This window comes from Sminthopsis crassicaudata, chromosome 4 (assembly GCF_048593235.1).
Source record: "Sminthopsis crassicaudata isolate SCR6 chromosome 4, ASM4859323v1, whole genome shotgun sequence".
In the NCBI taxonomy this organism is placed as follows: domain Eukaryota; kingdom Metazoa; phylum Chordata; class Mammalia; order Dasyuromorphia; family Dasyuridae; genus Sminthopsis; species Sminthopsis crassicaudata.
The window spans coordinates 416,411,795-416,700,152 of NC_133620.1; the positions used below are offsets into that span (position 1 = coordinate 416,411,795).

The window sequence follows — 288,358 nt, forward strand, 5'->3', positions numbered from 1 at the left end:
AACCCTAATAATACAGATCTGTATAGAATTTGAGGGTCTCTCACAAACTCTCTTTAGTTCCTGACCTCAGCCTAGGAAAATGAGAATCAGGCTTGTTCTCTTCTCCCTAAAAAAAGCCTTCCTCTCCCTTGAAAGCACAAAGGGTAACAATACATTAAAAGTAGCATGAATTTATTTAACCTTACTCTTTGTAACAAGTATAGCTTTTACACAAACAAGTCTGAGGTACTACTCTACTGATTAGTAAAAGTGATTATATATGTCATTCAATGAGTCTAATAAATTTGAGTTGAATGAGGAATTTAAAACTGAAGGTAAAGTGTAATATTTCAACACATCAGGATTAATTTCCTTCCTTTTGTCCACATGAAGTGAACACTTAAAAGTTTTACTTCCCCCAAAAAATAGAAACAGAAAAATCAAGTTGAAGAAGAATAGTTCCTTGGAATATAAAACACTTTTTTAAGTTTGGCCATATGTGTGATTCTGATCCTCTAAGGAGTTCACACGGTTTTTCACACTTTTTGTATTTGTAATGTAAACTGACTTTTGAAAGACTTTGAATGGAGGAAGAGAAAAATGAGACATATTTGAAATGAACCGAACAATACTTGGTTAGCAAAACTATCCCATTGCTCTGGGAACAATGCATGTTAACAGAGGATTGACATTTTTTCTCTAGGAAACAAGTTTGACAGAGACAAGCATGGAAATGAAATATCGTCTGCTGTGCTTTCTCGAGGTGTGATTCATAAAGACAAATCTCTCTGCTTATTCTAAATATTTCGATTGTCACCAACACCCACTTGTCAGGAGTTTCCATAGCATTTCATATTCCTAAGTATTAAATATGTGAATAATGAGTTTCTTCTAAGTGGAGCCCCACAAAACTCCCAACCAAGAGCAATAAAATAAATAGAAAGCATGACAGTCTCAGTGATACAAGCAAATATGTCAAGTCCTAAGAGGAACTCGGTGTAGGGAGACTGACTAATGTTGTGTCTATATAACAGCCTTCCCACGAGCTGTTAGAACTGATGGAGGGGGTGGTCTTGGTGCTTTCATGAACATAAAGTCAACAGAGATTTAAAGCTGGAAAGACCCTTTGACTTTATCTAATCTGATCCTTTTATTATACAAATAAGGAAACAGACCTAGAGAAATGAGATTTGCCCAAAGTCATATACTAAGTAATAAAACTACAACTTTAACTAAGGTCTTACGACTCTAACCTCCAAATTTTGCCATTTATTATACCATGCTATGTTCAGGACAAACTCTCTTTTTCAGAGTACAGCAAAGATCCCACCTCTTGCCTAAGTTCTTTCATGATGCCCTTTTCCTCTCCCATTATTATATTGTTATTCTCGGTGTCTCTGTATATCTCTATCTTTGTTACTCTCTATCTCTCTGTTTTTTTCTCTCTGTGTCTCTATCTCTCTCTGCATATGTCTCTGTCTCTATCTCTGTCTCTGTCTCTCTGTCCCTCTGTCTCTGTCTCTGTTTCTCTCTTAAAGAGAGTGTATCTATCAGTCTCTGTCTCTCTGACTTTTGTGATAAATCTGGTCCTGGAGATGCAGAATCTTTGACATTTTAAGTTGTTGAGCAACTGTTAAATTCCTAGAAGTATCAAGGTTAGGTATTAAGAATAAATAAGCAGATTTTTATAATTCTGTTGGTACTTTAGACTACAGTTATGTGGAAATATTGTTTAGGAGCTCTTATAGCATACAGTTTTAGTTTAGGATATAACCTGAGGCTCAGCATCATTTTGAACTGGGCTTACATGAAAAAGCAACTTGCTAAAAAGGATATGGTCTAGGAAGTAGCTCCAGAAATGAATACATCTTTGCCTTGTTTGATCCCTACCCAAAATTCCTTCTGTGAATCTCTCAACATAATCCTGATATAGCTCTTGTCAATACTTAATCTACATGGGTAATTGGGTCCTCATCCCACATATGTACTAAGGTAACAAATGTATATTAGCTATAGTTATTGGACAGTCTTTACTTTCTAGAAGCTAAATAACTTAAAGAACTCACCGTGGCTTTTAAGCAATCAATGTAATTATACTCCCATTTTTCTAATGACTTTCATTTTTCTGGAGTCCTAAAGTTCTCCACAATCATAGTATCATTCTTTGCTTTTAAATTCTTGTGGGAGAGAAAGAAACCAACAACAAATTTAGGGTTATTAATGTAATCCTCAATAGTTTTAAAAATCTTACAAAGGTGCATACAGACATCCAAATTGACATTCCATTACTGACTTACCTATGACCACACTAAGAAGCTGCCATTTCATGGAATGTTTGTTTCTTTTCCAAGTTATCTGTCATCTCTCAAGCTCAGAAAACCTCTCCCAAGATTTTGCCAGGAATCCTCTCAGGAACTGATCAGAGTACATATAAGGTCCATGTGGCTTGAGCCAAGGAAGTCATTAACAGCTCCTGGAAAGCTTGGGGAGAACACCTATTCCAAAAATTCAGATATCTTCCTACTTTTTCTGTACTCTTCAGATCCCACAAACAAAAAAGGAGAAAGACAAGGAGAATGAGACAGAGGAGAAAGAGAAAAAGAACAAGAACAGAAAGGGAGAGGAGGAAGAAGGAGAAAAAGGAGAAAAACAAGAAGAGGAAGAGGAGGAGGAAGACCAGTAGTAGAAAAAAAAAGGAATTCATCCTGTAGGAATCTGAACTGACTAATACATTCTCTCCTCATCCACCAGAAAAATCCATTTTGTAGGAAGCACCAGTCATAAAGATGACTATATCCTCTGCAGGAAAATACAAAGCTCCAGACTCATCTCTCTATAAATTCATCAAGTTGATTAGGGAACTCCCTCAATCAACCTCCTACTTGTAAAAGCTAAATATTGCTTACATATAATTAGCTAGTTCATATTCTGTTATTTCATGGATGTGAACAACCTATCCGACAATATAATCTCACCACTCTATGGTAGAGGGTCTTTGTGAGCTGCCAGGACCAAAAAGAAATCATCACCAAATAATCAGTCTTTGGGTGATCAAACTTGAAATTTACCTAGTCTGGTCTTCTGATGAGTCAATCTGATCCAGGTCTATATTTTCAACTCAGAATGACCAGCCAAAATTTATGATCTGATACAGCTTCCTAGACTTCAGTGTTAACCCCAGGCAATACTAGAGGGATAGAAATAAGACTTTAATGAAGGATATGGAGTAATTTAGAGGTTTCTGTTTAGTTTTATTTGGGGAGGGGGAGATATTGGGACCTGTGATTTCATTGCTGTAGGGAAGTTCAGGTAAGGAAACTTTCTCCCCCAATCTATAGGAAATTTCTCTGCAACAAGTCTTAACAGCTGCCTGGGATGCTAAGAGATTATGTGATTTAGCCAGGATCACACAACTAATGTGTTTCTCAGATGAAAGCTAAGTTTGGAGCTTCTTAACTCCAAGGTCATCTCTGGATAGAGCTATCCAGCTCCAGCTCCATTCCATCTTGTTGCTTTTCCATGGAGAAGCTATTCTTGTCCCATTTCTGCTGCTTATCATATGCCCTGTCCTCTAAAATTACCTTATATTTATTTTGTACATACTGATGGGCATAAAAATTGATATGACATACACAGCAGGTCTGTACTACTGGCCTTGGAGTCAAAAAACCTAGATTCATTTTCCACTTCTACTGTAAACTGTTTATATGACCCTAAGCAAGTAACTTAAGTTCTCAGTTCTTTAGGCAACTCTCTAAGACTCCAAGTTACCTAACTCCATGTGTAGAAGGAATTTCCTTATCCAACATTTCTTTATCGATGCAATCATGGGTCTGATCATTGACTTCACTTTTCTTTGTATCCACAGTACTTAGCACAGTGACTGATTGTGATAGTGATTAATAAATGTTTATTGACTCACTGATTTTATATACAGAAATTTTATTTAGAAATAGTTTATTTACTTTCCACACTAATCTGGTCCCCAGGAACTCTTGAAGGACAAAAAGTTATTTGTGCACAATCTATTTTGCTAGTGCCAGTGAAATGATCTTTGCTTAAAATAAACTCTTCTTCATAGCCCTTCATTGTATACAAAGATTCCATCACGTGCAATGTTGAACGGCAAGTATCATCTGTATGTTGTGTGTGCATTTTTGAGGGGTAAGTATCACAAAGTTCAAGGCTTGGGAAGTTTAAATGGAAACAAGAACACAAATATAAAGAGACAGCAAGGGGAGATAAAGTGAAAAGAAAAGAAACAGAAGGAAGGAAGTGGTGCTGGAGGAAGCAATTACCCTTTTGGTTCTATTTTTATCATTTATCCAAATCAGGAGTCTTTCTTAGTACTAATGGAATAGTAATAAAAAAGTAGACACAGTAAATATTTGTAAAATCATGTTGAAATACAACTTATAGAAAAAATTATTCCAAAGCCTATATTAGTAAATGTTATATTAACTAGCAATATGAGCTTTGAGGCTAGAGGCAAGAACTTCACAGAGGTTTGAGAGCTGGAAATCTGTAGAGGTTCTTGGTTTTTACCTAGACTCTGAGGTTTACCCAAGTTCATGTTGGGGGGAGGGGACTCTCATATATATTAACTCATAGCTCCTACCTTAGCAGCCTAAGGAATAATATTAACAGAAATAGTCATGGCTTCAACAGTCTAAGATTTTTTCAAAAAGGGGAGGACACCATATACAAACATGAATTAGAAACAGCATAAGTGATTTATTCTTACTTTTTTAAAAAAAGGACAATCATAGCACACATTGCATCCTGATTAGAATGGAGTTCAGCAAATTAACTTATTATTCCATTGGTATTGTCTAGTCAAACAGACAAGCCTGATCTTTCTAGTGAAGTTCTATCTCTTTGATGTTGACACTTTTCTGGCCAAAAGCTCTATCCTGCTAGTACTGATGTCCCTGCACTCTTGCCCTCTGATAGAACACCTTGTTCTAGTATTTTTTTAGCATTTTACTACCTACTAATGTCTATAAGATTAATTACTAAAGGAAAAGAAACATAAAAAGGAGAAACAAGAGCTCCTGACATAGACTCAACTCTTGTTATCTGGTCATGTGGAACATGGGGAAGAGATGGGCCATCCTTGCCTTGATTGTAATCTCCTTGATACTTTTTGTATTTTAATTAGTTAAAAAATTAGCAATTAATAAATTAATTAGTAGAGTTGGTGATTTAAAAAATTAATTATAACCCTAGTGCTTAGTACAGTGCATGGCACATAGTACACACAATAAACATCCAAATATTTATTAGATTGGATTGGACAATGGAATTTGGTGCCAAGAAAGTTCTTTACAGATCTTCAGTGGCTGTGGCTAATGAAGAAGTGAGAAAGTTCATAGACAGAGTCTCCATAAGGAATACTTCCATGGGTAAAATTGAGAAGTCTGGAGGTGGGTGTAAGAAGTACTCCTGGGCAATGTTGTTCGAAGTCAGCACAACCAGGTCTAAGAAGAGGCAGTACTAGTTGTAGTTGTTCTGACTATGGTGGGTGGTAGTGACTTGACCTGACATACTCAAGCTGCCTCTCATCTCTTCTTGGGGCATCTGACTACTTTCATCTGATTGGTTTGGTTTCTGATGGCAGGACTGATGTCATTAGTGACAGCCCTGAACCTCCCCTAGGACTACTCCCAGCTGTTAGGTATTAGTACAAATATCTTAATCTTCACCTTATAGATAAAGAATTGAGGCACAGAACTCTTCAAGGTTTTTCCCAAGTTGACATAATTATTGATGACCAGAGAATGATATTATCTGCTTGCAAGGCCAGAATTCTTTCAATTATACTGTTTCGTAAAATAGAATCTCAATATTGGTATCTTTAGTTATCTCATTAACAAAAAATATTTGCTTTGCATAGAAATATTAGGGTTTTGGATGAATAATGTATTTCATATTTTGCTATCAGCATTCATCTTATTAGTGTTTCATAATATAACATTCTGGAAGTTAGACAGAAAAATTGAACTCTCCTGGGTAGAAAAATACAGGATAATAATAGTACTTAGATTGGTATAACACATCATATCTTGAGACATCAAAATACTTTCACATGCATTACTTATTTTTTTACTTTTACCTGTGAGATAACCTTAGTGTACACTCTATTACTAGAGGAAGCCCAGGACAATGACAGGTTACATAGGACACACCTTCCAAAACATCAGTCAATGAATCAATTACTCATCAAGTATTTATTAAATACTTTCTATGCCAGGCACAGTGCCTAGGTCTTGGTGATACCAGTACAAAGAATAAAATGCTCTCTGCATGCAATGAGGTTATATTCTACTGGAGCCCACATAAAACAAAGTTCTTCTCTCTTTACCTGTCTACACTTCAGGTCATAGTGATTCTTTCCATCTGAGCAGGAAGGAAAGAAGGAAAGGAAGGAAGAAAGAAAAGAAAGGAAGGAAGGAAGGAAGGAAAGAAGGAAGGAAGGAAGGAAGGAAGGAAGGAAGGAAGGAAGGAAGGAAGGAAGGAAGGAAGGAAGGAAAGAAGGAAGGAAGGAAGGAAGGAAGGAAGGAAGGAAGGAAGGAAGGAAGGAAGGAAGGAAGGAAGGAAGAAACTAAAGAACAAAGGAAAGAAAGAAGGAAACTAGGAAGGGAAAAAGGGGGAAGGAAGGAAGAAGGGAAGAAAAGATAGAAGAAAGGAAAAAGGATAAAAATGAAGAAGGAAGGAGAATAGAAATGAGGAAGGAAAGAGAAAAGAAGGAAGGAGGAAGGAAAAAAGGAATGAGTGAGAGCTATTATATAAAAATCAGAAAGGATATGGTTTCTGTCTTTATGGTATTCTATATAGCAATGTGGCCTTGGTCTAATTCACTATGTGAACTTTGAACAGATTGTCCGCCTTTAATTTCTTAATGGATAGAATAAATGAGCGAGGCCATAAGGTCAACTAAGATTCCTTCTACCTTTAACATTCTGTGATTTTGATTTTTTGGATAACAGAACCATGTCTGTACTGCTATTTCATCCTTGAACCTCCCTCAGTGCCTGGGGCCTGCTCATGATGGAACAACTTATCACTCCTGTGGGATGCTCACCTGGGAAATATCTCTCTTAATAAGATGGTACCCCTCCCCTCCTTTTCCCATTGATGAATTTCCTCTGGAACTTCCATTTTTTGGAAGGGCTCAAACTGGCCAGCTTTCATTACCTTCCCAACGCTGTTCCTGAACTTGTAGACTTCAGAACCTCTTCTAAGTACCTTTATTCCTTCCTCTTACTTTTCAGCTCCTTCTATGCGTTTTCTTCATTCATTAGAATGTAAGTTTATATATATATATATAAAACACTTAGCACAGTGCCTGATGCATTTTTGTTGTTGTTCAGTTGTGTCCAACTCTTCATGACTGTATTTGGAATTTTCTTGACAAAGAAATTGAAGTGGTTTGCCATTTTCTTCTCCAGTTCATTTTATAAGTGGAGAAACTGAGGCAAACATGGTTAATTGATTTTCCAAGCTCCCTCAGCCAGTAAGTGTCTGAGGCTACATTTGAACTCAGTAAGATGATGAATCTTCCTGCCTTCAGCTGGCACTCTAGGCACTATACTGCCACCTAGTTGCTATATAGGACCTCTTTAGGGCTATTTTAATCACTCCAACTATCATTTGTCTTTGTGTACACAGCACATAGTAGGTGCTATATAAATATTACTTGAATTGAATTTAATTTAAAGCTCAGAATAAGAGTATTTTGTAAGACCCATGGCTATGTTTTATTTTCTTTTTAAAATTCAGTGAATAAGACGTGGGTGGAATTCAGACACCATTAACAAGTAGAGGAGAGTGAAAAAAGCACCAATTATCCATTTTAAAAAGTGTATTAAATCTTTAGAGAATTAGAATGTGAAGTGGATTTTCTATATTTTCCTTTAACCAATTGCAATAAACTGATTACATGAAATTTTAGAACAATGGAAGAAAAAATTTTAGATTGAATTAATAGGTTTGAATTGAAAATGTATCAATTAATAGAACATCTGATATGACTATCACACACAAGGTACCCAGGTATTTATTATTTGGATATAAGGCAGCTTTGCCAAAGTTAATAAGCATTGTTAAGTGTATGTCAGACACTGGGTTAAGCCCAGAAAGGCAAAAAAACAATGGAGCTCTTCATGGAGTACAGTCTAATGGGCAAGAGAAAGCACATACATATGTATATACATATATATGTACAAATAAGATATAGACTATATAAATTAGAGCGAATATCAGAAGAAGGTATTAAGATTCTAGATGGATGAAAAAAGCTTTGTGAAGAGGGTGCAACATAAGCTGTGACTTGAAGGAAGCCAGGAGGCAGAGATCAAGAGAGCATTCCCAGCCAGTGAAAATGCCCTAAGATGAGAGATGGAATGTCATGTAAGACAAACAGCCAGAAGACCAGCACCCCTAGATTTCAGAGTATATGGAGGTTAAGGATAGATGGGGAAGAGGAAGAGCGTAAGGTGCAAGAACACAGGAAAGGTAGAAGGATTTCATGAATAATATGGAATCTAGCCAGATAACCTCTTTTTCCTTTCCCGGGCAAGGTTGAGTGAACATTCTAAACAAAGGGTTGATTTGGCAGAGTCTAAATATAGTATTAGCATGTACCTATGCACTTCCCATCTGTGCTGACAGTCATGTTAAACTCTTATATTCCCTAGTGCCACATACCTCCCTAGGAAATCTGTGCTCATCAGAGGCCTGTCAGAGACATCATTCCTTCGATAAGACATACAACTGAAATGTCTTTCTATCAACTTATTATTCTGAGACATCACCATTGCACACGGCGTGACAGTAGAGAGCACAGGTCTTCCAAAGCTTTATCAGAAACACAGTGGGAAATGAAAACTTCTTTTAAAATTATTAAGGTTGTGATGAAAAGAATTGGCTTTTGGATTCTATTTCCTGATGGGAAATAATTAAAATATTCTTTCCTTCATTGCTGAGGTGTGAATTATGACTTGAAATGGGGAAGGAATAACAGTCCAATTAGTGAAAAGACTCTGAGTATCAGAAGAGACCACTAGCTACCATATGGGCAAGCTGACTTTCTTGCCAAATACTTAATAAAGTGAATGTTATAAAGTCAAACATCTGGAGCTTAGCACAGTGTCTTGCGTATAGTAGGTATTAATAAAAGTTTATTGAATTTGATTGATTGCTGTTCAGGCCCCTTCTTAAGAATAGGAAGCTAGTTCCCTGTGATAATTTAAATTTGGGGGTTCTCAACAAGCATAGAGCAATGTAGCAACACTGCATGGGTAGAGATAAGAAAGAAAGTACTGAAAATACTCTGTTATTTCATAATTAGGAGAGAGAAAGCATGGAGGAATAAAAAGAGCTTTGGATTAGATGTAGAATGTGTCATTATTTACCATCTATGTTATCTTGGGTAAATCACTTAGAACCTCTGCAGGTTGATTCATTTCCATGGGACTTTATCTACTTTGCTGAAGACACCTGTTCATTCTGGGTGCTCATTTCACCCTCACACTGGAAGTATTCTTTTCCTCTGAAGTCTTGTCATTTGATTGGCTGGTTTTTCTCAGAGCCTTTATTTTAAAGAAGATTCCCAGGCCAGTCATGTCTTCATTTTTTTCTGTGTGCCTGTTTATGTATATTTTCTCAACTATGCCCCCACTCAGGGTATCTTCATCTGTTTTCCCTTTCCCTCATTACTTTTCAGCTTCAGTTTCATTTTATTTATTGTCTTTCCATTTAGATTATAAGTTTGTTGAGGGAAGGGACTATCTTTTTGCTTATATTTGTATTTCCAGACTTTGCACCTGCCTGGCACATATTAGGCACTTGTTGACTTGATTTGACTTGAACCTCAGACTTTGAATTCATAAAAAAGGATCTGTTCATAAAAAGGACTGACTAGTCAATGAGAAGTTACTAAGTACTTACTATGAGCCAAGCACTGTGCTAAATGCTAGGAATACAAAATGCAAGCAAAAAGAAAAAAAAGTCTCTGCTTCTCAAAGAACTTACATTTGAATGGGAGAAGATGACATATACCTGGGAGTTGGGGGAGATAACCAGTATAGAAGCATGATGGAAATGTTGGGACTACAGCTTGTTGAAAAAGGAAGAGATGGTGGGTTTGGACACTCTCCATAAACTGAAGTTCAGAGAGCAGCCATTCAATCAGAGAGAGGGACTAGAGGGTACTTGTGGAGGGGACTTCCAAGGTGGGAATTCCAGGACTGAAGGAAATTTCCAAACTAAAATGATTTCTAGCATAACAATACTCTGCCCAACACACAGAGATACTGCAAAAATCACATTAAATATCAGTATCTGACATTTACAATTTGCTTTAAAGTTTATAACATTTTACAAACATGATTTCATTTGGGCCCCATAATATTCCTTGCTATGAATTGGCCACTGTAGTTGTAATTATTCCTACTTTTATTTTAGAAAACTCAGAATTTGAATTCATAAAAAAGGGTCTGTTACTCATTAAATATTTTACCCAAGAATACATATTAAGTAGGAGAGCTGGGATCTGAAGTGCCTGACTCTTAAAGCCAATATTCTTTTCATTGTATTTCCACTCTTCCTCTTGCAGGGAGGGGGAGACTCTAGGTCATACAGCTAAGAATCAGAGGTCACAGATCCTACTGACTTCAGGGCTGGCTGGTACTCTATCCACTTGACCACCTAACTTCCTCTTCCAATTCCCCTTAAAGTTAAGTGAATTTGATGAACTAAAGAACAGTATATAACCAGAGAGTAGCTTTGGCAAAAACAGACATCCCCTAAATCTCCTGTGCTTTCCTTAGAAGATAAATAACACAGTTTCCTCATTCTCATTAATATCTTGTTCTAACCAAACTGAGTTAACTTTATGGAAGATATTAATTACTGGTGGAATCATTTCTGAGTTTTGACAGAGTTCTTCCTTGGTGAGCAAAACTCCACTAAATTTTGAGTGGTGCACTCTGACATACTGAAACTTAATTTCTTGTGTGGGTGACTAAAGTAAACTACTGTACTACCTGACTGTCAAAATTAAAATCATCACTTCTTAAGAGAAGCCCAGGGTAAAAGTTCAATATGTGGCAGTCTGATATTGTGGATAAAGGGAGAGGTTTGGAGTGAGAAAGACTTAAAGTCAATCCTGCCTCTGACATATAAGTCATGTAGCCCAAGTCTAAGATTATAAGTATCTTTCAATGCTTAAATAACTTTCTAAGATTATGAGTTACAGAGAAGTTGCTGATTTTTTTTATTGCTGAAAGAATTTTTTCCAACCCAATAACTCTCTATCCACACTATTGAAATTACAAGTCTCTGGATGTGCGTGTGTCTATGTGTGTAAGTTCAGCAGAAGAAAAGGTTTCTGAAATAGCATCGGTAATGTTCCCTGCAGACCTAAACTTCATCTATCTGAAATTGTTTCAGTGAATCCAATCTGGAGGCAGAAACAAAGTCTTAACTTTAATCTTATAACTTTAAAACACTATATAAATGTGAATTATAATCATAGAGGTAGCATGGTGCAGTGCGGCAGTTAGAGTGCTGGGCTTAGAATGAAGGAAGATCCAAGTCCAAATGCAGCCTCAGTTACTTCCTAGCTATGTCATCATGGGCAAGTGTAGGATTAACCTAGGTTCCAAGGATTTCACATTCAACAGGCACAGACTTAAAAAGGTGAAATACAGGAGTTTATTACTGCTCAGAACCATGAATTTAAACATGATATAAGGAAAGAAAAACATAAAGTCACATTCATTGTTCTTACCTAATCTTTTAAAATAGGATTTTGCTTATTATCATTAGTTTTTTTTTTTTTGCAAGGCAGTTAGGGTTAAGTGACTTGCTCAGAGACACACAGCTAGGAATGTTAAAAATGTCTGAGACTGGATTTGAATCTAGGTCCTCCTGCTTTCACTCTATCCACTGTGCCCTCTATCTCCCCCCAATCTATAGGTTTTTAAGTGAAAGAGAGAAAAAAGTCTAAGCATTTAAATATGTGGTAAACACTTTTTACAAATATTACCAAATTTTATTTTCACAATAACCCTGGAACGTAGGTGCTATTATTATTCCTATTTTATAGTTGAGAAAACTGAGGTAAACAGACACTATATGATTTGCCCAGGGTCATTGAGCTATTAAGTATCTAAAACTGAATTTGAACTCAGGCCTATCTCTCTATCGACTCTACTATCTATCTTCCTTTAAAAGAAAAAGGAATTTCTCTATAAATCAATTTCCAAAAGTAATAGCAAATAAATAAAAAAATGCTTCTTGTATCCTGATATATTTGAAATTTGATGCAAATGCTTTTTCTAGGTTTTTATAGGCATTTTCTTGAACAGGAAATAATATCTAGGACCAGAGTTCAGACAACTCTTAAGGGTTTGGTCTGATTTAACACCAAAGCATTTCTTCAAAGGTCAATCTAGGGTAAATGTTTAGAGCTGAGGTCCAGAACTGCTGGGCAAGATTAGTTGAAAAACTTTTTGATGGGCAATCAAGCTGGGGGTCAGAAATCTGTGTATCCAATGTCTGATTGGGTTTTCTAGAGAACTTGGAAGAGCTGTGCTTATTTGATCAATGTCCAGATACCCAATACTTGCTTTTAGTCAAGTTGTGTCTGCAGAAGATAGAGATAAGAACCTCTGAAAGCTCAATGTGGTAGCTGAATCAGTACAAGATTTGGAGAAAGCAGGGCTTTTCATCTTTTTCCAAGGTCTCCATCTCCTCCTCTTCCACTATAACTTTATAAATAAATCTGAAGCCTAATATTCAACAAACCACACCTACAGGGCTTGGTATTTGAAAAAAAAAACTGTTAGGAAAATGGTAAAGTAGTCTGGAAGAAATTTAGTTTAGATCAACTCTCTATATGCCAAGATAAACTCAAAATTTATGATTTAGATATAAAATGTCACTTCAAAAAATTAGAGGATCTATCAGACCTGTGGAGGAGGAAGGAATTTATGACCAGAGGAGAATTAGAGATCATTATTGATCACAAAATAGAAGATTTTAATTACATCAAACTAAAAAGTTTCTGTACAAACAATACTAATGCAAACAAGATTAGAAGGGAAGTAACAAATTGGAAAATATTTTTAAAAGTAAAGGTTCTGACAAAGGTCTCATCTCCAAAATATATAGAGAACTGACCCTGATTTATAGGAAACCAAACCATTCTCCAATTGATAAATGGTCAAGGGATATGAACAGACAATTCTCAGATGATGAAATTGAAACTATTTCCACTCATATGAAAAAGTGTTCCAAATCACTACTGATCAGAGAAATGCAAATTAAGACAACTCTGAGATACCACTACACACAGGTCAGATTGGCTAAGATGACAGGAACAAATAATGATGAATGTTGGAGGAGATGTGGGAAAACTGGGACACTGATACATTGTTGGTGGAGTTGTGAAAGAATCCAGACATTCTGGAGAGCAGTTTGGAACTATGCCCAAAAAGTTGTCAAACTGTGCATACCCTTTGACCCAGCATTGCTGTTATTGGGATTATATCCCAAAGAAATACTCAAGAGGGGAAAGGGACCTGTATGTGCAAGAATGTTTGTGGCAGCTCTTTTTGTTGTAGCTAGAAACTGGAAGATGAATGGATGTCCATCAATTGGAGAATGGTTGGGTAAATTATGGTATATGAAGGTTATGGAATATTATTGCTCTGTAAGAAATGACCAGCAGGAGGAATACAGAGAGGCTTGGAGAGACTTACATCAACTGATGCTGAGTGAAATGAGCAGAACCAGAAGATCACTATACACTTCAACAACAATACTGTATGAGGATGTATTCTGATGGAAGTGGATATCTTCAACATAAAGAAGATCCAACTCACTTCCAATTGATCAATGATGGACAGAAATAACTACACCCAGAGAAGGAACACTGGGAAGCGAATGTAAATTGTTAGCACTACTTCTATCTACCCAAGTTACTTATACCTTCGGAAGCTAATAATTAATGTGCAACAAGAAAATGGTATTTACACACATATATTGTATCTAGGTTATATTGTAACACATGTAAAATGTATGGGATTACCTGCCATCGGGGGGAGGGAGTGAAGGGAGGGAGGGGATAATTTGGAAAAATGAATAAAAAAAAAATTAGAGGATCAAGGAAGAAACTGCCTTTCACTATATGGATAAGGAAAGAAGTAAGAATCAAATAAGTAATGAAAAAGATTAAAAATGAAGATAAAATGTAAAATTTATCTTCTGAAAATAAAATGAACAATTTTTATTATATAAGTTTTTTTATTTTTACATAAATATATCTAAAGTAGTTTAAAAGAAACAGATCAGTAGGGTGATTTCAGAAAGGCTTGGAGAGACTTGTATGAATTGATGTGAAATGAAGTGAGTAGAACCAAGAGAACCTTTTACAGAGCAACAGCAAGATTATGCAATGATCAATTCTGAATAGATATGGCTTTTTTCAGCAATGAGATGATTCAGGCCAGTTCCAATGGTCTTGTGATGAAGAGAACCTTCTGCACCCAGAGAGAGAACTGTGGGAACTGAGAGTGGATCACAGCATAGTATTTTACCTTTTTTGCTGTTGTTTGCTTGTATTTTGTTTTGTTTCTCATTTTTTTTTCCTTTTTTTGATCTGATTTTCTTTGTGCAACTAAATTGTGGAAATATGTATAGAAGAATTGCAAATGTTTAATATATATTGGTTTACTTGCTATTTAGGGAAGGGGATGGTGGAAAAGGGAGAAAGGAAAACAATTTGGAACAGAAGATTTTGCAAGGGTGAATATTGAAAACTACACATGTGTTTTGAAAATAAAAACATTTATATAAAAAGAAAGCAGTTAATTATCAAAATTTTTAAAATGTTATTATCTTGTCTTGTCTGAGAGATGGCCTCTCTGACTACCCCTAGGTGCAGGGCACATGAATTTGGCTGACAGTAAAGCTAGTTCTTATTTAGGAGATTTGTGCCAAGGGGAAAAAAAGGAGTTAAAAGCTGAGATAAGGTTAGTAGAAGCCAGTGATTAGAATAAACAAAATTTTTTTTTTTAGATTAGACTGTTTGAGCAAAGGAAACTAGAGAGAAAGTAATTCAGGTAAAAACCTAAGAAGGATAGTCTGGCTAAAGTCAGCTTGTAGGAGATGGTTTGAGTGTGAAGGGAAAGTATTCAAAATGAATTCAGAACGTTGAGACTAATAGCCACACTGAAATAAGATATAAGATCAAGATATAAAGGAATGTGATCAGAGAGGATTCTGGGCATCCTAGGCAGAGGAAAATAGATTGAGAGCTAAAAGAGAGTTTAGAAATTATCTAATCCACCTTGGTAGAGACATTGAGGTGTTACAATGGATGAATAGTATAATGGGGTCTGGACTTAACAAAATTTGAGTTTAAATCTGACCTCAGAAACTTAACTAGTATGGGACATGGGAAATCACTTAACTTCCATGTGCCTCAGTTTCTTTAACTTTAAAGTGAGAAAACAGGGTTTCTGTGAGGGTTAAATGAGATTATATTTGTTAAGTGCTTGGCACAGTGCCTGGCACATAGCAGATGTTTATTAAATTCTTGTTTCTTCTTTATTTTTAGGGTTTTTTATTTTACAGATGAGAAAATTGAAACCAAGTAAAATAACTTGACCCGTGATATCCAAGTAGTGAGAGGAGAGATGAGGTTTTAATCCAGATCCTCATACTCAAAAGACAACTGTTAGCTTAAACAGCATAATTACCATTTTACAAATAAGGAAATTGAGATTTAGAGTGGTTAAATAACTTGTATAGAGTTACAAAGCTAGCAAACATTAGAACATCAAGTCTCTTGATCCTCATTACTATACTTTATTATTTATCTACCGCTTATTCCCATGGGCATTGGTCACTTTGATGGGAATTAAAGGGAAATGGAATATTTATTTCATTATTTAACTGGAATATCCTGTCCAAGTGCAAAATTAATGATATGAACTGGGAAGCAAGGGCTCATTATAAGACAAGTGTGTGACACATTCAAACTGTCAAGCCAATGTCCTTTTGAAACACTTGCTTCCCTTTCCTGTCTTCTTGATGAGCAATAGCTGAATTCTTGACATTTGTTTTACTTTTCTGCAGGAAGAACTGCCATATATGAAATAGATTAATTATCAAATATGATAAAATGGTCAGATGAAGTGTGAAAAACCATTTGCTAATTATGAAATACATAAAACAGAGTTCATCAATACAGAGATGGATTGCTATTCTTGAAAACAAATTTCACACAGATGACTTCATGTAAAGTTTATTTCCAGGCAGGGAAGAAATTCTAAAATTTTCAAGTTAACACCATGTGTTATTTGCCAAATGAGTTAGTTGGAGAAACTGTGAAAATATCTGAGCCAGCATGTTTAGGACCAATGACTTTTCCCTCAGACATTATAGCTACTCAAAACAGATGAATCTAATAATGAATATGAAAATAGGATGCAAACTATGACCAACTATGCAACATAGTTTATATAGTGTATATATAATGTAACCATGTACATATATATAAATAAAAATATATGATGTATATACAAACACATTGTATATATACACACATGCATACATACATATTATATGTGGTATAATGTAACCAGTACATATAATGTAGCCATGGAATTGATAATTATAAAATACCATAAACAACAAAACAAAATTGCTGGTAGCTCAAAGGGTAAATGTAGGGAAGAGCTTATTACTTGTGATGATTTGTAAAAGAAATAGTATTAAAAATATCATCTGGGAAAGGTGTAATTTTTTTTCTTACTTGTGTTCCTAGTGCCTCATACAATATCTAGCACAGAATGTTTTTTGAAGTGAATTAAAGAAGGTACCTGGATAGTGAAAGTAAGCAGTAACAGATAGACAGTCCCAAGTGCCACCCTAATGCTGAAAAAAGGCTAAAGCCCTAGAAGATGAACTCCATAAAGGTGGGAATTTCCTTTCTGGAAAATTTATGGCAAGACACAGACAAGAAATATATAAGATGAGACAGTAGAGTTAAGTTGTGATCTATGTCCCTGGAAAGAAAACACACTGATGAGACTACAGATCCATTAAGTAATGAAGGACAGAAGCATAGCCCTGTGCATTGGTCAAAAAACCCTCACGTATGAGTGTTTTGTATATTTTCACCTTGAAACTAAGACCAATGATGATTGGATGCCTCAAAAAATTCAAGCATGTTTTCTCCTTGGTTGACATTATTATAGAACATGAAAGCAGCCTTAATAAGGGACCCTAGAAAGATAGTCTGGGATCCGTAAAGTCCTGCCTCTGATTTATATAGCCTGTGTGACCCTGACCAGGAAAGTGTCATTGCCCCAGCTTACTCTCCAAAACTATAAGGTGCACACAGAACATACAGATCTTCATTAGTAGAGTGAGTTTCTTCCTACAAGAATTTTCTATACCCTTGTATAAATATGTGTTGGATTTAACATATATTTTACCATGTTTAACATATATTGAATTACTTGCCATCTAGGGGAGGAGATGGGGGAAGAGAGGGAGAACTGGAACACAAGGTTTTGCAAAGGTTAATGTTGAAAAATTATCCTTGCATATGTTTTTTTTAAAAAAAGAATTCATTATATCAGTGTAATCATAGGGACAGACTCCATACCTCTAACAAAATGTCTCCCAAACTCTCTACCCTTCTTCACCCAGAAATTCTTTCCAGTGAAGAACAGGAATAAGTCAGTATTTAGTTCAAGTTTAGTAACATAGCAGTTAATTGTCAATTGGCCATTTATACCTTTATTTCATTTTTTATCTTGCCCATTGAGTGGCTACCCATTAGGCACCACAAAGTAATTTATGTTTTCTTGTCTTCTTTGGCTCCTACAATGTTTGAAAAAATTTAAAGCTGCCTGCTGATTTTTGTCCATTAAATTTTCTCTATACCACCTGAAAAGATGTTTTTAGGGAAAGTAAGCACATATTAGAATCATTTATCAGTCAATGATTTAATCTCACATCTCTCAATTTGTGATACACTTATTAAATTCTGAGTTGAAAAAAGAACTACATTTTTGTATTAATATAAAATTCGAATAAATAAATTTGCAAAATCTGCAATGAATAATACTTTTTAAAAATAAAAATCAGGTCCATGCCAAGGCAAAATCATGAACTCAATTACAAAACACTTTCCACACAAATAAAGTCACATCTAATCAATTGGAAAAATGTGAAGTACTCATTAGGCCAAGCAAATGTAATAAAAATGACAATACTACCTAAATCAATCTACCTATTCAGTGCCATACCAATCAAACTTCCAAGAAATTATTTTACAGAACAAGAAAAAATAATAGCAAAGTTCATCTGGAAGAACAAAAGGTCAAGAATTTCAAGGGAATTAATTTTAAAAATGCCGATGAAGGTGGCCCAGCTATGCCAGACCTAAAACTATATTACAAAGTAGTGGTCATCAAAACCATTTGGTACTGGCTAAGAAATAGAGTAGCTGATCAGTGAAATAAATAGGTTCACAGGACAAAATAGTCAATAACTATAGCAATCTAGTGTTTGACAAACCCAAAGACCCCAGCTTTTCGAATAAGAACTCACTGATTGACAAAAACTAATGGGAAAATTAGAAACTAATATGGCAGAAACTAGGCATTGACCCACACCTAACATCCTATACCAAGATGAGATCAAAGTGGGTTCATGATTTAGACATAGAGTGATATTATAAGCAAATTAGAAGGACCCAAATAAATATTAAAGAAGGGAAAGGGACCTGTATGTGCCAAAATGTTTTGTGGCAGCCCTTTTTCTAGTGGCTAGAAACTGGAAAATGAATGGATGTCTATCAATTGGAGAATAGCCGGGTAAATTGTGGTATATGAATGTTATGGAATATTATTGTTCTGTAAGAAATGACCAGCAGGATGAATACAAAGAGGCTTGGAGAGACTTACATCAACTGATGCTGAGTGAAATGAGAAGAATTAGGAGATCATTATACACTTCAACAACAATACTGTATGAGAATGTATTCTGATGGAAGTGAATATCTTCAACATAGAGAAGATATAATTCAGTCCAATTGATTAATGATGGACAAAACCAGCTACACCCAGAGAAGGAACACTGGGAAATGAGTGTAAATTTTTTGCATTTTTTTTGTCTCAGGTTATCTTTACCTTCTGAATCTAATTCTTCCTATGCAACAAGAAATTCAGTTCTGCACATATATATTGTATCTAGGATATACTATAATATATTTAACATGTATGGGACTAGGGGAGGGGTGGAGGGAAGGAGGGGAAAATCCGTAACAGAAGTGAGTGCAAGGGATAATGTTGTAAAAAAATTACCCATGCATATGTACTGTCAAAAAAAAAAGTTGTAATTATAAAATTAATAAAAAAGGGGAAAAAAGAAAAGAGAACAATTGAAGCAAAAGAAGAAGAAGAAGAAAGAAGAAGAATTAGAAGAAGAAGAAGAAGAAGAAGAAAGAAGAAGAAGAAGAAGAATTAGAAGAAGAAGAAGAAGAATTAGAAGAAGAGGAAGAAGAAGAAAGGATAGTTTACCTCTCAGATCTGTAGAGAAGGAAGGAATTTGTGGCCAAAAAAGAACTGGAGTTCATTATTGAACACAAAATAGATAATTTTGATTATATTAAGTTAAAAAGTTTTATGAAAACAAAATCAATGCATACAAGAATAGAAGGGAAGAAACAAAACATTTTTACATTCAAAGGTTCTGATTATACGATGATCAATTCTGATGGACATGGCTCTTTTCAACATGAGATGATTCAGACCAGTTCCAATGACCTTATGATGAAGAGAGCCATCTACATTCAGAGAGAGGACTTGGGGAACTGAATATGGATCATAACATAACATTTTCACTTATTTTGTTGTTGCTTACTTGCATTTTATTTTCTTTCTCGTTTTTTCCTTTTTGATTTGATTTTCCTTGTGCAACAAAATAATTATATAAATATGTATGCATATATTGCATCTAATATATTTTCACCATGTTTAACATATTTTGGATAACTTGCCATCTAGGGGAGAGGGTGGGGGGAAGGAGGGGGGAAATTGGAACACAAGGTTTTGCAAAGGTTAATGTTGAAAATTTTTACTTGCATATGTTTTGAAGATAAAAAGCTTTAATAAAAAAATAAATAAAATAAAAATAAAAGCCAGGTCCAATTATCAAACAAACTAAGGAGTAACTCTCAAGTATAATGGTAATACTTCAAGTAATGATGTAAAAATACATGATTTGAAGAATAAGATCTTCCTTAAGTCATAGTCATTGAGGGGGAAAGAGATTTTCTGGGTCCCTTTCTGCTTCTGAGGACTTTTCTGCTCTTAGGAAGGACCATATGAATGGTATAGAGACTAAGCTTTCTATTCTATTATGTTCTATTTTATTCTTTTCTATCCTCTCCCAAGTTAGTCTAGTCTATTGCCAATGGAAATTCTTTATCCTCCAGTCAATTCTATTTTTAAAATCAATATCACCATCATCTATAGTGCTAAGTCACTGAATTGGAGTCAGAAAGTATTGGTGTTTAACACTTGGAATCCTATTGAACGATATTGACTCAGGGCAGTGGCCAGTTTATTTAAGCCACAGAATAGTTAATTTTCATATTCTGATGATGTCCCCTAATGTCCCTTAGTTTACTTATAAAAACTTAACCAGTTATCAAATGAGCTATCAAGAGACTCCCAAATCATAACACCTTTGAGCAATGATGTAAAAACCAAGAGTCAGAGTTTGAGATTATCCCTAAATCATAGTCATTAAGAGATAAGGGTTTTTCTTTTCTTCCCCCCCCTCCTTTTATACTTCATCATTCAAGAATGAACTGGATTGTTAATTTCATGAGTACTGGATTGAAGATTTCCCACTAACTTAATGCCCTGAAAATTATTCACATTTAATAAGTGACTGTTGAATTGAATTGAGTGAATTAAGAATTTGTAAGAACTAAGATTTCCTAAAGCAGAAATGGGTGAAACCTCAGGCAATGGGCACACCAAATTAGTCCAAAGCCAATCTTGGTCTATGATCAATTCCCCTCCCAAAATGTTCAAGTAATGTATATGGTTTTGCTAACATCCTGATTCCCTCTGACTGCTCACAGAGAGATATAAAGGGGAACTGATTTCAAATTCCCTCTAGAATAGAGTTGAGATATGATTCCCAGAATCTGAATCTAAATAAGCAATTGCCAAAAAAAAAAAAAAAAAAAAACCCAAAAAAACCCAAAAAAAAAAAAAAAAAAAAAAACAACCCTGGTACAAACAAGACAGAAGTTACCCAATTATTTAAGCACAGAGGTCCCTGGCTTGTATGATCCACAGTTGTTACTCTTGTGAAACCTACTGTGCCCTATAATAATAACTGGTTCCTCAGCAATGAAATAAGCAGTGCTCTTGGTCAAATAACCAGTTTCAAGCCTCATATATGATTGTGTTTTGTGGACTTTTTATCTTAAGCAGAAGGAAATTACCCTTTAATCAAGACTTTTCAACTGGACAATTTTTGCAGCTTCTTCTCCCCTTATTGCAGCTATGTCCCGGTGCTTTTATTTGGCTCATTACTTGCCAGCTGACATTGCTCTCTGCCAATTGCAGGAGGAACATGTATTTCTCTAGTATGTCTCAATACGTCCTCACAGGCAGGAATATAGCTGCACTAAACTCTCTTATTTCAGGGTATGCATCTCTGAGTTAGTGACTGAGAATGTCCTTTTGAGATGACATAGAACAAATCTAATCCTTGTTCCACGGAGATGCAAATATTGGAGTTAAAGGATCTGTCTTAGAATCTGACTTCTGCTATTTGTTTCCTATGTTATCATGAGTTAAGTGCATAATCTTCTGAGCCTAGTTTTCCTATCTAGAAAATCAATTAGAAAATCCTCCTCTAGAACAGACTGATTTTAGAAAAGTCTGGAAAGATTCCCGTGAACTAGTGCTGAGTGAAGTGAGCAGAACCAAGAGAACATTATCCACATTAACAACAGGATTATGTGATGATCAACTGTGATGGACTCTGCTCTTTTCAATAAGCGGGTGATTTAAGCCAATTCCAATAGCCTTTTGATAGAAAGTGCTATTTGCATCCAGAGAGAGGGCTATGAAGACTGAATGTGGATCAAAGCATAATATTTTCACCTTCTAGGATATATTATAAAATATTTAATATGTATGGGAATGCCTGCTATCTAGGGGAGGGAGTGGAGGGAAGGAGGGGAAAAATTTGGAACAGAAGGGAGTACAACGGATAATGTTGTAAAAAAATTTACCTATGAATATGTACTGTCAAAGAAAATGTTATAATTATAAAAATTAATTTAAATTTTTTTAAAAAAGAAATTATAAAAAAAAAAGAATCTAAAAAAAAGAATCCCTCTTAGGGGTAATTAAATGGTGCAATGGATAGAGATCTGGTCCCAGGGGTAGTAGCTAGGTGGCCCAGTGGATAGAACACCAGCCCTGAAGTCAGAAGGATTTGAATTCAAATTTGACCTCAGATACTTAACACTTCCTAGCTGTGTGACCCTGGGCAAGTCACTTGACCCCAATTGCCTCAGGGGAAAAAAAGAGACAGAGAACTGGTCCCTAAGTCAGGAGAACCTGAGTGCAAATGTGACCTCAGACTTCTAATTCTTATTGGGCAAGTCACTTAACCCCAATTGCCTCACAAATAGATAAATGAAATACACCTACTAAAAATTGCATTGAGTTGCTTCCTTAAATACTGGGGATAATTCAGTTTTGTGTACATGCTCTATATTTCCTATTTTTTATCGTTATCCTAGTAAAATTGCTACTTCCTGCTTCAGGTTATTCTGTTGGAAGATGAATGCTAACATATATTCCCTGTCTTAGCTCTATCTCCAATGCTAGGCTTTCCCATATAGTTCCTAAAACATAGGATATCTGCTCTTCTCCCTTTACCTATTGAATTCCAACTGAATTTTAAAGTCCAACTTAAATTCTGTCTCTTCCAACAAGCCTTATCAGATCTCTGCCTACTGATCTCCCTGGCTTCCTTTAAGTCTCAAAGAAAATTCTTTCTTTCACAGGAAGTCTTTCCTAACTTCTCTTAATTCCATTATCTTCTCTTTGTTAATTATTTCCTATATAATCTTTATATAGCTTGTTTGTATACATTTATGTGCTTGATATTTGTACACTAGACTGTAAGCTCTTTGAGGGGAAGGTTTGTCTTTTGTCTATTTTTGTGTCCTCAGAAGTGGCAAATTGTGGGCACTAAATAAATGTTTTTTATTTATCAAAAAAAATAATATTTTCACCTTTTTGCTGTAGTTTGCTTATTTTTTCTCATTTTTCCCCTTTTGATCTGATTTTTCTTGCATAGCATGACAATTATGGAAATATATTTAAAAGAATCACACATATTTAACCTATATTGAATTGTTAGCTGTCTTGGGGAAGAAGAAAGGGAGAGAGGAAGAAAAAATTGGAACATAAGATTTTGCAAAGATTCATGTTGAAAACTATCTTTGCATGTATTTGGAAGAATAAAATACTGTTAAAAAACAAAAGAAAATCCCCAACTAAAAGATCAGCTAATTTCTAAGATCTCTTTCAGCTCTCCATTTCAATATGAAATTCTTGAAGCTAGCAATCATGTCTCAAGTCAGTTTCAAGACCTTCATACAGCAGCAAACTCAAGGAATTATTTATTTAGAAGTGGGAGAAAACTAAAAAATGAAGTATCTTCCCCCGAGTTCTTAACCTAAGATTCATGAACATAAAAAAAGAGGACTGTATTTCAATATAAATTATCTCCTTTGCAATCTTCTTCATTTTATATTATGTATTTTAAAAATTAGCTTGAGACACAGTCTATAGGTTTCAACTATTCTAATCTAACCCCCATCATTTTGCAGATGAGGAAATTTTTAGGTCAGAGAAGTTTAAAAATTTGCCTTTGATCACACAGCTTGTAAGTGCCAAAGGATAGACTTTAAACTCTATTCTTCCTGACTCCAAGTTTAGTACTTCAGCTGCTGCTCAATGAATTTAAGGAGAAATGCCAGCCATGATAATGTCAATTTATATGTAGTCCTTTACAAGAAAAATGAGAGAAATAGTCCATTTCTAGGACCCTATGACCTAAAGTAAAAACATATTTTTATAACTATTATTTGGATGGTCTTTGTTTTTAAAACATCTCATTTGATTCCTGGAACACTGCGATGAGGGTCTTATTATTATAATTCCATTTGAATTCTGGTCTTCCTGACTTCCTTTATCTATCTTTAGGCCCAGAGTAGGCCCGAGTTTAACAATGTGTTACCTTTCAAAAGCTAGTTTTAAAGTAATTTCTTTGGAACCTAGAATTGCATTTTCCCATAGAAAGATTTTGTGACTGAATAAAAGCAAACTGAAAATTCATTTTTTATTTATCCTGAAGCATAGCATTTGAGAGGAAGAAGCTTTAATTAAAGGGGTTGGAGAAGTGATAGAGCCACCTGTGGAGAATATGAGGGACTTTTGACACTTTTCTAGGACTTCCTATGATCGGATAATTCTGGTTCTTTATTAAACCTAATTTCCCTTCAACACATAGAACTTTTCCTTCATAAAGTCATATATCTATCCTTATTCTAATTTATCAGCTATAATTAGGTTCTTAGGGAGGGGGAGAGAGCCCTCACAAATAAAGCTAATATACTCTTAGTAACAGCAAGCAAATTATCTTCAGTCCAAAAATTAATTAAGTGATACTATATATATCAGGCACTTTGCCAAGCACTGAGGATACAAAGACAAAAGTGAAACAGTCCCTGACTTCAAAGACATTACACCCAAACTCAGGGAATTATTTATTTAGAGGTGGGAGAAAACTAAAAAATGAAGTATCTTCCCCTGAATTCTTAACCTAAGATTCATGAACATAAAAAAAGAGGACTGTATTTCAATATAAATGATCTCCTTTGTAATCTTCTTCATTTTATATTATGTATTTTAAAAATTAGCTTGAGACACAGTCTATAGGTTTCATCAGAGAAGTTAAGAACCACTATTCTAATTTAACCCCCATCATTTTGCAGATGAGGAAATTTTCTGTCCATCCACTGTCCATCCACCAGTGAAATGATTAGAAACAAAAATAGTGAGGAAGAAAAAGGAAATCATTGTTGGAAATAGAAGGATAAAAGATTTTTTTTAAGTTGAGGTCTTTCCTATGTCTCAGTTTGTTTCATCAATGCCTATTCAAAGGGCAACTCAAGACCATTATTTACCAAGTTGACAAGGCATTACTAAATACCTGAAAGGATCTAGATTTGCCTCAGAGGATCAGTTTTCAAATTACATTCCTTTCTGTGTGACTTTATTGAGGTCATATACTTCTGAGAACTTCAATTTTTACTCCTATTTTTAAAAGAGGGAGTTGGTTTATTGACATAACATCCCTTCTAATTTTTATTCTATGCCTCAATAGGAAAGGAAGAAGAATTAAAGTCTATTTTGGTAGTAGGAGAACTGAAACAGTATGTAAGCCTTGAATTATTTTAAGGACCAGCTAGTAGTCATTCCTTTGTCCCAGAATCATTCCCTTACAAAATCATCATCTATTCACAAGCCATCAAGGATCATTTAAATGCAAGGGATCTGTATTTTTAAAAATAATAATAATAATAGATTTTTATTTTTTGAAATACAAGCAAAGATAAGTTTCAACATCTACCCTTGCAAAACCTTTTGTTCCAAATTGTTCTTCCTCCCTCCCCACTTCCCTCCTCCCTTAGATAAATTACACTTGTACAATTCTTCTAAACATATTTGCACATATCACGTTGCAGAAGAAAAAATCAGATCAAAAGAGGAAAATGAGAAAGAAAAAAATAAGCAAACAAACAACAAAGGGAAAAATACTATGATGTGATCTACATTCAGTCTCTATAGTTCTCTCTCTGGATGCATATGGCTCTTTCCATCACAAGTCTATTGGAATTAGGGTTCAGTCTTTTAATGTAGATTTCTTTAATCCATTATCTTTGCCTAAACTAAGATCCCAACATTGACAAAATGTGAGTTTTAGAGTTGCATAGGAAGGAAAAAAAATTAATCTCTGTTGTTACTAGCTATATGTGACCTTGAACTAATTTCTTTCACTCTCTAGGCTTCAGTTTCCTCATCTATAAAATGAGAGGCCTAAGTGATATAATAGGTGTCTTTTGGCCTTAGAACCAGTGATTCTATAAGTCCTTTGAGTGGAGTAAAGAGAGAATCAATGATAATTTACAATCAAGACAGAATGGGATGAGCAGAACCAGGAGATCATTATACACTTCAACAACAATACTATATGAGGACATATTCTAATAGAAGTGGATATCCTCAACAATGAGAAGATTCAATTTAGTTCCATTTGATCAATGATGGACAGAATCAGCTACACCCAGAGAAAGAACACTAGGAAATGAATGTAGACTACTTGCATTTTTCCCAGGTTATTTTTACCTTCTGAATATAATTTTTCTTGTGCAACAAGGGAACTGTACATATCTGTACACATATATTGTATTTAAGATATACTTTAACTGTTTAACATGTATGAGACTGTCTGCCATCTAAGGATGGGGTAGAGGGAGGGAAGGGAAAAGTTGGAGCAGAAATGAGTGCAAGGGACAATGTTGAAAAGTTACTCATGGGGGCAGCTAGGTGGCGCAGTGGATAGAGCACCAGCCTTGAATTCAGGAGGACCTGAGTTCAAATGTGGTCTCAGACACTTAACACTTCCTAGCTGTGTGACCCTGGGCAAGTCACTTAACCCCAGCCTCAAAAAAAAAAAAAAAAAAAAAAAAAAAAAAAAAAAAAAAAAAAAAAAGAAAAGAAAAGAAAAAAAAAAAGAAAAGTTACTCATGCATGTGTTCTGTCAATAAAAAAGTTATAATTTAAAAAATTATCAAGTTAAAAATTGTATAAACAATAATTTCATCCAATAAAATGACAAAACTTAAAAAAAAAGACAGAATGGGACACTCATCTCTTCCAATTAGTCTACAAAGGTGATGATTTAGAATGCTCACTGTAAACCTCTGTATGAAAAGTAAATCACATCAGCCTCAGTGATGGTTCTTTAAGGACTTGGTCTCCTGACTGATTTTTCCCACTCTCTCTGTGATAGTAAGCACATTGTGATAAACAAACAATAAAGAGATTCTTTTGGTCTTAATGTGAGAACATTAGGAGTTAAGAATAAGTCCAGCCTTTTAATTCTCAAGATTGGTTTTCAACTTTGTGCTAATTGCCCACATTACAAAGGGAAGAGGAATCTATGAACAAAAGCAGAAACTATGCCAGACAATATCAGACCAGCCATAAGGAAGGGGCTTCTGCATTGAATAGAAATAAATACTAATGGTGTGGTATGATTTTAGACAAATTTTTTTAAGATGTAAGAATCACAAAGGAGAGAAGAATAAAGATTTTAATTAGCAATGGAAGAAGTCTAAGAATATCTGTTCTCAGGGAATAATAATTATAGTTTAGAATTATATAGTGCTTTCTGGTTATAAAATGCTTTAAATATATTATCTTATTTAACCAAGTGAGGCAGGTAGTACAAGAATTATTGTCATCTTTGCTTTACAGACGAGGACTTGAATCTCAGAAAAGTGAAGAGTCCATAATCATAGAATAAATTTCAAAGTTAAGATCTAAATCCAAGTTTCTGGAGTCCAGATTTAAAACTCTTTCCATTATACTATGTCTATGTCTATGTCTTATGTCTGTGTAGTAGTAATAGTAATAGTAGTAGTAGTAGTAAATACTTAGCAATTATGAGTAGTTTAAGAGTTACAAAGAGCCTGATGGAGGTTATCTATGTATATTATCTTACTTCATCCTCCCAATAATTTTTCAAGGTAGAGGCTATCCTCATTTTACAGCAGAGAAAAATTAAGTGACTTGTACAGGGTCACATATCTATTAAGTGTCTGAAGAAGGATTTGAACTCAGATTCTCTCGAATCAAAGTCCAGTACACTTTCCACTATACCACTAAGTATCTATATCTCTCTTTCCATCAGTAGTTGTATCATCTATAATCTATAGCTATATGTATATATATATATATAGAGAGAGAGAGAGAGAGAGAAACATATGTCACATGTAACATTAGTTTTCACTGTTCTCATGTATTTATGTGTGAGCAAATATATACATATATGTATATATGATATTGAGATAAATTATCTCTCTTTTGTATTTATTTTTAAGCAAAATAAATTTTATATTGGCTATGTACCAAAAATGTATGTCTTGTTCTGCATATTAGTCCATCATTTATTTATATTTTTTGGTTGAGAAGGAAGTAGCATTTTTCATCAATGATCCACTGGAATTATTGTTTGATTATTATATTGATCAGAGTTCTTAAGTATTTTCAAAAAAACAATGGTTTCATAATACTAATGTTATAAATTGATCTTATGGTTGCTTTCACTTTAATTTGTCATTACTATATTTCATTATATAAAGTTAAGAAAGAGATAATATCAGAGAAGGCTTGTATGAACTGGCAAACATGTGGGGAAACCAAGTTTAAGAAATGTTAAGTAACAGTCTGGTAAATGAAACAAATAATATTTGAATTCATTTATTCTGACTCCAAGACACTGTCTACTGATTAGGGGACATGTAGGATATTAGAAGTGAATATCAATTTACTAAGCCTAACCTCTATTAGACCCTCTATTGTTTTGCTTATGCCATTCCTTTTACTTCTTCTTGGCTCCAACTGTCCTTTGGGTTATTGTTCTTTCAAGTTCATGTTCAAATATCACTTCCCAGACGAAGTTAATCCTCTTCTCTTTTTTTCCTTCTATGGTATTTTGTTTTTCCAAATATATGTAAAGATAATTTTTAACATTCATTTTTGTAAAACTTTGTGCTCCAGATTTTTTCCCTTCTCTTCCTCATCTCCTCCCCCTTCAAGATAGCAAGCAATCTGATATATGTCAAATATGTGATATTCTGTCTCTTGTATATAATAACTAATTATTCAAAGTTTTTTTATCCTTCTCTACTTCCTCCTTCAGAAATCAACCAGTGCAGGGAAATTTTGCTCAGAGACTTACCTAGATCAAGATATGATTAAAAGACAGTAAAAGGAATTCTAAGGGTAGGTTATTGGATTCCTGCTCATTGTGTTTACTTAGATAAATCTAGGAAAACATGGAAATTGATAAGTGTCTTTGGCCAAAACTTGTATGATCTAAATAACATACCCAAGACCTTCATTGTAATACAGACTACCTGTCTTTATAATATTTATTCTCTCATTGTTAACCAATTAGAGTTGCTTGCCACTCTCAGAAGTTCTCACTCTTCCAAGAGCATATAAACTGTGAACCCATCTTTGTGAGGGATCTTTGGCATTCGAGAGTACCACTGACTTCTTATTAATAAATATGCTACTCTTATTAATAAAATGATTAAATATCCTAGAAATTATATCTTTTGAACTTTTTGAACATAATAATATATGTAAAGGTCTTAAGTCAGATCAGTAAATAAAAATTGCATGATTAGCAGCATTTCTCTTACTTTTTCTCTTTCCAATTAGTTCATGAGAGTTTGTCTTTTTTCTTTCTTTTAGAAGATAAGGACATTTATTTTTCTTTCTAAATATGTATCTATATTTATCATGCTGCACAAGAAAAATCATATCAAAAGAGGAAAAATGAGAAACAAACAAACAAAAAAAAACAAGCAAGCAAACAACAATAAAGGTGAAGATGTCATGTTGTGATCCACATTCAGTCCCCACAGTCCTCTTTCTGGAATCAGATGGTTTTCTCCATCATAAGTCCATTGGAATTGATCTGAATTACCTTATTATTGAAAAGAGACAAGTCCATCACAGTTGATCACCACATAATTTTGTTGTTGCTGTGTACAATGTTCTCTTGGTTTTACTCACTTCACTTAGCATCAGTTCATGGAATCTTTCAAAAATCAACCTGCTGATTATTTCCTATAGAATGATAATATTCCATAACATTCATATACCCTAACTTATTCAGCCATTCTCCAATTGATGGACATTCACTCACTTTCCAGTTCCTTGCCACTACAAAAATGACTGCCTCAAACATTTTTGCACATGTGGGTCCTTTTCCCTTTTTAATTTAGGATACAGACCCAATAGAGATATTGCTAGTTAAAGAGTATGCATAGTTTTATAGCCCTTTTGGACATGAAACTAGTGTTTCAAACATTGTCTTCCTTGTGTCGTTCTGGGCTCTGATTGGGAGCCAGATACTCACTCAGGTCCCCAAAATATGGAAAATTTGGGTTGTTAGTGTTTGAGAATGAATAGTCCCAAATTACCTTTTAAATTTTACTTTGAGGAGCTTTTAATTAATGAAAACATCAGATAAAATAGCTTGTAAGATATGCCCCCAATTAGATAAAAATTATCTAGCAATATACCAGAGTCTAAGATTTCTAGTATGATCTAGTATGTTACTGTGCTTCTGTGTCATTAAAACTACCAGAGCTGCCATCCTACCACACACAAGCTTCAAACAAAGGGACATAATAAAATTGGGTTGACTACAGATGAGGAGTAAGACTGTGTCAGTAAAAATACTATTTTTTTAGTAGAATAAATGAGCGAGCTTAGAATCTGTGTTATTATGCCTACCCAAAGGAAGACAAGCTAGGGATGGGATAGAGGACAAAAGATTACCAGTTTCGTCACATCCCTCCCAAATATATTTGCTTTGGCTGGGCACTAGCCCCACAAATGAGTAGCCCCACTTTATTTTTTTAATTAAAGTTTTTTATTTTCAAAACATATGCCTAGATAATTTTCAACATTCACCTTTGGAAAACCTTGTTCCAAATTTTTTCCCTTCTTTCCCTCCAATCTCCTCCCCAGACAGTAATCCAATATTTGTTAAACATCTGCAATTCTTCTACACATATTTCCACAATTATCATCCCGCACAATAAAAATCAGATCAAAAAGGGAAAAAATGAGAAAGAAAACAAAATACAAGCAAACATCAACAAAAAAGAGTGAAAATACTTTTGTGATCCATACTCAGTTCCCACAGTCCTCACTGTGGGTGCAGATGGCTCTCCCCACCACAACACCATTGGAATTGACCTGGATCATCTCATTGTGAAAAGAGCCACGTCCATTAGAATTGATCATTGTATAATCTTGCTGTTGCCATGTACAATGATCTCCTTGTTCTGCTTCATTTAGCATCAGTTCACATAAGTCTCTTCAGACTTTTTTGAAATCCTCCTGTTGATCATTTCTTATAGAACAACAGTATTCCATTACATTCATATACCATTCCTGAGCTGACCACTCAGTTTCCAGTTCCTTGCCACCATGTAAAGGGCTATTACAAACATTTTTGCTCATGTGGGTACTTTTCTCTTTTTTACGATCTCTTTGGGATATAGGCTCAATAGAGACACTGCTAGATCAAAGGGTATGCAGTTTAATAACCCCTTGGATGTAGTTTCAATTGCTCTCCAACATGATTGGATCAGTTCACAACTTCCCCAACAATGTATTAAGAGTCCCAGTTTTTGGGACACTAATACATTGTTGGTGGAGTTGTGAAAGAATCCAGCCATTCTGGAGAACAATTTGGAACTATGCCCAAAAAGTTATCAAACTGTGCATACCCTTTGACCCAGCGTTGCTGCTATTGGGATTATATCCCAAAGAAATACTACAGAGCGGAAAGGGACCTGTATGTGCCAAAATGTTTGTGGCAGCTCTTTTTGTTGTAGCTAGAAACTGGAAGATTAATGAATGCCCATCAATTGGAGAATGGTTGGGTAAATTATGGTATATGAAGGTTATGGAATATTATTGTTCTGTAAGAAATGACCAGCAGGAGGAATACAGAGAGGCTTGGAGAGACTTAAATCAACTGATGCTGAGTGAAATGAATAGAACCAGAAGATCGCTGTACACTTTAATGTTGTATGAAGATGTATTCTGATGGAAGTGGATATCTTCAACATAAAGAAGAGCCAACTCACTTCCAGTTGATCAATGATGGACAGAAATAACTACACCCAGAAAAGGAACACTGGGAAGTGAATGTAAATTGTTAGCACTACTGTCTACCCAGGTTACTTATACCTTCGGAAGCTAATACTTAATGTGCAACAAGAAAATTGGATTTACACACATATATTGTATCTAGGTTATATTGTAACATATGTAAAATGTATGGGATTGCCTGTCATCAAGGGGAGGGAGTAAAGGGAGGGGGGATAATTTGGAAAAATGAATACAAGGGATAATATTATTTTAAAATTTTTTTAAAAAATTCTTAGCCTACTACAGTAATTGGGTTCTACTCCTGTCAACTCTATCAATAATAAATCTAGTTCAGGCAGTATTATTCTGGCTAGGCTTCTTTCTACTACTATAAAAAAAAAAAGAGTCCCAGTTTTTCTATATTACTTCCAACATTCATCATTATCTTTTCCTGTCATCTCAGCCAATCTGAGAGGTGTATAATGATATCTCAGAGTTGTCTTAATTTGCATTTCTCTGATCAATAGTGATTTAGAGCATCTTTTTAAATGTTTTCAATTTCTTCATCTGAAAATTGTTTATATCCTTTGACCATTTATCATTTGGAGAATGGCTTGAATTTTTATTAATTTGAGTCAGTTCTCTCATATTTTAGAAATGAGGCCTTTTTTAGAACTCTTGAATGTAAAATTTTTTCCCAGTTTATTGCTTCCCTTCTAATCTTGTCTGCATTGGTTTTGTTTGTATATTCAGTAATGTATTCCAGTTGTTTTTTGGCCACAAATTCCTTCTTTCTCCACAGATTTGAGAGGTAAACTATCCTTTGTTCTGCTAATTTGCTTGTAATATCACTATGTCTAAATTATAAATTATAAACCATTTAGACCTTCTCTTGGCATGTAGTGTTAGGTGTGGGAAATGCCTAATTTCTGCCATACTAATTTTCAATTTTCCCAGCAATTTTAGTCAAATAGTAAGTTCTTATCCCCAAAGCTGGAGCCTTTGGGTTTGTCAAACATTAGATTACTACAGTAATTAACTATTGTGTCTTGTGAACCTAAACTTTTCCACTGATCAGTGACTTTCTTGACCAGGACAAATGGTTTTGATGACCACTTTACAATATAATTTTAGGTATGGTACAGCCAGACCACTTTCATTTGCAGTTTTTCATTAATTCCCTTGAAATTCTTGACCTTTTGTTCTTCCAGATGGGCAATCTATAATTTTGTAAGAATTCACCCATTTCATTTAGATGATCAGATTTAGGCAAAATAGCTTCTAATTATTATTATTTTATTTCTTTTTTTAAAATTAATTTTATAATTATAACATTTTTGACAGTACATATGCATAGATAATTTTTTTTTACAACATTATCCCTTGTACTCCTTCTGTTCCGAGTTTTTCCCCTCCTTCCCTCCATCCCCCTCCCCTAGATGGCAGGCATTCCCATACATATTAAATATCTTATCGTATATCCTAGGTACAATATATATGTGCAGAACCAAATTTTGTTGTTGTTGTTGCAAAGGAAGACTTGTATTCGGAAGGTAAAAATAATCTGGGAAGAAAAACAAACAAAAAAATGCTCACAGTTTACACTCATTTCCCAGTGTTCCTTTTCTGGGTGTAGCTGATTCTGTCCATCATTGATCAATTGGAATTGGATTAGCTCTTCTCTATGTTGAAGATATCCACTTCCATCAGAATACATCCTCATACAGTATCATTGTTGAAGTGTATAATGATCTCCTAGTTCTGCTCGTTTCACTCAGCATCAGTTGATGTAAGTCTTTCCAAGCCTCTCTGTATTCCTCTTGTTGGTCATTTCTTACAGAACAATAATATTCCATAACATTCATATACCATAATTTATCCAACCATTCTCCAATTGATGGACATCCATTCATCTTCCAGTTTCTAGCCACTAGAAAAAGGGCTGCCACAAACATTTTGGCACATACAGATCCCTTTCCCATAGCTTCTAATTATTGCCCTAATTTCCTTTTCAATAGTGGAAAGTTGTCCCTTTTCATTTTTGATACTAACAATTTGATCATCTTCTTTCCTTTTTCTAATCAAATTAACTAAAGGTTTATCTGTTTTGTTTTTTCCCCAAGAAAAACCAACTCTTAATTTTGTTTATTGTTTCAATAGGTTTCTTACTTTCAATGTAGCCATGATTTAAAAAACAAACATACTTTGCCCTTCAGGTGAGGGAGGGGGAGATAATAGGTTCTGAAGAAAGGGAGCAGTTGAGCTGTCTTGAAGGAAGCCAGGATTTTAAGAGATGGAAGTGAGAAGAAAAAAACATTAATTAAAGAAAATGATGGGAGGCCTTTCTTTATCCCCAAGATACTGGTTCACCTTTAATTCTAAAAGTACTTTGTATTCACTTATTTGTATAAATTTTGTTTTCTCCCAGTACAACTAAGTTTCTTGAAGAAACTCCTAACATATAGCAAAGCTTAGCTCATAGTAAAGCTTTGATAAAAGTTTTTAAAATTGAATCAACTTAAAGTTCTTTATTTTATTTTTTATAATGAACTTGGCAGGGTGTGTATGTTTGATAATCACTTAGCCACTTAGTTTTGTTATAATAAGAATAATGGATCTAACATAAACAGATGCTAGGACATGAGTAGAAACAAGTCCATTTATAGACTCCATTTTCCCTATTTTGAGGAAGCTTCATAGAGGTCACTAAAATTTTTGTAATTTATTTGTAAGTGAGCCAATCAGTCCATGAGTTCTTGATCTTGCAATGCCTTCCTAAATTGTATGATCTTGATTGCCACTGTGCCATAATAAAAATACTTTAATGTCCCTTAGGAGAGAGACCCTTTGTTTTTCCATCCCCTAGCAAAGTTCCTGCCACATAGCAATTTAATTTGTAATTTTTGTAATAGAATTGAATCAGAGATTCTGATAATAGTGGTTTTCTGAGGCTTGACAAGTAACTACTCTTGTAGTCTCACTTTACTCATCTGTAAAAATTAGGAATGATAATATTTTCACTGCCTACCTCATAAGGTTGGTATGAGGAATGTGTTTTACAAAATTAAGATCCTATAGAAATGTGACATTATTTTTCTCAATACTACCTTTTTCTTCTTTATATTCATTCTACCTATTTCCTCATAATTTTCTACTCAAACATATTTTCCTTGCTTAAAGATTATCATTTCCCCTCTCATATTTTTAATATTTTTGCTTTCCTCAATATTTTAATACTTACTTCTTTTCATTTTCTCCCTCCCTCATGTCCTCAAGTCACAGGCCTTTGCTGCCTTCTCAACCATTAGGTTTCTATATTTCTTCTTTGTCTGGTTTCTACTTTGCCACCCTCACTCTCTGTCTTTAATCATATTTCTCTATCTATATTTATGCATGTTCTATTATTTCCCCAAGGGATAATAAAATTTTTAAGGGCAGGGACTACTTAATTTTGTCTTTACATTTCTATTGCTTAGCAGACAACCTTAAGGATGGTATATCCTTAGTAAATATTTGTTGAATTGAGCCCACTTTCCTGTATTATATCATTGAGCAGTTTGAATGGAAAATGTCTTTTCTTGGAAAAGATTTATAGGTTTTCCTTGCCATATATACACATTCTTGGTGCATCCTTCTTTTGTATTTAGTTGAGTGAAACAAAAGCACTTCATAGAGCATACATAAATAGAGTTATCCTTAATGTTCGACCTCATGAAGCTTTGGGGCCATTTTCTGATTATATATGAGTCACCACTAAGGGGCTGGCAATGTGTGAAGAGCATCCTAATTGGTTGCTGAGCCAGAACTGGTAATGCCTTAGTGAATGTAGAAAAGAGTTTTTAACCTTCTTCTCCATTATATTTTCATTGCTAGGTGAAAATTGTGCAAAATTGCCTTTGACATGCATCTTGGGAGTCAAGTAAGGTAGGAGACAGCGGATACCATTTGTCCAATCTTCCTCCATCTGGCTATAAGCATATGGCAGCTAAAACTTATATTCTTCCAGCTTGTGTTTGAGCTGTCTTTTTTTGTACAGTGTTTCCTTTCTGGAGTAGTTGACTAAGCAACAACCTCAAGATGGATGTGTCCAGAAGGCAATTGTGTAAAATAAAATAAAAATTTCAGAAGTCTGCAGGGATAGCATTGCTCACTGGAACAGTGATATCTGCCAAAACAGTTGGTTGCAGCAGTAGCAGAAGGAACAATTCATTAACTGTGCAAGTGATTGCACAATTGGTTCAGGTTTGAGGTGGGCTAGTTGTGAAGAGATGAGGAGAAATCTCTCAGATGAAGGTGAAAACATCAAACCCACAAACTGATTTGTATTCCAATGAAGTCCTATTATCACTCTCCTGATTGTACCAAAATAATGTCAAATTACTGAATTCAAATCTATCCAGTTATAACATTTTTCATTCTTTATTTATAAGCAAATAAGTTTAAGAATAAATGACTGTCATATATTACTCTTCTTATACATTGACTAATGCTTTAATTCTCTCTACTTTGGAGAACTTCTAAAGTTAAGCCATAAGTAAAATCATTTTCAGGTGTACTGGGGAACTTAACAGATTAGAGGTAGGCACCCCAGTTTAAACTCCAGGTCTGGGTACAGAACAGGAGGGGCAATTATCCTAGTCTCTGTAGACCTAGCTGCTAATTGATGCTAATTTTTATTTGTAATTTTTCTAATTCTTTTGTAGAGGTATGTGAAATTAATTGATCCATTTCTTATTCATTTTGTCAATGAAAATATTTAGAGATATAACATTTCCCCTAACTACTGCTTTAGGTACATCTCAAAAGTTTTACTATGATATCTTTGGTAAATGTTATTTTATTTTCATGATTTTGTTGTTGTTCAATTATGTCCAAGAATGTGAGAAAAGTCCATGGGGTTTTCTTGGCAAAGATACTGATTTTTGGAATGTCATTTCCCTCTCCAGTGTGTCTCCATTTTACAGATGAGGAAATCAGGGGTTAAATGATTTGCCCAGGATCACTTAGCTAGTAAGTATCTGAGGCTGGATTTGAATTTAGATCTTCCTAACTCTAATCTTGTTGCTCTATCCATCCACTGCACTACCTATCTGCTATTTTGATGATATTATTTATTATTTCTAATATCTGTTATATGATCTACTTATTCCTAAATTATATACATATATATAAAATCTCTTAAAGGATTTTTGTAATAGTTCTACTATGAATTTGTTTATGAAGTTTAAAAGTTCTACCTTCATTTAAATATGTCCATTTCTTCTATTCCCAATCAGCAATTATCGGTGATCTGTGATATCCATTTTTTCTCCTAAAATTCTATTCAGGTTCTTAACTTATTGCTTGTTTATGTTTTTGTTAGATTTGTCTAGTTTGGAAAGAGGTACATCAAGACCCCTAACTATAAACATTTTGCTAGATGACACAGTGGATAGAGTGCTGGCCCTAGAGTCAAGAAGACACCTTCCTGACTTCAAATCAAATCTGATCTTAGATACTTACTAGCTGTGTGACTCTGAGGAAAAAAAAAAACTTAATTCTGTTTGCCTCAGTTTCCTCATTTGTAAAATGAGATGGAAAGGGAAAGGGCAAACCACTCTAGTACCTTTGCTAAGAAAACCCCAAACAGGGTCATGAAGTGTTGGATATGGCTAAAATGACTGAAAACAACAAAGTAGGTTTCCTTCAAAGTCCTAGGTGCTGGGGCTCCCTAGTTGTTGGGCTGTCTTTTGCAGAAGTTCTAATACTGGTCTGTGTAGGATCTCTTGGTGCTGGTCCTGTCATCTGCTGTGGCTTTAATATAAGAACTTAACACAATTCCAAACTAGCAACAGGCTAGTTAGTGGATTTTATTTCCCCGTCTGCTTTACTTCTCTAGATTTCTCTATCATGCTTCAGGAATCTCTTCATTTTTGAAGATCACTTCAGCACTGAAGCTCATCCTTCATCTGTACCCTCTGCCCCTGGAATCCTTATGACCCCTCTTTTCTCCCTTTCACTTCTCCCAAAACTCTACATAAAAAGGCTGCTCACACCAGTCATCTCTTTATTTTCCTCCAGTTGCATTCCTTCAACTTTCTCCATTACAAAGGCAAGGTAGCAGGAGAGGGAAGGTACCCAGCATTGTACCTTCCCTCCCTGATACCTTAGTTTTCTCAATTTACTTTTTTGCGTTGTTTTCCCTCATTAGAGTGCCATCTCTCTGAAGGCAGGGTCATCTTTTGCCTTTCTTTGTATTGCCAGAGATCAGCACAGTGCTTGAGACATCATAAACTTTCAATAAATATCTATTGACAGACTTACTGATTAGTGGACTGCCTAATGCACAGGCTGCCTGGGTGCTGTGCTAGCCGGCTGGATTCAGGATCCTTGGAAGGCTTCGGGCAATTCCTGGTTCTTGCTAGCTGTAACAAGTAACAATGGGCTGTGGGACAGATTGATCCTTCTATGGATCAAGAATGAAATCCTGTGGACTTTAAGCCCCTACTCATGACTTCCTTTTTCTCTGCCTTGTTTCCCCTGAGAAAACTTAAACTTTTCTAGTATTCTCTTATATTGTCCTGGACTGGATAAAGAAGCTTACAGCCATTTCTTCTAAATTTTCTTTGTTATTCTTCCTTTTGGTGAATTTTTAGGACTTTGCTAGAGTATTTGTGGGAAAATGTGGCTCCCCAGGACTGACTGTATTATCTTAACCAGAAGTCTCCTATTTCCTTCTTTTCACCTAGAGATGGTTTCCCTTTTAGCAAAAGGTTTACCTTTCCCTTTGAACAGGAAAGAAGTACATCATCCCATCAGTTGTGTGGGTTTGTATTTATATTAGATAGGCAGTCTTTTATAGAAGAATGTCTAAGAACTTCCCATATCCTCTTGGCACACACAATCAGATTTTAAACAGGAAAAAGTAATAACTTTCTCTTTTGAAGATCTTGCTCCAGTAAAATGGTTATACTTTCAGTTACTAAATCTGAGCCCTGAGAACATTTAGTTCAATGAATCATGTGAATTTCCCAGGGAAATTAAAACCTTTTCATAGAATGTTATAGGGGACCCTACAAGCTATTGTCTAAGTTCCTTGGGGTTTTTTGGGTTATGTTTTTAAATGCTTTTTTTTAAAATTGGAAAATCTTAAGCCCTGAAAGATAAAGGTAAGTTGCTTAAGGCATGCCCTAAGCCAGTGGTAAGAGCCATGAGCAGAATCCTGATTGTTTCATGCCTTAGATCTGTGCCTTTCCACTCAGCTGAAACTGCTATCCCTACATGCTATAAGAATGTTTGTTGGCCATTTTGATTCTCTCTTTCATGTACTTAAAAAAAATTGGAATGGAGTAGGGAAGGCAGAAATGATTGATTCTTCCTCAAGTATTATGTTACTAAAGTGAAGAGTTTCTGGAGAAGTAAGAAAATGTACCATATGCTACAATGCCAAGAGCACTGGCTGCAGAGTCAGAGAATATTCATTCAGATTCCAGTTATTTTTTTTATTTTAAGTTTTAACTTATGGAATAAAACAAATATTTCTAGTGCTTAATCATGTCAGTAATTTTAAGCTACTTACACTTCCTGAGCCTTGGTTTCCTCATTAATAAAATGAGGGAATTGGACCCAATGTCCTCTCAGTTCTCTTCCAGATTTAGGATTCCTTCTTTATAAAATAGGGATTGGGGGGTAACTATGGGCATGGAACATTACTTATATTGTCAGATTCAGTTGATTCATAGGTTAGTTTTGCTCAACTGCTTTTCTTTGTTTCTTTTCTTTTTGTTTTTTTTTTTGGGGGGGGGGAGAAAAGAGAACCAAAAAATATATAGTGCCTATTAAGTGCAAGACACTGTGCTAAGTGCTTTGTTTAAATATTATTTCATCTGACCCTCAAAATAATTCTGCAAAATAGGTGCTAAGAATTTATAATAACATAGTTGAGGAAACCGAGGTAGGCAGAGGTGAAATGATTTCCCCATGGTTGCTTAGTGAGTAAATGTCTGAGGTTGGATTTGAACTCATCTTTCTGAATCCAAGTCCAGAGTTCTGTACTCTACAGCACCAGCTACCTCTGTCTTTTTTTAGATTTTGTTAAAAGAGATGGATCTCACACATCTCTCAGATTGGCTAAGATGAAAAGGAAAAGATAATGATAAATCTTGGAAGGGATGTGGGAAAACTGAGGCATTATTAATACATTGTTGGTGGAGTTATGAACTAATTCAATCATTCTGTAGAGGAATTGGAACTACATTCAAGGGACTTTCAAACTGTGCATACCCTTTGATCTAGCAGTGTCTCTATAGAGCCTATTTCCCAAAGAGATCATAAAAAAAGGAAAAGTGCCCACATGAGCAAAAATGTTTGTAATAGTCCTTTCTGTGGTGGCAGGGAACTGAAAACTTAATGATTGCCCATTGGTTGGGGAATGGCTGAATAAGTTATTGCATATGAATGTAATGGAATATTATATAAGAAATGATCCTCAGGATGATTTGAGAGGCATAGAGAGACCTATATGAACTGAAGCTAAATGAAGTGAGTAGAACCAAGAGAACATTGTACATAGCAACAAGATTATGTGATAATCAACTCTGATGGACCTGGCTCTTTTCAGCAATGAGGTGATTCAGGCCAATTCCAATAGACTTGTGATGGAGAGAGCCATCTGCATCTAGAAAGAGGAGTATGGGGACTGAATGTAAATCATAACATAGTATTTTTCACCTTTTTGCTGTTGCTTGCTTGCCTTTTTTCTCATTTTTTCTCTTTTTGATATTATATTTCTTATGCAGCATGATAAATGTGGAAATATGTTTAGAAAATTGCACATATTTACATATATTTGATTACTTGCTGTATAGGGGAAGGGAGAAGCAGGAAGGGAGGGAAAAATTTTGGAACACAAAGTTTTGCAAGGATGAATGTTGAAAACTATCTTTGCATGTATTTTGAAAATAAAAAAGCTATTATTTAAATTTTTAAAAAAAGAGATGGCTCCCTGAACAGGTTTATTTTTGGAAATAAAGGGGCATTAAAAAGTTATTAATATATAGTATTCATATATATTTTTATATATGTGTGTGTTTTATATGTATATATGTGTGTGTATGTGTATATATGGAAAGCTAGAGTTGAGATAGAGATAAGTAGATTTCTCAGTCTGTCTCTGTCTCTCTATGTATATATGTGTGTTTGTTTATGTGTGTGTGTTTACACACACACACACACACACACACACACACACATATATATATATATATATATATATATATATATATATATATGTAGCTAGGTGATGCAATGGATAGAATTATGTCCAGAATCAGGAAGACTCATCTTCCTGAATTCAAATCAAATCAGATACTTACTAGCAGTGTGACCCTGGGCAGGTCGTTTAACTCTGTTTGACTCAGTTTTCTCATCTGTAAAATGAATTAGAGGAGATGACAAACCTCTCCAGTATCTTTGCCAAGAAAATCTGAAATGGGGTGACAAAGAGTCAAAGTAAATGACAGTAACAACAAAATATATGTATATATCTTTGGACCTATATGTACATAATTTTGTGAAGATTTTCATTTCCATGAACTTCATGTGTTGGAAATATCTGCAACTTCTATTGAGTGATAGCAATCTAAGAAAAATATCCTCCCAAGTTACTAGAATATGAGTGTTGTTAATTCTTCCTTTATTATAAGAATAGGCTGCTTTATTTAAAAAGAACAACAAACATTTTTAGCACCAACAATTCATGCTGAAGCTTTTGATTTTTAGGCATAATGTTTCTCATTATTATTCCTAACTATATTTCATTTTTGGTTTGTTTTTCTTGTCCCAACATTGTTCCCAAGAAGTCAGACTCCACCAAATTATGTCAAAGTAATTATCATGAGGGAGGAAAGATCACAAAGGGGCTTAAGAAGACAAAGTAAGTCATTGGAGCTAATGTAGGCATTTTAGGTAGTTTCTTGGTGTTGACAGGTATGAGAAAGGATAATGTTTATGGATTATGAATTATGTTTTAAATTACAAAATGCCCAATTTTGGTGCTTTAGGAATGACTCAAGCAAGGTAGATTTTTAGAAATGAGGCAGATAGGATAGAGTGTTGGATTTGGAGTTAAGAAGACCTGAATTCAAATTCAGCCTCAGACATTTGCTGGTTGTATAGCCCTGGGCAAGTACCTTAATCCCGTTTGCCTTAGTTTCCTTCTCTGTAAAATGAGCTGGAGAAGGAAATAGCAACGACTGCAGTATTCTTGCCAAGAAAATCCCAAAATGGGTCACAAAGAATCTGTAATGAATGAATAATAGGGATCAGATTGGAAAAAAGATTTGTTTAATCAGTGCAAGGGTGGATGAGTTGCTCATACTTATATGACCCCTCTCTACCTCATTTGCAGCCAGTTGTGTTGGTTGATTTTGATACCAGCATTATCTTCATCCTATCTCTGTACCAGGTATCTTCTGGAACTCCTTTCCTTCACAAGCCTTTCTCTGTGACTTCTTTTTATGTTGTGCTTTTCCCCATTAGATTGTAAGTTCCTTGAAGACAAAAACTAACATTCTTCTCCTTCTCTGTATCCTTGATGCTTAGTATAATGCCCAGCACATAGTAATTTTAATAAATATTTTTTATATATTATCATCACCTTTTATCTTATTAATGCTCTTTATTTGTTACCTTTGAGATCATACAAAATCCTCTTTGGCTTTTAAAGCCTTTCATAATTTGGCTTTCTTTTTTTTTTTTTTTACCTTTCCAGTCCTTTTATACCTTACTACCTTTACGTATTCTTCAGTTCTGTGACACCTGACCCCTTGCAACACCTCCCCCCCAACCCTAGAATTCTCTCCTTTCTCATCTCTACTGCCTCATTTCCATGGCTTCCTTCAAGTCTCCTTTATGTTTTCAAGGACTCTTTCCCAATCCTCTTTAATTTTAATATTTTCATCCTGAAAAATGTGTATTGTATATATATTTTTATTCACCATAGCAACTGTATTTGTATTTGTTTATTGGAATTATAGACTTAATGACGTTTGAATAGAATTCATTTTGATGTTTTTTTGGCTATTTCCTCCACTAAAGTATTACTCATATATTTCATTGAGTTATGAAAGTAATCCTAAATTCTCAAAGCCAGAAACAAAACATGAAATAAAGATCATTTTGAGATAAAAAAAAAAAAACCTCAAGTTGGGCCCAGTGACAAACTGTCTTTAGAGGGTCAGATTTGCTAAATTCTAAGACACTCATTTGCAAAGTGTTGAAGACCAGCTAGGGAAAGTTGTTGGGTTTTCTGTTTGTTTGTACATAATTTTCATGTTGATTCTACCATTTTTTGTGAGATCCTTTAGAGCAGAGACTGTTTTGAGGGTTTTTTTTGCTTGTTTGTTTTTTATTTTTCTTTATTTCTCCAAGATTTACTTAGCATGTTGCCTGACTCATCGTAGGAGCTTAGTAAATGTTGACTTGAGTGTAATGTAGTTTTTATTGGTTAGAAAGCTGGCTTAAAACTGACAAGAGATAGATTCATGTCTTGCCTCTCACACAAAGTGGCTTTATGTCCTTTCTGGCCCAATCATTTAATCTCTGGGTGTTCCTGATAAATCTCTAAGACTAGGAATTGAAGAAAAAGTGCTGCCCTGCAACTGTGAAGGGAATTTTGTCATCCAGGATTTCTCTATACCAATGAAATCCTAGTTTCATTATATAGAAATTTCCAGCAACTTTCTACATGTTTTCTACTACCTCTTTATTTTTATAAAATTGCCATTTTTCTTCCTTAGTTTTGACAGGAAATTTGCAAATGACATAGCTATTAGCTAGCATTGTCTCCCTCATTAGACTGTGAGTGCTTATGTCTAAGGACTGTCTTGCTTTGCTATTTTTATCACAGGTCCTTAGAGCAATGCTTGGCATAGAATAAGTACTTAATAAGGTGGTATAATAACTGGAGTGCTGGGCTCTGGAGTCATGAAGATTCATTTTTATTAGTTCAAAAACATCCTTAGACATTTATAGCTGTATGACTCTGTACAATTTCCTTAACTCTGCTTGCCTCAGTTTCCTCAACTGTAAAATGAATTGGATTTGGAAATGGCAAATTCCTCTAGTGTCTTTGCTAAGAAAAACCAAATTGGGGTCATGAAGAGTCAGACATGACTTAACAACACAAGTACTTAGTAAATGCTCACTCATTCGTTCATATGCCAGAAGCTCTGTCTCAGAATGTTACCAAGACACAAGATATTTCTCTCTGAGGAAGTGAATCCTGAAGACATCTGAATAGTATTAATACACAGTTTTAACTTGCTGGGAGAATTTTAGCTGGGGTTCTATGGTAGTACTTTGTGAGCACAATGGTTCATTAATTAAATGAAGTGAAAGGATCCTTGGAGATGCTGTGTGGGAGCACTTATTTGTCAACAGTGTGTTCTACTTTCTGTTTAGTGAGTGGAAATTCCCTGGAAAATTCTCAAAGAATGAGGAATGTCTTGAAGAGGAAGAAAAACTAAAACCAAGGAGTAGATTATATAGGAAAAAGTTACTTCAATGAGAGGGAATTAAAGCAACACTGCTTTCATCAGGCTAGCATGACTATGAAAAGCCAAGGAATGGGTAGAGAGGGAGATCATTCTCCAGAATCAAAGATCCTTAGTACTAAATACTACTTTTTATTATAATTGTTGTTATTCTCCAACCATCAATCATCCAACATTTATTAACTGCTTACTACATACTATATAAGCAATGTGCTAAGAATTGTAGATACCAAAAAAAAAGTCAGTCCTTGCCCTTAAGTAGTTTATACTCTCATGATGGAAACAACAGACAAAAGATAATACAAAGCAAGTTATGTGGATGAATAGAAAATAATTAAGAGGAGGAAGGCATTAAAATTAAGTGACTTGGGGTAATATAACTGTTTAGTGTCATGCAAACACTGGTAGGACTGCAAAAGTCAGTCCCTGCCTTTAAGGAGTTTATAATCTCATGATGGAGACAACAGATGAACAATAATACAAAGCAAGTTATGTGGATGAATAGGAAGTAATTAAGAGAGGGAAGGAATTAAATTAAATTACTCAGGGGGTAATATAATTGTTTAGAGTCATGCAAACATTGGGAGGATTGCAGAAGAACATATGAACTAAACTCTCCAGGAGATTATAAGCCTTCATGGCTTCTTCTTCATCAATTCCTCCCCTTTAAATCCCTGACTTTTTTCAGTGGTCAGCTCATGTGCTTCTTCCTATGAAAAGGCTTTTGAATCCTTCTATTTAGTGTTTTAGGGACAGCTAGGTGACAGTGAATAGTGTTGGGTCTCAAGTCAGGAAGACTTGTCTTAAAATGTGGCCTCCAACACTTACAATCTAGGTGACTCCAGGCAAGTCACTTAACTCTGTTTACCTCAGTTTCCTCATCTGTAAAATGAGTTGGAGAAGGAAATAAGCCCAAACTGAAATAAATGAACAACAACAAAATTAAAGTCTTCCTTTTCTCCCCAAATAGGTGCTATTATTATGCTCATTTTATGAATGAAACTGAGGCACAGAGAGTTTAAGTGATTTAGTTAGCATCATATAGGTAACAAGTTTCTGGGACAGAATTCAAACTCAGTTTTCTTGATTCCAAGTCCAGCCTCTGTGCATTATACATCTGGCAGCCCAGATCTATATTCATCTGTGTATATGTGTGAGTGTTTGAATTCCCCAGTGGAATGTAAGTTTATTGAAAGCAGAGCTGCTTTTTTGTTTTGTTTTTGTCCTGATATCCTCAGTTTCCTTCCATAGTGCCTTGTATAGTTTAATAAATAGTCATTCACTTGGACTGAATTATATTCAAATGGACAGGATTGAATAGGACCTAATTATAAAAACAATTTAACACACATCTATTTAGCCATAACCTCTAGCAGGTTCTGCCAACTTAGAGAGGTTTTGAATACTGATGTACTGACTGGCTATTGTCTGAGTGCTGTAACTAACTACAGGGATGCTTATTAACAGAGAGTGGGAAATCACAATGAATGCTTCTACCACAGCAACTCACAAAGATAATCCACAGAGACATGGAAGGAATGTGATCCCTATTGGCAGAGACAGCCTGATATGGTGAAAAGTGTTTTGGAGCCAGATGATCCAAGTTCAAGGTCAATTCTTGACTGAATTTAAATTTTCCTCATCTGTAAAATGAGGATCTTGGATTATATAATACTTTTGAAGACACTTTCAGCTCTGGATCTTTGATTTTATGATAGTACAGTGAAGAGAATATACATGAATGAAAATATAGACCTTTGAATAAATGAAATAGATAGTATTTCACTTACTAGTCAGAGAGCTTGAGAATCATGGATAAACACTAGTGATCATTACTTATTGGATACTCTGGTTCCCTTGATTAAAGGACACAGGGATACATCTATAAAAAAGTATAATCAATGGTTAAAAGTTTTGGAAGGTAGCTAGGTGGTGAAATGGATAGAGTGCAAAGCCTAGAGTTAAGAAGTCCTGAATTTGAATCTAGCCTCAAATACTTAGTAAGCCATGTGGCTCTGGGGAAAGTCTTAAAAAGTCTTCCTCAGTTTCCTCATCTGTAAAATAATAGCACCTATCCCAAAGATTGTTCTGAGGAACAAATGTAAATAGCTTTGCAAAACTTAAATCATTATAAAAGTGCACATATAACATAACTATATTATATGAATATATAACAATAATATAATTAGACATTCAAGATGAATAATAAGTAAAAATAGCACTTGGAAAATAATGAAGATTTTGTATAAAAAACTGACAATAAACAATAGATAAGAGAATGGAATAATGTTAGCATTCATGTATCTGCTTACATTTTGCCAGATGCTTAACAAATATCTCATTTGTTCTTCAGAGCAATCCTTTGAAGCAAGTGCTATTATTATCCCCATTTTATAGATGAGGGCAATGCTATCACCAGAGGTTAAGGGATTACATCCTATAATTCCCAAATGTCTGAAGTAAGATGCAAGGCCAGATCTTCCTGACTTCAAGTTCTTATACTCTCTCCATTCTGCTGTTTGGTTATTTCTAGAGCTTTCTGTTTGTCTGCTTTGTGTACTAATATATTAAGGGAATTTAGTCATATATTTGCTAATCCATTTAAAATTAGTTTTGAGGAATAACAAAGAACTGGGGGATAAAGGAGATGACAAGAAGCAATTATATTATTTTTTCCAAAAGGGAAAACATATCTCGACTTTTTGCTAATTACAATCCTTTGATAAATGGCACTAGTTTGGGGAAAACATCATTGATGAAACAAATATAAACAGCTACAGGACAATGAAAGCATGAACAACACCTGAGGAGTCATTCTCTTTGAGAATCAGTCAAGCTAGATAAATGATACCACATTGTTAATTATAACGTTCTATACTGAAGTACAAAAGAATGCCGAGGAGGCTGACATCTGAACTGGCAGTGAGCACAGTGTCTCTCAAAAGTTTACCTGCAAATTTAGTTTAAACTTGGAGGTAAATGCCACAATACTATTAATAATGATGATGACAATGTTATCTAGTTGGCGGTAAGGGACAGGGAGAGAGGATAGTAAGATTTTCTTTATCCAGTATCCTTATGGTTCGTGTACTACATAGGATGTTGGAATAAGTAAAAAGGAGACCGTGATGGCAACAAACCATAAATCCTAGTCCATGAGCCCTGGTGAAAGAAATTATGGATGCTTAATCTTAAGAAAGAAGGCCTTTGCATTTGAAGAGCTATTTTTATAGAATAAATAATAAACTTATTCTGCTTGGTTCCAGAAAGCTGAGCTAGGAGTAATGGGTTAAAATTGTATTGACTTATTGCAAGGAAAAACATACTAACAATTCCACCTGAAATGAAATGTGTTTTCTTGGAAGGTAGTGATTTCCTCAACACTGACAGAAGTGACTTGAAGTAAAAGCTGGGTAAATGCTTGTCAGGAATCTTGTGGTGATATTGTTTGGATTGAATGGCCTTAAATCCTGCCTTAAACACTTACTACATGACCCTGGATAAGTCAGCCTCAGTTTTATTGTCTGAAAAATAGAGATAACAATAATATCAGGTTTGTGGAAGGATCAGTGAGATAATGGATATAAAGTGTTTTCCAAACCTTAAAACACTATATAATAGTTATAATCATTTGTATCTTCAGTGGATTATCATGGAGCTAGATAAAGCTTCATGATTTGCATAAGTTACTGTTTAATCATTTAATCATACCCACATCTTTGCGACCCCATTTGGGGTTTTCTTGGCCTAGATGCTAGAGTAGTTTGTTGTTTCCTTCTCCTACTTATTCTATAATTGAGGAAACTGAGGCAAACAGAATGAAGTGACTTGCCCAGGGTTAGACAGCTAGTATTTGAGGCCAGATTTGAACTCAGGAAGAGGAGGAATCTTCCTGATTCTAAGCCTGGTGTTCTATCCACTGCACTATCTAGCTTTCCATACCTTGCATATAGTAGATGTTTAATATTTTTTCTTCTCCATTATAAAAAGGATGATTGCTGGCTTGCCTATGAGTGAAGTACATGGCCTTTAGTTTGACTCTCAACTGCCGAATCTACTTCCCATCCTATCCTGATTCAAGACCTTTCCAAACTCCATTTAGGAAGTTTTGGGGATCAGACCTTCCAGATCTTGCTTCTCTCCAGTTAACTCCTTAGCAATTACGCTTCTAAAAAGATCCACCTCAATTGGATTCAACTCTCAAAGAAATTAGAACCAAACAATTTAAAGACAGAAAACAAAGTCCGGTTGCTTTCAATTAAGTCTAAAAATGCCCTCAATTTTGGCATTTGTAAAGGGATATTCATCTGTGACAAGTTAGCTCTGCTGTTTAGAATATAAAGTCAATATTTATATGCTGTATTCCCCAGTTAAATTAAATTATCTTGAGGACAACAGCTCTTTTTCATTTTTGTCTTTTTATCTAAACCTCTGAGCACAGACCTCAGTAGCAATTTCCTAACACTTTCAGGAATTCCTACTTTGGAAATTCCCTACATAGAATGCATATCAGTAATGCAGCACAAATCAATGCTCATGTCATACAGCTATGGTTATTTTTGGGGGGAGGGTGTGGAAAGGGATCAGAGGAATAACTTGAGCCCAAGTTTCTCTAATTTTAACAAGGAAACTGTGTGCAGTGAGAAACGTTGAATTTGCAGTCATGGGACTTGCGTTCTACAAATCTGTGTGTCATTGGTTTAGTCAAAATTTTTCTGAACCCTAGTTTCCTCACCTATAAAATGAGATGAGTCTAATTGGAGGGTCCTTAAGTTTCCTTCCAAGTTTAGATCCATGATCCTCCATCCACTGTCCCACATGGCCTCTTGTCTTGTACACAGTAAAAACCTAATCAATGTTGAATTGAAATGGAAAAAGCTAAGGTCACAAAATTGATCAGCCATTTCTGGTTTTCATAGATTTTGCTTAACTACTTCCCTTGTAACTGCATATGATAGATTACTAGTAATGTAGGTGAAAGGATGGCTACCCCCATGTTAATGATATAAAGGACATTAAATCACACATTAGGCATGTGATATTTCTTCCTTAATAATATAAATGTAATGGAAGTTACAGGTTGTTCAGTGGATAGAGTGCTGGACCTGGAGTTAGGAAAATCTGAGTTCAAATTTGACCTCAGAAACTTACTAGCTGTGTGACATGTGCAAATCACTTAACCCTGTTTGCCTCAGTTTCCTCATTTATAAAAGAAGCAAATAGCAAACCATTTCAGTATCTCTGCCAAAAAAATCCCAAATGAGGCTGCAGAATTGGACATGATTAAAACAATTTAACAATGATGAAATTTAGTAAAGGGGAAATTAATTTCATTAATGTCAAGTTGAGGGATAGAGAATAAATCTGGGAGATACATTTAAAGTTGAATTTTCTATTAGAAATAGAAAAGAATGGGACTATTTGCAAATGCATTGAAAAATATTAGAGTCTAGTGGGTATTCCTTGTAGGGTTTCCAATTCACATTCTTTTTCTTCTATTTTATTTGCTAGCCAGAACTAGAAGGCCATTGTATAATTACTTTGGCTACCATAATTTGGGAAAGGACCTATTTTAAAGAGATTTTTCTAATTCTACATTTGTAGGATTAGGTTTGCTGCTGTGTTTCTCTCATGAATATGTATATATGAAACAGCTATGTATTAAATTCTTTTTGCTTAATTAACACATTTACTATATGGCAAGGTTCATTTGTGTGAGTGGAAAGTCAGTGGAAGGTGAAAAATTAATTTTGTAAAGTATTAATAAGACAAATATAAAAGTGTATGAAGAAGGGAGGGAAGGAGGGAAGGAAAGAAGGAAGAAAGGAAGGAAGGAAAGAAGGAAGAAATGAAGGAAGGAAGGAAGGAAGGAAGGAAGGAAGGAAGGAAGGAAGGAAGGAAGGAAGGAAGGAAGGAAGGAAGGAAGGAAGGAAGGGAGGAAGAGAGGAAGGAAGAAAGGAAGGAGAAAAAAAAAAAGAAAAGTTTGGAAAGTCTGTGGTAAAATAAATCCTGGAAAGGTTCTGTGATGTCATCAGCTTGGGAGCTCAAACAGTCTATACCTTAGGATATAAGTTCTTGAGAGTAGCCTGAGGCATGAGGAAATTTATATAACTTTCCCAACTAATAAATGTCCTAAGATAGATTTGAATCCAGGAATTTCTAACTTCAGGCACAGCAGTGTATGCACCACATGGACTGTGTTTGCATTCAGAAGACAAATAGATCTTCTCCTACTTTCATCCAGTATTACCCAGGAGGACTTCTGTGGCCCATCTCTAGCTGACAAAAAATATGCTGATATTCATATTACGGTGTTAACTCCCTCTTGTTTTTATTTTACCCTTTATAGTCTTACCAGGACCAATGGATATTTTTAGCCATAAGAGGAAATATGACTTAACTAGTACATCTGATCCAAAGCAAAATGGACTTTGTGAGTAGGAGAAAGCTTTCTATCACTGGAAGAGGAAAACCTGAGAGGAACCTTAGAGCCCAGCATGTTCATTTTATAGTTGAGAACAATGAAGTAATGTGTGTAGGAAGTATGGGTAGGGAATATGGGAATTGAAATTTTAATCCAGGTTCTTCCAGCTATAGATCTAAGATTCTATAAACTGTTGTTGCTGTTGTTTAGTTAATTAGTTATATCTGGTATTTCCTGTCCCATTTGGGGTTTTCTTGATAAATCTACCAGAATGATTTGCCATTTCCTTTTCTAGTTCATTTTCAGATGAGGAAACTGAGGCAAACAGTTAAGTAACTTGCCCAGACTAAATAATTAAGTCTGGATTTGAACTTGTCTTCCTGACTCCAACTCCATAGTGTCCCATCCTACAAACTATAAAGCATTGTAAGTGAATTATTAGTGTGTGAATTTTCATGCCCTCCCCACATCTCTTACCAGCCTGAAATAATGGCCTTAATTTCATTCAATGGGAAATATGGTTATGAGTCCTGGTAATACATCTCTGACCCATATGTAAGGTATATTTGTTTCCATTTTAGTTCACCTGGTCATATAGAAAAACAAAACCTTTGTTTAAAGCAATGAAAATAATTGCAATTACAGTTACAAACATTAAAGGAATTTGTAAAACCTAAGTAAGATAAGAAGCAAATTAAAAACTTATAAAGAATGATATAAAGTTGTTAAATTGTGTCAATTCTTCAAGATTCCTTTTGAGGTTTTCTTAACAAAGATATTTAAAGTGGCTTGCCATTTCTTTCTCATTTTATAGATGAGGAAACTGAGGCTGTGTGACTTCTTGAGCTGTGACTTGCCCAGAATCACACAATAGCTAATAAGTGAGGAAAGATTTAAACTCACAAAGATGAGTCTTTGTGACTTCAGACCTGTCACCCTATCCACTGAGTCACCTAGCTTCCCTCATAAGCAACAGCTTCCTAACAATGAAAGCTAGCTAATTGATAGAACATGGTAGCGAGTTCCCCTTCATTGGGCTCTTTAAATGAAGGCTGAATGGATTCTCTCTGGGCAGATAGTAAAGAAGATGGATAGAAATCTTAACTAGAAAGAACTTTAAAGTATCCCTAATCCAATATCTTCATTTTACAGATGAGTGCTCTATAGCCTAGAGAAGCTGAGTGATTGACCATTAGCACTGCTAATAATAGATGTCAAAAGTAAGATGTGAATACAAGTTATTTTTGACTGTAGATTTCACTGACTTTTCACAGTACTTCCAGTTTCCTTTTGAGGTACAGGATAGACTAGATGGCTACTAAACTCTCTTCCTGAATTCTTCAAGTATGTAACATCATGATTCTAACATCTAATACAAGAAGGAGAAGAATTTTCCTAGCCTTGTATACACAAATGCTACTTTTATTAAACCTACCACAAAATTTAGGAACAGAGAATTTAGACCAAATGTGAAAAGGATCTTCTTACATTTGAGCATTTACTCAAGAATGTTCTATTTTAATTGTGTTATTACTGTGGATGAAAACATTAGACATATGCTTTAAGAAAAATATTGTGGCATGGAGACATTTGTCAATATTTTTCATACATGAGCACATGATAAATGGGTCAAATCAGAAAATGCTTTTTTCTAAAACTCCAACAAAAATGGCAGAAGAAGTAAGTCAAATAAGCAAAAGTTAGAGGGAAAAATTTATGTTTTCCTGAAGACATTACTAAAGATAAGTAGGCAGTTACCTGGGGTACAACACATAGGGCAATGTAACAAGGATACTTTTAAAATGTTATTTTTTTAATTAAATGCACATATTTCTAATGCCAGGAAACTTTGTTCCTCTTAGCATATAAGTATTTCATTTGCTACCTGTTGTTTTGGGGGTTATAGGAAAGTCTACATTAGTCACCAATAGCAGTGTAGTACAGAGATAAAAGTTCTGAACCCGTAGATAGATAGACTTCAATTCAAATCCTATTCTGTCGCATAAGTAGGTCACTTAATCTTTCTGAGTCTCAGTTTGTTTCTTTGTAAAAATGGGAATAATCATACTTGTTATATATACCTCACAGAATTATGAGAATTTAAAGAGATAAGTTAAATTAGTGTATCAATTGCCTTCCAATTTAAAATGTTGTAAAAGATAATGAACTAAATTGGTGTATCAAATGTCTTCTATTTTACAGTGTTTTACATATATAGTTTTCCAGTTAAGAAAGGTGGTTTCATTTTCAAATCTTATCAGTGTTTCATCTTGATTATGATTCTCCTTTTCCTATGCAATTAATTACATATTTTGAACTAGGTTCTAGCAAGTTGTTTAGGTATGTTTTCCTCTTGCACTTGTTCAGTGTTTAGGTCTATAAAATATATGTGGCTATATGTATACTTATACTATTTGTGGCTTGTTTTCAAATCTTTGGGTCAGCAAAAAGAAAAAAAAACTGCAGGTGATCTAGAAAGCAAAGACAAGTAATCCAGGTGATCTAGAATGCAAAGACAGGTAATTCAGGTTATTTAGAATGGAATGACAGGTAACCTGGGTTATCTAGAATGGATGATCTAGAATACAAAGCCATGTATCATGGGTGTGATCTGGGTGATCTAGAACACAAAGCCATGTAATCCGGACATAATCCAGGAGATGAAGCATGCAAAAACATGCAATCTGGGTGATTTAGAATGCGATGACATGTAATCCGGTGTATCCTGGATCCTGGAAGCATGCAAAGCCATGTAATCTGTGTAAAATATGGGTGTAACCTAGGATGCAAAAATTTGTAATCTGGGTGTAACCCTAGTAATCTAGAATGCAAAGACAGGGAATCCAGGAAATCCAGAAAGCAAAGAAATGGAATCTGGGTGATCTAGAATGCTCTTCTTTCCTTCCTTCTCCTCTCATTCTGGACAATGATAGAGCATAAGTCTTTGTTTTTCAAAGTACATTAAGGTTCTGTCAACACCACAAATAATTTCAGAGAGAGTACTCAGTCTTCATTACATGCATATAAAGAATCCATAATTTCAGAGTTCAAATCTCAGATATTATCTCTATCACTAATCCTGAAACACAATAGGAATTGTTTTTCTCAGTATAGTTGAAAAGTGGTCACCTGATAATTAATTAAAAATGCCCAGGGAAGAGAGAAAGAGAAGGCCACTATCTTCTATTCCACTTTGATAGTGTTCTTGGAAGCATGAATAGGATTCTTTGGTAAAAATGCCAGTAGGAATTGTAATAGTAGTGGTAGTAGTAGTGGTAGTAGTAGTCATAGTAGTAGTAGTAGTAGTAGTAGTAGTAGTAGTAGTAATAGTAGTAGTAGTAATAGTAGTAGTAGTAGTAGTAGTAGTAGTAGTAGTAGTAGTAGTAGTAGTAGTAGTAGTGGTGATGGTAGTAGTAGTAGTGGTAGTGATGGTAGTGATAGTAGTAGTTGTAGTAGTAGTGGTGGTGGTAGTAGTAGTAGTACTGGTGGTGGTAGTAGTAGTAGTAATAAGAGTAGTGGTAGTAGTAGTAGTAGTAGTAGTAGTAGTAGTAGTAGTAGTAGTATAGTGGTTGTTGCTGTTGTTGCTGTTGTAGGTATTGTAGTATGAGTGTGTTTAATTCCTTTTATTTGAAAAAAGCTGGGGGCAGAATGGATACAATACTCAGCAGATTGTATGTATTCTGACTCAAAAAGTGAAATCCTCTATTGTTTTGGGTTATTTATGTAACCCTCATGGATAGAGAGAATGAATATTCCATGATTGTGGGAAATGGTGAACTTGGGAGAAGGTCTGACTTCTGACTTTGAGAAAGGAAACACATCATTTCCCACCTCTCTTCAGAGAGAGGTCCCTGGAGGAAAAGCTGACTTGTAGAAAAATCACACCGTAAGCTTCTTCTCAGAGTCTTTGTCTCCTTCCAAGAACCTCTCCTTGAAGAGATCCTGGTACTACAGGTACCATATGTGTCTTCCCTTGAAAATGGAAGCCAGTATAAGAAATGATGAGCAAGCGAATTTCAGGAAAAATTGGAAAGATTTATATGAACTGATGCAGAATGAGGAGAACAGACTCAGGAGAACATTGTACATAATAATAGCAACACTGTGCAATGATCAGTTGTGATAGACTTAGCTCTTCTCAGAAACACCAAGATCTAAGACAATTCTAAAAGACTCATGATGTAAAAATGCTACCTATATCCAAAGAAAGAACTGGTGGAGTTAAATGCAGATTGAAGGATCCTGTTTTCACTTAACTTTTTTTGTAGTTTCTTTTTCCCGTTATTCTATTTTTACTTTCACAACAATATTACTATGGAATTATGTTTTACATGATTGCCCACATATAAAACATCAAATTGCTTATTGTCTTAGGATGAAGGAAAAAGAGGGGGGATAAAATTTTGGATCTCAAAATATTATAAAAATGAATGTTAAAAATTTTCTTTACATACAACTGGAAAAAATTAAATAACATTAAAATACTGAATAGTATTTTCAAGAACATGAAATTTAAAGTTTATTTTATACTTCAAAAAAAAGTGGAATCAGAATGCCAGGATCCCTTTTCTCCCAAGTTCTCTCCAGCTCACTTAGGCATAGAGCAGCAAGTAGTTATTCTTTCCAGTAATTAGGAAAGTCATGCAAATACCAGGATTATGTCCCAGGTTTTTATATCTAATTTTAAAGAATTTTATTAGTAGGGGTGCTAAAATAACATCCTGTGTATTGCTTTTTAGGGAAAAAAATTTAAAGCACTTTTAAATTGTTTTTCTTTGTATTTGCATTGCATGCAGGCATATATTAGAGCCAAGTTCTTTGTCAAATTTTCCGTGTGAGCATTTAAACCCTAGGAATCATATAAATTAGGATATGATTTGTGTTTTGTGAGTGCCTTTTAAATACCTCAGAGCGGGGATTTTCAGCAAAGATTGACCAATAATGTTTCTTTCGACTCTTGAGTTTCTAAAATTCTAAGATGAGCAATGTCACATTGGGAAACTTTTCTTTTCAAAACAGTGCTTAATTACAGCTTTCTCTCTAAAATAATGATCAAACTGGTGTTGCAATGAACTTATTATCTTAAAATACAGAGGTTCCAAATAATAATCCATCTACAAGCTTTCCTTAATGGTCTACTATATATGCCTGGCATTCTACTAGGGGCTGAGAACAAAAAGACAAAAATGACACAATCCTTGACCTCAAGGAGCTTATATCCACCTTGTCCCAGAAAATATACCACCCCCTCCAACACATATTGCTGATGTCTTGGATGTCATTAACAATTAAGAGCATCCCCCAAGAGCTATAAGGAGGGCTGGTGGCTCCTACCTTGTCCCTATGAAACTCCTGTGGGAACACCTCACTGAGAATTAGCAGTTAATTAGAACCATGTCTTTTTTATGTCACTGTCAGATGTTATTGTCATATAAATTATGATAATAACAATGTATTATAACTTATGTAATGTGATTTACATAGGCTAAATCCCATTTTAACTTGGCAACTTTTGAAGGATGGCTAATTTTTCTATAGCACCACTTAAGAAGCTATCTTAATCAAAGACATTGGCAGGAGGCTTTTAGCTTTGCTATTTTAAGATTGTTTTCCTTCTTTGGAGCTGATTGGCAGGCTCAAACCTGGGATTTGGGGGGGGTAGCTTGGAAAAAAGGGGAGTCTCAGTTTCTTAGGTTGCACTGACATCTGGTGGTAAGGGAGAACCATTCTTTTGACAGTTTAAGGCCTGAGTGAGGAAGGAAAAAAAGCTTTAATTTATATAGAATCAAAAATTTAGAAGTAAAAGGGACCTTGAAAGACATTATATAACCCCCATTTTATATATTAAGCGACTGACCACTTGAAAATCATGTTATATACACTGTCTTTGTCGCAATAAAATCAAATACCAGTTCATTATAGTACATTAGAATCATCTTGAAGAACTGGGACCAACAAATCTATGTAGTTCAGGCTAGTTTTTAATTCAGTTTAGTTTAACCCAGTCAGTGGCCACGTCTAATCCACAATATCTCTTCCATCCATCCATCCATCCATCCATCCATTCATCTCTTCATACAATTGCCACTCTAGTTCAGGCCCTAATCACCCCTTAGTGTCCTAAATGAGTTACCTATTTCCCATCTCTCCTCTCTCCAATCTTCATCTAGCTGCCAAATTAATATGTCTAAAGCACAGGTCTGAGTTATCAGCCAATACAGCTTTGAATATAGCATTGCCTTGAAGATAAAGCATATAACTTCCTTGAATTGACATTCAAAGCTCTTTTCATTCAGACGCTAGGTTATTTTTTTTTTAAACATACTTTAAAGAAAGGAATTTTCCTCATCGAGATGCTCTCCTATAATAATGAAATCAAATATCAAGTCCCTATCTCCTCACATACCAAACAAAATTTAAATATTTGTTGTCTTGACTTGACTTGCATTTGCTGTAAATGATATTCTATCTCATTTTTCCATATTTCCTCTTCCCAATGCTTTCCCTTCTCACCTATACTTCAGAGAACTCCTGGCTCTCTTAAAGTCTCAGTTGATATCAAATGCTACTTCCTACAGGAAGACTACTCTCATCATAGGATAGGTAGTTTGTGCAGTAGATGGAATACTTGGAGCCAAAAAGACCTGAGTTCAAATCCTGATGCAAGTATTTGCTAGTTGTGTTACTAGACAAGTCGCAACTTCTGTTTGTTTATCTACTAAAATGGGCCTTATCATTCAGGATTATTAGAAGGTTAAAGGAAAGAATTTTTTAAAAACAATTTGAAAAACTTGAAGCACTATATTAATTTTAGTTATTATCATAACTATTAACCTCACAGTATGTAGTACTTTCCTTTATCTTTGGATATCTATTCCCAGTAGCATGTTAGCTTCTGGAGCACAGGAACGTTATGTTTTCATCTTTGAATCCCCAGTGCCTAGCACTGTATCCTATATATAGCATGCCCATAATAAATGCTTATTGAATTTAGTTGAATTTTAATCCTTTGTTCAGAATTGTTCTAGATTTTCTTTGGCTCCTGCAATTGTCAAGTGGAAAGCATACAGAATGATGGTAATTTCATGAAGTAAAAACAAGCCTTTACATGATAATTCTTTCAGGAGACATTTTTTTAATTAATTGCATCCTTATTAACATCCATAATCATGATCAATGAACTGGTACTTCATATAGTGGGAAGTAATATGATGCTATGGGAAGAACATTAAGTTTGGAATCAGAAAACTTGGGTTTGCTCTGTTACTTGTTACTTTGGTGACTTTGAGCAGCTTACTCAATTTAGTTAGACCTCAGTTCATCTACAAAATAAAGGGAACTGGATCAGAGGTGTCAACATGGAATTCTACAATCATAAAAAGGGAAAGAATCAGAAAGAAAAAGAGGAATATAAAGAGAAAAGACTAAAACTGTTAAAGTCCTAAGAAGGAAGAAAACTAAGATAAAATTTTTGAGAATTGACAGATAAATCAACAGGGAACATCAAAAAAGAAGGGAAAATGATACCAAAAATATAAATGAATCCAAACATCTCAGAATAAATATTTCAGAAGAAGAGAAATTAAATCAATACCTGATGAATCAAAGGATGTTATGGATTCCCAAGAGAACATGAAATCACAGCAAAATGTTCCTGAATTATTCAAGAGAAAAATAAAAATGATAAAAGCAGAATTTATGCCTTGCACAGCAAAAATAATTGGCAGAATAGAAAAGGGTGACTATGTTGTGGCTTTAACCTCTTTAAAGAAATTAAATCAAGAATAACTGATTAGGAATACAAATATCCAAAAGGACATTCTCAAAGAGAAGAAGCATATGGTAATAAAAGACTATATAATTTCTATACAGGCAACACAGGTCAATCTCAAAGAGAGTACATGTGTAGACAACTTAATGGTTATCGATTTCCCAGAAGACAAGTCAAAAAAAAAGTCTGAATACCATAATATTAAAAAGAATACAAGAAACTTCTTCAGAATTTATGAATACAGAAAACAAAGTGCCAATTGAAAAAATCCAAAGATTTCCTTGGATTAAAAAAATTTTTTAAACTCTATGTACAAACATAACAAAAACATAAAAAAGAAACATGTTAAATGTAACAATTTTATCACAATCAAATTCTGAGAGGATAAAGATCCTCAAGTATAAAGAAAAGGGAATTAGTAACACAGGGCAATTCTGCATTCACCAGAAACCACAAGAGAGAATGGAATAATGCATTCTAAAAAGCAAAGGATCTTAATATGCCACTCAAGGTGATATTCCTTATAAATGTTTATACCTGACTCTAAACATCAACAAAAAAGGTGAATGTTCAATAAAATGAAGCCACTTAAAGCATTCCTATAAAAAAAAAAAAGATGTGAGTTGATTATTTAGTTTACAAACTTATAATTACCAAGTAAAATATTAGTAATTATAATATAATTACAACACAAATACAAATAGAAGTAAATTACTTCAGAAAAAAGAGACAAAAGCTGGAAAGAAAAAAAAAAAACAACAACTATAGAGTTAAAAAAAAATAACAACAGCAAAATAACAACAGAAGGACCATTAAGAAATTTCTTTATAAAAGTACACAAGGAGACAAGGATGAAAGCAGAATTTAAATAGAAATGATGGAGGAACAGGTCTGAAATATCATGAACTAAACCTTATGATACCCTGTCTACAGATAAATTGATTTTTTTTGTGGAACTAAACTTCAGAATGGGAGGTCATATGAAAAAAGGAGAGAGGAAAAAGAACATAGGAAAATTTCTGATATACCCTAATCAAATCAATGGCAAACAATGAAAGGGAATTTGCTCTTCTCAAAGAATTGTCTGTGGGAAAAAGAATGAGGTGACAAAGGGAGAGATTGAAATAGGGGAAAAGAAAAAAGGGAAATTTTAAGTAATAGGAGGGGATCCCACAGAAGAACAGTCCAATGAAAATGAGAAATATTCAGTAATGGAAGACAGAAATCTAGCAATGAGTATAATCTGCAGGGATTTGATAATACAGAACACTACCTTTGAGACAGTATTGTATACAAGTGCAGGGAATCAAAGCTCGGGAACTGAGTCAATAAAATAGTAAGAGATAGATAGGAATGTAGCAGGAGAGTCAACTAACAGGAAAGCTTCAGGTGTCCCAGTTGAAGATACTCTGACAAGAGAAAGGCTGAAACTCACTGGAATTCTGCTTCTAGCCTTCAAGAGCAGTCTATAGCTAGAAAAAAGGTAAAATCTATAAGAACTGCTGGTTTCTCTCCACTGCCATCTTCTGTTTGATAGAGAAACAGAAGGTGAAAGAAAGGATTTTCAATTGTTTGCAGAAACAAGTTAGACAAACCAGGATCCAGTGAAATAAAGACTTAGCTGAGCTTGTCTACACTGGCTGCCAAAGAGCCTGCCAAAAGAGGTCTGATTGAAGGGAACTGTTTATTACAATTATTAATTCATTATAATTGCCAGGCTAACATTTCCTAGACATGTTTTTACGGGTGATTGGGAATTAAAAAGAGCTTGTCACTTCTTCATCCATCACACAATAGAAAATAATGTTGTTGTTTTTTAGCACATGTTGTTCTTTCTCTTACACCTCAATGATAGATTTCTGTCTGTGGCCACTCTCTCCTCAGATATTAACCTCACAGAGGTTAATGGGTTAACTGTGATGTTTTGATTGTTCTTGGTTTTTTCCTTATCACTGAACAAATGTTTTATGTTTAAGAGTTAATGATGCCATGTCCTGGGATGACCAGCTATAAGTGACTTTGTTATTCTCAGCAATACAATGATCCACGACTATCCTGGAGGCCTTATTCTATCCAGACTCACAGAAGAAACTGTGTCTAAATAGAGATTGAAGCATACACATCCTCTCTTTTTTTAACTTTATTTTTCTTTTTTTCCATTTCAAAAATTTAATACATCAAAAACAAATACAACCAAACCTAAAACCCAAACCAACCCAAAGATACAAGAAGATAATAATTATTCTTGTCTAAAACAGAAAAAATTCAAAAACATTAAAAAAAAAAGAAATAGAAACGCCAGCTTCAAAAATATTTATTCAAAAAGTAAGGCATTGACTCTATTAAAAAAACAAAACAAAATAAAACAAACAAAAAAAAAAAAAACCCAATAATACAAGTAAAGGAAAAGGTTGAACTGGATGAGAAAGGAAGGTCAAAAGGAAGTGGTTGACCTCCTCCCCATACCTTGTCTGCTTGTCTTATCAAAATCTGGGTCTTGATTAATTAACCATATAAGGCAGTGGGGTAGAGCTGGGACTCTAACCCAGGTTAGGTATTAAAGGCAAAAGGGAGGAGAAATGGAGTTATCCCAGAATTCCCTGTCTGTAGAGTGAATTGAGGTACCTTAAGGGAAATGAGGAGAAAGAAAGATTCCCTGGCTCCAGGTCTATGTGGGGATAAGTGGTAAAGAACAAAGTCTGGTGAGCAAGTAAGGAATGAACAAGTCTCAGAAAGCTTTGGGAGATCCTAATTCCACAGACCCACCATCTCTAACCCTAGAGATAGTGGCTTTATTACAAAGGATCAAAGTCATTACTATGATACAAATGGAAAACCATCTACCAGTTGTTCAGTTTATCTATCCTAAGAGGGACTTAATTTCCATTGCCTTAGGTAGTCAGTTGGAGGCACTCCTTTCTTCCCTCGTGAGGGAGAAGAAAAGAGATGAGTCACCAAATAGGCTTTTCTGCCTATCTCTAAGCTAATTTCCATCCTCTTGAAAGTCCTCTGTATCTCTACCTTAGTCGTACGTCTTATCTTTGGAAATAAGTCCTGAAGGGAGGGAGAGGAAGTACTGTTTGGATCTGAGTGTATTTACAAGGGAAGAAGGAAGTCCTAAAGGATTCCTTGGAGAGAAAATGGGAGCTAGAGGATAAGAGGAGATAAGATGGTATTGGCCCTCATCTTAGGACCTACTCCTTCCCAAGCCCTACCCTTCAGAGGAGTATCTGAGATTGTAGAATGAGTTCCCCAGTGAGAAGTGGGTAGCTCCAGCAGGGAGGAAAAGCTGTACTAAGGGATAAAAATGGGAAAATTTCTAGAGTGAAAGATGACTAAAGAATCTGGCCCACAAAATGTTTGTGGCAGCCCTTTTTGTAATGGCTAGAAACTGGAAAATGAATGGATGCCCATCAATTGGAGAATGGCTAAATAAATTATGGTATATAAAGGCTATGGAATATTATTGCTCTGTAAGAAATGACCAGCAGGATGAATACAGAGAGGCTTGGACAGACTTACACGAACTGATGCTGAGTGAAATGAGCAGAACTAGGAGATCATTATACACTTCAACAATGATACTGTATGAGGATGTATTCTGATGGAAGTGGATATCTTCAACAAAGAGAAGATCCAATTCAATTCCAATTGATCGATGATGGACAGAATCAGCTACACCCAAAGAAGGAACACTGGAAAATGAGTGTAAACTGTTTGCATTTTTGTTTTTCTTCTCTGGGTATTTTTACCTTCTAAATCCAATTCTTCCTGTGCAACAAGAAATTCGGTTCTGCACACATATATTGTATCTAGGATATACTATAACACATTTAATATGTATGAGAATGCCTGCCATCTAGGGAGGGGGTGGAGGGAAGGAGGGAAAAATTCAGAACAGAAATTTGTGCAAGGGATAATGCTGTAAAAAAATTACCCATGCATATGTACTGTCAAAAAAAAGTTATAATTATAAAATTAATTTTAAAAATTAAAATAAAAAAAAGAATCTGGCCCAGCTTTGATTCTAAAATGAAGTCCTGGGTAAGTCAGTCTCCTCTCTAGGGAGAGATCCTCCCAGGGAAGAGAGAGTATAATTCTGCAAAAATGGCAGTTAGAGTTGGAAGGGGGAATGGGAGGGGACCTCTGGGACAGAGAAGAGTAAATAACAGTGATAACTACTAAACATTTTCTTCCTGCTAAGGGCAGCCCAAAGGTGAGAGATACTGCTCATCTCTTTGAGTAGGAACAGCCACCTGTGGGTTTAGAAAGCTTTGGCACTGAAATGGGGGGCCTGTAATCTCAGCTTTCCAAGTCTGTTCCACAGGCTGGGGAGTGTTTGAATGCCGTGTATAGGGAGAGGGTGAGGGAGGGAATGGAGAGACAGTGCTCATCCTTGGTTGGTCCTTAATCCAATATGGAATTTGGCAAGGAGCCACAAGCTGAGTGGGAAAACACCTGGATCCTTGTCCTGAGACTCCTGCAGAGGCTCACAACCTCTGGCCATCAATCCCCCTTCCTTAGGAGACCTCTGGCTTCTGTCTGAATGATTTCTCTGTCCCTCAGGCAGGGAAAGGGAAGAGAGAGGGCAGAACCAACCTTGACACCACTCCCTAAGGTTAATATCCCTGACTCCTGAAGGGCTGAGGTCTGTGCAGGAGGTGGCTCGGGGCTACACATCCTTCCCTGGATCAGCAGCTCCATGAATGGTGGTCCTGCCCAGGCTCTAGTGGCCGGGGACTGTTTCTTTGGGTATAAATGATTGTGTCCTTTTGCCATTTCCCTCCCCTCCCTCTCTGACTCCCCAAGAGCAGTTCTCCCATAAGAGATAAAGGTGGAATAAAGGGGGGATTGGAGGGAATCAAAGACCAGAGAAGTTCAGAAAAGAGCTGCTCAGAGTCAGGGGCGGGATCCCAGGACTCCAGCCCATCGGGGTCACTGCTTTTGTAGATGGACTCCCTCTGCTCTTTCATGTCATTGGCTCTCCTTCATCTGGGGAAATCATGGCAGTGTAGGTAAGTAGAAAGAACATATTCCTGTTAGAATGGGCTTATTCCCAGTACCCTCAGAGAATCTGAGTTATAATTGCATGGTAGTGATTCTTTCTTGGGAATACAGACTTATCAATATGACAAGTTGGCCCAGAGAGAGGGTGTACATGTCTCATATAAAGGATTGTGATGTGGGGAGAGTTCATATCCAGCATGCCATGCACAGGTTATATAGGTGGGAGATAAGTTTTGGCGAAGAATCTTGCTTTCCCACTGGACACTGGGACTCATGATAAAGTCTGAAGCCAGTCTACCTTCCTCATTGTTATTTTTGTTTTTAAAAGAGGTGACAAGAAACCAGGAAAATCACTTTCACTGAGGTTTTAACCCAATTGTACACATTTTTCATTTTAACACTTTAAGAATGCTATAAAGACACTATTTACTTGAAGCTAGTACAATGTTAGGAAATATTCTGAGTAAGGCAGGAAATAGTCTTTGGAAAATGTTCCAACAGGCTGGGAATAGTAGACAAACCACCTGCTTCTCTGGAGGCTGAGGCTTCAACAGGGCTAAGGCTATTTACATGTCCAAATTAAGTCCAGAATTAATATAGTAAGCTCTAAGTTACATGTGTGTGGGGGGGGAACACCAGGCTGTGTTAAGTGGGAGGTGAATTGGCCCAGGTCAGAAAATAGGGCAGAATATAATGGAAATGGGCATGTGAGTAGCCCTGGTACTATAAACCCAAACAAAATAGGGAGAGCTAGACTAAAAAAGAAGGAAGGAAGAAAGGGAGGAAAGGAGGGAGTGAGGGAGGAAAAATGGGAGAAAGGAAAAATGGGAGGAAGGAAGGAAGGAAGGGAGGGAGAAAAGGAGGGAGGGAAAGAAGGAAAGGAAAGGAAAGAAAGGAAAGAAAGAAAGAAAGAAAGAAAGAAAGAAAGAAAGAAAGAAAGAAAGAAAGAAAGAAAGAAAGAAAGAAAGAAAGAAGAGAGAGAGAGAGAGAGAGAGAGAGAGAGAGAGAGAGAAAGAAAGAAAGAAAGAAAGAAAGAAAGAAAGAAAGAAAGAAAGAAAGAAAGAAAGAAAGAAAGAAAGAAAGAAAGAAAGAAAGAAAGAAAGGAGAGAGAAAGAAGGAAGGAGGAAGAGAGAGAAGGAAGGAGGAAGGAAGGGAAGGAAGGAGGGAAAGAGGGAGAGAGGAAAGGAAGTCGGGAGGGAAGGAAAGAGAAGAGGAAAGTAAGGAGGGAGAAAAAAAGAAAAAGACAAGAGAAAAACAAATATTCTACTAGTACCCAGGTAGAGGTGGATGTACTCAAGAGTTCCAAGAACCATACATCTATTATCCTTAGGGATAAAAATTAGATCATCTAGAGGGAAAAAGTACAGATGCTTTTTTTCCCCCCAGCATTTGCTAAGTATATTAAAGCATCATTTTAAAAAATCATGACTTCATCATGCTACACAGGGATGATAAAATCTTTATTTATTTATTTGCCAATAGAACTCCATTCTTCCCACCTCCTTTTTCAGCCTCCAACACTATCTATCACCCCCAAAGGCAAATCACACTTTGTTTTGGCAAATAAATTATTAATTTCACATCTTAAAAATAAGGTGCAGAATCCTAGTAGAAATCACAAGTGAGAAGCCACAAAAAGAGCACACAGTTACAGAGATCAGTGTGGCTGGGCCATCAGCCATGAATATTTTAATATTATTTATCATATGGAGCAATCAGAAAAATCATTTATGTCACTCCAACAAAACAAAAAGTCTTGGACAAAGGTTGTCAACGAACAAGGGTGAAGTACAAGACACCTATGTGGAAGACATTATAATACAGAGAATGAACCAAAAGGGAGCAATCTTGATAATACAAAAGTGAGTTGCTGCAAACTCACTGTACATATATCCTCTGGATTTAAGAGTTAGTCCTAATTCTTCTGTGACTATGTTAATTAGATTGTTCTTCAGAAGGAAGCCTTTTGTTGCCCTACAAACAAAAATAAAAAGTCTAGGAATATACCAAACAAACAGTCTCAGAATTCAAATCCAATGGACTTTGTGCAACAGATGCAATAGATAAGAACTCATGAGATAATTGATGTGCAATGAGAAAGGATTTTTTTGAATTTGTTTATTAGAATTCTACAAGGGCACCTCCACCAGGCCCTGATAATAATAATAATAATAATAATAATAACTCACATTTACAGAGCACTTCAAATTTTACAAAGTGCTTTACATATTATTATCTCATCAAATCCCTGTTTTAACATTCTTCTAAAACAGAACTGGTTTGTATGCATTTCTTAAATGACGATGCAAACCTGATGCAAAGTATACAATGAATGAGTGTACATTCTTAAGGTCAGCTTAAATGACAAAATGTACAACCTGAATCTTGATATGCCTTTCGACTTTCAGCTGCATATAAATCATATGCATGTAAGCTGCATTTTCTGTGATCCATGCAGTAGATGTTCAGAAAAATGAAGTTAGCAACCATTCTTTAGCTATTAGACAACCACCAAAGTCATAAGAGACCCAGCGGTGAAAATGAAAGCGGGGTGACTGCAGTCATATCCTGGCCTGCAGAATAAGTCCAGACAGAGTGGTTGGGTTGGCCAGCAGTGGACTCAGACTTTAGTTTTCTCCCTTTGTATGAAATGTGAGGTTGATATTATGCTTTCCTCCATGCTTTTATCATTCCCAGCCATAGGACTGGACTTCCTTTTCATGAGTCCGACTGGCATTTGAGGCTTGAGATGGAAGCAAGCGGTTTTAAATTGAGAAAATTGAGAGAAATGGGTTTCAGACATTGGAACCAGCTTGCTATAGTTCTTAAGGCAAATGCCACGAATCAGAAAAGAAGGAAAACAGTTTCAAAATGTAAACAGTAATGTCACAAACCAAGGACGTTATGCACCTGGATAAAAATCCCTTAACATGAGCAACATCCCTACTTCTGAAGCAAAGAGGGATTTTCCAACCTGGTGACACTAGACATCCTATGTCACAGTAGTGATCATTGCTAGACTTGAGAGGGGATAACAGTCCATAATGTAGCTATAAAAACTTAACACTGAGAAGCTACTCAAATACCCAAGCAGTTCAAGGATGGTTATTTATTTATTTACTTATTTTACATTTTGCTTTTGTGGTTGGCATAGTATGGAAAACCAAACTGGGAAATCATAATGTTGGAGTATTTTAGGGGCATACTGTCATAGATCTTCACAAGCTTATTTATACAATAAGACCTCTGCAAGAAGTGATCTGCCCGGTGCCACATTCCAGAATAGCCACTGCTGGTCTCTTTTTCTAAATTACCCATTTCCACAGGCTTGACAAATACCCCTGAAGTTTTCCCAATGTGTTTGGCAACCATAAAATTCATAGCGATGTCATCACAATTTTGGGTCTCATCTATCAGCGCGTGGACAGTAGCTGGCTGTTTCTGGAAGTGTTCGAGGTATTTGCGGTTGAAGAATGATGCTCCGATCAGCACCATGGAGTACTGGTCTCCGTTTCCAAATCCTGGTATTTGCAGCTCAAACCCACCGTAACTATAAACTCCTGAAGCAGTGGGGACGTGCTTTCTAGGGACAAATCCTACAATCTGATCAGGAAATTGCTGCAAGGAGAAGGGGAAAAGTAACACAGTTAGTGCAGCAGCAATTTAAAACAAACATGCTGAAGTCTGTGGGATTTGCCAGAGGGAATTGAGTTGGCAAGTCACCTTTGTTCTATTCCTGACATCATTTGTTCTCACTTCCTGCCTGACTCTGGACAAGTCACTTTATTTCTGTTTGCTAGGATCACTTTGCAGGTCAAATTGTACTGCAGCACAAATATCTTGTATAAGAATGCCTCTGCAGATGACCCACTTAACGCAAACATTATCCATGTGCTACCACAAAATCCTGGTTCAAGAGAAAACTGTAGTCATTCCCTTGGAGTTTGCTTAAGAAAAAGAAAAGAAATAAACTGATTTTGTGCCTTTAAAATGAAGTTGTAGACACTTGCTGTCTCTATTTAGGAGATAACAGATGGATATAACATGTATTTGAAGGATATAATGAAGCTTGATGAGGTAACTTTAAAATGCTTTGAGAGTAAAAGAAATAAATATAAATTTATCAAAACTTTGGCATGATTTTATTGTTTTGCTGCAGTTTTGGTCTCTATATTCTTGGCATTTAGAAATCAATCAAAAAACAGTTATTAAGGGTCTACTATGTACCAAAAATTATGATAGACAATGGAGGATATAAAGACAAAAATGAAATCATTCCTGCCCTCAAGGTGTTTATATTCCATTGCAGGTGACAACTTATACATATAAAGATATATATTAAATGGACACTTATTAGCTACAGGTGATTTTGTGGGTATGACACTAACAACTGGGGCAAGGGAAGATCTCATGTAGAAGGTAGCAATTGAATTAAGACTTGAAGATATTGGGTATTCTAAGAGGTGAGGAGGGGGCATATTTCTGGCATGAGGGGTATCTAGTGCAAAGGTGTGGAGATAGAAAAAGGAGTGGTATGTATGGAGAACCATAAAAAGAAGTTTCACTGGACTAGCGAGTATGTGAAGAGAAAAGGTGAACAGGGCAAGGCCTGCCCATTTCATTTTTGCAACATGTCTTAAATATAGCCCCTTCTCTCCTCTGACATCTAGACCATTCTAGTACAGCCTCACATCACCCATCACCTCAACTACTGAAATAGTATGGCTCTTCCTATCTCAAGTCTCTCCCTACTACAATCTATCTTTTTAGTCTCTAAAGGGATTTTTCTAAAATGTGGCTCTGATTGTATCACACAAACCCCCTTCTCAATAAACTCCAGGGATTACTTATTACCTTAAGGAGCAAATATTCTGGCATTCAAAGCCCTTCATAATCCAACTCTCTCCTACCTTTTTTATACCTTATTTCCCTACACAGTCTTTTTTTTTAATAGCTTTTTATTTTCAAAATATATGTAAAAATAGTTTTCAATATTCATCCCTGCAAAACCCTGTGTTCCAATTTTCTCCCTCCCTTCCTCTGACCTTCTCCCCTAGACAGCAAATAATCCAATATATGTTAAACATGTGCAATTCTTCTATACATATTTCCACAAGTATCATGCTGCACAACAAAAATCAGATCAAAAAGGAAACAAAATGAGAAAGAAAAACAAGCAAACAACAACAAAAAAGATGAAAATACTATGCTGTGATGCACACTCAGTCTCCATAGTTCTCTCTCTGGGTGCAGATGGCTCTCTCCAACACAAGTCCACTGGAATTGCCCTGAATCATCTCACTGTTGAAAAGACCCACGTCACATACTCTTTGACCTAGTGACACTGGGCTCCTGGCTGCTCCATGAAGACTCTTGCCTCTGGGCCTTTTCTCTGACTGTCCTTCATTTCTGCAATGCTTTCCCCTCTCCTCTCTGACTATTATGGTTCAGTATCTCAACTAAAATTCTAACTTCTATCAAAAGTGTGAATTTTCCCTCTTAATTATTTCTTATTTATAATATATATATATATATATATATTTGTATATATTTTTTGTTTGTTTTTGTTTTGTTTTGTTTTTTTTTTGTGCACATTCTCTCCCCTAGTAGGTTGTATGCTCCTTGAGGACAAGCTTATCTTATCTCCTTTTGAATCCCCAGTGCAGTGCCAGGCACATAATAAGCACTCAAATGTTTATTGAATGAAGGAAGGACTTTAAATGCTTCCTTTTAGACTTTTCTTGTTTTAATATGTTTCTTTTGTCTAAATATGGGGTATACAAAATCTTTATGGAAATCAGAGAGTTGGTAAAGCATTCCAGAACAGGGCTTCTTAAACTTTTTCCACTTATGACCCTCTTTTGCCTAGAAATAGGTATACAGATCAAACATTTACTGACAATAAATCAAAATATTGTGATTCCCCATATTCAGTTACCCCATATAAGGCAGCAACTCATAATTTAAGCAGCTTTGTTATAGAGCATGAAGATAAACATGACAATTGACATTAAGAAGTAGTGTGATTAGAGGGCAAAGAATCCAGGACTTTACCATGATAAAGAGATAAAGTTTAGAATCCTAATGAGGATGCTTGCTGTGAGACTGTGGATAACTCATATAACTTCTATGAGCCTCAGTTTTCTCATTTGGAAAATAGGGATAATATTTGCATTTATTACTTCATATATTTGTTATGGGAAAGAGCTTTTACATCTGACTGATATATCTATTTAATACTATGACAAATCAAATGTGAGACAGTAAAGAGAGGAGGGTTTACAAACATCAGAAAAGAGAAAAAAACAAATATTTGTTCAAGGGCTATGGCAATCTAGGAAGTAGTCTTGACGACTAGATTCTATGATTCCAATGGATACAGAAAGAGAAAATTTGAAGGGGGAGGATGGGAATGACAACATTTTTTCCTGAGATTTGGGGCAATTTGAACCCGACCTCAAAAGATTTATAAAGATTGAGATACTATTTGATTATCTGAGTTGCCCTAGTCCATGCGCTATTAAGAACTGCAGAACTTGTACTTTATCTTGCTCTGTGGCACTGTGGATCATCAGAATGGTGCCCTTTGTTTCAAACAACATTATCTTACCAGAACTTTTGCTTTTGTGTGCTCTGTAAATACAAGCCCTGAAATATTGCTGATGTGGCACCAAGACCTAGCTGTTGATCGGATGTAAGCTTTCAGCCCAACCTTCTCTGGACCCTTTCATTAGATGAGATGTCAAAATTGAAGCTGTGAAAAAATGCTGATCATTGCAGAGAACTGCAGCCACCTACCATGAATGAATATGTGATGAGGTGAAAATGTCTTAAGCAGTGAATTGAAAAGAGTTACTACAGTCAAAGCTATTATGTTTCTTTATTAGAAAACCCAGTGTTTAAATGCCTTTGCTGCGTCTGAGGGGACTGGGGGTTTAGGGTCAATTTTTATTTCAGATGAATGGGTGAATACTAGAAAGACTCAAGTAAAAGTGAACTATTGTGAAAGCATATTCAATGAGAGATTTTACAGGAGAGCCATCCTCGTATATAACATATATAGATGTGTGTACGTATACATACATATATATTTATATACACATATATGCACACACATAACATTCAAGTTGTTACAACTGGGAAAAAAGCTGACACCATACTATGGAATATAAAAATTATAATGACACCAGCTGAGATTCTATATAATGCTTTGAAATTTGCAATATTATTTCATTTAAGTCTTACAGCAACTTTGTGAGAGAAGTACTTATGGGTTTTATGATTAGCCCCATTTTATTCATAAATATACTGAAAGCAAATATTACAAACAGACCTTGAATTTGTTTTTTTGATTTCAAGTCTAGCACACTACCTATCCACTAAGTCAGACTGCTTAGCAATCACTTTCTATATAGGAGCATAAACTGCATGAGTCTAGGTTCTGTATCCTGTCTCCAGCATTTCATCCCAATAAGTATTTGATGAATATTTTGTTCAATAGGGAAGTAAAAAGTGAAAGATATAGCAAAAGCTATTTGTTAGGATTTACATTTAAGAAAGGGGATTTTATGAGATTCCCCTTGAAATTTAGCTGAAGTTCTTTGGCAATGGTGACAACTTACACTTCTAGGAAAAGTTCTTCATAATCCTTCTGTATAAACTGTCTTATTCTCTCATTTCATAAATGTAACTTTTGTCCGAGAGGCTAAGTGGCTGGAAAAGTAAGATCTCAGTTTGACATTTCAGTCTTACCTAGTCTGTGCTAAAAAGTTTGTGATTTAATTGATTTAATGCCAGCAGATTCTCTTTGCTTTATGACAGAGATCAAATCTCATTACAACAAACAGCATTGTTTCCAGAATCATTGCATAAGAACAAAATTCCATAGGCACACACAAGAATCCATTTATTTTGGATACAACAAAAATCCATTATAGTTAAAAGCTCAGACTAGTTTCTTTGAATTTATTACAATGGAATCTCCCTAAAATGTATAGAAAAATGAAGACTAGAAAAATAATTTGTAAAATCCTTTACATTTCTAAAGAATTTTTAAAGTTTACAAAGTAGTTTCCTCATGATAATAATTCTTGTTCACTGGTTGACCAATGGAGACAATCCAGTTATTATTATTTTTATAAATGAGGAAACAAGGGTGAGAGAAATTGTCAAAAAATTAAACTAAAAAAGACTTTGAGGAGGGAGGGGGAAGGAGCTTTTATTGACTTGTAAAATGAGAGGATTGGGCTAGATGACTTCAAAGGACTTTTCTGACTTTAAATTTGATTTGATGACTTTTAAATCACTCGACTCTATCACTTCCTCATAATCTTCCCAAAGTACTTTCTAGCTCTTCCTTCCTAGCACACTATAATATGGTTATACATCAAAATAGGTCTAAGATCCAGTTTGCTCTAACTACCTGTTCAATCTCATTCGAAATCAGACAAATTGTTCTATTTATTGAACAACTTTTCCCATGGTTTGAGCGATACAATCATAGTCTACTTTGATGAAACTTTATAAGATAGCTTCAAAAAACAAGAACCAACATTACCTGCCAAACTGAGAATGCAAAAACGAGGTCATGAGCACTAATTAGCATGTCATCATCCACCATTAAAACAGCTGAAAAGAAAAGACATGAAACTATTTGAATTCAACAGCTTGGAAATGAAACTCAACAATTAGTAAAAAAGGCAAAGGCATGAGGATTTACTCATAAAACTCTTCTCTATAGCAATCATTTAATTGAAAAAAAAAATGGCAATAATGGCAGGGCCCAATTAGCACATGTTTTCTTCAGAAGAGTTTCCAGTAGGAAAAAAAAAGTTTCTAATTGGGCCATAATTGATTTTTGTAATGGCTAAAGGACAAAAGTGATCACTTAATAAAATAAGGAAATGGCAAATAATAAGCACAAATAATTTTAAGAAAACTTCTATCTCACGAAATGTCCCTAGAACAAAAAGTGCTATCTGGTAAGATTGACATTAGTGACAAAATTAAACACAGGAAAAGAGGATTTAAGTATTTATGGATTCATAATAATATAGTTGTAAATTATATTTCCCTGCCATAATATCGGTTTCTATGATAGTATTACATGGTTCTTTCCCTAACTCTGAAAAGTTTCTAGACATCAGAGAAGTGAGTTCTTCTTCTTTATAAAGCACTCCCTAATGAGTCAGTTCACCACCTTTAATGACAACTGAGACAGGTGAGAAGGCTGAAAATCCAAGCATTGCTCTATTAGCATCAGGGACCCCACTGAGAAGACAGATGCTCCTCACCTTTGGTTTCCAGTTCTGGGAAGGTCTGGAGTCTATTTCTCATTCTGTTCACAGTCTGTATTTTGAAAATCACTGGGACAGGATGAGGCCCCAAGGCATTCCACAAGTCCTCTGGCACCTTCTCCCCAATGTTGTTCCAGACAACAATCACTTTGTGTAGATGAGGTACCGCCTGGTAATGATTTAACAGCCTCAGCAACAGATCTGTTCTGTTGTACGTCTGCATGATGAGAGTAAAGGAATCCAGGGCAGACTGGCTCTGGGGTTTTGCTTCTCTGCGGGAAGTGGGCATTTTATCGTCTTTTATGTTAGGAAGCAAGGTAGTCAAAGCACCTGCCACCAGTAGTAACACAAGGATGATGATGGAAGAGAACCGGAGTAATCGGATTCCCATCACCCTCCCGGGAAGCTTGCAGATGTGGTAACACCTGTAATGAAAAGTGAAATGAAAAGAAGGAAAGATATCCATCTTAGTAATTGCTAGATTTCTTTCTATTTCTTGTACCCAAGAGTCTATTCAGATGATTCCAACTAAAAACAAACAAACAAACAAACCAATTCCTGAAATTGCAGAAAAAGTTGGTGATGATTTTTTCCCCATCTTCTTGAAGTATTCAGATTGGTTGCTTGCTCAGCTCAAACTCCCTAAGCAGTTATTAATTCTTCCCTTTGCTGAGTCTGAAATTGAATTAGTATAGATAAACTTGCAATTTATTGTAGGCAGAAGATGCTGGGCAGAGTATAAAGGAAAAAACTGGGCAATATTTTGTTGTAGGAACTACTGTTAGTTTGCCTCAATTCGTTGTTAAAAATATTCTCAGCACTCTGTACATGTGATACAATCTCATTTACTTATCAAAGATTTTGTTCACCTTGTTTTTATTAAAGTCATTTTATTTTTAAGTCTCTTTATCTGCTCAATCCGACCAGGTGATGATTTCCTCTAAATTTTTGTTAAAATCAAAACTTTTCTATACACATCACATTTTGTACCATGGAATAAGACTGGTGTTTAAGGTCACAGTATTTGTGATATTTTTGCCATAGCATATTTTATATTACTTCTATTATTTTGTTTTGACTTATCTGTGTACATGTTGAATTTTCCCTGCTCCTAAAATGTTAGTTTCTTGACAATAAAGCCTATTTCATTTTTGTCTTGGTATTACTGGCATTTAGCACAAAATCTTGCTATGCAGTAGGCACTTTGTCAATATATTTTAAATTGAATTTCTACCAACTTCTCCAAGTTATCCATTCACTCCTCCATCTCACTTGCAATTGATACCAAATGCAATAGTATAAATATAATTTAAAAAGTGTACATTGGGATAAAGTTGACAGACACAATTCCAAAACTTCAATAGAAGAGCTATAGGTACTCCCTTAAATAGTGCAGATCATTACAATACCTTCTAATCCTCTGTGATTTTAATCCACAATTTCCCATTGATCTTCTATAACTGGTTCATCCACTATGCGAGAGTTGTTCTCCCTTTGTATTTGGACATTATAGAGATGCCATTGCAAAAACTTGTGCAGTCCATTTATTATTCCTCCTTTTATCTATCAACTCTTTTCCAATCATAAATTTTTTCCAATAAAATTTTCCCTCCCCAGTCACACATCTCTTTGATAACTTTAACAAAACATCTAGTGTTCAAGTCACTATAGAAATAACCTACCTTACTGTGCTTCCCTCTCTTATCTCTTTTTTCCTCTCTCTCCAGCCTCACTGCTCTTTGGGATCACCTGCAATTTTTATTCTCTGAAGTTTGTAATGCTCTATGATTCAAAACCCAATAGCATCAATACAAGAATACTGATGTTAAAAACTGTGGTTTTGTATCACGGAGCACTTTATTGAAAGCTTTGTATAATTTCTTAAATGTGATCCATCCTACTGTTTTTCCTTTTTGGTTATAGGTAAGTTCACTGTCCATCTACAATGTATGTCCATGTAAAGGGGAGTATAATCAAGTTAACAAAGTAATTTTGAGGTCAAGATGTATAAGTCTTAATCACCAACTAGACAAACAATTTGTATTTGATCTAGAAATAAAAGGGAGCCATTGGATGAGTATGGAAGTGCTATGACTCTAGACTTGTACTTTTGGAAAAGTCCCTTTGACAGCTATGCAGAGAGTACTTTCTCTCCACTGTGGTAAAATCTCAAGGTGAGTTTCTCCCTTGAGCTGTTCTGCTCTTTTCCCCAGCGGTAGATTCCCTAAGAAGGCTCATCCCTTGTGGTCTCTCAGGTCCTCTGTCTGTATCCCATGGGAGTGGGGAGTGGGATTATCCTACTATCTAAGATTCCTCCCTCTTCCCAGCAAAGCTGTTTTCTCCCTTATTAGTTTTTAAAGTAGACTAGAAGGCATCTCTTATGCTCACTGCAGTGGACACATTTCATGGTGTTTGATCCAAGTGCCAGAATTGCTAGTTATAGGTCTGATTACAACCGAGTCTCTCTAATCTTACTTTACATTATTTTGGGCATATGGAAAAAACCCTACACTTTACACCTGTTTTTATTTAAGCATTTTTAGGCATATTTTATTAACCAAAAAAACAATTTTCTCTGTATAACATAACCTCTTAAGTTAGGATTTGTGAATCTTTTTTTAATTATAAAAAAATTAAATTAAAAAAAGTTAAAAATTAAAAAACCTTAAAAAAATTAATAAATAAAATAATTTTATAATTGTTTCAACATAATTCTGACAAGGGGGTCACAGGTTTCACCAGATTGCTAAAGGAATTTATGACTAACAAACAAAAGGTTGAGAAACTTTAGTCTTAATATTTTAATAAGAAACAAAAGATGGGGCTTTGTGAACCAAAGAATCAAAATTTCAGAGTAGAGAGGGACCTCACTGACCAGCTGGTCACATCCACAGGAGTAGGATTGGCATGGAATTTAGAGGACTTGGGTTTAAATCCTACCTCTGACATCTTATGAGCCACTCCATCTCCCTGGACCTCAGTTTCCTCATCTGTGAAAGGGGGGTAGTAGAAGTTGGAACAGAGCTCCCTCACTTCTCTTGATTTATAGTCCTGTGATCCTAAGGATATATTCTATTATAGGTCATCCAGCTTTGAAGAAACTCACTACTTCCCATAGGCAAACCACTCCATCACTGGATAGCTCTAATCATTAAAAAGTTGTTCCTTACACCAAACTTAAATTGGTTTCCTTGTAAACACCCCCCCCCCAACTGTTTCTATGTCTATCCTATGGATAGAACCAATCTATTTCTTCTTTCACATGACAACTTATTTGAAGAGACACTACACCAACTATTTGAAGGCTGAAGACAGTTATCATTGTTTACTGAATCCCAGTTTCTCAGTCTTCTCTTCTCCAATCTCAATATCCCCATTTCCTTCAAACAATTTTTTATATGAAAGAGAGTGAGAGAGTGAAAGTGAGAGATCAAGAGCAAGGAGAGAAGGAGAAAAGGAGGAAGAGAGAAAAAGATATAGAAATTGGAAGGAAGGGAGGGAGGGAAGGAGGAAGAGGGAGGAGAGAAAGAGGGAGAGAGGAAAGGAGGGGGACAAAGGGAAAGAGAGAGGGAGAAAGAGGGAGGAAGGGGGAAGGAAAGAGAGACAGAGACAGAGACAGAGAAAAATAGAGACATAGAGAACAGAAAAGAAATTATTGGGTAAGGAAGTGTGCAATTTAGTTAAGTGAAACAAAGAAAAACTGCTTTCCCCTTAGTCACTGTTCTTATAAAAAAGAGAATTGACATTAGGCAAGATGCTGCTTTTTCTTTTCAAAATTCAAGTATTATACAGGCAATGTGCCTGCAAATTAATCTTTCCAAAGTTAAAGGTTACCTTTTCTGACCTTCTAAGCTTTTTTCAGTTGAATCAAGACTTTTTTTTTCAATTCCAACTCCTTTTCAATCGGGATCACAAATAATATACTAATTAAATGCTCCATGGAATAACCTTGCCTGAATAATGATTAGTTTTCAAGGGCAGCTCAGTTGAGATGTTAGAATAAAACATTCATCTTTCACACAACTTCTTCTACCTCAGCCCTTCAACTTGTGTCTTTTACGAAAACAATATATATTGTTAACATTCTAATCAAGAGAAAAACTGCTGCCAGGATTGAGGACCTTGAAAAATTCCTAGTCTTGTATATAGTATATAGTCTTGTATATATATATATATATAAATTAGCTCTGGAAAAAAAAAGTATGGGGCTATGCTTTCCCAGTAGAGAAGCATTTCTGACAATTCCTCCACAAAACATCCTGATTCGGATCTTTATGTCTGTCCTTGGCAACAGAGGAGGAAATAATGTACTGTACAACTTTATGAAGAAACTATCCTTCTTTGAAGCAGAAATTGATGAGTTACCCCTTGGCAATTCTTGTAAGAAAAATAATAAAAGCTACTTGATATTGCGATTTCAATATCACAATAGTCTACTGCACACATTAAAAAATAAACGAGCAAACAAACAAAAAAACTAAAATCCTGTTACATACACTTAATACTTCCCAACAGTGTTGTCTTTACTCTTCTTAGGAATAACCTTTTCTATCCCATCATAGAAGTTTCCAGATCTGGATTACTATAAATTACTTATCAACATATATCAAAAAGGGATGTATTTAAAACAAGGCTTTTTAACAAAGGAGTCCTGAATTTTTTTTAAAAATGATTTGATAATTGTATTTAGATATAAATATAATATAAATAATAATAATTGTATTTAAATATAATTGATTTTCTTTGTAATCCTACTGTCTAATTCTAGTGTTATCTCCATGAAATTGCTTCATCTATTTTGCATTTTATTTTCCCTATATATGCTGTTTCCTCCCAATAGAATGAAATTTCTTGACTTATTTCTGGCTTTGTATCTTAAGTCCAGCACAATAATTGTTACATAATGAGTGTTTAACAAATGCCAGTTAAATTGAATAGAATATCACAACATGGCTTCTCACCAAGTTCAGATTTCCCAGTTGCACTGTGCTCAATAAAGTCCTCGCTGTGTATAGCTTTTCTATAATTAGCCCTTGGATCTGCAGACTAAAAAGTTTTCTAACTTTTGCAAGCACCATATTATTGAATGAATACTTTGATTGATCCATGATCACTTCAGGGTGGGCATTCCTTCCATCTGTAGAACTCACATCTCCTCCATACCTCATTCTGTGTGGTTATTATCCATTTTTTTTCCACGAAGAATCTACCCATGGTGCTAGAGACAGCCTCCTGGAAATTTTAGCATTTTGTGAATACTAGTTCAAACCTCAGGCTATCCACCTCTTCTACCTCACTTCTGCTTCCTGACTGGCCTCCCTCCCTTTCGGGTCCTTGATATCTTTTAGGCCATTTTTCAGCTACAAATCATCATTGGTAAAATCTGGCAGCTCATTTATAAGAACTATACACATCTCCACTGGATTCTGAGATGGTGCTATTCCATGATTCATAGCTACACAGAAACAGTAACAGATTCTTTCTATTAAGATTAAGATGGGCTTTGGCAGCAATGAGCAGTCTGGGATTAGTGAAAACTTGGTTTACTTTCCAAAATGCATTTCAGCCTGATATTTTCCTCCTATAAAATCCAAATTATTGCCCATTTGTAATATCTATGAAATATATGTGTGTTTATATTTGTACAGACATATACATGCATATACACAAATAAAATAACTAGAAGGCTACATAGCATCATCTGATCATTGAATTTAATTTATTTATCTGTATGAGTAGAAATGACTGTATATTTCATATTAATTTTTTCTATTTTATATTTTTCTAAATATAAATTATTCACATATAAATGGGATATGATTGTGATTTCATTGATTTGGAGAATCATTAAGAAACATATTTTATCAAAACAGATTGGAACCTTCTGTACTACTTACAATTTTAGAGAGTTGTCTATAGCACTATGAGGTAAATTATTTGTCCAAGATTGTAGAGTTAATGTGGATAAGAGTTAGAACATAAACCCAATTTTCGCCTGCCTCTAAGGTCACTTCTCCAACCAGCGTACCACTAGCACTGATATAACCCTTTGATACTTGTGAAACTCTTCACATTAGTGTCTCATTTTATCATTACAACAACCCTATAACAATTGTTATTTTAGAAATAAAGAAATTGAGGCTGATGCAAGTTAAGGGTTACATTGTTTGCAAATGTCTAGGGCAAGATTCAAATTCACCTTGCTTCTATTAAATCAAAGATTTTTAACTTTTTTGTGTGTCATGGAGCCCTTTGGCAGTCATAGGAAAACTACAGACTTTACACAAATGTTTTTAAATGCATAAACATAATATATACTATATAATATTGCTCTAGTAAATGCAGAGGATCAGAAGAGGTTTCCTATAAGTCGTGGTAGCTGAGAAGTAAAAGAAGGTGGAGATTCTATGGGCTATGGATCCAAGGAAGAAGTGTATTCCAGGGACAGGAGACAGCCAATGCAAAGATTTGGATACAGGAGATGTAGTAAACAAGCCAGTGAGGCTGGAATGTGAATGAAATGAATGGATCCCTAAACATCCTAAAAATGTGCAACAATGCTGGAGAGATAGGCTAGGGCCAGATTATGAAGGCTTCAAAGTCAAATAGAAGAGAGCATATTTTATTTTAGAGGGAAGAGAGAACCATTTGGAATTTCTTGAGTGGGAAACCAACAGAGTCAGACCTGTGCAAAAAAAAATATTGATTTGGTAGCTTTGAGGAGGATGGATTGGAGAGGGGAGAGATAAATGACAATTCAGGAAGCAATTACTACAGTCCAGACAAGATGTGATGAGGGTCTGTAATAAGGTGATGTCTGTGTAAGTACAGAAAAAGGAATGGGTACAAGAATCTATAGGACTTGGAACTAATTGTATGTGAGGAGCATGGGAGATAAAGAATTGATGAGACCTCAGGTTGTGAATGTGGGTGGCCAGAAAACTGGCAGTGCTCTCAATGTAAATAGGAAAATTAGAATGAGTTAAGGGCATTAGGTGACATGTTCTGTTTTGGACACGTCAAATTTGAGATTGCTAGCAAACATATAGTTGCAGAAGTCTATTTGGCAATATGTAAATAGAGGAAAAGCCTGGGACAGATCCCTATCCAATTACAGGATGTGGAACAAGGATACTAAATCAGCAAAAGAGAATGAAGAAAAATAGTCAGACAGGAAGCAGGTAAAACTAAGAACAATATCACAAATATCTAGAGAGGAAAGATTATACAGGATGAGGGGGTGGCCAATAACATATGCTGCAGAGAAGTCAAAAATAAAGAGCAAAAAAAAGATTTGATTGTTGGTGACCTTGAAGAAAGCATTTTCAGTTGAGTTACTGTACAGTCATTAGATGCAGGGACACTGCAGCTTACAGGGTTCTGCACAACCTGAGTATTGTCTAGATCTCGCAATATGTCATGGTAGCCTCTCAATTTTGAAGAAAGAAAAATCTATCTCACTTTATGACTCTGAGCTTTGATTTGAAAGTGTGAGAATGAACATACCTGATCTGACCCTTATCTGGTCAGTGTTAACTGAGACTAAGTTTGGGAAAGAACCAAATTATGGTACATAATGTGGCAGTCTCTTGCTAGACACTGCCTTCTTTCCCCCATCCACCAATCTTTATCTTCTTGATCTTCACTCACAGTTGATCTTCTCATTTACTCTTTCTTTATCAGTATTCTCTCCTACCCACAAGATATTTAATAACATAATGATGAAAAGCATAGTAAACACTTAGGGAAATATTTAAGGAAAAACTTTCCTTAAAACAGGGGCATGTTTTGGATGTTGGACATATCACAATGGGAATTCCTTTCTAAATATAAGTTCTATTAGATTTATATCCTGCTTAATTCACATTAAACAAATGTAAATTTAAATACAGACAGATAACTATTACAACATAACTTTTACTTTAAAATCTTAGGCATTTTATTTTTTGCAGATTAAAAACATTATTTTGAGAGAGAGAGTCCAAAGGTTTCCCCCAAATTCCAAAGAGGTACATGATACAAAGAAGTTTAAGAACTTCAGGATAAGATGGTTAATGAGCTCTTTTTCAACTTTTCATTTCAGTATTTCTGTGAGACCAATCATTTAAAAAACAAAAACAAATTCAGCTCTTCATGAATTTAAAAAAAAAACTATGTTGTCACTGCATTGGGATATATGATCTCGGGGGAACAAGCATATGTATTCTTTTGAGTTTATTTTTGTATCCTGCTTACCCAGCACCTTGTCTATTCTAATGCTTCATAAATATTATTTGATAATTATGATGATTCATGGTATTCATATAATTTCTGGAAGCCAAGATTATTTAGCTGCATTAAAGAGCAGTGAGAATATTACTCATGACTACAAAAGTGTACTTTATATCTCTTCTTTAATAATTCACTATTCCTTACTATGTGGCTTGGATAGATTTCACAGATATGATAAAAAGAAAAATATTAACTGACAATGTCATTGAAGTCCTTAAGCAATGAAGAGAGCATATTCAGAGTTTTTTGAATAGCTGTGGATAGAAGTAATATGTAGAGAGGCCTGGTATTAGGGATCATTTAGTAGAGAGGAAGAAAGATTGGAAATAGTATATATTCTTCCACTTTTGCAAATCATCTCAACCTACAGACCTTTTAATAGGATACATACAACTCTGTACCTCCAAAGAACTCTACTCTAACTCCACTCTAACTACATTATCAATGTTAAGCTCTAACAGAAGACTAACATAAGCCACAGGAATAATAATAATAGTGATGATAAGGATAATGATAGCATTCTTATTAAGGTTTAGAAAGCACTTTACAAAATTATTTCATTTGATCCTCACAATTATCTTAGGAAGTAGGTGAGATTATCATCTCTATTTTACAAATGAGATAACTGAGGCACATGGAAGTTGACTGGCCCAGGATCATATAGCTAGTACGGATCTGAACTTAGGCTCCAGTTACAGCACTTTATCCACAAGGTACCTAACTGCCTAATATTTTAGATGTAAGTAGGACAGAAAGAAAAAGATAGTAAATAAACCAGAACACAGTGTGTTCAGCCTCATCTGTTAGATGAGAAAGAAAAGGCAAAGGGAATTCAATGTCATATAAAGAAAAGTAATCATTTTAATGTTGATGTCTATAGGTGGTGACAGAATGATTACTATTCTGCTATTTCACCAAAGGATTTGTATCACTGTCCAGATACAGTCATCTTTTTTGTCTTCTCCAGTGGATGAATGGATGCACAAAAATACACTGATAACACTTAGAAGTTTGCAAAGCACTGTCCTCAAAATGACCCTTTCAGGAAGGAAGTACAAAAATGATACTTTCGTAAAGGCTGGTTCTTAAATGTTCAGAAAAGAGAACCCTCAACTACGACAAAGCCCACTTATTCCAATATGGAATATAGAAATTTGGTGTTAGAACCTGACTTTTCTTGCTAGGAGGCTGAAATGTGAGCCTGGCAAAAAAGAGAATTAGAGGAGAGCCAGAAAGCTGGTGCAACTAGAGAACATTGTCTCAGAACAGAATTTCAGAGCCTTAACTAATTCTCTCCCACCCCAGCACTGTGTCATCTGAAGGCTTGCTAAGTGTACCATCATGTATGCTGTTATCTAAGTCACAGACTGAAAAATTCAGTAGCAGAGATCCCTGGGGCCTTCCACTGTAACTTTCCTCCCAAACAGAATCATTTTGATTCCTCTTTAGATCTGGCCAATTCTGAAGCCATATCATTTCACAATCATCTAACCCATCTCTCTAACTTTTTCATATGAGCAGCATGAGAAATTTGGCTTCACTACAATCTGATTTTATTATATGTGTAGTATTCTTCAATCTGTCAGTCTTATAACTTTGTAAAAAAGCCCATGTAGCAAAAAACAAACAAACAAACAAACAAACAACAACAACAACAACAAAAAAAAACAAATGCATTTTTAATTCCAAGGGCATTGGATCTGCAGTCATAATACTTGGATTTGAGTTCTGATTCTGCCACACAGAAGCTGTTGGGCAAATTATTTAACTTCTTTGAATCTCAGTTTCCCCATCTGAGATAAATAATGGGAAACAATAATAAAGCATGCACTACCTCATCCCAGGCTCATTGCAAGCAAAGTGATCTGTGGATGCTGAAGCTTTGCATCTATTAGTTGTGACCATTATTTCCTTTACAGTAGGAATAAGGGAATCTTTGTTCAGAATGAAATAAATCCCCAATAAGCCAGCATGCCAAGGGAAGACCAGGACAAACATAAAACCAACTTTATTGCAAACAGGGGCTCAACTTGAGACCAAAGAGTACCCAAAGAGTTTCCTCTAGAGAAAAAAGCTAGTTTATTGTTCCATTACCGAAGGGGTTCCCCACAGACAGATTTTAGGGGGAACATGAACTTGCTTGGGAAAAATTAAATTTTTTGTACTAGTTGTTCAGTCATTTCATTGAGTCCAACTCTTTGTGACTCCTTTAGGTTTTTTATTTTTTATTTTTTGGCAAAGATACTGAAGGGGTTTGCCATTTCCTTCTCCAGCTCATTTTTCAGACTGACATTTGCCTGGAGTACATAAAGAAAGACACATAGCTTGTATTTATCAGAGGCAGGATTCAAACACACCATTCCTGACTTCAAAGCTGGTTCTTTAGCCACAAGATATGCTGACTCTCATGTGTTCTATAGATATTGTTAATAATAAATAAATAACAAAGAAAGAGAGGCAGAGACAGGGCAAGAACAGACTGAAAACAAGCAAATACGAAAACCCAGGATGATGGGGCCTTTGAGCTTTCTGTTCATGACAAAGATGATCTCAGGAGCTTAGCTGTGTATGTTTGTTCCTTTATTGATGTGGCTCACATGTTAAGATGGTTGAAATGATTGGTCCACCTGGATAAAGAGTGATTATACAGATTATAGCCTTTGTGACAGTGGCAGACTAATTGGGAATTTTACAACCTTTTCCAAGCTGTGTTGGTTCCAAGGACCTGGTACTGTCCTCTTTCACCTTTACTTCTGAAAAGAGAATAACTAACTGCCAAAAATGCAATACAGCAAGGTAAAGTGAGAAGAATGAATTTAGAGTCCAAGGACTAGGCTGGAATCCCACATCCATTATTTACAACCTATGTCCCCCGGGCAAGTCATATAGTCCCGGTAGGGGACCTAATCTCAAAAATGAAAATACTGAAACTAGATGACTTCTAAGGTACTTTCCTAATCAAATATGTTAGCCCTCTCTCTCTCTCTCTCTCTCTCTCTCTCTCTCTCTCTCTCTCTCTCTCTCTCTCTCTCTCCTCTCTCTCTCCGTTGTTCAATGCAACTTTTGCTTTTGGGTTGTTTGAATCTTGAAAAAATGCCCTTTCCCTGCCTTTACCCTCCCAATATAAAAGAATAGAACACAACATTAACACAAACTTTCAAATCAAGAAATGGAGGTGAAAAGAGAGAATAAACAAACAGCAACAACAAAAAAAACTTGACCATAAAAATTTATTATGTTGGTAGGGAAGTTCAAGACACAAATTCAGAAGATAACAAGGAAGTCAAAACTGCTACAAGCAAAGACTCAAATAAATATGTAATTTGGACACAATTCCAACAGGAATTGCTAGAAGAGCTACAAAAATTAATTTTCAAAATCAAATACAAATGGTAGAAGAAAAATTAGACAAAGAAATGAAACAAAGAAAAAATTTTGAAAAGAAAATTAATAGTTTAGTAATAGGACACTAAATAAATAGTGACAAAAATAACTCCTTAAAAAAATAGAATTAACCAAATTGAAAAGGAGGTACAAAAAGTCACTGAAGAAAATGATTTCTCAAAAAGTAGAACAGGGAAAATGGAAGCTAATGATTCCATGAGATACCAAGAAACAATAAAACAAAGTCAAAAGAATGAAAAAAGAGAAGAAAATATGAAGTATCTCATTGAAAAAACAATTGAGCTGGAAAATAGATCAAGGAGAGATAATTAAAGAATAAAAGAATAACCTGAAAGCTATGCTCAAAAAAAAAAGTCTAGACATCATATTTTAAAATTTTTTCTAATAAAATTGACCAGGTATCCTCAAACCAGAGGATATAAAATAAAACAGAAATAGAAAACAAAATAGAAATTGAGAGAATTTACCAATCACCAGCTGAAAGAGATCCCAAATGAAAACTCCCAGAGTTCCCATGTCAAAGAGAAAATAAATCAAGAAGCCAGAAAGAAACCACTCAAATACCATGTAATTAGTCAGGAACATATAAGATTTAGCTGCTACCACATTAAAGGAGTGGAGGGCTTAAAATATAAGATTCTGAAAGTCAAAAGAACTGGGATTACAACCAATAATAACATACCCAGCAAATCAGTATAATCTGGCAAAGGAAAAATTAGATTATTTAATGAAATAGAAGACTTCAAGCATTCCTAATGAAAGGACCATATTTGAATAGAAAATTTGACCTTGAAATAAAAGAATCAAGAAGGGAAAGATGAAAGAGAAATTATAAGGGATTCAATTAGGTTAAATTACTTACATTTCTATATGGGAAGATGAGACATATATCTTCTAAGAATTTTACCATTATTAAGGCAGCAAAAATTATCCTACATAAATTGACTCATTATGGCAATAAGTTAATTATGTTGGGATAATGTTTAAAAAAATGAGAGAAATGCCCTTAGGAGAAGGGAGAGAAAGAATGGGAAAAATTATCCCCCCTAAAATAGGCACAAAAGAAAGTTTTTACAGTATTGTGAGGGGGCATGATAGAGGTGGGGAGAATGGAAGGAGGTGCAATGCTTAAAGCTCACCTACATTTAAATTTTTAAAAAGGGAAAACATACATACTTAATTGGTGATAAAAATATGCTACCCAGCAGGAAAATTACAGAGGAAGATAATATGGTGATATATTTAGAGAACTCTAAATCAACTTAAAAATTAGTTGAAACAATCAACAATTTGAGCAGAGTTGCAGGATATAATATAGAACTGCACAAATCATCAGTAAATCTTTTACTACTAACAAAACCGAGTAGGACAAAAGAAGAAGAGAAAATCCATTTAAAATAACAGTAGACAATATAAAAAAAACTTGGAGTCTATCTGCTAAAACCAACTAAGGATTATCTACATTTCACACAAATAAAGACATCTAAACAATTGAAGAAATATTAATTGTCTGTGGGTAGGCCAAGTCAATGTTGATAAAAATGACAATTCTACCCAAGTTAATTTATTCAGTGCTATCCCAACCAAATTAACAAAGAATTATTTTATAGAGCTAGAAAAAAATGATAAAATTCAACTGGAAGAACAAAAGATCAAGAATATCATGAGAATCAATGAAAAAAAAAAGTAAAGGAAGGCACCCTAGCAGTTCCAGATTTTAAAGTAATCATCAAAACAATCTAGTATAGGCCAAGAAATAGAGTGGTGGATCAATGGAATAGATTAGGTACATAATACACAGTATAAATGACCAGTAATTTAGTGTTTGTTAAACCCACAGATCCAAGTTTTTGGAATATGAACTCATTATTTGCCAAATATTAGAAGACAGTTTGGCAGAAACTAGACACAGACCAACATCTCACATTGTATACTGCAATAAAGTCAAAATGGATACATGATTTAGATCAACTGTAAATGATTTAGTTACTCTGATCAAGACAATGACTTGAGACAACTCAAAAGGACCCATGATGAAAAAATGCTATCCATCTCCAGAGAGAGAACTGATGAACTCTTAAGATAATAAAACATACTTTTTTCTCTCTTTTATTGTTTTATTTTGTTTGTTTCTTTTATAACAGCTACATTTTGCATGACTTCATATATATAGAGAGAGATATCAGATTGTTATATTCTCAAAGAGAGGGAGGACAGATAATTGTTAAAATATTTTTACATCTAATAGGGAAATATTTAATAAAATAAATAAAAACAATCCATTGTAGAGTAGAGATAAAAAATACTTGGTTATAACAATCAGCTCTGACTCTATATCAATCAATTAATAAGCTTTTTATTCCATTTCTACTATATGCCATATGTTGCTGATATAAAGGCAAAAAACTCCTTGAGGAAGTTATAATTGAGTCCAGGGCAGACAACATGTGCTTATATAGGCATACACAAAATAAATACAACATCATTTGTAAGAAAAGTACCAACAGATGCAGCGAGTATTAGGAAAGACTTCAGGCAGAAGTCTGGGATTGATCTGAACCTTGATGGAAATATTAAGCGTTTCTGAGATAGAGGTGAGGAGGGAGCACATTCCAAGGATGGGGGACAGCCAGAGCAAAAGCACAAAGAGACAGTAAAAGGAGTGCTGCTCGTGAAAATAATGAAGGCAAGTTTGCTTGGCCTGTAGCATGTGAGAATGTGTAAGCAAGTTGGAAAGGTAGGTTGGAGTCTGATTGTGATGGGCTTGAAATGGATTCTAGGAAACAGAGAATCACTGAGGCTAATTTAGGAGTCCAAGTGTCTTGAGCTTCCCACATGAAAGCAACACTAATAATAACAATAACAATTTATGTAGCTAAGTGATGCAATGGATAGAGAGTTGGGCTTAAAATCAGGAAGATTCAACTTTTGAAGAGTTCAAATTTGGCCTCAGACACTTACTACCTGTATGATCCTGGGCAAGTCACTTATCCCTGTTTGCCTCAGTTTCCTCATCTGTAAAATGAGTTGGAGAATGAAATAGCAAACCACTCCAGTATCTTTGTCGAGAAAAAAGGGGATATGACTGAACAACAAAAATATGACCTTAGGCCAATTGCTTAACTTCTCCAATTAGTTTCTTCATCAGTAAAAAGGGTATGATAATAACTATATTATTTCAAATTATCTAGTAAGGTGCAAACATATAGGGAGACATAGAAAGACAGGTAGACAGAAGAACAGATAGAAGATAATTAGACAGATAGACAGGTACACTGATAGATAAAGCAGTACTTTGATCTGTCTGATGCATATCACCCACTATGTCTTCCATGAACCTGTCACTGATTCCCTGAACAATATCTCTCTCCAATGAGACAAAGCACCATCACCACCTTGTCCATAACCTCCCTTCAGATTTCAAAGGAAACAGTTCTGGATCCTGAATCCCAAGGAATTCACACAATCTATTCACACAGCCATCAAAGTAATTGCCTAAAGTCTATGTCTGATGATGTCATTCCCCTACTCAACCAACTCTAATGGCTCCCTACTCATTCTAGGATCAAGTATTGTTTCATCTGAATTCATCTTTTAAATTTTTTTTCTTTTTATACATTTTATAAAGTATACAATAATTAGCATAGCGGCACATTATAAAAATTTACAAATAACTCATATTGAGGAGCATGCAAAGAAACTTTTTTACTGTAAGAAATATGTCATAACAAAAAGAAAACATTTAGTAATCGCAGCTCTAGGGCATGGAAAAAAGACCCTGGCTTCATGGAGTGAACACTGGATAGGGTCAAAAGACCTAGGTGTGAATTCCAATTTGGTTGTTGCTGCCTATCAATTCTAAAGCAAGTTATTTAATTTCTTGGGCTTTGGGTTTCCTCTTTGTAAAAAAAGAGGGATGAAATAGATGACCATTGAACTTTCTCTTTCAGCTTCTCTAGGTCTACAATAATTAGATCAAATAAACTGGTATAAATTGCAGTTATATTCTTTTGTAGTATATTTTGGTCTTACTCCATGGAGACCAATGTCATGGATTCTCTGGTTCACTCTTCCATACATGTAGTAATAGTTTCTCTCTCATCCCTCAACCTATTCCCTACCCTTGAATGATCTGAGCATACATTTGGTACCAAATTGACACAGGGCACCAAAACTGATAGTTGCAGCCCTAGAAATAGTGTGTGAAGGAGAAAAGTGTAACTAAAAGTGTAACTAAAGCTGCAATGGAAAGTTAGGGGCAGAGCATGGAAGGTCTTTAAATAAATGCCTTTTGATAGCAGACAATGGGAGAAAAAGCAGGAAGTAATACTGAAGATGTCTGAGCAGGAGAATTGTAAAGGGCTAGAACTGAGCAAATGCACTTGGATAATGGAGCACGTGAGACTAATTGCCAATTGGACAATTCTCTAATAACATGTTTGAAGGGTGACCCTCCCCAACTATTCTGTGCTGGCTCCATTGGTGGGACAAAGAAGGGGAAGTGACATGTGTGGGTGGAGTAGGAGAAGGAAATTGAGGCATTCTCCTGGTGATGGAGAGAGAGGAAGGTAGTGTAGAGATTGCTAGATTTAATCCCTTCTCGGCGGCCCCAAAAGACCAAGAATAAAGATTTTTGGTGATTCTGACTCTGGCTGATTTCTGGGAAGACAGAGTTCCAGCAGGGAATGACATTCATTCATTTATGTAATATTTACTGAGCAATTTAAATTTTTATTAAGCAAGGCACTGTTTTGGATGCTTGTGGATATCAAGTTCAGAGGTATTGTAGAAAGATTACTTTTTTGGCAGTGTGTAAAATTCATTGGAAAAGGCTGAGGTAGGCTGAAGAAGCAGAATTGAAGCAGAAGGACTAATTAAGAGATTATTGTTCAAGAGAGAGAGATAATGAGAGCCTAACCTTAATTCACAGATGGAGGAGCTGAGAGGCCCAGTGTGAATAAGTGATTTCCCCAGAGTCACACAAGCAGTGAAATGCTAGATTCACAATTTATGACTCCTAAGCTTGTGTCTGGGCTACTACTATTGGTTGTAGCCTTCTCACAACTTTAATGCTTTGTTTTAAACTGATTGAGATGTGAGTGTATACTATATGTATACATTTACTTTGTTTTAATTGTATAAGAAGGATTGTACCTGAAAGGATCTTAAGGACAAATCCTTGATAGACTTTTTTTTTTTCCAAGGAAAAACAAAATACTTTTATATAGAAGAATTCAACAGAACTAACTTCTCAAATAAAAGTCCTGGGACTTACCTCATCATGGCAAGTGTTTTTGACTTCTCCTTTCTGTCTTCTATGCTGGAGAGTTAACAGCTTGTCCTGGAACTCTTAAGGGAATGAAAATATTTTCGTTGATCTTTAGGTCAGTCAGCAAGAAAAATGAAATGTTTAGACCTTTCCCCATATGCTAAGTGTTTATTTTTAGGAACTGACTGTGCATTAAAATTTTCTATTTTGTTTCCAAGGCTTAAATTTAGCAATGAAGTGAGCTCATAATGATAAAGGTAATAACCTTTAAATAATAATTTCTAGTGAAGCTTAATCTTATAAGATAGGTAGTGCCAATATTATGATTCCCAATTTTTGGAACTAGAAATAGATAGAAGCTCAGAGGTAATAACTTCTCCCGAGTCAAATAACTCACAGGAAGTTTGTCATATAAAACCTCAGCTAGATGGCCAAGTATAGAACTATAAAATCCTGTTTCTGACATATGTAGGCCGTGTTAGCTTGGGCAAGGCACTTAATCTCTCTCAGCCTCAGTTTCCTCAATTGTAAAATGAGGATAATATTAGCATCTACTTCTCAAGGATTGTTGTAAGGATGTAACACACATAAAGTTATTTTCATGTTTTAAAATTTTACATACATATTGGCTATTTTTATTATTATCACTATGAAAAGATTTTTTAAATCTTTGGGAAATGCAGAAAAGGAAAAATTATTTTATGATAAGAATTCTTTGAAATATTGACACATAGAGCTAAAATTGGAGTCAGAAGAACTGGATTTAAATCTTAGCTCTTTTACTTATTAGATGTGTAACTCTGGGCAACTCAGTTAATCTTGCTCAACTCAGGTTTCATCAGTAAAATACAGGGACTGAACTAGATTACCTTTAAAGTTTCTTCAAATATCTATGATTTCTATGCGATATGAAGCTAAAGTATACTGGCCATTCAGAATACCTTTTGAAATTTACCATTTTGGTATCTAGGTATATATTAAAACCACTGTACATTAAATCTTAGACCTGAGCAATCAGGATTCTGGACCTAATAGATCCCACAGCTACCGTTTTCTTGTCGTGATTTTAGAGAGCTTAACATTATTGCAAAGAACTGTGAGTAGACCAGATACTGTTAACCTAAAGAAACTAATGTGTAGGTGAAATTTCTCCACCACTGGAAACCATGTTTTATTCAGAATAATAGGAATATTTACACCATTTACCATTATCAGTTGTCGATTAACATTCTTTTTCTTTCTCAAAACATCCCAACAATCTCTTCCCCACCCTTCTCCTCTCAGCGGTCAAGATTTGGTGATTCCACTTTGCATAGCTACCTTATCTTATCAACTTTGCAGACCTTCATTAATTTCCACTTTAGATACCTCCAACAATTTTACCCAACTAAAAGCTTTGACTTTTTTATTCTTTCAAAGCTTATAAAACTGTTAAGGCTACACAGTTAAATAAGAAGCTGTTCCACACTATTCTTCTCTAAGCTGAAAACTTCTCTCCCTTATAGCTATAAACCATAAAACTATGCCTTACTTAAGCTATAAATTACTGTGTTTTGGGTTAATTCTTCAATGAATCTTATCACATTACATATAACACATAGCAACCATTTAATAAATGTTGGATTAATGACAAACGGTTTCAGCTAACAGCTATGTAGTAGCTTAATCTGCATCTTGTTACCCATCAAAGGATTATTTGTCTACTAAAATGAAGCAGATATAAAACAGCAGGATTTTAAAGCAGAATCATCTAAAGCAGGCTTGCAGACAAATGTTAATGTTGAGTAGTATCTGATGGTAGGCAACAATGTTTATACTTCCCATGGGGCAAACATCTTTATTTTCAAGAGGATGACAGTGGCAGCCTCTGCTAGTGCCCCTCAGCTAGAAGACTTGCCCAGGTGGGTCTGTGCAGCCATTCTCTCCCTGACATTACTTCTCCCTCTCTCTCCATCAACCTTAGCCTAGGGCAATTAATCAAAAGGAGTTTGGCAAATCAACGCCTTAAGATTTTCTGACAGAAATCTACTTATAGAAATCTAGATCTTAACACAATGAATGGCATATAGTAGGTGTTTAATAAATGTTTGTTGTTTGTTGATCTAAATATCAACAATCTGAATGTTATTTGTTAAAATAAATAAATCAATATCGTTTCTGTAATTTATCAGACACATTTTTAAGAACTTGAGAGTATAAAAACAGTTAATATTCTGACTCATATAAGCAACTGTGATTTCAAAAATTCAAATCCATATACTTGAAAACACAGATTCTGTATCAATGACATCAGTAATAAAGCCAATAATTCTTTTACTGTAAAATTTACATGGACAATATCCTCCCAGATAAGAATCACTCAAGTGGAAATAAGGAAGGCCCAGAAGGCCCCTCCCCCAAATTCAACTGATACTTCTTTTGGTAGCTTTTGGTATGATTTGTAAATAAAATATTCTGACTAGAGACTGCTTTTGTTTCCTTTAAATAAATGTGCATACATACATATAACTGTTACTTGTTAGAAAAAAGTAAATATGTATTTTCCAATCACAGAATTCTTCCTCTGCATTTCTTCCAACACAGAAAGATGCAAAATTAGCATTGCTTTGGGATCCAAGAAGACTCATGAAAATGATATGGCAGAAATTAAGCTTGTTTCAAATTTGGAATTCAGGTTTATCCTTAAGCCTGCCCTCAGTTTAGGGTTAGTGTGTTCTGGGCAACATAGCTAAAATATGGAGAATTTTATACTCAAAATCTGATTGGATAAGCATGAAACTGAAATGCACCTGACCTTGATAAGATCATGAAAAAAAGAGAGGAAAATTAGTTGTTAAAATTTTGTGATTTCAAACACATGTTCTAACACAAGCTCACAACATATTGCCATGAAACAGGTTCAGAGACCAGTTTGTTCAGAATATTTGTCTATCACTTGTACAATGTAGTTTCCACCTAGGACTATTTTTCTTGAGCACTGCAGCAGAGTAGAATACAGTCTCCTATCATTTTATTAGGCTATCTCAAAAATCCAAATTCTGATATTTAAAACATTTTCACTCTTTTAAATAATAATAATAAAAAGTAAGTAAAAGAAGGTAGATGAGAGTACTATTTTTGGTACTTTGTCCCAGGAATCTCATTTTCTCTTCAATGCAGTTACCTTTGATAGGATTTGAATTCCTTAACATCAACTAACAAGAAATTATTTTTTTCCTTTGATTCCAGAGCATGCTACTTTTTTCCACCCTCTCCCCCCATGAATTTCCTAAACAAGAGAAAATATACATGCACATTGCATTTCGACAGGAGGGTATTGTGTTGTTTTCTTACCTAAAGAGTGCAGAGGATTGCAGTGTGAGTTAGCTGCTCTATTTTCCTGATGAAAAGCGGGTATCTAATAAGGGAATGAGGCTCCTGCTTCTCCCTTGATCGAATTTGCTCATTTTGCCAAGATTAAACAGCGCGCAGAAATAATGTCTTCTAGCCTAGATTGATATAGCAGGGGGAGGTGTTGAGGGGGAAAGCGCCGCCCCGCAACGTGAGATATTCCTAAAGGAAACAGTAGCAGAACTGCAATCTCTTCCCTTTCCTCGGAATACCACTTCCTGTTAGGGGAACCAGTAGTACCCAAGAAGCTCTGTTTTGTAGTTTTTAGCTCACCTCAAAAGCTTATCCTTCCCTTACGCTTTAATCAAGTGGATTCTTATTCGAGGAAATAACTTTTAAGCATTCTCGGGGTTTATCTCCTGACCTAGCAGTGCATTCCACACACACCTTCAACCACCCCTCCCCCGCCCCTAAAGCTGAGGCTGCAATGACTGCTTCTAACCAGTATTAAATACTCCCTGGAATGTTTCAATTAATTGAAGGAGACAATGGTGAACACAGAATCGGGACACTGTAACGATCTCCAGCGATTTATTTAGCTTTTGTAATCCACATTCACATCTGATTTTACAGATAGATGATGTCCCCCAAATGCATAAACCCGCAAGATAATTCCCTCAAAAAAAAAAAAAAAAATCTTCTCAATACTGATGGCAGAATTGCGCGAATGATGATTGTTATTTATCTATAGCGCCGTCGTTTTAAGAGACTGAGCTTCATTTAAATTAAAAATAATGGCCAGGAAGCATGAATATGTGCGCGAGCACACACATGCATTGATTCGTTCACTCAATAAGCGTTTATTAAGCCTCTGCTTACTAGGCACTCTAGCAAATGTTGAAGAGATATAAATACAAAAAAAAGGAAAACAAAAAACCCAATCCAAGTTCTCCTTCCCTAAAGGACCATACATCATATTGAGAAAGATAACGATTTCCAGTTTAAACTACAAGATAATTTGAGGAGAGAGTATTAGTAACTATGGGGGATCAAGACAACTTTCCCTTAAGAGATAACTCCTAATCTTACCTTTGACAGTCTTGGTAAAGAAAGTCTTTCCTGGGTGGTGTTGGGAAACAGGTAGGTGAGTTTGGATGGATCAGAGAGTGCATAGAAAGAGTGAAGAACTTTCTCTTTTCTGAGCAGAAGCCATCCCAAATTTCTACTGGGGGGGTGCAGAATGGAGGAAGAGGGGAAGGGGGGAAAAGAGAAAGAAGGGCAATTTGCTGTTGACCAAATTCTAAACATTAAAATAATCCATTCAGTGAACTGAACCAAAAGTATTAAATCATCTCAGTGAAGTTACCTGGTGAGGGTGTGGCAGATATTTAGAAGGAGACTTTTTTTTTTTTTTTTAATTACGTGTAGCCCAATAAAACTATGACACGCATAACTGATCATTCTGCAACGTGAGAGGGTTGGTGAAGACTGTCTGAATGCCTATTATATTTAAAAAGATAAAAGAGAAGGGGAAGAGAATACAGCAAGAAAACGAGGTGCAGAAATTCACCAGTCTAGTAATAAAGGTCACCCAGCCATTGTAAGAGAGCTGTTCTTCCCATGGCTGTTATCTTTAAGGAACAAATCTCAGGCTTGCAAAGGACAATAATGGACAGTTGGTTGAAGGGAAAGAATCTTATCAAGAATGCATGGCATCTCTTTGTGGTGGCCAGAAACTGGAAACTACATGGATGCCCATCAATTGGAGATTGGCTGAATAAATTGTGGTATATGAATGTTATGGAATATTATTGTTCTGTACGAATGACCAGCAGGATGATTTCAGAAAGGCCTGGAGAGACTTAAATGAACTGATGCTGAGTGAAATGAGCAGGACCAAAAGATTATATACTTCAACAACAATACTATATGATGATCAATTCTGATGGATGTGACCCTCTTCAACAATGAGATGAACCAAGAGCAATAATGAACAGAACCAGCTACACCCATCCAAAGAACTCTGGGAGATGACTATGAACCACTACATAGAATTCCCAATCCCTCTAATTTTGTCTGCCTGCATTTTGGATTTCCCTCACAGGTTAATTGTACACTATTTCAAAGTCCGATTCTTTTTGTGCAGCAAAAGAACTGCATGGACATGTATACATATATTGTATTTAATTTATACTTTAACATATTTAACATGTATAGGTCAACCTGCTATCTGGGGGAAGGGGTGGGGGGAAGGAGGAGAAAAGTTCGAACAAAAGGTTTTGCAATTATCAATGCTGAAAAATTATCTAAGCATTTTTTTTGGTAAAAAAATTAATTAAAAACAAACAAACAAACAAGAATACTTGGCATTTCATCTATTGAAGATGACTTGAAGGTGACCAGGGATAAAAACTTTTAATAAACATTTGGGGGGGAGCGCAAATTTGGTCTAATAGAATAAAAAAAGAATTCTACACTTGAATTTGAGTTCCACTAGTGCCTGACAATGTAATTATTATTGTTTTTACATGCAGGATCTTTGGACTTGCTCTCTAATGTCTTTTGGCCTCAGTTTCTTTATTAGGATATAAGCATCTAGAGGGGAGGGATAACTTCCCTTTTTACTTGTTGATTGAGGAAAGGTTTGGAATTGATTGCCTTTTAAGTACCTCCAAATTCCAAATCTATGATCTTGCTGGTGAGGCACTGTGGACTTCCATTTCAAATAAGATAACGAGTAAAGTGTTTTAAAAGGGACTAGATAAATATTGGCTATTACCATTTTCTCATCTGTAAAACGCTTGAGCTGTACTAGATGGTTTCCCAGGAAGTCAAATGAAGCTATATAGGAAAAGTTTTGTAAACTTAAAAGTGCTATCTAAATGCTAGCTAAGAGTGTCATCCGTAATGATCTCCAATTCTAAATCCTGTCAATTCTGTGAGTTCTACGTGTATGTGGTGGGAAGGGGCAACTTATTTAATTCCAAGAAGCCAGTTTTAACCAATCAATAATGCACCCTCTTCTTTTTTTTTTTTTCTTCCATAAAACAAACTCAGTTTAATTTATTAATTCGATAGGCTTTTTACTTTCTTTCTTTCTTTTTTTTTTTTATTAATAGTTTTTATTTACCAGATTTATGCCTGGGTAATTTTACAACATTGACAATTGCCAAACCCTTTGTTCTAATTTTTCCCCTCCTCCCCCCCCTCCCAGATGGCAGGTTGACCAATACATGTTAAATATGTTAAAGTATAAATTAAGTACAATATATGTATACATGACCAAACGTTGTTTTGCTGAATGGACCCTCTTCTTTGGGGCCCCGCGGACTCAGTGGATAGTGGGCCAGGCGTAAAGTCAGGATATCCTGAGTTCCAGTACAGCCTCAGACACTAACTATGTAGCTCTGGGTAATTTTTCCTTTGAATAATGAAAAAAAAAAAAAAAAAAAAAAAGATAGTATGTACTTTCCAGGATTTTGGGTAGGATAAAATGATATAATATTTGTAAAGCGCTTGGAAGAACCTTAAAGCGCTACATAAATACTACCTATCATCACCATCATTATTTAACATTATTAGAATGTATCAGAATGTATCTCCACCCGGGTCTCTTAGTACCGCGTCCCTCCCATGCACATATATACCCCGCCAGAGCCGAGACCCGCTTTGCTCTCTACACTCAGACAGATGTGCTCTAGCTGGGCCAAAGCCCAGCCCCGCCGCCAACGCCAGCCGAAAGCCTCGCCTCTCCCCCGGCTCAGGCCCCGCCCCCTACGGCGCAGGGCCGGGGCAGCTCCGGCTCCTCTACCCCCACCCCCCTTCTCCTTTCTGTCCCAGGGCGCAGACGCGCGGCGGGCCGGGCCGGAAGTCGCCGTGTCCCGGTGTGTGTGAGTGAGAGGGGATCGCGGAGAGGTCCCAGCTGGTGTGGTCAAAGTGGTCGCCGCAGCTTCCGCCGCTGCCTCAGCCGGGGAGGAAGGGAGCGGGGAGCGGGCCCGCCGCCCGGGGCGAAGATGCTGCCCCTCTCCATCAAGGACGATGAATATAAACCCCCCAAGTTCAACCTGGTCCGCAAGATCTCGGGCTGGTTCAGGTGAGGGGGGACTAGGGAAGGCGGCGGGAGGAGAAAGGGGTCCGACTCTCCATCCTCGTCGGGCTCGGGCCGGTCTCCCTGGGCTGCACGGGGCCTCCTCGAGCGCAGCTTCCAGTGCCAGCCCCTCTGAGCCGAGCTCCGCTCTGTCTGTGCCTCCCCCAGGTCCATCCTCTCGGACAAGACCTCCCGGAACCTGTTCCTATTCCTGTGCCTGAACCTCTCCTTCGCCTTCGTGGAGCTGCTCTACGGCATCTGGAGCAACTGGTAACCGGCCTCGGCAGGGCTGGGCTGGGCTGGGAGGGCGGCCGGGGCGGGGCGAGCGCCCACTGTGCCACGTCGCGCCTCGTCTCCGGCCGCCGCCGCCGCCGCGCTCCTTCCCCGCCTGCCTCCCCGGCCCCGCGGCAGACTCTCCGGGTTTCGGCCGCTACCTCTGTCACCGAGCGGGGCCCGCCCCCTCCTCTCCGCTCTGGGGGACAGTGTCGTCCCTTCCGCCCAGAGCTCTGCCCACTCTCCTCCCTGGGATTGGAAGGGGCCTTTCCCACCCATCCTTGCCAGTTTTCCGAGGGTGGCGGCAGTGGGGGAGGTTGGGGGGGGGGTGGAGAGCAAAGACTTCCTTAGACTGGACCCCATGCGTTTAGAACTCAGTAAGGGATGCTATTGAGCTTGCCTCTGCCTGCTTTTAGGAATGAAAATGGGGAAGGGAGCATAAAAGGATGTGTCTGACAGTCTTTTCTCTTGCTTTTTTGCCTGTTTTGTTGAGCCCAGCCGGAAAGGGTTTCTTGTGACATGGTTGTTCTCCCAGGTGATCAGGGATTAGTTGTGAATTTTTTTTTTCTTCTAAGTCTTAAGCATCTGGCATTTTTAGTTGTTTAACTCAGTTGAGGTTGTGCTTCTATGGGGGGGGGGGAGAGTTTTGGATCCTTGGAAGAAGTCGGGTCTTTACTGGAAGACAGGGTCTTTCTCCTTCAGGACAAAAAGGGTTGAATGACTTCAAGTTCTTTTGAGTTGTCAAGACCTGAAACAGACTAGGTGACTGACAATTGATCTTTATGTTTCATTTCCCTTTTATTAAATACATCTTGGCTGCTGTTATTGAAGCTGTTGTTAATTCCTTTTGAGATTGATTACTGGTGCTAATTACTATGAAATGTACACTTCTTCAGGAAACAATCAGGCCTGACAAAGACCTCTTTCAATAATTGAAATTATCAGTTGAAAGGTCAAAATTTTAACATACTATATTTTCTATAGTACTTTGTCATGACATATAAAATCATCCTGCTTTAGTAATTCTACATTACAAATGCATTAAGATTTTTTTTTCTTTTTAATATGTCACACCAACATATGCTGTCAGACAACTTTTACAATCTTGTATATACATGTTGGCTATATTGCAAAAGCTTTTTAATGTAGCTTTCATAATTGTATCATTTCACAAATCTGAATTGAAATGATTTCTTCAAGAGAATGCCTGAGTTGAGCTTGTTGTTCACTATGTCCTACTCTTCACAATCCCATTTAAAAGTTTTCTTTGCAAAGACACTGGAATGGTTTTCAGTTTCCTTCTCTACTTTATTTTACAGAAGAGGAACTGAGGCAAACTGGGTAAAGTGACTTGTGTAGTGTCAGCCTATAGCTGAGGCTGAATTTGAAATCAGGGAGGTGATTCTTCACTGATGACCTCCAGTCACCCAGGTTTAAATCTTGGAATCATCCTCAACTTTTCTTTCTTTCTCAACACCCATATCCAGTTAGTTGGTATGTCTTATTGATTTGATTCTACTCCTTCACTTCTCATACCGATTTTCTTTCCCCTCATAATCTCTACTTTAATTCATGTCATTACCCTTTGTATGGACTAAGGATATATTTTCCTATTTGAGCTCCCTGTTTGCAGTCTTTCTCATTGTAATCCATCTCCCCATTTAACTTTCAAGTCAGTATCACAAAAAAAGATAAAGAAAATTGCAATGGGGCCAGAGCTAGATGGTGCCGTGGATAGAGCACCGACCCTGACCTGAGTTCAAATGCAGACTCAGACACTTAACACAACACTTCCAGGGCAAGTTACTTAACCCCATTTGCCTTGCCCTTCCTCCCCTCAAAAAATGGAAGAAATTATAATAGCTCCATATTGGCTTTTGGATAAAATACAAAATCCTCAGCATGACATTTAAAGTCCTCCACAATCTGGCACTTTCCATTCTCAGTTCATAGTGTTCCTCTTCCATTACTACATTCCAGTCAAACTGGTCTGCTCAATGTTCCTGGACTGACTGCCCATGTTCCATCCTACCACGTTTGCTTGATTCCTCATGGCTTAAATGCATTCTATCTACATCTTATTTCAAAGCACAGCTCAATGGACACTTCTTACCAAAGGATTTCATGATTTGCCCAGTCTCTAGCACTCAATCACTCTGTTGAAATTACTTTGTATTACTTTGTATATACTTCCTATATAGTTTTATATATTCTTTGCTTTCTCTCTCTCTTCCCCCCCAAGATCTTTGAAAGCAGATACTGTTTTGTTATCTTTTTATATCTCTTGTACATGCTAGACTCATAACAGGTTTGTTGAATTGTAGGGCATTCTTATAGAACCTTAAATGTTTTTCCTGATTTGTACTGCATTGTTATATGATTTCCTGCTGCAGTATGTTATAGTGGAAAGAACACTAGATTAGCAAAGGACTAGAATTTGAATTCTTACTTATGTTATCCTGAGCAAATCAAAGTCACTTAATCTCTCTGTTTCTCAGTTTCCTAATCTGAAAGTTATGGCTAATAATACTTTTGTAGGATGGATAAGATCTGATGTCAGAGGCCAGAAAACTTTGAAGTCCCAACTGTGATTATGGGGCAAGCCTTTTAAAGTCTCCTTGTCTCCAGGCAACTCTCCCAGACTCCAGTTGCTGAGCACCTGCTTAGAACAAAGGCATTTTCCTTACTTTATGCCAACAAAATTACAACTCAGTAGAACAAACAAATCCAAAAAACTACTTGGACTAGGTACTTCACTGAGATGCAGTGTGGAAAGAAATTTCAGACTTTAAAGTGCTATATAGAAATGGACTATTACTACTGTTAGCAAAACACAAAACTACATAGCAACAGCTTTTATGTAGGGGGAAAATATTGAATTTGGAGCAAAAACAAGACTTGGGTTGTTAAAGGGCTTGAAGTTCATGCTTTTGGAGGATTTGTTGAAAAAACTGGTAATGTTTAGCCTGGGGAATAGAATGGTCAAGGAGGAAATGATTGCTATATTTAAGCTTTTGAAGAGGTGCCCCATATTAGAAAGATTAAATTTTGTTCAGTTTGACTTCAGAGACCAGAATTAAAAATATTGGGTGGAAGGTTCAAAGAGGACAGTTTAGGCTTGATGTAAATAACAATTTAGTAACAATTACAGTCATGTAATAAGATCAGGAAGTGGTATGTCCTCCTTTTTCCGTGTTTCATCCCCATTAGAAAGCTTCCAGCAAAGGTAGAGTGATAACTTATTGGGTGTATTGTTGGAGGGATGTGATTTTAAGATATGAGTTAAGCTAAATAGCTACTGAGGTCAAGCAGTGAACCAGTAAATAAACATTGGTCAACTTTCTGCTATGTGCCAGGCACGCTACTAAGCACTGGAGATATAAAATGAAGCAATTTCTAAGACCCTATCCTTGAGATCACAATCTAATGAGAGAAACAACCAACAAGTAAATGAATACAAATAAGCTCTCTGTAGCCTAAATAGAAAAAGAATCAGAGAGGGAAACCATCAAAATTAAGAGAAGTTGGGAAAGGTTTCCTTTAGAAGATGGGATTTTAGTTGGCACTTAAAGGGTGCTAGTGAAGTCAATAAGCAGAGATGAGGAAGGAGAGCATTCCAGGCATGAGGGACAGCCATTTACTTGTGGAACAGCCAGGAAGCTAATGTTATTGTGATCAACTCTGAAATTCTGTAATTTTAATTTGAGTTCTGACACCGGTGATAATACTTTGGACAAGCCTTATTTTCCTTGTCTATAAATTGGGGTTTTTAATCCTTGCCTCATATACTTTATCAGGTTCTGAGTATTTCATTGAAATAACAAATGAAACAAACAAACAAACAAAAAAGTTTAAATACTTACAGTGTACCAGATATTGTGATAAGCACTGAAGATAAAAATAGAAAAAATTAAGTTTTTATCCTCAAGGAAGTCATATTCTGATGGGGAAGACAACATATGGGTGACAGGGGTGACCAGGGAGGGATGTTTTAGCCTGGAACTCATATGGTTGTAGATGAAGCTATAGAACATTGGAATGATACGGCTTTTTCTGAAGCTGACAAGATTCCCAAGGATAGTGGTAGAAATTCGGAAGGTGATTGGGAATGCTGTGACATGGCATGAAGATGTCTAGAGAACAGCAACATGGTAGCTCTGGTCTGATCTGTTTTAAAGATCAGGAGGGGAGCTCAGGAGTCTGATGTAGAGGAAAGAAGGCACAACATAAAAAATCGATACAAAGCTTTGCAACCACATGGACTTATTTTATTTTTGTAATGAAGGGCCTATAGAAACAATGTCAAGTTGTTCTGATGGCAGCACATGTCAACATCTTCCTCTGATGGCTGTCCATAGTCAGGCTATAAGAGGGGAAAAAAACAACTTAATGGTGTGATGGTTTAGAATAGATAAGGAGAAGAGATAGGAGGAGACTAGAACCTGAACTTTTTACAATTTCTTTTTTTATAGTATGATCAAACAGTGATAACTCTTTGCCTTCCTTTCAAACATTCTAACTTCTCCTGTTGGAAAAACCCACCTAACTAATAATCTACTTCTATCCATATATACACAGAGTAGAGAAAGTGTGAGAATTAATATGCATGTAATCACTTTTTCCTTTTCCATTTTGGGCTCAAAGGAGTTTTTGTTAATTCAGTAAAGAAATTTGAGTATTGGCTTAGTTTCACTGCTATGTAATATTTACATATTCATTGGAGGAAATAATAAATTATACTTTCAGTGAAACACAATTTATTTCAATTTAAGTATATTAATACTTAATATTATACTTAATAGCTTCCATGCTATTTTCAAACTGTCATTACTTCTTGCTGGACAATTGCAATAACTTTAATTAGTCTCTCTGCCTTAAATTTATTCCTATTCCACTTCATTTTACCATTTAGCTACCCAAATGATTTTTCCTAAAGTATAGTTTTGACTATGTTATCTTTCACATTCATTAAATTCCAGTGGTACCCTGTTATTTCCATGCTCAAACATAAATAAAGTCCTTTCTTTGGCATTTACAGCTCTTCCTATAGTGGCTCTACCTCCTTTTTTTGTCTTCTTAAACATAACTCTTCAACATTCGTGCTTTACTTATATTGGTCTAATGACTGTTTCTTAAAACATGACACTCCATTTGTCATCATTGGCTTTCTTCTATGCTTAGAATGCTCTTTTTCTTTATCCCCACCTCATTTCCTGGGGTTCCTGAATCATTCATTTCAAAATCCAGCTTCTTCAGTCAATGTCCTGAGCTCCTTAGCAGTGAGTGCCTTTTCCTCTGAGATTGTGTAACATCCATGTATTCCATATATATTTTGTATATACCTGGTTATTTACATGTTGCTTCTTCTAATACAGACTTAATTTCTGGTAGCAAAGGATTATTTTTATCTTTCTTTGTTTCCCTAGTATTTAACACAGTACTTGTCACATAATGAGTGCTTTAATAAATTGAATGTCTGAACAAGGGACATGACTCCCTTAGGTAATGTAGACTTGATACAATTCCCTTAGGATGAACTGTTTTACTTTATAAATGTTTGCAAAAGTAGGTGGGAGATAGTTGTGGATGGAGTTAAATATTAGACTAAGAAAGTTGAATTTTTTCCTGTGTATGCAGTAAGGGTAGAGTTACTGATGTTTTTGAATAAGGGAGTGACACAGCCATACTTCTGATTTAAGGAATATTATTTTGGAGTTCTGTGGAGTACAGATTAGCTGGGGAGAAATTATTACAGTAGTCTGGGGGAGAAGTGATGAGAACTTGAATTAGCATGATGTGAATAGAGAGAAGGAAACCAATAGAAGAGATGTCATGGAGGCATATTAGACAAGAATTGACAATTGAGTAGATGTAGAGAACGAGGGGAAAAGAAGAGTTAAAAATGATTCTCCGATTATACCCTTGGGTAACTAATTTAGAAACAAATAATAATATTCTATTCACTTAATTACCTATAAAATTTAAATATTCTAAAAACCTTTCTATGTAGTTTTCCTGTATGGTAAGTTCAGATTTTGAAAATCCTGCCTGTATAAATTTCTGATTTCCTTCCTGGAACTTTCCATAATTAAGTGTTTGTAGAGTTTTTTGTCTTAACAGATGCTTTAATGTACTTCATAAAATATTATTAATTTCAAAATACAAAATCATAAAACAGTAAAGCTATTTCTAGTTTATAATATTTAAAATAAATTTGTTCTATTTCTTTGTCATGATTTGTTGAAATCTAATTTAGATTAGAAAGTAAGTACCATTAAATATTCCCTATTTTGCATGACCACTTGTAACATTGTTTCCTTTTTAAAATATTTAATAAACAAAATATTTATTAAGTAAGTATTTAATAAATAATATATTTTTAAATATTTTAAATTCATTTTATTTTTAATTCCTAATATTCTCTCTTCCACTTCCTCCTTCACTCATTGAGAAGTCAAGTAAAACAAAATTTGCTACAAGTGTGTGTGTGTGTGTGTGTGTGTGTGTGTGTGTGTGTGTGTGTGTGTGTGTGTGTTGGATAAATAATTTCTGAAGAAATTATTTGAGCTATACTATTTGTTAGCAAAATAGTCATAATAAGTAAGTTAAGGGACTCCCCCATCAGTCCAAAAATCTTGAATACAGAGTTCTTATATATTAAAAGCAATCAAATAAGACAAATTAATTAAAAGAAAACAAACAAGTACAGAATTAGGTAATTTGATTTCTTATTGAGACACATTTGGGCATTTTGTAAATTGGGGGAGAGGGCAAACTAGTACAATTCCTAGAATTAGAAAAAGATAGGTTTTTTTCCCTATAGGTGTCTCTATACTTAATCTAGTGAACATGAACATAAACAATAATTGACCAATAGAGAGCCAGTTTTTAATTAATATATATCATTTGCTTGATATTTGTAACTGGGAAAGAACTTCTTAAATCACTTTTCAGAACTGATGAGGTTTCTGGTCAGCATAATTTAGGTCTTTAGTTAAGGATCTTTAAAAGTTCCAGATAGAGGTAATCCAGCTGCCCAGTCACACAGGGGTAGATTCAAACAATGCAATAAAATTTTCTCACAATTCTTATAATTGAATGTAGTTTTCTCACAAGACAGAAATTGGACTAGACCCTTAACTGAATAGAAAGATAACTGAGCTAGCTTCAAAATTAAGTCACAAAATTAAGTCAGTGTGGTTTACCTAATTCCCACAGTTTCCTCAATTCTTTCCTTTGATTCATGAGAGAGGAACCAATTTACTCCCCCCATCAGTCACTTACCTATAATTCAAATATATAATGTTTTTCATATAATCATAATCAGAATTATGTAAATAATTACAGATCAAACATTATATAAGGTCTACATTACCAAAGGAACCAAGAAAACTCAGCAAACAAAACATCATGGAACAAAAGGCCCAAGTAATACAATAATGATCTTCAATATTAAGTAATGTTAAATCTCCTTATATCCTAGTCACTCCCTCCTAAAATCCTTTTAATCACATATTGTATTGAATTCTAGATGTCCCTTTAATTGTCTGATCCTTGGAAGTATCTTCTCTTTCACATTCTGGGATAGACTTCATTCTCAGAGTACCTTGAAGTGCAGTCTCTTAAATTTTGTTTTCCAGTAACTACTTCATGTGGTGAAAACCAGATCCAGTCTTATGGAGCTAATCTGATAAACAATCAAGTTATAAGAACCTCACATTGGGAATTCATTATTCACCTGAGACTTTTAGAGAATTTCAGGTTTTTTTATGGTGCCAAAATTTTTAAATAAATTTTATTCTCCAGGACAAGAATTGCATTTCCACTTTCTTATTATAGTATTGATAAATTGCAATGTAGTTTACTTTTCTCCTTCTGCACAAATTCAAGTATTCATAATAACCAGATTTCCACAATAACTTAAATGTTACTTTTAAACTGCTACTGCCTTGGCTACAAATTTGAGCCCTTCGATTTTTGGAAGGCTGGGTAGCTCTTGGGAAAGCTCTTTCTTCTGCTGTGTTTAGTTAACCTTTTAGATGGTGGGTCCTAAAGAAGCACCTCCAAATAGGACTGTTCCATTCCCTGGGAACCCATGAGGCATGCCTCCTGGCATGCCCTCTGTCCTCTGATATAGCTTAGTAATGATGGGGTTGCAGACCTTCTTCAATTATTTATGCTCAAAGAGAATTTCAGTTTTTATATGCCACTTAATGGTTTTTTTTTTGTTTTTTTTTTTTTTTTTTACTTAAATCTATGCCAGATATGAAAATCTTTGGGAAAATACATTTTTTTTTTTTTTTTTTTTTTACAATTACCCTATACTTTAAAAGTGAGATAATAAAATCACTTTACTTACAATTATCAATATAATTTTATATGTAAAATCTTTAGTTCAATTTTGAGAAATTATTACCATAACATACTCAAAGCCTGAAGTTCCCTACTAAATATATTTAGAAGTCAATTATATGCATATGTATATAGTTCTTAGAAAAAGCAGTCTAATTCTACTGCTTTCTCAAAATTTATCACTTCATTTAATTAGAAAGTTTTTACATTATATCTTTGACTTATTACTTTATCTAGTTATTCCTTTAGGAGGACAACACTGCTTTTGAATTCAAGACCTGTCCCCTCAAGAACACAGACTGAGTTGACAAATAGCATAATAGGGGAAAAACTTCCTTAGCTATGTTTGATTCTAAGCATGAGTGATATCTGATATTCAATTATGTAGTAACAGGATATCAAAAGTGAGGCCCAGGATTAATCAGGTGTGGAAATTTCTCCTTCAGAAAGGAATTAACACAATAAGGAAACTGAGTTAAGAGACTGTAGCCTTGGGCCACATCAAAGTCATCTCAATTTTTTCCCGGTACAAATATCCACCTGTAGCAGTTTTCAGACTGTGGCACATGCCATTTTCAGCTATTGGCTTCATGACAATTCATACAACCATCCCTGTAATCAAAATTCAAAAAAATAGAAAATTATAGTCCCAAGAGTTTTTTTTTCCCCCCTACCTCAAGTAGCACAATTTTGCTAATCATTGGTTAGAATTGGGATATTATTAATTTTCTCATATTTCTCAATTACATTTAATTTATCTTTTACTTATAAATTATAAATTTATCTTTTACTTATAAATTAAACATAAATAATATACCTAATGATTAACATATTAATGTATTAGAGTTATATCTTTAAACTACTTTATATATTTTCATAAGATTAGTAAGTGATAACTTCATGTTGCAACAGTTCATACAAGTTTTTTGGGTTTTTTTGAAACATCCTCTTCATTATTTCTTATAGCACAACATATTTTATCAAATTCATGTGCTATAGTGTATTCAGGTTTACCCCAATTGATGGGTAAAAAACCTCAGTTTCCAAATCTTTCACACCACAAAAAGAGCTGATATAAGGATTTAAGAAATAGGTTCCTATCCTTTTTCTTGGATCTTTTTTGGTATATAGATCTAGTAGCAATATTTCTGAGCCAAAGAATATGCACAGTTTAATTATTTTGGGGAAGCATATTTCCAAATTGCTTTCCAGAATTACTGGATCAGTTCATAGTTCCACCCACAATATATTAATGTTTCTGTTTTCCCCACATCTCTTCTAGCATTTGTTATTTTTCTTTTTTTGTTTTCTTTGCCAGTCTTATAGATGTGATATTTTAATGTACATTTTTCTAATTATCAGTAATTTGAAATGCGGAATGGCTCTTATTCTTATAAATTTGACCCAGTTCCTTATGTATCTTGGAAAAGAAACCCTTATCAAAGAAACTTACTACAAAGATTTCTTTGAATATCCTTCTCTTCTATTTTTAGCCATATTGATTTTATGAAAAAACATTTTAATTTTATGTAATAAAATTTGTCCATTTTAGAACCTCTGAACTTCTTGTTTGGTTCCGGCCTGATGCTCTATCCACTGCGCCACCTAGCTGCCCCTCCTCCCTTTATGTCTAAATCATGTGCCCGTCTGAGCTTGCCTTTTTATACATTATGAGATGTTATATATATCTAATTTCTGCCAGACTACTTTCCAATTTTTTCAATCTTTTATGATTGTGTTCATATGATTCCTGTAGACTCCAAGTATTTTATATAGTCTGTAATTATTTTACGTGGCTGGATTTTGTTGGTAATATTCAGAAATGCTGTGTGATTTATATGAGTTTATTTTATGATCTGTAACTTTGCTGAAGTTAATCATTTCATTTATTTTTTAAATTGACTATGGATTCTTTTAAAGTAAGCACATATCTGCAAAAAGTGCTGATTTTGTTTCTTACACTTGTTCTTTCAATTTCTTTTTATTGTCTTATTGCTATAGCTAGCATTTCTAGCAAAATATTGAATAATAATAGTGATAATGGATATAACATTCTGTTTCAGAAGGAAATTTATCTAATATTCACACTATGACCATACTAATAAAGATTAAATGATGATATTGTATCAGTGATATTTAGCTTTAGGGATGATAAATCATCAAATCAGTCTTCAAGAGAAGGGGTTTTAAATAAGGTTTTTTGGAAGAAGTAAGAGGATAAATCACAAGTTTTCTCAGCCTTGTTTGAATAATCCCCAAACCATGATTTCATACTGATATGTGAAATAGTTATGCATCACAAGGTAGAAGAATCCAATACCATTTTATTTCAGATGAAGAAGTACCTTACAGGTTGTAGGAATTCTAGCTCTTTGCAACAAAAAACATGGATACTTTTTAATACTGGGATTTTTTTAGACACATACCCCTAAGTCACAAATATTTGACCTGTCCTAGCATGCCAGGATGTCTGATCACTGTTATTTCAGGGATTTTTGGAATCTTTTAAAAGTGCTCCAATACCTTTCTTATGTCAGAATGAGGAGAATTCCTGTGGAAAATTGATAACCAACTCTTAAGTTAAGTAAAGAATGAGGAAAGAGATGGTAAAAATTTGATCAGGGGAAAGAGTGAATTCACTTGTCTCAGGTGGCATTTGATGAAATGATATATTGGTGGCTACTGATTTGAGTATTAATGAAAATCAGTTCAGTGCTATTTACTTATTATGTTCCATATGTTTATTATGTAAATCAGAATACTTTTAGATCTCTGCTGCCCAGATCCCATCTCTCCTTTGTTGCATATATAATTTTATCCAAATCAAAAAAAAATTAGTATCTGGTATAAGGAAATAGCTTGTTAGAGAACTGGCTGTTATTGAGAGCAATCACTGACGTATTCAGGGAGTTATCATCTAGCCTCTACTTAAAGACCTGCTTGTAGAGATAGCTTATTACTTTGTGAAGCAGCCCAATACCATTTTTGTTTATCCCTAATTGTGAAGAAATTTTCCTTTATGGGTAAAGTAATTTCTTTTACCATAGTAATATTACATCACAATTTTGTATTACTACACAATTTCCAATTCTTTGCCACCACAAAGGACTCTGTTATAAATGTTCCCTTTATATTTAAAATTATAATGATTAATTATGAATTTTCCTCCATCTTATTTATTTATTTTATTTGTTTTGCTGAGGTAGTTGGGATTAAGTAAATGGGTCACACAGGCAGTGTTAGGTGTTTGAGGTCAGATTTAGGTCCTCTTGACTTCAGGGCTGGTGCTGTATGCACTGTGACACCTAGCTACCCCCTCCCCCATTTTATTTTTACTATTTTCCTTCTAAACCTGACCTATGCCATTCCTATTATCCTATCATCTCCCCCATTTTCTTGAAAATAATTTTAGATATGGAAGGTGTTTATATGTGGTATAAATAGTAATAAATTGTTTATGGATTTAGAGTAATACTTTTAATTTCTCAATTATATAATCATTTTATATCTTTTAAACCTAACAAAAAATAGAAAAATTTTTGAGTCATTATGGATATCCTATAAAATCTTTATTGAAAAATCTTCATATTTCACTCATTTTTAGTGGAATAAAATACATTTTCAAAATCAATGGTGAGATATTTTAGTGCTTTAACGTTATCATGTGCTGTTCATGATGACTGTCATCTTCTGTAAAACAGCCAGATTCTCAGTGAGAAATAGTTCCAGAATTCAAATAGGTAAATTTGTATGTTGTTTTAAAAACTCCAGAGAATTTATTAATTATTATTGCAGAACACTAGTTATTTACCCTAGTGGCCTGAAAATTAATATACCTTCAGAGGTGCTTAAGTTGTCTTCCCCTGAGTATAAATCTCTTTCTCTGACAATTTAATTGAATTAGAATACAATCAACATTAGTTTATTCTAATTATCTAGTTTATTGATTGTTTAAGTCTTTTTTCTTTTTCTGTCTTTTGTTTACCATATCATTGTTAGACATTTTCACCAAAGGAATGAAAGTAGAAGAGAAATAACTGACTTAAGTAGGATTTCTCAGAATTATTATTTTTAATGTACAGAATATTATTGTTGTTCAGTCATTTTCAGATGTGTTCTTCCCATTGTGATTCCATTTGGGATTTTCTTGCCAAAAATACTGAAATAATTTTCTATTTCCTTCTCCAACTCATTTTACAGATCAAGAACTGAGGCAAACAGGGTGAAATGACTTGTCCAAATAAGCCTCTGAGAATGAATTTGAATTCATCCAGATGAGTCTCTGTGACTCCAGACTCAGTACTCTATTCACTGAGCACCTAGGAGCTTCAAGAGGAATATTATTATACATCATTCTTTTCTTTTACAGAATACATACCAGATGATAACAATAGCATCACTTCCCAGAGCTGTTGTGAGGATCAAATGACATAATACTTGTTTAGCAGTGTCTGATTGACATAATGTGATGGAATCAGTGGAATTGATGAGATAATGGTTCTCTAGTACTTAATATGGTAATGTAATAGTTATCTAATTCACACATGTTCAGTATGCTGGAATGATGTAATTGTAATAGAGTATTTATGGGCTGAGAGGACTAGAAATGAGACATTCCATTTTTGACCATCCTTCTGGTGGCTCTCCTGCCTCCTGCACTCCTCCACTAAGATCAAAACTGGGTCAGATTGTGACAGACACAGATTGTAAAGGAGACAGACTGTGAAGGAAACAAAGATTCTAGACTCTATTCCTGACCATTCTTGTGGTGACTGTCCTGCTGAGACCAAGGCCCATCCAGAGGATCTCCAGAAAGCTAGCCAGAGCATTACACTTTTTGTCCTGATTTTTCTTGTGGAGCATGATAAATGTGGAAATATGTATAAAAGAATTGTACATGTTTAATATATATATTGGATTACTTGCTGTCTAGGGGAGGGAAGGGTACTGTATAGGGAGGAGAAGAGAAAAAAATGTGGAACACAAGGTTTTGCAAAGATGACTGTTGAAAACTATTTTTGCATATATTTTGAAAATAAAAAGCTATTATTAAAAAAAGAAAAAAATTTAAAATTAGGGTAGGTGTTAGGTATAAAAATATAATGGGGGGGAAAATTGATCTTGTCCCGTAAGGAGCTTACATTCTAATGGAAGATACGACAACTAGTTTAATAATTTTAAGCTATTAGTTATTTAAGTTTAAAGCTTAAAACTATAGTAAGGTTCATGGAATGCTTTTATGCATTAGATATAAAGAAAATAAATAGGAAGAACATAGAATTATAACTATAAGATACTTTAAAAGGAAGAGCATTAGCACTTGGGGGTATCAGGAAAGACTTTATATGCAAAGTAGCAAGTGAAATGTGTCTTATAGGAGGAGATTTTTTGAATTGGATATCAGGAGCCAGTACAGTGCAAGTACTGAAGACCCAGAGAAGGGAATATGAGTGTTGAGTGTGAAAAACACAGAAAAGGCCAATTTTATCATTGAGTATGGGAAGAGAAGTAATGCACAATGAAATTGGAAAGGTAGATTGAGGCCAGGTTATGAGTTTTACTAAACAGGAATTTATTAGTTTATTGTAGAGACAATAGGAGAGTGACATGGTCTTTTTATCTGTTCTTAAAGAATATCATTTCAGCAGTCTTGTGAAGGAATAACTGGATTGAGGAGAGATTTGAGATAGAGAGAACTATTAGGAGGCCCTTGGCAGTAACCTAGTTAATAAATAATAGTTTTAGACTGAACAAAGTGGTGGCTGTTTTGATTAGCAATAAGGATCGGATATGGAAGATGTTGTAGCAACTGATTGAATATGTGAGGTGAGGGAGAGTGAAGAATCTATATTAACACTGAGGTTATGAACTGGAGAGACTAGGGAAAAGCAGTGCCTTTGACAAATAATGGGAAGTTTGGAAGACTGATTTTGGGAGGAAAGGATGAAGAATGTTTTGGTCATGTGAGGTTAAGATGTCCCTAGAACTTCCAGTTTGAAACGTTCATTTTACAGGATCAAAGCTCAGGAGAGACTAGGGCTAGGTAGATAGATCTGGAAATTATCAGCAAAGAGCTATTAGTTAAACCCAAAGACTATTGAGTTTACTGAGAGGAGTGTAGAGAGAGAGCTCAAAGGGTCTAGTACGCAGAGTAGAGTAACACCTATTGTTAGGAGTGATGTGTATAATGTACCAAAAAAAAAAAAAAAAAAAAAAAGAGATGAGGACTAGTTACTAGGAGGAGGACAAGGAGAGAGCAATGTTCCCCCCCCCAAAAAAAAAAAAAAAAAACAGATAAGAGAATCCAGGAGGAGTGAATGATTAGGAGTGTCATAATGCAGCATTTATATTGAGAAAGCTTCAGCTTGAGGAAAGACCATCATGTTTTGTAATTAAGAAAGAACAATTTCACTTGAATGATGAGATCAAAAGGGTTGAGGAGTGAGAGGAAGAGGAGCCTCAGCACATACAGTTTACTTTTTTTAATGAATTTGACAGAGAAGGGGAGGAGGGATACTGGATAATAGCTGGGAGGAAATAGGATCTAGTGCAGGGTTTTTTTAGGTTTAAGAAAAAACTGCCAAGTTTTGAAGGCAGAAAAGAAGAATCCAGTGCATGGGGGGAGGGGAGGAGAAGAGGGATTGATATTGCATTTTGCTGGTGAGGTTAAGAGGGAATGAGATTATGTTCACAGGCAGAAATGTTGATTTAGGTAAAGAGAAGTGTCATCTCATTGTGGGAGGGAGACTGGGGAAGAGAGGGCAAATGTCAAGGAATTTTGAAACGAAGGAAAGGAAAGGAAAAAAAAAATTACATTGAATGGCCTCAGTTTTTTAAAAACAAAGGGGCAAGGTCCTCAGCTGAAAGAGAAAGGAAGAAAAGGAAGCATGTGAGATTTCATGAAAAAAGAAAAGGTTTAGAAAAGTTATAGAGAGCTAGGGAATCAGTTAGCAAGGAGTAAAATAAAGTTCTACCATACTGCAGTGAGGGCCCAGTTGAAGTTGGATAACATGAAGTAATAATGTACCCAAACCCAAGTTTAGACTTCTTCCTTCAGCCCCTATTCCTCTCCATTCCATTTAGCAATATGTGAGTAGGAATGGATGAGTCAAATGACAGTCTATTCTAGAGCTGAGGTTTGATAAGAGAATTCTAGCAAGAGGAGAAACAAGGGATTCAAGAATGTAGAGGATGGTTTGAAGCTGCATTGGCTCACTAGACTCAAGATTTAAAAGGAGAGAATTGAAGTCATAGCAGAAATGTTAGCCTGACAGAGGACAAAAAGATGGAGATCCCTATAAGAGGGGAGAATGTGTTTAGGAGGGGTAGAGCATAGGGAAACTTGGAATAATAGTGAAGGGAACCCCAAAACTCTAAAATTACTTGAAGGACAGATTCTCCTTTTATCCTGGCCTCTGTTAAAGAACTTGAGAGAAGGGCACCACCCCCATTGATAACACTCACTGCTGATTAAGCTTCCCATTGAATTAAAGAGACTCATTCAATTCTATTCAAATTCAGCTCAAGCTGTACCCAGCCCCATCAAGAGCAAGCAACCTCCAGCTTGGAGCCAAGGCTTATAAAAAGAGCTAGTCTTAAACCTTCTCTTTGCAGAGGAGCTAATATGCTACATCAAGGAAACTCTCTTCCTGGCATAGCAAACTCTGCCCGCTGGGATATTCTCTTTCAGTGTCACCTGTTTCCTTAAGGAGACTTTATATCTCTCTGTAGGGACTTTATTTTATATCTCTCTGTTGGGACTTTGCCACTAAGGAATTTAGCCTTTCTATTCATGCATAGCAAAGGCTAACTTCCCAATGCCAATAATAAACTTCTTTTTATCAGGCTAGCTTTTCAGGTTCATAAATTCCTTTATGAAGGATCTTTGCGCCTCCAGAAGAGGGATTCCCAAAACTCCCTACCTATGTGCTGAATCCCAAGGGGATTTAGGGAAGCCAAACTTATTCATTTGGCTGAACCTGCCACTATCTTATCATCTAACTCCCTGACCACCAGGAACCCTAATCTCATTTGGTTCTCTGAATCTAATCTCATCATTTGGTTCCCTGACCAAAGGGAACCCCAAAATATAGATCTCATCAATAGGAAGTTCTGATCCTATAGAAAAATATCAGGAAGTAGGACACTTGTAGGTGATACTGAGATCCTCATGTATAACTGAGAGAAAGGGGATAAGTTGTGAGATATAAGGAGAATGAGGAGTCGAGGAGAGAGAATTTGAGTGATTATCAATGTGAGTAAAGTGCTGAGCTCCTTGATTTACCATGTATTTATCATATACTTGTTATATGATAACAGCCACTGAAGAGCCAAGAATTTGGATTCATTCAAATTGGGGGAAAACATGTCTATAGTCTATAGTTAAGTATACATAAAATACACAGTATCTTCTTTTTTTTTTTTTTTTTTTTTTTAATTAAAGCTTTTTATTCACAAAGCATATACATAGGTAATTTTTCCAACATTAAGCCCTGTCCAACCCACTGCCGCAAATTTTCCTCTTCTTTCCCCTATCCTCTCCTCCACCCCGCAGGCAGTCCAATGCATATCAAATATGCTGAAATACATGCCAGATCCAATACGTGTATACATATTCACACAGCCATCCAGTTGTGGAAGAAAAATCAGATGAAGAAGCAAGAAAAAGAAAAACGGAGAAAAAAGAAACAAAATGCAAGGAAACAATAACAGAGAGTGAGAATGCTATGCTGTATTTCTACCCTCTGTTCCCTTAGTTCACTCTCTGGGTGTAGATGGTTCTCTTCATCACTGCACAAGTGGAACTGGTCCGAATCATCTCAATGCTGAGAGAACCATTTCCATCAGAATTGATCATCATATAATTTTGTTGTTGCTATGTATAATGATCTCCTGGTTATGCTCATTTTACTTTGCATCAGTTCACGTAAGTCTCTCCAGGCCGCTTTGAAATCATTCTGCTGGTCGTTTCTTATAGAACAATAGTATTCCATAGTATTCATATACCATAATTTATTCAGCCATTCTTCAATTGATGGGCATCCAATCAGTTTCCAGTTTCTCGCTACTACAAAAAGGGCTGCCACAAACATTTTTGTACATGTGGGTCCCTTTCCCTCTTTTAAGATCGCTTTGGGTATGCACAGTCTGATAACTTTTTGAGCAGAGTTCCAAACTGTTCTCCAGAATGGTTGGATTCATTCACAATTCCATCAACAATGTATCAGTGTTCCATTTTTCCCACATCTCGTCCAACATTCATCATTATCTTTCCCTGTCATCTTAGTCAATCTGATAGGTGTGTAGTGATATCTCAGAGTTGTCTTGATTTGCTTTTCTCTGATGAATAGTGATTTGGAGCAAATTTCTTCATCTGAAAATTATCTGTTCATATCCTTTGTCAATTTATCAATTGGAGAATGGTTTGAACTATTACAAATTTGATTCAATTTGCTATATATTTTAGACATGAGGCCTTCATCAGATCCTTTTGGATGTAAAAATGTTTTCCCAGTTTATTGCTGCCCTTCTAATCTTGTTTGCATTAATTTTGTCTACAAAACCTTTTTAACTTAATATAATCAAAATTTTCCATTTTATGATCAATAATGATCTCTAGTTCTTCTTTGGTCACAAATTCCTTTCTCTTCCACAAATCTGAGAGGTAAAGTATCCTATGTTGTTCTCATTTATTTATAGTATCATTCTTTATGTCTAGATCATGAACCCATTTTGACCTTATCTTGGTATACTGTGTTAGGTGTGGGTCTATGCCTACTTTCTGCCATGCTAGTTTCCAATTTTCCCAGCAGTTTTTGTCAAATAACAAATTATTATCCCAAAAGATGGGGCTTTTTGATTTGTCAAATATTAGATTGTTATAGTCATTGACTATTTTGTTCTGTGAGCCTAACCTAGTCCACTGATCAACTAATCTATTTCTTAGCCAGTACCAAATAGTTTTGATAACCACTGTTTTATAATATAGTTTGAGATCTGGTACAGCTAGGCCATCTTCATTTGTTTTTCTCTTCATTAATTCCTTTGAAATTTTTGACCTTTTGTTTTTCCAGATGAATTTTGTTGTTATTTTTTCTAGTTCAATAAAATAGTTACTTGGACATGTAAAATGTATAGGATTGCCTGTCATTGGGGGGAGGGAGTAGAGGGAGGGGGGGGATAATTTGGAAAAATGAATACAAGGGATAATATTATAAAAAAATATATAATAAAATAAAAAAAATTAAAAAAAAACTGAGATAGGTACTTTTAAATTTGTAAAATATCCTAGTGAGAAAGGAATCTTAACTCTCAGCCATGTCTTTTGTGTAACTTTTTTTTTTTTTTTTTTTGCTGAGAACATGGTTGCAGTTATCTGATGGAAGGCCAGGAAAGCATACAAGAAGAGTCAACCACCCTTTTTGTGCCTTAATGAGTATCCTTTATTTCAGGCCTGTATTTACCCTGGAAACCTGGTCAGCTCCTAGGGAAAACATAATCCTCCCAAAGGAATGAACAAATATTCTCCTTGGTAGGCCTCATGATGGAGCATCCAGTAGCTGGGAGGCTGCTCCATCTCAGGAGTCAGATATTAAATGAGAATACTTAGCATAGTGCTTTCTTTGTTTTCAGCCTATAAAACCCTTTAGTAAAAAAGGATTTTGAGGATTCGGGCTAAGAAGTACTGTACAGCTTGCCTAGCATAACTCCTACTGGAGACTCTTAATAGCTGTGACCATGAATCCTCAGTCAAGAAATTCAGATGATGGTGCTTCCTTGGAGTGGTGATGATGTATGTTTGTTTTAGTATTTTTATTGTAATGACAGCCACTGTGCTTGTTAATTGTGTATTTCTCTTATGCTTTGAGTGTCCTCTTTCCTTATGTCTTACTTAAATCAAAGTTCTGAGGTAATACACTTCTATATTTTCTCTAAGACAATGCCTGTTGAAATGTGAATTCCAAAACTAAATTAATCTTACAAAGTCTCCTGTTATTGGAATTCTGTGTCTTAATTTTTCTTTTATAAATTCAGATGTTAATGCATTTGGAGCTTATAAATTTAATAGTGATATTGGTTTGTAGTCTCTGGTTCCTTTTGATATATTCTTTTTTATCTGTATTTACAAAGTTTTAGTTTTTGCTTTAAAACTTTTGCTTTTTGGGGGATTACTTGGATAGAAAATGTTCCACTATGCTCAAAAAATTATCAAACTGCTTACCCTTTGACCCAGCAGTGTTGCTACTGGGTTTGTATCCCAAAGAGATCTTAAAGAAGGGAAAGGGACCTGTATGTGCAAGAATGTTTGTGGCAGCCCTCTTTGTGGTGACCAGAAACTGGAAACTACGTGGATGCCCATCAGTTGGAGATTGGCTGAATAAATTGTGGTATATGAATATTATGGAATATTATTGTTCTGTAAGAAATGACCAACAGGATGATTTCAGAAAGACCTGGAGAGACTTTCATGAATTGATGCTGAGTGAAATGAGCAAGACCGGGAAATCGTTGTATACTTCAACAACAATACTATAAGATGATCAATTCTGATGGATGTGGCCATTTTCAACAATGAGATGAACCAAATCAGTTCCAATAGAACAATAATAAATTGAACCAGCTACACCCAGCAAAAGAACTATAGGAGATGATTATGAACCACTACATAGAATTCCCAATCCCTCTAATTTTGTCCGCCTGCATTTTGGATTTCCTTCACAGGTTAATTGTACACTGTTTCAAAGTCCAGTTCTTTTTGTACAGCAAAACAACTGTTTGGTCATGTATACATGTATTGCATTTAATTTATACTCTATCATATTTAACATGTATTGGTCAACCTGCCATCTGGGGTGGGGAAGGAAGGGAAAACTTAGAACAAAAGGTTTGGCAATTGTCAATGTTTAAAATTTACCCATGCATATATCTGGTAAATAAAAACTATTAAAATCTTTTAAAAAAGAAAAAGAAAAAAAAATAAAATAGTTACTTGGGAGTTTGATTGGTTTAGCACTAAATAAATAGATTAGTTTAGAGAGTATTGTCATCTTTATTATATTTGCATGTCCATGAGCACTTGATATTCCAATTGGTTAGAAAGTGGAAAGTGTTTCTTAGTTTTGCTTATATAGTTCCTGTCTTTCCCTTGGCAGATAAATTCCCAAATATTTTATATTATCAACAGTTATTTAAATGGGATTTCTCTTTCTATATCTTGTTATTGGATTTTGTTAATTATGTATAAGAATGCTGATGATTTATGTGGATTTTTTTTATATCCTGCAACTTTGCTAAAGTTATGGATTATTTCTAGTAGCTTTTTAATTGATTCTCTGGGGTTCTCTAAGTGTATACCATCATATAATCTGCAAAGAGTGATAATATGATTTCCTTATTACCTACTCTAACTTCTTTAACCTCTTTCTCGACTCTTATTGCCTAGGCTAGCATTTCTGTTTTCTTCCTACCTGGTTTAGTTATCAGTACCATGTCTGTATCATAAAAGGAGTTTGGTAGGAGTACTTCATTCCCTATTTTTTCAAATAGTTTATATCGTATTAGAGTTAATTGTTCATTAAATGTTTGGTAGAATTCACATGTAAATCCATCTGGTCCTGGGGATTTTTTTTTTAGGATAGCTTGTTCTATTTCTTTTTCTAAAATGGGACTATTTAAGTAATTGATTTCCTCTTCTGTTAATCTGGGCAATCTATGTTTTTCTAAGTATTGACTTAGATTGTCAAATTTATTGGCATAAAGTTGGGCAAAGTAACTCCTGATAATTGCTCTAGTTTCCTCTTCATTGGTGGATAGTTTTCCCTTTTCATTTTTGAGACTAACAATTTGATTTTCCTCTTTACTTTTTCTTATCAAATTAACTAAAGGTTATCTATTTTATTTTTTTTTCATAAAACCAACTCTTAGTTTAATTATTAATTCAATAGTTTTTTTAGTTTAAATTTTACTGATCTCTCTTATTTTTAGAATTTCAAGTTTGGTATTTGATTGGGGGTTTTTAATTTGTTCTTTTTCTAACTTTTTTAGTTGCAAGTTCAATTTATTGATCTCCTCTTTCTCTATTTTATGCAAGTAAGCCTCTAGAAATATAAAATTTCCCTTTATTACTGCTTTGGCTGCATCCCAAAAATTTTGATATATTATCTCATTATTGCCATTCTCTTGGATGAAGTTATTGATTGTGTCTATGATTTGCTGTTTCACCCATTCATTCTTTAGGATGAGATTATTTAGTTTCCAATTTCTTTTTGATCTATTTTCCCCTGGCCCTTTATTGAATGTAATTTTTATTGCATCATGATCTGAAAAAAAATGCATTTACTATTTTTGCCTTTCTGCATTTGATTTTGAGGTCTTTATGTCCTAATATATGGTCAATTTTTGTATAGGTTCCATGAACTTCTGAGAAAGAAGTATACTCCTTTTTGTCTCCATTCAGTTTTCTCCAAAGATCTATCATATCGTTTTTTTAGTATTCTATTTACCTCTTTAACTTCTTTCTTATTTATTTTATTATTTATTCTGAGAGAGCAAGATTGAGATCTATTATTATAGTTTTGCTGTCTATTTCTTTTTGCAACTCTCTTAACTTCTCCTTTAGGAATTTAGATGCTATACCACTGCCATTTTATTAACCCCAAATTATACTTTTCTCTTTCCTTTTCCCCTTTCCTTCCTTCCCAGTATTTTACTTATGAGCACTACTTGCTGCAAGCAGTCCTCCCCCTTTACAGACCCTCTCCCTTTCTTGTACCTTTCCCCTACTATTTCTCTTTTCCCTTCTATTTAGCCTAACGATTCCCTTTTCCTCTTTCTCCTCCCACTTTACTATAAGGTGAGACCAAATATATCTAATATTTGTTCTTTGAGCCAAATCTAATGAGAGTAAGATTCACACAATATGCATATATGTTTAATATTGGTATTGCTTCATTATCTATGGTACCCTTTAGCAAGGTATAATTTCCTTCCTTGTCTCTTTTAATCAGATTAATTTTTGCTTTTGCTTGATCTGAGATAAGGATGGCTACTCCTACTTTTTTGACTTCATCTGAAGCATAATAGATTCTACTCCAGCCTTTTACTTTTACTTTGTATGTATCACTCTACTTTAAATGTGTTTCTTGTAAACAACATATTGTAGGATTCTGGCTTTTGATCCAGTCTGCTATCCGCCTCTGTTTTATGGGAGAATTCACCCATTCACATTTACAGTTAAAACTACAATTCTGTATTTTCTGCCATCTTATTAATCCCAAATTATACTTTTCTTTTTCCTTTTCCCCTTTCCCTCCTCCCCAGTATTTTACTTATGAGCACTACTTGCTGCAAGCAGTCCTCCCTCTTTACAGACACTCTCCCTTTCTTGTACATTTCCCCTACTATTTCTCTTTTCCCTTCTATTTAGCCTAACAATTCTCTTTTCCTCTTTCTCCTCCCACTTTTCTATAAGGTGAGAGACCAAATATATCTAATATTCGTTCTTTGAGCCAAATCTAATGAGAGTAATATTCACACAATATTTATTACCCTCCCTTCTTTCCCCCAATTATAATGATTTTTTTTTCCTCTTCCTGAGATGTAATTTCTCTCATTTTATACTTTCTACTTTTTTTTGTTACAATCTTCTTTCCATCTCTAGTTTCTTTTTTATATTATAACAGTAAAATCAGATTATACATGTATTCTCAATGTATACTCATAACAGAAATACAGTTCTCAAGAGTTTTTGGTTTTTTTTTTTCCTTTTTTACCCTTTTGTGCTTCTCTTGAGTTTTATATTTGGAGGTTGAATTTTTTGTTTAGCTCTGGTCTTTTCATCAAAAATATATGGAATTCACCAGTTTTATTGAATGTCCATCTTCTTCCCTGAAAGAAAATACTAAGTTTAGCAGTGTAATTTATTCTTGGCTGTATTCCAAGATCCTTCACCTTTCAGAATATCAGATTCCAGGCCCTTTAATCCTTTAAAGTGGAATCTGCTAGGTTCTGAGTAATCATTATGGTGGCTCCTCAGTATTTAAATTGTTTCTTTCTGGCTGCTCGTAATATTTTTTCCTTGGTCCAATACTACTCAAATTTAGCTACTATATTCCTTGGGGTTTTTAATTTTGGGGTCTCTTTCAGGAAGCATTTGGTGAATTCTTTCATGGTTATTTTACCTTCTGTTTCTGTGATATCTGGGCAGTTCTCTTTGATGATTTCCTGAAAGATAGTGTCTAGGCTCTTTTTTTCCATCATGTATTTCAGGGAGTACAATAATTCTTAGATTGTTTCTCCTAGATCTATTTTCTAGGTCGATTGTTTTCCCCATTAGGTATTTTACATTTTTTCTATTTTTTTTTTCAATTTTTTGGTTTTGGTTGACTGATTCTTGTTGCCTTATTGAATCATTCATTTCCATTTATTCAATTCTGAATTTTAGTGTGTTATTTTCTTCATTTACTTTTTTTACTTTTTTGTATTTGTCCAATTGAATTTTTGAATGAGTTGTTTTGTTCTATGGAATTTTTTTCCACTTCACGCATTCTGTTTCACAAATTCTGTTTTTCTGGAAGTTGCTTTCTTTTTCCAGTTTATCAAATCTATTTTTTAATGAGTTATGTGCTTTTTTTTCCATTTCACTATGTTTATTTTGTGTTGCCTTTTCCAGACTCTCTTGCAAGACTTTTATTTCCTTTCCCCATTTTTCTTCTAGCTCTCTTTTAAGATCCTTTCTAAGTTCTTCTAGGAGAGCCTTGTGTGATGGGGACCACCAGGTTATTTCACCCCTTGGAGCTTCATCTGGACACAATCTGTCTTCAGTCTCCTCAGAGTTTGAAATCTGTTCTTCTCTTTTACCATAAAAGCTGTCAATTGTTAGAGTTCTCTTTACTTTTTTACTCATTATTTTAAAAGTTGAGTTAAGCTCTGCCTTTAGGGCAGGAAAGGTTTTCCAAGCAACTACAGCTGTGCTGGGTCAGTGCTAATTCACTCCTGGTGCTGGTTCTGCCATGTGGAGTCATCAGCAATGCCTCAAGGCTCTGTGCTGTCTGCCCTGGTGTCGGATCTGCTCAGGCACCCTGAGACTGCACTGCTCCTGGATTCTGAATGTTCTGAGCTGGCATTTGTGGTCAGCTGCCCAGGCCTTGATGTCTATATCTTGCTTCTGATTGAAGCAGACCTTCTCTGATCTGCTTCCTCCTGCAAACTCTCTGTCCCACCAGAGGTTGCACCACCACATTTAGACTGCTCTATCCCGGGGTCCTGCTCTGTCTGAGCTGGTGTTTGTGGTCAGCTCTTTGTGCTTCATTGCCTCTCTCCTGTTTCTTATTGAAACAGAACCTTTTCTATGAAGGTCATAGATGGAATGTCATGTAGAGTTATAAGGAGGGCAATTTGGGTGAAACATAGTCTGTGAGGAATAACAAGAGTTTATTAGGTCAGTCTGGAAAGAGGTTAAAGCACTTTGTTAACTACTTTAAAGATTAGGAAGAGAAGTTTGTCTTTTATGTTGGGGTCAACAGGAAGCATCTCGAGCAGGACAGTGGCAGAGTCAGTGTGCTTTGGGAATGATGAAAGATAATCTGGCATCTCTGTGGAAGATGGAGTGAAGGGATGTGAGATCAGAGGCAGGGAGAAATGTGGTCCAGTTGGTAGATAATGAGGGCTCTGGTTTAGGATAATAGCTACATTAAACCAAGCCAGTGGAAAGGTACTAAAGATGTATAAGTACAATTGGCAGGACTTTGTAATTTACTAGATGTAAAAGATATGAAGAAAAGGAAGAATGGAGTATACTTTAGACCCCAGCTTCTTAAAGTATGCTTTATGACCCCATGTGGGGTTTCATAATCTCACAATTGGAAGTGGGGATTGCAAAGTTATGATTTATAATCAGTACATATTTGATTTTTATATCTATTTTATATACCTTTGTACCTAGGGATCATGTAAAAAGGGTTGTGAGTGGAAAAAGCTTAGAGATTGTGATTCTAGGTGACTTGAAAAGAAGTGGTCAACCTTTAACAGAAATAGGGAGTTATAAAAATGAGTGGATTTTTTTGGGAGGGGCAAGAGGAAATGAGTTCTACTTTAGTCATGTTAATAGGTGAATTATGCAAAATTGGAGCTCAAAAGGAAAATGAGTTCTAGATCTGTAGATTTGGGAGTTATCTATGTAGAACTGAACTCATGAAAATTTAAGATATGATCAAGGGATACAGAGAAAAAAGAAGGCCCAGGACATATTTCTAAGTTATATTCACACATAAGAAATGTCCAATTCAGCAAAGAAATCTGAAGAAATGAGAGCAGATTAGTTAACTGAAGAACCAGAAACAATTCATGTCAGCAGAATTTAGAGAGTGTAGAGCTGAGATGTCAGACATATGGCATGTGGCCCATGGTATTTGCAAGTAAGCCCAACTACATTAAAATATAATAGGAAAATACTTAACAAAATAAGTAAAATTAAATAAAATATGGATGATTGGATATTTTAAAATTCAGGCTTATGATCATAGGAATCCCTGCATATGGTATAGTGGCCCCTGTTTCTATTTGTGTTTGATATCACTAATATATAGTGTCTAGGAAGAGAATGATCAGATCAGAAACCATACAAAGGTCTAGAAAGATGAAGACTGAGAAAAATCTTTTGGATTTAGCATTTAGGAGGGCATTGGTTCCTGGAGAGAGTCTGAAGCCAGGCTGTAAGAGGTAAGCCCAAGTAACATTAAATGATTAGTTTGGATATTCCTTTATAACCTATGTTTGAAAGCATTATAGAGTTATTTTTAATAGTCTCTTCAAATGTGAACTTGTGTCCTTTATGTTTTTTTGTTGACTTTTTAAGAACAGAAGTTTCTCATGGATTGTTACTAAATTGACATTTTTCATTACTTGATTATATTATGACTTAATATGTGTTTGTTTTTTTCTCCCAGTTTAGGTTTGATTTCCGATTCTTTTCACATGTTCTTCGATAGCACTGCTATATTGGCTGGACTGGCAGCTTCTGTAATTTCAAAATGGAGAGATAATGATGCTTTTTCCTATGGGTAAGGAACATTTATTTCACAAAATCTTAATTGACAGTATGAAAATATAATTATGTCAAGAACATTAAACTTCCATTTAAATTGGTTAAAAAAAAAAAGCTACAAATCAACAAACTTTTTTTTTTTTTTTTTTTTTTTTTATGTAAAGAAGTTATTTATGAAAGTGGTGAAATAGAGCCTTGGGTTTGTAGTCAGGATTTGAATCTTATCTCAGATATTAATGGATTGCTGGATCTTAGTAAAATGTGCATTAAAATATCTATACAAACTACCTCACAGGTTGATTGTCAATTGAGTTACTTTACAAAATTTAAAATACATGAATATAAGTGATTTTTTTTTTTTTGTTTTGTTTTTTGTTTTTTTTGTTAGTAGCATGATAAGGGACTGTGGGGTGGTAGAGTGGTTACAGTGCTGGGCCTGGAATCAGGAGAATCTGAATTCAAGTCTGGCCTCAGATACTTAATAGCTATGTGACTCTGGGCCAGTCACTTAACCCAGTTTATCTCAGTTCTTCATCTGTAAAATAAGCAAGAGAAGGAAATGACAAATCATTCCAGTATCTTTGCCAAGGAAACCCCAAATGGATATGCAACTGAAACAACTCAACAACAACCAAAAAAACCCAACAATGTTGATAATGTATTGAGAGTCATTGTAGTATAGAGTAGATGGAGACTTATATCTTTTATTTATGTGTTCTTGTAATTTTGTGGCCATGATTATATACAGGATATTGTAACTTTTTTTTTTAAGATAAACCTGATTTTTTTGCTTTGTGCAAGGTATTGAGCTAAGCGATCTAGTCTCCATCCTGAACTGTATTTGAGACAAATAATAACTTATATATTTATAAGTTATATAATTTATATAATACATTAAAGTTTACAAAATACTTTTTAACTATCCTGGGACTTGTTCTTTGTAATTCATCCATTTAGTCTACATTTTTTTTTCTTACATTATTGTGGATAATGAAGTTACTGAGTAATTTCTACCAGTCTTTTGGCATATGTCATGACTATCAAGTCTCATATCAATTTTGTGAAGATAAAGGATGAAATAAAAAGTAAATTGTTCTTAGTATTGTGACCAGGACATATGGTAAAGCCCTCTTTGCTCAGTCTGAAGAAGTATAAAACTTAAATAACCAGAATATTTTATATGCTACCATGGTATAATTAATATTCATAATAATTTTGAGCCTCAGGCACTGAAAGATCATAAAATGCTTTCTGAATTATTAATAATTAAATTTTGTTCATTATAGTTTTAATGCTATGCATTTATCCTATTTAAAAATCAGCATTCTGTATATTATATGTTTTTGGTTGTTAAGCAGAATATAGATTTAACCAAGAAACCCATTCTCCAGTTACCCGGAATAAAAGGAGTTTGATATTTTTTATTATAATAGTTTGAAAAATAAGCTATTAAGTTTTTCAACATTTTCATTTGTAAACTAAATTGTCAGGTCATCAAGTGTCCTGATATATATGTTTTTTCCGTTTAAGACACCTTTTGTTTGTAGAATCATAATTGATTTCTCTTTGAATTCATGGTCAGTGCATGATATTTTTGCTGGTCATTTTGGACAGGATTAGTCAGTAGGTAAAGTTATAATTGTTGATGTTAACTGACATTTTATGTTTGAAATGGGTTCATATATCATGTTTACTTATGCAGATGTTGCCTAAATGTAATGATGGCAGTTGTATTTGGGGTGGGTGAAGTTAAGTTGGTATAAAGAAGAGTGATCATAATACCTGAAAAAGATAACCGGTTAAGTTGAATCAGTGGTAAACAGGTAAACATTACCTGATGATTTGTCACTGAATAGGTTGATTCTTTTACCACTCCCACCTTTATTTCTTTCTCTTTCAAGAAAAGGAATAATAGGGGGAGTTATCTGATATGGCTTTCCAGGACTACTCACAATGTAATTGACCATAGGAACATTTTTAGATTTTGGTGATAACTGAGATGGATGCCTTACCCCATCTTTGGGCATTAAACCTTTGGATAAATTCCAGTGTGTTTTGGGTATAAGGAGATTGGATAGAATAGCAGGTCAGAAAGGAAGGAGAACAGCAGTGAGCAAATTCAATATTTATTTAATAGTCATCTTTTTGGCATCATAATCTTTAAACTTATAAAAATGGATTAAAAAGTTTGTATGACAGGCAACAGAGTAATAGAGTCTTAAGAGTTGGAGAGTATCTCAGAAGTCACCTAGACTAATAGTTATCTAAATAAGATTTTTTTTTTTTTTTTTTTTTTTTACAATATTCCTGGCAGGTAGTCTTCCAGCTTTCCTTGAAGGCCTTTATTGAGGGGTCAGAAAGCAGTCCATTTCAGCATTGACCAGCTCTACATTAAATTTGCCTCTTTGCAGATTCCATAATACTTTTGCTTATGGTTCTATGCAAACAAGACAAATCTAATCCTTCTTTTGAATAATAGACTTGTCAGTTGTTTCTCTCTTAATAGGGCTTTTAATGTACTCAGTTCTTTCAATTGTGTCTCAGCATCCTTATTACCTTATTCTGGATACTCTTTGGAGTATCAATGTCTTTCCTAAAAGTTGGTATTCAGAACTGAATCCAGTACTCCTGAGGTGGTTTGAACAGAGCAGGATATAGAGATGCTCACATCATTTTTCTGACTTTCTTAATGGAGCCAAAGAGCTTGGTGGCTTGTTTGGGCATCTATTTTACATTATTAATACCTATTGACTTTTAGTTCACTGAAGTCCTCAACTTTTACTGCTATCCTGCCATTCACACTTTAATTAATTAATTAATTATACTTATGGTCTCTTACAAGTAAGAGTTTTATTAAATCTAGTAGATTCTTTTAACAAAGAAGCCAAAATGAATTTTGGCTTAGGTTCCTTTATATTGTATTGTTATTTTATTTCCTCTAAGTGATTATATTTCAAATATAAAACATTTAAGTAATAATACTAAATGTGGTTGTCTTATATGACTGTAGACATGAACTCTTTTTCTTTGTGTAAATCTAAAGAGCAGGTTGGAATACATTTCATATTAGGACAAGATCAAGTAAAATCAAGTGATCTAAAATTAAAATATACTCTAGTTGTAAGGTCTTGCCTTTTATTTTAGTAACCAAAAAGTTCTATAAGCCAGCGATTTTTCTGCCTCCTAATATAGTTTAGTAACTTGACTGATTAAGTTGTAAATGTGTGAAAGTTAAATTAAAATTGTGTCTAATGATTTTAGTTAAGCAGAATAAACATAAAAGGAAAAATAAAATCTCTCCCTCATACTTTACTCTGAGAAGAATCTGAAAGTTTCAGAAATCCAGGAAGAAATCACTGGTATTTAATAAATAAATTCCAATTGAAAGCTAGAATTGGCTTTAAAAAATGGAGATATTGAAAAATCTTTGTTAGTGATGGCAGTGGTGAGGGAAATATAAATGTCAGATTGCTTCTGTAATAATTCTTGAAGTTGAATCAGTTCTTTTTCTCTAGTTCAAAATTGCAGTTTCTGTAACTTAACATCTACAAAGGCAGAAATTGTAAGCATCCTTGTCCCTTTTTATCCACCTTTGTCCATCTGATCTGTTGTCTGGCTATGAATCTCTCTCTTTTAGTGATTGTGAGGCAATTTTAGATTTATATGTCTAAGGGTTTTCCAAGTTGATTTTCTTTTATGAGTACTTTATAATTGTTCCTTAATAATCTGTTTGTTTATACTGTTTAATTGTTAATTATAATTCTTCTTTAATCAGAATTAACACCACTCCTGTGCCCCACTCCCTCCCATTCCTTCATTCATACCACTTGTATTTATAGATTCCTGGAACATGTTTGGAAGTATGCAACTATGCAGTATAGATTAAAACCTTTGAAAAAAAATTGTGAATTTTTATATGCCTTTGCAGTTAATAATTCAATTGTTTGGTCATTCCCCAGGTATGTTAGAGCGGAAGTTCTGGCTGGTTTTGTAAATGGCCTATTTTTGATCTTCACTGCCTTTTTTATTTTCTCTGAAGGTGTTGAGGTACAGTATAATAGAATCAGTAAATCTTTTTTTCTTTTTCCTGAAGTGTGACTTTTCATTTCTAGGCATATTATATTAGAGCTATTTTTCATTCTTTCAGTAATGCAGCTAGCACTTAATTGAGGATTCTCACTGACACTGGTGTATTAAATACAATACAAAATCTGTTAGCAGGAGAAGAAAGACACCAACTCTGCATTTGAGGAGTTTATAACTGCCTTCTCTAGTGAGAGAGGTCATTAATTGAAATAACTTGGAAGCAAAAACAAAATAAAATGCATGAATATGCAATATGAATTTTTGTACAAAATGTTGAGAAAATGCAGTTAATGAATCCAGTAAGGTAGGGTTAATCAGAATATATTTCATATACAAAGAAGATCAATCATGACCTGGATTGAAAAGGACTTAATAGATATGAACATGAATAACTTGTCAGGAAAAAAAGAGCAATAGTTGAGCCTATTGTAGGAGTCCTAGAAATAATCATTTTGTGGTGATATCATTATTATTATTATTATTATTATCATCATCATCATCATTACCATTATTAGTTAATCTTCTTTGTATATGAAGATCAATCATGACCTGGGTTGAAAAGGACTTAATACATATGAAGATGAATAGTTTATCAGGAAAAAAAGAGTAATTCTTGAGCCTGTTGTAGGAGTCATAGAAATAATCCTTTTATAGAGATAATTATTGTTATCATCACCATTATTAGTTATAATGTTGAAGTTCATAACCAGATTGCTCCTGAGTTAAGACTCTCTTCAAGAAACTCTTGAAGAGTTTGTATCTTGAATCTACATACTTAAAGAAGAATGTAGGAGATTGCCTACCCAAATAAGGTCATGGGTCCTTATACTATTTAACTAGCATAGTTGCTACATTTTATGGTTTGTGAGCTTAACATTTTGTGATGTGCACAGAATTTGGAATGAGAAGACTAGGGCTGGAATCCAGCCTTTTTTTTTTTTAACATTTCCTATACCACTTACTTATCTGTGTCTTATCTTGAGCAAGTCATTTAACCTCTCTGGGCCTTAATTTCCTTATCTGTAAAATAAAGAGATTGGACTAGACCACCTCCAAGGTCCCATCCACCTTTAAATATATGATTATCTGATTTATTACCTTATGTCCTATGATGGCTTACAACCTAATCCAATTCACCAAGCACTTTTAAGTGCCTGTTATATACAAGACAGTTATGTCATTGGAATTTGGCTTTTTCTTTTGAAAATAAGAGCCACTATGCTGTTATTTTAAACTTAATGATTTTTTTGTTTTGTCTTTTAATTTTTTGAATTTTATCTAATCAGATTTTGATTTTAATGTTGTCTCTTATGTTATGTGTTTTCTAGAGAGCATTAGCACCTCCAGATGTTCACCACGAGAGACTACTACTTGTTTCTGTGCTTGGGTTTGTTGTAAACCTAATAGGAATATTTGCTTTCCAACATGGAGGTCATGGACATTCACATGGCTCTGGTATGATGGTTAGAGCCTTTTTTCCTTTTTCCTTCATTTCTAGGCTGTTTGTGAAAGATGAATAATTTTGATAATTTATGTAATGGTTTTTATACAAAGCTAAGTATTGGTAAATAATAAATATTGAACCTAGAGTCATAGGACCTCAGAGGTCAGCTAGTCCAACCCATTTCTAATCCTTGCTACATATTCCCTCATTTTGTCTTCAGTAATAGGGAACTCAACTATCTTAGAGGACAGCCTAGTCCACAAATGGTTTATTACTTGTTAGAAGGTTTTTGCTTCCTTCTATTAAAGTGTAATTTATTCAACTAAGATGTTGCATTTTTTAGCCATGGTTAAATTTATGGCTTTTTTTTTTTTTTTTGGCTGAAATTTACATTTATTCTACTCATGTCAGAAGTGTACAGCAATTAGGATTACAATTGAGTACTTCAACTTTTTAGGTAGGGCTGCTGTTGAAGGCCTGCCTGTACTTTCACCTGTTCCTATTCAGTGGAAAACTGATACACCAGTGTGGGTTGAACAGTGGCCCTTAACAAGTGATAAATTCAGGCCTTAGTAGATATAGTGCAAGAGCAACTTGACCAAAAACACTTAGAACCTTCTCTAAGTCCTTAGAATTCCCCCATTATTTGTTGTAAGATTAAATCAATCTTGCTGAACTTAAGAGAACGATTAATCACCATGCTAAACTACATAACCACTGTCTCATCAATTCTACTGACTTAACACCTTGTAAAAATCCTTGTTTCAGAGTTCTGGCCCATAATAGGAGAATTTGGAGTAGTTTTATTATATAAAAGATTAGCTGAAATTTATGATTGAGTAGAATATTATTTCAGAATCTAACTTGATAGTACAGTGAAATAACTAAAACAAAACAATCAACATATAGGATTGAGATCTATCTGAGAGGTGTTTTTTAACAAAGTTATTTCAATTTGGTACTTAAAAAATGGATATTAGATTAACCAATGTTAATTTTGTGAGACAGTTTTAAGAAATTTTGAGGTTATATTAATTCAATTTTAAGTTCGTAGCTCTAAATCTTGTTCTCCTATCCCATTAATTTAGGTTTTTTTCTAAAGTTGAATTGTTTATTCAAGTCACTTAAACTTTCTGAGCCTTGGTTTCCTCATTGTTAAAATCAGGGTGATAATCATTTAGTATCCCATCATGGAGTTGCTGTGAGGCTTGAGTAAGATAATACCTGTAAACTTTAAAGTACTATAAAAATGACAGTTATTAATCACTGGGATGGTTAGTGAAAAGGATTCCTCTCATCCAACTCTTATGAGAAACATAATTAAAGGTGTTATCCCCATTTTACAGATGGAGAAGCTGAGGCTCAGAGACTGACTTGCCCAAAGCCACACAGCTACTAAATAGCAGAGCCAGAATTTTAATCCAGGTCTTACTAATTCCAGGTCTAACCCTTTATCCACTACTTCCCCTGCACTCTAAGCGTCTCACTCTTTGGGGGACTTGGGGAAGGGAGAGTTGTTTTGACAAGCTATGCAGTGAGCTCACTCTTTGTAGTGCTCTGCCTGTCTTATTTTGAAGCATCAGCAATAGTATCTGAGTCTAGGCTCTTCCCTTCTTGTGTGTGTGCTGGGAGGGAAGCTGGATTTTGTTTTTTAATTCAGTTGTAACTGGAAAAACTATGATAGTAAGCTGTCCGTGGAACCTAAGAGGTTATTAAAAACCTCTTATTTCAGGGGGGAAAAGCTGGATTTCTTTTCAATTTGGTAAAGCAGTATTCAGTCTTAAAGATAGCTATTAATTTAGTCAGTTAGATTACCTGACTCTTTATGCAGTCTGACTAGGGCAGAATAAAGCTGGACTGTCAGTATAAAGATTGACATATGACATTGACACAATACTTTCTGATTGTTGAAACATAAGTCACATTTGATTTCTCAATGCGTGTGTCCCACTCTTGACTCATATCAATCAGTTCAATAAAACCTTTGTTTCCTTTTCAGATATACCGCTCTTCAAGTAGATTTCTTCTATTTTGTACATTAGAAATGGCCCTATTGAGCCCAGATACAAAATTTTTCAATATCCTTATTAAATTTTATCTTAGTAAGTTTGACCCAATGATGCAGGCTTTCAAGTGTTTTTTGAATATTGATTGTGTCATAAAAAAGTTAAATAATACTGATCCCAGAGGCCTTCCACTGGAGATTTCCCTCTAAATTGACGTCAAACCACTGTTAACTACTCTTTGGGTCTAACTATTCAATTAATTTTAAATTTATTTAATTTTTATTTCCTTCCTTGTCTTCACCTCTTCCTCTCCCTCCCCCCCCAATAGTTTGAGAGCTTCATCAACTGCTTTGCTAAAATCTAGGTAAAGAATAGCATCTGCTTGACAGTTTTTTATCCCTGATAAAAAGGACATGTGTTGTCCAGCATGCCCTGTTCTTAAGAAGCTGTCCTGCTCTTAGTGATTATTGCTTCCAGATATAAATGTTCATTTGCCATTCCTTTAGTCATAAATGCCAGATTTTAGTTATTTTCACTGTGTGTGTGTGTGTGTGTGTGTGTGTGTGTGTATATATACACATTGGAGATACAAATAATAAAAAGATAAATCCAGCCCTCAAGGAGCTTAGTTTAATAAGCGAAGACAGTATCCAAAAGAAAGCTAAAGGGGGGTGGGGAAACCTCTTTGGGTACATAGGTTTATGATCTTGAATAGAAATCAAGTTGAACAACGGATGATAAATGCTGTTAGCTAGAAATATCTAATTTGGGAAGAGTTTATTTAACATTCCAGTGAGAATGGAAGGGACACTTGAAGTTCCTAAGGAAGTGATTCAAAGCTCAATCAAGTTTCATGATAATGAAATTTCAGATGATGAGTTTTTAATGGAATCGTCTGCACTCACAGAGGGAATACCTATACTAACAAAATTACAGATCCTCAGATTATTATTCACTTGTTGTAAATTAGGCATTTTCATAAATATGTTATCCACTATATTACCCAACAGTGGTTAAATGCAACTCTAAATCTCCTTTATACTAAAATTTCAGTTTACATATATATATATATAGCAGGATTTTGTACTACTATATACTTTCCAAGTTACAAATTTATTTTAGCTCTGACAACTCCCTCCCAAATATTTCTCTTTCTCAGTATAAATTCATGACTGATAAAAGAAGCATAAATGAGAAATAAAGATTTCATTCTAGTTTGAACTTTACTATGTCATACAGTATGACTTTGTGTACAAGTAATCTGACTCTTGCTATCTATAAAATGAAGAGATTGTACTTGCTTATCTATTTTTTTGGGGGGAAAAGTCTAGAAGTTATCATTTGTAACTGCTAAAAACAATGCATAAAATAAGCAAAATTAAAACAAGTGATGTGCTATATATTGAAAATATTTTTCCTAGTTTAAGTTATTCTTAGTATGATCAAGTCATGTCTCTTTTACTTTGAATACAGTTGTCCTGATATTTATCTTTGAGGAACAATTGGACTTTACTTTTCTTTGTTTTATTTTTGTTCACAGTGATCTTTAGTATAGTAAAGCAGTGTACACAGTGCAAAATTATACCTCACCTATAAATAGAAACTTCAAGGGAAGAAGTAATAGAGTAATCTATACCCATAGATACATATTAAATCTATATATATGCATAAGTGTTCAGTTCAATACACATTTGTAGATAAGATTAAGTGTGCCTACATTTATTCTTACTTATTAAGATTACGATAACATATTAAGATATAATATTTCATCTTGTTTCATGAGGTGCTGAATTAGTTTTATTTAAATTTTGTTAGCTTATACCAAGGATAAACTTTCAATTTTTTTAATATGCTCTGTTTAGAATTTTTAAAATATAGAATACAAATATTACTAAATATATTTTATACCTCTTTATAATTCATATATATTTACAAATCTATTCTATAAAGTAATGCTTTAATTAGTGAAACTTCTGAAAATGAAGCTTTTACCAAGGGTAAACTCTATGTATTTAATGTTCTGGAAGTGAAACTACTGAAGTTCTATACTGATAATCCTCTACTTTTGAAAATGAGAGAGGGAAATGCATTGTCTCATTTCCTTTTTGAGAAGGAGCTTTTGATCATTATAATTAGGTAGTGGTCATTTTTGTTTTATTTTTCTCATTTATATTATCATAGCCATTGTGTATACTGTTTTTCTGTTCCTACTTATTTCATTTTATTTCAGTCCATGAGTTATTTCATGTTTTTATGCGTTCTTCATATTGATAATTTCTTATGATGTAATTTTATTACATTTCATTTATGCACTATAATTTGGTTTAGTCATTCCTTAGTCTGGAGGCTCTAATTTTTTGGTTTCATTTTTTTGCTAGCACAAGAAGTCTTTTTGTGAGCATTTTGATGTATATGAGATCTTTGTCTTATCATGGGAAAAGTTGCTAAAAAACATTTTTTTTCCCTAGGATTGTTAATAGAGTAGTTTGGTGCCCTTTACCACAGCAGATCTCTAGAATATAAAGCACGTATAGTACTAACATAGATCAAATGCTAATTTTGACCCATTTTTTGCCAAAACCTTAGTGAATTAAATGCTGAACTTGAAGTCAGAAAGCTTCTTGCCTCTGGCATTCACTAGCTCTCTGACTTTAGCCAGGTAACTTAATCTCCCTTCTCTGTTGCCTCTGTTTCCTCATTTGTAAAATAAGAAGGTGGTTCTTTTGGTCTTTAATATCCCTCACTCCTCTAAATTTATCACCCCCAAGACTTACATATATTTTATCTTTTCTGGAACATTTATTGTTACTTTATCTTTTAAAAGTATTATTTAAGGAAAACATAATTTTCCCTTTATTATGTAATGATTTGAAATGCATACACGTAAGAAATTTTTATTCATGGCAATGAAATCTTAGGGATGTGTCATTGGAATGCCTTAGTGGTATTAATATATGGAATTTATATTTTAATCTATTTTTAAACATTCTTTGTTCTAAACTACGTTATTATTTTTTTTCTTGTTAGGGCATGGACATAGTCATTCTCTCTTTAATGGTGCACTTGATCATGGACACGGTCATGGCGATCATGGCCATGGTCATGGAGACCATGGTCATAGTCATGAATTGAAACATGATGCACATAGTCATGATCATGGACATGGACACTTTGATTGTCATGGTGAGTACCATATGAGCAAATTCAGTCAGAGACTCTTAAGTACAAGTAAAAGACAAGGATCAGTTGTTTCTTTCAAGTGGGCTGTCAGCTTTGTTTCATAAGATTCTCTCACTTGGCCTTTACAAAGAAAAAAAGTAGTATAAAACACAGGATTTGATCTGATTTCTCAAGTTGTAGGTAGTGATAAAATAGTGCTATTTAAATAAATGTGATAATGATAATGAAGTTTTTAGTAAAATCATATGATGCATTTTTGTTTTTTCAATTGCCAGTATTTGACACAGACTTATAAAAATGCAATAGAGATTTTAAATTTTTAGGAACATACATTTACTTTAACATTTTTAGTAGATTTTATTTTTGAACTACAACTAAATGCAACAGCTCACTTTGGAAGGCAGTTTATTTGGGGATATAATGTAGTTTGGCTTGATCTCTAAGGATTGTGTGTTTATTATAAAATGAAAACTATTCTTGTATTTTAGAAAGCATGCTTTTATAAGTTAAAATATTTTTAAATTAAAAATTTGTTGGTTGTCATTAAATTTTCATTTTGGTAGTATATTAATACAAAAAGTATTTTCAAGATACAGTAATTTCATTTGCTTTGGGGGATGCTTGAAACCTTAATAATTACATTTATCAATTTTAAAAGAGAATCATAAATAAATTCACAACTATACTGTGTATACATTTCACACTGATTTCAACCTCTCCTATCATAATTTAGCAATTGCTGAAAAACACATGAAAGGTGGTTTAAACTTTTCAGTTTGTTTCTTATTTTTTTAAAGGGGGAAGAAATCTTCATTTCTGGTGTTTAAAAAAATTAGTACATTAAAAATGTTGCATGTTGCAATAATGGGAATTTGTTTTTAATTTAAACTATTTTAAAATTATTATTTCATACTACAAAAGATAAGTGATTTAATCAATTCATTATCTTTTCCACCAGTGAAATTTGCAGTACCTTCATGATTTAGTAGGTAATTTCATGAGTTGTTTTGACCAAAAATATTGATGTGGTATCCACCTATCTGAGGATTGAGCCTTTCTGAATTTAACTAGATTACTTAGGTAAGAGTTACAGAATTTCTTGCTGAGATTGTACTTCCTTAAAACACTCCAGCTTGGCTGCATGAGTGTGTGACTTGTTGATGTGGCCTTTGAGATTTGAAGGTTACTTCCATGCTGCCATAGTGGTCCTGGACGTTGCAGAGTAGAATGTTAATTAAATGAGGGGATTAAAATTTTTTTTTTTTTTTAATGAACAAAGGTACTGAGTGGTTTCTATATCTAACAATCAGATGTGGCTTTTTGTTAGTGTATTTATAATTAGCAATCTCTTCTCTTAACATTAAAAATGAATTTTCAACTGATGTTATTTTAATTTTCTGGATTTTGTTATACAGGATGATCCAAAAATCTTAATGCATTTTAAAGCTTGACATTTTTTGTGATAGCTGGATATACAATATGTTTTTCAAAAACAAATACTCCTTCCCCCCTCCCCTCCCAATAAATCCCTTGCTATTTGCAGTGACTTGCTTTTTTTCTTATAATTCCTTTGGTAACATTGTATGAAGCATGCCATTTATTTATTTTGATCAGGCAATATTTTAGCAATTCCAACATTGTTAAAAGATCTTAATATTCACATTTGGACAGAGATTGTTCAGGGAATGCACTGTTGTCCTTAACTGTCTTTGTTGAATTTTAGAGTTTAGTGTCCTTTGTATAGCATAGGTTCAAGTTTGTTACTATTTCAAAGGAAAGTGTTATTATATAACTGTCCTTTTTTAATTTAGGTTTTAAAATTTAAATGAAAAAAAGATTGTTTAGTAAAGAACATCTCTTAATTTTTTTTCTACTGTGGAAGAGATAGAAATTTATATTCCTTGTGATTAAATTATGATTAAAAAAAAAATCAGGTTGTTTTAGGGGAAAAAATGTAGCCTTTACCTACCAGCCTTGGACCAGTACTTGAGGAACTTAGAATATTTTAAGGAGATCACTTTGAACAAATGAACGTTCATGTTTTAAAACAGGCTAATCCTTTTGAGCAAGGCAAAAGAAATATCTTGACTTCAAAGACTATGTGGCATCTTATTACTCGAGGGCATGCCTTACAAAAGCAACTCACAAAGACCTATCTTATATAATATGGAAGGGTTGTATGCTGCATTAGGGGAAGTCATGCCCACAATGATGAAAACACAGATTTTTAATGTATTGAAAAACATTCAGATTATGATGACGTGGCAGAGTGCTAACGGGTAGAGTTATGCATGCTTTGTGGACCATCTCTGCAAGCTTTATATCTAAGCCTCAGTTCCTTGTCTGTAAAATGAGACAACTTGTACTGCCTACTCCGTATGGTGACTGAGAAATAAAGTAAATATGAGCTGTCATTTTAATTGATCAAGAGCTAGTTTTAATGGTATCCTCATTTGCAAGATCTACCATATAGATCATGTCTGTCATCTTTTCCAGACTGATGAAGAAAAAAATAAATCTTATAAGCTGGTAGCTCTTCTTTATAGAAAACTACATCTTTGGTTTGATACCATTTTCATAACTGCCACTTGGGCAGTGGCATCAGGACATATCAGATAACTGCCATGTGGGAAACCTCAGGCCAGCAATTATGAATCTCAAGCAAGCTTCTTCACAAATTGTACAAGTATAGAGACTTTTAGTTCTAATTCTAAATTCAGCTTAGCAATGGTATTGATAATTGGCAATTGTGGTTCTGGTTTTATTTCACATTTGTTGACCATTTCAAAACACACTATCCATGTATATTTTTCTGCATGGTTTTAGGTAGCCATCCACCAAATTTCTGTGAAAGATCTAATTAAAAATAATGTTAGTTTAACAAATATTGTACTACTTGCCATCTGGGGGAGAGAGTGAAGGAAGGGGGGGCATTAGAACACAAGTTTCTGCAAGGGTTAATGTTGTAGAATTATCCATGCATATGTTTTGAAAAATAAAAAGCTTTAATAAAGAAAAAAAATGAAAATATATAATGGTAGTTCTTTCCCTTGCTTGATTAATGAATTTTTACAACAGTATTATTTTGCTAAATGTCTGAACATTTTTGAAAAAAATCTATTCTGCATCCTTCATACAAGTTGACATTGCCTTTGTGTTTATTTCTAGACTAATCAAGATTATTATTTTTAGTAATGGAAATGTTAAAATTAATTTGCAAATCTACAAAATGATGTTCAATTTTATAGATATATTAAAATGAAAACTAGTTGGTTTCATTTAGGAATCAGTTTAAATGGAGAAAAAAAAAGAATATTCCATGTTAACGTGACAAAAATTCTTTACAGATGGTTCCTCAATTAAAGGAACAACAGGACCCAGCAGACAGATCTTACAAGGTAGGAGAAATTTGTACTTGTAGTTTTTCAGTTTTTCCTCTTAATTTTTTAAATAGTTATAAATAGTCTGTTGATAATATTTCATGGAAGACTAGTAGCATTATTTGTGTTGACAAAATTCTAAACTTTTTTGGTAGTAGTTGTAAAATGAGGTAGTTGGGTTCCCTTTTAGTTTTAAGGTTTTATACATTCTATGTATTATGCTTCTAATTATGTAGCTTTATTGAATAATTTAGAATAATTTGATAGTCACTGCTGTCATTTCAGTTCAGTATTCAAAAACACTATTTTCTTTAACTATTTTAAACAATATGGTGATTTGATTAATATCTACAGTTATGATAATTGCTGAGAAATATAGCTGAGTGGTAATGTAATGTCTAGAAGTAGCTGTATAGCTTACTCTGTTGAGTATTGGACTTTAAGTTAGAAAGACCTGAATTCAAATTCTGCCTCTCTCATGTGCTAGCTGTGTGACCCCTGACAAGTTACTTAAGCTTTCTCACACTCTTCATTCTTATCTGTAATAGAGTAATAATAGTAGTACCTACCTCTTAGGGTTATTATGAAAATCAAATGGTATATGTAAAGCATTTGACAAATTTGAAAGTGCTCTCTATATACTATTAATGTTGAACTAGTTTTTATTTACAATTTGGGTATGTACCTAATTTTTACAAAATGAAATAAAAATATTATCCATAGATTAGTTATCCTTCAGTAATAAGTACAAAATTGTATGCACTTTAGTGTGAGGCTTCTTCACAAATACATTATAAAACTTTTATTGCTCATAATAAGCTATGGTTCAAGAAATTATGCTAACTTTCTGTTTGGGAGCATGTACTCTAATATGCAATATCTGTTCTCCACCATTATTCTTCTTTAATCACGATTCCATACTTCTATGCTTTTTACCTTCCTTAATCAATTTGGTATCCTTTTGATACCAAATAAGCCTCCTCCTTTACTAGGTCTAAAACCTCATTTTTATTATACTTTTCCTCCTCATTCTCTCTATTCACAAAATTCTAGAATCAACCCTACATTAAACTTCTCTCTTGCATCTGGCAATTTATAGTTGCAGCTTATTTTTAGAAAACTTAATAAGTTTTTTATCCATTGGTGCACCATTACAGAGATATGTAGAATTAATTAGTATAAAAGAACTTTTGCTGGAATATCTTATAATGAATGATGCATATTTATTACACAAAGTCAGATTTACTTTATATTTGCTAATAATTTATTTTTGCCTTAGTAACTCACTTTTTGATTAGGGTGGTGGTGGATTTCAAACAAATTTTACTATTATTATTTTGAATTTAGCACTGTAATTGACTTGTATTTTCCAGGTATGCACAAACTGGTGGGTAGTCTGAGATGGCTTAGAAGTATAGAACCTGAATTACAGGAATAGCCTGTAACTTGATTTGGGTAATCTACAAGGGTTACAATTTACATATTTATTACAAAAATTTAATTTCATTTTTAAAAAATAGAGCATTTTCAATGTGCTTATTGACTTTATAGTTTTTAAGATAAAATTTCAGCAAGTGAAATTTGAAATAGTGTATACAAATTGAATATAATTGAGTTTTCCTCTGTTTTTCCCCCTTCTTAAATGGAGTTTAGAAACTTACAAAAGGTTGTAAACTTCTGACATGTTTAAAATATATATATTTAAGGCAGGGACTAACATGGTTTATCCAGAAGTTTTCCTATCTAAAGATTCTGGGCTTTTTTTTCCCCCTCCTAATAATGCCTACTAGACTAATTTCAGTTCTCAAAATATCCACTAAACATATGTAGTGGTCTAAGAATACAAATCATTGTGGGTTGGGAACCTCTAAACCACTGTGGTATGTTTTCTGTGGTTCTCTTCTATGTCATTCAAAAGATCTGATTTTAATCCGATATAGCTATCTTATTTGTTTGACATCTTTATTTCTTTACTATCTGAATTAAGTGTGCTAGCAAAACTCTAAAATATTTTCTTTATATAAGTTTTGGATCTCGTATAGTCTTTATTATGCAGCATTTTTCTCTTTAACTCCTTTGAAATAGTCATATAGAAATCCATTTTTAATAGGCATATCTTTATGGAAACCTAAACCAAGGATTTCTATTTATTGATTGTATTATGTATTGTTTGGAATAAATTCTATTTGAGCAGAAAAAAAATTTATAGATTTCTGTAGAATTCACTATATTTAGATTTGTCTAGTGTTTTGTCATTTTATCCAGGCAGTTAAATCATTATTTCAGAATTAAAATTCATTATAATTCTTCTATGGTTGCCTGTTGAACAGTCAAAACAAAATAAAAAAAAAAAAACCCCAAGTATTCATAAAATGGACAAATACTATTATTTTGTAGTAGTTTTAGCCAATGAGGTGATTTGAAAAATTATTAAAAAATATGTGAATCATTTATAAGGCCCAGATGAAGTTGGCATTATATTTACTACACTGGTAGATGGCATTATATTTACCATGTTTTTACCAATAATGCAATAAGCTTATGTATGTTAGAGTATCTTTTGTTGATTATATTTTGCAGTGAAATAAAATCTTATTTTATCTTTAACTTGTTCAAAGTCTGATTGCTTTCATTGTTTGCCAGAATATCATATTTAAAAAAAAAAGTGGAAAAAAAAGAAAATTTGATTGCTGTCTTATAAATCTGTGGCAGAACTATATTTTAAATTTAGTTCTTAGATTTGCTAAAAGTTTTGTGGTCATTTCATTTATTCATTGGCAAATAGAAGGCTTAAATTTTTTGTTTTTTAAAATAACTCAAACATGGCTTCATCTTATAAATACGAAATTTAAACCCATATTATTGAGCTTAAGCTAAATTGATAACTTTAAGTGTACAAAACTCTAATATACCTTGTATAGGACCCCCATTTCAAGAAAAGGAAAAATTATATGGCAAAAGTATTTGTCATTAAGATTTATATGTTAATTTACCAGTAGAGGGCTCTGTGTACCCATTTTTTCCCCCCGGGCATTATACTTAGCATTTACTTTGACTTTTAAAGCATATTCAATTTTCTTTTTGGGGATGGGCTTACAGCATAATGAATTTTTATTGATGAATTATATTACATTCTAAAAACAAAAAAATTGTAGAAGTTTTTTTTTTTTTTTTTTTAAATAACATATCAAAATTTCCCACTGATTTGGTCAAGTAAAAACAATTTTATTTAGCAATGAATTACTTATTTTATTTTAAAATAATTTATTTATTTAGTAATGATTTATTTATCTGCTATTTAAAAATATTTTTGTGATTTTGGTTTAGTTATTGTTAGGCAGAATAAATAAAAGCCTCCCCATCTGAAAGACACTAAGAAAAACAGACAATTTGTAGCCACTTGAGTATTTTGTAGCTTTTCCTTAGAATACTTGATTTTGATAAAAATCCATTAGTTTTGTTACCTTTTTTATTTTCAAAATATTAATTTGATTCCAATTATGCTTTCTTGTAGGTGTATTTTTACACATTCTAGCAGACACATTAGGAAGTGTTGGTGTAATTGCATCTGCCATCATGATGCAAAACTTTGGTCTGATGATAGCAGATCCCATTTGTTCAATCCTTATTGCCATACTTATAGTTGTAAGGTAAGTGTCCTATGTTCTCAAATAGAAATGTGAAAACAAAAAACAAACAAACAAACAAAAAAAACAAAGACTTCCAACAGAGCATTTCAATCTTAGCCCTAATATGTGAGCTACTGAGTTTGTTTTTGTTTAGTCTTTAGCCATTTTCTCCATCAATTCTTTTTATTTTTTTATTTGTCTGCTTTGTTCTAGTCTGTTTTAGCCACTTATTTCTTGTTAGGAGGAGGGATATTGCTTAATTTCTTCTATTAAGTTAAATATGTGGTTGTCATTTTATTTAATTTCGCAAGAGATTAGCAGACCATTACAAATTGGAGGTATGTGGGTTTGTGTGACCAGGAAACTAATAGAATGTCTAAAATACATTAAAGTCCAAACTCATATTTAAAGCAGAAATTGTGTGTGTGTGTGTGTGTGTGTGTGTGTGTGTGTGTGTGTGTGTGTGTGTGTGTACGTATAACAAACCTCTTTGGCAATCTGGTGAAATCTAGGAACCTCTTAACATACATATTTTTTTTATAATACATAAACTAAAATATGTAGGATTACAAAAAGAAATCAAAAGTTAGTAAAAATAAGAACTTAATTTTTTTTTCCCAGTCAAGTTCATGGGCCACAAGAGTTGGATTCCAGATTAAAAACCTCCATCACTATTAAATATTGAAGGGGGGCAGCTAGTTGCTGTAGTGATAGAGCACCAGCCCTGAAGTTAGGAGGACATGAGTTCAAATCTGACATCAGACACTTATCACTTTCTATTCTAGCTGTGTGACCTGGGCAAGTCACTTAACCCCAATTGTCTCAGCCACATATATTTATGATACCCTTGTCATTAAAGATGACCCTTAAAACTACTGACTGCACTATAGTTTAATTACTTTTAAGTTTAGCGTATCGTTAGATGTATTTGACTCATAGTTTTTTCTTTTGAATAATTTGTTACCATATGCCCTTTTTTTTCTTTGGATTATACTATGTTTACATGCTATACATTTCCCTATTTTTTGCCTTTTTGTCTCATATAGATGTTATTCTCATTCATGATATTGTCATTGAAATATCTTTTCTTCTTAACAAGAGGTGAAATTGCTTTTTAAGAAGTATAAATTACAGGGCAGCTAGGTTGTGCAGTGGATAGAGTTCCAGCTCGAATTTAAATCTGGCCTTAATTACTTACTAGCTTTATAACCCTGGGGAAGTCATTTAAAAAAAAAAAAATCTACATTTTTTAGAAAGATAGTATTAAATAGGCAGAATATATGAGCTGAATATAAGTACATAATACTGAATTTTAAATAGCAGGTAGTTTCTTATAGTGAAGTGATTTGGGAAGAGGAAAAATAATATTGATTTATTTTAACATTGATTACTTAAAAGTTTGAATGAAAATATACCTTTTAAATTTAATGGAAGAAAAATATATTAGCTTTGAAATTGAAGAGTAAAATAAATGTAATAAGTTTTCCATTTTTCATAAATTTAAATATATGTACATATGCATGCATACAAATATAAATTCTGATAATTTGGATAGATGAGGTTTTTTTAAATGTGTAGAAATTGTTGTTATGAAGTGTATAGAGTCATGTGATTACTTCCATCTTAATTCTCTATTTAGTATTGCTGAAATACATATGGCAATAAGAAATTCCAGTTTTGATTTCCTTCATTTCTGAGTAAGAACCTATATCGCCTACTCTTTTTCTCTGATGAAACAAACAAAATAACTTTGAATTTTTTATAGAATCAAATTTAGTTTAGATTTGCTTAAATCTGCTTAAGCCCAGATACAAATAACTATGTCATGTCAGAAAGGCTTGCTTTTAATAACTTAGAGCAATCATATATTGCAAAAGAAGTTGAAGTTCATTTTCCATAAATTGTATTTTCTTTATTAGTTATTAATATGTATTCCATGATATTTTGTTGAAAAACTTTTAATCCAATTAACATTTATTAAGCATCTACCATATTCAGGGCATTGTTGTAGGTGCTGAGGATTCAAAGACAAAAAACACAATAGTTCTTGTCCTTAACGCCTTATATTCTACTAGGGATGAAGAATAGAACATGTTAATAAATAAATTAAGTAAGGCAGAATATATTATGGGGAAATGATGAACCTAGTCCACATTGTTGGAGATCTGTTTGAGAAATGAGAGAACATTTTCATTTGTGGAGTCAGGGATGACCTTCCTGGATTGGTGGCACTTGAACTGAACCCTGAAAAAAAGAAGATTCTGAAAAGTAGAGTGTACAAAGAAGGGTGTAAGACTGCTGGGTTCTTGTTACAGGTGGAAGATGGCATACCAATTTTAGAGAATATAGCTAGTAAGCCACTTTGGCTGAAACATATAGAATATACAAAAGGGATTAATATTAAATTGTTGGAAACATTTAAATTGATTTAATATCTTTAGTTAATATAAGATATTTCTTAAGTGCCTGCTGTATGTCACAGCTGTGTGAGGCTTTGGGAATATAAAGATAAAAATCTAAAAGGATTTTTTCAAGAACTTAAGATTTTGTTGAGGAAAAACAATATAATGTGTATAAAAAAATTGAATACGTGGTATAGATAATGTAAGTCTAAAATATGTCCTGGGAGAAAGAAATAGACTTTGTATAGGAGATGGCAACTGAATTGAAACTGTAAGGATGCTGCTTTAGAAATATCAGTTGGCAGCTTTGTGGAGAATGGACTGGAAACAGGGAGAGAATTAGGAAGCAGTTGTGATTTTCTAGGTGAAAGATGATTAGTGCCGGAACAAGGATGGTACTTGGGTTATCTATCTGGCTGTCTCTTTTCTTGTTTACTAATTTTATTTCTTTCATTTGTTAAAGTGTTACCTTAATATTTAATAACTAACAGTGTTTATTAGCTTATTCTGGTTAGCATTAAAGAAACTGATCATATAAAACCTTATAGAAATATAGTCTCTGTGTAGATATATATTTTATTTTTTGTCTTTTTTTATTTTTTAATTTAAATTTTTATTTTTTCCCAATTATATGTGAAGATAGTTTCCAACATTCATCTTAGTATGATATTGAGCTCCAAATTTTTCTCCCTCTCTCCTCCAAGGAAGAGGAGATATTGGTTATATAGGTACAATCATGTTAAACATATTTCCACATTAGTCATTTTGTGGGGGGGGGGAAAGACTAAGAACAAAAAAAGGAAAACCATAAAAAAGAAAAAAAAAGAAAATAAAACAAAAATGAAAATAGTATGCCTCGATCTGCATTTAGACTCCATAGTTCTTTCTCTGGCTATCATTTTCCATCAATAGTCTTTTTGGGATTGTCTTATAATCATTGTATTCCTGAGAGTATCTGAGTTTATCATAGTTGATCATCACATTGTATTGCTGTTACTGTGTTCACTGTTCTGCTGGTTTTGCTCATTTCACTCAGCATCAGTTCATGTAAATGCAGGTTTTTCTGACTCCAATCACTCATCTTTCTTATAGCACAATAATATTCCATTATATTCATATACCACAAGTTCTTTAGTCATTCTCCAGTTGATTAGCATCCCTTCAGTTTCTAATTCTTTACTACCATGAAAAGAACTGCTATAAATATTTTTGTACATGTGGATCTTTTTCCCTTTTTTAATTATCTCTTTGGAATACGGACCTAGCACTGGTATTGCCAGATCAAAGAGTAGGCACAGTTGGGCATAAGAAGTATATTTTGTTGCTAACAATCATTCCACTTATATATAAAATGAAAACTTGCATTTCTTTTAATTTATATTTGGTTCTTTCTTTATGCTCGTTTAACTTCTAATTAATTGGAACTTGATATCTCTGATAACCCACACTTGTAAGGATCTCCTTTTTTTTTCCCCCTGTTCCCTTAAACTCTTAAAATCAGGAAGCACAATTTCTGTTGATCCTTGTTCCATATTTCCACTTCATTCCCTTTGCTGCGGTCATTCACCAACATTTCTTGTAAGTTATCTTATATGATTATGTAACTCTCAGGTAACTCTTCTTACTACCTGCCATCTCTAGGACATTCTTTCACTTTCGCATTAAGGTGCAGCTTAATCTTCTTTCTATCCCATCTCCTGCAGTAATTGTGAAGGACTTTAATATTTTTGTTGGTGATCCTTCTATTGTTTTGACTAAACAATTGGCTGAACTTCTTAATTCTTAGACTTCCAGTTAAAACTATATCAATAAGTCAATTACCAAATGATCCCATGAAATTATTTAATTCCCAAGATCTTGAATTCTGAAACTGCCCTCTTTGACCATAATCTGCTAGCTTCGTACCTGTCCTATACCCTCACTTCTCCTAAACCAGCTTTGTTGTGATTTCTGGTTTCATGCTTCCTCCTTATTTCACCAAGCCATCTTAATGTTAGTCTGGCTTCACTTCCCTCTTCACTCAGGCTTGTTTTAATAGTCAACTCTTTCAGTAATGCCAAGACCTTTTGATTTTCCCTACATAATATCTAAAATCTGTCTCCTTTCCTTCCAGCTACCATTACTCACCCTTATTCAGACCTTGTCACAAAGCTTCTTTTCTCATCTATTTTCTGTATTACTATTAGAGTAATTTTTTCTTATGTATAGGTCTTATATATAATATATTTACATGCATACATATAAAATGTTATGTTATATTATGTTATGCCATATTATATCATTCCTCTGCTCCCCAAACTTTAGTGACTATTCATTGTGCAACCCCTCAAAAAAAGTACTATATCCTTGGCTCAGAATTCAAAGTCTTTCATGATTTCACTATACTCTGTATTTCTAGCTTTGCCTTCATACATTCCACATTACAACCATTATACATATACATTCCACATTACAACCATTTTGGATTATATGCAGTACTCCAACTTCATTCTCCTATCTCCCATCTCCATTCCATTCCCTCTCTCTGTCTTATTGAAAACTTATCTTTACCAAGTTACCAAGGAAACTGAAGTCCTACTACCTCTCTGAAATTTTCCAGATCCAGTAGCTAGGATGGATTTTTCTTTTTTCCTTTTCTTTTTTTTTTTTTTTATTCTTTTTTCTTTCTTTCTTTTTTTTTTTTTTAATAATTATAACTTTTTTTTTTGACAGTACATATGCATGGGTAATTTTTTTACAACATTATCCCTTGTACTCACAACTGTTCCGATTTTTCCCTTCCTTCCCTCCACTCCTTCTCCTAGATAATAGGCAATCTTATACATGTTAGATATATCCTAGAAACAATCTATGTGTGCAGAACCGAATTTCTTGTTGCACGGAAGAATTGGATTCAGAAGGTAAAAATAACCTGGGAAGAAAAACAAAAATGCAAACAGTTTACACTGATTTCCCAGTGTTCCTTCTCTGGGTGTAGCTGATTCTGTCCATCATTGATCAATTGGAATTGAATTAGCTCTTCTCTATGTTGAAGATATCTACTTCCATCAAAATACATCCTCATACAGTATCATTGTTGAAGTGTATAATGATCTCCTGGTTCTTCTCATTTCACTCAGCATCGGTTCATGCAAGTCTCTCCAAGTCTCTCTGTATTCATCCTGCTGGTCATTTCTTACAGAACAATAATATTCCATAATATTCATATACCACAATTTATTCAACCATTCTCCAATTGATGGACATCCATTCATTTTCCAGTTTCTAGCCACTATGAAAAGGGCTGCCACAAATATTTTGGCACATACAGGTCCCTTTCCCTTCTTTAGTAGTTCCTTGGGGTATAAGCCCAGTAGTAGCACTGCTGGATCAAAGGATATGCACAGTTTGATAACTTTTGGGGCATAATTCCAGATTGCTCTCCAGAATGGCTGGATTCTTTCACAACTCCACCAACAATGCATCAATGTCCCAGTTTTCCCACATCCCCTCCAACATTCATCATTATCTGTTCCTGTCATCTTAGCCAATCTAATAGGTGTGTAGTGGTATCTTAGAGTTGTCTTAATTTGCATTTCTCTGATCAATAGTGAACACTTTCATATGAATGGAAACAATTTCAGTTTCATCATCTGAAAATTGTCTGTTCATATCCTTTGACCATTTATCAAATGGAGAATGGCTTGATTTCTTATAAATTAGAGTCAGTTCTCTATATATTTTGGAAATGAGGCCTTTATAGGATGGATTTTTCTTAATTTGCATTGATTATGACACTTGGTTTGGCCATCCTCCCAGAATAAACTTGTAAGTTACCAAGGGGCTAATTTATGAAGGAAAAGCTTATTTGTGGACTGACTTTGGGGTATTGAACTCTCCCTTTGCTGCAAGTAAAAACACTTATTGGTCAAGTTGTAGAAAAAGTTATTGTATGTCCTGTTCTAGTTGTTTTCTGAAGTTCTTTCTAACTCTGAGATTTTGTAATTCAGATTACAGCTATTTATCTACATGTTTTATATAATTGCAATTTATAATAAATTGTGTCTTTTAGAATGGGAATGCCAAAAATACCGTACAGGTAGTGGACACTTAATAAATGCTACATTGGTTGTATTAGTATTTTCAGAGATGCTGAAAACCTGCTTTTCCTGTCAAGATAGATGTTAGTATTGGGGGCTTTAGTTTTATTTTTTATTATTATTATTATTATTGTTGATGTGCCCAAAATATTAATTCAGAATTTGTTTTGCCCGATGGGAAAGCTATTAAAGGTTATTGTCGTTTTACTGTTTTTTTTTCCTTATAGAGCTCATACTTTTAAAATAGACTTATGTATTGTTTTTGATGCATGCTAATAACAGGGACACCTATATGTGATGGAAAATAAGAGATTAGATGCAGTATGCGGAAATGAGACTTGTTACTGATGTGGTATTTCTGAAACATTTGAAGGAATTAAAAAAAATCAGTTTAGAGCAGATTGCCATCTTGCAACATATGTAGGGTTTTGTCAAACATCATTTTGAGTATCTTAAAGGAAAACTCTTACAACTAATAGAAAATCATTTTACTTTTTTTTTAAAGGAAAGAAATATATTCATAACATTTTGTCAGTAAGGAGTTTTAAGTGGCTTTTTTGTTTCTGGATTTTTTGTTGGGGAGGAAGCCCCTAACTTTAGAGAAACATGAAGATGCTGATTCCAGAAGTAGTTGGTTATTGATTACTTTAAAGATGAGAAAGGAGTAAAGTGAATATGAATAATACAAAAAGTTATAACAATTTTAGTTTTTCATTTATGTTTAAAAGCGAATGTAGTTAATTGAATATTTGGGACTAGATATTCTCATGGTCTGAATAATCCAAAGATATATAACAACATTTTTTATCAATCTAAATATAATATAAGTATTTTTTCTATCAAATAACATATGTCCAAATTGTTAAACTTTTAAAGTTAGGAAGTATAGTATAGTGACTTTTCAGAATGGTTTTGGGTATTGCCTAATGTAATTTCCTTTGTGGTTTACATTCAAAATATATTATAATTTATGGACATCTTTTTTTTTTTTTTTTTTTTTTAATTTTTTTATTTTATTTTATAATTATAACATTTTTTGACTGTACATATGCATGGGTAATTTTTTACAACATTATCCCTTGCACTTACTTCTATTCAGATTTTTTCCCTTCCTCCCCCAACCCCCTCCCCCTGATGGCAAGCAGTCTTATATATGTTAAATATATTACAGTATAATTTAGATACAATATATGTGTGTAGAACCGAATTTTTTTGTTGCACAGGAAGAATTGGATTCAGAAGGTAAAAATAACAGTTTACATTCATTTCCCAGTCCTTTTCTGGATGTAGCTGGTTCTGTCCATCATTAATCAATTGGAATTGGATTAGCTCTTCTCTATGTTGAAGAAATCCACTTCCATCAGCATACATCCTCATACAGTATCATTGTTGAAGTGTATAATGATCTTCTGGTTCTGCTCGTTTCACTCAGCATCAGTTGATGTAAGTCTCTCCAAGCCTCTCTGTATTTCTCCTGTTGGTCATTTCTTATTTTTTTTTTTTTTTTTTTTTTTTTTTTTTTTTTTTTTTTAATTTTTATTTTATTTTATAATTATAACATTTTTTGACAGTAACATATGCATGGGTAATTTTTTACAACATTACTCCCTTGCACTTACTTCTATTCAGATTTTTTCCCTTCCTCCCCCAAACCCCTCCCCCAGATGGCAAGCAGTCTTATATATGTTAAATATAATTACAGTATAATTTAGATACAATATATGTGTGTAGAACCGAATTTTTTGTTGCACAGGAAGAATTGGATTCGAGAAGGTAAAAATAACAGTTTACATTCATCTTCCCATTGTTCCTTTTCTGGATGTAGCTGTGTTCTTTCCATCATTAATCAATTGGAATTGGATTAGCTCTTCTCTATGTTGAAGAAATCCACTTCCATCAGCATACATCCTCGTACAGTATCATTGTTGAAGTGTATAATGATCTTCTGGTTCTGCTCGTTTCACTCAGCATCAGTTGATGTAAGTCTCTCCAAGCCTCTCTATATTTCTCCTGTTGGTCATTTCTTATAGAACAATAATATTCCATAACATTCATATACCATAGTTTACCCAACCATTCTCCAATTGATGGACATCCATTCATCTTCCAGCTTCTAGCCACTTATGAAAAGGGCTGCCACAAACATTTTGGCACATACAGGACCCTTTCCCTTCTCTAGTAGTTCCTTGGGGTATAAGCCCAGTAGTAGTATGGCTGGGTCAAAGGGTATGCACATTTTGATAACTTTTTGGGCATAATTCCAGATTGCTCTCCAGAATGGTTGGATTCTTTCACAACTCCACCAACAATGCATCAGTGTCCCAGTTTTCCCACAGCCCCTCCAACATTCATCGTTATTTGTTCCTGTCATTTTAGCCAATCTGACAGGTGTGTAATGATACCTCAGAGTTGTCTTAATTTGCATTTCTCTGATCAATAGTGATTTGGAACACTCTTTCATATGAGTGGAAATAGTTTTAATTTCATCATCTGAAAATTGTCTGTTCATATCCTTTGACCATTTATCAATTGGAGAATGGCTTGATTTCTTATAAATTAAAGTCAATTCTCTGTATATTTTGGAGATGAGGCCTTTATCAGAACCTTTAACTGTAAAAATTTTTTCCCAATTTGTTACTTCCCTTCTAATCTTGTTTGCATTAGTTTTGTTTGTGCAGAAACTTTTTAATTTGGTGTAATCAAAATGTTCTATTTTGTGATCAATAATGGTCTCTAGTTCTCCCTTGGACACAAACTCCTTCCTCCTCCACAAGTCTGAGAGGTAAACCATCCATGTTCCTCCAATTTATTTATGATTTCGTTCTTTATGCCTAAATCTTGGACCCATTTTGATCTAATCTTAGTATGTGGTGTTAAATGTGGGTCCATGCCTAGTTTCTGCCATACTAATTTCCAGTTTTCCCAGCAGTTTTTGTCAAATAATGAATTCTTATCCCAAAATTTGGGATCTTTGGGTTTGTCAAAGATTAGATTGCTATTTTTATTCACTATCTTGTCCTGTGAACCTAACCTATGCCACTGATCAACTAGTCTATTTCTTAGCCAATACCAAATGGTTTTGGTGACTGTTGCTTTATAATATAGCTTTAAATCAGGTACACTTAGACCACCTTCCTCTGACTTTTTTTTCATTAGTTCCCTTGCAATTCTCGACCTTTTATTCTTCCATATGAATTTTGTTGTTATTTTTTCTAGGTCATTAAAATAGTTTCTTGGGAGTCTGATTGGTATAGCACTAAATAAATAGATTAGTTTGGGGAGTATTGTCATCTTTATTATATTCGCTCGGCCTATCCAAGAACATTGAATGTCTTTCCAATTATTTAAATCTGACTTTATTTTTGTGGCAAGTGTTTTGTAATTTTGCTCATATAATTCCTGACTCTCCTTTGGTAGATATATTCCCAAATATTTGATACTATCGACTGTTATTTTGAATGGAATTTCTCTTTGTATCTCTTGCTGTTGGATTGTGTTGGTAATGTATAAAAATCCTGAGGATTTATGTGGATTTATTTTGTATCCTGCGACTTTGCTAAAATTCTGAATTATTTCTAATAGCTTTTTAGCAGAGTCTTTGGGGTTCTCTAAGTATACCATCATGTCATCTGCGAAAAGTGACAATTTGATTTCTTCATTTCCTACTCTAATTCCTTGGATCTCTTTCTCGGCTCTTATTGCCAAGGCTAGAGTTTCTAGTACTATATTGAATAGTAATGGTGATAGTGGGCAACCTTGTTTCACTCCTGATCTTACAGGGAAAGGTTCTAGTTTATCACCATTACATATGATGTTTACTGAAGGTTTTAAATATATGCTCCTTATTATTTTAAGGAATAGTCCATTTATTCCTATACTCTCAAGCGTTTTTAGTAGGAATGGATGTTGGATTTTATCAAATGCCTTTTCTGCATCTATTGAGATGATCATATGATTTTTATTAATTTGATTATTAATATGGTCAATTATACTAATAGTTTTCCTAATATTAAACCATCCCTGCATTCCTGGTATAAATCCCACTTGGTCATAGTGTATTATCCTGGGGATGATTTTCTGAAGTCTATTTGCTAATATCTTATTTAAGATTTTAGCATCAATATTCATTAAGGAAATTGGTCTATAGTTTTCTTTCTCAGTTTTCGATCTACCTGGTTTAGGTATCAGTACCATGTCTGTGTCATAGAAGGAATTTGGTAGGACTCCTTCAATCCCTATTTTTTCAAATAGTTTACATAGCATTGGAGTTAGTTGTTCTTTAAATGTTTGGTAGAATTCACCTGTAAATCCATCTGGTCCTTGGGACTTTTTCTTAGGAAGTTGGTTAATAGCTTGGTCTATTTCTTTTTCTGAGATGGGACTATTTAAACTACTTACTTCTTCCTCTGTTAATCTGGGTAAGCTATATTTTTGAAGGTATTCTTCCATTTCATTTAAGTTATCGAATTTATCGGCATAAAGTTGAGCAAAGTAGCTCCTAACTATTGTTCTAATTTCCTCTTCATTAGTGGTGAGTTCACCCTTTTCATTTTCAAGACTATCAATTTGCTTTTTCTCTTTCCTTTTTTTAATCAGGTTTACTAAGGGTTTGTCTATTTTGTTGGTTTTTTCATAAAACCAACTCTTAGTTTTATTAATTAATTCAATAGTTTTTTTACTTTCAATTTTATTAATCTCACCTTTTATTTTTTGAATTTCAAGTTTTGTGTTTGTCTGGGGGTTTTTAATTTGTTCCTTTTCTAGCAATTTTAGTTGTAAACCCAATTCGTTGGCCCTCTCTTTCTCTATTTTATGCAGGTAGGCCTGTAGAGATATAAAACTTCCCCTAATTACTGCTTTGGCTGTATCCCACACATTTTGGTATGATGTCTCATTATTGTCATTTTCTTGGGTGAAGTTATTAATTATGTCTATGATTTGCTGTTTTACCCAATCATTCTTTAGTATAAGATTATTTAGTTTCCAATTATTTTTTGGTCTATTTTCCCCTGGCTTTTTATTAAATGTTATTTTGATTGCATTATGGTCTGAAAAGGATGCATTTACTATTTCTGCCTTACTGCATTTGATTTTGAGGTTTTTATGCCCTAGTATATGATCAATTTTTGTATATGTTCCATGAACTGCTGAGAAGAAAGTATATTCCTTTCTGTCTCCATTTAGCTTTCGCCAAAGATCTATCATATCAAACTTTTCTAGTATTCTATTTACCTCTTTGACTTCTTTCTTATTTATTTTGTGGTTTGATTTATCTAATTCTGAGAGTGCAAGGTTGAGATCTCCCGCTATTATAGTTTTGCTATCTATTTCCTCTTGCAGCTCTCTTAATTTCTCTTTTAAGAATTTAGATGCTGCACCACTTGGTGCATACATGTTTAATATTGATACTGCTTCACTATTGATGCTTCCCTTTAGCAGGATATAATGCCCTTCCTTATCTCTTTTAATTAGATCAATTTTTGTTTTTGCTTGATCTGAGATGAGGATGGCTACTCCTGCTTTTTTGGTTTTGCCTGAAGCATAATAGATTCTGCTCCACCCTTTTACTTTTAGTTTGAATGTCTCATCCTGTTTCAGGTGTGTTTCCTGTAAACAACATATAGTAGGATTCTGACTTTTAATCCAGTCTGCTAACTGCTTCCTCTTTATGAGGCAGTTTGCCCCATTCACATTTATGGTTAGAAGGACTAATTCTATATTGCTTGCCATCCTATTAACCCCTGCTTATGCTTTTCCCCTTTCCTTCCCTTTTACCCTCCTATCCAGTATTAAATTGGTAAACACCACTTGCTTTTCACAGCCCTCCCTTTTTAGAATCCCTCCCCCACCTTAAAGATCCTCCCCTTATTTTACCCCTTTTCCTCGAAATTACTGTATTCCCTTCCCCTTAGCTTACTCCTTCCCTTTCACTTTTCAATGAAGTGGAAGAAGTTTCACCATAAATCGAATATGTCTATTGATACACGCTATGTTCATCTCCCTCCTTTCTTTCTCTCAGATATAATAGGTTACCTTTGCCTCTTCATGAGATGTAGTACCACCACTTTGTACTTTTTTATGATATAATCTCCTTTCCACCTCTATTTTCTAAGACAAATTGTACATATGTTCTTTACATATTTTTTTGACAGAAGTATAGTTCTCAAGATTTCTTTTTACCTTTTTTAGAAGTCTCTTGAGTTCTGTATTTGAAGATCAAACCTCTTATGTAGGTCTGGTTTTTTCATCAAAAATAGATGGAATTCATTTATTTCGTTAAATGTCCATCTTCTTCCCTGGAAAACGATGCTCATTCTTGCTGGGTAAGTTATTCTTGGCTGCATACCAAGTTCCTTAGCCTTTCGGAATATCATGTTCCAGGCCCTGCGTTCTTTTAATGTGGACGCTGCTAGATCCTGTGTTACCCTTATTGTGGATCCTCCATATCTGAATTGTTTTTTTCTAGCAGCTTCCAATATCTTTTCCTTTGTCTGATGGTTCTTGAACTTGGCCACTATATTTCTTGGCGTTTTGATTTTAGGGTCCCTTTCAGTAGGTGATCGATGAATTTTCTCAATGTCTATTTTACCCTCTGTTTCCAAAACGTCTGGGCAGTTCTCTTTGATAATTTCCTCGAAAATGGTGTCCAAGCTCTTTTTTTCCTCCCATTTTTCAGGGAGTCCGATTATTCTCAAATTGTCTCTCCTGGATCTGTTTTCCAGGTCTGTTGTCTTTCTGGTAAGGTACTTGACAGTCTTTTCAATTGTCTCATTTCTCTGGTTTTGCTTGACTCCCTCTTGGTTTCTCCTTGAGTCATTCATTTCTACTTGTTCCAGTCTAATTTTCAATGATGTATTTTCTTCACTCACTTTTTTTATATCTCTTTGTAATTGTCCAATTGAGTTTTTATCTTCTATGGAATTTTTTTCCATTTTATCCATTTTATTTTTTAGAGAGCTGATTTCTTTTTCCAGCTCACTAATCCTGTTTTCCTTGGAGTTGTTTACCTTTTCCAGCTCACTAATCTTGTTTCTCAATGATTTGATTTCTTTATCCATTCTGTCTTTGAATGCATGGGATGACTTCTCCAGGCTCTCTTGCCAAGCTTCCCTTTCCTTTTCCCATTTCTCTTCCAGCTCTCTTGTGAGAGCCTTTTTTATTTCCTCTATGAGGTTCTTTTGTATTGAGGAGCAGCTTATATCCCTCCCAGGGGATACATCTGGGGACATTCTGTTCCTAGTCTCCTCAGCATTTGAAGTCTGCTCCCTCTCCACACAGAAGCTGTCAATGGTTAGAGCCCTTTTGAATTTTTTATTCATTTTGTCAGAATCAAAGAAAACAAACTGACAAGAGAAGCAATTGGTCTGTTTTGCGGGGGATGGGGCTGGATGGTATTAATGGGCTTCCTCTACAGACTGGGGATAGGGCAGCAGAGAGCCACTAACAGAACAGCAATGACTGTACTGAGTCTGTGCTCTGAGGCTCCGAGAACGCACCGAGTCAGTCCAGGTGGGGGTTGGGGGTGGCCGGGGTCTGAGAGATGCTGGCTTTCTGGGGTTTTAATCTTCACCTCCGGTGTTTACACCCTCTCTGCTGCTCCTGGCTTGCTGCCAAGATGGAGCATCCACACTGGGGCAAAAGCCCTTTCGCAGAAACTGCAGAGATCACACCCCTCCCCCTCCGGTCTGAGCTGTGTGAGCTGCCTGTCTTGCTCTGGCTGTCTGCCCTCAGTCTGCGCCCAGTCTGATTGACCCTCCCCCGAACAAACACAGACCTTTTCTGGTGACTTTCAAGGATGTCTTCTCTTGGTGATAATTTGTGGATTTCTTTCTGGGTCAAGCATTAAGTCAGAGGCTTGTCATGAAGTAAGTTCTGAGAGAAAGCGAGGAGCTCAAGCAGCTGTCTGCCTCCACGCCGCCATCTTAGCCGGAAGTCCAATTTATGGACATCTTAATTCATTGGAGGGAAATAGGGGCAAGATCCTTCCCAGTAATTCAATATATTACTGGATTTTGGCATCAAAATTGTTTGTTGTCCTTTTTTCTTCTTCTTTTGCCCTTCTTTGTAACCCTTTTTTTCTTAGCTCATTGCTTGATACATAATAGTCATTTGTTTACTCATTCCTTGATCTAAGACATGTCATATCTAAAATTGAGCATAATGGGAAACTAATTTCTGCCATACTTCCTTCTAGTTTGCCTCAAAGTCTTCATTAAATAGTGAACTCTTTCCTCAGTAACTGGAGTTTTGGGGTTTATTAAATACTAAGATAACTAAGTTTGTTTGCTTTGATATGTTGTATACTTATCTAATCTGGACATCTCCATTTTTAAAAAAACAGTACTAATTTTTTTTGATGGTGACTGCTTTGTGATATAGCTTGAGATCTGGTAATGTCAGGCCCTATTTCTTCCCACTATTTTTCATGATTTTCCCAGAAATTCTTGAAGTTTTATTCTTTCAGATGAATTTTATTATTTTTTCCTACTTACATAAATTAATCTTTTGTTAGTTTGATTGGTATGGCATTAAATAAGTACATTTAGGTAGTATTGTCATTTTTGTATTAACTCAACTGACATTGACACTCTGGGGGCAAGGGTAGAAACCCTGCCATTTCCCCACCCCACTAATGGATTTGAGGGCATCCAATTACCTTCAACCTGGTTTAGTCCTTCTGCCAAAATGGTTTACTGGGATGTGGCTGCTGCATGCACTACTACTTCTTGGACCTAGAGATAAGAAGCGGGTGGCAGGTTGATACCAAAAGTAGAAATCAATCTCCAAAAGGGCTTGACAGTCCGTAATTACGCTAGTGGTACTATTCATCCCTTGAACATGAGTCTACCCAAAGGTTCATTTATTCCTCAATTTGCTAATGTTTTGTTTTGTTTTGACAGAAATGTGTGGTATATTTTGTCAAAAAGCTTTTTCTGCATCTCTTGATTGTAATGTGGTTTTAGAGTGTTTTTTTTTAAATTAATATTTAACTATGTTTTAATAGTTTTCTTAATGATGAATGCATACTGCATTTCTGATAAAAGTACAGCCTGGTCAGAGTTTGTAATATTCGTGAAAGATCATCTATAAATTAAAACAATGTTTAGTAGTTTTTATCAATAACTTGGATAAGAACATAGATGACAAATGATAAAACTTTCAGGTAAGACAAAACTGGGAAGGATACCTAATGCAAAAATCTCAAATTTAGATTCAAAAAACTCAACTGCACAAGTGCAAGATAGCAAAATGTGTCTCAGTAGAAGTTTATCTGGCAAAATAATAGGGATTTTACTATAATATTATTATGAATGAAGTTTATAATATTACTCTCTCCAAAAAGCTGATGAAATGTTATGTAAAATTTAGAGAGCTACAATAAAATATTCTGATATTTTAGAAAAATACAGTTCTCTAAGAGAAAAGAGAAAAACAAGTTCTCTGACAACATGGTTTTCATTGTACAGAGAACTATCTTACCAAATTTCAGGTTTTTAAAAAATACAAAAAAGTGAATTCAGTCAAAAGGGTGAATACAAAACATGTCACATTCTCATAAGAATAGTGATAAAAATTTATGACCTAAGACTATGAAAAAAAGCTAAGGAGAAGAAGGATTTCTATACTTATGATAGAAAAAAGAGAAGGATCAAAGAAGAAATAGAACTGCTGAGCAGGGTGGATTGAATAATGATAATTAACATCAGAGAGAAGACAGTGTTTTTTAATTTTACTTTTGTTTTCTTTTGCAACTGAAAATGACTTTTGTCTGGGAAAGAACACGGATACTATTACCAATGATATATAAAAGATAATAGAAAATAGGACAAATTCCTTAGGAGTAAAGAAGGGCAAAAGAAAAGTTAATAGAGTTTGTAAACCTTATGCCAATGATTTTGATTTCCAGCAAAATTTTAAAACACATTAAAAAGGTGATTGATGAACATATGGAAAAAGAACTAGGGATCACACAGAACTAGCATGGTTTCAGGAAGAACCTGTCAGGACAAATTAATTTTGTTTTCTTTCTTAAAAAACAAATATAGTGACTAAACTGATAGATCAGAGGAATGTTGTTATTATAGTTTGCCTAGATTGTAGCAAAACATTTAATGAAGTATCTCTCATTGTTATGTAAAAGGTGGAGATGTGTAGGTTAGGCTATGTTTATTTCGATAGATTTTGAATTGGTTCAGTGACTGGATTTTAAAGTCCTGTCATTATAATATCATCCTAGAAGTAAGTTTGTTATGGTGTGTCCCAGGGATCTCTGCTTGTGTCTTTATTATTAGTCATTTAAATCAGTGATGGATGACACCCTCATTAAATTTGCAGATTACACTGATTTAGGATGTATACTGGATGAGAGAGTCATGATCCAAAAAAATCTCGACAAACTCATAGCACTGGGTTGAATCTAATCAGAAATAATTTAGTAGAAATAAATGTAAAGTCTTATAGTTGCTTTAAAGAAATCAGTTTTCATAAAAACAACATGGAGAAACCCTATCTAGAAACCAATTCATGTGAAAAGAAAACATGAATTTAGTGGATTCCAAGTTCAGTGTGTGAAATGGCAACCAAAAGGCTATTCAGGCTTAAGCAATAAGAAGATAGTAGTCATAATATAGTCTCAGCCACAGTCAGACAGTTCCAGAATGTTCTGTTCAATTCTACATATCACTTTTTAGTAAAGGCAATGACAATCTGGAGTTGAAATACCTTTTGATCCTTGTTATAGGAGGGTTCTTTGAAGGAACTAAGAACAGTTAGCTTAGAGCAGACCTGGGTGGGGGAAATGTAATAGCCATCTTCAAATATTTCAAAGGCTGTCATGGGAAAGAGAGATTATATGTGTTCTGTTTGGCACCAAAGAAAATATAAAATAAAATAGTATGTAAAATATATAACTATATAAAAATGGTTAGAAGTTGCAAAGAAGCACATTGAGATTTGATATCAGAAAGTTTTTTCCAACTCCTGGAGCTATCTCAGAATGAACAACACGGTGAGGTGATGGACTCATTCTTACTGAAGTTCTTCCAGCAATGGATGACCAGTTATTGGGTATGTTGTAATGTGTATTCTTTTTCCACAGTGGGGTTCCATTAGATGGCTACTGAGGTCCCTTCAAACAAAAATCCTAGTGCCCAGCAGTTAGGCAAATGGGAGTCTAACTTTTCTCCAGGCTGGTGACTATTGACCTTGATAAGTTAGAGAATGACCAGTATAGGATAACTAGAGTTGTGAAGGACCTTGAGATTGTATCAGGAGGATCAATTAAAGGAACTAGGGTTTTTTAACTTGGTGAAGAAGCATGGGAGAGATGTGATTATTATCTTCAATATTTGGAGTGCTTATCAATAGGAGAGGGAATAGATTTATTATTTGACTTCAAATAACAGAGCATTAGGCTTATAGAAAAACTTCTGGTGGTTAGATTTTTAAAAATGGAATGGATTTCCTTGTGAGATAACGAATGGCCTTTCTCTACCCTTACCCCTCCACGAGAATCTTCAAGCAATATAGTTAGATGTCCACTTATAAGGTATATTTTAGAAGGCATCGTTTTCAAGTATTGGTCATACTAGACGAGTTTGGGGTCCCTTTCAATTCTGAAATTCTCAAATTCTAATAAAACTTTCACTAAATATATATATAAGCAGTATATCCAGTCTCTGCTTAGCCTGCCGTAACTCCTCAGCTGATCTTGGACTTCTTTCAGACATCTCAGTCTGGAGAGCCATAGCCACTTGGCATCTTAAACTCAACATGTTCAAAATAGAATTCATTCTCTGTTAGGTTCTTACTAAGTGCTAAGTCGGTACTTGACAATTCTCTAGTTCCGGCCTTTCCTGGGGAAGAGCTTGCATGCTTAGGAGGAGCAAGTTCATTGGTTGAAGTAATTTTTCCCAGAAGCCCTTGCATTATCCCAAGCCCATTCTCTGGGAGGATAAAAGAGGGAAGTCACTACTCTGGATGAGAGTTAACAGCAACTGTCTGGAGACAATGGCTCTCTACAGGAAGAAGAATCTGTCCGAGAGATATGAGTTGACACAGCAGATCTCCTCCCAGAGAGCGATCGGCAGCTTCTGGAGACAACAGCACATTACAATTCTCTTTCCTCCTGCCTTCTCTAATCCTATAGAAGGCAATAGTGCTGTCCCAGGCCTGCAAGCTCAACTTCATTTACGACTTCTGTTGATTTCACCTTTACAATATATCTCAAGTACTTCCCTTTCTCTCCTCTCATCTCAGCTCCACTTGGGGACTGGCCCTCGTCCCTTCATGCATCAGCAACAGCAGTTGCCTGCTGGTGGATCTTCTTCCCGTTAGCCTCTAGAGTGCTTTTCCTCAAATGCAGTCTTTCTGTAGTAACATATACCCCCTCCTCTGTGCATTTCACTGGCTCTTTTTTGCCTACCGAATTAAATACAGAATTTTCTGGCATTCAAATCCCTTCATAGCCTGTCCCCCTTCTACCTTCCAGTCTTCTTACATCTTACTCCGAGCTACATACTTCGCAGTACAAAGACATTGACTTCCTGACTATTCCACTTACAAGATCCTCTTATCTCTTGGCTCTGTCTTAGCATTTTCTTTGTCTGTCCTTCATGCCTGGACTTCTCTCCTCTACTCCATTTATTGCCTTCTCTAAATTCCTTTAATTCTCAATAAAACTCCATTTCCAAACCCTATTAATTCCTATGCCTTCTTTTAATTTTTTTTTCTATTTGTCCTGTATATATCTTGTTTGTACATAGATATTTGTTGTCTTGCCTATCACATTGTGCTCTCCTTGAGGGTAAGGGACTGTCTTTTGCCTCTTTTTTTATGTCTAGAGCTTAGCTCAGTGCCTAGCACATAGGCACTCAATAAATGTTTATTAACTGACAGACAAATCCTAGGATACCTGAGGTTTTTATTTTATGCCCTTTTTTAAACTTTGTTTTTTTAATGATTACATGAAGAAAAAAGTTCTGCAATTAAATATCTTTTGGGAGAAAAATTTCCTACAACATGATTTAAATTGGAAAGATATTTTTGAAATTAAAATAATCCAAACTCAAATGTCAACTAATAAATCACAAAATTATGCAGTGATATGGTTTAAAGCCAGGAAAAGGTCAAAAATATGTGGGAAATGTAAACAAAAGCCTATTGTGAATAAATAACTTCAGTGACATTCTAGTATGTTAGGATGCAGAAGTTTTGTTCTTTTAAAATCATATAGGCATTCTGTCACAGAATTTGCCTTAAAGCATAGATAATGAGTATTTCCAATTCCATTCACCTTTAGCAGGAGGCTGGCTAATGCCAGGATAACTGTTATTGTTGACTCTTTGCCCAGTCCCTTGGTTCCTTTTGAGACTGCCTCCTGCGACTCCCACATCATCTCTGCCTCTGGACGTCTATCCCAACAGTGCCACAAAAACTCCCTAGTCTTTTTCTTACCTTTCTAGAATTAGAGTGGCATTAATCTGGAATAGGCCTTGGGAGTTAAGAAAGGCATAAGGCTACCATGAGTACTAAGTTCAAGGCTATTGGAATAGCCAGCCTAAAGCCAACAAACAGATGAGAAGGAACACTGTTAGAAAGCAGTGCAATAATATCAGTAGGATTTCCATCAATAGGATAAGAAACATTATTCCAAATTTAAGTCATCTTGTCAAATATGTATCTGATCAAAAAATCCCTTTTGCAATTTACTAATCAAGTCTAGTGAGAAGATAGGCTGTCTTACATTATAGATTAAGTGTCGTGTTTTGGGCTGGTTGGGGACCGTAAGAACAATTAATATTGTTTCAGTGGGAAAATGTACTCTGAGTTCACAATTTACACTTCAACTTTTGGAATATAATTTATTAATAAAGAAATTCAGGACTGGCATTTATTGTAATGTTTCATTCTGAAGTTCCCTATTTAATGGGGTAAAAATGGTATACAGACACATGTATGTGAAAATTTAATTTAACAAATATTAAGTACCTAACAGCATTTTTTCTTATGCTTGGAGATATAGACAAAAACAACACAGTCTCTGATGTCAGGGAACTCTGCTGTCAGTCTAAGGGAAGATATGTAAACAAATAAATAGAAATCAATTTGAGTGAGCACTAATATCTGGGGGATCAGGGACGACTTCATGGAGTTAGCTGAATCTGAAGAAAGACAAGGATTTTGTAAAGTAGAACTGGGAAAGTGCATTTTAAATTGGGTAAATAATGACTTTGAGGAATAATCCAGTTTAACTTGAGCATTGCACTGATTAAATAATATGGAATATCACGAGAATTAGATTGTGAAAGACCTTCATAACAGTTTTTATATTTTAGGAGTTTGCATTTTTATAATATAAATATGGAATGGCTAAAAGTTTGGGGATCCTGAGAATAAAGTGGCCTGCATTCTATACCTTAGGCTTATTTTGATAACAATGTGAAGAATGGGCTAGAAAGGGGAAATATTGCTTCCATGGGGATGAGTCAAGAGGTTTTTTTTAAATGGTCAGAAGTAATAATGAGAAGTTTTGTGAGTGGAGAAATAATAGATGTGAAATGTTGGTGATATAAAATGGATAAGACTTGGCAACTAATTATAGATGGTAATGAGAATGATAGCCTTCCCTTAAAGTCATCCATAAACTGGGATCTGGAATTAGTGCTAATTTTTGGATCTGAAATCGCCACCTTTTAGCTCTAAATAGTAATTTTTGTAAGCAAGTTTTTCTCCAGATGCTTTTGGCCAGTTCTCTATTTTAAATATTTTAAATATAGGGAAGTTCTGGACTACATTCAGAAATGATATTCCTCAATAAACTGAGAAGAATATTTTCTAACATTTTAATTAAACTGCATTTATTATCATGAAAAAAATATAGCCTATCTAAAGCCAACAAACAAATGTGAAAGAACACTGTTAGAAAGCAGTGCAATAATATCAGTAGGATTTCCAACAAAAAGAAACATTACTCCAAAGTTAAGTTAATTACACCCATTTGGCACCCAAAAACTAATCAGCCTTTAGGTCAAAATAATTTTTAGGTTTTGCTTAGTTAATTTTTATTTATATTTTTGTTGTTGACTATATTTTCAAATAATAGCTGCTAGAAGAAAAATATGCATGTTTTATAGTTGACGATACAAACGTTTTATTGACGATACAAACCACAGACCAAACTAAAGGAAGACAGAAACGTCTTTCCAAACTATCAGAACAATTTTTTCCCAGTAATATATAGTAACTGTCAGTTCATTTTGTTGATGGGTTTAAGTTTGCCTCCTGTGTTGTGGTTTGCTTAAGTAATGAAAAATTAATTACCCATATTTACTTTTTAAAATTGGCTTTCCTAAAGATAGTACTTTAGTTTCAAGTTTGAGGGAAAAAGCATATTAATAGCATGAATAGCCTTTTATATTAATATTAATTAGTACTAAGAATATTAAGTACATCAGTGTTAATTACAAACAGTATTTTCCATATTTCTTATTTATTAATCAGCTTTTGAGAAGACATGTACATTTAGATCACTTGTTTAGCTGCTGATTAAAGTTTACATTTGATCCTTTTTGAATATAAAAAATGAGGACTGATGATAGCTGGTGGGAACTGCCATAGTCCATTCTGCTTCAAAAGATAAGGAATGTGCATGTTGAAGTGGCACCAGAAAAGTACCCAAGAAAGAAGTAGGTCAGATGTAAGCAACAGGAACATAATTAATTGAGAGCCATTTAAATTGTGAAACTCCCTTATTGAAGAGACCTTTTCTTTTCCTTATGCTGTTTAATTTATAAGGAACTTTGGAGTTGGAATCAGAAGAGACTTAATTTTGACTTTTAGCTCTTTTGTGTATTACAGGTTTAACTTAGAGCAAATGACCTATGTTTTTCTAAGTCTTAGTTTCCTATTTATGAAAAGGAGATATTACTTGTACCACCTGCTATATAGACAGTTGTGAAGAAAGCTCCTTATAAGTCATAAAACGTTATAAAATGTTATTCATGTGGTGGTGAAAAACAAAATAAAACAAAAAGATCAGATTTTTAAAAATATTGATGTGGAATGTTAGCCAGGAAGTTATTATTTAACTTATTTGTAGTAAGTACTATCCATCTAGCAGAGATCATCTGTAGACTTATATGGTTAGCACTTTATATTATTTTTGTTATTGAATTACATGAAGTTAATATAACTGAAATATAACTAGCTTTTTTTTTTTCCTGAGGCAATGGGGTTAAGTGATTTGCCAAGGGTCACACAGGTAAGTGCTAAGTGCCTGAGATCAGATTTGAATCAGGTTTTTCTGACTTCAAGGGCTGGTGCTCTATCCACTGTGCCATCTAGCTGTCCCCCTAGCAATTTATTTATTTATTTATGTAAGTATGTTGTGGTTTTCTCTATCTGGGTAACTCACTTGATTTCATAGTACTTTTTTATTTCAGTATATAAATCTATATTTTAGCTGGATTACTAAATGAATTCTGAATAAGAAACTTCGTGGTCATGTAGTTCAACTTTCTGTCTCATCCAGGACTCTTATATGCAATATCCCTGATAGGTAATCATTCAGCTCCTGCTGCAATAGAAGGAATGTTTCTCCTTTGTAGGGGAATCCATTCCATTTTGTGGATACTCTAGTTTTTTTTACTGTTCTTCATTATGTTGAAACAAAGGCCTTGTTGGAAATCTTTCTAGCAACATACATGTTCTTTAAACTGTACTGCACTTTTTGTTAACTATTCCTGAAAAGAAATCATTTCTGCATTAGCAGTCAGTTGTGTGAATACCACATCCTATGAACTGTAAGTTTTGAGCTTATATTAAATTATTAAATGAGATTGTTTATGCAGAGACATTTCAAGGGAGCTTATTTAAAATTTTTAAAAATTTCTCACAGCTCAGTCATAATGTGTTTTGCTTTTATTCAGGTAGACTTGTGTATCACTAAAATGTAGTGAAATTAGCTATTAGAACTTGGGTCTATCTACTCTTGCTTACCCAGACATGAATTTAGAAGTTTGTCATAGAAGCTCTGGAACTGTAAAGTGGCATGAAATCTTGTCAGTATTCTCTACCTTTCTTCTCCATTCTTGTATTGGGGCTAATTTTACTAGTTTTCTTATCCAAAATTATTTGAAGTTTTATTAATGTCATTATTCCTCAGTATTTCTTCATTCATTTTGGCTAAAGCATATCTTTTCTTAATCCAGATCATGGTACATTTAGCTTAATTTGAAGCCAGTTCTTTATAGTTGGCAAAGATATTGGAAGTAGATAGAAAAAAACCCACAATAGTTGTTTTTCTCTGGATAAGCTTCTTTCAGCCCCACTTCATCTCATATTTGAATGACTCAGTTGGGAAAATGTAGCCCTGTTATATGCACATATGCTAATTAATAAAGATTACATATTTAACCTGAGCATAAAATAAAAAGAGTTACATGGTACCTCCTCCTCCATTCAGATACTTTTTCTAGTCTCATAGTTCTCAGATCTGGAGAAGTAAATCTTGCCATTTCTGTTCATTCATTTATTCATGACAAACATTGCTTAAAACACTTCTTATTATGCTACTAAAAGTTTTAGGTTTTGTTTTTTTGGAGAGGGGAGAAGTTGATCTGGACCTATGATTTCACTGGTCTAAAAAAATTCTTGGGAGGAAACTTTCTCTATCAAGCAAATCCATAACTGCTTTATATCTTATAATAGTAAAAGAGTTTCCTGGATCATTGAACAGATAAGTGACTATCCCATAGCCACACATTCAATTATGTGTCAGAAGCATATCTTGAACCTTGGACTTTTCAATCTACAGTGATGGAGAGCACTGGGCTTGAAGTCAAGAAGACTCATCTTCCTGAGTTGAAATCCAGCCACAGGCACTTACTAGCTGGTCACCCTTGTCAAGTCACTTAATCCTGATTGCCTTAATTTCCTTATCTGTAAAATGAGCTGGAGAAGGGGCAAAGCAATCCAGTATCTTTGCCAAGAAAATCCCAAATGTGGTCACAAAGAGTTGTATGACTGAAAAATAACAGATTAGTATGGCTCCCTCTCCACATTTCTATAGTGTTTTAAAATCTCTAAAGTTAATTAAGCAATTCTCAGTGATGTTGAAGTAGATAGTATAAATATTTTAAACTTTATTTTACATTTGAAGACACTGAGGCACAGAAAAAAACAAGTATTTTCCCCAATATCATAGCTAATCTCTATATTCTTATGTCTAGCAACATTTTTGTCCACTATACCATGATTTTCCCAACAGGAAGCCATCTTAAAAGTTTGTCATATAATCTAAGATATCTAAATTTTGTTTGCTTTTAGGCTATGTTTTTGAGATTTTTTTTTCTTCTTTTCAGTACTTTTATTACTTTAGCAATTCGAGAAAATCTCAGCACAGAGTACACAGGATTAGGTTAGTTACATATATATATATATATATATATACATATATATATATGATAATTTTTATTTACCAGATACATGCATGGGTAATTTTACAACATTGGCAATTGCCAAACCTTTTGTTCTAATCCCCCCCCCCCACCTGATGGCAAGTTGACCAATACATATTAAATATGTCAAAGTATAAATTAAATTATATATATATACATATACATGTCCAAACAGTTGTTTTGCTGTACAAAAAGAATCGGACTTTGAAACAGTGTACAATTAGCCTGTGAAGGAAATCCAAAATGCAGGTGGACAAAATTAGAGGGATTGGGAATTCTATGGAGTGGTTCATAGTCATCTCCCAGAGTTCTTTCACTGGGTGTTGCTGGTTCAGTTCATTACTGCTCTGTTGGAGCTGATTTGGCTCATCTCATTGTTGAAAATGGCCACATCCATCAGAATTGATCATCATAGTTTGTATGATCAACATAGTATTGTTGTTGAAGTATACAACGATCTCCTGGTCCTGCTCATTTCACTCAGCATCAGTTCATGTAAGTCTCTCCAGGCCTCTCTGTATTCATCCTGCAGTCATTTCTTATAGAACAATAATTTTCCATAATATTCATATGCCACAATTTATTCAGCCATTCTCCAATTGATGGGCATCCACGTAGTTTCCAGTTTCTGGCCACTACAAAGAGTGCTGCCACAAACATTCTTGCACATACAGGTACCTTTCCCTTCTTTAAAATCTCTTTGGGATATAAGCCCAGTAGTAACACTGCTGGATCAAAGGGTATGCACATTTTGATAACTTTTTGGGCATAGTTCCAGATTGCTCTCCAGAATAGTTGGATTCTTTCACAACTCCACCAGCAATGTATCAGTGTCCCTGCTTTCCCACATCCCCTCCAACACTCTGTATTACCTTTCCCTATCATTCTAGCCAATCTGACAGGTGTATAGCGGTATCTCAGAGTTGTCTTAATTTGCATTTCTCTGATTAATAATGACTTGGAGCATCTTTTCATATGGCTAGAAACAGATATATTTTTTTGTGTGGCACAGTTCATATTTATTCATTCTTAGATTGACCAAATCACCCTTGAGCAATCTTGGTTTAATCCTTATCTTGTTTATTGGCTCTCAGTTCATCTTTATCAAGTCATTCTTTTTCCAGTTCTAGTCTCTTTCACTTTTCTTCACCTCTAATTTTATTTGAGATCCTTCTTCCATGTTCCCTACTTTTGAAACTCTTTACTCCCTTTAAACTAAACCTGCTGATTTATCTAGTTTGTCTAAGATAGCTAATCTATCTCGTATCTGTTTTTTCCCAAACTTCTCCATACCTCCCCTCCTTTTTTTTATTTCCTGCCTCTGACCAGTTTACCTGCATATCTTGGAGCTCATATAATCATATTTCTTAGCCTCATTGATTTCTTATTACAAATATAAATCATACTTTATGTTTTGGTGGGAGGAGGGGAATTCATTCTCCATTCTTATTTGACTAGATGAATTATCCTTTTTAGTCTCCCTTGTTATTTGTCCTTTTGTTCTCCTTCATTCTTATGAATGATAGAAATTTGACTCTGTGTGCTAGAGTATTAAACCATAGGACTAGATATATTATTGCCTAACTATACCTCAGTCACCTATGCTTTAAAGAAGAATAATATCTTTTTGGGGTTTACTTTTATTACAAGGTCTTTATCTTTGTAGCAGTTAAATTTTGCAAATTTGATTTGTTTGGTTGAAATTGAAACTTTGAAATACTCCAAGACTCTTCTGAGAATGGAGTATCCTTATCACCTGGCTTTCCTTTCCATCAGGGTTTGGATTGTTGAATTGGACCATTTGTTAATTTATTAATGTGTTGTCTTTTTGGTCCAGAATAAATATCATATCTGCTTACTTATCTGTAGTTGAAATGATATTTTCCAGTGACAAACTTTCTAAAATCACTAAATTGAAATTGGCTGAAAATAAATTTGAATAAATTCCTCGCAGTCGGCATTTCTTCCCACTTTTACCTTCTTTAGCAAGTTGGTGAAAACTGGACATTAGGGATTCATATGTAACAAATAGTGACCTTTCTAATAGAAAAACCAATCCTTACCTCAAAACCCCCCCCCAAAAAAAAAACAAAAAAACCCAACTAGGAAAAATCTCATTTACAAATTGTATTTCAAATCATTTAATCTCTTAAAATTAAGCCAGAAATCCTGAAGGTCTTCTCTTAGATTGATAGCACTTTTTTTTTTTTTTGCCTAAATAAAAAAAAATATTCTCTGACTCATTTTCTACCCAGCCTTAACCATTAATTGGGTGTTATCTCAGTCAAAATGAGACCTATAAAGACCTCAGCTTAAAAAGACCACTGCATCCAGGACCATTTCTAGTCATCCTGATATACATCTGACCACTGAAACCTGTTGGCTCTAAAGTAGAGAGTAAAACTGGTGACTTTGCATAGCTGTCCCTCATTTAAATTTAATTCACTTGTATATCATGCATCACTCCCTGGTGTAATGGTATTCTAAAACAAAGGACAAACAACCTTTATTTATAAAATTGTGTAATAGCACCTCCTTTGTATAGTTTTTAGGAGAATCAAGTAAGATATATCTGTATATTTATATAGATTAATTTCTATATCCATATAGATACATATATATGTATCTATTTATCTATCTATCTATTTCTCTATGTAGACCAATATAGTTCTTTATTAGCCAATGTTAGCTATTATTATTAGTATAGAACTATGAGTAGTTTGATATCCAAGTTTGTCTCTGTATGTATATGTACATATAGATAATAATTGATGCATATATTGAGAAAAAATGAATAAATGAATATATTGACTTGGATAAGACCAAAAGATCCTCTTCAATAAATAAATGGTTTAAATAAAAGATTTATCTAAAGGGATCAGATAATGATGTTATTAGCTTTTGAAAAATGAACTCATTCTGTTTTACTGGAAATTTATTTACCTTATGAAATTTCTCTTTTTTATCAACTAAAAAAGCTTTTATTTTTACTTTTAAAACTGGGTAGTTAGCCAGAGAAGAGAACTTCTAATAGGTTCCAAATGTTTACTGTTTAGAATTGGACTGTAAACCTTAGCGAACATCAGGAATTTGCAGAGCTTGGCATTTTTCATAGATCCTTTCATTATGGCTAAATGAACCCATGAAAATTTTGTTTTATGATCCTCATATTATCTTCATTGGGAAACTATGTCTTCAGGCTGTTGACTTAATTTCAAAAAACAAAACCCCAAAATTTTTATACATTAAAAATCTTTTTTAAATGACCATTATACTGAGGGTGTACATATATATATATTGTTCACTGAGGGTAGTAAATATGGACTTCATTATCCTAGGAAATTTTACATGTTGAAATTTAAAATAATTTCACAAGAATGATTTAAGTAAATTTATTGAAGATAAAATCATGACCTTTTGGATAATGGGATAAAATTGCTGTCATGCAAGGCAATGGCACTCACTGCTTCTTTCTTGTTTATAGCTTAACCCATCAGAATTATAAATTTTACTTAAGAGTGTGCAGAGAAGGAAGAGAGTAGAGTTTATGATAAAGCTTTGGGGAACACCCACAGAATATGAGTGATAAGCCAACAAAGGTGAATGAGAAGTAGCTGTCAAATAGACCTTTTTTTTTTTTTTTCTTTTTTTTTTTTTTTTTTTCTTTTTTTAAGTACCAACACAAAGTTATGCCATGAAAAATCAAAGAGGAAATACTTCTGGGAGTAAAGGTTGAACAGCTGCCAAATGTAGCAAATATATTGAGAAGGATGAGGACTGAGAAAAAAAGAATATCAGATATGGCTAATAAGATCATTTTGTTAAGTTTTGAGAAAGTTGTTGAGGAATAACAATTGCATACCTATTGTCAATCTTTGCTGTTTATTTGGGAAGACACTATTTTCTCATTCATCTCATCTAAATTCAGAGGAAATCAGGTAGAAATAGTTTTGAAAAGGTCACTATTATGCTCTTTCTGTTTTACCTTTAATATTCTGTGGACACTATGCCATTAGATAAAATGGCTACTTTTGGTACTTGAATATAGTTCTTGAGTGTAAGCTCATCTTATATGGCCTTTAATAGCAGCTTTAAAACAATTCCAATGAGATGCTGATAGGATGATAAGGATATGTGTTCTATTAATTTTATCTTCTATCATCATCATCATTGTCATTTCATTATATTTCTGAAAACACACTTATTTCTGATTCTAGCCCTTTGTTCAAACAATTTTAACTGAACGGAAATGCACTTGTTTCTTTCTCATTATTCATGTCAAATCATAAGACCCAGTTTTAATCCAAGAATAAGACTTTTTTTTTTTTTTTTGACTGACCCTTAGGTCACATTAAAATATCTATTTTCTGAATTCTTATGGTTTCTATCTAGGTCACCCTTTGCCTTGGGACAGTGGAATGTATCCTCACTAGTTGGGTATTGGGGTATGAGCAGAAGTAAGACAAAGGCAAAAGATTTTATAACATTTTCCCCCCTTCTTGCCTTAAACTCTACTTCCAGGTTTAAACTATACCAGCTTAAAAACATTAGAGTTGAGTTTGGCACTTACTATCCTTTCACCCATTTTGACTGTGTCACATTATTTACTTAACAGTTTTATGTAAAAATGACTTGTTGTCTATGCTAGTCTTTTAAAAAAATATTTTAGTGGATAGGATGTCTCTTTATTTAGCTTTATAATATATTACTGTGTACATGAGTACTTATTAAATGTTGAGGATCAGCTGCCTTGGTCTTTTCTCTGCCAATTTGATATTTTAATTGAAAATCTCCTTCATTAAATGCTGTCATAGTTCTTAAAAACAAAGTTGTTTGATCCTAATGTATTATTAATTTTTCATAAATTTGAAGATTATATATTTTTTACATTCTTAAAGTGATATTGATATATATATTTATTGTCTAATTGTTTAGAATGTATCATAGAAATCACTTTCCTAATTACTTGATGATGTTTGAAGTGATGACTATTAGGTATTTGTTTCTTGTACTAAAAAATGTATCTATGTATGTATAGTTATTTTTCATTATTGGAAATAAGGTTTGACAATGTTGTTATATCTAATTTATCATCATTCTTGCTTTAGTGTTATTCCTCTGTTAAAAGAATCAGTTGGAATATTGATGCAGCGAACACCTCCATCACTGGAAACTGCTCTGCCTCAGTGCTATCAGAGGGTAAGTGTAAAACTTCCAGGCCTCTTGAGTTTTGTGAAGATCCAAACTCCTGAGGTTTTTAGCATGTTTGTTTTTTAAGTACTGAATTTTTTGGTCAGCATGTGCTTGGATATAGTGGTTTTTTAAATTCTAGGATTGAATTATGATTTATGATCATTAACTCAAAATAAGTTTAAAAATTTTAGAAAAGCAATTGCTAGATAAAATGTTGTGTAATGTGCTTTAGCTGGAATTCTGAACGTTTTTCTTATCTTTTTAGAATAATGGAACATTTTTTTTAAATCTTAAAGTTGGGTTCTACATAATAGAAAGATATAATTACAACTGAATTATGGATGTTGTCCTCAAATTTAGATAAAGATTCTTTTCAAACTTTTGTCCTTTAGCTTCTATCCAGCTTGCACAGGGAGGTGGCACAGTGGGCAGAGTGCTTAGCCTGCATTCAGGAAGACTTATCTTTCTGAGTTCAAATCTGGTCTCAGGGATTTACTTTCCCTGTGACCCTGAACAAGTCACTTAACCCTGTTTCTCTCGGTTTCCTCATCTGTAAAAAGAGCTAGAGAAGAAAATGACAAACTACTCCAGTATCTTTGCTAAGAAAACTCCAGATGGGCTCCCCCCAAATTAGATATGACTAAAAAGACTGAACAACAGCTCTCCAATCAAAATACGGAATCTAAAAAGTGGTGACAATAATTCTAACAGGAATTGTTTCTTATTTCATGAATAGCAAGAATACATTAGGATTCCCTTTTCCTCAGAAGCAAAGTCAAACTTTATTTTGTCTGTAACACTTTTCATGACCACAGTATTAGAGTTTAGAATGTATTTGTACTTTAGATGTCATCTCCTTTAATCTCTTCATTGTACATATGAAGAAATTGAGGCTGAGAGAAGCTGTGACTTGTGCAGGTTTACACAGTTACTAAATGGCAGATCCTTAGACCCAAATAGACAGTGTGAAATGTAATTCACACTGGACTCATTGTAAGGTCTGAGCCAACTTTGCCTTACAAACCTGGAAAGTTAATTATCATAAAGCCAATATACTGATATTTTAAGCAGTATTTGAAGAAGAAAATGTAATATTTCATATTCAGATCTAAAAAAGTTAGAAAATGTATGGATCATATAAAACTGAAAAAAAGCTACTAAAGAATTGGAATTGAGATATACAAAAATCACAACAGGTTGAAATTGTGGGCTGAATGAGCTAGTAAGATGAAATTTAATTGGGATAAATGGAAGGTCTTAAATTTGGCTTCATAAATTTAGCTATAACAGAGGACAAGGGACATGTTGATAGAAAATGCATTTATATGGAAAAAAAAAAAAAAAACCCAGGAGCTTCGGCAAATTGCAATCTCAGTATGAGTCAAGCAGTGTGATGTTGTAAAAAAAAAAAGTGATTGTGATTTTAGGTTATATTGATTAGATCTGTTTAGAACTAGGAGAGATTTAGAAATTCCTCAGTTTAAAGCTGAATAGACTTAAATCTATTAAATAACTTACAACATGCTCATATAACTGGTAAATAGTAGCAGTAGATTTCTCATCTAGATGTTTTAATTCCAAGTACTGCTTTATTATTTTACACTGTTATAATACTCTACTATAGAGTTTTTGTTTGTTTTTTTGTTTTTGTTTGTTTGTTTTACATCAATCACAGTATTATTGATGTACGTTTGACATGGTTGTCCATTCCAAATCTAAGCTCCAGGAGTCAGCTCTGATCCTGTTACATTATATTGTACTTATCAGTGCCATAGTTCATTCTCTTATTAGGTCCTTTCCAGTTCTCTGTTAGTTTTTTCTTTTTGATATTTTGTGAATTCTGCTAAATCTGTTTAAATTATTAATCAGGTCCATGTTAATAGTTTTTGGGGAATATATGTTCAAAATAATAAAGCTCTACATTTATAAATAATAAAGCTAAAGCTAGCAAAATTATTATTTCTAAATACCATTGAGACCCATGCAATTCTCCTCATAAAACATTAAAGAATGCTTTTCATGTTTTGTCCAGAGAAATATAGGTATTCTTAATAATGGATTAATTTTAGTTTATATGATAATATCCTTGTGAAAATGACTTCAAATGACATATGTGATATACACTCTTATTTACAATAAATTTTAGAATATTGTAGAGGGCAGGGCATAGTTTTTCTGATAAAGCATAGAATTTCTGCATAGTTGATAATAATTGTGTCTGCATTTTATATTCTAGGTTCTGCAGTTGCAAGGAGTTTACCATTTACAAGAACAGCATTTTTGGACTCTTTGTACTGACGTTTATGTTGGGACCTTGAAATTAGTAGTAGCACCTGATGCTGATTCAAAGTGGATTTTAAGCCAAACTCACAATATTTTTACTCAGGTATGGCTATGCTTTAATTATTGGTAGGATTTTGAAATCATTTTTATTTATTACATGAACTGAACATATATAATTTTTGCTTATATGTTATAGAAAGTTTTATTTGATTCTCTTCGATTGGTAAAACTTAAGGAAATCATATTGTGAAAATACATCCTCCAAACATACTTTTAATTTTGTTACTACACACATTATAAAAACATATTTTGACAGGAAAACAATGGTCCACTTTTTAAATGGATAAATATGATAAAATGGACAAAAGCATAGGATATTGAGTTGAGTGATGAATTTGGATTGGTTTCAGATCTTCTTTCTGATACTTGATAGGTTTATGGCATTAAGGCAATTGTTTTAAAGTTCTCTCTCTCTTCAGTTTATTAATATGTTAAATTTTAGTAGCTTCATACATTTGTCATATTTTACTTTTCAACTTGCTCACCTGACACTGTCCTATCTGTTACCAGATCTTATGGATTCTTCCTTTGCAACTACCTCAAATTTCTCCCCATTTCATTCCATCTTCTACTTACCTACCAAAGTCATCTTTGGTACAAATGATGTACCAAAGCACAAATCTGACCATGTCGCTTTCTCTTTCCCACAACTCAGTAAATTCCATTTGCTTCAAAAGCAAATATACAATACTCTCTGTGACTTTTAAAATCCTTCACAATCTGTCCCCTTTCACTTTTGCATACATAGAAACAGAAATAAATGTACATGGAGCTTAATCCACAGGACAAAGGAGAGAACCCTGACAAGGTAAAATCCTTATTGATATTGGAGAATTGTACTTCTTCAGGGCCCTTTCTCTGTTAGTTCCATGCATCTTTAACAGAGACACAAAGTGAACATGTGGCCTTAGGAGCCCTCTTACCCACACACTAGAACTGCTGCTAGTGTACCACTACTTCTCCCTAGTCACAGTCCTATCATAACCAGCAGGAAATAACTGACCGACTGTGTGAAGAAAGGGTGAGGTTAAAAATATTCTGTCCTTCATTTAAGGAGCTGGTTCTAGTTACAGAACTCTTGTGGAAGCACTCTCTTTGCTTTCTCCCAAACATGAAAAATGTTCAGATACTGATTCAGTATAACCCTCCCAAAATGAAGAGAACCAAAGGAACCACTGAGAATAAGAATCACTGCATGAAATTATACTAGGCTTGGAAAAAAAGGGGATTGAAACCCAATTGGGGCCAGCCTGTGTTCCCAGAAACTACTTTAGATAGGGACTGAGACTGGTGAATTCTTTTATCTCTCAACACTCTAAGAGGCAGAAAACATCTAGCAAAAGGACATTAAAAATGAAGGATAATGCATCAGAGATTACAATAGAAAAAAAAAAAAAGCCCACATCATCAGCAGATAAATCAGTAGAAATGATTGTAAAAACCAGAAGGAAGGATGATGAGTACTAAATCCTCAAAGAGATTACAAAATTCTCTTTTAAAATGTTATAAGATTTTAAGGAAAGCGAATCAATTCATGAAGAAATAAAGAATCCAATGGATTTGAAGAGTACCTGGAATAACAAGAAACAAAAATGGTTCAAAAAAGAAATGAAATTCATAAGAGAAGCAATTGGTAATCAATATAGTTCACAGGATAGAGCTCAAACTGTAGAACTTTTAAAAAATCAAAAAACAGAATAAGGGAAAAAAGATTGAATCCACAATGGAAAGTCTTTCTAAAGAAGTGAAAGAGATTATACATTCAGAATGCAAAAAAAGAGAAAAATACAAATATGAAGGAAAATCTGAAGAAGAGATAAAAAAGAAATAATATTAAGGGAACATTTGAACTCTCTACAAGTTAAAGCAGTTGCCTTTGAATACAAGGTACACGAATACAGCTTAAAGATCATAGGTCTCAGAATAATATAACATTTCAAAATACTCTGTACTCTATACAATAGAAATTTGCCCTAGACTTCTGAATTCAGAAAAACAAATACTAATAAGAGAATCCACAAATTTCTTCCAGGAAATAAAACAAAACAAAAAGCAAAAAAATCTTTTCAAATTTTATGGTGACTAAGTATAAGTATTTCAATGACAACAAATTCTGTGTTCAGAAGAAAAGCTTTCAAATTATAAAGGAAAGAAAATTAAAGTTATACAATATTATTCTGCATTGAGGAGAGTCCACTCATAGGAGAGAATGGAATAATATAGTTTGGAAAGCAGGAGTGTTCAGGCTTCAACTCCAAAAAATATATCCTATAATCTAGAGACTGAGCAATGCTCTCAAGCTTTTCCAGTCACCAACGGACTGAAAAAAGACTGTGTGTCTTTGGTGAGGACAAATATGGAATCAAAGTCACTTACTGCACCAATGATAAATTCCTCAACTTGAAAAAGCTACAAGCCAAAACTAGAGTGGAAGGAGTATGGGTGCATGACTTTTTGTTTGCAGATGATTATGCACTCAACTTTGAAGCTGAGATGCAACAAAGTATGGATCAGTTTTCTGTTGCTGGTGCTGATTTTGGCCTTACAGTTAATACAGGAAATAAAGGTCCTCCATTAGCCAGCACTACATCATCCATAAATGGTACCATCAATTACAATAAATGCTGAAGTTTTGAATGGTGTTGGCAAGTTCACTTATCTCAGCAGTGTACTTTCCAGGGATGTCCACATTTATAATGAGATTGACATATGCATTGCCTGAGCTAGCTCAGTGTTAGGGAGGCTCTGAAAGAAAGTATGGGAGAGGAGATGTATTATTAGACTAACTACAAAACTGAAGAGCTCCAGAGCTGTTGTACCTGTGAAACTTGGACAGTATACCAGTGCCAGGGCAGGAAGTGGAATTGCTTCCATTTGAATTGTCTTAGGAAGATTCTGAAAATCACCTGGCAGGATAAGGGACCAGACACTGAGGTCCTTTCTCAAATTAAACTGCCCACCATTTCAACTCTACTGCAGAGAGCACAACTCCATTGAGCTGGCCGTATTGTTCAAATGCCAAATATATATTTGCCAAAAGAACTATTTTATGGAGAACTCATACAGGGCAAGTGTACATAAGATGGTCAGGAAAAGCAATACAAGGACATTCTCAAGGCATCTCTTGAGAATTTTAGAATAGATTATATGACATAGGAGGAGACACTGCCACAGGAGTACTCAGCATGGCTTGCCCTGCTGTGCTCTAAGGTGTTGTACTCTAAGGGCTAAGTAGAATTGAATTAGTCCAAAAGAAAGGTGAAATGCACCAAATTAGAGAAGCTATTCCAAGTATTCATAGGTACTATTTATGTCTGACCTATGGCAGAATATTCCAATCTCAAGCTCATATTGATCTGTTCAGCCACAATTGGCCATAATGTAACTGGACTCAAACACAGTAATGTCATTTTGGTTCTCTTCAAGTTCAAAGGACAACAGCCAATCAGTTAACAAGAATTAACAAAAGAGAGGCATTTGTGGTGCTTCTGCCCTAGAAAAGGGAAGTAAATACATAATGAAAAAATTATGAAAAAGCCATGAACCTAATTTCAGAAGTTTTTTTAAAGGAAGGGAGATCAATCTGTGGAGGACAAAAATAAAGGACACAGTAAAGTTTTACTTGAGGAAAAGATACATGTGCATAAAAACAAGTGAAACAAATTTGGAGCAGTAAATGTAGATGAGAAATGAGAATTGTGGTAATATTTATGGTTTGCGCAAATTGGCAAAATAGAAAAAACTTGAATCCATTATGGAAAGTCTCAACAGAGAAAGAAAAGTGAAGACTATTGATTAAGATTACAAATATTCAAAAGCAAAAGACAGTCTGGAAGAAGAGAAACAAAAGGCAAAAAAAATGCAAGAAATAATACAAGCAACTGCCTAGAACTTCTGAACACAGGAAGCAAACTTCCAAGTGAAATAAATAATCCATAATTTATTTTTGAAAAAAATCTAATATTTCAAATTCAAGACATGTAAGTGATTAAATTGAACAGTGTGAGGAGGGGGAAAAAGTAAATTCTGAAAGTAGCTGGAAGAAAAGCTTTCAAATACAAAGGAAAAAAAAATTGAATAACCTGAGGCCAGAAAATGTGGGAAGGGATGAAATAATGTCTTCCTAAGAGTAGTTAGAATACAGCCCTAGATTTCCTCCTCTGCATATCTGTGGTTAACCTTAAAAAACCAAAAGGATATATTCAGTAATAAAGAGATGATCAAAGCATTTTTAGGAAAAAAAATATAAACCTGAAGAAATTATTTATATATTGTAGGAATGATGAAAGAATGCAATAGCCAAAGATAGAATATTACCACAGCAATAATAGTGGTAGCAGAGACACTCATTTCTAAATGTATACAGAGAGAGAGGGATAAAGGCGGAAGTATACATATATAAAATCAATAAACATTCCCCAAAAGATAAGTAATCAAATGATACTAACAGATATTTCTCAAAAGATAAAGTGCAAAAACATGGATAATTATCTAAATCACTAGGAAGAAGAGAGATATAAGTCAAAACAAATGTAAGATTTCATCCCATTTCCTACAAATTGGCAAAGAGGACAAAAATAGCATATAATCAAAGTCAGAAGGGTTGTGGAATGATAGGCACATTACTGGGCTTATATAAGCAAGTTCATATACTAAAATGTTCATAGCAGCACTTTTTGCGATTAAAAAATTGGAAACAAGTAGATATCCATCAACTGGAGAATGGCTAAAAAAAATGATGGTGATGAATAGAGAGAGATACATGGAACAATCTATATGAACTGATGCAGAGTGAAGGAGAGCCAAGAAGGCAGCATTCATAATGACTATAGCAATGTAATGACAATGTAAACAGAATTTGTAAATATTGTAAATGACAAAAGTCAAAAGTGAATATAATAAAATTATAATAATGTATCAGTCATGACTCAAATGAAGAAATAAGAGAGAGAGAGAGAGAGACAGAGACAGAGAGAGAGAGAGAAAGAGAGAGAGAGAGAGAGAGAGAAAGAGAGAGAGAGAAAGAGAGAGAGAGAGAGAGAGAGAGAGAGAGAGAGAGAGAGAGAGAGAGAGAGAGAGAGAGAGAGAGAGAGAGAAAGAGAGAGAGAGAGAGAGAAGAGAGAGAGAGAGACCCATCAAGCTGGGAATTCCACAGGTGTTATATATTGCACACATTTTTGGGACTATTTAGTTTACTATTCCTGTTTGTTTTTTTTCTTTTGTCTCTATAAGCACTATTTGTTCTAGCAATCTTAGCTCTCTGAGAAGAAGAGGCCTACTGGAGAAAACCATAATGATTAAAAAACAGACATCAATAAAAATTTATTGAAGAAACAAACATGAAGGCAAACAGAAATCTAACTCCTATTAATTTTAAGTGTTAATGGACTATAAACAGTCCAATAAAAGGACAGGGTGGTAGAATGGATAAGAAAACAAAACCATAGAATCTGTTTTTTTTTTTTTTGGTGAGGAACGTCTCTAAAAAAGCAGACACACAATAAATCAAAATAAGAGACCTAAACAGAACTCACTCAGTATCCCATGAATTAAAAAAGCAGCAGTTGCAATCTCTGCAAGACAAAAATCAAAATTCGCTTTATCATTAAATAAGGAATTTATATTCAAAAGATAGTATCATATTAATAATAAACATGCATTAAATGATATAAATCCACAAAAGTGAAACTAACTCAAGTGGCACTGCTTGAACCATGAAAATATTCATTTCTCCAGAGAAAGAACAACAAAGAGTATATTCAGATGCCAAATAGATTAGCTGGTTACCACAATCTGCTGATGGAGACATTAAATTCAGTACAGTAAAGCTCTTGCTTGTAAAACAACTGAAATCGATTTAGAAAACAGCCCATTTCTAGGTTGTGATTATTTTAAATGGGGGCATCTCTTACTATCTCCTGAGGGGCTTTGTGATAGATAGAAATGCTGAGGATTTATATGGCTTTATTTTATATCTTGCTACTTTGTTAAAATTGCTATTTCAACTGGCTTTTTAATTGAATTTCTAGGATTTTCCAAGTATATCATCATATTATATACAAAAAGAAATAGTTTTATTTCCTCATTACTCATTCAAATTTCTTTAATTTCTTTTTCTTCTATTATTGTAACTGCTAGTATTTGTAATACAATATTGAATAATATTGGTAATAAAGGCCATCCTTCTTTCATTCCTAATCTTACTGGGAAGGTTTTTAACTTATTTCTTTCATAATATTTGCTAATTTTTAAGATATATGCTATTTGTCATTTTAAGGAAACATCATTTTGTGCTTATGCTTTCCAATGTTTTTAACAGGAATCTTTTATTGGGCAACTAGATTTGACTTAAATAAACTAGAGAAGGGCAGGAGTAGAAGCAAAACAAGACAGTGTCAAAATCCCTACCTTCTTTACCACTGGTGCCCAGAAGGATACTTCTCAGAGATCTCCCTACACAATCTTCTCTTCTCAAAGACTTTTAGTTTACATAATACCAGGCCTGCTTTTGGCAAAGTCAGCCTTTTGTGGCACTGTGAGAGGAAGAAGCAGCAGCTTCCATAACTTGATACATTTGTGATTTCCTAATTTATCCTCTTTCTGTCTTCCAAGATGGTCCTTAGAATCCAAAAAAACACTGTAACTGGTCGTTTTCAACTGCTATTTGAGCTAGATGGCTATGAAGTACTTTTCTGCCTGAAGTCTTCTAATTTTTTTTTAACAATTTCATAAAACAATAATTTGTAGTTGTTTCATAATTAGAAACTTATTTTAGAGATCACAACCATATACCTAAAACACTTTCAGTTATACATAAAGCAAGAACAATGCTTCTGTATACTTTGAGAATATAACTATTTTTCTCATCCTTTGGGTAAAATAATCTGCCAGTATACCTTTTATTAAAAAAAAAAAAAATTAGAGGAGGATTCTATCAGATTAAAAATAATACCTCCTCTACACAAATTATTCACAAAAATTGAGAAGAAAAACACTCAAAAATAAAGAGAACTATATGTAGGCTTAAATTATCAAGTATTGGTTAAAAATTTTCAAGCAAAATCCTTGCAAAAGGCTAGCAATTTATTCAGAACATCATTCACTGTGATGTAGAATTTATACCAGAGAAGCAAGGATGGGTTAACACTAGGAAAATATCATAACTAATTATGTTAAAAATAAAAGCATGTCAGACCATATTGTTATAGCAGTAGACACAGAAGCAAAGTCTTTGACAAAATATAATTATAAATAAATATTCAAGTACCTACTATGTGTCAAGCATTGTTCTGAGTCCTTGGGATGCACAAAAAAGAAATAGTATATTTACAAGGATCTTATCTTCTAATAGTAGAGCCAACAACTAAATATATTCAACATAAATATAAAATGAACAGATGCAAATATATACAATGCCAATACAAAGTAGTCTGGAAGGCAGGGTGCTAGCAGTTGGGAATATTAAGAAAAGCTTCATTTGGAAGGTTGGGCTTGAGATAATTCTTAAACAAAGAGCTGTGTTTTATTACACAGAAGTAAGGCTGTACAGGACTTGAAAACCTAAACAGAGGAATTTATCTTGTATCCTAGAGGCAATAGGGAGCAACTGCAGTTCTTGAGTACATATACAAGGGTAAGATCCTTAACAAGAAGGATTTTTCAGTCATGATTTTGAATGTAGTCAGTCATGACAGTTGTGTGACTTCTCCCTTCTCTTATTGAAAAGTAGGTGATTAGGAATGAGGAAGTCAGGTGATGGGAGCATTCTGGGGCTGACACAGAAATGGATAAATAGTGATAGAAAAGGAGGTGGCATACAGCACCCAGTTATGGCATATAAGGAATCTGAGCTAGTTGGGTTAATCTACATAGATAGTAGAGTCCCTTAGTTTAAGAGCCACTTAGAGAGGGGAGAATGATGGTGAGCCAAGTGCTGAATTCCTTGAAAAAGTTGGGATCAGTGTAATACTATGGCATCTCTAATTGTGATTGAGTGGGTGTCAAAGATTGCTTTTTGAGCATGCAAATGGAGATTCAGGAAATGACATTGTGGCTGCCTTAGGGCAGTTCTCGTTTTGTGCGAGAAAAATATAAGTCTGTGCTGGAGAGACATCTGAGATGTAGTATCAGAGGGCGCTGAAGTAGAAGCCAACATGGGTAAGTTTGAGGAGGATAAATGAAAGAACAAAAGGAGAGGTTTGCAGAGTTTCCTTCTAGATCTGTATTGATTGATTGGCATAATTTAGATAAAGAAAGAAGAGAATCTACAGAGGTTATAAGGGGCAGCAGATGAATAATGATGCAATCCCCAAGGACTATTGACAGTAAAAGTAGCCAATTAGCCTGGGTTTGATTGTCCCCTGAGATGGTGGAAAAGGGTGATAGGATGGGAGAATGGGGAATGCTCCTCCTAAACAGATAGACTGTTTGATGATCCTCTCATTTGACATTTATTTTCTCTTTTTATGTCTTTGCTTTGGCTGTTCTTTTGTACTTCTATTTTACTTCTACTCTGTTCAAGATCCTCTCTTCTTTTAAATGCAGTCCAACTTATTCTTTAACATATTTAACATGTATTGGTCAACCCGCCATCTAGGGGAGCGGGGAGGGGGAAGGAGAAAAGTTGGAACAAAAGGTTTTGCAACTGTCATTGCTGAAAAAATTACCCATTCATATATCTTGTAAACAAAAAGCTATAAAAAAAATGGAGTTCAAGTACATCTTCTAAGTTACACATACTTCCTCCTTTTCAAAATACTATACATTGAATTAACTACTTTGATTCTGTGTGTATATTTACATCCTGTATATTATTCACTTTCATTTACTTATAATTATGCTTCATGTATATGTTTATACATACATTTATTTATGCTGACATATACTTATCTCTTTTTAGAGTGTGAGTTCTTTACAGTATGAATTATTTCATTGTGCTTGTGTCCTCAGCACCCAGCAGAGTTGATTTATTGCTTGGAGTCTACATATGGGTTCAGTCCCAACCTGACCTTATATTGAAGCTATTCTTGTTTCTTTTCAGGGTTGTCTGGTAGACAGAGGCAGAGAAGCAGTGATGGACAGTTGTCCTTATTTATATTTAAAGAACTCAAAACCTCTATTAAATATAGTAAGCCTGGAAGGATTTTTTTTTAAATAAACAAAAAATGATTTTTTTAAAAAGTACCTGCTTAGTCAGTCAGTAAGCATTTATGTGCCAGGATTGGTGTTACTAAGAAAGACAAAAAACAGTCTCTTCCCGATTAAGGAGCTCACAGTCTAATATGGGGAAAAAAAAAACACAAATGGATATGTACTAACAAGTTATGCACAAAATAAATAGAAAATAATTAACAGAGGAAATGCACTAGAAATAAAAAGAAACTGGAAAAATATAATGATGTTAGATTATAAAGGGCATCCAGACAGTTACTGTGTCAGTTGGTGAAGGGATTAAGAGAGTCAAGAAGATTTAGATTTAAATCCAGCCTCAGGCACTTACTAGCTGTGTAATGTTGGGCAAGTCATTTACCCTGGGTTTGTCTCAGTTTTCTTAATTGTAAAATGGGTATAATGGTATCAACTTCCCAGGGCTGTTGAGAAGATCAAATGAGATATTTGTAACTTGCACTGTGCCTGACATATAATAGTACCATATGGATGCTAGTTTTGTGATTGATGTTGTTAGGTAGCCTACAGTTTACTCATAAGGTGTTACTGGGGACAAGGGGAACTCAGTAGTGAATAGAATGCATAGAATACCCAATATTTGTCCTTTGTTAGCACTTATATGTAGGTGTTGGCAACTTTTATAAATAATAAAAGTTGATGTTCCTCTTAGAAGAGAAGATCAAGCAAAGAAATTCGGGCTAGATTAATAAACATAAGGATCAATTGCAAAGCCATGATTGAATCCATGGGAATCGGATTATTTATGGGATCCTAGAGATGAAAGACCTCAAAGGTCTCTAAGCCAAGCCTGTAGGTGAATAGGAATGTTCTGTATGATATATTTAACAATTTTTACCTGTTCCATAGAATCTATGTAGAAATGGGATTTTACTTACTATCTTGTGAATCATATGTTCCTGTTCATTTCTATTTTCCATTGATTTTCTCTTTTATAACTTTTCAGGCTGGAGTAAGACAACTTTATGTACAGATTGACTTTGCTGCCATGTAGTGAATCATCAGAAATTGTGCTCTTTTGGACCAAAGTTTTCTGGTACTGTACAATCTAAAACATTGTGTCCTCATCTTTTATAAAATAGAGCCATCACCACTACAACTTCCAAGGTGAAGAAGACCAAGTAGATGCATCTTTTATGATCTAGTGGAGGAGTTCTCTTCTAAGGAGCCAAAATTAAAAAGATCTATCCTGGACTTTTGGTCTTGTTTTTTGTGCCCTCTTTTTCCAAACCAATTTTTTTTTTAGGGTTTCTTTTTATTTCTTTTCTACTATCATATCTTTATTTCAGTAGAAATTCAGACTGTGGGCCTGTGATCATTGGTAATGTTTTCTCTGAAGCTACTGAAAACACAGCTCATTCCCCACAAACCAGTGTTATTAGAAAAGAAAAAAAAAGTTTTAAAAAGAAAATCTGTTTTTATGTAATGTCATATTGTTGACATTCTTCAATATAATCATATGTTTGTAAAATTGTTTGTACTTTGCAAACTTAATGAACCAAACCATATTGGGTTTTCAAAGTGCCTTTGCTTCAGAAAATATATTTGCCAGCACAGAAATGTAATGTCAGGGGGTTTTATTTTATTTTATTTTTTTATGGGCATACTGTAACTTGTACAAAATAAGACTTGCTACTGATGTATACTGAATTTATTTTTTGTGTACTTCAAGCATAGTTTTAAATGTATAAAAATTCCCTTTTATTGTTTTATCTTGTCAAAATAAAAAGGTATTACTTTTTTAAAAAAAATCATTATCATATAAATTACTCTTTTGGGTTGTTTTCAAAGATTTACAAATCTTTATTATTTACTAATCTTTATTTACAAATCTGTTATGCAAAATGACTATTTTGGTTTGATTAAACAGGTTAATCTACAAATCATTTTAGTAAAAATCACTCTTTATATGGGAAGCAATCCTAAAGGGTCCTTGCCATTTTTATTGAGTTTATAAATAAATGAAAGGAAAGGATACTTACTGGCTCCTGAGGGGGAAAAAAAGATGGTGATTTTTGTTTTTTCGTTTCATTTTTTCAAATGCTATTTTTTTTTTAGCTTTTTTTTTTTTCCCAGTGCAAAGCTTTGCATATGTGAAATTGCTTTCAGTAACTCCCTGAAGTTTGAATATATATGAATTTAGATGAACTATTTCCAGTTTCCTAAATGGAAACTGAGGAGATCCTGAGACTAAACAAACCATGAGAGGTGAGTTTAGCACTGGACATAACACAAGTATCTTAATCAGAAGTGAAGATAAGTAACTTTTATGGACAAGCATTGCTACTCTGAAAAGAATACTGAAATGGATAACTCTTTTTTTTACTTATAAATTAAATTTTCATTTCATGTTAAAAATTGAAATAATTAAGAAAAAACTTAAAGAAAAAAATGAATATTTGAGAATATTAGTGAATAGCAAGTTCTTAAATTTCCGTTGGGAATGAAAAAAAAATGTTCATTTTCTGCCATGGTATAATTTAATTATCTGATTTCCTTATCTCTGACCTACATTCTTAAAAACTGAGCATTTATGGTGCATCAAATATGTCAATGGTTTCTACATAAGGAAAAGAAAACAAGTAATTATCTATCTTGTCTATGCATACATACATATGAACTAAATTATGGATTTATTGCTGCTGATTGGTAGGAAGTACATGTACTTTTGTTGCAAATTTATTTGTAGTTTCAGAGCTGTAAGATTTGTTAGAGAGATTTGCTGAACCTAAGAATCAATGCAATTAATTGAAATAATTATTGGAGTCTTAGAAAGAGGTGAGAAAAACACATATTTCCATGATTCTGCTTTTTCTTGACAAGTAAAATTAGTCTTTTTTAATGTCCCAACCATTATTAAGCCTGTGAAATTCTTGATTTCTACTTTATGCTTATCACAAAATAATATTCATATTATAGAAAAATAACAAAATCAGTATGACTTAAGACAATTGAATATAGAAGAATATAAAACATTTCCAATGTAGAGAATGAAATTTTCACTAAGTAGGTATGTGCATGATTGTTGTATGGGTTTTGAAGAAGTGATAGGTGCTCATTCTTATGGTCATTATGTATGCTATCTGCTATTCAGCAGAAAGAAGGACACTAAATCTGAGCCACTCTACTTTTTAATGAAGAAAAAATTTTTTTTTATTAAATTGTCTTCACAGTGCACCCTAAGAAATTGCATGGATATTATACATTTTCCATTTGATGACAACTTAAGAGATACTGGGTTAATGAATAAAATTCTTATTATTGCTTCTACTTTACAAGTAGGAGCCTGAATCACAAGGCTGCATTTAGTTAAAATGAATGTATATTATATTTAAAGTATAATAGTAACCACCTTCTTATTCTTTCTATGAATGACTGATTTAACAGCCTTCTTGGTAAAAGTTTATTACTTCAGATTACTTTGCCAAGAAGTAATTAATTTGTTGTTAATTTTCTCTTTTAGAGAAAAGGTTAGTAATCATTGTTGGACTGTAGAACTTTTGTAGTTTTACAAAAACAGATTTTTTTTGGGGGGGGTAAAAACTGAGACTTTGCTAACATTTAACAAAATAAAACATTCACTGAAAAAAAATTTTGAGTGGCTAAGGGAATATTTATTTTGCAATGAAACTTCCCTAAACAAATTTATATGTACTTTTTTTCACGTATAATTTCATGCTTTTGCTAACTCCCAAATGCAGATTCTTGTCTAGTCTGTCTGCTAGCAAGAAATAGACAAGCCGTCATATTCTCTTGGATAGAACAGACTGCAGCACTCTAGGAGATATATGAGTAAGTGAGGTTATAGAGGAAAAATATTGGGCATTATTATCATGTTAAGTCTCATTTGGCACTGTGCTTTCGCTTGTCTCCTTAGAGTTCTTCATATTTTTCTTAAACAAGCTTAGCTAAGTATCAGGAATGTTTTTAATTGTAGAATCATAGAAAACCATTATATTTTTAAGCAAATGGGATAAGAAGTAGCAGTGTTGAGAAAACTAAACACAAAATATTTTATTCAGCTAATTACAGAGCTGAAAGATATCATAGCAGTCATCTAGAGATTTGACATGTGAGAACAGAGGGCAGAGAGGTATAGTTACTTCTCTAAGATTTTACAACTATTAGTAGCAGATTTTTAGCTTTTGATAAACAATCTGATAGTCTTTTCATTATATCATGCTGCCTCCCCAGCATATCATTATTTTCAGAGATTCTAATCATTTTATAAATTTATGGTGGTATATAAATCAGTGGTATAGTAAAAATACTTTAATGAAATTTGATTCTGTATCAAGTTAAGGTTCGTTTTTTGATCTCTTAATTGCTATTTTTTAAAAGTAACATATCTGTTATTACATTAATTCTAATACTCTAATTTTAAAAAATTGGCCTCTTTTTTTAACCTCAGCATTTAAAATATATACAAAAGATGTTGAAACCCTTGCATAAGATATTTTCCCTTGGCAAATATGTTAGTTTTCTCTGCAAAGTTAAATTAAGATTTTTACTTGTTCCTGTTTCTTAAATTTTAGAGCTTTAGAAAACAGAAAGGTAACTCAAGGATGACCTGATTTTAGTTATGCTTACATAGACTTACAATTGTAAGGAATTTTATATTTATCATTTAATTCACTCTATGTATGTATACGTAGAAACTGGGACCTGGAGGGATTAAAGACCTACCATAGACAGTTGGCTAATAAGCACCAAAGCCACCATATTTTTCATTGAAGAAATATTTTTCTTTAAATTTGTACAGAGTTGTGCAGTTTTGAACATTCGTAACATCATAAAATCACTAAATCAATTATAGATGGCTTTTTTTTTTCTTTAGCAAGAAGAGAGCTGCTACAATCTCTTTAACAACTTTTAATATTCTTTTTTTCCAATTATTTTTTTTTTCTGGCTTCAAGATTTTGAAAATTGATCCCTGAGTGCCTTCAGAATCATGTGTTTATTTTGTCAGCTTTAGTTGCTCTTTACTGACTTACTTTAAGTGCCATTTCCACTTGTTTATAACAATACATCAGACACCAAATGTGGTTGTGATGCTGTGAATAGAAGCAGTGGCAAATCTGTCGCATATTAATGTATTGTGCTCTCAGTTTTACATGTAAGTGCTCTTGGGATGATTCAATTAGTTCATTTCCCCCTATTTTGTGAGGCAGTTCACCTCATAATTATCTACCAATCATCATTTTCCATGTTTTGCAAAATGAATTAACTGATCTGATTTTTACCATCGAAACATTAAAAAAACAAACTATACAGATTATTGAGTAACATTTTTTGCACAAAAAAAATGAAATTCAGTGCTCAGTTTAGACAGACTGTCTTTAACCATATTTTTGTGAGGCCATTAAAAAATTTTACTAGTTACAAAGAAATTTGATCCCAGGAACTGTGAAATGTATTAGCATTTTATGAATTTATCATGTCCAAATTTTTAATGTTGGGGACAAATCCATGTGCATGATTCTGTCATTAGTGATATTTACATTCTTAGGCCATCTTGTCCTCAGTGTCTAGTCTTTGTAAGATCTACTGCACTGCTGACTAGAAATAGATGACTTTAAATAGTGAATACTGTCTTTTGCTATAACAGGCAGATGATTTAATTTCATGGAGACTCTCACAAGGTAGACAAGCTAATGGGAACTTTTAGAAAGGATAAATGGAGCTCCATCACAATCCCTTAGTTGCCAAATTCTTTAATTTAACTTACTTAAGATTTCTTTTCCTTTCCTAATTAGCTATTCAATTTTATAGAGATGTTGAAATAGGGTTATATAAAGTTTTATTTTTAACTGTTAAGAATCAAATATTTTGTGTAAAGTGATGAGCTATACAAAGAATCAAGCAATTGAGTTTATAAGAAAAATAACATTCAATTTTAAACTTTCTAAATGCAGAAAATTTGTTTTTTAAAATTTGTTAATTATAATAGTGTTTGAAAGCATTATACCATAAGTTCCTTGAAGAAAGGGAACTATGTTTTACATTTTTGAGTCCTCTGCCAATACCTAACACAGTGTTTGTACAAAAGAACCTAATAAAGGTACTTGTTCAATGTTAAATAAATGGGTATTATGAGTATATTGAGCAGGGCAGCCCTAAAGGCAGGAGCAAGTAATAAGCATGGTACACAAAGGATTCTTTCAGCATTCCTATTGTATTTTATACAAAATAAAGGACTGTCATTTAAATTGGACTTAAAAAAGACATTGCTGAAGTAGGTTTTTATTTTTAATAAATGAAGTAGAAGCAGGAGAAAGACATTATTTTCATTGTATATTGTCACATAGCAAATTTGTAGAACTAGGGCTACAACACCTAAGATGTCTTGAGTTTAGATATTTTTTACAGAACATTCTAAAGTCAAACTTGTCTCCGTTCTGTGTTGAGCACTCCCATATTTGTGTAAATTTTGATGATATAGATATTTAGCATAAAGTTAGAAAGATATAGGGCTTTATCTAGTGTACCAAGCTGGAAACCAATATGGATACCAAATTCTTTTGGAGTAAGGAGGCTCTACACACTTATAAACAATTTTTATGTAATAAATTATTTTTATATTTTTACTTTCTCTTTCTTCTACCTCTAAATACCTTAGGTTGCAGTAGCCATCCTGCCTTAAAGCTCTCTGCTCCAATGTACTGCCACTTCTATAAATTTCTAGTCTTTTCCAATGACAGGAAAACTTGCTTACTGAAATTTAATTATATGTAGTGTGTTTTTCAGACTGGTTGGAGACTCTGTCCTAGATATGTTAGATTACAAGTAGTAGATTTTAAGTTTTCATAAATCATGTCTGCATTTACTTCAACTGCAGTAAACCTCAGTAACTTGGTTACTAATGGGTGTGTGTGTGTGTGTGTGTGTGTGTGTGTGTGTGTGTGTGTGTGTGTCTGTGTGTGTGTGTGTGTGTGTGTGTGTGTGTGTGTGTGTGTGTGTGCATGCTTATAAAATTAGTGTGGATTTATGAAGTTACGAATAAAATATTTTGCATCTGAAGTACTGTGAATAAAAGTTGCCAAACCATTCAAGCAGTAGACACTAAGCTGAACTGCAGAGTACATAACCTTCCTGCTTCCTTTTATTAAGGTTTGAGTTTTTGGTGAAGTCTAGGGCATCCAACCAAATCGTTAAGTATCGATCCATATGGAAATATAAAATTTTAAAGACTATGTTGTAATTTGGTTTTTAAATGCTGAAATAAGAAATTCCAATATGCTCAAGTGCAATAGAATAAATCTATAAAGGTATATTCCACCCTTTCTACTTGAAGACAGTAATATGTAAAGCATAACATCAAATGTATTTTTGAAAAGGACCATGAAAGATATTGTATGAAAATGTTCTTTCAATAAAACTTTGGTTTAAAAATCTGTATCTGAATTGTTTTTGTTAGTACTTGGATTCTGAGCTGCAGCAACAAATGGAAGTAGAGATGAGGGGAAGAATTCTCAAAATGATCCTTATTTCCCCAGAATAGAAAAGTGTATATGTGTAGATATGTATGTGTATATAACATATATATATATATATATATATATATATATATATATATATATATATATTTATATACACACATATATATATTTATACACACATATATGTGTATATACATGTATGTATTTACATGTTTAGGGAACAATTATTGCGGTTGATAAGGGGAGCAGTATTTTTAGAGCTTGAGGTTTGCCTTGAATTACTGTTTCTCAGACATCAGAGATCACTGATGCATAACTCAACATGCATTAGATTTGTTCTGTTGGAAAGAATGGAAGAAGCTCCAAGTTTGAGTAGTTCTCTCTTTTTCAACCATGGGTTTGACAGTGACTATTAGTGTAAAAAAGAAAAAATGATCAGGACTACATGCTTGATTTGAACTCTTCATGATGGGTAAGTGGCAAATGAAAACTGATTCATTTTTCCAACTTAGGTTAATTGCTTTGTAACTTCAAGTGATAAAAGCATTGTTTCCCTTTCCCTTCCTTAGGAAACAATATGGCAAATTAAATATTTAGAAATGCACACCCGGGTGGAGTTTTAAACACTGAACTAGTCAGAATTAATAGTTTTGTTTTTGGAATGCTCTGGTTTCATGGTATTCAGTTCTTTCTCTTGGCGGCCTGGAACCCAGGTCTCTTTTTTTCATTTAACCATTAGAAACTCACTTGTTAAACATTTAGTAGTGTTTACTTTTTTCCTCTCTAAATAGAAGCAAATGCCTCCCATGGAGAATTCATTCCTGCTTCTTGGCAAGGGTGAGAAGGTAACAGAAGAACATGGTGTTGGTTATGTGTATGTAGTTTGTGGGATTAAGAGTGTGGTGGTGTTTCTGTGATCTGGAAAAAAATCTACAAAATGTTTTTATCCTCCCTCTGTACCAGAGAAGATTGAATTTTTTCCTTTTCTTTTTATGGGGTTTTCTTTTATGTTTTACAGTGCCTTATTGTAAAATTTGGTTAACTATTTGGTCATAGAATATTGTCTGCTGGCTTTTCTAAGTGGTCTGCAGCTTCCATAAAACTCTTCAAAAATTCCTTTTTAATTTCTTATGCCAACCATTGATATATTGAAATTGAAGTAAGGAAAGTTCTGATGTGAAAGAGAGAACTATATGTAGCATTTGAGCTGGGGTTTATAGAATGGATGGTAAAGTAGCAGAGGAAGGGTGGGCAAAGGCTGGGATACTGGATGGTACCATGTAGGGGATGATGACAAAGAAGTCCATTTTGATGAGATTAGAATATGTGGAAGATAGCAATCTGATAAAAAAAAAGATTGGGAATAAAAAATGGTTAAACAGAATTGTAGAGGACCATGAAAGTCAGCCAATATGTACCCCCGCCCCAACTCTTTTCTGGTAGTCATCATCTCTGCATTTTCATTTCTTATGTCTTGCCTTTGTTCCTTATAGTTTCCTTTACCTTACTTTCCCCTTTTGTTGGTCTAAAATATACCTATTACTTAAAGTACCACCTTGTGGTGGTGTTGGAACACTCAATTCTCTGAACTACTGTACAGTATTGTGAAAAAGAGGGGAAAGTGCTTAGATTTGTCATCTGAGAACCTGTGTTCAAATCCTGTCTTAGCCATTTAGTCATCCTGGTAGTGTAAGTAATGAACCATCCATCAGAAGTGGTCACATGTACTCAAAGTGGTAATTATGTAAAATGTGGTCATTGCTTCCAACCCAATGGGAATGTAGTGCAAATTATTTTCACTAATTGGAAATTAGTTGTACCTTGCATGGCCTTGACAAGTCATTTAATCTCTGGACCTCAGTTCCATCATCTTTGAAATGAAGGGGTTGAATTAGAGCTGACAGATTTCAGAACTAAATAGGTGATTCTAGAAATCTTGTTAGTCTTTGCATTTAAGACTTAGTTCCCTTAAACTAGAGACTATCTTTTTCCTTTATTGTTTCTCTTCCACAGTATTTGCTTATGATTCATCAAACAAAACAGACATTCCTAGATATGAGGAAGCAGAAAGCAATCTCTTTTTATGTTTGAATGTTCTTATACCCATTTATTTCTCTCTGCCCATACACAACACTTATTGTCCTTGGGCTGCTTGTCCTTAGAAAGACAACACTGAAAAGTTAGGAAATTTGCCTAATAGGATAGAGAAAAGAGGCAGGCAAGAGAATTGGAAAAGTTTTAAGTCATATCCAATTCTTCATGTGAAGAATAACTGTCCTGCAGCTAGGTTGTATTAATAAGTTGGATCTCAGATGAAATCAGATCACCTCTTAAACTTAACTCGCATATGACAATGGCAATTGTTCCCCATTATAGGCATTTTCATTTCCCAGGGTAACATTCTTTTCATAACAATTCTTTCCTTGGGGCCTGCTTATAATGTTCTAATCAGGACACATTCTGCTTTGTTTTTAAACATAAAACATAGAGATGGGTGGGCCAAAAAGGGCATCAACCAATCAAAAAGCATTTGTCAATTGTATAATACAGGCACCATGATAGGCCCAGAGGATTCAAAGATAAAAATCCTGAAAGAACTGCTGGGAGGTAATTTATTCCTTTCTGATCTTCAAATATTGAGTTGTCATGTGGAGTATGAATTAGACATATTCTGTACAATTGCAGAATTAGGACCAATGGAATGCAAAAAAAAAAGTTTAGCCATATTCTAAAATGGGAGTCCAGAGGTCAAGAATATTCATCATTGGAAATCTTCAAACAGTAATCTACTATTGGACCAGGATATCATAATTGTGATCCATATTCTGGTTAATATTTAGATATGTCAGGGTTCCTTTCCGCTCCAAAGTTCTATGGTCCTATCTACATAGCATGGAAAAGTGGAAAAATGCCTGGACTCAAAATCTTGGGTAACTGTGTAACTTTGGGACAGATTACTTAATTTCTGTGCCTCAACTAAGTTGATTGGGCTGCTGTTATTTCCCAGCTCTGTTCCTTTGTTCTGAAGAAAAACATTGATAGGATTCTATTTTATTCAGGCAATCTCTGCTTATCCAAGCTTAAGACTTTTAATTTTAAAATCTTGAATCAATTTCTAGCTTCATAAATAATCTTCAACTTAATTCAGTCCTTTTGAAAAAAAAAAGCTAATGAAATAAAGCAGGAGACTGTTTAGTATTATATTAGAGCACCGATTTAAGACTATTTCTTAAATTTATCTTTCCATCTCTGCTTGCCCACTTCCCTGATATTCTTGGTACAGTATTCAGATGCCTTGAAAAATATTTTTGGTCACTACAGGAAACTATTGCCAGAATAGTCCAAAAAATGGTTTTTTGGGGGAAGAGGTATTTCCCAAACCAACAAACACACAAAGCTGATTTAAAGGCAACACAAAGAGGATTTGCAAGATGTTTAGTGGTAGTTGGGCATTAAGATCATAGTTGGGTATTAAGTACCTGGAGCTTCTATTGTTTAACTTGGGAGTTTTAAAAATGTCACTATCAACTAACTTCACTTGGGCTTTCAAAGTAGCAAGTAAAATGAGAAAGTAGTAATTTTATGTAAAGATGAGATAAAGCTCATATTTACAAGGGTTTTAACTCGTTTTGAAATGTTACAGCTGTTTAGATGTCATTAATTTCCATTTTTTAAAGCAGATTTTACATGGAGTGGTTTGGTCTCTACTGGCCTTGAAAACAAGAGCAGGTACCCATCATAACATTTATGAATGAACAAAGCATTCATTAAGTATTTTCTATGTGCAAAAACACTAAGTGCTGAGCTTACAAATAGAAAAGTAAAATAGTTTCTGCTTTCAAGCTCACATTATAATTGGGAAAGGATATTAGGAAGGTTCTAACTATAAGTTAGAAGGAAAGGACTCAGATTGCTCAGGTGCAGCAACAAAGATGGTAATGTTTCTTTTAAATGTCATTTTCCATTAAAAATCATTTGAATTTCTGATTTTAAACTAAACGATGATAGTGCCAAAGACATTGGTGACAATAACTTGCTTTCCTGGCTCTTATATGTGGCTATATTACCTGCAGGAGCAATTGCTATGCCGAATTTCCAAAGGAGTTGCTGATCAAGCCAATGGCTGCGGGCATAGGCTAGAAGTTTGGCCATGAGTATTGTGCTCAGGGTCTTAGACTGTTCCCACCTTGCTGAGGGAAGATGGTCAGGGTTATGGTGGCAACCTAACACGTCTGGATCCCATCTCTCCCCCAGGTGCCTTTCTTTAGCCCAGCCATGCTTGGTTGTCAGTTGGTGAGAATGGCCAGTCCCTTCTCTACAAGCAAAGGAGGTAAATGTTGGGCTGAAGTCAGTCAGTCCCGAGTTCAAATTTGGCCTCCACTATGTGATTCTAGGCTAGTATAATACATTACTATAATGTATAATTATAATGTAATTATGAATTACATTATGATACATTAGCCTATAGCTCATGTATAGTTTCCTAGATCCAGCTTTATCACAAGTATTATATTCAATTCTGGGAACCTCTGTGAAACATTAAAAAGGAATTTTCAGAGAAGGTTAACCTAGATGGTAAAGGGTCTTGAGTCTGGACCACTGTCAGTAAAAAAAGTAGCCTGCAGCAGAGGTGAAGGATGGTTATTCTGTTTCCTTCTATTTAAAGAGCTATAACAAACACACAGAGGACAGACTTATTTTGTCTCAGAAGTCAGAACTCAGAGCATTGGCTAATGTTGTAAAGAGGCAAACTGAAGGTAGAACTCTCCAAAGTATAATAGGCTACTTTAAGAAGTAGAGATTTTCTTTTTTCTTGAGATCTGTGGTTATTGTAATGGATTCTTCCCATGATGGGTTAGAATAGATGGTTTTTGAGGTTTCTTCCAAGTATTTATTAAATTCTATGATTGTGTCTCATTTGAGCCATTCATTTGCCATACCCAGAGCTCATATGCATGTTCAGTTCCAGTTTCATGACCCACTACTCACTGCTCATGGCAGCCAAATATCACCCCAAACCTGTGTTTACATTAAAAAGAAGCCTGTCACTGATTCTGTAACCAACAATCATCACAGAGTGCAAGTCTTTTTCCTTGAGCTTTGTATTTTACAGTTAAAAAGTTTCTGGTTTCATAACAGGAAACAGTATACAATTAGTACTGACCAGTTCCCCATCCCTCCCCCAACTCACAGTTCACAATACATTGAGAAATGACTATCACAGGAATTATATCATCTTAAACATATACAGAATACAATTTTCTTAAGTTATCTCTAAAGAATAACTAAGCACACCACGTGCCTGGCAACAAAGTGATTGGATGATTTGCTCAGACCTATGAGAAGAAACATCTATCTAGCTGAATTTGCATTTACCTATAAGTTACTACACATCACATTTAATGACTGAACTACACAAGAGCATGGAGGCTGAGGTTCATAATAAATACTACTGTCAAAACACAACAAATTTGTACATAAATGATAAGATTTAATGAGTTCCACTGAATGACTATGGTTGTGTCTTAAGTTCCTTCTTTTTCCGTAGTCAGTCTTTTGTCAGCATAAATGAGAAATATGGTATCCATTTAAAATCCAATGGCAACTATATGTGGCTGATAAAACATTTCCAAAGCAATACATAACCCATGTATTGTGGCCAGCCTAATGCCACATAATTAGGGTGCCAGTTTAAATGAGACAGGTCAATTCAGATGGGTGTCACTCGACAAGGGTATGTGCTCTTGTACTTACAGGTGAGTGGTACTTAGATGGTTGTTTGTTCTCTCTAAATCTTTCTCTGTGGCAGAGAATCTTTAACTCAAGGCAGAAAAATTCATCCTATGCTTGCATAAAGAGACAAGCAAATTATAGTGAGAGAAATGTTAACAATCATTTACTTAGCTTTCTTCTAACAGCTGTCATTTCTTCCCCTCCAAAAATGAGAGCTAGATTTTAAGTCAATGATTCACATTCCAGCTGTCCCTCTTGTATTTTATCCTATAATTGCAGTGAAAGCAATTTTTAACCCAATTTCTTAAGCGAAGGAAAAGTTACAAAACCATTCTGCCTATCTCTATTACTTTCCTGCTTTGTCTGCACCCTCCTGCAAGCCAAGTTATTTTGGGAAGTGGTCAAGGTGACACCAAATGATCTTAACCTCAGAAGGAATGATGTGGCCTCTAATGAAAGTAAGTTTTGTTAGATGGATTTATCTTCACTTTTTATTCATGAGATGGATCCAAATGTTTATCCATATTTTTGTCTTTTGAAGGTGCATGTCTTTCTATATACATATGACACTGAATAAGGGAAAGAAGAAACAGTGGCTATTAGGGGCAGGAGCTATCAACACTCGGGGTTTCAGAGTCATCTTCTGGCATAGGAAACAGTTTTAGCATTTCTGCCTCCAGCGGATGCAAATTTCCTGTTATAATTAATGAATGCAAGGGCCCTCCCAGGTCCACAGTACACATTTGTTGTAAGGTGCCTGCAGCAATTTTCTGCTCTTCAGATCCCACCCTGGCAAGGCCCACGCAGATGGTCTCCTCGGTGATAGCTATAAAATAAAGACAAGTATTTCAAACTGAGTCAGAATCAGAATCTCCTCAATAACCTGTCTTTAGTAACTACATCAAAGGTATTTTGTGCCCACCTCCCATTTATGCGTTTCTAATGTTCCCTGAACACATTTTAGCTTATCCCTCAATAATACTACACAAGTGTCCCTTCCTGCTCATCTGCCTCAACGCAACTGTGGCTTTCATTGACAAGCATGGAAAGGCCCATCTCCTGCAAAATGCCATTCTTTATCCCTTCTATTTATCAGCACTTCTACCCTCTTTCTTTTGGAAGAATATAAATAACTTGAGGGCAAGGACTGATTAAGTACCTATAAATTCTTGTTGAACTGACTGAATTAAGAAATCACAATAACTAAACATTATCACTCCTATTTTATTGGTAGGGAAACTAAAGATTGGAAGGGACACATTACTTATCCATGGTAAGGCAGCTAGTTAGCATGTGAGTTGGCATTAAAATGAGATTTCTTTATCTTAAGGACCAATGCTAGTCCTATTAAGTCAAATAACTTCTTTGTCACTAGAAAGGAGAAATCAAGTGTCAAAATTGCCTAGTAGAGCAAGAACCCAGATGACTAGAAGGATAGAAACAAAATAGGAAGGCAGGATAGGTTTAGTAGGAAAATAAATTCTGTTTTGAATATGTTGAGTTTAAAAATTTATTGAAAATCACAGTGGAAATTCCTAGTAGGGAGTTAGAGACATGCTACTAGAGCTCAGGAGATAGTGAAAAGTTGCTAGCTATGTATGTCTGGGAGTCATCTGTACAGAAATTGAAGTGAGATACATGTGGGAGACTCAGGAAATAATCAACAAAAGATGATGGAGAAGAGGATAGAACTTGTGTGTGTGTGTGTGGGCTAATCTTGGCTACATTGGTTTTGTTTGTACAAGAACTTTTAAATTAATATAATTAAAATTATCCATTTTGCATTTCTAGTTGTTCTTTGGTCATAAATTCTTTCCTTCTCCACAGATCTGAGAAGTAAATTTTCCCTTATTTGAATTTGCTTACAGGTTCACCCTTTATGTCTAAATCATAAACCCATTTTGACCTTATCTTGGTATATATAACATAATGATATCTTAGATCAGGGGTTCTCAAATTATGGCCCGCGGGCCAGATGTGGCCCACTGAGGACGTTTATGCAGCCCGCCAGGTTATGGCAAATGGGCTGAGGAGCAGAAACAGAGTGTGAGTTTTTGTTTTTACTATAGTCTGGCCCTCCAACAGTCTGAGGGACAGTGAACTGGCCCCTATTTAAAAAGTTTGAGGACCACTATCTTAGATACTAAGTATATAGGTGTTGGTCAATGCCTATTTTCTAGTTTCCCTAGGAATTTTTGGCAAATAGTGAGTTCTGAGCTGGAGTCTTTGGATTTATCAAACACTATATAACTATAGTCAGTGAGTATCATGTCTTGTGAATCTAACCTATTCTATTGATCTACCACTATTTTTAGCCAGTATCAGATGGGTGTTGATGACTGCTGCTTTATAATATAATTTTACGTCTAGTCCAGCTAGGTCACCTTCCTTTGCTTTTTTTTTTTTTTTTTAATTCCTTTGAAATTCTTGACCTTTTGTTCAAGATCAATTTTGTTGTTATTTTTTTCTAGCCCTATAAAGTAATAATATTCCTGGCAGTTTGATTGGCGTGGCACTGAAAAAGTAAATTAATCTAGATAGAATTTTCATTTTTGTTATATTAACTTGTTCTACCCATAAGCACTTGGTATTCTTCCTACCTTTGAGCACTTGATAGTCTTCCAATTGTTTAAATCTAACTTTATTTGTATGGAAAGTATTTTGTAATTATATTCATATAGTTCCTGGCTTTGTCTTGGCCAAAATTTATATTATCTACAATTATTTTAAATGGGGTTTCTCTTTCTGTCTCTTGCTGTTGGACTTTGGTGGTAACATAAAAATGAAGATGATTTATGTGGGTTTATTTTATATCCTGCAACTTTGCTAAAGTTAATTTTTTCTAGTAATTTAGTTGATTTTCTAGTATTCTCTAAGTATACCACCATATCACCTGCAAAGAGTAATAGTTTTGTTTCCTCATTACCTGCTCTAATTCCTTCAATTTCATTTTTTTTTCTCTTATTGCTAAAACTAACATTTCTAATATAATATTGAATAGTAATGGTGATAGGAGGCAACCTTTTTTCACCTCTGATCATACTGCATGTTTCTAGTTTATCCCCATTATATACCATGCTTGTTGCAGTCTAAATTTACTTCTTTCATGCTTCAAGGGCTTCCCCTTAGACTGAATATTCCAGGGCATTTCTCTCACCCAATCTATACAAAATGTATAGATTTCATTATAATTGTTTTCAGAGTCTGTCTTTCTAGACTGAATGGTATTTGTGTAAATGACATACTTCAACAAATGACTATACTTTCTGAAAGTAATAGTGGCTCAGGCTGACTTGAAAAATCAGATACTTCAAACATATGAGACTAGTTAATTTCAGTTCAGAATTAACTACTAAAAGTAATTAATTCAGCATGACTCACTGGTCTTTAAGTTGAAAAAAAGATCTTAAATTTTATTAATTAAGGTATGAAAATCATCTTCTGATTACTCTATCTTAAGTCCTAACCCAAACTAGGGATAGTTACAGTGTGAATTAAGCTATTTACTAAATTTGAAGACTGACTTTGCATGGAGTGAACACATTATGTAAACTATGAATACTGGAAACCCCAGCACAATGTTTGCATCATGAGGAACTAGTAATAGGAATATACTTAGCATCACCAGTTACTGAAAAGTTTCTAAATTAATCCCTTTTTGTAAGGGTGTGTCAGGAAATGGTGGTCAAAGTCAGTCAGCCATCTTACAACAGAGGTCACTGGGGGAAGCTCAATACCAAGTTACTCCTGACACCAGGTGCTAATAACAAGAAAATAAAGCAAACATAATTTATAAGAACTATTATCTCACACTGTTCATCTTCCAATATACTGTTTTTGGTGGAATTAATCTGTAAGATTTGCATTATTCAGATATATATCAATAGCACCCTAAGTACATATATAGTTTATGTATTTTAAAAATAAATTAAAAAGAAATTAAGTGACTGGAGAAATTACTTCCGTTTTCTGTAAATGAGGGGGATAAATAAGACAATCTACAATATTATTTTCCAACTATAACATTCTAAGATTCTATGAATACTATGAACAACCTCAAGAGCCAAAGACTCAGGAGGAACTGAAGTAACTCTCATAAGACTGAGATTAATGGGGTCAGTGACTGGGAACTCCTTCAAGTTGAAGCAGAGGCTGGCTGACAATCTGTCAGGGATATTGTAGAAGGGATTCAAGCTGCATACTAGCTCAAAACCTGTGAAGTCCCTTGTCAACTTTGAAGAGATCTAACAAGCACCTGGTTCCTCTCCTCGAGCTCTCTGGTTTTGAACAATCTCCAGAAGCTGCTGGGCTGCTTGGTTCACAGTCATGAATCGTGGAGGCTCATAGATCTTTCTTCCCCTACAAATACAAACCAGATTTCACTGTTCTTAACGGTTAAACCACACAATACTTCATTAATGCAATTACTCTCCCACATCTCCACAAGCACTACCCGGCCCACAGGCTATCTAGTGACACAATGAACTGGTGAGAAGTTTTCAGTGTTCTTTCTTATGCCTTTCACAGTTTTATCACTACATCTCAAATTAAGCAGAAAATTCAAAACTATTTTCAAAAAGTAGATGTAAAGAGCAAAATCATTCAAAATAAGTGGTTGGATCTGCCAGGCTCAGCTTTGCTAAAGATACTGAGGAACTTAACTAGGACAGCATTGATTTTTGTGATTATTTTTAAAGTCAAAATATTTTCCTCTTTCTATTATTTTCTTCATTGGGTTAACTTAGGAGTAAACTCCTAGATAAAAACAAAGGAGGTCATCTTATTTCAATGAGTAAATTAGTAGGGAAAACCTATGACCCATGATTAGAAATGTTTTTCCTAAATATTTATTTTTTAACTAATGAATAATCAAGTCCATTTTTTTCTTAATCAATTTCAATGCTTCTATCCTTTTACATAAATAATGCAGAATAGAAATATGAAGATTCAAAAGACACATTCACATTTTCAAAGCAATAACTCACCTTATTAGATTTTCCAACGATCGTTCCCTTATTTGGAGGTCTGTTGAAAGGGGGGACATGTTTAATTATGTACTTTATTCAAACATTATTAAATTTCAGTTAATAGTCACTTGACTTTTAGGGTCCTATAGAGTCCAATTTTGCATAATAATATGGTTAAATAATAAAGAATCCTCATAGAAGAGCATTACACACTTGCAAATCTGCTACTTCTAAAGGGAAGTTGCATGTTTTGCAGGCAACATGCAAATGAAGAGTTGTTCAAAAGTCACCAAATGTAACAGCACAACAATTTTAAACTAAAGATGAAAAGAAATTGTGACTGGGACCGACTTTTGAAATAGAAAATTCCTTTCCTCTGCATTCTGAAGTGAACTAAACTTACCATGTTGATCTGCCCTTTATTGAACAGTGAATCTAAATTACTGTATTCACATGGCTGGGAATTCAACAGACCTAAATATAACCTTTTCTTAAAGGTTCTAATACATGTCTGCCATACACATAGCCTAAAAAAGTTAAGAACTGTGCAAAGGTTTCTCCAGTCTCCAGAATTTCAGCATCAATGAATTCAAAATGAGACATAAAAAAGCCTAAGACACTTAGCTGTGTGTAATGAATGGAAGGATAACTAATAGCAGAATTCAAGCTATCACTTATATCATAAACTTATCATGAAGGCAGCCTTTCATGATTCTAACTTGCCTTCTTACAAAAGTTGTGATCAGATACAATACGAAAATCTAAAATACAGTTAACATATAAACATTTAAGCCTTATTCACTGATTTGTCAGCTAAACTATTTGGTCAATAGGTAGAAAAGGCAGACTCACTTTTTACCCTCAAAAGAACCCAACATGAAGCAGCAGCTGCTTCTTATATGCACTTCAGTGAAAATTTGCTTTCACTAAAATAAATGAAATAAAAGTTAAATACGAGAGATTTTTCTGTGTCTACTAAATCAGAAATCAAAATCTTTCCATAAAAAAATAAGTTAGCATAAACAGAAACACAGAGAATTCATTTTAAGTAACAATTTTTAAGAACCTTAGAAAATACAGGATGAAGTTCCAAGTTCTACTTGTATGGTACACTGAATATACACTTATAATTCAAAGATTTTCAAAACAATCAAGCAACAAAGGGTTTGAAATGGCCATTATAAAGTATTTTAACACAGTAATAGAGTTATTCTTTACACATTCTACATGAAACTGGAATCATATTGCACTTGTACACAGGAATCACATAGTGCTTTTACCATATTTTTAAATGTAATAATATGCTACTTGGCTTTAACCTACTCCCAGCTTTATTTAATATTGTTTCCAATTATATATTTTATACTTCAACCACTTGACAATTAGGGGTAGTCTTTAGTAACTATGAAAACATACTTCTTTCCCTTTTCAAGTTTTCTCATTATATTTTTGTATATGCTGAATCCAGAGAGACAGATCTATTTCATTTTTCATCTCTGTACTCTCAGTGGCTTGTAATCACTCAACAAGCACTTATTAAGAGCTAGACCAGTGGTCCTCAAACTTTTTAAATAGGGGGCCGGACTATAGTAAAAACAAAAACTCACACTGTCTCCGCCCCTCAGCCCATTTGCCATAACCTGCTGGGCCGCATAAACGTCCTCAGTGCTGCATCTGGCCTGCAGGCCGTAGTTTGAGAACCCCTGAGCTGGACAATTATCAGGCACTGGAGAAATACACCACAAAAATAAAAAGTCCCTACCCTCTGTAAGTTACATTTGATGAGAAAGGACTACATTTATTATCTAAATAAACATGCATTAAGTAAGTTCAAGGAAAAAAATTAAGAAAGGCAAGGAATAAGAGGGATCAGGAAGGGTTTTGGGTAGGAGTCACTTTTCGAAGGAGACAAAGAAATCTAAGAGGAAGTGCATTCTAGGCATGGGTGACAGGTGAAGCTATCTCAAGAAGTTTATGAGACTAAGCCTAAGTCATGTGATCCCTATTCCCAGAACTGGAAGATTAGATCTTGGGCCCCAGTTGCAGAAAGTCACATGATCTCTAGGCCTAGAGGTCCCTAAAGGTCAGACTCTAAGACAGGTACAGGAAGTGACATGACCCAAAGGAAACAACCTTGGTGACTATTGGTCAAGGATGGTTACTTCCTTTTAGTCTATCCAACAAAAGGGCTTGGGTCTTTTGCTATTTAACCCTTTTCCTGTTTCTGGTTTGTTAGGTCCCTGAGCACATATTGGGAGCTGAGATGTCTCCCAGGTGTGCTTGGGCCTCTCTCTGCAGAGACTAAATAAATGCTTTTTCTTTGTACCTGAAGATGTCTCTGATTAATTAATTTGGGAAAGGGGATCTAGCACCCATCCCACACAGTGGGACAAAGATGTTAAGTAGGATATAGGGTGAACATTTTGAGGAAGAGAAGCAAGTATAGCTGGGTCAGAGTGTGGGAAGAGAAGATGTTCTGAATATAGTAAGGAACTATTATGGTTTTTTAGGTTAAAAAAATGATACTATTCTGTAAGCTTAGGTAAATAGAGATAAATGACAAAAAATTCAAGTTGGTATGTTCAACAAAATATAAAACTGATGTAAATTAAAGAGTGTCCTCTCCAGGAAGCTGAAGGGCAAAATCAGTTTAGGATCTTTGCCATGGACAGCCCCAGAATGATAAAAGAGATAACAATAGAAGGTCAGAAGGTATCCAATATACCACTGGAGAAGAGCAGAAGACAATTGCAAAGTAGTTCCAGTATTAATGAGGCAGATGGGCCAACCCAAAAGGAAGCTCAGTTGTGCATGAATATGTTGAGAGGAAAATCTAATGTTGTAAACATCAGTATTGTAAAGGAATCTGGAACATAAGATTTATGAACTAAGGCAAGTTGGACATAGTCAAACAGGAGATGAAAAGATATCATCATATTTTCCACTATGAAAAAAACAAAAAAAGCTATTCTAACAAAATGGTTGTCTCAAGAGGCCTTACAAATAGCTGAGGAAAGAAGGGAAACAAAAGGTAAAGGAGAAAGGGAAAGCTACAGCCAACTGAATGTAGATTTCCAGAATAGCAAGGAGAGGTTTTCTCAAATGAGCAGTGAAAAGAAATAGAAGAAAAAAACAAAATGGAAAAGAGAGATCTCTTCAAAGAAAATCAGAGATATCAAGGCAAAGTTTCATGCAAAAATGGGCATGATAAAAATTATAAAAGAAATTAAATGGAAGGGATTTAAGAGAACTGGAAGAGATTAAGAAGTGGCAAGAATACAAAAAATAACTATACAAGGAACATCTTAACTTGTGGTTACTGAACTAGAGCCAGATATCTGGAGGATGAAGTCAAGTGGGCTTTAAGAAGCACTGCTACCAATAAGGCTAGTGGAGGTAGAGGAATTCCAACTGAGTTATTTAAAACCCTAAAAGATGATGCTGTTAAGGTGCTATACTCAATACACCAGCAAATTTGGCATAAAACTCAAGTGGTCACTGGATTGGAAATAACAAGTTTATGTCCCAATCTTGAAGATTAATGCCAAAGAATGTGCACCAAACAACTGTGCTCATTTCACATGTCAGCAAAGTTGGGCTTAAAAATCCTGCAAGCTAGGCTTCAACAATAAGTGAACCAAGAATTACTAGAAAAACAGGCTTTTTGCTTAATTATGGAGAAAGCAAAGGAGTTCCAGAAAAGTGTCTTCAACTTCACTGACTACCCAAAAGCCTACACAAAAGTGTATGATAAGAAAATATAGCATGGCTTCAGAAAGATGGGAAGATCAGATCATCTTACTTGTGTCTAGAGGGACCTGTATTTGATCCAAGAAGCAATAGTTAAAACTGAGCATGGATCTGACTGGTGTGAAATTGGAAAAGGAGTATGACAAGACTGTATATTGTCACTCTTATTAACTTACCTAGATTAGATAAAGTACATCACGCTAAACGCCAGGCTGGATGAATCAAAAGCCAGAATTAAAGTTGTTGGGAGAAATCTCAGATCTGTAGACCATACAAATCTGAAAGTGAAGTGGAATTTCAAAAAAGCCTCTTGAGAGTTAAAGAGGGGAGTATAAAAGCTGACTTTAAGATTAACATCAAAAAACCTAAGATTTTGGCAACTAGTCCCATCACTTTCTGGCAAACAGAAATAGAAACAAAAGAAATGGGAGCAATATCAGCTTTTAGATTCTAACCTTCAAAGATCACTGTAGTTAGCAACTATAGTTATTAAATTAAAGGATGCTTGCTTCTTGGACAAAAGCTATAGCAAATCTGGACAGCTTACTAAAAAGCAGAGATATTAACTTATGACAAAGGTCTATAAAGACAAAGCCATAATTTTTACAGTAGCAATGATGGGAGAGTTGATGTATAAGGAAAGCTATGGGCCACAGAATCAATGCTCTTGAATTATGGTACCGGAGTAGACTTTTGAGAGTCCTTTGGACAGAAAGGAATTCAAATCAATCAATATTTAATGAAATTAATTCAGGCTATTCATTGGAATGACAAATACTGAAACTTAAAATATTTTGGTCACATAATGAGCAGACTGATTTCGAGAGATAAGTGGAGGACAGAAAGATCTTGTATGCTATGGTCCATGGGGTCATTAAGAGTTGGACACAAGAGAATAATGATGAGGATTCCTCTCCACTAAACTTGTTTCCTTTTTAAAAATCACATGAGTTAGCACTAAACCCTCAATTTAAGCAATACCTTTTTATTTTTGTTCCTTATATAGGAACATGCACGTGTGCGCACGCACAGAGCCCCCTACCCCATCAAAGGAGTGTCCTTCTTTATGTTATGTGCTCATTTTCCTCCTTCCATTGCAATTATCTGGGACTACAGCTATACCCCATACCCAATTATCACATAATTTCTCATTGCTGTTCCTTCATATGTGTTTCTGAATAAAGGTAGAGAAAAATCACAAAACTGTTTTGACTAGGCCCACCACAACTTCAGCTGGGCCTCACTGTTGTTAAATAATTCTATCATGTCTCCCTTATTAATTATGTCACTGAACAGTATCTATTCCAACTTTTCATCCTTTCTCAAAACTCCCATGGTTCCCCTTTCATCCTGCTCTGCTCCAAGTTCATATTTTACAGAAAAAAAATTGAGGCCATTTGACCTGAGCTTTTTCTGCTCCCTTCTTTTTTTTACTTCATATCATTTCAGATGCCTTCTATCCCAAAGAAATCATAAAAGAATATAAAAGGACCCACATGTGTAAAAATATTTGTAGCAAGGAATTAGAAACTGAGAAGATGTCCATCAATTGGGGAATGGCTAAATAAGTTATGGTATATGATGGTAATGGAATATTATTGTTCTATAATAAACAATGAGCAGGCTGATTTTGGAAAAGCCTAGAAAGATTTACATGAATTGATGTTTAGTGAAGTGAGCAGAACCAGGAGAACATTGTATGTCATAATAAAAAGATTGTGCTCTTCTTAGGAACACAGTAATTCAAGACAATTCTAACAGATTTGGAATGGAAAATGCTATCCACATAAAATGAGACAACTACAGAGACTGAATGCAGATTGAAGCACACTATTTTCACCTTTTTTTCTGTTTTTCTTTTTCTTTCTCATGGTTTTTCCCTTTTGTTCTGAAAAAAATTTGGAATTCAGAATTTTACAAAAATGAATGGTGAAGACTACCTTTACATGTAATTGGAAAAATAAAATATTACTGAGGAAGAAAAAGTGGACTTACATATATTTCCAAAGCTAATTACCCATATCCCATTCCATCTTGCTTCCTCTAGACCGCTCTGTTATTCCAACTTTTTCACTTATATTTTTAAATATACCCATCTTGTCTTAATCTCTGATCTACAATCTTTAACTTCTTTTTGGATATCTCAAACTATGTGTGTCCACTAAACATCTTAAATTTAACAAATCCAAAACCAAAGCTATCTTTCCCCCTAAACCTTTACCCTCCCAACTTCTCAATTATTAGGTAACACCATTCACAAATTTTCAAACTAGATGTAATCTGCATCGTCTTACTCTCCCTCACTCCTCATATCCAATCTATTATCCAAATTTGTTGATTTCACTTTTTAAACAAAACAAACAAACAAAAGGTTAATATGCTATACTTTCATCCACATTCAGTCTCCACAGTTCTCTCTCTGGATGCATATAGCATTTTCCACCCCATGACTTCTAAACTGTCTTGAAACACTACACTGCTGAAAAGAGGCGAAGTCTGCCAATAGCTGATCATTCACATAATCTTGCTATAACTATGTACAATGTTCTCTAGGTTCTGCTCACTTCACTCAGCATCAGTTCATCTAAGTCTTCAAGCTACCATCTTTTATCTGTCTTCCTACCTCAAATCTTTGCAATTTGGCTTTTGACCAACATTATAAACCTGCTTTCATAAAGATCACCTAAGACTGTTCAATTGCTAATTATTCTCTAATTCCTAGAAACTCTTCTCCATGTACTATGATGCTGTCTTCTGATTCTCATTCTTCCTATTTGTCCATTCCTCTGATGAACTGGTTGATCACTAATTCCTATCCCTTAAATATAGGCAAAAAAAGCCTGACTTTTAAAAAAGATAAAAGTTCTTACCCAATAAGCACAGCGTGTGCAAGCCATTTTGTCTGTTTGTCTTCACTCTGTCAAAGAAGCTTTCTGGTTTCCAAGTCCTTGTCCAAAAAACAATGGAAGCCACCTCTCCAAAATTATATAACTACAAAAGAAACAGAGATAGAATGATATGCAATATACCCGTTCATTAATGAGACAAACAGATTCTTTAAAAGTAGAATTTACATTATGGGACTCCAAGTAGGCATTGTTGGAAATTTACTTTTGATAAAAGAAACAGACACAAACATCACCTCTTATCTATATTCTCTGTCATAGCTGTCATAGAAGTTTTTCTGAGGTCCAGAGAAGTTTCACTTTTGCCTTTATATTCCCCTCTCTTAACAAATGTCTGACAGAGCAGAAGCTTAATAAACTTTTACTGATTGAGTTTAGATTTTTCATGGATAACAACTAAAGAAACTGCTTCCAGTTAGGAAATCTCTGGTACATTTGAGTCTGGGGGTAGGAAGGATTAATTCCTTCTTTTTTCAATTTTTTAATCTGTCTGTGTGTGTGTGTGTGTGTGTGTGTGCGCGCGCGCGCGCACACATGATGTGTGCAGTATTGGCGGGGAGAAGTGAGGTATAACAAATTGCATGGGACTTATAAATCAAAAGACTGAGAAGACAAATACACTGATTACAGTGACACAGTGACAAGGACACTGATAGGAGCCTTAAAATATACTGTCACTATAATAAGGGCAATTCCAGAACTGTTAGATTACATCCTTGCTTCTTCTTTGTCTATATTTGCAAGGAGGTCTCATGGTTGAAATTAATGTTTTGATTTGTTTCCTGTTGATCCACGTTTTCTACAAGTCTTTTGGAAAGTTATAAATCCACTGTATTATCAGAAATGTTGTGTAGGAATGAAATTGGACACATGCATAACATGAAAACTTAAAAAGGATTATAGATTGCTGGTTTTTATTTTGGACAGTTTATTTTTCCTGTTATTTTGTTAATGAGGAGGCAAAAGTATAAACTGCAGCTTTATCTGTAATATTCTTTTTACTGGTGCCAAGATGACCTTAATAGACCATGATGCACTCTAAATACCGAAATCTGCACTATTTAACTGAGAACCAAAAGTCCTGCATTCTAACATTAGATTTACTGATGAATTTGTATGAGCTCAGCAAAGTTACTTAACTTTACATATCTTTAGATAATACAAAACTTATTCTCTCTAATATTTGGAACATATTCAACAAAAATATTAGGTTATTATTTCAATGTTTCAGGTCATTAAAAAAACATTCTCACAATCTTAATGACAAATACAATAAGGAAATAATCATTTAATCACTAGGACAAAGTAAGGCATTCATATTACTATCCATTTTAATAGCAGCATTTGTTTTATTGTAAAACAAAAGGTACATCTTAAGAGAAGGAATGTAGAAAAAGCAGATGGTGGGGAATAAATATTAAGAAGCATAATTATCTATAGTACTGAAATTATACTTTATAAGATATGGAAAGGTATGATAAGAAGATAAGGTAGCCAAAACTTCTACAGGATACTCAGATTATTTAAAATTATCTCTAATGCTTGATTAGGTATTCTTCAGGAACTACAGAACTAAGAATACTTCAGTTTAGTAAGACTTTTGAGAATATTGGACATTATTTTTAGTTTTGGCCACTTACAATGTCAAAATCTAATTCTCTCATTAATCACGACACACCTCTTCTAGTATACTAGAACTTCTCTGACATAGATGGACTTTAATGATTGCATCATAGCTATAAGCCAAATGTTTTCTTCTTGGATTGAGCTCAAAGATCACTGCAAAATGGGACTTTCTGAAGCACCACCTACTTGATATGTTCCTAAATTCAATACAGCAGGGATTTTTTTTGGGGGCAGGCAGGCGGGCATCTGTAATCATATTTCAAAATAGTATTTTTTTTTCTCTGTCTAAACTTACTATGGCACTATCAGAATAACTTTTTTTGGTGGGGGGAGGAATAACTAATGATCAGGTACAATAAATTACATTTATGTATTACATTTTCTAAATGAGAGTTCTTAACCTTTTTTGTGTCACGGATCCCTTTGGCAATCTGGTGAAGTCTAAGGACCCCTTCTCAGAATTATGATTGTTAAATGTATAAACTAAGTAGGATTATAAATAAATATTTATCAAAATATTTTTTAAAATTCATAGACCCTAAGTTAAGAACCCCTGTTTCAGACAATGCAATCGAAGTATTCAAATATACACTATTTCTATTAAACTAAATGCCTGAAAATGAAGCACTTTTTCTGGGAATCAAATTTAAAGAAAAAACTGATAATCTATTTATCCATAAAAAGCTACAGTATTTAAAAAAGTATATTATGAACTAATGTTACAATATACAACCCAAAACATTTTATATAGAAGTACTGTTTAAGAAGAAAAGCTGTTAGGTTCTTACTAAGTGCTAAGTTGGTACTTAACAATTCTCTAGCTCAGAGTTCACACAAGCAAATTCATTGGTTGTAATAGTTCCCACAAGCCCATTCTCTGGGAGGATAAAAAGAGGCAACATTGAGTCTGAACAGCAGTCTAGATTAAGATAAGAACAAGACTTCTCTGGAGAACTTCAGGGAAGCTCGAGGAGATTCAGGGCCAGAATTCAGGAAGAAGAGGATTGGAGATTCTACCTTCACTCTGGCTGGAGGCTCCAGAAGCCTCCCAAGAAACCTGCTCACAGAGAAAAGGACATACAGAGAAAAGAAACCTCCTCCCAGAGAAGGATTATAATTGAGAGACAACAGGACCTTTACAAAAAGCAGTAATAGTATTCATGACCTTAGGAGTTTAGCACTCTGAAAAGGGCAGGATGTTAATGCAAGAGGATTAAATAACTCACAGGTATCACTGAGATGGAATGGCATATAAATGATGCCTACAAAGGTACAATTAATTAAAATGAACCAAATAAATAGGATTGTACATAGAGGAGATATATTCCTTTGTGAAATCTAAGCCTTGCAAGTCAGAGGCATTAGTCAAGAATAAGGATCAAAGATTAAAATTACATCCAGTAATTTTATTACAGTGACAATATTAAATTTTAAGGCTCCTATCCATATCAAAAAACTATGCGTCTTCTCAGTCTGTGATTCAAAAATCCCATGTGGTTTATTTTTGGGGGTACAGCAAATGACCCACGTGACATTTTTCTTTCCTCTCTCACATTTACTTTCCTTATATGGTTTAACCTCTCACCTTCCATTTATAATGTCTTGCCTTGCTCTCTTAACTCTCTTAACTAACTTAACATCTACCATTTCCAGTCTCTTTTTTAGCATGAAAGTATTTCTCCACTATTTTCTAACACTAAAAAATTATAATCTTGAGGTCCGAAACTGAATGCTACAATAGGAAGAGTAGATTGCTAAACATTTGCTATGATAAATATTTATTGATTTGACAGTGTATGAATGGTGAAAAGATGATAGTTGATAAAATTATCATTTTGAAGACTTTGAGAAGAATGGGAATTTTGGTAGCAAATTAAATTTTAAAGAGGTTTCTAAGCTTTTGTGTCTTATCATTCCAAGAAAAATAATTAGCATAGTTTCATAAAAGTATCCATGTTAACAATATCTGTATATATAAAGCAGAAGTTGCCATCATAGGTTTTGGTCATTAAGTCACACAACATCTAATATCAATAAAAACCCTAGTTCAGATTAGTTAAATGTCATATTAAATCAGGGAGAAAGTTTGCCAAGAAAGTCACCATAAAACCACACAATCAAGAATTACTAATTTTCTATTTCTGTGCCTACTCTAGGAGTTCTTTCAAAATTGGCAACATGTGTTTCATATAGCACTAATTTTTGCTGAACAAGTAAAGAATGTAACTATGTGCTAAAGATACACAATTATACTAAACACTGAATTTGTTAAGAAGAGAGATAAAGGAGCAAAAGACTTTTCCTATAAGTTAATCAAATGAGAAATAGAGTTCATTAACTTTTACTAACAAGACAGACTCTGAAATATTTGATAATGATGTTATTTCCTTTAGAAACGTCAATTATTTACAAATTTTTTTTAATTTCTACCTACCCAGCAAAACTGAATATAATCCTTGCAAGGAAAAAAGTGGTCACATTCAATGAAACAGGATTTTCAAGCATTCGTGATGAAAAGACCGCAAATGAATGGAAGATGTGATTTTCAAATACAGGACTCTGGAGGAGTATTAGGAGGAACTTAAGATTTATCTGTTTACATTTCTACAGGGGAGGATGATATTTGTAACTCATAGAATGTTCTCATTATTATGACAGGAGCAGTATATATAGGCAGAGGGCATGGGTATATATTGAATATGAAGGAATAATATCTTTTTTTTAAGAAAATGATGAAATTAAGGGTGAGAGAATAATGTACTGGGAGTAAGGGAAAAGGAGAAGTGGAATATTGCAAACTATCTGCCATAAAAAGAGGCAAGAAAAAGAGGGAGGAGAGTGGAAGTGAATGAACTTTACTTTCATCATAATTGGCTCAAATAAGAAATAACATACATACTCATTAAGAATACAGAAATCTATTTTACCCTGCAGGGAAACAGGAGAAGAATAGGATATGAGAAGGGAGAATGGTTGATAAAAGAGAGGACATATGGGGGGGAGGGAGTGATCAGTAGCAAAATACTTTGATGAGACACAGGGTGAAAGGAGAAAGAGAATAGATGGGAGGGGGGAATACAATTAGCAATAGTAATTGTAAAAAAAATCTTTGAAGCAAATTTCTCTGATGGAATAATATTGTTCTCTGAGAAATAATGAGCAGGAGGCTTCAGGGGGAAAAAAAAAAAAACAAAAAAACAAAAAAAACACCGTAAAGTCCTCCATGAACAAAATGAAATATACTGCATATAAAGTAATAGTAATGTTCTCGGATCATCAGCTGTAAATGACCTTATTATTCTCAGTAGTACAATCATCCATAATTACTCTAAAGGATTTATGATGAAAAATCCTATCCATACCCAGAGATGATTGAATCTGAATACAGATCAAAGTACTCTTAAAAAAAAAAAAAAAAAAATTCAAAAATTTGTCTTAATGTAATTTGGGAAAAAAATGTAATACAAATTTAAAAAGCAACAAACAAAAAAGCTCAAACTCTTTGATTCCTTCATCCATTAATAATTGCTGCCTTCCAATTTAACAGATAAAACATTTTGTACTTCCCTGTGTTATATATCATATTCTATCTTTTATAAGTAATTGATATACATAACTGAACTCTCTTACATTATACACCCCTAGTAAAAAGGGTCTATGTTTGATTCCATTTAATATTCTGATAATAGGTGTTCAAAGGATATTTAAATTTTATTCAAGATCAAAATAACATTTAATGCTTAGTGTGACTGATAGGTGGGTTGGTGGCAAGAAGTGATAATAACTCCTAGATGTGAAGTGGAGCCAACCACTACTCCACCTCAATCAATCATCTCCATTTGGATCTGGAGGAAGACTGTCCAGGATCTTGGACTATTGGTCCTGCTTCCATCCCTAGGTCCAATAATATCATTTAGAGAAATATTCATTGTATTACTCAACATTTGTAAAATGGGCATTGACTGCTACCGATGGGCAGATAAATTCTCAAGAGCTGTGAGAGTAGCAGCAACCCCCAAATCATCTGTTTTCCTAACCAGCATAGCTGTCATGCTGGGAAGTAACCCCTATGGATTTTATATCCATATATAATAGTCTGGTAACTACTGATGCTGCAGTGAAGACACAGAAAATAATATTCCTGCCTCAAAATCTTTGGCACTGTCAAATGATTCAACATCAATAACTGATTCTATTTTTACCAATGGAAATTATTCTAAATAAGATTTAATATTATGTGCATTACTGTTAAACATTAAGGATCATGGGACTTTTCCATATGACTAGCAGCTACAACCTTTTGTGTTGTTTCCTCTCCATCACAATGGTAACTCATTTAAGAGTAGAATGGAAGGAAGGAAGAAAAGAAAGGAGTAAATAAGATAAGTACTATCACATTCCAAGCACTATGGTGGGTAATTTTAAAAATATTGCTACTGCTATTATCTTCATTTTCCAATTGAGGAAAGAGAGGCAGATAGGGCTTAAATAATGCACCCACAATTATAAAGTAAGGCTGAATCTCAGATCTTTCTCATTCCAGGTCTAGCACTCTATTCTCTGGGCTACCAAGTGTCCTCTAAGATTAGGAGTGTTTTATTTTCCCAGTGCTTTGTACATAATAAGTGCTTAATAAATGCTCATTCATTCATGTGCACACAGACAAATTAGGTTACATTTCTTCAAGGTTACTCATAATTAAACAGAATCTTAGTCTCTGGAATTCTCTATATGTATGAGATTAAGCTTTCTACTTTCCTGTTCAAGGTAATGATGGATCCTAAATAACAGACAAAGCAAATGAAAAGCTTTCTAGAACAAAAAAAGTAATACAAGGGTTCAGGAATGGTAATACTGATTAAAAGAAAATTGCATATATTTTTCCAATGTGGAAATATATTAAACAGTGCAACATATGACAAGTCAGTCAGTCTTGCAACAACAGCAGCAAAAAGGGAAAGTGGAAGCATTTCTCAAAATTGAGAAATTACAGTCTGTTCCTTGAAATATTACTACAATTAGCCACAATGGTGATAATGCAATGTAGCCAAAAACACATCGCAATTTGAATTAATGGAATTGTTTGGTTGATTTTATCATTTTATATATTTGAAAAATATCTTAAAATCCTCTACACAGCATAAAATACAAAACAAAAACATACTGTCAACATGCTATGAAGAGTTTTTAATGTTAATTTAGTAGTCACTGAAACATTTTGAGCAAAGGAATGGCATCGTCAGACTTGTGTTTTTGGAAAATATAGTGAGTGAATTAGAGAGTGGAGACTAGAGCAAGTTCAATCGGGAGGTTATTGCTGTAGTCTAGGGAAGAGGTCAGGATTGTCTAAACTACGGTAGAGGCTGTTTTAAGTAGAGAAAAAGGAGTCAGGTCAGAAAGTCAAAAAATGTTCTGGCAGTAAACTTAAAAAGACTCAGCAACTATATAGAAATGCACTGAGGGCAAGTTACGATTTGAGGTTCCAAGGTTGGGAACATAAGTTTTAATGAAGACAGCTTTATACTTGTCAAGTGCTCTTTCTATTATATGCATTCTAACAAATTGCTTTTACTTAAGTGACTTGAATTTTGGGGGCTCTTAAAAATTTATTTTTTATTAATCAGTCTAATCTATCCTATAAACAGAACACTATGCCCACTGCTGAAACATTTCTAACAAATCTCCATAGCTCATAGAATAGAGTCTTAAATTCACAGCATATTTTTCAAGGTTCTCCACAATTTGCTAAATTTACCTTTACAAAATTACTCATCTTTTATTCCCACTGAATACATTTAAACTGGCATGTCATTTTCTAAAATTTTCCTCAGCTCATTTTGTTCCTTCTACCTGGAAAAAATGAACAAATGAAAAAGCAGGGCTTTTCCCTGTATTTGCACTAGTGAAGAGTCTATCCACTCTCTTAAGTCTATCTCAAATGCCACTTGCTTCTTAAAGACTTTCTGATCTATCTAGTCAGAAATTTCGCCTCCCTATATATTTTTGTGGAACTCTTATTTTTATGGCACCTGTGTTTTTTTACATTATAACATAATTGTAACTGTACATAATTACTTATTGTATAACTGTACATAATCATTTTTCTTTGTATTTAGACATTAACAGTTCAATGTCAGCTTGGAAGAAGTTCTACAGTGGCTTGCTACAGGAAACTTGCTTGGCTCTCTGCTGTTGATTATTTCTACATGATTTGGTTAAAAGCAAAGAAGGTATCTAATAAGTTAGCAAGTAACACAAAACTGGAAGGGATACACAATATATTATGGAATAGTCATGAACTAATAAGATCTTCTTTGGCTAGATACAGGACCAAATTGTGTTAAAAAAAAAATCAATTTCAAAAAGCTGGGCCTTTGACTCTGCTCTTTCCAAAGTAACACAAACCTTCTCATCCCCATCTTCTAAGTCCTCCAATAGCAGAGAAGTCTATTACTTGCTCAGCCTAAAAGCTCAACAAGTTTGCAGCCATTTGTGGCTGTTTCTAGAAGAGCCATCAAAAGGGCTCTGGTGCCAGAAGATGATTGCTAACAGGTAGGAAGTTGATTCCTGCTTAATTCTAAGAGACAGTAAAAGAAACCAATCTTCCTCCAAGCACAACTAAGTACAGGGACAGTGGGAATACTCAGAGGGCTTTGCCATGGTGATAGGAGGAGTGAGAATGACTTTTAATAAATTGGCTAGTGCCCAATTCCCTTCCAAAAAAAAAAAAAAACTAAACAAGAAGCCATACCAAGACAAATGTTATTAAACTATGAAGCAAAGCCCAATCCTGGGAACTAAAATCAAATGCATTTGCAAATTTGTCATGTTAAAATAGACATAAACACATTTTTCATGAGACTTAAAAAATTTCAGACTTATTGAATAATACATTAACTCATAGAAGCTAGCTCAAAGAAGGAAAGAAATGACAAGCCAAATTTAAACTGGTAATCTAGGGAAATTACAGATTGGGAGGGCTAATGGCCATTCAAAAGGTCATCTAAGTCAGCTCTGTCTTTATAGAGAAGAGGAAACTAAGCTCAGAAAGTGGGAATGACTCAGAAAGCAGGGGGAAACCCCTAGCAGATTGACATTCAAGCTCCAATCCTCTGTCTCCAAATCATAAGCTTTTTCCACTATGTCACACATCGATCACTATATAATAATTCAGATATTTGACTTGAAGATATTATAACAGCACACATTCAAGAATATCTTAGATTCTGGAACACTTCAGGAAAAGGATGAAATAGTTTTGTATACAGTGAAACATACCAACAATTTAGTGGCAGAGAAATATTATGGAGCACTTCAATAAACAATTAAGTTTTCTGAAAACAGAATTTGACTACTCTTTTTATGCCAGCTGCCTAATGTATGCATACTAGGTTTTTGTTGAATTGAATTCACCACACATTCATTCTAACATATAACTATACTTGGACTGGAACTTGAGTTCACTAATTCAAGATTAATTAAACCATGACTGTACACAGAGTATGCTGAAAGTTTAAGAAGACACAAAATTTAGATACTTAGCACAGTGTCTTTATTGATTAGTCTTGTTGAATTTGGTGCTGAAAGAAAAAAGCTATTTAGTGTTATAAGGATTGGTGCTGGCTATTTTGTACACATTTAATTGTAGGGTGAGAGGTGAATATAAAATCACACAGAAATCTATCAATAATCTGTGCTTAATTGTACATGTTCAAAGGAGAAAATTCAAGTGCAATTAGAAAATGAGAATGGTAAATATTACTTGTTTAAAACAAGCTATATAGCATTACCTGCAAACCACAGCAGCCAACAGCACTCAAGATGGAAGCATTATGAACAATTCGGTATGGGATCCCCATCTTTACCGCTCTTAGAACAAGATCACTGTGTGTCGTGGCACTATGGAAAAACAAGAAATGGGTTAGATTGAAGCAATAGCCAGGATAAGAGTAACAAAGACTAAACAAATATGTTTAAAAAGTAAAAATACTCTGCACCATGAGAAATGCTATCAAATAGGTCAACTCAGCAGCAATCTTTTCCAATATGTTATGTACACAGCAGAAGACTTATTATTTCTCTATAAGAACTGAAAATATAAGACATACATTTCACTAACCCCAATTGCTTTCTCACAAAGCTAAAACTGAAATAAGTGGTATGTTTATTACTGCTTAAAGCAAATTTAGCAGCTATTTAAATGAGAAAAGTTCTACCAGTCCTTTGTTCTGCAAACACCTGCAAAAAGACATCTATTGAACAGCAAAAAATTAGCTTCTTAGAACAGCAACATAACTTCAATGTTCTCAATTAAAGGATAAGGATTCTTCCTTTACTTTCTGTGCAACCTCCCAAAATACAATAAATATAAAGTAAATATTCTTATATTTTGTAGTCCTTATATAACTTCAAGATGTGTATACTTAAATTTGATATTTGAAAACCTTCATACATTGTTTAATTATAATTAGTTTTCACTGTAATATTTCAGTACGTGCTACTATGTATAATACTCCTCATCGTATTTATGTCCTGCCTGTCACCATTTCTTCCTATTTCTTTTTTCATATAGATCTATAATTACAACCAACCTCTTCTCCACAATCCCACAAACAAATGAAAGTGTTATGTATGTGCTAAAGCTATTGGAATTGTAAAATGAAAAACATCAATTTAGAACTGCATTTACAGAGCAAGCCTTTTATTTTTCAATAGATATGAGCTCTAGGACCTACTGAGCAAAGCAACATTAGCATGTATAAGTAACTACATACAAATAAGCAGAATCTGTCAACTGGTCAATGCATACTAAGTAGCAAGATCAAGAGCTTTACCCCAAGAGGCTGGTGGAAACAGATGAACAGATACTCACTAGGGAAAAAGCCTATTTAGCCACATACATAAAGCAAAAAATAATCCAAAAAAGCAACCAATAAGTGACTTGCTTAGCCCTGAGTTTTGAAATTACACACAAGCTATTTGTAAGGAATTATTTCAGCATGAACTTCAGCAGAACCTCATTATCTCATAATGTGAAGTAGAACAAATGCTTAATAATAATTCTGAAGCAGTCAGCGGATAAAATAGAAGTGCAGCAAAACTGACTTAAAAATAATTATATAAGTCTTTACCCCAAGGTTATTTAACATAATCAACTGGCTCTACTACATGGGCACTGAACAACAACAATTTAATAATGACTTGCTAATCTATAAAGTGATTTTTTAAAAAAAGAAACTACTAAAATATGAGGAAAGAGTTGAACATTTTCTGTTATTGAAAACCGGGAATGATGTTGAATTTATTACTTTTTGAGTTTATGAATAATTAGGTTCAAAACTCTCAAAAAATGATGTAAATTGATCAGTATAAGACATCTGATTGATAAGTTTACTCCTTCACAGGACTTAAGGAGACTGCTTCAGTATGAGGGGTAAGGAAAATGCAAAAGCTGACTATTATTTATGGTACAGAAAGAAAAGATTCCATGGTAAAAGTACACACATATTCTATAGAAAAGTAGATCTGTTTAAAAGTTTAGAGAAATTAAGCTGTAATACTGAAAGGGAAGACAGCTCAAAAATGGTTGCCAAATACAACATTATGACAACAAAATTGAAAATATTCAGAAAAGGAAAAAATGGGGAAGTACCTAAAAAGACTGAGAGCTATGCAGGGATATTATAATTCTGATGTGCCATTAAGAGGAATTCACTTAAGAGTTCAAATTTAAAAGGGCCATTCTAAAAATGGAAGGAAAGGCATGTAATAAAGTTGATACAAAAGAGTACTGATGGATCTGCTAAGAATACTACCCCAAAGCCTAAAGACATGGTGAATTTGGACAAAATACTAAGGACATTTAAAAAAACAAAAAACCTTTTTTAAAAGGAGCAAAAGCAAGGAAAAGATGGGCCCATTACTTGGGACAGCTAACAGAAAACAGAAGAGACATTCAGCTTTTATTTCACTTATCTACTTAACTGTCTATAGGCTTTGTGGAAGAGAGATAAGACTTGTGCTATTGGTCCAGAGTGTAGAAGTTACAGAAAGGCAAATTAAGGGAAGAACATGTTCTAATAACTTAAAAAATCCAGAAGTTGAAGGGGCTAGTTTAAGAGTCAGGTTTTTAAGGACAATCTACATGACTGCTTTTCTGGAATTTTAGTTCAGTTATAGATGAGTTCAACTAAATACCTTGAATTATTTTTGTAACTGAGATTCTATAACTTTGAAATTTTGCTTCTAAAGCTGGAGCTTCCAGGAATATGTAGGTGATAATTCCTCTGTCCGCTGCTCTGATCAACCCACTTCAGGAATACTGAGCATGAGCATGATTTTCTAGGTATCAGAGTTTAGAAGAGCATTGTGAAGAGTAATCAAAAAATGACCACTACTAGGAAGGTGAAGGACTGTCTATAATACATTTAAAAGCTTGTGAAATAACTGGCAATTGCAACAATAAGACTATACAATGATCATTTCTGGTGGACATGGCTGTCTTCAACAATGAGATGACTCAAACCAATTTCAACTATTCAGTGATGAAGAAAGCTATCTATACCCAAGGAGAGGACAGTGAGAGCTGAGTATGGACCACAACATAGCATTCTCATTCTTTCTGTAATTGTTTGCTTGCATTTTGTTTTCTTTTCCAGTTTTTTTTCCCTTCTTGATCTGATTTTTTTTGTGCAGCAAGGTAACTATAAATATGTATATATATATATATATATATATATATATATATATATATATATATATATATATATATATATATATATATATATATATACATACATACATATATATATATATACATACATACATATATATATATATATATATATATATATATATATATATATATATATATATATTGGGTTTAACATATATTTTAACATATTTAACATGTATCAGACTACTTACCATCTAGGGAAGGGGGTGGGGGAAAGGAGGGGATAATCTGAAATAGAAGGCTTTGCAAGAGTCAATGTTGAAAAATTACCCATGTTTTGTAAATAAAAAGCTTTAATGAAAATGAAAAAAAAAAAGAACTGACGATTGTTGTCCTTCATTTTCGAAGAGGACCAAAATGATCATTTGGAATGGCTTCTCTAACTCTGTGCATCTTGCATTTCTTCTGAGCTAATTTAATTCTGCTTTGCTCATAAAGTACACCTCTTCCTCTGATGAGGGCATGATATGATGGATGATCCTGTGGCAGTGGGCTCCCATGTCATACAATCAATTCTAAAATTCTTAAGAGACCTTGAGAATGCCCTTGTAAGCACTTGCTCTCTGACAGTTCTCTAAAATTTTTTGGCAAGTATACATTTGGCATTTGAACAATGTAGGCCCCCCAACAGAATTGTGCTCTCTGCAACAGAATATGAATGCTTGGCAATTTAGTTTGAGAAAGGATCATGTGTCTGGTATCCCATCCTGTCAGAAGATTCCTAAGAACCACTATCTGGAGACACTTAGTCTAGAGAAGAGAATAATGCGAGAGCAACTAAGACCTATCTTCAATTATTTAAAAGGATACCACATGAAAGAGTACATATTAGATTTGGTCTTTCTGGGCTTTCAGGGAATAGCCATGAGCAAAGGAAGTTCCCCCCCCCAAAAAAAAAAAAGCAAATGTTGATTTGATAATCTCTGGAAAAATTACTTGATAATTATAGTTGTGCATATAAAAAACTGCTTCAAATCACTGAGTCAAAAATTCAAATAAAAAGAGTTGAAATTTCACTTCAGGTAAAGTAAATTGATGGAAATAGTTAATGAAGAAGGGGCTCTGGCCATATGGGCATACACTGCTGAATTTGGGAATTCAATATGGAAATATACTAAGCAAATGACAAAAATAACCACTAAAATATTCTGACCCAGAACTCCTAGAGAAAGAACACTCTCTTGTCCTCCAAAATATTCAGAGCAGCTTTTTGTGTAAGCGAAGAGGAGGAAATAAAACAGATGTCTATCAATTACAATATAACTAAAATAACTATAGTACACAAATATGATGAAATTTTACTGTTATTAGAAATGATGAATAAATGACTTTATGGAAATATACAGAGAAATAAAATGATGCAGAAGATAAGTAAGCAGAATCAGGAAAATACCATACATAAGAAACACAATAAAGAAAATACCAAAATGAATCCTGAGTAATCATAATAACCAGGAATGACCTGGAGAAGAGAGAGAACACGGATGACCATGGGTAAAATACTGCATTGATAACTGCTTGAAAATGAAGATGGGTAGTGAAGGGAGTGGGAGAGAGATATTGGGAAATGGCCATATAACAAAAAAATATGAACAAAATATTTCTTATAACAGGCCAAAAAATTTAATGGGGTGCATTAGGAACTAAAGAAGCAGAGAACGGATGACTATTTGTTGGATATGTTACAAGGGAAAGGGGGAAGATTCGTTTTGGATAGGGGTTTGACTGGATGACTAGTGAATTCCCTTCCAACTCTATAATTCCAGCTTTGAACTTTAAAGTTATCAACCAGAATAAAAAAAATCAGTGATGTATTTCATCATTCTATATTCCAAATTATACCTATAAATTGAAGCAATTGAGAAAGACAATATCCAAGATCTCTTTCAGCACAAGTGGTATGAATCCACATATCGTATGCTATAGTGGTAGATAGACATTTTTTTCACAAGAGCAAATAATAATCTGATCAGAGGTAATGGATGAAACAGAACCATTATTATTTCTTCTGACTTTCTGCAACTCCAAATACTCATCTCTCTCCCCACCCCATCTCCAACTAACTATCCTTCAATATCTATTTATAATCTTGACCAATCAAATAAGTTTCTTCATAATTTTTAACCTCCTTTTTAGCTGCAATGAAAGGTATTACATGTTTAATGAAGTTATCTTTAGCTTCTATGAACTACACTTTTCTATTTCCCTTGCCTTTTTAAATAATCCCTTTCTTTGATTTTTTTTTTTCTAATTAGAGCTAAGACTCAGTACTTTAACCATTAAATCTCTTCAATAAGCTGTATTAACTATGTTCAGGCTTAGATTAATACTATCTTTAATTCCCATAATTAAATTAGAGGGAAAAGTAACAGGACTTCTACATGTTATATTTAACAAACATTATACTGATTTACAAACATTATGCAGGTTATTTCATTTTTAATTCTCACATAAACAGCATTAGATAATTTTATTATTTTTCCTCTAAAAACCTCTTCTTTCTTCTTACCTCAATGACTCTATGGCAAATTCTTCCAGTAACTCAAACTTGAAGCCTAGAAGGGAGCATAGCACAATAGAAAGAGCGCTAACCTCAAAGACTAGAAAACTGAATATTGTCTGTATTGCCTTCAATATATCCTGACTCTGTGATCCTGAGCAAGCTAAGATCAGTGATCCGGGAAACTCTGACTTCAAGTTGTTGAGAAGCAGGCTTGCACTGACAGTTTCCTCCTTTGAGAGTTTGCCTGCATCAATTAAATCATAGGTTGAGTATCTCTATTCCCTTATCTCACAATCTAATCAATAGATAAATAATAGAGCTTCCTATAATTGCTCACCTGGATTACTTCAACAGAGTAGTTCATCTCCCTCTCTTGTTTTATCCCATTCTAATCTTTCCTACATATTGCTGCCAGATTGATATTCCTGGAAAACCAATCTAAGCATGATACCTTCTAACTCAAGTCTTCAATGGTTCCCATTACTTAACAAATAATTCATCATTTTTGTATAGCTGGCTCAAATAATACCAAAACTTCAAGGTACCATATTTAAATAACATTCATGATTTTCTCTAACCTGCTTTTCCAGTCTTATTAGTTCTCTTCTTCATGGTACTTTACCACGCTAAACACTAGCCAAATTATAAACTATGTACTGTTTCATTAACATGCTTCATGTTATCTTGCCTGTTTGCCTTTGGTTAGGTGAAAATCAAATAAGAATATAAGGGAGGTAAAGAGTCCAGGTCCAGGATAAAAAAAAAAAAATTTGTTTTTGAAGGTCAAAAAGCCTTCTGGATGTCCAATTTCTTCCTACAGAACTTTAAGGACTATCTTTTTCATATATTCTTCTTCCTACAGAACTTTAAGGACTATCTTTTTCATATATTCTTCCCTGGACTCCTAGCTGTAAAGATCCATCATTTTTGTGAGTAAGGGACTTTGTAATTCCCACTACATTGCTCCTGTAGATATTGCATATATATCTTAGCTCTAATGAGAACTGGGCTGATGTTATCATCTTTAGATTAAGGCATTATATGAGGCCTAGTATAGGCCTTTCAAAAAGATAGTAGTCAATTAATATTAGTTGAATGACAAGGACAATTTACAAATCACAAAACTGTAATCTGTATCTAGATCTGTAACCAGAATGACCAAGTTCAAATCTGGTCTCCAACAATTACTAGCTATGGGAGCCTGTGTAAGTCACTTAGCCTGTGGTATTTTTCCCATCTGTGGGAATATCACCTTCCTCCCAGAGCTGTTGTGACAATCAAATGAAGCAATATTTGTAATGTGCTTTGCGAACCTTGAAGCTCTATTTAAGTGCTATTATTATTTTAACTCAAGATCACCTTTTTAATATATTCATTCCTCTTGGCTTTCTCTTTGTCTATCTAATTTATGGCTATCTTCAAAAGAAGATATTGTAGATTTGCGTAAAACTTTAATTTTATAGGGTATGTCAAAAACCAATCAAAACTCTAAGCTTATCTAAGCTTCCCCATGATTATTTACAACCAAGTTCAAGTATAATGATAGACCTTCCCTTGTGACTTGTATTAATGTAAATTACTCCCTTTCTGACAGACACATGCGCATGTAACTCCTTTCTTTCTGAAAAACATCCTTGGTGGTGGGCTCACAGTGATTTAATTGTCCTCATGCTCCTTAAAGCTGTGACATAAATCATGGGTCGCCAGCTGGAGACAAAGAATGCTTCTGTATGGCTTGACATGGGAGATTGATGATGCTTGACTGGACAAGCAGAAGTGCATCCTTCTGGTAATAGGAAATGCCATAGCTCCCAATGGATATAAGAAATTGAAATCAGCAGCTTAGTAAACAAAATGATTCAAGAACCTTGGCAGATTCTAAATTTGCGCAATTAAAAATAGGAAGAAAACAACTAAATATTCAGCATATGATGCAACCAGCCTAGAAAAAAGGAAAGGGAAACATCTTTTTTTTTTTTTTTTAAATAAAATATAACAAATCTAAAATCTCTATAAATGATAACATAACTTTTGATTATATAATAATCTATGTCTTCATAAAAAAAGATAATTCATTTAAGATAGCAAAATGATCTTTAAAGAGAAATACTACAGACATCAATAGAATAGATTTTAAAGCCTAATACTTAATAGCTATGGAGTGAATATATGACTGATGTGCTTTATTGGACACCGGGGGGAAAAAAAAAAAGGTATGGATAAGAGAAATGCAAAGTAAAAGTTAAAGCAAAATTTGCAAAGCAAATTTTGATTATACCTAATTTGATGAAATGGGATTTTTAAACATAAATTACTTTGAATATATCTTGATTTTTTAAAAATGAAATTAAATATTAAAAAATGGATACTAATATTTGTAACTGAAAGTTCTGATTAGTAGGCAGTATAACAAACAAGGTTCGTAATATTTAAAAGATTTTTCTTTTACATGAAAATATACACATTTGCCTTGTCTTACCCAAATGGATCACCAACAACAAGGAAGGCAATATCATTGACATCAGCATCTTTTATAATTTGTTCTATTTCTTGTTCCACTGCCTGTCTGTCAGCAGTAATCAATGGTCTTCCATAAAACTGCTCCTAGAAAGTTAAACAAAATACTATCGTGAGAAAGAACTAGAAATTGAAAATAACAAAAAGCATTTCCCCTCTCCATTATCATCCCTCACTCCCTTTACCCCCAAAATAAACACATCTATAGTCACTGATCTTTGTCTTCTACTACTGAAAATCTTGGCAATCATCTAACATAGAACAGTACAGAACTACACAATAAACTGGTGTTCTATATCATGTTGCAATTAAACCCAGTTTTTAGGCCTATCTTAATATCCCAAGGGGAAGCAGACCTTTTAACATCTGATGCTTTCTTTGAATTTTAAATTTACCTCTGAATGTGCTCCTCTTAGATGGAGGAAGAACAGAAAAAAGCTAGAAATAATCTTAACTTGTGAGTTGTACTTTGTAACATGCTATTGAAGAATATTAGTACTATTCAAGGATTGGTATAAACATATTTTAGTATTTTGGTTTTATGTGCTATGTTTACCAACATCATCTGTAGCAGTTTAGAAAAACCAGAGTTATCAACAAGCAACATAAAGCCCACATGTAGTCCAAGTTTTTGTAGTATATACTTCTAGGCTGTTCCAGAAAAAAAACTTATCTTTTGTAGTTTTTGTCCCAAAAGACCTCAAAACTGGAACACATCAGAATAGAGGTAAAAATCCCATAAAGATTTTCCTCACAGAAACTTTGGTCATAAATCACTTGAATTTGAGAAAGGTATAGGTAATATCAAAATGAATTAGCTTAAACAGCAAGTTATGGGGCAACACCAATGAATCAATTTTAGATATTCACACTAAAGCGCAACAATATCCATTTCCTTATTTTGTGAGATGGTGAATTTTTTTGCTTTTTTGTTTTTTCAATGTGAGTAGCTAATTTCATAAGCTTATGAGATTTTAACTACATTATTCAATTTATCCTTACAACATCCAAGTTTTAAGCTGCAAGTCAAAGAGATACTGACGTATGTAATAAACCCAGGTATTCCAATTCTAGGTCCAGTTCTACTTTCACTATTTATGGATTTTCCATATAAAGAAACTGAGGTCTAGATAGTTTGATTAATTTGCCATCAATCAATAACAAGAATTTTATTAAGGACTTTAAGTGATAATCACTATGCCAGGCCCCAGGAGTTACAAAGACAAAATGAAATCAAATTTTGCCCTCAACGAGTTTAATGTACTACCCTAGTTAATGGAAGGAGAGCTGGAACTAAAACTCTCACCTTGTCCAATGTTGATTCCTCTATACTATGAAAATGAAACCTAAAAAAAATTACTTATTAAATAAAATCTAAGGTGGCAAATGATAGTAAAATATAATATACTGGATTGTCCTTTTTCTTCCAAAAAAAAAAAAAAAAAAAGTGATACCACTGACCACCTTCACGGTGTGCTTTCGCTCCCCTATTCTAGACTGTTTTATACTGAATGAGGTATATTCTTTTCCCAGTCGGGAAAATTAATCCTACATATCACTAGATTAATATTTTTAATCCTTCAGTATGATCATGTCCCCTTGATTTTGTGATGCCTAACAAATTAAAGTTCATACTCATTAGCATGGCATTAAAGGCACTCTACAATCTGGTTCCAACCACCCTTTGTTTTCAATTTTTTCTTAAAGTAATTCCCTCTTCACTAACTCTATATTCTAGTCAAACTGAAATATTTATCTAACATATCCTGTTACTTACACCTTACATTCCTCCCCCCCATTCCCTAAACCCAAAATACCATCTTGACCCCCGCCCCTTCATTTCATTCACCATATAAATATTAAGAATTTATGTGCAAAGTTCTGTGTTAAACACTAGAAGAGATCCAATTTAGAGAAGATATGGTTGGTTACTGTCCTCATGGGGATTATAGTCTAGTATATGATTTTTAAAAATCATATAAAAAGTATATTAGTCACAAAAATAAAGTGCCGATGCCTAAAAGGAAAAGTTACTACTAAGTGAGAGAAGTAAAGGAAAGATATGAATTTTTTCAAAGATTTGGCTACTACCAACTCCTATGTCTTAAGTAATAAAATCTCTAGGACTTCAATTTCTTTAATAAGGTGAAGGTACGTGTAGCTTAGCTGACCTCAAAAGGTCCTTCTAAGATCTAAATATATGATCCCAGAAGCATTTGAAATGGACTCTAATTAATAAAGGAGGAAAGAAGGACATTCCAAGTATAAGAATCAGCAAGATCAGGGGCATGAAGGGGTGAGAATTCAGGGAGCAGAGAGAAGTATAATTTGATTATTTTAAAGAGAATGTAAGATAAACCCAAAGACTACATACAGCTTCTGGGATAAGGACTTAGTATTTGACAAAAATGTCAGAAATAGAAATTCGGTATAGCTCTACATCTCATATCCCATGCCAAAATAAGATCAAAATGAGCACATGATTTAGGTGTAAAAGGTTATACTATAAGCAAATTAAAAGAGCAAGGGATAGTTTATCTATCAGATCTTTGGAAAAGGGAGGACTTTTTGGCCAAATAAGAACAAGAGACTATTATGAAATGCAAAATAGGTGATTGTGATTCCATTAATTAAAAAGCTTTTGCACAAACAAAACTAATACAACCATGATTAGAAGGAAAGCAGAAAACTGGGAAAGTTTTTTACAGCCAATGTTTCTGATAAAAGCCTCACTTCTCAAATATAGAGAACTAACTTAAATTTATAAGAATACAAATCACTTTTCAACTGATATATGATCAAAAGATATAAAAAGAAAATTCTCAGATGAAAAAATTAAAGCCATCTATAATCATACAAAAATGCTCTAAATCATTATTAGAGAAATGCAAATTAAAACAACTATGAAGTACCACCTTATACCTACCAAATTGACTAGGAGGACAGAAAAAAATAATATTAAATGTTGGAAATGTGGGGAAAAGAAGCACACTATATACTTTGTTGACGGAGTTGTGAAATGATCCAATCATTCTGGAGAGCAATTTGGAATTATACCTAAAGGGTTATAAAACTGTGCATACCCTTTGATCCACCAGTACCACTACTAGGTCTCTATCCCAAACAAATTATAAGGGAGGGAAAAGGACCTTCATATAAAAAATGTCTGTGGCAGTTTTTTGTAGTAGCAAAGAATTGGAAATTGAGTATATGATCATCAATTTGGGAATGGCTGAAGTTATGATGAATGAAAGTAATGGAATAAATTATTGTTGTACAAAAAAAAAAAATGACGAACATTTACTTTAGAAAATACTGGCAAAATTTACACAAACTGATGCTCAGTGAAGCAAAGAAAATCAGGAAAACATTGTACATAGTAACAGTAGGATTGTGTGATGATCACCTATGACTGACTTGGTTTTTCTCTGCACTTCAGTGATCCAAGGCAATCCCAATAAACTTTGGAAAAATGCCATCAGTATCCAGAGAATTATTTTCACTTTTTTTTTCTTCCTTGTAGTTTTTCCCTTTTGTTCTGATTTTTCTCTCCCAACATGATTCATATGGAAATATGTAAAACATAAATGGAATGTACATGTATAATCTAAAAAAAAATAATTGTTTTACATATAAATGAGGAAAATAAAAATAATATTAAAAACAAAGTGAATGTATGTAAAATCAAACTGAAAAGATTTAGAGGGATGTCAGAGCATTGCCATGTAGAAAAATTTAGATTGTGTGGCACAATTGTAAGTACACTTAGAACTATACAGTCAAAGAAACCTTTTTTTAGGTACCAGCTATTGCTTTATGTGACATAAGTTCATTGACCCTGATTTTCCTGGTCTATAAAATTAGATAGTTCCTTTCAGCTAAAAATCTAAATGTTATAAAACAGTACTGAAGATTCTGAATAGCAGAATAACGTGATTAGATCTATGAATATAATATTCTAGCAGTGGTATAAACCAAGAATGAATTGGGAAGGATGAGTAGAAAAATTTTGTCCTCTGTATTTGTATTAGAGCTTAGTACAATGTCTGGTACATAATAGGCGCTTAAAGATTTTTCTATTTTAGTGGAATTGGGAGGTTTTGAAAGTAAATCTAGACAGATGAAAATGAGAATGTGTGTTAGAATAATATTGTAATGGGCCAGAACTCTGGAGAAGTGTACTTGGAACAAGGATTCTTACAACAAGGTGTTAATTCGGTGGAATTAATAAGACAATAGTTATCTAGTTTAGCATAGTGATAAATAGTTCTCTAGTTCAATATGATTGAATTAATCTTACATCAAGCAATGGTTCTCTAGTGATACAATGATTGGCTTATATTCACTATGATGAACGGATTTAATTGTAATAAGAGTATTTAAGAGGTCAGAGTCAGACCTAGAGAGGGGATAGAACACACTCAGAGAGATTCAGAGAGACAGAGGACTGGAGGCTGGAGCTTAAGCCCTTGGACTATTCCATCTTCGATTAGGCTCCAGGTGGCTCTCCTGCTTCTCTCACACTGAGACCAAAGGCCATCTGAAGGGCATCCAGAAAGCTAGCCCGGGCCCCAGGCAAGGAGACAGATTGTGAAGGAGACAATAAAGACTTCTGGACTTTATCCCTGACTATTCTCATAGTGATTACTCTGCTGAAACCAAGGCTGGTCCCAAGATTTTCAGAAAGTTAAATCAGAACACTACATAATATGAATAGAAAAAGAAGCCTTCCTGGTTCCTCCAGTCACCAAGTCTTCTTCACTAAAGTTACCTTTTTACTTAATATCATCATCTATTTAGAAAATGTCTTTTCCATTATTATGTATGCTTTTAGAGCAGCCCCTTTTTTTGTAGGCCCAGACTCAGTACATCCTAAGTATTTAATAAATACTTGTTGAAGGACACATGGGAAAGATGTTACAAAGGTAGAATGAATAGTATTTGGTAAATGATTGGCTATGAGAGCTAAAGGAATGGAAAGAGTAAAAAATAATTCTAACGATAAAATACAGTAAGCTATATAAAGGTGATACCACAGAAAGAAAATGAAATCATAAGAGTTCTTTGCCTAGAACATTCTTTTTAAATTTCCTCTTATCTTTGTGAGCTTCATATTGTAATTAAATAAGTATATGTTCCATCACTCTCTTCCACCTTTTCTAAATCGAACATAAGATTCACAAGGACAAAGACTATCTTAAAAAAAAAAAAGGAAAAAAAAAAAGATATGTAATGTTTTACACATTGTACATACGTTAACAAATGTTGAATTATAAGATAAGTCCATATTTCTGAGTTGCTGGAAGGGAGACATTATAGATAGTAAATATGGATTTGAAACTCAGGAAAAGTGGCTAAGACCACAGATTTGGGAATCATTTGCATAGAGGTAAGCACCCAAAGCCAAGGGAATTACAGTGACTGCCATAGATGAAAGAACAGAAAGATGAAAAGAAAGCTAAGAACAGACCCTTGGGGAACATTCACATTATAGGGCTGAGAAAAGGAGCCATTAAAACAAAAACAAAAGAAATGTATTTATGAGAACTTAAGGATGTGGTATGCAAAAGATGAAAAGTTTTAGCAGCAAGGTACAGATGAAATTGAGTACTAATATTATGTTGTATATAAAATCAGCTCAATATTGTGACTTTCTATAGCTATAAAGAAACCAGGTTCACAATGAAGAGAATGGTACAAAGTCAAGGAGTCAAGAAAATCTAGGATATTGACTAGTGAAATAAATTAGTATATTATCTCCATTAGTTGACATCCTAACCATCTCTTAAGACATAGCTTAAATAACTCTTTATGTCTTCAGTTTAATGAGATCTCTTATCTGACTGCCCAGTACCACATAATTTTTATATGTTCTTATTACATTTTATTAAATATAAGCTTTTATTAAAATTATGTAAATGGCTTCTCTTCTAGGTATATATTCTCTTTGTATTTATCTTTACACCTACTATAGGGCAGTGCTTTTAAAAATCTGTTGATTGCTTTCCATTGCTGACAACATTATTTGGAAATCAATGGCATTTGTCATAAAATATAAGTAAAGCTAAGTTGCCTCATTCAAATCCATCACTATGTCCTTTCTGGATCTCATTCATGTTTTCCGTAAAATTTCTCTTGACCAAAATGAGGAAGAACATATTCTGTGAATAAAGAGCCTAGACTTTCAGGATCTTTACTCATGTCCCTATATAAGGACATGTTTATTCTTAAGCAAACATATCACCACCACCACCTTAATTTGCTCTGAAATACTAGCAGAACTTCTAAGGAAATTAGAACTTGTATTTAAGAGGCCTATGATTAAATTCCAGATTGTAATATTTAACTGCTACACACTGAGTATATAAAATAGTGAAAAGTATTGACTCCTTCTCACAGAGTTGAGAAAAAAAGCACTTTGTACATCTTAAAAGCTCATAAAAGCCCGGTTTTTATTTACCTTTCTGATCTTCCATAACATTTGCTGATACTATTCATTTAGGAACTATCACATTATAAATACAAACATATATGTGTGCACATATATAAAACATGACAGTTGCTAAATAGTATATGTTATATATAAAGTATATATAGCTATATACTTCTTTATATCCTTAAAAGGGATGGGGACAGCTAGTTGATGTAGTGGAGAGAGCACCAGCCCTGAATTCAGAAGGACTCCAGTTCTAATCTGGCCTCAGACACTTAACACTTACTAGCTGTGTGATCCTAGGCAAGTCACTTAACCCCAATTGCCTCAACAAAAAAAAATAAAATAAAATAAAATAAAATAAAAATAAAAAGATATATAAGGATGTCTTTATATCTTAAAGAACCTTATTGATTTACTACACAAAGTCAAAATCCATTAGTAAGATAAGAAAATTCAAATCATCCAACCCTAGAAGCTAGTAATGAAAGAACAAATTACAAAGACATTAAATTACAGAACCAGTACTTGAAACCAAATCTTCTATCTCCATATACATTTGTTTTTATGCTACAACTGGCTTCTTTGGCAGACCTATTGTTTTAAGTCCTCCTTCCTCCCTTAAAAAACAAACAAAAAAAAATACTGACCTATCTAAAATCCTTCTCCCCCTCTCCCCCACAAAACAAAACAAAACAAAAAACACTGCTTGTGGACCTGGACTTAAGTGCTACCTCTTATTCTCTTCAAGCCTACCTCTTTATTTTTTGCTATATCCTTACCAGTCTGTAAGTCAGTAATTCAACCAATAATTCTAAAAAACTGTTGATTTTTTATTTGATTTTTCTTGCACAGCATGATAAATGTGGAAATTTTAGAAGAACTGTTCATGTTTGCTGTCCAAGGAAGGGGTAGGAGGGAGAAAGAAAAATTTAGAACACAAAGGTTTTGCAAGGGTGCATGCTGAAAACTTATCTTTGCATGTATTCTGAAAAATAAAAAGCTATTATTTAAAAAAAAAATAATGTTAGCTTAGTTCTTTCAGCCAGCTTTTTCAATTACTGATGGTTCACTAGCTTTCCTTGGTCACTACTTAAGGCAGTGGTCCTCAAACTTTTTAAATAGGGGGCCAGTTCACTGTCCCTTAGATTGTTGGAGGGCCAGATTATAGTAAAAACAAAAACTATGACCCTCAGCCCAGTGCCAGAAGTGTTCAGGTCAAACGTCACTTCCAGACTGGTTTTGCCATAACCCTGCGGGCCACATAAACGTCCTCAGCGGGCCGCATCTGGCCTGCAGGCCGTAGTCTGAGGACCCCTGACCTAAAGTATTTTCCCTACTGTTTTGACACTTTTTTGTCATCACCTATTTTTCTCTAAGACTTGGTCCTAGTAAAACAAGAAAAGCATCAAACATCCTCTGCTTCAAGATGCCAAATTCCAATAGCAGTTCTTAGTTTTTATTCTGTTGTCCTGTAGTAATTCTGGGGTTCAGTCCCTTCAGCACATCTAGACATCACAGGATTTGAAAGACACCAATCTCAAAGAAGATATGGAAGTAGGCGGCCAACTCTCTTGATGACCTTCCATCATGCTGTAATAGTTCATGCAAATTGTTATTTATAGCTTTAAAGGCATATTTCATATATCATCTCACTTGAACCTTACGATAGGTTTGTAAGACATAAGTATCTCAGTTATTACCTGCATTTTCTATAAATAAAGCATTTATTTTATATTAAGCACTTATTATGGGTCACTTATGCTAGAAGCATAAGGGAGGGGGGGCAGATGTGAGAGGAGAGAAAAATGGGAATGTGGGGGTGCAGAGTAAGGTATAAGAAAGAGTCAAGGCTGCTGGAAGGATGTGGAGATGAACATCATTTTCAATCCTCACAAAATAGTCTTGTGAACTAATCAATATCACAATAACTAATTCAATATCATGAGAGAGGTATGTCCAGTATGGAATAGAAAACATGGGGGAAGTAAGTGGTCTCACAGCTCCTAAGTGTCTGAGGTATGATACAGTTTCATTTCATCTTCTTGATCCCTACATATTTTAGGCCCACGAGCTTTCTTTCTCAAATAATTTTGGCCTTCTCTAATTAAGGGTGTTTGACAGTAAACCAACCCTATTTTCAAAGTGAAGGAAGATGTCATAGCTTGCAAAGGTACCACAACATAACCTATGGAAATTTATTCCTGTCCCTACTAACTACACAAATGTGGCTTGGGTCTAAACCCCAGTGGGGAATATGAGTTAAATAGGTAAGATCTGTCTGGATATGACTCAGTCAGAAAAGATTAATACTCCCCAAGGAGTACTTCAAAGGGGCAAACCTTATTGCTTACTATTTGAATATGTAACCCCCTGATTAAGCCTGTTTTAGCTCCTCATTAGCAAACAGCTCAGATTTTTAAGCCAGTATCTTAAAACAAAAGAGTCCCAGGGTAGAGAATAACTTTCCTTTTTTTTTTATATTGAAGACTTTCAGAATTGGGTCACAGGGTTGTGTCACGTGGGACTAAAACCCAAACCCCCTCCATGATTTCTATTCTTACATTAGTTTAACGAATGCACGATGCTTTTTTACAGTCCCTGTCGCAAAGATTAATAATACTGTGTTCAATTTAACTTAGCGAAAAGCGGATGGATGGAAGCAGCCCTTTCCCATGGGTAGGGGGTGGAGGAGGACGTGGGTGAACCTACCAGCCTTTCCTTTTCTACGGTCAAGATGGAGGTGTAGGACTCCAGGTACACGCGGCTACATTTCTTGACAATCTCCAGGCCTTTCACGGTGATGTCCGCGGCATCCCCCAGGCCCAGGCCAATCAGGTACAGCATGGTCAGCACCCAAGGGGGCAGGAGAGGCGAGGAAGCAGAGAGCGGGTCTGGGGACAAAATCACAAGCGTGGCTAGCGGGAAGTGGAGGCAGCGCTAACACACAATGCGAGATTCAAAGGGGGAGGCCTGGGTTGGAATCCTGACACTGCTTCGAAGTCAGAGGATGACATCATCTCCTTAGGCCGTGACTACACGACCTCGGGGCTCAGTCTCCTCCCCAGACTCGATGATCCCCCGGGTCCCTTCAGCTCTAAGGGTAGAAGACGCTAGAACTACACGCCTGGGTCTCAGCGCGCGGCCCGGGCTTTAAGCAACGTATGCGTCATCCATTAAAAAGACCCCCTATTCATTGTGCAGCGTCCTTCCCCCACATCTTTAGAAGCTAGAGCTCTCGACCCTCCTCCCACTTATGTCGGAGAAGTAAACAGAGACCCGAGATCCAGGAAGCCCAGCGGGGAGGAGGAGAGGGGAATGGGGAGGTAAGGGCAACGGCGCAGCCACGGCTCGAACCCGGGGCCTGCGACTCTGAATATGTCTCTCTATATACTCCCCCCGGCCCTCCCGCTTCTCTAACCAACGTCTCGGCACTGTCTCCCTCCCCAGGTCGCTCCGAAAGGGGAATGGGTTACCCGCTGACGGATTCGCAAAGACCAGGCCTCGGGAACTGCGACAACTTGTTTTAGGGAAAGGCTTCAGAGACAACCCCACCTCCTCACGCAGCCCGATTCGGGTTTACGGCGCCGCAAAGCGACTGACATTTTGCAGCGCTTTTACGTCTCTTATGGGCGGGGAGAGAAGTGGAGATTGAGGGAGGAGAGAGGGACGAGGATGGTTTCTAAATTGGGACTGGACAGTAAAGGGGAGGGCCGAGGGAAAAGCGGTGTATCCTTCCTGAGCGGCTCCCCCAATATCTACCACTGCCGTCCTGTCTCCATCAGTCCCGTTTGCTAACGGTTTAAATATCCCCGTCTTAGCTCTAGGTGAGCGAAGGCGCCGCCGTACCGAGCCGAGCGCGGGAGCCATTAGCCCGGGCCACCAGTAGAGGAAGGCCGCGTAGCTCTGGGGCGGGGCCAGAACTTCCCCGCCTCTCTCCCACGTGGGGGTGCAGTGGTGCCTCGGTTCCCGGGGCTCCCGGTGTCTGCCCCGGGGCTACCCCTTATCTGCCTCGTGCGTGCCTCCTCGTTTTGGGCTTCGAGGCGGTGCAGTGACTCACCTCCTCCTTCCCCCTCAGGACTTCAATGACCCGCTTTCATTTGCGGGGCAGAAAAGGGAGTGCCCCGTGCCAGTCATCCCTCAATTTCTGGACGTCCCCCTCCTGTCCCTGCTTTGGGGAAACAACCTGTGTTTCCCCTCGACCTTCACCCACTCAGGGATTCCCCACATAGATAATGGTCTCCGATGTCACTTTTAGCTTAAAAAAATTCCTCCATTCAAACTGTCCGCAGCAGAAACGAGGCTCTTGGACATTACGTCATTTCTTACAGTCTGCTTTTTCTGTCACAGCTTGTGGCGGCCAGGGAACTGATCCTTCAGCAGCTTCTAATTTAAGGGAATCTATTTTACAAAGTAGAACAGAACTATGAAAGTGGACAAACTTAACGGGTCACTTTTTATGGTTTCAGCTTTTAGGGTTTTTTAGGTGTCGAATCTCTGGCTAAGAGAAATGTGTTATAAAAAAAAAAAAAGTAATGCACAACCAGCTTTTCAGAGAAAGTACAGAAGGAAAACTTTTTTCACTCTTTTCAAAATGACAACTTTATCCCAATGTCCTTTTTATTTTATTTATTTAGAGAGAGCAAAACATTTATTGTTCAATTATTTCAGACATTGTGACTACATTTTCTTGTCAAAGAAACGAGTGGTTTGGTGTTTCCTTCTCTAGTTCACTTTACAGATGAGGAAACTGAGGTAAACAGGGTTAAAAGCTCGGGGTCATTCAGATATTAAAAACTGGAGACCAGATTTAAGGAAGATGAGGCCTCAATGATGTCTTTCATTTTCCTTCAGAAGCAATGAGAAACAGTAGATAAGAGAAAGGGGATCTATTTGATCCCCCCAAATTTTTTAATAAAATTTGACACAAATGGGCAAATATTTTGTCCAGTCTTTATTTGCAGATTTATTGGATGTGGTCATTTTTTTTCCCCTTAATACTTTAAAAGTTTTAGTTTTCCTATCTGTAAAATGGGGTTATTAGACTGACTTTCCAGCTCTAAATTTTTAATCTATTATCCCATGATAATTGCATTTTGTAGTTATGCCATAACCTCTAACCTTAGATAGGAAGGAAGGAAGGAAGGAAGGAAGGAGGGAGGGAGGGAGGGAGGGAGGGAGGGAGGGAGGGAGGGAGGGAGGGAGGGAGGAAGGAAGGAAGGAAGGAAGGAAGGAAGGAAGGAAGGAAGGAAGGAAGGAAGGAAGGAAGGAAGGAAGGAAGGAAGGAAGGAAGGAAGGAAGGAAGGAAGGAAGGAAGTTAATTGCTTCCCTTCCCTAAGCTTCAGAAGTTTTCATTCTGGTTTGAAGGTAACTCCATCCAGGTTTCTCTAAAATTACACAAGTAGATTGTAAAAGGATAAAGTGAAAGCTACTCATTTTAGATTTTCTTTCTGTCTTCCTGTCAAGTAGATGATCATTAGACTGGAAAGGACAGAATCAATATAGCTACTAAGGAGTTCAATCAAGCAATACTTACTAAGAACCTACTGTGCTCAACCTACAAAAAGAGGCAAAGGATTGTCACTGACTTCAAGAAGTTTAAAATCTAATAAATGAGCTGATACTTAAGTAAGGTGATTATAAGACCCATTCAGCAAATATTTAAGTGTTTACTTTGTATTAGACCCTATAATTAACAAGGGATACAAAGAAATGTCAAAAGAGCCCCTGCTTTTTGAGAACATCAGAGGAGAACATGTGAATAACTAGGTATATACAAGATATATACAAAATACATGGAAGGCTATCTCTGAAAGGAAGAAGAGGCTGCAATAGAACCAGAAGATCACTATACACTTCAACAACAATACTGTATGAGGATGTATTCTGATGGAAGTGGAAATCTTCAACATAAAGAAGATCCAACTCACTTCCAGTTAATCAATGATGGACAGAAATAACTACACCCAGAGAAGGAACACTGGGAAGTGAATGTAAATTGTTAGCACTACTGTCTATCTACCCAGGTTACTTATACCTTCGGAAGCTAATAATTAATGTCCAACAAGAAAATGGTATTTACACACATATATTGTATCTAGGTTATATTGTAACACATGTAAAATGTATGGGATTACCTGTCATGGGGGGGGGGAGGGAGTGGAGGGAGGGAGGGGATAATTTGGAAAAATGAATAAAAAAAAAAAAGAAGAGGCTGCAATAGCAACTTCAAGGAACTATGGAAATACTTCTTTTTAAAAATTAATTTTATAATTTTTTTTTGACAGTACATATGCATGGGTAATTTTTTTTTTTTTTACAACATTATCCCTAGTATTCACTTTTCCAAATTTTCCCCTCCCTCTCTTTTCTCCCTCCCCAGATGACAGGCAATCCCATACATATTAAATGTGTTACAGTATAACCTAGATACAATATATGTGTGTAAAATCAAATTTCTTATTGCACGGTAAGAATTGAATTCTGAAGGTATAAGTAACCTGGGTAGAAAGACAGTAGTGCAAACATTTTACACTCATTTCCCAGTGTTCCTTCTCTGGGTGTAGCTGTTTCTATCATTGATCAACTTGGACTGAATTGGACCTTCTTTATGTTGAAGATATCCTCTTCCATCAGAATATGTCCTTTACAGTATTGCTGTTGAAGTGTATAGTGATCTCCTGGTTCTGCTCATTTCACTCAGCATCAGTTCATGTAAGTTATAGAAATACTTCTTACAGAAGGTAGAATTTAAACTGAATCTTGAAGGAAGCCAAGGAAACAGGCAGAGGTCTTGAAGTAAAGGTTGAGAGAGCAGTTGTCAGGCATGTTGTGGAAGAAATTATTTTTCAACAACAGGTCAGATAAGATGACCATTGTGATTAATTCCTTCCACTTCTTGGGATTTGGGGATAACATATTAGACCCATAGTATATAACATATAATAATATTGCAAAAACTTGATGTATTGTTGGAGGTGGCATGGTACATTGGAAAGAATAATGAACTTGTAGCCATAGAACTTGAGTTCAAATACAGGTTCCTTTGCTGAGTGGCCTTGGGCAATTACCAAGTTTATTTGGGATTTAAGGTTTGAAAAGAACTTTGTCTAGGTTCTATAATTTGATTATCTTGGTGACTTCTAAAGGTAGGTGCTATTATCGTCCCAATTTTATTTGTTTTTTATTTTAGTTTGCTGAGGCAATAGGGGTTAAATGATTTGCCCAATCACACAGCTAGGAAGTGTTAAGTGTCTGAGGTCATATTTGAACTCAGGACGTCCTGACTTTTGGACTGCTGCTCTATCCACTCCCAATTTTATACGTAAGATTGAGGGAGAATAGATAACTTATCTACAGACAGATAGCTAGTAAATTCCTGAGGTAGGATTCTGAGTCTAGGTCTTAATAATTCCAAGCCTAGTATTTTATCCTCTATGCCACATTGCCTCCCTGAGCCTCAGTTTCCTAATCTGTAAAATGAGATTGTACTAGAGGAACTTTAATATGCCTTCTAGCTCTGTATAGGATATTTTCATCTAATTTAGCTTGGTTTTGAAAATTTTATTTTCAAATGATTCCAAAGGGAATTTTTAACACATATAATAATGATGATCATATGATTTATTTGCCTAAATGTTTGCAGAAAATTGAAATGTACAAAGCAGATCTATAGAAATGGTGGCATCAATAAAATATATTACCTGGCTTTAGCTAAGTTTAACAGAAAAAGCCAGTAACCAATAGAATGACAAGGAATGAACCTTAAGCTCATCTATTGTACATTTAAATTAAATAAAGCATTTATTAGGCACCCATTAAGCAGACAATGTGCTTCATGCTAGGAAAGTGTAAAGAATAAAACAATCTCTCCTAGCAAAGAGCTTACATTGTAATGGGAAGACAATATACAGAGACATACAAATCACTGTAGACTTGGAAGAATTGATGCTTTTTAAAAAACTTTTTTGAAGCAATTTTTTGTTAATTTTGCCAGTAATTTATTTTAATATTTAATATCTACACTATTGAAAATTTCTTCTTTTTATCTGCTCTGATCCCTTATAATCACATGCAAGGAGATATGCAAATAGTTGAGATATTAATGCTTATTAAAGTGAATTTGATGACTTTCCCTGCATTTCAGCCATACAAAAGTGTCATGGTATACTATAAAATGTAATAGCACAGATGAGATGTGCTATCATAACAGAGCATTGAAATCACATTCCATTCTAGAGAAAGTTGTCTTTCAATACTCCATCTGAGATTATTATTGGTCTATTAAAAAGATGTCAGTGTGTTCATCTAAACACTCTCTGACCTGTGTGTGAATAGAGAATATCAATTTCTTATGCTGCTGGCCCCTTAACCTTCATATTCATAGTGAATCATTTTGTTAGGAGAAATATTGATTTATATTTTTAGTTCTCACATTGATATTCAGTATAATTTCATCAAAAAGTCATAATTAAAGTATGATGTTGCTTTAACATTCCTCAAGAATTTAAGAAAAATGTTGAAATTGCCATGCCAAATTTTCATTAAATAAAAGCATAATTTTCATTAAAAGTTAGTGTTCTAGGGGCAGCTAGGTGGTACAGTGGACAAAACATCAGCCCTGAAGTCAGGAGGACCTGAGTTCAAATTTGATCTCAGACACTTAACACTTCCTAGCTGTGTGACCCTGGGCAAGTCACTTAACCCCAACTGCCTCAGCAAAAAAAAAAAAAAAAAAAAAAAGCTGGTGTTTTCATCTCATTAACATATTATATGGAAATGTGAAATGCATACAGGCAAAATAAAGTATAATGTGATTATTTTCCTTCAAGAAGAAAAGATTTGTCTATCTTAAAGTTTGAAATAATTAATGCAATAAACACAATCCTTACATTAACATTAACATAAGCACAGAATTATGGAGTTATATGAAATTCTAAATGTTGTTATTTAACTAAATTTAGGAACAAAGACCATATTTTCTAATTCTTTTTTTTTTCTTCCTGTATTAAATATTGTAATATTCTCCACATAGTGGACAATGAGGAAATATTGACTGGTAGATATTAAAATAAAAATACAAAAATTGGCCTATTTCCAAATGAGTTTTTTCCTATCTAGTTGGCAATCAAGATTGACTAACTACAGAGATAAAGTTTATTTGGGACTTAAATTTTTAATGATAAATTCTTAGTGAACACAGGAAGAGTTACGGTAATGTTTGTCACATTGAAAAAATTGGAACCAACATCTATTGCATTAATTTTTTTTTAAAAAATAAGTTATAAGTTTCTTTATGAATTCAATAAAAATACTTTTTCATCTGCTACTCTTGTGCTATTTAAGCCTTAAGACAAGTTTTTCTCTTTATAGTTTCTATCTGACTATAGGTATATTTGTGTGTGTGTGTATGCATATGAGTATGTATATACTCAAACATATATGTATATATGTATATGTGTGTATATATATATGTATATATGTATGTATACACACACACATACATGATGGGATTTCTTCACCAAAAATTGGGTTTGGGGAGTGTTGGACCATAAAAGTATATTGGGGTTATGGGCCAATGTCAGAAAGTGTCTCAAAAAAATTTGTAGGCTTAACAGGAGCAGAATGTTCAGCCCTTGACCTGTTCAAGACACATGAAATCAATCTCCAAAATCAATCTCCAAATCAAGAAGTAAAGATTTTAATATGTAGCTAACAGTGAGCTAATTCCAGTGGGAAGATTCCATTAAGGTGAAACAAGTTCCTAATGAACCCTCAATTCCATGGGGGGGTTGCTAAATTCCTAAAGAAGTTTAGCACCCTAAAAAGAGTTAACCAGTTAGCAAATGTATTAACCCTAAAAAAAGGAGTTAGGGAGGAAGTATGGTAGGTTTTTGCTGTTATTTTTTTTTTTTTTAATAGGGGAAATATAACCTCAGGAATTGGCATCATAACTTGGATTTTTGATTGGCTAGAGTAATTGTGGAGTTTTGATGGTTTTGTTAATGCAAAGAATTGGCTAATTCAGTCCTACAACCTGGGGTGGGACTGTATTAAAGATCCACTTAAAGATAATAAAAGGCTCTTTTAATATCAGATCAAGATAATTAGTGTTCCGGCTTGCCTCAAGGAATATCTTGGGCTATAAAATTCTGACTTTCTATAGATTTTACAATTGAGGAAACTGAGGCAGACAAAGTTTAAATGATTTGCCCAGGGTCATATATCTATGTATAAGTGTCTGAGGACTAATTTGAGCCTAATTCCAGACCTAGTATTTTGTCATCTTGTGCCACAGTTCTCTTTTAATATCCTGACCCAGTTTCCCTAATTGTCCTATTTAGTTACTCTGCCTAAGGTAATAACCATTCCCTCTAAATGTTTGATAGGATAAAAGTCTTATATCTTAGAACTTAGGCTATACTTATTCCCTCTTAATGTTTGATGGGATATAAAGGTCTTGATCCACTTTAGACATCATTAAAGTATCAGGAGCCTCTCCAGTACCTCCCTCCATTATGCCTGCCTTCATTATGTCATCCTCATCCTAGGTTCCTCCCCTCATTAGGTCATCCCTATCTAGGTACCTCCCCCATTATGTCATTGTTCTTCTTGCCCTATAAAAGAATCTTGTATCTGACATTTGTAACGTGCTGTCCTGTCTAGAAACTGCCAATCGCTCTCTGGTCTAGAGGAGGGACTTCTTCTTCCTCCAGAGAGCCACCTTAAGTCTGGCCCAGACAAGACTTTCTATATCTCTCAAATGCCACCCTTTTTTATCCTCCCAGAGAATGGGCGTGGGATAACTCAAGGGCTTCTGGGGAAAATTACTTCAACCAATGAACTTGCAACTCCTAAGCATGTAAGCTCCTCCCCAGAAGATCACAGAAGTAAAACTCCCAGTAAAGGCCAGAACTAGAGAATTTCAAGTACCGACTTAGCACTTAGTAAGAACCTATCATCTCATCATCTCATTAGCACTTAGTAAGAACCTAACATCTCCCCCTTTCTTTTGATTTAGAACATAGGGTGGTCATGACCTTGAAACATAAATCCATCAATATGGGAGGGATTGCACATAATAACATAGATTATATAAACACATAGTAACATAGTAACATAATACATGCTAGAAGTATATAACATAAGTATATAACATGATCAAATAATCATAAATTGAGAATTTATAAATGTCCATAAGTCCACTGTCCATTAGTCTCATCTTGTGTTAGGAAATCCAATGATTCCTGCTGATTTTTAAAGTTCTTTAACAATCTTCTTATTAGCCATGCTCTTTCAGTGTCAGATGTTTCTTAGATCTTCTCCTTTATTTTGAGGTCTTTCTCTTTTTCTGTCTCTCTCTGATGGACAAGGCGAATACGACTCTTTGGCACCCATCTGATTCCTTCTCCATCTGAAGAAATACAAGCAAACCCTCTCTCCCAGGCAGTTAACCTATCTAATTACCTTCTATTTACCGCTTTCTAAATCTCTTCTCATTATCTGGCAATTACATTGGAATTGTTTGCACTGGACACAGCCCTGTTGGTTTAAAAGGCCTGTATTCTCCCCAAGTGTAATCCATTTTTGCAATCTGATTCCCTTTTGGCTAACCTATCAGATAATCCCTTTCTGCCATGTGATTGCTTTTCTGCTGGTTGATCAAATCAGAATCCTGACCTTCTAAAGGCTCTTTGGGTGTAACATCAGCTGCCATCATGCCCCAAGTCTTTTTTGCCTGGGGCCCTGGACCTGGGCCCCTCATCCCGTTTCCCTGAATTATTCTACACTCTGATGCCCAATGTAGTCCTCTGTTGCATTTTGGACATGGGGTTTTAGGTCTTCTTTCACCCTATCTTCTCACTGTATCTCTATATCTACACTGAGCTCTTAGATGTCCACATTGGAAACATCGACGAATTTCTCTAGAAGTTCCTTGCCAGGAGGGACCCTGTCTTTCCACAGTCATCATTGTCCGGGTGTAAAAAGCATTTGTTCCCACTGTAGCACAGCGTCTTATGATCTCCTCTAAAGGAGCATCTAATCCCCATATAATTATTTTGCAAATATCATTGGCATTTTCCTTAGCCAGATGTCTGGTCATTATTTCTATAGCTGAATTTTCTCCAATAGTTCTTTTGACAGTAGTTTGCAAACGTCCCACAAAATCTGCAAAAGGTTCATTGGGACCTTGCTCTATTTTAGTGAAAGCCTCTCCCCGATCTTTCTGTCCAGGGAGGACACCCCAAGCTTTTATTGCAGCCTTAGCAATTTGCTCATATATTGTCATGGTATAATTAATCTGTTCTGAATTCTCTCCATACTGACATTCACCAGCTAAGTGCTCAAAAGTGAATTGTGTGTTAACTCCTATTTCCAAATTGCATCTGACTTGGATTTTACATAATTCATGAAACTCCACAAGCCATAACAAATTTTGTCCAGGTTCTAGACATGTCCTTGCTATGGATTTCCAATCATTCGGGATTAGGACTTCATAAGACAAACCAACTAGTAACATTTTAACCTAAGCTGATGTAGCCCCATAAAGGGTACAACCTTTTTTCAAATCCTTAATTTTATTCAAATCTAAAGGTGCATATCTTCTCCTTTTTTGACCTACAGAGTCAATCTCTTCAATCACAGGATATGCATGTATAAAATCACTTATATCCTGTCCTTCTCTCTTAGCTTTAACCAATGCTTTTTCTAATCTTGTCATAGGCTTAGTTTGCTTCACAGGCGATTCTGTTTGTGTTTCTGCCTCTTCCCCTCCTCCTTCTTCCTCTACTTCTGAAGGTGGAGTTGATGTGGGCCTATCAATAATCTGCTCTCTAGGCAGGGTTGAAGCTTCTTCAAGAGAATCAGAGTCATCACACCCTAATTCCTCACTTAAATCCCTTTGCTCTTGAGCAAGATCTTGATCTTTCCTTTTTTCCTCACACTTCCTCCTCTGTTCATTTTTAAAACTTTTCCTTCTCCTACAACTTGATCTATAGTTTAAGGCTAATTGAACTATGTTGTAGATATAAAATACCTCTGCAGAAATTGAATGAGGCCCATTTTTTGCATGAAATTCTTTCATTTCAAATTCCACTAGCTTCCAGTTATCTACATCTATTTTTTCTTCCTCTAAGAACCAAGGGGATGTGCGTCTTAATGCAGCCAAGAATCTGTACCCAGGTTACGAGTAAACTCTGCTCCTCAATTATTTTAATTATACTCTCTATAGTACCACTCTTGATTGGGGGTGAAGCTGGGGCTGAGTCGGCTGAGGTCAAGGGAATGTCTTTAGCAAACATTTGCCCCATTTCAGCTATAAGAGATTGCTGGTTTAGCCCTTAACAAGGTAAGTTCCTTATTTATCTATTAGAATGCTCACTTAATCTTTAACAAAGTTTCCTTGTTACTCACAGTTCTGGGTCAGAGAGACTGAGATCTGGATCAGAGGCTTTTCCAGAGGAATCAGGATCATGTCTGTGTCTGTTTGGGCGCCAAATTGCCATGGGCCGGTCTAGCTCCTCTGAAGGGCTCAGAATAAGTCCTTAAATGCGAAGGTCTGGACTAGTGCCTCTGAAGGGCTCAGAATAAGTCCTTGTCAGGATAAGCAAGAGTCCTTGCCCCACATTGTGGACGCCAATATGTAATGTGCTGTCCTGTCTAGAAACTGCTGATCCCTCTCTGGTCTAGAGGAGGGACTACTTCTTCCTCCAGAGAGCCACCTTAAGTCTGGCCCAGACAAGACTCTCTCTATCTCTCAAGTGCTGCCCTTTTTTATCCTCCCAGAGAATGGGCATGGGATAACTCAAGGGCTTCTGGGGAAAATTACTTCAACCAATGAACTTGCTCCTCCTAAGCATGTAAGCTCCTCCCCAGAAGATCAAGAAGTAAAACTCCCAGTAAAGGCCAGAACTAGAGAATTGTCAAGTACCGACTTAACACTTAGTAAGAAACTATCATTTCATTATCTCATTAGTAGTTAGTAAGAACTAACACACATTCACTGCTGGATTCTTTGAGAGGATAGTTGATAGTCTCGTTCAGTCCTGGGACCAAACCATGGATCCATTTGGTCCCAGTAAATTTCTCTATTTAATAAATTATTAAATTGTTCTCTAATCTCTATCTTGCTCAGTTTCTCCAGCATTACAATCTGGGCCACCTAAAAAAAAATATTCCCACTCATATAGCAAATAATCTTTTCCATTTAAAAGAAAATTGAGCCATCTGTTCAGAGTTCTATATATTCTGCTTGCTATATCTCAAAAGTTCTCTACATCTTAACCTATCTATAGTAAACCTACTTTTGGAATCTTAATTCCATTTTTTCCTATTTGATTTGGAAGTTTGTCTAATTAATAAGTTCCTCTCTTTTAGTCATTATTTTCTCCCCACCTACAGAGTACAAACATACAGTGGTCTTCCATCCTTAAAAAAAAACAGCAAAAACAAAACAACTTTCACTTAACAATTCCAACTCAACAACAATCATCCTATATCCCTCTTCTCATTTGCTTTCAAAACTAGTAGTAAGAGTTTTATTTCCTTAATTTTTTTCTCCCATTATTTACTCACCTCTTATATCCTCCTGCTATCTGGATCATAACTCTGCCAACCTACAAAAACAACTTTTTCAAAGATTAGCAATCGTTTCTTAAGTTATAGACCTCATGGCCTTTTCTCAGTTCTTTGTTGACTTCTGTGGGTTTTTCCATTGTTGAAAGTTCAGGAGGAATATCAGTGGCCAACCAGTTGAGTGGTATACTGATAAATGTTCAATAAATGATTTTCAAGAGAAAAAAAATGTATCCACAATATATTTTTTAAGTTTGATATATATGTGTATATATTATTATTATTATTAACATTTTTCTATATCTCTTTCTTAAATTTAGACAATCAAAAAACCCCAATAAATTAAGCCCCAATTTGTGGCATTTGCCAATTTCTGATATTCACAATGCTTTTCTCAATAAGAAATAATCTAACCTCTCCTTGAAGATCTCCAATGAGGGGGAAACCATTTTCTAATGCATCCTATTATACAGTTCTGAGTGCTAGAAATTTTTTTCTGACATCAAACCTAAATATATTGCTTTGCAACTTTTACCCATTACTTCTTTCTTCATTCTTTAGACTTCATAACCATAATTCAGTTATCTTCTTCCCCTGTTCTAGCAGCCCCTTTCTCCTATTGATGAGTTCCTCTCAAAGCAAACATCTTTCTTTCTCTGGCATGTACCACAAAGTAAAAAATAGAAATATATTGCAGTATGCTGAGAGAGAATAAGGTGGATAAGGCATCACACTCAACTCCTTACACTTTATTTTTCAGGTACTTTTTATGGGTTGCCTTCCCCCATTAGAATGTAAGGCTTTTGAAATTTTGGAAGTGGCTGTCTTTCTTTTTTCTTGTGCTTAACACAGTGTCTGTCACATAGTATATAGATGCTTAGTAAGTGCTCTTTGACTTACTTGCCCTATGAGATCAAATAGAACTAACATGTCTCTCCTGTTTGAAAGAGTTCTTCAAACTCATCTATTATATACCTCCTGAGTCTTTTTTTCTTTAAACTAAACATTCTGTTTTCTTCTATTTTTCCTCATATGACATGAATTCAAGGCCTTTTGTCACTCTGGTTGCCTCCCTCTGTATATCCTCTAACTTACTGACATCCTTCTAAAACTATCATATGAAGAACTTAATTCCATACTACATATTTTTTTTATTAAAGCTTTTTATGTACAAAACATATGTATAAGTAATTTTTCAACATTGACCCTTGCAAAGCCTTCTGTTCCAAATTAACCACTCCTTCCCACCTTCTCCCCTAGATGGCAGGTAATCCAATACAAGTTAAATATGTTAAAATATATAAATTCAATATATGTATACATATTTATACAGAAAAGTTGGCTCAAACAAAATGCAAGCAAACAACAACAGAAAGAGTGAAAATGCTATGTGTTGGTCCACACTCAGTGTCCACAGTCATCTCTCTGAGAGTAGATGGCTCTCTTTATCACAAAATCATTGGAACTGGCATCAATCAAATCATTGTTGGAAAGAGCCACATCTATCAGAATTGATCATCGCATAATCTTGTTGTTGCCATGTACAATGATTTCCCTGTTCTGCTCATTTCACTCAGCACCAGTTCCTGTAAGTCTCACCAGGCCTCTCTAAAATCATCCTGCTGATCATTTCTTATAGAACAATAATCTTCCATAACATTCATATAACATAACTTATTCAGCCATTCCCCAAATGATGAGCATGCACCCAGTTTCTAGCCACTACAAAAAGGGTTGCCACAACATTTTTGCACATGTGGGTCCCTTTCCCTCCTTTAAGATCTCTCTGGGATATAAGCCCAATTACATCTATTTCTAAGACAATACAAACCTACCATGTCTTAATGCCTAGAATCTATGTTTCTGGCTGCCATGGTACTGACTAATATTGAACTTAACAGTCCACTAAAACTCATATCTTTTTTTAAACTGATGTCTAACAATCAAGCAAAAATCATTTATTAAGCATCTGCTATGGACCAGGCACTATGTTAGGTTCTGGGGATCCAAAGCCTAAACTGAAACAGTCTCATTTATCATTTATTTATGTTCTAAAAAGGATGACAGCATACACATATATGTATAGAAAACCCATACTAAGCAAGTACATGATAACCTTGGGAGGAGGAGTCCCTAGAAACTGGAGAGAAGAGGAATGTCCTAATCTAGAAGACAATATTTGAGTTGAATCTTGAAGGAAACCAGGGATTCAATAGAAAGAGATTAGGGGTGAGAGTGAACATTTCAAGTTTAGAGAGCAGCCAATGCTATTTCCCACATAAACTTGACTTTTTTTTTGAGCCAAAGTATAAGAAATATTGAATTTCATTTTATTAGATTCATGACACTGATATCAGGGTAAGATTTTTTTTGTATCCTGGCTGCCATTCAGTCTGTTTACTATCACCTCCTGGATATTCTCTTGGACCTCTTGTTTTTCCTGGGTTTTCTCTTGCTTGTTTGATATTTCTTCAATTTTTTTTGTTGGCTCATGTCCAATTCCCTAAGGAAAGGTATGATCCAAGGTTCTGTCTCTGGCTTTCTTTCTATCCCTAGACGAGCTCATCAACTCCTACAGATTTAATAATTATCTTTGTGCATCTAGATGACTTCCAAATCTATACATCCAGCCCTAAATTCTCTTTTAAATGTCACTTGTACTTCTTCAGCTATATTCTTGACATTTCTATTATTTGTTCCATTGGCATCTAAGCTCAACAGGCCCAAAACAACTCATTCAGAAGTGAGAAGTGTATCTGGATACATTTTTCAATTCTATCCCTCAATCATGCAAAGGTTTTTTGATTTTGTTTTGTTTTTTGGTGGAAATTCAGCTAGTAAATTTCTATCTTCCCTGATGTCAATCAGTTCTTGCAAACTAATTGGGAACTGTTACTTTTTTTTTTTTTTTAATAAAATCTACTGATTCAGAGCCTACTGTAACTAGTTGGTAATTTCAAAAAAAGATTATTAAATTCTGTATCCAAGTCTTTACATACATTTAACATGGCACAAGAAAACAGAAATATATTTTAGTATGCTGAAATGTATTCAATATTAGTAGAGTTTAATATCCTTTTTAATTAAAAAAAAATAGAAATGGAAGTTCTGGTATTTTCTTTTTAATCCAGTATATTATCCTGTACTATTGGTTTGGACTGCGCTATACACATTTGGGTGAACAAGCCATTTGCTTGTCCTTCAATACATGTATCTTGGAAAGATACTACAAAAGGAGAATAAAATGGACCCAGAACTGAGTGGGATTCAGAGAGACAACTGGATTGCCTTTGAGAAATTCTTCAAAATAATTTAAATATTGAGATATATCCCATTTCTTCAGTAATTGTATATACTCAATTTCTCTGTAATTAAATATTGAAATTTCCTAGCAAAAGAGCAGTGGATAAAAGAGGAATTTGATTCTAATCCTAGTCTTATCTACTTCCCTTGTGACCACAGATAAGTCATTTAACTTACCTTGAGCTTCGATTTTCCCAATTGTAAAATGGGAATAATAATAATAGTTAAATTCCTAACTCATCAGATTGTGAGGAATGTATTTTGTAAATGGTAAAGATTCTAGGTTAAGAAACAGTCTCTGGTATAGCAGTCTTTATCTAATCCATTGAGCCTGTACAGATTTCACTCTATCTTGATCTGCTACTATCTGATTATGTAATGATAGACAGCTAGGGCTTGAGAAAAATCAGATTTTATCAGAATATTGAAGGGATGGATACCCATCAATTGGGGAATGGCTGGACACATGCTATACAAATATAATGGAATAATACTATTGTGCTGTAAGAAATGATAAGCAGGCAGATTTCAGGAAAAATTTGAAAAATCTTACATGAACTGATGCTGAGTGAAGTGAGCAGAACTGGAAAACATCAAACACAGTAACATAACGTTGTACAATGATTATCTATGATTGACTTAGCTCTTCTCAGCAAAACAATGATCCAAAACAATTCCAAAAGACTCCTGATGCAAAATGTTATCAATATTCAGAGAAAGAACTGATGGAGTTTGCATACAATTTTCAATTTCTTTGGGGCTTTTTGTGTGCTTCCCCCCTTTTGTTCTGTTTTTTCTTACATGAGTTAGTTGGGCTTCTTGACCTCTCCAATTGGAGGCTTCAGTGTTCTTAGGAACATTTTACTTCTAGGGAAGTTTGCCCTTGAGGGAGCACAAAAAGATCTCATTGACGTCCTAGCAATATTTGGTTTAAAGCAGAGGATTTTCTTTCTATAGTGGAGGTTACCTGTCTTCACTAAGGGGTAAAGATCATATGAGGCAGCTGAAATCTTGGACTTTAGATTAAGGGTTGGTGGAAGGGAAGAATTATAATGATCACTCCTTTCTCAATAAGGGAAGAAAACTTGTAGAGAGAGAAGCTTGAAGAAAGGAATGACACTCTCTTTCTTTCTCTCTTCCTAAGACTAATTAGATAGAGGACTAGTTTGAATGAAGGTGATTTAAGCAAATCCTTGCCTTCCTACTCAAATATATGCCCTCTAGTACATCCTGAAATGCCAATCTTTAGAGCTGTTTTTAGGTTAGAAAACAAGTACCCAATGGTATTTTAAGGTGACTAATCTGGCAGTGATATACAGAATAGACCAGTGGGAAGAGAAAACAGAAGTAAGTAGATTAATTAAGACATTATTGCAAAAAACTAGGTGTCAGCTGATAGTGAATACAGTGAATAAATTAAAACTGAGATGAATCCATTTGAATTGCAATTTGAATTCAATCCTATATTAAATAAATCTTAGGAAAATGTATCTAACTTTGTTTATGAATAACACCAAAATTTACTTCATACTTTTAACAGATAAAAATCTCAAATTGAGTTCATATTATATTTCAGAGTTGGTAGTCAGGAATCCATCTCAGTTAAGAGTATTCCACAGTTCCACTATTAAAGTTTAAAACAATAAACAATTGACCCAAGAAAACCTCTGGCTGAGTCTTCTGAAGGCTGTCAAAACATTTGGCTGACGTACATTTGGACTCTGTTTGGACTCCCATTTTTTTGAGAAGTTTCAACAAAACTTAAATGAGTGTTGGGATTTTTCTTCCCTCAACTAATCAGATAGACACTGGAATGAATATGTACAGCAAGGATATAAATTACTCACCTCTTCAAATTATTTGAAATATTGCCATAACTTATGTACATTTAAAACTCTAGTGACAAATTCTGTTTGGGGAATGTGTTTTTGATAAACTACTGAACTTGCAGGAGTAATAGGAGACTTAGGAATCATCTAATCCAAGCCCCTCCTTTTACAAAATGGGGAAACTGAGGCCCATAGAGATTAAATGACTTGCCCAAAGTTACACAGGCAATAAGTGGGAGAACTGGGATTTGAACTCAAGTCCTATGACTTGAAGTCCAATGCTTTTCTACTTAACCATATGAAAATATTTTGACATTGCAAGAAAATCAGGTATAAATTTGGATTCTAGTCCATAGTTTTATTACTATGACTTCAGATGCCCATATAACATTTTGCAATCAGTTAATATTTAAGAATCAAGTATAGTGCTAAGTGCTGGAGATAAAAAGAAAGGCAAAAGATAGTTTCTGCTTTTAGAGAATTCACAGTTTATTGGGTGAGACAATATGAAAAAAACTATAGCTCAAGATATAGAAATCTAAGAGATAATCAATAGTGGGAAGGCATTAGCATTGAAGGGCAAGGATGGGTCAAAAGGTCAGGGAAGGGAGGGGCGGAGCCAAGATGGCGGAGAAGATACACGCCACTGTGTAAGCTCCTTTCTTCCCTCACAACCAACTACATATAATCAGCCTCAGAAATAGCGCTGGACTGATAGAATCCACAAGGACTGGAAGCACGACTTACCAGCTGAAGAGAATCTGGAGATTCAACAGGAAAGGTCAGCTCCCAGGGGAGGAAGAAGAGAGGCCAGCGCAGATGGTGGGGTAGGGGCACGCTGCGCCGGTTGCGCTGGGGAGGGCTCTGGGATTGGAGAATCCACTGAGATAGAAGAATCTGGCACAGGCTGTTAGCTCTTCTCTGCTTATAAAACAGCAGTTCAGAAGAGAAATCTAAGCCACCTTAAAATTTAAAACCAGATTGGATCTTCCTGGATCCCGGGGGTGACTCAGCAGATCTCAGCACTGTGGGTGTGGCCGACATAGGCAATCCAGGCTTTCACCTGGGGGTAGTTAAGAGATTGAAAAGTGGGCGGGGTGGTAACTCATAGTGCCTGGTTTGGCTGGCTGGAGGCTGTGGAACGGAAGTCCCAGAGAAGCAGAACCTTTGAACTAGGGACCGCGGTTTCTGGCAGACACTTCCAGTTTGAGCGCAGGGGCTTCTAACGTCACCTGCTGCAGACATCCACGCCCCACCAGGACGCATAGGCTAGGCTTTGAGTCGCCTTTACTGTTCAGTCTTAACCTCAGGGAAGCCACTAGAACACAGCCCCCTCAAAGCACAGCAGTGCTGATCACCTCTGAGGCACTTCCAGGGAGGGGGTGGGGAACTCCCTCCCAGAGCTCTATCTTAGCTCAGGCTTGGGGGCTGCTGCATCCATCCAGTCTGGGAGGAAGCTGGTAAAGAAATAAATAAACAATTTCCTACCCCAGGAACAGACCCCAAAAGATTTTTTAAGTATGAATAAAAAGCCAAAAAAAACTATAGATTCCTTCTACACAGAGAAAGAGCGGGTATCCAACCCCGAGGAAGTTAACAGCAGAGAGTCAGCAGATAACAACCTAAAGGGGAACGATTCCTGCCCCCCCATCACATAACTCTCTCCTTGAAGAGACTATTAAAAAGTTAAGAGAGTTTGAAGAAAAATGGGGAAAGGAAAGAGAAGCTATGATAGAGAATAACAACGTTCTGAAATTGGAGTTGGAAAAAATAAAGAATTCACAGGAGATGCAGGGAAACAAAATTAGTGAATTAGAAAAGGTAAAAAAATCACAGGAAAGTAGGATTTCTGAATTGGAGAAGATAAAAAAGTCTCAAGAAAATAGGATTTCTGAATTGGAGAAGATAAAAAAAGTCTCAAGAAAATAGGATTTCTGAATTGGAAAAAGAAAACAATTCTCAAAAAAAATTAGGGAAATGGAAAAAAATTCAATAGAGCAAAATAACTCATTTAAAAACAAAATTGGGCATTTACAAAAAGAACTAAAAACTGTGAATGAAGAAAATAACTCCTTAAAATTCAGGATGGAACAAATAGAAATGAATGATTCATTGAGAACCCAAGAATCAGTCAAACAAAACAAACAAAAAAAAAATGAAAAGCTGGAGAATAACGTCAAATACTTACTGGGAAAATCTATAGACCTGGAAAATAGATCTAGGAGAGATAATCTGCGGATCATTGGACTTCCCAAAAACTATGACCAAAAAAAGAGCCTAGATTCTATTTTACAGGAAATTATCAAAGAGAACTGTCCAGAGATAATAGAAACAGAAGGGAAAGTAGATGTCAAAAGAATTCATTGAACTCCTTCTGAAATAGACCCTAAAAAAAGAACACCACGGAATATTGTGGCTAAGCTGCAGAATTACCACACAAAGGAGAAAATCCTGCAAGCAGCTAGAAAAAAACAATTTAAATACCAAGGTGCCACAATAAGTGTCACACAAGATCTGGCTGCCTCCACATTAAAAGATAGAAGGGCCTGGAACCTGATATTCCGAAAGGCAAAAGATCAAGGACTGCAACCAAGAATGAACTACCCAGCTAAGTTTAGCATCTTTTTCCATGGAAGAAGATGGTCATTCAATGAAATAGAGGAATTCCATATGTTTCTAAGAAAAAAACCAGACTTAAACAAAAAATTTGATCTACATCCACAAGACTGAAGAGAAACAGAAAAAGGTACACAGAACCCTTGAGAACTATATCTCTGTTTTGGGTATATAGAAAGTACGCATGGATAATTTGATTTTACTGATATAAAAGAAAAAAAAGGAGGGGATGTAGTAAAGGGAAGGGGGTAGTATCAGAAAAAGGGGAGTGAGTGATAAAAAGAGGGAAACTACATCCCAGGAAGAGGCATAGAAAATACACCATATCTGAGGGAATTTAGTGAGGGGGAGAATCATTGTGTAAATCTTACTCTCATCAGAAGAGGCTCAAAGAGTTAATAATTGTCATATTTGTTTTTCAGAGAATTCTCTATCACCTCATTAAAAGGGGGGAGAGGAAAAGGGAAAAGGAAAAGGAGAATAAGGGAAGGGATGTGGAGAAAGGGGGGAGGGATACTACAAAAAAAAGGGGGGAGGGTTGTGTGTCACAAGGGGGGTCTATAAATTAAATATTGGGGAAGGGGTTCAGGGGGGGGTCAAGGGAAAAAGCATAATCTGGGGACAATATGATGGCAGGAAATACAGAATTAGTAATTTTAACTGTAAATGTGAATGGGATGAACGCTCCCATCAAACAGAGACGGATAGCAGACTGGATCAAAAATCAGAACCCTACAATATGTTGTTTACAGGAAACACACTTAAAGCAGGGAGATACATATAGTGTAAAGGTAAAAGGTTGGAGCAGAATCTATTATGCTTCAGGTAAAGCCAAAAAAGCAGGGTAGCTATCCTTATCTCAGATCAAGCAAAAGCAGAAGTTGATCTAATTAAAAGAGATAAGGAAGGAAACTATATCCTGCTGAAAGGTAGCATAAATAATGAAGCCATATCGATACTAAACATATATGCACTAAGTGGTATAGCATCTAACTTTCTAAAGGAAAAGTTAAGAGAGTTGCAAGAAGAAATAGACAGTAAAACTATAATAGTGGGAGATCTCAACCTTGCACTTTCAGATTTAGACAAATCAAACCACAAAACAAACAAGAAAGAAATTAAAAAAGTAAATAGAACATTAGAAAAACTAGGTATGATAGACCTTTGGAGAAAACTGAATGGCAATAGAAAGGAATATACTTTCTTCTCAGCAGTTCATGGATCCTATACAAAAATTGACCATATATTAGGACATACAAATCTCAAAATTAAATGTAGGAAGGCAGAAATAATAAATACCTTCTTCTCAGACCACAATGCAATAAAAGCTACATTCAGTAAAAAGTTAGGGATAAATAGACCAAAAAGTAATTGGAAACTGAATAATCTCATCTTAAAGAATGACTGGATGAAAGAGCAAATTATAGAAACAATTAATAATTTCACCCAAGATAATGACAATGATGAGACATCATACCAAAATCTGTGGGATGCAGCTAAAGCAGTAATAAGGGGAAATTTTATATCTTTAGAGGCTTATTTGAAGAAAATAGAGAAAGAGAAGATTAACGAATTGGGCTTGCAACTTAAAAGGCTAGAAAAAGACCAAATTAAAAACCCCCAAACAAAAATTAAACTTGAAATACAAAAATTAAAAGGAGAAATCAATAATATTGAAAGTAAAAAAAACTATTGAATTAATAAATAAAACCAAGAGTTGGTTTTATGAAAAAGCCAATAAAATAGATAAACCTTTGGTAAATCTGATCAGAAAAAAGAAAGAGGAAAATCAAATTGTTAGTCTTACAAATGAAAAGGGGGATCTTTCCACCAATGAAGAGGAAATTAGAGAAATAATAAGGAGTTACTTTGCCCAACTTTATGCCAATAAATTTGATAACTTAAGTGAAATGGATGACTTCCTCCAAAAATATAGGCTCCCTAGATTAACAGAGGAGGAGATAAATTGCTTAAATAGTCCCATTTCAGAAAAAGAAATAGAACAAGCTATTAATCAACTCCCCAAGAAAAAATCCCCAGGACCAGATGGATTTACATGTGAATTCTACCAAACATTTAAAGAACAATTAGCCCCAATGCTATATAAACTATTTGAAAAAATAGGGGATGAAGGAGTCCTACCAAACTCCTTTTATGACACAGACATGGTACTGATACCTAAACCAGGTCGATCGAAAACTGTGGAAGAAAATTATAGACCAATTTCCTTAATGAATATTGATGCTAAAATCTTAAATAAGATATTAGCAAAAAGACTTCAGAAAATCATCCCCAGGATAATACACTATGATCAAGTAGGATTCATACCAGAAATGCAGGGCTGGTTTAATATTAGGAAAACTATTAGTATAATTGACCATATTAATAATCAAATTAATAAAAACCATATGATCATCTCAATAGATGCAGAAAAAGCATTTGACAAAATCCAACATCCATTCCTACTAAAAACTCTTGAGAGTATAGAAATAAATGGATTATTCCTTAGAATAATCAGGAGCATATATTTAAGACCGTCAGTAAGCATAATATGTAATAGAAATAAACTGCAACCTTTCCCAGTAAGATCAGGAGTGAAACAAAGTTGCCCACTATCACCATTACTATTCAGTATAGTACTAGAAACGCTAGCCTCGGCAATAAGAGCCGAGAAAGAGATTCAAGGAATTAGAGTAGGAAATGAGGAAATCAAACTATCACTCTTTGCAGATGACATGATGGTATACTTAGACAACCCCAAAGACTCTGCTAAAAAGCTATTAGAAATAATTCAGAATTTTAGCAAAATGGCAGGATACAAAATAAATCCACATAAATCCTCAGCATTCTTATATATCACCAACAAAACGCAACAGCAAGAGATACAAAGAGAAATTCCATTCCAAACAAATGTTGAGAGTATAAAGTATTTGGGAATCCATCTACCAAAGAATAGTCAGGATTTATATGAGAAAAATTACAAAACACTTGCCAAAAAAATAAAGTCAGATTTAAATAATTGGAAAGACATTCAGTGCTCTTGGATAGGCCGAGCGAATATAATAAAGATGACAATACTCCCCAAACTAATCTATTTATTTAGTGCTATACCAATCAGACTCCCAAGAAACTATTTTAATGACCTAGAAAAAATAACAACAAAATTCATATGGAAGAATAAAAGGTCAAGAATTGCAAGGGAACTAATGAAAAAAAAGTCAGAGGAAGGTGGTCTAAGTGTACCTGATCTAAAGCTATATTATATAGCAGCAGTCACCACAACCATTTGGTATTGGCTAAGAAATAGAACGGTAGATCAGTGGAACAGATTAGATACAAAGGACAAAAAAGGGTACATCTATAGCAATCTAATCTTTGACAAACCCAAAGATACCAACATTAGGGATAAAAATTCATTATTCGGAAAAAACTGTTGGGAAAACTGGAAATTAGTATGGCAGAAATTAGATATGGATCCACACTTAACACCATATACCAAGATAAGATCAAAATGGGTCCATGATTTAGGCATAAAGAATGAGATCATAAATAGATTAGAGGAACAGAGAATAGTCTACCTCTCAGACCTGTGGAGGAGAAAGGAATTTATGACCAGAGGAGAACTAGAGATCATTATTCATCACAAAATAGAAGAGTTTGATTACATCAAACTAAAACGTTTCTGTACAAACAATACTAATGCAAACAAGATTAGAAGGGAAGTAACAAATTGGGAAAATTTTTTTAAAAGTAAAGGTTCTGACAAAGGTCTCATTTCCAAAATATATAGAGAATAGACCCTGATTTATAGGAAACCAAACCATTCTCCAATTGATAAATGGTCAAGGGATATGAACAGACAATTCTCAGATGATGAAATTGAAACTATTTCCACTCATATGAAAGAGTGTTCCAAATCACTACTGATCAGAGAAATGCAAATTAAGACCACTCTGAGATACCACTACACACCTGTCAGATTGGCTAAGATGACAGGAACAAATAATGATGAAAGTTGCAGGGGATGTGGGAAAACTGGTTCACTGATACATTGTTGGTGGAGTTGTGAAAGAATCCAGCCATTCTGGAGAGCAATTTGGAACTATGCCCAAAAAGTTATCAAACTGTGCATACCCTTTGACCCAGCATTGCTGTTATTGGGATTATATCCCAAAGAAATACTAAAGAGTGGAAAGGGACCTGTCTGTGCCAAAATGTTTGTGGCAGCTCTTTTTGTTGTAGCTAAAAACTGGAAGTTGAATGGATGTCCATCAGTTGGAGAATGGTTGGGTAAATTGTGGTATATGAAGGTTATGGAATATTATTGCTCTGTAAGAAATGACCAGCAGGAGGAATACAGAGAGGCTTGGAGAGATTTAAATCAACTGTTGCTGAGTGAAATGAGCAGAACCAGAAGATCACTATACACTTCAACAACAATACTGTATGAGGATATATTCTGATGGAAGTGGAAATCTTCAACATAAAGAAGATCCAACTCACTTCTAGTTGATCAATGATGGACAGAAATAACTACACCCAGAGAAGGAACACTGGGAAGTGAATGTAAATTGTTAGCACTACCGTCTATCTACTCAGGTTACTTATATCTTCGGAAGCTAATAATTAATGTTCAACAAGAAAATGCTATTTACACACATATACTGTATCTAGGTTATATTGTAACACATGTAAAATGTATGGGATTACCTGTCATAGGGGGGAGGGGGTGGAGAGAGAGAGGGGATAATTTGGAAAAATGAATAAAAAAAAAAGGTCAGGGAAGGATCTGAAAAGCCTTCTTGTAGAAGACTGGATTTTAGCTGGAACTTGAAGGAACCTAGAAATGAGGAGACAGAGGCTCCTTGGGGGACAGCCAATGGAAATGTTGAGAGATGGAGCATCTTGTTTGAGGAATAGTTAGGAGGCCATTGTTACTGGATTACAGAAGGTAAGGAGGAGGATTAATAAAGAATATTAAGACTGGAAAGGTAGGAGAGGGTCAGGTTGTAAAGAACTTTGAATGTCAAACAGAAAATTAAACAAAGAAAACTTTAGCTATTTATAGAAGCTGAAGCAAGTAAAAAGTGTCTTAAAAGAATAAATGAGAATTGGTAAAATGGAACTTAACAATAGAAGGTTATTATGGGCCAGAACTCTGAACCTGAAACAAAGAATTCTTACAAGGTACTAAGTCAGTGGAATTGATGGAGACAACAGTTATCTAATTTAGCATGGCTCAGTATGATTGCTTTAATCCTACAAGGAGATGTTGTGGGCCAGAACTTGAAATAAGATACTAAGGGGAGTTGAGGAGACAATGGTTAAATCTAGTTTAGAAGTGATTTAATCCTACAACAAATGATGGTTTCCTAGTGATATAATGATCACTATATTACTCAGTGTATAGCGTATAAGCAAGAAGCTCTCAGGGCCAAAAAGGACAAGCGCACTAGAAGCTCTTGGAGGTTGAGACACGTTCATTCCATCTTCCACCTTTGTGGTGGATGCAGGCTGAAGCACAAACTTTTGCAAGTTGGGAAGATTCAGAATCCAGAGAAGGCAGGCGGGATCTCAAGTTCTCAGAACCAAGGAAAGAGATAGGTCTCCAGAAAAACTAGCAGAGCCCTAAGTGAAGGAGACAAGACTTTGAAGGAGACAATAAAGAATTTGGACTTTAACCCCTGGCTGCACATGTGGTGATTACTGAACTGAAACGAAGGCTGCCTCCAGAGACTCCAAGAGAACTTCAACAGATAACATTACATTTTAAAGAGAATATTACAGAAAGTCATTCCATTAAAAAAAACTATAAAAGTTGTAAAGTAATACTATATATCAAAAGATATAGACTTTGTGTAAATCTAAAATTTGAAGGAAGCACACACACTTTTGAAGGAGGATAAAGCCAGAAAGTATGTATATATACTACATATACATACAGGTGTGTATATATGTGTTTATACCCACATTCATAATTGCAAGAGCAAAATATAGATTGTTCAGTCAAATAGAGATCTAGATAACATTCTTCAGCTAGAAATTGGAAAACTGAATTAAAGTTAAGATATAGGAGTGATGGGGAAACTGCCATTATCTGGATAAATAATAGAAGTCTCATTCCATTAAAATCAGATCATCAGTTGAAAATCTTGATTCGTATTTCTGAATCTGTAATTGTTCAAAAGACAAACATAATAATGAGGACTGTTGTTTTCTTTTCTGAACTCCAAACACAGTGAATAAGTTATTATTAACATTTCTGAGGTTGGGGTAAAGATCTGAAAATTCATCAATGTGTGAGGTGGACTGGATAGAGTGAGACTTGATGCAGGAAAACCAATTAAGTCACCATTGCCATAAGTAAAGTAAGAAACAGTTAGAGCCTGAACTAAAAGTGGTGGGCATGTGAATAGAGAAAAGGAGGAAGATGCAGGAGATCTTGTAGATGTCGAAATGACATAATGGTTACATAAGGAGAGTGATGAGTTGAAGCTAATATCTTGTTGACAAATCTAGAGATTAGAAGGAGAATGACCTTTGTACTGGAAATTACAGAACAGAAACCACTAAACAGTGGTTAATACTCAAGAAAGTAAAGAAATAATAAGAGTACATTTAAGTTGTTTAATTCAATTTATTTGGACAAAATGACCAATATCTTGAGTGTTGAATCACTATTAGTAATATTTGAAAGATTTTTGAAGAATGGCTGAAGTACCACAAGATTGTAAAAGGGCAGATGATGTTCCAATTTTCAAAAAAATAGAAGATAGGAGATTATACATATTATAGATCAGTAAACTTCAATTGCTGGGAAAATTATGGAATAGATTGGCAAACATCTAGAAAGATCATAACGTACTATCTTCACTAAAAACATGCTAAACTCATCTCATTTCTTTTTGTGACAGGGTTGTAAAACTTATAAATAAAGGCAATGTGAATAATATAGTTTACTTAGATTTTAGCAAAACTTTTGATTTTGTACCTCATACTATTTTTGTGGAGAAGTTGGAAAGATGTGTACTAGATTTTAATACAATGAGATGAATTTAGAACTGGCTGGAAGCCCAGACTCAAAAGTAGTTGTTAATGATTCCATGTCAACATGTCTCCATGTCTTAGGAGAATACTTTAAATGTCTGTGCTTGACCCTATGCTATTAAACATTTTTATCAATTATAAGATATGCTCCTCAAATTTGTAGATAACATAAAACTAGAAGGCATAGCTTACAAAGATAATAGAATTAGGATCCAAAAATATCTTGACACACTAAAATCTAATAAAATGGAATTCACTAGGAACAAAAGTAAAGTTTTACATGTAAGTTGAAAAAGATAATCTTCACAAATATAAAATGGAGGAGCCTTAGATAGGCAGCAGTTCTTCTAACAAAATATGGTGTTTTTAATGTATAGCAACAATCATGCAGCATGTATTGCGCTGACTTGCCTCTCTTGACCTGCTTTCCTAGTTAAATATTTGTGGTTCTCAGCAAATATGGTAGACATATGTAGCATGCTGTTGTCTCCAGAAGCTGCCGGATCACTCTCTGGGAAGAGATCTGCTGTGTCTACTCAAATCTCTCAGACAGATTCTTCTTCCTGTAGTGAACCGTTGTCTCCAGGCAGTTGCTGTTAACTCTTGTCCTTAGAAGTGACTTCCCTTCCTGCAGAGAGCCCCGTCAAGCCTGATGCAATGCAGAGTCTTTTCTTGAATCCTGGCTCTGAATCTCCTCCAGCTCTTATCCTTCTCCAGGCCGATCTGCTCTCTGGGCCCAGTGCTGTCTCTTTTATCCTCCCAGAGAATGGGCGTGGGATAATGCAAGGGCTTCTGGGAAGAACCACCCCAGCCAATGAGCTTGCCCCCTCTATCAAGTCAACCTGAGTTCTCACCTTGTAATTGTCCAGAAAACCTGAATTCTCACCTTGTCACTGTCCAGACAACCTGAGTTCTCACTTAGTAATCCTAACAGACATATAAGAGATGTTCTGTGGGTCTGAGCAGGATGCCTCAATATTAGGAAAAAAAACTACATAGGAAGAATATAATGAAGGATGTCATCATGAGATGCATATGAAGAAGAGGATGTATATATAACTAGAGCATGGGGCAACATGATTATGTGCTTTGTTACTATTCTCCTAATGTCAAGAAATCCAGAAGAAGGCTCTAGGACAATGAATAAATCCCTTTACTGTAGAAAGTTAAAGTGAGGAAATAATAATATGGGATAAAAATAGATGAATAGGTTACCAAAAAACTTCCCACAACAAAGCAATTGCAGATCTATCAAGGTATCCTAGGAAAGTTATTATTAAAGGAAAACCAAGCTATTTAAAAATATTTATTCAAGTAGCAGTGTGTAATTGCAAAAAACTTGAAACAACCTAGATGTCTAACAATAAGGGAAATGATTAAACAAAATGTATTTTGTTGATTTAATAGCATATATAATGCAATTAAGAATAGCTGGTATGACAAATTCAAAGAATATATTATCACATGAAATAATGTGGAAATTAAGAAATATATCATTGCAGCTGTTGAAAAGGTCAATATCTATATCTATACATACCCCCTTCCAAAAATGCATAGACAAAAGGATATAATAGAAGAGAGGTCATTAGGCTAACTGAGAAGTTTTAAAAAATATATCTATTGAAAGCCTTTTAAAGATATTTAAGTTAATTGTCAATGTATATTTAACTGGCTTATTATTATTTATCATGTGTTTCTTATTTTGAAAAATACACACACCAAAAGTAAAGCAACAATTAGAATTAAATAAGTTGATTTGAATATAATTTAAATATAAAGTAATTTGCAAGACTTCATACCATAGTACTCTCTAAAAGCTTATCACACCATTGTGAGTATTCTCACTATCAGTACCAGTTGCAATTCTTTCAGTCATTAGTTGACTGTATTCATGAGATTATATGACCAAAACTTTATCTGATGATATTTTCTGAGCTAGCCTGATACAAAGCCATCTTCTTTACCTGAAATCTTTCTAGGTTAGCTGGATCTTCCAGAGGATGCATTGTGTTAGAATAGCTTTTTGAAAAGCTTTATTCTCCTTTATGCCACTATGAGGCATCAGCATCCATTGAACATATCTGAATACTAACCAGCACTCTGTTGTACAGGAAATAGTTATGATCAGGGTCACTGATGTTTTTATTTCTTTCTTGATTGCCTTAGTTGACTTTTTTTCCAGGTCTAGTATTATGTTTCTGTTATTTTAAAAGAGTCTGTTGCCCATTGGGGTTAAGAGAAGCAATATAAATATTTCAAAAGTGATCTTAAATTTGGCAAGCAATACCAGGCATTTTGTGGTCAAGATTTCTGGATATTCTCCTAATGTAAAAACCTTATTCTTCATTCAATCAAGGATGTGGTGGAATCTAAATAATATGATATATAATCCCTATCCAAGGCCATTTGGTTTGCTGCTTTCCAGCCTTAATAATTATATTGCATTTCTTTGGTGATTAAGTCACATACTGTAACATAGCACTGACTATTGGCTCATCCTTGACTCAATTTATTTCTCAAAATAAATTCATTTCTAAGTACCTTAAATGTGTGTTTCATTTTCAAAGAAAATAATATTCACATAAACTTATCTGAGTGAAGTATATAATAGATTCAAAATGAAATATAATACAAGTGCTTTGTTTTAAAATTTCCTCTCATGAATTTTTAAAATGCTAGAAATGTTCTTCTTGAAAAAATTATCATAACAATAGTTAGCTATCAGGGCAAAGTACAAAGTTTCAATTTTTTTTCTTAAATTCCTATAAAATATAGCAAAAGTAAGCATTTTAAGATATCCCAAAGTTCAGATTTCCTAACAGTGCTCTATTAAAAAACTTTTTGTGTGTTAAGAAAAATTAATGTTTTATCAATTTGCCAAATTTCACAATCTGGTCCATTAGCTATAGAATGTCAGTTACAATGGCAGGGAACATCTTTAACCTAACAAAGCATGGTAACAGTCATGTGAACAGTTTCATTAATGTCCACTATCCTATCTTAATTTCTATTATTGCTGTAGCTCTGAGGGTTATTTAGGATAATATGAAATATATAAACATATAAAGTATCAAAAGAAAGATAGGAAGTCTAGGAAGCTTATTAAACTTAGTGCTTTCTTCAATGATGTACATTAATTGACAAGTTAACAAGAATTTATTAAGTACTTACTATGGGCCAGGCACTGAACTTAAGTTTCTGAATACACAGAAATAGCAAAAACAGTCCTTGCTTGCACAGAGCTAACTCCTAATGGGGAGACATGTACATGTGCTACATCCATAGAGGGTAGAGAGGTAGCCTTTAAAAATAGGTAACTGCCATGTCCAGGAAAAGTCTCTTGCAGGAGGTGGTGTTTGAGTTGAGTCTTAGAGGAAGCCAGAGATTCTTAGTGAAAGGAGAACATTCCAGGCATGGATACAAGACAAAGAGAAGTATGAGAGCAATAGCAAATAGGACAGAATAGCTGAAACTTCAATTTTGTAGATGGCAGGAGAATATTAGAAGATTGGAAAGATAAAGAAAGAAGGTGCCAGGTTGGAAAATACTTTAAAAACAAAGGATTTAATATTTGAGTCTAAAGGTAATAAGGAATGACTAGAGTTTATTGAGAAGTAGGAAGAATGATCAAAATTACACTTTGGGAAAGATCAGTGCAGCAACTATATGAGGCATGTATTGGAGCAGGGAAAGACTTGAGACAAGAGTGAAATATGAAATCCAAGTGAGAGGAGAGAACCTAGCTAGGATGGTGGTTTTTGAGTGGAGTGAAAGGGACATATTTGAGAGGTTGTGAAAAAGAAACTACAAAATTTAAAAATTAGTTGGATATTTGGGGTAAGGAGTGGAAGAAAATGAAAGCATGTAATAGGGAAATTAAAAAAAAAGGTTTAGGTTTTGGGAAAGAGTGAATTCTGTTTTGAAAATGTTGAGTTGAGGATGCTTACAGAGCATTCAATATATCTAAAAGACTGTTGACATGGGAATTATCTTCATAGAGATGATAATTAAACCAATGGGAGCTCGAGATCACCAAGTGAAAGTGAACACTTGCAGCTAAATGATGAAGTTAGAACTCAGACTGCAAAGAGTTTAGGAAAGTTTTTGAGAGCTGCAGAAAGACAGGCATGTGGGTACAAGGTCAATTAAGCTGTGAAATGGCATAGTAATTGGGAAAGTAACTTTCGACAATTCCCCTAAAATCATTATACTGCATTAATAGTATTATTAGTATTACTAGACTTAGTTTTTTTCTTTTTAAAGAATTTAGCTGATAAGGGGAGGAATGCTATAGAATGATAGTTATCAAACAGCAGGATCTAGTGAGGGTTTTCTTTCTTTATTCATTTTTTTAAGGATGGGGGGAGTCCATCTCAGTTGATCACATAATCTTGTTCTGTACAATGTTCTCTTGGTTCTGCTCATTTCACTTAGCATCAGTTCATGTAAGTCTTTCCAGGTCTTTCTGAAATCATCCTGCTGATCGTTTCTTATAGAACAGTAATATGCCATTACATTCATATACCATAACTTATTCAGCCATTCCCCAACTGTTGTACATCCATTCAGTTTCCAGTTCCTTGCTACTACAAAAAGAGCTGCCATAAACATTTTTGCACATGTGGGTCCTTTTCCCTTTTTTATGATCTCTTTGAGATACAGGCCCAGTAGAGACACTGGATATGAATAGATATCAAAGGGTATGCACAATTTGATAGCCCTTTGGGCACAATTCCAAATTGCTCTCCAGAATGGTTGAATCAGTTCACAACTCCAATAACAATGCACTAGTGTCCCAGTTTTTCCACAACTTTTGCAACATTCATCATAATCTTTTTCTGTCATCTTAACCAATATAAGAGGTATTTAGTGGTACTTCAGAGTCTTAATTTGCATTTCTGTAATCAATAGTGATTTAGAACATTTTTTAATATGACTAGAAATGGCTTTAATTTATTCATCTGAAAATTGTTCATATCCTTTTACCATTTATCAATTGGAGAAAGGCTGGTACTCTTATAAATTTGAGTCAATTCTCTATATGTTTTAGAAATAAGGCCTTTATTTGAATGTAACATTTTTCTCCAGTTTTCTACTTCAGAAAGGATACTTTAAGCCCAGTTTTCAGCTTCCCCTTCTGTCCAAAAACTTGATGATATAAAATCATCTGAAGAAATCTAAATTTAATACATACTCAACTATTAGAAATTGCTCTATCATGATTATCTCATCAGAATATGAAGAAGAAATAATCTTAGAAAATTAACTCTTCTTTGATAGATACAATGCAACATGATTAGCTATTTTGCTGGAGCCTTACAATTGAGGAGGTTGTCTTTTAAAGCTGTTGAAAGCTTCTATCTTCTTTTAAAAATAGTTTAAAGTAGAAAATTTTATAGTGCTGGTCATCTAAGATGATTGTTTTTTTAACATGAAGATTTCTCCATTTTAACTGTAAAAATTTTTATATTTGATCCATTTAATATGATCTATTTTAACTTCCCAAGGGAAGCTAATTGACTTGATTCTACTGAAGAGAGGAGAGTAAATTGCTCCTTATTTGAAGATGCATTAACTCTTTGAAGAAATAGAGTTCCAATCATTATATTTTAAAGACAATTTACTAAATGGAACCTCTTGACTTTAGATATACCCTAAAAGCTTTAATGCTAAAAAGATCTAATCCATTACATGGCTACCTTCTTCTTTAAATAATTTTTTAGAATTACTTTTGATTTTCTTCTACTCTGAACAAAGTCTTTTGTTCCCATTATATTCAATAATGGATTGATTCCTGGTTCCTTGATTATTGCCAGTGATTTGTCATATTGAAGGCCAGATAGATAAATAGAAAGTAGCATTTGAGACTCTCTTTACTTTTATCTTCTGGCTATAATTCTTTAAAATTGCACCTCTTGTGTATTCATAGGTGAACTATCATTATTAAAAGTAGCAGATACCTTTTTCTTCCTTTAGTTCTTTCTTTCTTTCTTTCTTTCTTTCTTTCTTTCTTTCTTTCTTTCTTTCTTTCTTTCTTTCTTTCTTTCTTTCTTTCTTTCTTTCTTTCTTTCTTTCTTTCTTTCTTTCTTTCTTTTTTAAACTCTTTCTTCTTTCTGCATTGCTTTGTTTTGGTTCATATCCCTTTTCTTTCTTCTTTTATCGGTTTCCCCATCTTATTTAGTTTTTGGTTTCTTTCATCTTCTCCTCTTCCTCTCCCTTTCTTGTGCTACTTATTTATATCTTTTAACTAAAACAGTGTTTTCCAAACTTTTTTGATCATGCATTCCATCAATAAAAATTTTTTGATTGATCATCCTTAATATAATGTATATTTAATTATTTGTAAAATATGTATACATATTATTATACTTACATGGTATATGTTATAAAATATGCTTGAATATAGACATTTTAAAAGATGGAATAAACAATATTTAAATGTTTTATTATTATTTAAAATTTAAAAATCCTTTTTCCTCTTGCTAAGTGATACTAATAAGAATTTAGTGAGAACAGTATGATTGAATTTGCTTCACTATTTTTAAAATTCTCAGTTTAATATTTAGTGAAACAATATGTCAAGATATACTGAAAGTGAACAAATGATGATCATAATTCCAAATTGCTTTCCAAATGTACAAACCATTTCAGCATTTTTGGGTCAGTTTTGCTAATTTTATGAGTATTGAATGGAAATTCAAAGTTGCTTTAATTTTTATTCCTGTTATTTATTAATGTTTTGGAGAACTTTTTCCTATGACTGTAAATAGTTTGAGTTTCTTCCTTTGAAAATTGTTGTTTATATCCTTTGACCATTTTTAAAATTAGAAAATGGTTCTAATTTGAATGTACACACTCTATGCCTCCCACATATCTGCCCATGGATAATCTCCTTTATATTAAGTTTATATAATATAAGGATGAATTTGAAGCTACTCCATACAATTTTATCCTTGATTCCTTAACTAAGTAGTTCTAACCATCAATCATAAATTGGTCCTAATTTAGCTTAAAAGGTCTTTGATATAAGAATCAGATGCTGATGAGTCAGGAAATCTAAGACATAGAAAGGAATTTTTATAATTTGTGAAAGGAATTAAGAAGATTTGCTAATTTCAGGAATTTGAAAGTGTGGTTTAACAATATACTACTGAGGAAGAACTAACCACCTATGAGAGAAGGAATATCCTTTTCTCCTTTCATCTTTTGACTGGAAAAGTATAGTAGATACTTCTTAGTCTGAGAGGGTCTCAAAGATATTTGACTTCCTATCTTTTCATCAATAAGTTAGCATCATATGCCTTGGACAGTTAGTGACATCCATCAGTGCCCTATACAATGACCTTGGGTCAGCTAGCAATAGTGTTTGCATCTTTGGGAACCAAGGACATACAAGATTCATAGCTCTATAAGAACCAAGGATAGATTGGATATAGCTACATAAGAAGAGCAGCAAAGGCTATAGTATACTAAGTTTCCACTTATTGAGGGCTCAAGGATGGGAAAGAAAGATCTAAAATAACCCAGAGTTATGACTTAGCCCTTTTCCATAAGGGCTCTTTATCATCGAGGCTATATTCCCTTGAAAATGAGGAAGAATATACCTCCCTCAGACAGGGGGGAACATATTTTGTCTGAGGAGTTTTAATTGTATTATCTTAGTAAATAGTTCTTTTAAAAAAATCTTTAAAACTTTTGCTAAACTAACTCTCAACTGAAAATTGGGGGGGGGGGCGGAGTGAGAGGGTAAGGAGAAGAAGGGCTTGAGCCAATGCAAATAGAGATCTAACTCCTTGAAGGTACCTTTAGAACTCAAGAATGGGAAGAGAAATGTAGTCAACCTAAACCTGAAAAGCATACTCAACTTTTAGAGTGAAGGTTGGGAAAAGTAAGGATACTTAAAACTTATATGGGTTATAATTGCATATATTTATTACCTTGTAAGTCATGAGAGAGTTGAAGTATATTTCATACGGAAAGTCCTTCATCTCTAAAATTCCTTCTTCGTCCTATGACTTTGATTCAGATAAGTTAGAAGGCTTTTTTTGGTCTGTATTTTAGCAATTTTAGCAATATTATAATATGACTTATTAATTAAAAATGACAATTTTTAGAAAGGAGGGCTGGAAAAAATTCTTATAATCCTGACTTTCCATGTAAGTCATTCTACCATTATTCCTTTATTTATTTTTTTTTTACAGTAAACTTATGGTATGTAATTGCAATAATATTTATTCCTTTTATTTTTTGAGGCATATATATCTAAACTAAGTATTTAGTATAAACAGGAAAAGAGATTGATTTTTGCAAAGTACTTTGTCTTTTTTTTTAATGTATTTTCCAGGCACATGAGACCCTTATTGTAATCTTAATGCATGCATTTTAGAACTTAAAGCCTCAGAAACCACTGCTTATAATATGTCGTCCTTGAGCCTATTTGATGAGGATAGATACATGTACTTACTAAAATTGTTATTTTTCCTATACCTGTCTGCCTCAAAAGAGCCAAAATCATGAATAATATATTCTTATGAGAATGTTTATAATTAATTATAGTGAATAGTTTTAAACATTTGAGTCTTCAAAACTAAATGATGTACTAAATAGTATCACAGAATCTTAGACCTGAATGAGTTCTCAGCAACATCCTGTTCAATACCCTTCTTTTACGTAAGAAGAAATGGAGACCCAGAGATGTTAAATGGATTGTCCAGTCAATGACAGGGTCAGGACTTGAGCTTCTATGTTTTGACTTTTAACCTTTTGTTCCTTCTTCTCTACTCTTGTGCCTTTGTAGAAATTATTCACATATTCCTTTTTCCCTTAAAATACTCCATGGTATCCAAAATGTTTGATATTTTATTGTTTTTTCAATTTAATTACAATTACAAAACAATGCTGGAAGTAGCAATTATATAATGGAATACCATAACAATATTTGAAAGCTAATGTAATTCATGCAAAAAAATGACATACTCAAAGTTAAAGGTATTTTCTCACAAACATCCTATTTTATGATCAGAGAAGTAGGTTATATTTAATTTTAGTTTATCATATGGATTTTTCATGTGTGTTAAAAAACCCACGAGACATTTTTAAAGTGTACTGTATAGTTATTTCTCTACTCTTCTTACTTGACATTTTCAGATCTTTCTGAAGGCTTTGATTCTTTCAGAATTTCACAGAACATAGTTGGCATAAATAGATTATTGTTTGTGTCCAACAATGGCTTTTCTGGAAGGGGCTAAATGATATCATCTAGGAAATATTTGATCAAAAAATGGACATGCCAGAGTAAGAGGTAATGACTAATCTTTGCATAAAGCTTTAAGGTTTGCAAAATTATTTATGTATGTCATCTCATTTGAACCTTACAAGAATCCATAACTACTTCTGATATTAGTCTCCTTATTTTACAGATTAGTGTCAGAGAGATTAAATGAGTTGTACATGTATAGTCATACAACTAGTCAATATCATCATATACAGTCTATGATCCCTAATTTTTTTAATTTCCAAGTTATTGTGTTTTTATTGTTTTATTCCAAAAAGTAAGCTATGATATCTCATGATAACAGATGGAGAGCTGAAATATATACAACATTTTGACCTAAGAGAAGGGCTCTAATATATTGGGTTTATCTTTTATGGAAGATTTATGGAAAGACATGAACAAGTTTTGGATAGAATTAGGCATGATAGTTTACAATGTGTTAGCAATCCAAGAGAACATCCACATCTATGAAATCATTAAAATACTGGCATATTATGGCCTTGATTCAGTTTTTCTTTTCTTTTCTTTTTTTTAGATTTGTTTTCTAAAACTATGGATTTGTGGTTTCTTTTTAAATGTTTTAAATTTTTTCTTTTATTAAGTTTTAAATGTTCAATTAATAAAAATCTACCTTTTTGTCTTCCCATTTCCCTTAAAAATGATTCTTAAAAAGAATCATGACAGATATACAGTGTCAAGCAAAACAAATCCCTGAATTGACCATGTCTAAAAAGATTTAAATCTCTATCCTATTCTGAGTTCATGATCTCTCTATGAGGGGTTGGGTTGTATGTATCATCATGAGTCCTTGAAATTGTGGCTAGTAATTACATTGGTCAGGGTCCTCAACTCTTTCATATCTTTTCTTTATAATGTTATTGAATAAATTATTTTGTTTCTACTCAGTTCATTCATGCAAATCTTCCCAAATTTCTCTAAAACCATCTTCTTCATCATTTTTTACAGCATAGTAATATTCTATTACATTCATATGCAATAACCTTTTCTCTTTCATCTCTTCGGAGTATAGATCTTCAGTACAGAAATAGTAAATGAATACCTAGGAGCTCATAAGATTACTAAGTGAATTAGTATAGAGGGAAAAGTGATGAGGATCCAGGACTGAGTACTGTAAGACACTCACAGTTAGGGAGTATCAAATAAAGTATCAAAAGGAGAAAGAGCAGTAGGATAGCAGGAGAAGAAAAAGAATATCAAGAAGAAAAGAGTAATCAACAGTGGGCCAAGACTTCAGAGGGGCCAAGAAGGATGAGCATTAAGGGAAAAAAATTAGATTTGGCAATTAAGAGATCATTAGTAACTTTTGAGAGATCAATTTTGATTGAATGATGAAGTCTGAAATTTGAATATAGAATTAAGAAGAGAGGGCAAAGACATGAAGTGAAGCCATTTATTATATAGATGGCCATCTCAAGAATGTCAAGTCATAAAATGATCTGTGACCCAGTTCTATGTTGTGAGTGACAAAGCTGCCATTTGACATCTTTTTCTACTCCCTCCAAGGAACAAGCTCCCTTTTTGAATATTTTTTTTGTCATATTCATCCATGAACCCTGTGGTAAAATGGGATATCCTTCTGGCTAGATCTTGTCCTTAGTGTTTATTGCTCTCCCTTTTCATCTGCCTATGCTTACTTGGATTTCAGCAAATGACTCACTGTGACTTTTTTTTCCTTGGATTTACTGATTAAGATTCAATTTTATGTGTCTTCTAGGTTTTGTAGTATAGTTGTGAGGAAGAGCTAAGCTGTACTGCTTTCTCTTGTTACATCATATTGCCTGGTCTCCTTGATTAACTTTTAAAAATTAAAATAAAATATTACATTGATTTCACTCTTAGTTTCATGACTTTTCTATTCATAAAAAATTATACACCCACTTGGCCAATGTATGGCACAAGAGATGGTATCTAGCATGTTAAAACTCTTGAGCAAAAAGGCTCTTTGCCCTCACTTAAAACATTTATTATTAAAATATAGTGTTGTGAGATAGATTTTGTTTAAGTAGCAAAAGTATATCCCTAGTCTCTCCCCTGTCCTCTGTTTCTCTCTCTTTCTGAATCTGTTTCTCTGTCTTCTTCCATCCCCTCCATGAATGTGTATGCGTAATCTGTCTTTGACCACTTCAGAAAAGTTTGAAGTTTGAGTATCAGATGTTTCCAATGCCAATCAAAAGACTGAAAAAGTAGAAGGAAGTATAATATATCTTAGAGTCAAACTCTCCTGTAAAACAGATGAAGGAGAAAAAAATGTGTGAATTATTGACTTACCTGAATGCCATGATCAAAAAAAAAAAAAAAAGGAAAAAATATTTTGGCCATTATATATTTTTTAAAAAGTCTTTAAAAAAAAACTTCCAAGATTTCTTAGAACTAGAGGGTTAAGTAAAAATAGAAAGATCCACTTATCACTTCCTAGAAAAAAACAAACAAACAACAACAACAAAAAAAAAAAAAAACCCAGCATGAAAAGTTCTAAGAACATTATAGCAAAATATCCAGAGTTTTTAGGTCAAACACAGAATGCTGCAAGGATCCAGAAAGAAAGCATTTCAAATATCAAGAAACTTCAATCAGGATCACACATGTTTTAGCAATCACCAATATACAGGAGCAGAGAGCTTGGAATTCAGTATTCCAGAGGACAAAGGACATGTGGGCTCACCCCCAAGAATAAGCAAAATAACAAACAAACAAACAAAACCAACTGAGTATAATGCTGCTGGGAGGGTGGGGAGAGGAGTGAAGTGGAGGAAATTTGTCATTAATGAAAAAGGGAACTTCCAAGTATTTCCAATGAAAAAACTGGAATGTATAGAAACTTGAGTTCAATCACAGAGTTAAAAGAAACCTAAAAAAAAGTAAACACTAACGAATAATTATGAGACCAAACAAGAATAAAGTCTACTATGATCTAATACGAATCTAATTTTCCAATTTTTTTTTAAATTTATCATTGTTAACTTTATACCATAACTCTTCCTCAAACTGAGCATGCACATTTCACTTCACTCTCTCCTCAACTTTTTCTGAACTCTACTTCCTTTTTCTTTTCTAGCACATTACCCCCTGGTTCACGACACACACACACACACACACACACACACACACACACACACACACACACACAATGTCCCTTTTAGAAATAAAATCTTCTTGAAGGTAAGAATTGTCTTTCTTATTTTGTAGTGTATCCCCAGCATTTAGCACAATGTTTGGAATATATTAAGTACTTAATAAAAGTTTTGTCTATATTCCTATTTATCTATGAAGACTTCCAGTGACAAGGAACCTGGTACTTTGAGAAGTAGCCTTTATTATGTTAGGAGACAACCTATTCCATTTTAGTCAGACTATAATTGTTCAAAGTCTTTTCTCTTTGTTTCTAAATTTTCTTTTGCAGTATCTACCAATATTTTATTTAATAGTACCATCTGGAACAAGCAGAATAATTCTAACTTCTTTTTCATGTTGCATCCTCCAAATGCCTGAAGACTTCTCTTATCCCCTGTGCAGAGGGTCACAGATAGTGAGGAAACTCTGGGTGAGGTGTAAGACCTTTCAACCTAGAGGGAACCTGCTGACAAAGTCTGGTTCAACTCCCCATCTCCCCTAAGGGCTCTCAGCCCTCCTGAGAAGTCAAGGGGCAGTGACAATCTGTATTGTAATTGAAGCAGAGTGATATCAGGTGGAAGAGTGATACCAGGTGGCAAACTGCATTCAATAGCAAGTTGTTCATGTGGTCCCACATGTGCAGTATATACTTGGTGCATGCCCAGTGCTTTTGTTACATAAGGGTATGAGTATATAAATAGGAGAAAGTCCTTGGAATAAATGGACTCCATTTTCCCACCACCTCAGGAGTTCTGACTCAACACTTCTCCTTTAAGATGGTATATTTTGATCACCCCAGCATGGGGTCTCTAGAAAGCACAGTACATTTTGCCACCCCAACTTGGGGGCTCTAGAAAGCAGGACACAACACCTTTCTTGCCCTTCTCTTCCTTTTCCTGACTCCAGTCTTATCTTCTTTGGACTGAATGTTTCCAGAAGCTCCTGAAATGGTATAGTTCAGGATAGCTACTAAATTTTCAAGAATGAAATTCAAGGAATTTTTTTGTCCTCAGAATAATTCAGATGAGGAAGAGAAGGGAGACTTACTTAAAAGGAGCAATGTGGATTCACAAATAATTCACCAGTCAGCTTCTTCTTTAAAAACACATGTATAGAAGATGGAAGTAAAGACAGATGATAAATAACAACAACAACAAAAAATTAAGGCTCACTTAGAGAAATAAGATTTAACAATTGATTCTTACTCTTCAGAATAGTTTTTATATTTTTATGATAAGTTTCATTTAAATAAAGTAACTGAGACAGTTGGATTCTAATCTGTAGCAAATTTATGTTGCTGATGTTGTTTTTGGGAGGACGGGTTGAGGTGCTGTTGTTTTGAAAGTTTAAATAATGTTAGAATATTTTTTCAAGTCATTCTCTTTCTCTGTATTGTTAAATTCAATGTGACATCACTTTTTAATCAAAGAATCTTTAATACTTGAAGTTTCCTGATATTTGAATGGGCTTGATTCCATGCACTGTAGGTTTTCCTATATGCAGTCTAGAAAGAAATATCTATCTGTGCCTGGTTTAAATAAGTAGAGATATAAATCTGAATTTTTAAACCCTCCTTTTTGGTTTTCAACTTCACCCAGTTCCCAGAGTCTCAGAAGGAGATATGATAATTTTAGTATTTTTATGACTTGCTTTGATAACATTTTTTTTCACCAGCTATTGAAATTTTACTTAGGCTGTTAGCAATAATTCACTGGAATGCTAGGTTTTGATTTTGATCAGCTGGAGAAAAAGAACATGGAGGAAAAGGACCAAATCAGAGAAGGAAAAAGAAGCTTGACTATAAGCCAAGAGATAACATAAATGCTAATGAGTGTTAAAAGACTGTTTTGTCTCTTAGCATGACAACAGCAGCTGTGTTTTTTCAGCTTTCTCTTTATTATAAAAGATGTTAAGAGCTGTGATTTATAGAATGTAAATGATTCACTTCCAATAAGTAAAAGCACCTGGCCTCAAACTGGCCAATTATCAGAACATATTTTGAAATTATATTGCCAAAAGAAGCTTATTATTCTGGCATAACCAGTGTCATCCTTATGTAGCTAGCAGTCAGAGTAGGAAATGAGAGATATTGCCTAGGTTTTAAGTGGGACTGGGAAAGTTCTGATGATGTACTCTCACTCCTTGTATGTATGTATGTATGTATGTGTATGTGTGTGTATATATATATATATATATATATATATATATATATATATATATATATATATATATATATATGTTTTATTCATGTTTATACCTTTTGTGACTGAGGAAAAAAGAAGCCAAGAGAATAGAAAGCATAAAGGTATTAAATACTTTGGTGAAAGGAGGAAGAGTGAATGGAAGGAAGAATGAATGAGTGAAATAAGCTCTTACTATGTGCCCTTACAATCTTTATTGCTATAGCTAGCCTTTTTAGTATACAATTGAATGATAATAGTAATAATTGGCATCTTTTCTTCACCTTTGATCTTACCAGATGAGTTTCTGGTTTATCCCCATTGCAGATAATTCTTGTACTTAGTTTTAGACATACATTACTTGTTATTTTCAGGAAAGCTCCATTTTATTGCTATGCTTTCTAGTGTTTTTAATAGGAATAGGTGTCATATTTTTGTCAAATCTCTTTGCATCTATTGAGATAATCATATGTTTTTGTTGGTGTGATAGTCAATTATGCTAAAAGTTTCCTAAAATTAAGGCAGGTCTGCATTCCTGTCACATATCTAGTCTAGTCACACTGTATGATGTTTATGATATATTACTATAATCTCCTTGCTAGTTAATTTTGAATCAATATTCATTAGAGAAATTGGTCTGTAGTTTTTTCTTCTATTTTGACACTCCTTGATTTAAGTACCAAAACTATTTTATGTCATGACAGGAATTTGACAAGACTTTTCTTTACTATTTTTTAAAAGCAGCATATTTGTTGTTGTTTAGTGATTTTTCAGGGGTAACTGAATGTTTGTGAGCCCTTTTGAGGCTTTTTTTTACAAAGATACCAGAAATGGTTCGCCATTTCCTTCTCCAGTTTATTTTCCAGATGGGGAAACTGAGGCAGTTAGGTGATTTGCCCAAGATCACTCAGCTAGTAAATTGTCTAACATCATTTCAACTCAGTGAGTCTTCCCTGATGTCAAGTCTGATATTCTATCCATTGCACCATATTGGAATTAATTGTTCTTTAAATTTTTGGTAGAATGTGCTTAAAAAATCCATTTGGTTCAGCATTTTTTTAAAAGAAAGTTTCTTTATGGCTTAACTTCTTTTTCAAAGATAGGTTTATTTAAGTATTCTATTTCTTAATCTGTTAATTTGGGCAATTTATATTTTGGTAAATATTCATCCATTTCACATAGATTGACAGAGAAAATAGTGCTTAATAATTGCTTTATATTTAAACTTCATAGGTTGTAAATATTTTCATTTTTGATGCTAGTCATTTGGTTTTCTTTTCTTTTTAAAAAATCTAATTAGTTAATGGTTTGGATATATTATAGGATTAAAAAAATAAAATTAGCTCCCAGTTTATTAGTTCAGTGGTTTTTCTACTTTCAGTTTTATTAATCTCTTCTTCAATTTTCAGGATTTCTACTTTGGTATTCAATTTCAGATTTTAAATTTGTTCTTTTTTGTAGGTTTTTTTTGAGATGCATATTCAATTTGTTGATTTTCTTTTCTTCTTTTTTTTTTTTGACATAAGTGTTTAGAGATATAAAATTTTCCCTAAATCCTGCTTTGGCTGCATCCCACAATTTTTAATGTTGTCTCACTGTTGTTATTTTCATTGAAATGGTTAATTTTTTTTTCTGAGTTATTCTTTGACTCAATTGTTCTTTGCAATTAATTCTTAATTTGTGCTTTAAAGATGTGGAATATATTTTTATTTGCATTATGGTCCAAAATGGGTTCATTTAGTATTTTTTGCTTTCCTGCATTAGTTTGTGAGGGTTTATGTCCTTAATACATAATCAGTTTTCGTGAAAGTGCCAGCAACAGCTGAGAAAAAGGCATTTTCTGTTCTATTTCCATTCAATATTCTCCAACCATCTACCATAGCTAATAATAATTCTATTTATCTCCTTAGCTTATTTCTTATTTATTTTGTGACTAGATTTATCTTAGTGGTGCAAAATGAGGTCTCTTACTTGTATAGTTTCACTGTATATTTCCTCCTGTGACTCATTTAACTTTTCCTCCAAGAATTTGGATGTCATGCCAAATTAATTTGTTAAAAGATTTACATGTAATTGACAAATATTTAATGAAATAAAGATATATTAGAAAAAGGTATTATAGACATCAAATTAATATCAATACTGAACAATGGCATAATATTCAAAAGTTTAGAACTGATCAGTAATCAATAAATCATAGCTTACATTGCACAAAACTGTCATCTGACATGCAGGGAATAAAAGAATATGCCTCATGTATCTTTCATTAGAGCATCACTTATAAATGTAGAAATTCTCTCCAAGTTTGTTCATTACTCTAGAACTTTCATCCTGAAATTAGCTATAATGTGATTTAATGTCATTTATGGGTAAAAGCTAATCTGCTTTTTCCTTGTAATAAAATAATTAAAATATTTTTGTTCTCCCTCCAAAAAATAATAAATCAATAGTAAGTGCCTTAGTAAGTGCCAGGAACTGTGCTTTGTACTAGGGGTACAAAGAGAAGCAAAAGAAAAGTTTCTGATCTCAAGGAGCTTACATTCCAATAGGGAAGAAAATATGCAAAAAAATACACAAAAGATAATAGTGTAAATGAAAATATCTGAGGAGCAAATCACAAACCGGGGAAGGGAATCATGAAAGGTCTGCAAAAGGTAGAATTTGAATTAAGTATTTTAAAAGTCAAGAGACAAAAGTGAAGAGCGAAAATTTCAGTTATTAATCAGTTACAGCTGAGAATACAAGGAAAGGCAGAAAACAATTCTTCCTCTCAAAGAGCTTACTATCTAATGGGGTAGACAATATGTAAACATCCATGTAAAAATAAGATATATACAGCATGTACTGGAGATAACCAATGAAAGGAAGATGCTAACATTAAGGGGAATTTGAAAAGATTTCTTAAAAAAGGTAAGATTTTATATGGTATATGAAAGAACCTAGGGATTCAGGAGGCAGACGAGAGGAGGAAGAACATTTGAGGCATATGGGATAGCAGCAAAAATGCACTTAAAAAGGCTTATTCTAAATCTTGTACTACTGAATAGTGGGAAAGGGATAAAGGAATAAACATTTATAAATTGCTAAAATATGTGGAGTACTGTGTTAAGCATTTTATAAACATTATCTCATTTGATTCTTACAACAACCTTGAGAAATAGGTGCTATAATATTACAGAGTTGATGAAACTGAGGTAAACAGATTAAATCACTTGGTCAATCAGATTTAGTGTTTTAGGCAGGATTTGAACTTGGGTCTTCTTGGATCAGTGAAATGTTTACTGACCCACCTAGTTGCCTTTTTGGCCAATATATATCTCATTATCTTTTATCCTGACTTCCAATGAAAAGCTTCTAGGAATCCAATTGGGCTCCTCCTGAGATGACAGTAACAGAAGAGTGATTAGATATGTACTCGGGCTTTCTAGTTTTCTGTAACTTGCCAGAATTTACTAACATAGCTTGCAAGAACTCATGGTATTCTCTAAAGTCTGCCCTCTCCTTTTTAATCCAAATGTAGGAATTTATATCGATTCCTGTTGAAATTTATTTTCATTAGTTTCAGTCCATTGTGATAACATTTTGAGATCTTTTTTTTGGACTGTGATTCTGTCAACCAGTTGTCAATAATCCTGACTTTGTAGTTCACTTTTGATAAATATGCATTTGCTTCTTTATTCAAAATTATTTTTGAATATGCCCAGATCTCCATGACACTCCACTACAGATAATGTCACGTTGCTTTTGGCTGTTGAATCTTGGTATTTTTATCCACAAGAGACCTAGTAACTTAAAACAACATATGACTGGCAAATAAGTGAGGTCGGCAAGGAATGTCTGCCTATGCTCCAAAGACAGAACTTTTGTTAGCCAGTCTTCCATGTTCCCTGTTACATTTGTATCTAATTTATATAAATTTTGTAAAAACCCATATATCTACTTGCTGTTAGAATGTAACACTCTCAGAACACCAGGATTCTTTTGTTTTTTTGCTTTTGTATCCCTGGCACAATGCCTAGCACAGCAGCCATCACCTAATAAATGCTTGATTGATGAATTAATTAAGTTCTAGTGCCACCATTGATACTAGAACCTCTCTATATTTTAATTCTCTCATGTGTTAAGTTACAACATTAATGTTATTTGTCCTTTGTTCTTGAAGAAAACCATGACATCATGGAGGTTATATCATGAAATGCAAGTGAATTGTTTTTGTGAGGGTGGGCTATGCAGTCATCAATCTCACTATCTCATCCTACAACATTGATATTGTTAGGATAATGTACTATTATATGAAATATTTCAAAAAATTGGAATATTTTAAAATCTAAATTATTAATTTCTATGTGGTAGTCATTGCAAAGAATTATTATAGTTAGCTATCTCCTTTAGAGGAAAGCCTTCTTTTCTCAGTTTTATTATTTTAAATTATTTAAATCATAATGGCATAGAAAGAATTCTGAGTTTTAATGTATATAGTAGATTACAATGGAGGAAAAAAACCCCAAACTACAGTTCTACTGTAGAAGTTGTGCAAAAACACCAGTAAGGTATTTTTTCTTGATAGAAATCTTCTGGCAATATAGTGATTCCCCCTGCCCACTCTGAATGTGAAATTTGATGACTCTGGTAATTTTATTCTAAAGATGCACTTGTCGAATACCAAATGCAAATAGTATCATCTTCTGGCAGCTCATCCATGGAGCAAACCTTCTAAGGATCTAACAAGTCTTTGCCATTTATTTGAGATTCACAATACTGGATTTAAATAATTTACTCATTCTTTGTGCCCCTGCATAAGCCGGTTTAATAATGAATTTATAGATCATTCCAGGCATGATGCAAGACTGTGAATATGAACCATTATACTGAAAGATTGAAGTTGTGAATTATATTTTCTCTAATTCATAAAAGTGTTAAACAGTATAGTATTAAAGTTAAGGGAGAGAAACATGGTATGAACAAGAAGGCTGCAGTACATTACAAATGAGGAATTATTCAGAATAAGTCACATACATGGAGTCAGTGAAAAAATATGACAGGGAAAAATGACGGACTTGGTCAAATAGCAGGAATGAGAGGCTAACCCTGTGCGTCACTGATTTCTCCTAACATGAAGAGAATTCAACAAAGGCTGTCATCTCATTAAGAAGAATCTCAGTGGCAAATTTCTGGTAAGACATGGACAAGAGGCATTTAGATTGGTAAGTATGGATGGGTTGTGAACTCAGCACTTGGAATGAATACTCACATCAATAAGGTCTCAGATTCATTAGAGTTCTGGAATAATATATTTCAATTATGTCTAGCATGTAACTCACACCCTGAAGAGTCCTTATGACCTTAAGTTCCAAGTCAAGAAATGTTACAGCTGCAGTTATTCATTTCTAATTCTTGGAGCAAGAATAGAATTCATTGTTATTAATTTTCAAGGGGCAGTAGACTGAGTGAGTCTCCTGAAGAAAACAATGAAGAAAAAGTCCCAGTTTTATCTTTTAGGACTTTCCTGATATACTTCATTAGGGAAAATAATTATCTTTTAATATCCAAGAGCTATCTAGATAGTGTTTAAAATACATTTCCTCCTCATTTTGTATGAATAGCAAAATCAGCAGACAACTGAGGAGATATCCATTACCCTCTCTCATACAGAGAATGTGCTTATTTGTTATATCCAATGCATGACATTCCATCTCTCCTTTGCATTCAAGAATGTACCCTTCCCACTAGTTTACCCCTTGGAATCCTAGCTCTTTTCAAGGCTCAGCTCTAATTTCATATTCTACAATAATGATTTCCTGAGTTCCCCAAATACTAGTTCTTTCCCAGAAATTATTTTGTATTTATTTCATATGTATTTTGTACTTAATTCTCTGTTTTTGCTATTTACCTTTAGTTGATTGTCATCTTCTTAACAGCAGGAACTGTTTTGCTTTTTAATTTTTTTTAATCTCTCACTGCCTGGCTCATGTGACATATAAGCTCCTATTATATGCCGGATAGTGAGAGATAAAGGTATGATAGCTAATGGCTATCACCTAGGATAGGGACAGTGGCTCGAGTAGCCATACCTGATATCAGAAATACCTGAATTCAGATCCAACCAGAAACATGACTATGTTCACTTCTCTCTGTTTGCCTCAGTTTCCTCATCTGTAAAATGAACAGAAGAAGGAAATGGCAAACTACTCTAATATCTTTGCCAGAAGAACAAGACATGATCAAAAACAATTAAACCACAAAAACAAACTTAATAAGTTTAATTAAGAACAACAAGCTTAATAGAATTAAATTATCAAATATAGAATTCATGATATGTATAGATCCTTTAAATCTCAATTAATTCTGTGATTCTTAGGATCTTGGTATAATGGAAGAGAGATGTTCAAACATTTCTACTTACCAGTTATTTTATTTTGGGAAAACAATTTAGTCTCTCTGAACCTCATTTTCCTCATCCTTGTTGGAGAATTGATACTTTATTAATCAAGATATTATATATATATATATATGTATATATATATATATATATATATATATATCGCCATAAGAAGAGAGACACTCTATGGACAAACCAGCTGATGTCATATCCAACCAAGGATAATTGAACAATTATAATATTTTGAAAATTCAGAGAAATCAAATCATTTTTTTACAAAGTAACTTTTGGCAACTGTATATGGGGGTGTTTAAAATATTCTGAGAAATGTGCAAAATCTTAATGAATGATTGATTACATCAATGGACATGAACTCCTTCCATTATTCTTTTTGAAGGCAGTAAATTTTCACACAAGAAGGCACATTTTCATAGCCTTTCAGGAAAGCAGTATCTAGACTACTTATATCATTTTGTAGTAATGTCAAGCTATCTAGAAGCACAGGAAATGTCTACATTGGTTCCCCTTTACATATAATCTTGGTGGGATTTTTTTGTTTATTGGCTTGATTTAGTTCATAATTATACTGGATATCTCTTAGAGCTGTAACTGACTTTATCTTTCTTACACAGATTGGTTAGCTATTGATTTGATGCTTTCTTGTAAGCCTATGGTTGCTCTGTCATGTGTTTCAGTTATGTCTAACTCTTTATGACCCCATTTTAAGTTTTCCTAGCAAAAATATATTAGAGGGGTTTGTCATTTTGTTTTCCATCTCATTTGACAGATGAGGAAACTGAAGCAAACAGAATTAAGTAACTTGTCCAAGGTGAGGCCGTATTTGGACTTAGATCTTTCTGACTCCAGGCCCATAGCTTTATCCATTGAGCCACCTAGCTGCCCATTAGAAACTAGCTTTTTTTTTTTTTTTAACAAAAAATAGTAACACTAAATCTTTGCTTTTCATTTATTTTGTCCTTAATAAAGTTCTCACATACTAGTTGTGTAATGTTTCTGTTAAAATTGAACTTTTTTTTCTGTAAGAGTCATTGACTTTGCCTTACTAGGCAATGAAAGAGTCATGATCACATAGCTACTAAATGATTAAGGTTTATAGTACAGACATAGCACCTTTTTCCTTTGTGACACATACTCTAGAACATTTTAAAAATACATATTTCCTTCTAATTTTTGGAAAGGACAATGTTGCCATTCAATAGACCATTTTGTTATGTGTTAATTGAGTTGACCAAGTGGAAACATAAATTTGTTGTATTACCAAATTCCAATGAAGATAAGTTGAGAGAAAAGAGAAGCAGCCTTGTGATTTGTTCTGTGGACAAAGAATTTGAAATAAAATGATTTAAAGACAGCATAAACAGACACTTAAGGCATTTGATTCAGATGTTAATGCTAGCAAAATCACTTTGATGTCTTTTACTAAAAGCACTAGGATCCTTTGATGATGGAATTTGCAGGACCCAAACTGGACACGACTTAATGTTTCATCACTGATTGACGCCCCTACATTCTGGAAAATTCCTGATTAATCCAGTGATTAATTATCAGCTTTGTTTAGTTAAGAAATGTGATGTTCTCCTGAACATGATAAGTTTAGTAGACTTCTCATCCAACTCTACAGGGTTAGCAAACTTTTCTAGTTACAGTGCTTTCCACATCAATGAAGGGGGTGAGGTCATTTTCTAGGACATCATCTAATTAGCTTCAATTAAAGCAAAGAACTGTATTCAAAAGAAGGATTGATTATCAATCCTTTATCTAGAATACTTACCTAAAATATCATTTTATTTCCATGATTATTAGTGTAGGTGATATATGAGTATATGTTATTTCTTATATAGGTTTTGCTGGATATAATTTTTTTGAGAACTATGCTCTTTGAATTCGTCACAATAATATATGCCTAAATAGGTGTACTTAGGAATACTAAATGACAGCATGATGGTAAAAATTAAGATCATAATCTTACCAACATTTTGCCAATTTGCTATACGGTAATAAAAAAAAAAATAACAATTTCCAAGGAATTTAAAATGCATATCACTTTAAGGTACGAGAGAGGAGCATGGAGGATGTGATCAGGTTGTAACATAAAACTAATGGGGAGTAAAAGATTGTGAGGAGGTCATAGAGGAGGAATATAAGTGCTCAAAGGATCACAAGTAAAGCAATTAATTATTTGCATGCAAGCTTAGAGCTCCCTAGCTCTTCTTTCCTATGAGCAAGCACAAGAAGTAATGGTACAGATTTTTAGTGGGATTCATACCCTAGTCATGAGCTATGAAGCCAGGATCTCTGCCCTTATATCTGATTGTTGTTGCTGGGCAATCACGAAGCCTGAATGTTAGAGGAATTTTAATGGAAACTAATTAGATGATGTTCTAGACCATGACCTCTTACGCCCTTCATTGATCTCGAGAGCTTTGTAATTAAGAAAGTTTGCTAACCCTGTAGAGGTGAATGAGGTCTACTAAACTTATCATGTTCAGGAGAACATCATATTTCTTAACTAAATAAAGCTGACTAAATTAATCACTGGATACTCAGGAATTTTCCAGAATGTAGGTGTGTCAATCAGTGATGAAACATTAAGTCGTGTCTGTCAGTTTGGGTCCTGCAGTAGGCTAATCTTCACAAAAATGTCCAGGAAACATATGGTAGGAAGAGAAGATGAACTTACAAGTCATGGTGAGGGATACAGATTGAAGGCAAAGGTCAATAGGCAAGCATCCAAGACATTTAAAAGTTTTTTTCATGTTAGGAGAAAATAAACCTCTCATACTTATAGGAAGAAATGGATGAGAATCATTTAAAAAAAATAATCAATCAATCAACAAGCATTTATTAAGCACTTGCAATGTGTCAGACACTGTGGTAACTTTTGGAATATAAAGTAAAAGAGCATAGGAAATAACATGTGCTCTCAAAAATTTATGTTCCATCAGAGGAGTCAACATGTATGTAATAAAAAAGAAATACAAAAACAAGCTTTGGGAGGAACCATTGGTGGCTTGGATGTTAGGAAAAAGCTGAATAGTATAGAAGAAAGCGGAATGGAGTTGGGGTTAGAAGACTCCAATCCAAGTTCTGGATATACCAGACATTAAACATATGGCTTTTGTCAAAATCACTTAATCTCTCCAAGATGCAATTGCCACATGTGTAAAACAGGGCTAAGATTTATACTTTGTTCTGTATAGAATTAGTTTTTATGTAAGGAAGCTGTAACACTCTATATCAATGTCATCGGCTGTAATTTTTACATTTGTGTTTCCTCTGAGGAATAGCATTTTCATAGAGAGCTTATGTGTCTCAAATTTTCATTGATGGGACTCAACTAAATAAGCGTTCTATTTTCTCTATTGCTGTAGACAGGACCAACGTCCCTTCAGTCTTATAGTCCCAGGCTTACAACCTGGTATCATTCTTGATTCCTTACTTGTTTTCACCCTCCATATATAATGTGTTGTCAAGGCCAGTTTATTTCACCTGTGCAGGATCTCTCAAATATACCTTCTTCTCCCCATGTAGGCCTTCATCACCTCATATATAGACTTCTAGTGGTTCTTCCTGCTACTCTATTCTATTTTTTTATAGATAAGGAAACTGAGGCAAATAGGGTTAAGTAACTTACCCAGAGTTACACAGCTAGTAAGTATCTGAGTCCAGATTGGAACTCGGGTATTTCTAACTCTAAGTCCAATATATTTATTTTATAATTCATTTGTATGTGATAGATGGGATATATGGATATTTGGGGAGGACCAGAACCTGTGGTATAAGGGCTTACTGAGCACTTTTCAGAGCTGCTCATCTATCTTTGCTATTCACATGGTACTCAACTCTTACTTGTGGCTACAAGAAGCTCTAGAATAAACAAAAGTTATACTCCAGAAAACCATCTTCAATGACAGGCTAAACCTTTTGAGGGTAACTAAAAGGTCTCAAAGTTGCTGGTGATTAAGGGGGTGTCTACCCCAAGCAGGTAAAGACTGCCCCCAGTGACATTGGTAAACGAGAATAATTTGTTTCCAATAGCAACAGAATGAGTAGAAGCAGGAATTGTAGAATGCTTAGAGCTTGACTTTGGTGACTCTTGCCCTGCCATTAGACTTTGGTGATTCTGGAAGAAAGAGTGAGGCTGATAACTCTTTGCACTTCTGTGTGACTTAAACCAATTCACACATGAGTCAAGACATCATCCTGTGATGTCATTAGTCTTCTTACAAAATGGAGGAGCAACAACAAGAACAACAACAATGGGTTTATTGATAAATGTTTAATGATTGATTAGTTGAATTAGGAATCTAAGTACTGAGGAGACAAACACAAAAGCACAGGCTAAAGACTAAGTTTCAAAAAACAGACTCTAAATATGCATATGCATATATCTACCCTAAGAGTATATATATATATACATATATGGAAACTAGGTATAAATAAAGCCTACACATCTTTCATCTATCAAGACTTCATCATGTTGCAATAAGAGGTCTGTTCAGATTCATAAAATAATTGGTTATGTCTTTTGGGACTTGTACAAAATCAGAAAGCTAGTTTGGAACTGGAGATTTGAATGGAAGCGTAAAGGTGGAAACCTCCAGCTATACCCCTGAGAAGGAATTACTTGAGGCTAGGTAGTGGTCCTCAAACTTTTAAAATAGGGGGCCAGTTCACTGTCCCTCAGACTGTGGGAGGGCCAGACTATAGTAAAAACAAAAGCTCACACTTTGTCTCCACCCCTCAGCCCATTTGCCATAACCCTGCGGGCTACATAAACGCCTTCAGGGCCCCAACTGGCCCACGGCCAGTTTGAGAACCCCTGATCCCTATAGAGGAAAAGAACCCTGAACTTGGCTTTTGTCTTGTATTCCCTCCCACCCCACTCTCCACTCGCCTGCCCATACCTTGCTGGAAGAGGACTTCTTGAATTTCACAGGACTACAAGATTGGATTTCTCCTTTTGGGGGGACATAATGATATGAATATATGTTCTCTATGTATAAATATATGTTCTATTTCTCTCTCTCTCTCTCTCTCTCTCTCTCTCTCTCTCTCTCTCTCTATATATATATATATATATGTTCCTTCTCCATATGTACATATAGTTTAATTTTAACTGGAGAAATATATATATATATATATATATATATATATATATATATATATTTGCATAGATATAAAGAAAGAGAATGAGACACACTGAAAAACTAAGTATCTCATCCTAATTTGTTTGTAAAAAAAAAGTAATTAAAAAAAAAAACAACAACAATCTCATATTTAGGTCTTTTATGTTGTGCTTAACATCTCTCCTCCAGACTTAAATTTCCTGCATTTTAAATGTCAATGGTGTATGCTTAGTTGTTGAGGTTCTTTAATTCAACCTCTTATATGCCATTAACATTTTTGTGTTAGTGGTATATATGAACATCTTAAAAATGAAAGCATTCATTTACCTTTGATAAAGATTTTATTTACTATAATGAGGGAGATGTTTTGTCATTGACAATATTGGGCAGATTCAATTCCTTCAAATATTTCTTAAGTATGTATTGTAGACAGGCCACTGTACTAAATGTTAGGGAAGCTATAAAGATGAAAAAATATAGACTGTTTTCAAAGAGCTCAAAATCTAAGGAGAGTAGGGTGAGGAATGGGTCATATTTGAAAATTAAATAGTGGATAAAGAGATGCTGATAGCATGCTAGGAAAAAATAAGCAAACTTGTAAAATATGCTGCCAATTCAACATTTTTAAGGCTGAACTTAGTCCCTGGTCTTCCAGAGCTTACATTCTACTAGAGGAATATAGCTAGTATACAAAGTAATGTTTTTTTTAATTTGCAATTTAATTTGCAATGTAT

At 34.5% G+C, this 288,358-nt stretch overlaps 3 protein-coding genes across 5 annotated transcripts; 1 reads left to right on the forward strand and 2 right to left on the reverse strand.

The window, feature by feature from the left end:
• Window positions 1-65,260: 65,260 nt before the first annotated feature.
• EXTL2 (exostosin like glycosyltransferase 2) lies at window positions 65,261-93,665 on the reverse strand. Its single transcript, XM_074262812.1, has 5 exons — window positions 93,394-93,665; window positions 90,067-90,140; window positions 73,113-73,540; window positions 72,377-72,447; window positions 65,261-67,437 (listed from the first exon to the last, which is right to left on the reverse strand). Exons 2-5 carry the CDS (start codon window positions 90,072-90,074, stop codon window positions 66,946-66,948), a joined length of 999 nt encoding a protein of 332 aa, XP_074118913.1. The 5' UTR covers window positions 90,075-90,140; window positions 93,394-93,665; the 3' UTR covers window positions 65,261-66,945.
• A 3,513-nt stretch (window positions 93,666-97,178) lies between these two features.
• Window positions 97,179-185,282, forward strand: SLC30A7 (solute carrier family 30 member 7). Its single transcript, XM_074262813.1, has 11 exons — window positions 97,179-97,483; window positions 97,646-97,747; window positions 124,048-124,161; window positions 128,105-128,192; window positions 129,560-129,686; window positions 134,709-134,864; window positions 138,209-138,259; window positions 141,756-141,891; window positions 171,918-172,008; window positions 174,239-174,388; window positions 184,478-185,282. The coding sequence occupies exons 1-11, from the start codon at window positions 97,404-97,406 to the stop codon at window positions 184,523-184,525; spliced, it is 1,143 nt and encodes a 380-aa protein (XP_074118914.1). The 5' UTR covers window positions 97,179-97,403; the 3' UTR covers window positions 184,526-185,282.
• Window positions 185,283-196,056: 10,774 nt separating this feature from the next.
• On the reverse strand, window positions 196,057-236,033 carry DPH5 (diphthamide biosynthesis 5). Of its 3 annotated transcripts, none has more exons than XM_074262815.1 (8): window positions 235,990-236,033; window positions 234,853-235,034; window positions 225,670-225,794; window positions 217,743-217,851; window positions 208,291-208,411; window positions 201,689-201,728; window positions 200,959-201,062; window positions 196,057-197,529 (listed from the first exon to the last, which is right to left on the reverse strand). In XM_074262815.1, exons 2-8 carry the CDS (start codon window positions 234,985-234,987, stop codon window positions 197,303-197,305), a joined length of 861 nt encoding a protein of 286 aa, XP_074118916.1. In that variant the 5' UTR covers window positions 234,988-235,034; window positions 235,990-236,033; the 3' UTR covers window positions 196,057-197,302. The 3 variants fall into 3 exon arrangements, with proteins under 3 accessions (XP_074118916.1, XP_074118915.1, XP_074118917.1); XM_074262814.1 differs by having other exon boundaries at window positions 235,617-236,025; XM_074262816.1 differs by lacking the exon at window positions 235,990-236,033 and adding an exon at window positions 235,596-235,694 and having other exon boundaries at window positions 234,853-235,080.
• Between the last annotated feature and the right edge of the window lie 52,325 nt (window positions 236,034-288,358).

What these genes read in the sequence shown, in the direction of transcription:
- EXTL2 (XM_074262812.1), bottom strand. An exon ending in CCCAGAACTGGAAACCAAAG is followed by an intron (nt 72,448 to 73,112) that starts GTGAGGAGCATC and finishes TTTTCTTTTCAG; the next exon opens with CTGTTTTAATGGTGGATGAT. An exon ending in TTGCATTCTCAGTTTGGCAG is followed by an intron (nt 67,438 to 72,376) that starts GTAATGTTGGTT and finishes TTCTCCTTGCAG; the next exon opens with CAATTTCCTGATCAGATTGT.
- SLC30A7 (XM_074262813.1), top strand. Translation starts at nt 97,404, where the DNA reads ATGCTGCCCCTCTCCATCAAGGACGATGAATATAAACCCCCCAAGTTC. An exon ending in TACGGCATCTGGAGCAACTG is followed by an intron (nt 97,748 to 124,047) that starts GTAACCGGCCTC and finishes TTTTTCTCCCAG; the next exon opens with TTTAGGTTTGATTTCCGATT. An exon ending in GCCATACTTATAGTTGTAAG is followed by an intron (nt 141,892 to 171,917) that starts GTAAGTGTCCTA and finishes TTCTTGCTTTAG; the next exon opens with TGTTATTCCTCTGTTAAAAG.
- DPH5 (XM_074262815.1), bottom strand. Translation starts at nt 234,987, where the DNA reads ATGCTGTACCTGATTGGCCTGGGCCTGGGGGATGCCGCGGACATCACC. An exon ending in GTTGTTGGTGATCCATTTGG is followed by an intron (nt 217,852 to 225,669) that starts GTAAGACAAGGC and finishes GTTTTTCCATAG; the next exon opens with TGCCACGACACACAGTGATC. An exon ending in TTGGCTGCTGTGGTTTGCAG is followed by an intron (nt 208,412 to 217,742) that starts GTAATGCTATAT and finishes TTTCTTTTGTAG; the next exon opens with TTATATAATTTTGGAGAGGT.